Source organism: Malaclemys terrapin, chromosome 3 (assembly GCF_027887155.1).
Source record: "Malaclemys terrapin pileata isolate rMalTer1 chromosome 3, rMalTer1.hap1, whole genome shotgun sequence".
NCBI classification, from domain to species: domain Eukaryota; kingdom Metazoa; phylum Chordata; order Testudines; family Emydidae; genus Malaclemys; species Malaclemys terrapin.
Genome location: NC_071507.1, coordinates 40,995,042 through 41,283,399, shown reverse-complemented (window position 1 = coordinate 41,283,399; position 288,358 = coordinate 40,995,042). Strand labels below are relative to the sequence as shown.

The window sequence follows — 288,358 nt, the reverse complement described above, 5'->3', positions numbered from 1 at the left end:
TCTACGGTGGGGGCTGCTGTGATGCAAGTAGCCAAAGCAATCACTCAGGTGCTGCTACGAAAGTTAGTGACTCTGGGAAATGTGCAGGCTATAGTGGATGGTTTTGCTGCAATGGGATTCCCTAACTGTGGTGGGGCAATAGACGGAACCCATATCCCTATCTTGGCACCGGAGCACCAAGCCACCGAGTACATAAACCGCAAGGGGTACTTTTCAATGGTGCTGCAAGCACTTGTGGATCACAAGGGACGTTTCACCAACATCAACGCGGGCTGGGCGGGAAGGGTTCATGACGCTCGCGTCTTCAGGAACACTACTCTGTTTAAAGGGCTGCAGCAAGGGACTTACTTTCCGGACCAGAAAATAACCGTTGGGGATGTTGAAATGCCCATAGTTATTCTTGGGGACCCAGCCTACCCCTTAATGCCATGGCTTATGAAGCCATACACAGGCAACCTGGACAGGAGTCAGGAGCTGTTTAACTACAGGCTAAGCAAGTGCAGAATGGTGGTAGAATGTGCATTTGGCCGTTTAAAAGGTCGCTGGCGTTCATTATTGACTCGCTCTGACCTCAGCCAAAGAAATCTCCCCATTGTTATTTCTGCTTGCTGTGTGCTCCACAATCTCTGTGAAAGTAAGGGGGAGACCTTTATGGCGGGGTGGGAGGCTGAGGCAAATCGCCTGGCTGCTGATTACGCGCAGCCAGACACCAGGGCGATTAGAAGATCACACCATGAAGCGCTGTGCATCAGAGAAGCTTTGAAAACCAGTTTCATGGCTGGCCAGGCTACCGTGTGAAATATCTGTTTGTTTCTCCTTCATGAAAACCCTCCCCCTTTACTGACTGATTTTCTGTAAGGAACCCACCCTGCCCCTTCCCCCAGCTTTCTTTCAAACCAAATAAAGTCACTATCATTTAAAAATCATTTATTCTTTATTAATAGATTAGAAAAAGAGGGAGGGAACCCGGGTGGTATTTGGGAGGAGGATTGCTGGGAAGGAAAAAGCCACAAAGAAAAGGTTAAAAAAATGACAGCCTTTTGCTTGGGCTGTCTACTGGGGTGGAATGGGAAGGTGTACGGAGCCTCCCCCCCCCGCGTTCTTACACGTCTGGGTGAGGAGGATACGGAACATGGGGAGGGGGGAGGGTGGAACAGGGGCTGAAGCGGCAGTCTGTTTTCCAGCAGCCGTTCCTGAACCTCCACCAGACGCCGGAGCAGCCCCAGCGTTGCATCCTTCATCCTCTGGTCTTCCTGCCGCCATCTCTCATCTCGATCGTCTCTCCTCTCCTCACGTTGGTCCCTCCTCTCCTCACGTTGGTCCCTCCTCTCCTCACGTTCACTGACTTCTTTCCTATACTTTGAAACTGTTTCCTTCCACTCATTCAGATGAGCTCTGTCACTCCTGCTGGATTGCATAATTTCAGAAAACATGTCCTCCCGCGTCTTCTTCTTACGACGCCTTATCTGTGATAACCTTCGGGATGGAGGAGGGAGGCTTGAGGAATTTGCAGCTGCTGTAGGGAGGGGAAAAAAGAGAGAATTGTTTTAAAAGCTACATTTTGCAGAACAATGCTTATACTCTTTCACGGTGACCAACACTGTTCACATTACATAGCACATGTGATTTCTGTGCAAGGTCGCATTTTGCCTCTTAATGCTGAGTGCTTGTGGCTTTGCTGCTAGAGATCACAGGTCTGGGCAACAGAATTCGGCTTGCATGCGGCCATGGTAAGCCATTGTTTTACAGCTTCTGCACCCTCCTTTCCCACATACCAAGCATAGCCTGTAGAGTGCTGCAGAAGCCTGGCCAATCTCAGCCAGTTGGGGGGGGGGCAGTGGGGGGGGGCTTGTCTGGGCCCCTTCAGGCAAGTAGAGTGCTGCGGTTTTTCTGTTAACATTCAGCAGCACCAGAAAACAAACTAACCCCCCCCCCCCGCCATGAATTCTCTGGGATGATCACGGTACCCCTCCCCCCACCGCATGGCTGGTATCAGGGAAGATCCCTGCAGGCACCAAACTACCCCCCCCCCCGCCGCCGACCCCCCCCCCTCGCCATGAATTCTCTGGGATGATCACGGTACCCCTCCCCCCACCGCATGGCTGGTATCAGGGAAGATCCCTGCAGGCACCAAACTACCCCCCCCGCCGCCGACCCCCCCCCTCGCCATGAATTCTCTGGGATGATCACGGTACCCTCCCCCCACCGCGTGGCTGGTAACAGGGAAGATCCCTGCTAGCCAAACGCGGAAAACTTCAGGGCCAATTTCCCATCTGCGCTTGGCTAACTGCAGGGAAGGATTTATTTTCCGCCACAGGCAAACAGCCCAGTAGGAACGGCCACCTCTGTCCCCTTAATTAAGTTCCCGTATTTCAACCAGGTTACCAGGAGTGATATCACTCTCCTGAGGATTACACAACAAGATAAAGAACGGATGTTGCTTGAATGCCAGCAAACACCGGGACCATACGCTGCCAGGCTTTGTCAGGCAATGATACCAGATTACTTGCTGCAAGCATGGCGTGGTCAAGTGTCCTACCATGGAGGAGGGAATAAGGATGCACTGCCCAGAAACCTTCTGGCAAGGCTTTCGGAGTACCTCCAGGAGAGCTTCATGGAGATGTCCCTGGAGGATTTCCGCTCCATCCCCAGACACGTTAACAGACTTTTCCAGTAGCTACAGACTTTTCCAGTAGCTGAACTGACCGCGAATGCAAAGTCAGGCAAAGTAATCATTAAAAACCGTTTGCTTTTAAAACAAGTTTTATATTTTAAAAGGTAAACTCACCTGAGGTCCCTTCCATGGGGTCAGAGTCTTGGGTACTGGCTTGGGAGGCTTGGGAGGGTACTTCAGTCAGGGTGATAAAAAGATCCTGGCTGTTGGGGAGAATGGAGTGCTGTGTGCTCTCTGCAAGCTCATCCTCCTCCTCCTCCTCCTCTACCCCATCGGCAGAATCCTCAGGCGTCGAGACTATCCCCGACCCAGAATCCACGAACAAAGGTGGGGTAGTGGTGGCAGCCCCCCCTAGAATTGCATGCAGCTCGGCGTAGTAGCGGCATGTCCGCGGCTCTGACCCGGAGCGACCGTTTGCCTCCTTTGTTTTTTGATAGGCTTGTCTGAGCTCCTTGACCTTCACGGGGCACTGCTCAGAGTCCCTATTGTGGCCTCTCTCCATCATGCCCTTGGAAATTTTTTCAAAAGTTTTTGCATTTCGTCTTTTAGAACGAAGTTCTGCAAGCACTGAATCCTCTCCCCATACAGCGATCAGATCCAGTACCTCCCTCACGGTCCATGCTGGTGCTCTTTTTCGATTATCAGCCTGCATGGTTACCTGTGCTGATGAGGTATCTGTGGTCACCTGTGCTCTCCACGCTGGGCAAACAGGAAATGAAGTTCAAATGTTCGCGGGGCTTTTCCTGTCTACCTGGCCAGTGCATCCGAGTTCGGATTGCTGTCCAGAGCGGTCACAATGATGCACTGTGGGATAGCTCCCGGAGGCCAATACCATCGAATTGCGGCCACACTAACCCTAATTCGAATTGCTAAAATCGATTTTGGCGCTACTCCGCTCGTTGGGGTGGAGTACAGAAATCGATTTAAAGGGCCCTTTACATCGAATTAAATGGCGTCGTTGTGTGGACGGTTACAGGGTTAATTCGAATTAAAGCTGATAAATCCGAATTAAAGTCGTAGTGTAGACCAGGCCTGTGACAGTGCATTTGAACCAGCCCTCTGAACACAGTGGGCAATTAAAGAAAGAAAGAAAGACATAAATGAACGGAAAGGCTAGTCTACATATCAATGTGCACTATGAATTAACATCAGTTCAGTTATTTTGGTGCAGGTGTGGGAGGACACTTATTTCAGAATACATGTGGCTACAATCAATCAATTTAGCTAAGGTCAGTAACAAAACTGAATTAAGCTAATTTGATTTTAGCTACTTTTATTCTGAAATTAAGGTGTCCACACAGCCTGGCTCTGAAATAAATTTGTTTTGGTTCACAGCTTTTGATATTTTGTGCAAGTCTGTGTACAGATCAGTTCTAAACAAGAATGTAAACTACTGAAAGATAAGACGTTATCAACTGTGGCTATACTATAACTATGATGTGCAGTATAATGTCGGTCTATGGGATGCTCAGTGAGGCACGAGCCACTGCTTTAGGCAAACTGCAGTCTAGATAGACTGATGATTGGATCCAGTGAGGCAACTGCTATGTTTTAAATGTATGAAGTACTGAATTACCAAATGCACCAGATGGACAAATACAGCAGAATATGATAAGCAGATGAAGTGAGAATTTCAAAACAGTTACTTCACAGACTTAAATCAGCACTAAGAAACCAAAATGAATAAATAACAATAAGTGAATAGGTATAAATACTATGCATGCCATTAGAAACATCAGCAGTAGTGATAGAAAAAGTATATTTAAGTGCATTTTGAAAACAAACTTTGGAATAACATGATTGACCAGGCTGGTCTTTGATTGCAACCTGTATTCCAACAACAGAGATTAGATTTTGGGCACCCCAAAAAAAAATAAAAAGTGTGTGTTGTGTGACTCATCTGATTGTCCTGTGCTTTTATACATGTTGGAGGGGGTTCTTTACATGCTAGTGAATATGTATTCCTATTTATATAAAAATATAAATGTGGCAGGGGTTACCTTGAGGAGGGAATCCCCTGGACTCAGGCAAACTCACTTTCAGTTATTGTGGAACCCTTTTTAGGATCACTGCAAGAACCGACTAGACATTAAAATCAACCTAATAAACATGCACATTTGCCTCACTTCAGCAATCTATACCTCCTCTTGGTGTATAGATCCCAATATACTACATTGATATATACTCTGTACAGTTGTTGCATAATTTCCATGAGGGCAGGGGACTGGACTCGATGACCTCTCAAGGTCCTTTCCAGCCCTAGAATCTATATATCTGTGTAATTTGTATGTGTAGCTTACTAACCCCACACATATTCTTAAAACAGTGAAAGGTGTACTAAGTGAATACTCCCAGGGGCTGATAAAAGTTGGTCTTCTTGACTCTCACACAAATGGGCAGGTAGTAGTTTTGGAAACAAAGGAAAAGGAGGCTGTGGAGGAAAAACTGTAGCTCCTAACCTGAAAGTCTGCAGACACTCTCCGCTTTCCTGATTAACGTGTCCCTCAGAGACATTTTAAGAATCCATGGGAGGTCATTTTCTTTGGAACGGGAAATAACAGCTGAATCTGCCATAGGGGATATGGTGATTTGTCAGAAAGATCCATGGGGAGCCTTATAGTTTCTGAGCAGATTTAGAAAAAAAATTGATTTGAATCTGGGGAACTACATGTTAACTCCATGATGTCAAAAATAGAAGGACTGATAGGAAGGGATCTCTTGCTTTTTCCACCCAAGAATTAGCAGGAGACCTTCAGAAATCATGCTTTATTGTAGGCTCTTCAACTGCATTACAAAGAAAACCTTCATGAGTAAGAAAGTTAAATTCTCCAAAACACCTTCCTGGCTAGACGGGGCATTGAATCACAGGTTTAGACTCAGAAGAGTCTCACCAGTTCCCTCTTTTCAGAGGAAGAAAGATAAGACAGAGGAGGGTGGAGCCGGAACCTTGGCTGCTGATTTGTAGGGAAGTCTGGTTTAGGAGAAGTAGTGAACAAATTCCTTCAGCCTGTATAATCAGTGCAAGAGGAAATACTTAGGATTCGTTGAATAGGGTTTTTTTAAGTCTTCTTTTTTGGATAACAGACTCTTGCCTGGATTGGAATGGCAAAAATGATTGATTTAGCCAGGCAAGATCTGCAAGGGATAGTTCAGGGAGTTGGAAACCCCTGAATTTAACTTCACCGGAAGTTGACCTTCCATAGCTTTGTCGCCCATAGAATCCATAGTTTCAGGAGAGTTCTCTGCTGTTATTGGTGAGCTTCCTGTTCTTCTCAGGCTGGAAGAGTGCTCTGCAGAAGGACCACCGACTCCACCTCAGAGGAAGTTGAGGGCCAGGGTTGGGAGTGTTGATTGCTTTCCACATTCTGCCACCCTTACTCAACGGGACTACTCAAGTCTTAAATTCTCAGAGACTATTTTCTGGAGCCCTCCCCCTCCCCTACCTCCACCCATTCAGGGCTCCAGGATTCAGCTGTGGGGTGGGAGATCTGGGGGTTTAGCCCCATGGGGCAGGGGAGAGCAAATGTTACCTGTGGCAGCTATAACTACAGAACTCCACCAGGACAAACATTTCTTTCTATATTTATTCTTAATTTTAGCCTTTTCTGCTGACTTAGAAGATTTCACAAGGAGCTGGCAAGCCAAGATTGTGTCACCAAGCAAGCACCAGGTTTTGTCTCCCTGGTTCGCTAGTGAGGCAGAATTCAACTGAGAAGCTGAGGAAGTGCTATCAGGGGTTGAGGGAAAATACAGAATTGCTTCAGTTTGACGGATTAGTTCCTATCCTGCCTGTTGCAGCTTGTTACTTCAACTTCTTTTGTCAAGTATCTTATGACCCTTCCATGGATTGGTGGTAGGGTGGGACAGGAGGGTTAACTTTTTAAAAACAAATAGCATCAAGACAGAGAAGTCACAGACCATGATTTGAGTAAACACAGTTTGGTGTTAGAGCAAAGTAATAGGACAGCAAATGTGGCAGAAGCAAGAGAATTCTCATCCAAAGTAAACAGATATTATAATACAATAAAATATTTATATTCATCAGATCCCCTGGTTGTTTTTGTAAGTGTCATTTTGTTCATAAACTCAGGATTGCAGCCAACACATAAAAAATGGCTCATCTCTGTTTTCTCATCTCTAGTTTGTCCATAATTAATATGTCCCACATCCTTTGAAACCAAGCAATACCATCTGGGAGAGCTTTCCTTTCCCAATATTCAGCAAGTGAGTAGCTAGCGGAGACCAAAATATACTCTGTACTGTTTAACCAACAGATAACCTTATGGGGAATTTTAATGATACCATACTGAGACTGTGGCACACTGGGCCAAATTCATCCCTGTCACTTTATAGAAGTCAGTGGAATGACACCAGGAATGAATTTGGCCTAGTGTGGTTTTGCTCTGGTAGGTGGATCTGTCAATGTTTTCATTACAAGTTCTTTTAGTGGAATGTAGGATGTTGCTCTGAGATCGCTAGTTATGCTACCAGCTGGTAATGCCTGTGAATACAAGTGCTGTGTTTCATTTCCATGTTTGTATGTGTGAGTGCGACCTTTGTTTTCACAGCTGTTAGCCCATTTTGGAAAGGTTCTGTTCCTTTACAGTTAGGGATTTGCTGCCATATATTAACAAGGGCTCCTTTGCAAGCTTCAAGGGAAGCAAGTACAGCTCTTCCATATCCCAGATGGTAGGAGGAAGGGTCAGTGATGGTGCTTGCAGAGAGCACTGGGCCTGGACCGGAATATCTATTAATGTATTGCCCATTTAGCAAAAAATAAATTAAAAAATGCTTTTCACAAGGAAGAAGACATATAGCAAAGAAACTAACAGGAACTGCACTTTTTTGGAAAGGTTTACACTTTCCCTGAAAAACGGAGTGAGCTTCCTGGTCGTATAGCGCAGCGTTGACAGAAAATGCATTCTTGAATGTGAAAGGCAGCAGGTAGGGTGGACACTTTGCTGGGGAGCTTAGGTATGTCCTTCCCACTCGCTTTTATAATGCCTGCCATCTGGCTTAGTCCAAATCAAAAAGTTAGCTCTTCACAAGCATTTTTACAAACCACAGGGATAAGTCATTTCTGGTAGGGATGGGTTAGCAGAATCCGGAGAGGAAGTGAACACTAGCACAGGAATGAATTAACAATCTGTCTTTGCTTTAGCCTTCCCTCAGCAACTTCAAACTAAATTCTTGGCAAACATCCTGTAGAAGGGTGGACTCACTGCTAGAGCACCTCTTCATAGCTATGCATGGTGGCCTTCTCCTGTCTAGCACCCTCTCCAGACAGTCACTCCACTCCTGCAGCGTCCACCTCTTTTTGTGACTCAGCCCCCTACCTGGGTCTTGTTCTAGTCCCCACCTCTAATAGAAGGTCCAGCAAAAACGAATGTCCAATATATCTATCCCTCTGGCCTCAGTTCCGGGCCCAGTGGTTCATACACCCTTCTCCGCAGGCTCTCAGTCATCCTTAGCCCCTTCTCAGGGGCTTCATGGGACTAGTAGGGGAACCCAGGCTCACCATCTACACATCCAGAGATCCTAGGACAGGCATTCAAGATTCACTCTGCCAGACTCTTCGCTGCCACCTCCCTGGACTCTTTCCTACTAAGCTGGTCAGCAGGCCCTTCCCACCACCTTTCCAAGTTCACCCTTTTCTCAGGGCCAGGACTCACAGGGCTCTCCTCTGGAATCCTCTAACAAAAGCTCAAATGTGCTTCTGCCCTCCTCCAGTTTGACCTTTCATCCCTCTCTGTTCTCAGGTGAATGCCTCCCAGAGATCTCTCCCTGGAAGTCCAGATCCAGCCCTATTATTAGGGATCACCACTGGAGCTTGCTCCACCCCAGTGACTGCTCTGTGTGCCTCTTGTCCTCTTGCCAGATTTAGCTACTCAGAAGAGGACTGCAGGGTCTACTTTCCCCGAGGCTTACTCCTTGATCCTTCCAGCCTCTCCACTCTAGTCCCAGAGAGTGACTGCAAATTTCTTCCTGCAACCCCTGCTGCTCCAGACTTCCTGCCTTTATAGTTACCATCAAGCTCCTCTCCCAGCTGGGACTGATCTTTAATGGGGCTTGGCCACATGTCAGGTGTAGCAAGGGTGTTAACTGGCACCTGAGGCCCACATTAACCTTTTTAAAGACAGGATGGGATATATACCCCACCACACATGCTTGGGATAGAATTAAAAAAAAAAAAAAAAAAAAAAAAGAGTGAAACAAATCCCTTTTAGTTCCTTGTAAGTGATGCCACACTGAGTGCCATACAAAGGACCAGACAGATTAGATTCCTGCCTCCTATTGGGGTTAGTGGTGGCATTTTAAAAGGCTCACAGCCAGTACATTTTTTTTTTATTCAAAATTTGGAAACCTAACTGTGGAGGGGTCACTCGCCAGCCAGTGTACCCCCTTATGGCCTGGAATGGTACAGTAGCCTCTGAGGCTCCAGCACCCCTCCCCCGTCAACTGCCCCACCAAAATTGTGGTGATTTGCCTCTTCTCATGGCTCAGCCCTTTGGCCAGGTTGCTTATAGCAGTGGTTCTCAACTCAGACAGTGACTTATTTATACTATTCTATATACTATATCAGCAGTCCTTAAACTGTGGGGGAGTTCATTTTAATGGGGTCTCCAGGACCAGTGCTAGACTCGCTGGGGCCCAGGGCAGAAAGCCAAAACCTGAGCTCTGCCGTGCAGGGCTGAAGACGAAGCCCGAGTTTAAGTGAGGTTAAACTTGGGGTACACAAGACAAATCAGACTCCTTAAAGGGGTACAGTAGTCTGGAAAGGTTGAGAACCACTGACGTAGAACAATCTTTAGTTGTATATCAACACCCCCTACTGGTATGTTTTTTCTGGAGCTTTAACTACCCATGATATTTTTTGTATAGAACTATGAACAGTTTTTACTAAAAACAAAACTTAAGCTGTATTGTCTTAAAAAACATAGTAGCGGGAGCCATTTCACATAGTTTTTCTGGCAAGCTGAGGTGACAAATGTAATCAAAACATACAGACTAAAACAAAACTGGTGCTTCTCAGCTGAATAAACACTGACACCTGTTCATATCAAACTACTTTTTCTAACATCCTCCGTTAAATCGCTCAAGCCTGATTCTCCTCTCATTTACACTTGTGTAATTCTGGAGTAACTCCATTCAAATCAATAGTTAACAGAGGTGTCAAACTGGTGTGAGAGGAATATCAGGCTCAAACTTGTCATGTTAATAAGGCAACACTGACCAATCAGCTAAATTACTTTGCCAGATTAATTTATTTCAATGTAATGTTAATTATATTGTCCCTATTTCAGGAGCTTATAAATAGAACTTCTGTTTTTTTATTTTATTTTTAACCGATAAACACAGATTAAAACAAACCAATACCAAAAATAAAATGAAATTGGCATTTATCCAACAAACATTGGAAATGGTTACTTGTGTCTAAGGGCTTCCTTGCACAGAACAGCAATGCAGACTACTGGGGTGTGATTTCTAAAGCGCCCTAATGTGTTGGCATTAAGTAGTCCGTGTAGACCCTGCTGGTGCACACTAAAGGTTCTCTAGTGTGCTTTAAGCTAGTACTTTTCAAACAGCACTAGGTTAAAGCACACTAGGGGACATTAGAAAGAGATTATTCATGACCGCATATATTACTGTTGTCAAGCCTGATTCCACACTCTGGCACTTTGAGTGCAGAAGGTGGGAGCCCGCAAGAATTCTAAAAACTAATACTGGTCACTCCAGGCTTGTATTAAACTTCCAAGGTTACAGCTTTTTTCTGACCTTGGATGGTAGATGCTGCCACCTCCCAAGTGCAAAACCCCCTTTGAGAACCCAGGAAGGCGCCCTTGGGAATTCCTTCCTGTGGGGTACCCTCAAGTCCTTTCACCCCCCCCCCATCCTGGGAAGAGCTGAGAAAGAAAACAAAGGAAATTGGCTGTTGCCATCAGCTAAACAAACCAACATGTGCACAAACCTTTTAGGACACAAAATCCAATTCTGTTTTTTAATAAAATTTACCTTTTTTAAAACAAAGAAAGAAAATACATTTGAAAACTCAGGCTATTGCTAGATTTTTAAAAAAAACATTTACAAGAATTAAGCATCAAGAATAACCTTTTTGAGGTCCAGCTTAAAGGTTACAAGCAAAACAAAAGCATTTGGGGTTAGCACAGAGGAGTCAACAAGCCATAAAGAAGTAAAAAGAAATAAACCTAATCATGTCTTCCTAGACATTTCCTGATCTACTTACATATCTGGGGGTTTTAAGTGAGTAGTTTCTAGGTATGAGTCAGATGATTTTTCATACCTGGCCCCAAGCTTCTTACAGCATAGTTCCAGCCCTGTCTTTTGTCTGTCTGTTGTTGGTCTCAGAGAGAAGCAAAGGGGAGTCTTGTTTCAATTTTATAAAGTTCTAATCTTCCATTGGCTTTTTTGGCCAGGTGCCCATTCACTTCCTTTTATTTTGAAACCTTTACAGGTAAAGCAAGTAGAGAACAGCTATTAAGAGGGATTTTATAGCTAACTGGCTGGCACCATAAAAGGGAGCTCTCCTCCCCCTTCATTTATCACAACTGTAATGAGTAAAGTATATAATATAGATTAGTCATTACAGTTTATACAGAGAGCCCTGAAAACCCTGATTTTTTAAACTTTATAAAAAACTCAAATTGGTAAAAAAAAATCCTGAAAAATGGAATTAATAAACCTTAATAAACAGAAGCCCAGTTTATACAGCAGATTTGGTACATGAAAATACATTTCATTTTTATATAAGTCATTATGGATAGACTGTTCAAGGGCACAGCCAGTTTGTATTATATACCTCTATTTTAGCTCCCCTATAACTTTGAATTTTAAAATCATCCCATTTACTCTGAAGGCAAAGGAAACCTGTTTTGTAAAGTTTGAAGAAAACTCATAAAATAGTTCTAGCTAAAACTCATTAAAATATTACTCTGATTTGAAATTTTGACTTGTCTAATGTTTTCTTGCCCTGTCTAGTTCAAAAATGGCTTGCTATTGACCCTTCAGACTTACAGTTCAGTTTCCTCATACAGTGGTTCTACCTAAAGAAAATAGGTAATGATCAAGCAAATAATTACATTTGATGGAGAGATTTTTTTGTGATTAGTTTTGGGCCCAACCCTGCTCCTTTTGATGGAAAGCAATTAAAGGTTTTTGCCATTGACTTCAGTGGGAGCAGAAGCAGGCACTGTTCATGCAGGAGTATGTTGTTGCAACAGACCAGACATTCTGGGAATTGTAATTCAATAGGGGATCATGTGACCACAGGCTGTAAGCATGGCCTGTTGGGGCCAAAGGCCAGGGCCCAGGACTATGTAAGAGGCACCTAGCTTTTTACTACGCGAGACCAGGGATGAGGCAGGTCTTTGTAAGGGGCTTGAATGCTGTGAAGGAAGAGCTCAGTAGCGATCCAGAGTTTGAACTGAGATTGGCAACGGGTGCCTGTTGAGATGGAGCCTGGAATGGAGTCTGGAAGAGGTTACTTGATGCATCCTATAAACATAATACCCATCACTTCCTGGGCAGAGAAGTGGCCAATAAATTGTCAGGACAGTTTGGCAACTGGCCATAGCTAGAGCAGGAACAGGCTCAGAACACTGAGACTCAAAGAATGGCTCATCACATAAACAAGGAGTCCAATGACCCTATACTAGGTCTTCAGTCCAACACTAGTCTTGGGAATCCTTGACTCTCACATCAGGATAGCTTTTACATCCCTTTTAGAGAGAAGACATGGGAGAACCAAGATCTTATCTCTGTTCTGGGATCTAGCGCAGGAGCCCTGTATTAAGCAACCAAAGTCTGCTTCCTCAGATTCATTAATGTTTCTCCAGGCCACTTCCTACCTTCTTCTGCCTCCAGGTCTCATTCACAGAACTCCTCCTTCCACTGCTTTGTATTACTTCCTGCCAATTTGTAGCTGATGCAAAGCCCCCTTGAAAGCCTCCTTTCTGCCTGATATGTAGACTCTTAACCCAGCTGTTGATGGTCCATCAATTAGCTGCAGTTGTGGTGGTATGTACTCAGTCTCTCAACCTGGAGGCAGCTGTGGCAGGATGGGGTTTACACGTCACACTACTCCTAGTGGGCCAAAATGAAGTGTGAAAATCAAATAGCTCCAGGTGTAAAAACAAACAATAAGAGATTCTTTAAGTATCTCAGAAGCAGGAAGCCTGAAAAAGAATCAATGGGTCTGATGGGTCACCATGGGCTAAAGGGAGAAATTAAGAAGATAAGAATGTTGCTGAGAAGCTAAATAATTTCTTTGCATCTGTTTTCACTACTGAGGATGTTGAGGAGATTCCTACCCTAGACCTGACCTTTCCTGGTAATAAAAATGAGGAATTCTTACAGATTGAGGTAGCAGAGGAAGATGGGCTGGGAAAATAATTATTTAAAATACAATAATTCACCAGAGTATACATCCAAGAATTCTGAAGGAGTTGAAGTATGAAGTAGATGAGCTGCTAACAAAAAATTTTAATTGCTAATTAAAAATATATACTGTTCCAGAGGATTGGGAGATTGGAAATGTTGTACACATGATTTTAAAAGCTCTTAGTGGTGATCCAGGGAATTATAAATCCATGAGCCTTATATCTGTATCCAGCCAATTGGTTGACTCTAAAAGTATAATAGAATAACAAAGCACCTGGAAGATCGTGATCTTATAGGATCTAACCAGCATGGATTCCAAAGGAATCACATCTCACTAATCTCTTTGAAGTCTTTGAACATGTCAGTAGAGTGGATGAAGGAGACCTCTGTAATTTGAAGGACCTATTACAGGAGTGGGTTTGTGAGGCTCTATGGAATGTGAGGTGCTGGAGGTCAGATTAGATGATTGCAATGGTCCCTTCTGGTCTTAAAATCTATTAGTCTATGAGTCTAACTGGTTGACATACACCATTTATTTATCAGGGGGTAGCCGTGTTAGTCTGTATCTACAAAAACAACATGGAGTCTGGTGGCACCTTAAAGACTAACAGATTTATTTGGGCATAAGCTTTCAGATCCAGATTGAAAGCTTATGCCCAAATAAATCTGTTAGTCTTTAAGGTGCCACCAGACTCCTTACCATTTATTTAGACATCCAAAGGTGTCCAACAAAGTCCCATACTTGAAGTTACTAAAGAAGCTAAGTAGTCAGAGTATTGTTGTGGATCAAAAACTAGCTAGGAAACAGAGAGCAAAGAGTATGAATAAATGGTAGACTTTCATCACAACAAAAGGTCAGCAGCAGGGTGCCTTAAGGTTCAGAACTATGCCCAGTGTTTGTTAATATATTTATTTATGATCTGGAAAGGGAAGGGGGTGAATAGTGAGGTAGAAAAATTTACAGATGACAAAGTTATTTAGAGAGACAAGATGGGGGAGGTGATATCTTTTATTGGACTAACTTCTGTTGGGGAAAGAGACAGGCTTTTGAGTTTTCAGGTGACCAAAAGAAGAGCTCTGTGTAAGCTCGAAAGCTTGTCCCTGTCACCAATACAAGTTGGTCCAATAAAAGATATGACCTCACCCACCTTATCCTGAGAACAAGATGTTTACAACAACACTGTAAACAACAAAATCAGGACCAGAGAAGACTGTGAGGAACTTCAGTGTGACCTAATCAAGAAAGGTGAATGGGCATCACAATGGCAAATGAAATACAATGTTCATAAATGAGAGGTCCTGCACATTGGAGCAGAAAGTTTAAACTACTCATACACTTCATGGGGTTCTATTTTAATTATATCAACCCAAGAAAGGGACCTGGACATCGCTGCAGATGTCTCAATAAGCAGCTGTGGTCAAAAAAGGCTAACAGGGTGCTAAGCTGGATGAGAAATACTGTGTGTAGTACTGATCATCCCATCTCAAAAAGGAGATTGCAGAACTGGAGGGGGCTCAGAGAAGAGCAATGAGAATGATCAAAGGCCTGGAAAAACTCCCATATGAAGAGAGAAGGAAAAGATTGGGAATGTATACTTTAGAAAAGAAACGAATAAGAGGGGACATGATAAATGTATATAAAATAATGAAAGGTCTAAAAAAAGTGGATCAGGAATTTCTGTCCTCCCTCTCTCATAACATGAGAGCAAAGAGACATTCATTGAAATTAAAAGGTGGGAAATTCAAAACTGATAAAAGGAAATAATTTTTCATACATGTATTTAGACAGTGGAACTCATGGCTACAGGATACTACAGCCAAAAATATAGCAGAATTAAAGAGAGACTGGACATTTATATGGATATCAAGAATATTCAGAGTTATCATAATTAGAGCTGGCTGGGAATTCTCCATTTGAATTTGTTTCCTAAGGAAAATTCACTTTCCACAAAATCAAAATTTTCCAAAGGAAATTTTCAATTTTGCTGGAAAATTTTGATTTTATGTTGTAAAATCATTCCCGGCTCTGGGACTCCCTTGGTCCTTTGTCACCCACCAGATTGACTGCCAGGAAGCTCAGGCTTCCAGGTTCCTTGGCAGACCACCAAGTGCTTACAGGACTTCCAGGATCTTGGCTTCTTGGTAATCCAGCAGTCTTGGCTTCCAAGCTCCAAGGCTCCCTGAGCTGCCCAGCTCCCCACTTGGTGGGCTGCTGGTGCTCTGGGAAATTCAGGGATCATCAGAAACATTTTGAAAAGGTAAAAACAAAATGTCTTTTTTGCTTTTTTAAACAAAACTTCAGAATTCCTGTTCTGTGTGAAACTTTGATTTTTTGTTCCACTTCAGAACAAACATTTTGTTGAAAGTTCAGTATTTCTCATGGATTGGGAAGTCCAGTTTCTGGTCAGCTGTAATCATAATTTATGACAATAATTTTTTTGGAAGTGATTAAATCTTATACTGCGGGATATAAACCAATCTCTAACTATTAGAGACCAGAATGACACCTCTGAGGGGGAGGGGCAAGAGAGGGGAACAATTGTCCCATATCTGCCAACAGCATGGGTCTTATACTTCTGAAACATCTGATACTGGCCACTTTTAAAGACAGGATACTGAACTAGACAGACCTCCAGTCTGATCCAATATGGCAATTCCTAAGTTCATGTTCAATGTGATTTCTTCATACCATAGTACATTTGATTGGTAGCACTTCATCCGACATCGATGCTATTGGAAAGGATCTCACCATTTCTGCCAACTGCCAGTGTTGGAAAGTAAGGATTGCTAATACAGTTGTGGTGCTAGCTGCACCTCTGACCCCTCTCTCTGAGTGCAAACCCTCAGGCCTCGTTCCTTAGTCTCCCCTTGGGTGGAATCATGCAAACCTCCCACTCGTAGACTGAGCCCTGGGCTACCATACCCTGTGGATCAGCTATGCCTATCCCATCAGTCTGACTGTGATCAGCAGCTGCCGATCTTCCCTTTGGCAGGCTGTGACCAATGGATTACAATGACCCAGAACAGCCTTCTTAAAACGAAAGTGTTGTTTATTTAGCCATAGGAACAAAACATTCCAGAGAAAAGGATCTTAAACCAACCAAAGATCTACACACACATCTATCTTTCCTAGAGTCTAACCATTCTGCTGGTGGGGACCTGGTAGATCTAACTTCCACCAGATTTCCACACAGAAGGCTTTGGGTTCTCAGTCTCAAAAACCTGTCTCTCCTTGAGAGAGTGTATGTCTCTTTAAACCTCCCTTGCCTTTTGATTCCTCCTTCACTGGGACTGATTCATCCCTGGGGAAACTTGTCTGGCAAGCCCAGATAGGGGTAGTCCCAGAGCAAATAGCTCTTACGTTGTCCCTCAAATGTTTGCTGCGAAGTGTATATCTGGATCCATCTCCCCCTCCCTGGGTGCATTTCCTGATAGTCCTGCTATTGAATTAACTCAATAGGTGCATACAGTAAACATCACAGGTCAACACAAAACATTCATAAATTATTACAGGCAACTCTAAATCCATCACAATTGCTTTGACAATTAGCAACTCCTATGATATCATGCTTCAAGATTGAGTCAATATCTGCCATAAGATTGGGGGCAGGACAGGGAAAGCACAGTCCTTCCATATCTGGAGCTACTGAGCATTTCTGAATTGGGCATGGACATCTCTAACCACCAATATAAAGGGAGACTATGTCTTGAGTGTGTCAGTTCAAGACAGAAGTTCACAGAGATGGATGGGACAATGGAAAGCCAAAGGTTGGATAAAGTGGATCTGACCCTGGAAGGTGTTGAATGCCTCCAACTCCCACTGATGTCACTCATGAGGCAAGTAGGAGGTTAAAGGTGCTCAGCACATTGCAAGTTCAGCCTCAGTATGGAGTAGCAATCTTAGCCTCAATTTCACTTCTCCTCAGTCACTGCCAGAGGGCAGAAATCTTTGGCCCAGGCTCTGAGCCAGAGGTGAGCACGGAAAAGAGTATGTTCTAAAGATTAGAGGAGAAAGGGGCAAAGAGCCATTCCTGAACTTTCCTTAGTGCCAATGCGCCGTTTCTTTCCCAGAGAAAGCTAACTGCTGCTCTTGACATGTTTGATGTCAGCTGGAGGAACAGATGGCTCAATGGTTCATTTCAAATTGTTCACTCAGCCAAACAGCACAGCACAAATTGCATTAATTGCCTCACAGTATGAACAAAGAACTAAGCCCTCCACATGTCCACAGCTGTGAATCACTGAGATGTCTTATCATTATTCTAACTTGACAGATCAGTTAGGAACTCATCCATATTGGGGGGGGAGTGGACACAGAGTAAAGCACATAGCAGGAAAGATGATGTTTGTGATGGGTACTCTGCAGGTGACAAGAGATTCTGTAGAGACAATTCCTTCTTCAACACTTAGTTGAGCCTTAAAGTGGTTTTATCAGCAAAATTCCACTTTGTGAACTAGTTTGTCTAATAACGTAAAAATCATGCAATAATACACTTACTGAAATATTGAGGTGGGGGGAGGGACAAGAAGGAAGCATTACCCATCTAACCTAAAACCAAATTGAGACCTGTGACTTCCTAAATATCTTGTATATACTCTGATCAGATTTCCATAGTCCATGTCTTCCACCCACCCCGCCTTACCCAGGAATGTTCTGCTCTCTCTTGATTGTCCAATTCATTACTTAGAATGAAATCCTGATACTCTCAATATACTCCAATGGGGCTATTTGTGGAATAAATTACTATTCAACAAGAATAGAGGTATCAGAATCTGACCCTTAACGTGTAAGTTTAGCCAAATATTGGAACACCTCACATCTTTGTGGCCACTATATAAAATATTTAAGTAAAATCTTTAATCAAATAGAAAATTGGGGCCAGGGTGGGAAGATGGCAGCAGTACAATTGAGTTTTATACCATAATGCCTAGTTTTTTATTTAATGTGTGTGGTGCTGAGCGTAGCAAATTTCTGTTCGTGGGCTTGTAGGTTATAGCGGGTATTTTTATGCCAGGTCAGTCTGAGAGATTCTTTGGGTTCAAGCACTAAAGAAATAAAAATGTATTATTGCTAAATTCAGCAATTCCACAAGGCACAAAAGTTACACAGAAATTTATTATTTTTTTAAATACAGCATTTATTTTAATTTCATCAGTGGGCTCCTAAAAAATGGATTAAGGACAAATCAGCCAGGCCAATGGGGCAGTCTCTTATGTGTGAGGAATAATTTATTTGGGAATATAGACACAAGTGGGTTTCATTTTGATAGGCTTTCAAGTAACATTCCTCTGTCAAAATAAAGATTCCAAGATAAGCTGTTTGACTTATAGCCCCATTCAAAAATAGAAATATTATTGTAATTGCCTCATTTTCACAAGAAACAACTGGAGGTAATTTATTGAACATAAGTTTGAACTTATTTTTAATTTTGCTGATGGATCAATGTTGAGTGACTGGATGTTGCCTTTTACCAATCAGCCATTTTTACACTGAACTTTCAGAAACTGGTGACACAAGACTTTTTTCAGCTGGATAAAACCATGCCAGCTTCCTCAAAAGTGATTTCATGCACCCAGATATTTGATCTTTTGGGGCAGGGAGAGTCACAGACTTGCAGACTGTGGTATTTAAAACACCAATATTTTTTTAATTGCTGATTTAAGCAGGACTTTTCCAAGTTGATGATCACTAAAAGATAACCTAACTGGAGCTTGATTGGACCAAGTTACATGGCTTCAAGATAGGCCTCACACCCGAGGTGTCCAAAAACCTTGGAGGGAGGCACTGCAAGGTGGAGTATGGGAAGTACAAAAACTGTAGGAATCAAGTCTCACCTTTTAGGTCAACAAGCCACTGAGAAAGGATTGACATTCCAGAATCTCCCAGACTGGTTACTTTAGGGAGAGGAAGTCACAACGTCAACAAACAGACTAGGCCAGCCTTTGACCAGACTCCCTGTACCCAAAAGAGGGTCTCCTAATAAAAAGGGCTATGCCAGTAGAACATCACCATCTGGCTCGTTAACTGCAGTTCCAGCGCCTGCAATACGTGAGTCCATGAGACTGCTAGAGCTGAAGAGTATGCAACTCCGCTGTTGTCTTAACTGTCTTATTTTTCCTCTCTCTCTTGGGGCGGCACATCACCATCTGGCTCGTTAACTGCAGTTCCAGCGCCTGCAATACGTGAGTCCATGAGACTGCTAGAGCTGAAGAGTATGCAACTCCGCTGTTGTCTTAACTGTCTTATTTTTCCTCTCTCGCTTGGGGCGGCACAATTCCAGGGGCGGCAGTTGCGCTCTCGGAGGTGTTTTTTTTTTTTTTTTGCTTGGGGCAGCAAAAAACCTAGAGCTGGCCCTCGGGAGCGGGGGGGGGGGGGGGGGCACATGAGGGAGAGAAGAATAGCCTAGCATGGAGTCCATATCCAGCAGGCAAAAAATGCATTGTCTGGGCTTACTTTTCAAAGAATACATTTCAAAGGTTTACTGGACTATAAAAAGAAAGGGGAGAAAAACCCATAGGTATCCTTTATTGGGCAGATACAAGAGGCCAGGGATCTTGTACATCTGAGAAAAGTGGCTCATTCAACAAAGGGAGTTGTAGCCAATGATTTTAGTTTATTCTTTATTTATTGTGTGATGTTATAATTAACTAACATGTCATGTCATATATCATCACTGTATGCTAAATAGAGTTAAATTGTAGGATTATAGAAGTATAAGATTGATCAGTATGTAGTGGGAATAATCATGTATTAGTTATCTAAATAAGTAGAGTTGAAATGCAAGACCTACAGGCTGAGGCCTGTAAGATTTTAGCTTAGCCATACTCGGCCTTGGAGATAAGGAATGCTGACATAAGTAAGTGACCAAAGAATAACCGTATGCCCTAAGATTATGGGAAAAGAGGTACCAAGTAGTAATATTGTGAAAAATTAGCCAGAAGATTAATTTTAAATCATAAAAATGCTGTAAAGTCACATCTGTTTCCAACATGTGTCTTAACCACAGGATACAGGTTGTGCGTCAATGCTTATGAGAATAAAGAGAACTTACACAACCTATAGAAATCAGGGTCCCTTAAGTTTCTAGGGGACATCAGACCAATAAGGAAAAAGATGGTTGACACTTTTATGGACATGCACAGAATGTAGGTATAGACAGAATCACAATATAAAATGAAAGTGCCCAGAGTGGGAAAATTGCAGAAACTCTGCAGGAACCTCTGCTGTTGATCAATCCACGAGAGATGCATCAGACCCTAATGCTATTGTTAAGGATGTGAATATAACTATATTTGTAACTTATACATAGGTCTGTTTAAAATTTCTATATGCTTGGGTAATCATAACATTAATTGTAACTTTAATAAAACTTGTAAAATAGACTTGACCTTCTACTTGTTAAGATATGTGTGGTCACTATCCTTGGTCTTTGTGTTCTTAGAGACTCTAAATCTGAAGCAAGTAGCAGAGGTAACTTTCACTCTGTTAGGCTTGAAACTGTAGCCACCAGAGCTGAACCCACAATGGTGTAATACCACATTACAAAATTCTCTTTAAATAAAATAAAACAGAGTTGAAGGCTCTAGGAACTGAAAATAAGTGAGAAACCTGCTTCAGCGATAATTATAACTTGCCAAAGTTCAGTTTTAGTCTTAGAAGCGTATTTTTACTTTTGTTTGTTCGTACCCATTTCTATCTTTCAGCCTTGTACTTGGTATCACTTAAACCTATGACTTTATGTTTAATAAACTTGTTTTCCTATAAACTCATTCAGTACTGTGATTGAAATAAGAGTATGTCAAACACCTGTTAATGAGCTGCAGCGTATGGACTCTTTAAAGGAGCAACACACTTAATGATGTCCGAGAGTGTTCCAGGAGAGGACACTACAGGGGGAGACAGTTTGGGGAAAATTTGGGTGTTGGGGGTCACGCTGCAAAAAGTAACTGGGTGGTGGAAGCCAGGGTTGATCTGCATGCAGATTGTTGGCGTCAGGCCTGCGAGCCACAGCAGCATAGTATTGAAGGCAACGAGAGTTACCGGACAGGCGATGACACGACCCTTTACTGGTCTGGGCTGAATCCCAGTGTTCCACCAGCCTTTTTGTATTTTTGTAATGTTAGGGTGTGGAAGTGTGGTTATGTGCATGTATGTATGAGCACCCATATAGTCCACATGTGGAAGGCACCACAAAGAATATAAACAGGCATAAAGAGGTATATCCCCAGATATAAACAGCCCTAAATATTGCCTCACTGAATTATTCATTAGACAAAGTTCTGTGTTCTGTTAAAGTCCTGAGAGAACTGAAATGGTCAGTTGTAATTTCTGGTAAATAAGAGTTGTCAAACTTTTGCTTATCAAGAGTGTTTTGTTAAAGTTTGTATTATAATATCTCTGTTGTGGGGGAGGGAGGAAAGGGATAACCCCACAAAAGAACAGAATTCTAAGAAGGAGGCTTTATAATTGGCCGAGGTGTGGTTTTAACATTATAATTGGCCGAGGTGTGAGCCATGTAGGGACTTAGATGTTGCAATGTTAAGCATCATGCGCCTGATTTTCAGATGCCTAGAAAATCACAAGAACAACATTGCAATTCCCAAAGCCTGATCTAGGTGCCTGGGCTCCCTATATAACAAATGGGGAGAGGCAGGAGCCTTAGAATGCGATCCACAAAACCTAGAATGCTAGGTGGGGAGCCACGCAAGCTAGCAAATGGAAGATGCTGACCGGAGGGGTGTGTGCTATGCCTTGCCCCTCTGACAGAGATAGGCACCTAAGTCCAGGCTACAGGGAGGCATCTCACTCTGCTGACTGATCCACAAATAGCCAGGTGACTTAGGCACCTAAGGCATTTCTTGTGGGAATAAGTTAGTCACCTGCCTCACGCCACACAAAACAGTTGGCAGAGGAGGAAGTGGTGGTGGTAGTTGTGATGCCCACCTTATAATGTTTAGCCTAGTGCAGTGTTTCCCAAATTGGGGTTCATGAACCCCTGGGGGTTCACAAAATGTTACGGGGGGTTCTTGGGGAAAAATTCCATAATGGCAGACAGAGCTGTCCCTAGGGACCTCGGACAGCATGGGGGAGAGACACTGAGGAGACTTAACCTTCAAGACTCCTTGTAAGAAATGGAAAGGGAGGTGGATATTTTTTGCTGTTTTTAAAATTAAATAGGCAGCTAGTATTGTTTTTAAAATTATTATGAAGAACAAGTTTAAGCTTTGTTGTAACATGCGTTGTTTGCCTGGACTGCTCAAGACCTGAATGCTTGTGTAGGAGGAACTCTTTGAGTTGGCTTCTTAAATACCTTCATGCTGTTTCACATCTGATACTCCTTGATGAAACATAGGAGCCTAGTCTTATAACAGGCTTATTCAAAGTGATACAAGCTACAAAAGTGAGATCTTAGAAGAATGTTGCCATTTTCATAATGCAATAAAAATACTGTAATGATAAATAATAATTAATAATACATAGTGTGTAATAAACATGTCACAAAACAAATTTTATATTTCCAAGATCACTGCTTTTATAATTTATACTCAGGGTAAAGGAGAAAATCCCTGGAAATATTCATTTTTAAGAGGGGGTTCACGAGACTTGACATTTTAGTGAAAGGGGTTCACAGGTTGTTAAAGTTTGGGAACCACTGGCCTAGTGATTAGTGCACTCACTTTCATTTAGACACAGAAATGTTTATTTTTAAGAATTTTTTTCAATTTAAATTTTCACAGCTGCACAAAATTATGGATTTCAAAACTTTTTTTTCTATTTTGGTATATTTAAATTTTCACAGTTGTGGAAAATTATAGCAGGGTGCCAGACAGGAGGATCAGAAAATAATTATTCAATAACAGCAGATAGTGAGATTCGAAAGCTAAAGATTTATAACTGTTCAAATCCAAACTGTCAATATCACATGCCAAAATGTACCAAGTAAATGTCCTTAAAACAAACTCTAAGGTCTCAAGCAGCATTTTTCTTACTTTGCCTATCTGTAAATTTCTATTCTCATCAGTGGAAATACTTTTTCATCTGTCTGTGTCTATGGTGAAATCGACATTTACTGATAAAAATCTAATCTTTCCAAGCCTATATTTACTTGATGTTGACATATAACAAAAGGCATCTTCTTGTGTCTTTCTGGAACACATAATTATGTTTTCTGTATAGTTATCAGTTTGAAATCCATATGGAATATGATAGAAGCATGGAGCAGAACGTTGAGATAACCATACAAATCACAATAGTGCAATAATTGCTGTTTAGGAGGTTTTCACTCAAGCATTGCAATTGCACAGTCAACCGCACCATATGCAATACTCTCCGAACCAGAACAAGCTAAACATAGCTAAACCCAATGGTTTAAAAGCCCTCTAAATCATCTGTAGCATATTTTCTAAATGACCACTGGACATGGCTCATGATTTCTGAAGAGCCATATTTTCTATGCCATTCCCAAAGGGGAAAAAAAAGAAGACAGAAGAATTTCTAAATTCTAGCTGCCAATTAAAGGGAGAGAGTAGGAGAGAAAGGAATGTTAGAATTACTGCAGTAACAGCCACATATGTTAAACTTTCCACTGCATCCTTCATTTCCACAGATGACAACTACAAATCTGTTGAGCTTTATTATGGTAAAATTACCATCAGCTAATCCTGTGTTTAATTTGAGCATTCTGGGCATTTGAATGGTTGGATTTGACGTATACCGGACTGTAAAGAGTTGGAAATCCTAATGTACATCAGTTGTGGTTGTCTGTGCATAAATGTCGTTGACTTCAGTGAGACCAAGATCTCGCCACGTGTGACTAAACTGATGGTAAGTAGCCACAGTTTGAAAGCTTGGACTCAAAATTATAGCAGATGATATTAACATGCTGGTAATCGGATTAAACGTCATTGACAAATGCCTTAGCCACTTAAAAAGTAAAAACAAAAACATCCAACTGGTGTCTGGGGCGGGAGCTAATGGGAAATTGTATTGATTAATCCAAATTCTTATTTAGACTATTATGGATTATAGAGCCAGTAAATCAACAGTTGCACTAATATTATGGGTGCACCCAGAATATTTTTGACAGGATGGACTGGTATTAGCTTTCGAAGGAAAGCAATCCCAAACTTTTCAATCTCTTTTCATATGTTTTTTTCCAGGGCTTTGCTCATTCTCTTCACTCTTCTCTGAACACATTCTTTTTGAACTGTGATGATCAGAACTGCACCCAATGTTTTACATGAAGCCCTACCAATAACTTATATAAAGGCATTATAATATTTTCCATACTGTTCTGTATCCTGTTCCTTGTGCATTCTAACACATTTGCTTTTTTGACCACAGCTACAAATTAAGAGCAGGTCTTCACTGAGCTATCCACAGTGACACCCAAGTCTCTTTCCTGAGCTGTCAGAGTTAATTCAGAATGCGGTAAGGTGTAGGAGTAGTTTAAATTTTCCCCTCCAATGTGCATTGCTTTGCATTTGTAGAACATTCAGTTTAATTTGCTGTCATACTACCTATGCACGTAGCTTATTTAGATTCCTCTGAAATTCCTCACCATCCTTTCTGGACTAAACAGCTTTGCCATCTGCAAATTTTGCTACCTCATTGCTACTCCCTCCCCTTTCCAGATCATTAATAAATATATTAAACATGAGATCTGCACTGAAATTTGAGGCATCGCAGTTAGCCTTGCTATCAGGGCCGGCTCTAACTTTTTTGCTGCCCCAAGCAGCAAAAAAAGCGCCGCCCCGCCGAGCCCCCCCCCCCCCCCCTCCGCTGAGCGCCGTGCCGCTGGAACCCCCCCGAGCGTCACGCCGCGCCGCCAGAGCCCCCCCCGCCAAGCGCCGCGCCCCCAGAACCCCTCCCAGAGCGCCGCGCCCCGCACCACCCCCCCGCTGAGCACCGCACGCCACGCCGCCGGAACGCTCCCTTCCAAGCGCCGCGCCGCCGGACCGCACCCCCCGCTGAATGCCGCGCCGTGCTGCCCCCCGCCACTCCCAGATTGGCCGCCCCTTACCAGGTGCCGCCCCAAGCCTGTGCTTGGTTGCCTAGTGCCTGGAGCCGGCCCTGCTTGTTATTACGAAAACTTACCATTTATTCCTAACTTTGGTTCCTCTCTCTTAGCCAATTTTCAGTGTATCACACTACTTTGCATCTCATCCTATGACAGCAGAGTTTCTTTAGTAACCTCTTGTGAGTGATCTTTTCAAAGGCCTTTTGAAAGTCTAAATAAATTATACAGACAAGGTGGGTGAGGCAGTATCATGTATTGGACCAACTTCACCTATAGAAGAGCTCTGTGTAGGTCGAAAACTTGTCTCTTGGTCCAATAAAAGATATCACCTCACCCACCTTGTCTCTCTAATATCCTGGGACCCACAGGGCTAAAACAACACTAAATAAACTATGTCAACCAGTTCTCATTTATCCACTGCTTTACGGTATGTTCAACATGATTTACTACATCTGGCTGACATAATTAATAGCTATAGTAGCTATTTAAAACTGTGACTTAGTTCCTTTCTTGATTAAAAATATCTTTCGTCCGTTCAGCTAAAGTCAAATGTTCTTGGTTTCTTTGCTAACCTATTAATTAAATGAAGATAATGTCTTTCTATATCCGACACCTAGTACAAGTAAATAACATGGAGAGAACTGCCTAGTACGTTGTAATATTATGGTACAGCAACAGGCTTTCAATTTTAGCCCATGGGTCTGGTGTCATGTGGATGTAAATGTAGAGTAACTACTGAAGTTACAGAATTCTGACAGGTTTCAGAGTAGCAGCCGTACTAGTCTGTATCCACAAAAAGAACAGGAGTACTTGTGGCACCTTAGAGACTAACAAATTTATTCAAGCATAAGCTTCCGTGGGCTACAATATTCAGTTTTAACAGACAATGGAGTTATTCCATATTTATACCAGTGTAACTGACAATAATTTGGCCCAAAGCTTAGTATCCATGTACAGTAGACAAGACTTGGGTGTGTTTTTACATCTAAAAGACTAGGGGCCAACCTTTACTCTCTGTTACAGTGTCCTGGTTATGCCTTCAATTGTTCCCAGATTAATGTCCTGTTTCTGTCCCATGTGTTCTGTCCCGCTCTTTAGCTCATTCCCTCACACTTGCTCTACTGAAGATTCCTGGATCCCTTTTACGTGAATCAAATCTTCACTATTTTCCCGTGTCTCTCTCAGAGCTATAACCACATTAATGTTTCCACTCTAGCTTTCTGGTTCAAATTCAGCAGTAATCAAATCCATCAGTTGTTAACCACTTCTATAAAAGGAGTTGGTGGTCTCAGTCCAATTCCTGGACAGCTGTCCACATCATAGATACCTAACTCAGTTGAAACTAATGGGCCATTTCTATATAGGCTTTAAAACACCCATCACTGTAGTAATTGTCTTTTTCTTTCTGGCTCAACACAGTGGACAAAAGATTTAAAGGGCAAGGGGACTGAAGTATGCTCTCACCAAACTTATGGCTGAGGCATATTAGTGACACAGGGTGAGAATCACACTATGGTAATATAAATAATAAATTCTCTGGTGCACCAGTATTTATTATAGATCTAAGGGTATGTCTACACTGCAATGTAAGCCTGGACTCAGACGTGGATCCTAAACCAGCTTTTGTCTACAGATCTCTAGGACTCAGGCTCAGACCTAGGGTTCTAGATCCCCAAAGGGGTGGAGAGTCCAAACCCATGTCCAGCTGAGATCCAGCGTTCAAACCCTATCGTTCTGCTGCGTAGATGCAGCCACACCAGAGACAGGGCCTGGGAGTCTGCTAATGCTCTCCAACAAAACCATGGGCCGGTATCTCTACCCCACAAGTCGCCAATCTACTCCCAGGGAATGGAGGCAACCCCCTTTATTAAAGTGCAGCTCAGCGTTTAACCCTTCTATTTTATCCTGACCGCTGAGCGGCAAACGCAGTGACCCTTCTCTTGCATTGGCAATGGTCACCAACCAGAAAAAGTCCTTTGCCAAGAGTGCTGCTTCCTTGTTGCAGGAGCACAGCCAGATTTTGGTGACTCTATGGCGTGAGGCGAGCAAAACATTCCACTTTAGTAAGCGTGCTATGGATGACAACGCCCAACAGCAAATAGCGAAGAAGCTGGCAGCGTTGGAAATTTACCGGACCGGTGACCAGCGCAGGGAGCAGATTAAGCAGCTCAAGATTTTGTACCACAAAGCCAGGGGCCAGAACAGCACCTCTGCAAACTTGCCATCATCCTTCCTGTTTTATGATGACTTTGACCGGGGGCTGGATATTGTGCCTACCATGGAGCAAACAGTGTGCACAATGACCTGGTCAGGTGGGATAGTGCCCTGCTGTCCCCAGAATCTAGCATGGGAATGGATGGGAGCCAGCAGCAGGGGCCCAATGTGGCCACCGAAATGACTCTGGTGATGAAACCAGTTCCCTAGGAGACTTTGTTGCAAGTGTAGCTGCAGCATATCTTTGAGTTGTTCTATGGGGAGCTTTTCGATGCCCCCAGCCCCCAGAGAAGCGGCCCACCGTGGAACTGGCAGCAGGAACAGAAGAGGCAGAAATCACTCCAGAACCAGTAAGTTTCTGGCTCCATTTCTGTGTTTATTAATATACTATGGAAGGATTTCCAGTTTATGAACCAATGCAAAGGTTATTATTGGCCTCGGATAGCAGTGTGTATCCGTGAATGGCAGATTGCATGCCAGCACCTTGGTATCTCCCCAACCACGTGGAATTTAAAATGGAGATGGGGAATCACAAGCAGTGAAACAAGCCTCTACAGAAAAGCACAAATTTTTGCTAGGATAGGTCAGTTTGTTAGAAATAAGAACCCTATATTGCCTTCCCTGTTAGGGTGACCAGACAGCAAGTATGAAAAATCGGGACAGGGGGTGGGGGGGTAATAGGAGCCTATATAAGAAAAAGATCCAAAAATTAGGACAGTCCCTATAAAATTGGGACATCTGGTTACCCTATTCCCTGTAAGCACACTGTTCTGTACCAATCCAATGGTGTAACAAACCCTGTGCAAACAATAAACTGTAGCAGGGGGAGGCTGATGTGTAGTCCTTTTACAGCTGTAGACTATTTCAGTTAAATGTAGTCCACGTGGTCCACGGGGGATGAAATCATGTGTCTGAAATACATCTGGGAGTTTGAATGAAGTCCAGAAACTGGTGGTGTGGGGCAGGTAAGGGAGATGCCAGTGGAGATTAGTGCTTGCAGGCAGTCATAACAGGCGGATCAGAAGCAGTGGGGAGGCACCAACCCATGCAGATGCTAACACAGCATCCTGTTGATTCCATCATGAAGTTTGACCCAATCTCGGGTGCTGATAGCTGCAAACTTTTCCTGTAGCCGAAACTCCAGATACGGGGGCACATTTTGGGGAAGGGCATATTTGTCAGGGCCACCTCACTAGCTGACCTGCCCACTCCACTCACAGATGTGCTGTTCACTCACCATAGGCTTGAATACTTCTGTGCCATACATGGCTGGCTTCCCAACAGCAGCTTGGAATAAAACCTTTCTTTGCCACTCGGGAACCACAAGAACTGTTATGCCCTCCAAAATGTGGAATGCCTGCAATGATAGAGGCATATGCAGAACACCATCGCAACCACCCTCCCCCAAAGCCCAAATTGGTCTGCGTTTTTTAGAAAAAAGCAGTTGCGATTTGTAACTTACCATTCTGTGTGCATGTCGCTCACTGCAATTAACCCAGCTGTGTCCAGGGAGCTTCTGTGATCCGAAGCTTCCCTTTAACAATCTACTGAAATACTGTTGTACAAAGTAACAACTTATGTCCTTGAAATTCCAAAAGGGGTTCTTCAGTGCTCATGCACTGAGACAAACAACCTTCTGCGTGTTGTCCTCTTCCAAGCCCACTGACCTCTACAGACCACAGTACCGCGACTGATAACTGACACTGCAGTAGAAGCCTGGGTCACCGTACTATCATGGACCAGTCCAAATGGAAGCGTTTCCATGACGAATTTATGGTTGACATTCTGGACAGGGCCAACAAGCCGGTCCAATACCAAAGAGAGGGGCAATTACAGCAAATGGAAAGGCTCAGGCTGGTTGCACAGCTTGAGGACCTGGTAGCCAAGCATGTCTGAGGGAACGCTTTAATTTGCAGCAGGGTTATTCAGAAAGCTTGAGGACAGGATTTCAGTGCAGAAGCAGACGCATAGCAGTTCCCGGAAGAGGAATGGCCATTAAGGGAGGTAAACAGAACTGTCTGAACAGCTGCTTTTGTATCCAAACACCACTTGTCAATACAGAATCTAAATCCAGTTCTCCCCATCCTGGCCTATGTCATAAGTGGTCATGTCACCCATAAGTACAATGCATGGCAATCCAACCCCCGCCTCCCAACCGAATGTACTGTAAGCATTGCATAAGCACATTCATAAAAGGTACTAGTCTCCCTCTTTCATGTAAATCCATGATGTAGGAGCACCCTAATTTCTGTTGCCTGGGTGCATCCAGCTGCAGCTGCGATAGGTTCACTTTCTGGCTGAGAGTACTGGTTCAGCAATCCATTACTGTCATGGGTCCACTGAGTGGGGGAAATGGCTCACCTTTGGCTTCACAAAGATTGTGAACAGCACAGCAAGCCACAGCACTGATAACACTGTAATCCAAATGGGTCTATAGACAACACCAGTGGATTTCAAGCTGCCAAACGCACTTCAACCACCATTCTACACCCTCTGAGAATGTAATTAAACCTTCCTTTGCCAGGTCCTCTGACATCAGGGCATGGTTTTATAATCCCAGGCAAAAGGGGGTAAAGCTGGGCCCCCCAAAATAACAGTCAGGACAGTAACTCCATTTATGACATTGTTATTTGGTGGGAATAGTGCCCCAATTGGCAGAAAACCCTGGCAGCATGAAACTTTCCAGTGCAGCCCCCCTGGACATTCATAAATCAGCCTCCGTGGCCCACAAGGGCCTGCATAACAATGGAGCAGTACCCTTTGTGGTTTATGTACTCATGCTCTTTGAGGAGGAAATAACTATGGGTGCATGAGCTCCATCAATGGCCCCCACACAGTTTGGAAACCCCATTCTCTCAGAGCCAGCAATTCCTTCAGGAGTATTTTTTATACCCCACACCTGGGATAAACCACACGCCTGATTGCCTCAGTAACCTCAACCACCACTTTACCCACAGTCAACTTTTCAGTGCCAAACTGGTTGGCAACAAACCCATAGAAGTATGGCACAGCCAGCTTCCAAACAGCTATAGCAACCCACTTCTGGACCAGCATGGCCACCCTCATGTGTGTATCTCTACACTGGAGGGTTGGGGCAAGCTGCTCACCAAGCTTCAGAAATGTAGCTTTCCTCCTGTGAAAGTTCTGGACCCACTACTGGTCCTCTCAGGTCTGCAGGAGGATGTGGTTGCACCAGCCTGTGCCTATGGCCCTGCTCCGGAAGCATCAGTCTACGCATGGGGCATCAGCATCTATATCAAGTGTCATGAGCAGCATCAAGTCTGCCCTGTCTGTGTCCTCCTCGTCCTCCGTCATTAGCTCTCTCAGGTGTCTTTGGTGAGTCAGAAACCACTGACAGACCGCGGACACTCGGCCCATTTCTTGAAACAGGATTGAAAGCACAACCAAGAGAAGTTCTTCAAAAGGCAGCTGCTCCATGTTGTTGTCTCTGGTTGCTGGGAACATGCAGAACAAAATGACAGCTTGGAGGCATGCTTTAATGGGCTGATCAAACTTGCCAGGATGTGTGTGTGGGGTGGGGAGACGGAGAGTCAAGTTTTCTCACACTACACAAATAAAGGGCTAGAGCAGCCCCATTTTGGGAGGGTGCTAGCAAGTATGGGGATACAGTTGGTTGTTCTGAAACCTGTGTAGAGCAGTGTGGCTGCTGAAGCCCAGGTTCAAAAATCCTCATCCTAGGGTTAGCAAACAGTGCAGATGCTCAAGCCCTGGGTTCTCAAACCCAAGGTTTGCTAACTAAAGTTCCACTAACTCTGGACTTACATGACAGTGTACACATACCCTAAAAGGCTTGGGCTGGTTTTAAGCCACGCTTGTGCCCTCTCAGTCCTGGGCTGTTCCAGGGACTAACTAGGGGCTGAAGAAACTCTGCAGACAGTCCTGGGAGCCTGCCTGAGTTACAGTAGCCGCTTTGGCCTCCCCATAGATCACAGTGCTGCCTGGAATCTCCACAGTGCTGTAACCTGAGACCCCAACCCAACACACCCTTCCATTGCAACCCACTACTCCCACTCCACCATGGCCTATGAGTAGGTTCTCTAAACAAAGCCCTATGGCTGTCTCCACAATACCTGTGCTGGAGGAAGTCTTGTCTAGACAGATATGAAGCTTAGTGTCCCTTTACACCACTCCAGTCCTTTAACCCCACATAAAGGCGGCTGGAGTGGAGGTGAGGATCACACCCATAGTGGGGGGAAGCTTTCACTGCGGCAGACTGCACTGTACGCTCTGTCTCTAAGGTTGGCTTGCAAATGTTTATGCACCTTTTTAATTGTCTCAGCCCTCATCCTTTCACTTTAAGAGATGCTTTTCAAAATGGAGGCATTGAAGCTTTCTGAATAACCCTGCTGCAAATTAAAGCATTCCATCAGACATGCTTGGCTACCAGGTCCAAACAAAACAACCCTAGGTTTGAGACAACAACAGCATAACAAATGTAAGGCTTAGAAATCCTGACAATGCATTTCACTAAGTGTAAAATAATTGTTACTTGCACTGTTATTAACAAGGAGGCTTTAGTTTTATCTCACACAGATTGCTCTAAATCTCCTAATCAGCATTACAAAATTTTAGTAGTCTGTCCTCAGGAGTCCGTTTCCCCATCTCTGTGCAAGGGCCGTGCCTATATCAGCCCCCACATCTATTCAGTCTCCATCATAAGCCCGGCCTCTTGTCCTACACAAAACTTCTTCACAAACAAATGCATTGTTGTTGTTTTTTTGTTTGTCCTTAACAGGAGCAACAGTAAAGCATAATGAACCTATTGTCCTGATTAAGTTTTACTAGTGAAATAGGATCTATGACTATACTGCTCATTGATTGGAGGAACAATATTCCTATATAAAGAAAGATATATTTAAACATAATTTCTCCTAGTTATCACAATTTTTAGGACTTACGGGGTGACAGGAGACCCTGAAAAGGAATGAATAGTTAACATCTTATCAGTGTTTATTTCTACCCTTGAGTTAGAATTCCCCAAAGCTAGCCACTAATGCAAACCATCAGCACTACTGCCTTAACAGCTGGCGTCAGGAAATCCCAATGCCTGGTGCCAGACAATTAACTCTCTCATGGTGTGTCAGGATTCTTTTTCATTAAGAATAAAAAAAAACCCTGCAGAATTCATTTTCACTACTCAGAGCAGCTCCTGGAGCCAAGAGGATTTTCAAAAACAGTACCAAAGCCATGGATCTGAGTGACTGTGTCTCTGGAACCAATGAACACAGATCTTTGTCTCCTCAAGACAAGAGAGGTCAAAACAGCTGTGTGTTTGTCAGACGGCTTGACTGGAGAATGCTTTTCCATGCTAAGATGATGTGTAATCAAATCTTTAAATCATTCTGAAAACTAAAATATCACACTCAGTGGCATACATTCGTATTCTATATGATGTCAGCACTCTAATGTATTTCAATTAATTTACTAATGTGTATATACAAGACAGAAAATCTAGATGTGCACATATAGCCAGATTCTGAACTGAGTCATAGCAGAGTTACAGTAAGTAGCTGAGATCAGAAATTGGACCATGGATTCCTATTTACTTTGGGTTTCAGAAGTCGCCTCTCCCTGACTTGTGTAGCAGGTTGCATGACATTATAGATGTTTAAATTGCTTATTGTAGTCTGAACAATTCCCATATTGAATGTTGGCATTAATGTACGTGCAACCACGTTGGGCCAAATTCTCTCCTCACTTCACTCATACAACAGTAACTCACTGTATTTGGGGCTACTACTGAACACTCACGTATCTGTAAACCGATTAAAAAATCGCTGACATCTCCATTCACAAGCCACCAATGTGACATTGAAAATCAATGGGATTGCACAGGAGTAGCTGAGTGCAGAATGTGCCCCTCGATTCAAGCACATACATTGGTACTGAAACAATGCTCAGGAACAGACATGATGCAGATTGCACTGGGTGGAGTGCCATCCATTCTAGCTGATGTAAGCCTTTATGTACCAATGCTGCTCTATTCTGCATTAGGTCTAGACTAAGGGCATGTCTACACCACAAAATTAGGTTGATTTTGTAGAAGTCGATCTTTAGTAAGTGATTTTATACAGTCGATTGTGCATGTTCTCACTAAGCGAATTAAGTCGGCGGAGTGCGTCCTCAATACTGTGGCTAGCATCAACTCACAGAGTGGTGCACTATGGGTAGCTATCCCACAATCCTCGCTGCCCATTGGAATTCTGGGTTAAGCTTCCAATGCCTGATGGGGCAAAAACATTGTACCCAAAACCACCTGCGACATGTCGTCAGTCTCCCCTCCCTTCTTCTGTCCCTCCTTGAAAGCAACGGCAAACAATCATTTTGCGCCTTTTTTCCTGGGTTATCCATGCAGATGCCATAGCACGGCAAGCATGAAGCCCGCTCAGCTGCACACTGCTTTTGTGAGCATTGTAAACACCTCGCGCGTTATCCTGTAGTATGTGCATACCCTAGCTAGGAGCCACCAGCAGGAGGACAGGGACACAGATGTTCCTGAAAGCACGGGATGTGGCAATTGGGACAATGGGGCAGGTTGATACAGCGGAACGCCAATTCTGGGCCCGGCAAACAAGCACAGACTGGTGGGAATGCATAGTGTTGTAGGTATGGGATGATTCCCAGTGGCTGTGAAACTTTCGCATGCGTAAGGCCACTTTCATGGAACTTTGTGAGTTGCTTTCCCCCACCCTGAAGCACAGGAATACCAAGATGAGACCTGCCCTGACAGTTGAGAAGCAAGTGGCAATAGCCCTGTGGGAGCTTGCAACGCCTGACTGCTACTGGTCAGTTGGGAATCAATTCGGAGTGGGCAAATCTACCATGGGGGCTGCTGTGATCCAAACAGCCAGGGCAATTAATACCCTTGTGCTAAGAAGGGTAGTGATTCTGGGAAATGTGCAGGTCATAGTAGATGGCTTTGCTGCAATGGGATTCCCTAACTGTGGTGGGGCGATAGACAGAACACATATCCCTATCTTGGCACCGGACCACCTTGCCAAAGAGTACATAAATCACAAGGTGTAGTTCTCAATGGTGTTGCAAGCACTGGTGAATCACAAGGGCCATTTCACCAACACCAACGTGGGATGGTCGGGAAAGGTGCGTGACGCTCACATCTTTCGGAACTGAGGGCTGTTCGAAAAGCTGCAAGAAGGGACTTTCTTCCCAAACCAGAAATGTTGAAATGCCAATAGTTATCCTTGGGGACCCAGCCTACCCCTTGTTCCTATGGCTCATGAAGCCCTACACAGGCAGCCTCAACTATAGGCTGAGCAAGTGCAGAATGGCGGTAGAATGTGCCTTTGGATGTTTAAAAGGACGCTGGCGCAGTTTGCTGAGTAGGTTAGACCTCAGCGAAAGCAATATTCCCGTTGTTATTGCTGCTTGCTGTGTACTCCATAATATCTATGCGAGTAAGGGGGAAACGTTTATGGCGGGGTGGGAGGTTGAGGCTGATCGCCTGGCGGCCAATTTTGAACAGCCCAACACCAGGGCAGTTAGAAGAGCACACCAAGGCGTGCTCATGGAAAACAGTTTCATGACTGACCAGGCTACAGTGTGACAGTTGTGTGTGTTTGTCCTTGATGCAAATCTGCCCCCTTTGGTGAATGTACTTCCCTGTAAGCCAATCCCCCACCCCACCCCCCTTGACCACAGCTGGCACAGGAAATAAAGTCCCTATTGTTCTGAATCCATTCATTCTTTATTTATTTAATAAAAAAAAACCTTGAGATCACTGACAACACTGACTAGTAAAAGGTAGCCCAGGTGTAGAAAGGTTTTGATAACAGGGTGGGGTGAGGGAGGAGGGAAGAACAAGGCCACATTGCTTATTGTAGCCACACTACAACTCAAAGCTGTTTGAATGACAGCCTTCTGTTGCTTCGTCCATCCCCTGGAGTTGAGTGGCAGGGTGCCTGAAGCCTCCCCCCATGTGCTCTTAGCCATCTGGGTGAGGAGGATATGGAACTTGGCGAGGAGGGCAGGCAGTTACACAATGGATGCAGCGGAGGTCTGTACTCTAGTTGCCTTTCCTGCAGCTCCACCAGATGCCTCATCATGTCCGTTTGCTCCCCCATTAGCCTCAGCATCCCCTCCTGCGGGTTCCGATCAAGTTCGCTGTATGCTTTCCTGGTCTCTGCCACTGAATGCCTCCAGGCATTCAGCTGTGCCCTATCAGTGCGGGAAGATGGCATGAGCTCTGAAAACATGTCATCGCGAGTGTGGGTTTTTTTGCCTTCCAATCTGTGATAACCTCAGGGATGGAGTTGATGCGGGGAGCATAGAAGCATTTGCAGCTGCAGGGGGGAAAAAAATGGAGAGTAGACTTTTAAGAAGATACATTTGTGAGAACCAAAGGGAGACTCTTTCACAGTGAATCAAGTAATTCACAGCAGACAGCACACGTGTTTTAGGCACAAGGTCGCATTTTACCTTTTATATTGAGCGCCTGCCAGTATGGTGACATCACACACGTCTGGGCAACAGAATTCAGTTTCCAGGCAGCCATGGTAAGCCAAAGGGTACGTGAGGTTGGCTTCTTCCACATTCATAACATGTGGGAATGGTTTCAAACTGCAGTGCCCTCCTTTCCCATAGCAACCAATGCTGGTTGGGTTTGCCGTTTAAAAGAAGGGGTTGCGGTTTTAGGGTGGATGTGCAACACACCCCTCCCCCCCGCGTGGCTATTCTCCAGGATGATCCCTTTTAGCCAAGCGCAAACAGCCCAGCATGCCCAAGGTCACCTAATGTGTCAGGGATCACCAAACAGACGGGATTACTGTTCCCTTACAAAACTTCCCCTATTTCAACCAGGTGACCATGAATGATATCACTCTCCTGAGGCTGACACAGAAAGATAAAGACCAAATGTTGCATGAATGTGACCAAAACCCAGGACCTTTCGCTGCCATGCTTTGTGCTGCAATGATTCCAGACCACTTGCTACTGGCTTGGCGTGGTAAAGTGTCCTAACTTGGAGGACGAAATAAGGCAGCCCTCCCCAGAAACCTTCTGCAAAGGCTTTCAGAGTATCTCCAGGAGAGCTTCATGGAGATGTCCCTGGTGGATTACCGCTCCATCCCCAGACACATTAACAGACTTTTCCAGTAGCTGTACTGGCCACGAATGCATCCCAATTGTTCAGGGCAAATCAAACATAAAACACAATTGCTTTTAACCCCTGTAGTGTCGTTACAAATGTGCACTCACCAGAGGTGCCTTCTCCACCTTCAGGGTCTGGGAACAATAGGCCCTGGGAGGGTATTTACTCCAGGGTGAGGAAAAAGTCCTGGCTGCCAGGAAGACCGAATTCTCCACTTGCCTGCTGCGCATTCTCCTCCTCCTCATCCACAAAATCCTCATCTGTGTTGTGTGAGGCTGCCACCTTGCAGGTGTCCACGAACAGTGGTGGAGTACTGGTAGGGTCCCCCCCTAGAATGGCATGCAGCTGATCATAGAAGTGGCATGTCTAGGGCTCTGACCCGGAGCGACTTCTTTGCCTCCTTTGTCTTTTGGTAGGCTTGCCTGAGCTGCTTAATTGTCACATGGCCCTGCTGTGTGTCCCTGGTGTAGCCTCTGTCCACCACGCCCAGTGCGATTTTGGCATACGTATTAGCATTTCTTCTGCTGGATCCGAGTTCTGCCTGCACAGAGTCTTCTCCCCATACTGCAATCAGATCCAGTGTCTCCCATTCACTCCATGCTGGAGCTTGTTTGCGATTCTGGGACTGCATGGTCACCTGTGCTGCTGAGCTCGCCACGCTGACCAAACAGGAAATGAAATTCAAAAGTTCCCGGTGCTTTTCCTGTGTACCTGGCTAGTGCATCGGAGTTTAAAGTGCTGTCCAGAGCAGTCACACTGGAGGACTCTGGGATAGCTCCTGGAGGCCAATACCATCGAATTGCACAGCGCTGCGTTTACAATACCCCAAATTTGACCCACAAAGGTCAATTTTAGCACTACTCCCCGACGAGTACAGCAGTCGATTTTAAGAGCCCTTTACATCGGTGGAACGGGATTGGTTGTGTAGATGCATTCATTATAAAATCGACCTAATTCGACCTACCCTCGTAGTGTAGACCAGGCCTAAGGGTGGAATTTACAGATGTGCTCACTAGCATTGGGTTATTTCTGCTCCCACTGAAGTTAATAGAAGTTTTACTATCAACTTCAGAGGGAGCAGTTAGGTCAATGCTGAATGCTTTAGAAAAATCCCACCCATGTGCTTTGCAAGGCTAGTCCCAAATCAAGCTTTTAACAGCTGTCGGGTGTGAGTCAGCCTGTTTATCAATTACATTTTAAAAAATAAGAATAGATTAGAAGTTATAGTCAGCAAAACTCTCTCAGAAGATGCAGCATTTGTGTTCTTATTTGCAACAATTGGCAGACCTGAGTAGCCTTTCCAAAGAGTGTTTGCCTTTGAATAAAAAAAAAAAAAAAAAAGACTTCTGGATAAACAAAAATTAGGGCCTGACTCTGCTCCTACTGAGGTCAATAGGACCTTTGCCATTGACTTTAATGGGAGTAAGAGCAGGCCCTTTCGTAGTTAAGATTCTAGCAAAATAACCGTTGTGTCCTTTAAATTGCAGTTAGCAGAGGAGCTGTACTGTATCACTTTTTCTCCCTAAGTAGTTATCCTACTTTAGCTTCCTCAGAGGTCGGCTACTCTCTGTGATAAGTATATCCAGTGGAGAGGAAAAGCACTTAATCCTCATTTATCTGTCTGCTTTTATGACCCGACCAGGATACCAGAGCCGGCTCCAGGCACCAGCAAACCAAGCAGGTGCTTGGGGCAGCACATTTTCAGGGGCGGCATTCCGGCCACCCTTTTTTTTTTTTATTGCGCTTGGGGCGGCAAAAGCCTAGAGCTGGCCCAGGCAACAGCAGCGGGTCCTGCATGGGGGGCGCCCTGGGCTGCTGTGGTTTGCGTCGGGGAGCAGCGCCTGCACCTTATGGCCGGACGGGCTCCAAGCACAGGACACTTGGGCTGGGGGCTGCCCCGTGGGGCGCACAGAGCTGCTTGCAGGTGCCGCAGGGCAGCTGCCCCCCAGTGCCGCAGCTGGGGCTGGGCGAAGCAGCCCGAGCCACCCAGGGACTGCAGCAGGGCGGCCAGGAGCAGCAGCAGCGGGGCCATAGAGGGCAGGGCGCTGCCATGTGGGGCCCACGTCCAGCTTACGTGGTGCACTGCCTTTGCATATCACAATCTAAGGCACCTATCTCTTCCCTTCAGTGTAAATGGAGCCTAGGCACCCAGCTCAGGCTTTGTAGATTGCAGCATTATTCCTGTCATTTTCTAGGTGCCTAAAAGTCAGACTCCACAGTGCTCAGCATTGCAACTGGGCCTTAGTGCCTAACTAAAATAGAAAGCAAGCAGCTGTATAGACGTATGTTTCTACAGGGCTAAACTGACATCTCAAGCATACTTACAATAGTAACAGATGATAACCTCAGATATACATCTGACAATATTGTAATAATGATTATGATATGGGAACAGGTTGAAATTAGGCCGTGTTACCACAATATGTACTTGTTTACAGGAGTTAAATTTTGCCTGTTTATATACACTGACCACTATTTCGAGAGACGATAACAAAAAGGTGGGGGAGGGATAGCTCAGTGGTTTGAGCATTGGCCTGCTAAACCCAGAGTTGTGAGCTCAATTCTTGAGGGGGTCATTTAGGGATCTGGGTCAAAAATCTGTCTGGGGATGGGTCCTGCTTTGAGCAGGGGGTTGGACTAGATGACCTCCTGAGGTCCCTCCCAACCCTGATATTCTATGAAAACATTATATATTAGCCTGTAGCAACTCTGTTTAATTAAGGATCAGGGAAAGGAGAGGAATTCCTTAAACTTTATTACAGCATGGACCACACCTTAGATGGCTTGAGGGCATTTCCCTTCCCACTTTGGATCTCACAAACCACCAGCCCTTCCATCCACAATCAGATAATATCCCTCTGGCAACTACAATTGCTTATATGGAAAAGTAACATTAGGAAAGTATTTGATATATTTTTGGCTTCTTTTAATGACAATTCCTGGAAACAAGGAGGAGAGGCTGCACTGTATGACTCCTTAGCTCTCCATAGACAATGAGGGCTTTGGAGTAAGATCACTGACTTTAAGGTATTCAGAAACTCATAAAGGACATGTCTACACAGCAACGAAAAACCCGTAGCTGGTCCATGCCAGCTTTCTCTGGCTCATGGTCTTGGGCTGCAGGGCTGTTTCATTGCTGGGGAGACTTCCAGGCTCAGGCTGGAAGCCCAAGACCGAAGTCCACCCAGCAATGCAACAGTCCCGCAGCCTGAGTCAGCTGACATGGGCCAGCTGCAGGTATTTCTCTGCAGTGTAGACATACCCAAGTAATTTTGCAAACTGTCTATGAAGACTTTGGATTAGTTTTCAGCAGTCTGTGCCTCTCCTTTGTTGATCTTGTAACTAGGTGTGCACACGGGGGAGCTGCACACATAAGGTAAGTGTGCAGAAAAGCACAACGGTGTGCATTTAGCTTTGAAAGTATAGCTCTAATAAAACTTAAACAAGCATTAGGACTGAAATTAGCATTGTAAGGATGGAATGTGGTGAACTTTGGGCCATTTAATCAGTCTGAGTGCAGATCCATTAACTCCTACCCCAAATTGTTCTCAAAAGGCCAAGTCATGGTGTTTTCAGCTACTCACTCAATGACATGCTGGAGTTACACAGGCCCCCCTGTTTAATGGCTCTGCCTATGCCCTCCCCTCAACTGAGGGGCAACGAGGGTATAAGTAGTGCAGAATGTCTTGCATGAACACACTCTCAACATCTGGAAGAATTTCCCCCTGAATGAGTCAGCAGAAAGTTGTATTTGATGAAGGAACATAGGGAGCTTCTGATGACAGAACAGGGGAATGGGAGTGCCATCGTCTAATGACAAGGCATTTTTCACCCCATAATTATTTTCCAGGATGCAGATAGCATATGGGGGGGTAAGTTAGCCAGGAAAGTCTAATTTTTTTTTTTTTAAAGCTTGTTCACTTACACAAAAGAAGCAGCACATGTGCTTTGCTTAAATGGCACCTTTTACTTCCCTCATTGGCTTAAGTGGGAGTATTTAAATATACAAATTAACCCTGTAAAACAAATTCCAACAAAATATTTTTGATACATCTTCTCCTCCCCCAAACACTTTTTAAAAAACAGCATCAAAGTGCATGTTAGACAAAAAGATCCAAGTCCATACAATAAGAGTCTCGGTCCATGACTTTGTTCATTCATTTTCTCCAGTAACAAAAAGGTGCACGTTTTTCTTAGACTGCAGCATTTGAGCAGCACGATCTACACCGACCACAGCAGCCAACTTCTGAGCATCATACTTTGAATAGAGAACAGTACAAGTCCAAGTAGCTTCCTCTCCACTGGCTGTGGCCGTCAGCATATTACAAACCTCGCTGTAGAAATGGGGATAGGTCGGTAACTCATAGAAAATGAGGTTTCTGATGCCCCTTATTAGGTATCTGAATGAGAGAAAAATACCATGGTCACAATCTGGTATTCTGCAATCTTACTGCAGAAACGCTCCATTTACACTGTCCACTTATGAAAGTTACATAGTAAATTAAGGACTCAATCCTTTGAGGCTCTGAGCTCTCCCAATTCCCTGACTTCAGTTGGAGTTAAGTGCACTCAGGCTCTTCCATGATCGAGCTCTGTAAGTCCAATGCTACATCCACTGATGTCTGGGTGTCTTGCCATTGACTTAAACAGAAGCAGAATGAAGAGCTTGATCCTGCTAGGTATTGGGCACCTCCTGAAAAGTGCTGAGCGCCATCAACTCCCACTGAACTCAAACTCTTTGGATTTAACCCTAATACAGTAACGTGGGCAGTGTGCCCCAGTGGTGTCCAAATTAAACCAGTGCAATTCAATTCAATGGGGTTGTACAAATCCACTCATATAGCTCCCTTTTCTGGCTACGGGCTTACATTTAGATAATAGGGTTTTTTTGGCTCTGTCTCCCCTCACATACACACACACGCATCACTGAAATAAAATCCAAATCCCGCTTTGCAATACATTAGGAATTACCAGAGGAGTTTCATGTCGACTAGTTTAAGTGTCTGATCGCTTAAAATGCTTTTACTACGTCCAAGGATGTAACAACATCCAAAGACTGTTGGAGTCTTGGAAGAATCTTATGTATGTGCTAGTCAGAACAAAAACTGGTTAAGAACTGGGATTTCTGTTCCACAGAAAATCCCAACATTTCAAAAAAAGATTTGTTCTGAATTAGAACGAATAACCGAAATGTCATGCAAAAAGAAAATTAAAACTGATTCAGAATCATCAAAATGTTTTATTTTGACCAATATTATGCAGTTATGTATGTAATAAAAAATATATAATAATAAATGTATTATATATTTCAATACAATGAAAGTTAAATGAAATTAATGGAAAACATTTTTACTTTTTTCCATTGAAAATTTCATCAAAATTGATATCAAATGTTGCACAGGAAGGTTTAGATTAAGTAGCATTTTTCAACAGAAAACTATTCCATCAAAAAAAAAAAAAATCAGCTGTAGTCAGGAGAAAGCACGTTTTCTGAATGGCCTTGGATTTCTCACTTACACATCTGGACTTTTTTTTCCCCCTTCTTTAAAATACAGCTTTAACTTAGTTTTAATGCTTTTTTCCTAGACTACTGTAAAGAGGAAGGGAGAAGAAACCAACTGAAATATCCAAATGTATATATTAAAACCCAAAAAGAGTCACTTTGGGAAGCTGTCACACTGCCAGCCTAAGCACTCTACATGCTGTAAGAATCACAATATGGTTTATTGCACCCAACAGAGGACTTGAGAACCGGAAACTCCAGAGTTCTAAACCTGGCTCTGCTAGAATTTCCTTCAGGGGGCCTTGGGCAAGTCCTTTAACCTCCCTGCCTCAGTTTCTCACATGTGCAAAATATAAATATTAATCACTATCTCTCTGCCACACAGGGAACTTACAGAGAATGAGTGAATAGTTGTAAAGCACTTTAAAGATGGAGGGTCAAATTCTGACCTTGATGTAAGTCAACGCCACCTCTGTTCAATTTGGCCCCTAAAATGCCAAGTATCACCATTTCAAGAGCGTTACTTGGGGCTGGTCTACACTAGGGGGTGGATCGATCTAAGATATGCAACTTCAGCTATGTGAATAGCGTAGTTGAAGTATCTTGGATCGATTTACCTTGGGTCCTCACGGCGCGGGATTGATGGCCCCGGCTCCCCCGTTGACTCCGCTACTGCCGCTCGCTCCGGTGGAGTTCCGGAGTCGACGGGGAGCGCATTCGGGGATCGATATATCACGTCTTAACGAGACATAATATATCGATCCACGATAAAGCGATCGCTACCCGCCGATATGGCAGGTAGTCTGGACGTACCCTTAGAATATGGGTTTAACCAGAAAAGCTATATTCTAAAGGGGCAAGAAAGCTAGAGTTGGTGGGAGGAGAGAGAGGGAGAATGCTCAGACCAACAACAAAAAACCCAATACAGTCTGCTGGATGATCTGTATTACTCAAAATAGCAAGACCCTTATACTCAGATGATGGATGCCAAAGAGATGGCTCTGCAATACTGTAAAATTAAAAGTTTACGGGATGTGAGCGTTTCAGGTCAATTTATGGGCATAAACCTTAGGTTTTCACAGCCTTTTTATAAGATGAGATTTTCAAGCTAGTCTACATCCTGCTGTACAGAGACTGGAGATTCATGTGGGGACATTCTTCCTGAGGCAATGCTGGAGAGCACTGAGCAGCTGTAGGTGCTCTTCTGAATGTAATTTAGCAGAGATCCTGACCCTGACGTGCTCAATAAGGATCCTATAACTTTTACGCAAGGTCAGTTTCATCAGCCTCTGGGCTTCTAGCAGAATCCCGCTTTTGTAATTTCAGGTTGCCTAATTAAATTTCACAAACAGTTTCAAGTAGAAAACTTATTATGGCCCCCTAAAAACTCTCTTAGTAGTGCTGCTGTCATGGAACAAATTCCATCTTCCTTTCCAGAGGTGAAAGGAATTATCCCAACACAGATGCAGACTGTGATGAAAGGTACTATTAGGCCAATTCTGGATGGTGTTGCGTTCCTGCAGATGTCAGTGGGAGTTGGGTGCATTTACCAACTCCCAGCATTGAGCCCTATACATTATTTAATGTATTATTAAATATTTAGGGGGATACTTGCAATTTTTGTCTGTGTTAATCTTTCATGAGGCTCCTACTTCAATCTTAGAAGGATTCCCCAAACAGGTTACATTGGTTCATGAACCAGACCACCACCACTCATCCGTTGCTAGCCTCAAACTAGCATGTTCCCACAGGGCCAGACTTTGCTTTCAGATTTCCATATGTGCATCTCAAAGCAGAATCTGGCCCATGGCTTACCTTTTGTAAAAGTGGAAGCGTTCAGTGAAAATTAAGAACTGCTTCTCTCCTTTGAGGAAGAATTGTCTTGCTCTGGAGATACCGGATTTTTTGGTGTATTCACAGATGTGTGTAAAATTCAGCTCTTCCTTCTTGAAGTAATTTCGAAGACGCACATAGTCGAAATACGAAGGAATGTAAACAAGTGTATGTGACATGATTGCATCACGATACTCAGGCAAAACTTTGTCAATGAAGAACTGAAACCTGGGTTAAGAAAATGCACATCAATATTATCCTGAGTCAATATTCATCTTTCCAACATGTAAATGAGCCTTCTTAAGAATGGTGGTTGGGTGGGGGGAGGAACCCTTACAAAACAAACAAAAAAGAACCACACCAACACCTCCTCCCCAATAAACCCCACATAACCTCCAAACATTATTATTCTGTGTCACAGTCAAGAAAATCTTTACACTGACCAAGGTTTCCAGACTTGAGAAGGGCTAAACACAAAGGTACATCAGTGCAAGGGTTCTATGATGTTGATTGTAATCTTTAAAAGAAAAATGGGAAGGGGGAGAGAGGACTAGGGGAGAGGAAAGTACCAGTTCATTTATTTGACTGTGCTGTGTCTAACCCACATCTGATGAGCAGTAAGAGCACATATTACTATCTCATTTTTTTTAGGCACACCAGCCCTGTGGGGCATAGAGTGCATTATATTGGACTAAGCACATTTGAAGCTGCAGACACTGGGGCTTAGCAGAATGGTTTGGGTGACAGATTACCTTGCATCCATTACAGAAATAGAACTTTCAGCTTCCAGCCTTCGGAAGACATGAGGAAGCTGTACCACAACACGGCTAATGGAGCCAATCGAGGGTACGTTCCTTACAGCTACCTGCAGGAGGTAAGTCAAACAGTTAGAGAAGCAGTGAAACATGAACGGCATTTAAAAAGCCTTCACATTCTAATCAGTTTTCAGCTAATGACATACTCCTTCAGGCAACAAACGAGGCTGTTTTGAACAAGTCAATAGAGAACTACTGCCAGCACTACTTCCACACAGTATCTGAGTAACTATACATGACATGCTTCTAGGAGGATACGGGAGTGGGAACTAACACACTGCTTTCTGTATGCCTTTTGCTCATCTTGGACAATCATCTGGTCATTTTCAGTTTTGGGTTCTCATGGATTAGTACAATGCTGCAGTGTCTGGCTTGCAAGCAAGTTAGAGGGAATGTAACTTGTAAACAAAAATTCCATTGAAACACCCCTCACCCTCCAAAACCAATCAACACCCTCTATTAATAGCAAGGTTTATAAGATTCAATACAAAACCAAACGCTAAAATTTGACCTGAAACTTTGTCACCTCAGGAATCTCCATAACAACTCTGTTTGCACAATGCCTAGCACAATGGGGTCCCTTCTTGGCTGGCGCTTAGGCACTGCCATAATAAACATATTACATTAAAAAAAAAAATCTAATAGATCAAATAAAATTACAATGGAATCTCTGGGGATAAGAATGGTCGCTTAAGGCAACAGTTTGTAGATTAAAAACTGATGTGCGTTATATGAACTATTGGCACATGCACAAACAATAAGAATTTCTATTGCTGTTTCTTCATGTTGAAGATTAACATGGCATCTTGTCAGAGGGTGGCTGGCCCTTCTAAAGGGAGATTGCCATCACAGTGGACTGTGACCTGATTATTGGCCTCCACAATGAAGAAACTGAACTGTCACCTGACTGACAGCCAAGTGACTAAATCAGGCCTGGCCTCTGAGGAGGCCAGAAAAACAGAGGCCCATGGATAGCCGAAGGGGCTCAGGGGATGATCTGCAGAGGGAAGCTGCAGGATGAGAGAGTCTCCTGCAGTGGTCCATAAGGAAGGGAGTTGTGGTTGAGCAGAAACTCCCAGCTGTAGGTTTAGTTTTCCTTTTGGAGAGAAGACAAAGAAGGCAGGATCAACCTTGTGTCTTCTCCAAAGGCTCAGAGAACCATCAGAGGCAATACCTCAGGGATGCGGGGCTGGGCCCAGCTTAAGATGGGGTAGAAGAACTTGTGTTTATTTTGAACTTTATGTTAATAAAACCAAACCCAAAGAAGGGCTGCCACCAGACTCATTAAAGATGCTTGGGGGCAGAGGGGAGGGGAAGGTAGGGGGAAGGAGAGTGGAGGGGAGTTAGAGTTATTGAGGAATCAAGAGGGGAAACTGAGGTAGGGTGTAGCAAAGCCACCCTGGCCACAAGAGGACACGTAGGAAGCAGCTGATCCTGTTACCCCGTTACCTACAAAATCTAAGATAGTTATCGGCCTGTCCGTGAACTCACCTGGCCTCTGTAATTGAAGCAGTTCTTATTGAAGATAGAGTTAATCTGGGGATCTTGAAGAGCACTAAACAGTAGCGTTTGACGATAATACTTTGACCAGTTATTCAGATTCAGCATGCGCACTCGTGAAAAATCTACACCATGGGACTCCAAAGGAAGGAGGTTGAGGTGGTTCATCAGGTGCTTTAAACAGAGAGAAACAGATGTATGTAACCTTAGACTACGAATGCACACTTGGCAAGTAAGTTAACTGCACTGTGAAAGCGAGTGGAAATGAACAAGTCAGCTGACAGACTAGCAGGCTCCCAAAACACAGCTTTCTGGATCCTGCTCACTCATCAGATGAACAGTAATTTACTAGATTTCTTTCTACAGGACCTAATTAAAAGTCATTAGCTCCTCAGACTTTAGAAGCTTAAAGTGAGATTAATTTCAGTCTTGGTATGGTCCCAGCTCCTGATTTCTTCCCCATGTGGGGCCAGTTCCAGAAAGTCTAGACCTAATCAATAAAACCAAAGTGGAACCCGCATAGCACTCAGTGACAGCTATGAACACAGATGGTGAATTCATCCCTGGGCAGAGGAGACAGCACCAGGCTTATGTGCCACATCAGTGAATTTCACTCAGAGAAACTTCCGGATTGGTATCAATGAATGCATTTCTGTTAATATTCAGTTTTATGCTTTTTTTCCCCTGGGACATGTTACTTAAAAAAAGACACTCTCCAAGCTCGCTTCTGAAAGCACCGCGTTAACAGTGCTTCTTAAATCTCAGGAATTTATACCTGGGCACCTTATTAGGGTGTTTCAATCCAGCAGTCTCATGGAAATCTGCTTTGTTTTAATACAGTGAACAACGTATTTTTTTTCCTGAAAGATACAGAGCTAACATTTTAAGTAGTAATTCAAGGAGTGTTTATAAATTACCTAAATTCGGCAACTGTCGGGATGCTAACCCATCTAAGCCAAATTCCACGGCAGGCAGAAAGCAACTTCCTTCCCAAGTTCTACACATAGTTACAATCAGATACTGTATTCTACTTTATTTTCTGACCTGAAATGTTGTATAATGTTATTGTAAGCTGTCATACAGCTGCTATGTTCCCTCCCAGAACTGGGTGAAGCAATCCCTGTTATCTTCCTCATAGGGTTGTTCCAAGATTTAATCAACAGTTGTGAACGTCTTCACAGAACTTTAGATAAAATGTGCTACAGATATGCCAAATACTGAGACCTACAGAGTAAAAGTATTTTACCTACAGAGTAAAAGCTGAGTATTACTGAAATCCAAGGAGTGTCATAGACCTAGCAGACTTCAGCATGCATCTGTCATTCCAGGACAAGATTACTTTTATAATGGGAAAATGTTAGTGAGATGAAACATTATTAAGTGGAAGGCACAGAGAGAGAGAATGAAAATTTGACAGAGTTTATTGCTAGGGATGAATTATATCACTAGTTAGACATAGTATAGCATGTCAAACAAATAAAGTAATATGGGGTGAAAAAAACCTACCAGAATATGCTCCCAATTCTGCATTAGGTAAACATCTGCTTGATCAATTATAAGAATTTCTATCGATGAGAGGAAATCAAAATCTCTCTTCTTCTCCCCCTCTGCCCCAATTATGGTCCTCAAGCCAAGGGGAGAGGCAATGATGATATCAGAAGAGTAAAATGGTGCATATAATCGCATACTCTTTTGAAGAATAGCAACCCCTGTCCAATAAAAAACAAACAGCAGTATTTTCTTGGTATGTTTGACTTTTTGATCACTGTATTTCCTTTTTCCCCACCCCAAAGGGTCATGCAATGAAAAAACCCACAATTCCCTCTCCCCCACCCTTACAGTTTATATTCTTCTCCTTTAAATCTTGTTGTAATCATTATCTTACTCTGTCCAAGGAGGATTGCAAGGAGCACCTTTAAAAAATATATCAATACCATTCACAGATCCATAGGTTATTAAAAACGCAACACTCCCCTCCTTCATAAAGGCAGGATGACCCATTCTGCTCTCAATTCCATCAATGCCAGTTTGGAGTAACTTTATGGACACTGGTTCTACACTAACATGATATATCAGGCATGCTGGGCTGACCTAGGTAATGTTTCTTGTGTACAAAAATAAAGTGATGAGTTAGTTATCCAGGTCATGACTACATCATTGATGGTATTTGGGCCCACAGCTTTCTGTGCCCAAGTTAGACACTTTGGGTAGAATTCCTGATTTAATGGCAAAACTCCCACTGACTTCAACAGGGCCAGGGTTTCATCTTTTGTATGTTTTGGTTAAATAAAAATAATTTTAAAAACTCCTAACTGGAAATCAAGCCAATGAAATAAGCTACCAGAGGGCATAAACACATAGGACAGAGTTACAATTTAATGTAACACAAACATTGACAAATATTTTTTTTAAATATTAAAAATAATAATGAACTAGTAGAGTTTAAAATGCATTCCCTAATCCATACTAAAAAGGATTTTAGTGCCTCGAAAACATGGTGATGGCTGCCATCATAATGCTGCTGCAAGATGACAGATGACTATTTCCTCTCTATTCAGATGTGCATTTCTTCACAGTAGTAGGTGAATCAGACAGGTTTTTGCATGGGGATGGGATGTTGAAGAGAGTGATTTCGCTGCAGAAAGCAGTGTAACTCTCAGTAAATCACAGCTATTCAGTGGTGAAGAGGGGCAAATGCTTACATTTCCCACAACATTATCAAATATCTTTGAAGGCCAATTTATCTTTCAAGAGACAATAATTTTAAGAGCCTCTTCTTCTCTGTCTAGATAAGTTTGAACAGCCACTTACGACTCGTGGCATCAAGCCACAAGCTAATTCTCTGCATACCAAGCTACCAAGCCAGCATGAAATTTCAATTTATTAAACAGTCTTGCCATTTTCTGCTCAACTAGTATTCATACTCACTGCCCATCCTTTGCATGCATGAAAACTCTGCTGGAAAACAAATGCAATATAGTAGAAAATTGCTTTGCTCATTACAGAATTTCTAATTTTCCTCAGGCCATTACTGATTAATAACTTCAGTGCAAACAAACTGCTTTAAAAACAATCAGGAGAAACTATAGTCATTAGAAGCGGAAGAGGTCCATTATACCAAGTCCATCCTTTCTCAATTGCAATGTGGATTCCCCCCAGCTCCAATAAAAGATACATTGGGTTTCAAAAATTATATTAAACTTGATCTTAACCAAGAAGCAGAAAAAGATTTCATAATGTTACTTTACCAAAAAAGAATCTTGACCTGGGATGAAATTTTCAAGAATACCTAAACTGCATTTTCAAGAGTGATTTAGGCACTTAGGAGCCTAAGTTTCATTGGAAGTCAACAGAAATTAGGCTCCTAAGTCATTTAGGAAAACTGTATCCCTGCTCTTTAATTTTTAGAACTAAAATATTGATAAAATATTGATTTTATTACCTATCCTGAAATGGTCATCAATGTTGCCTGCAAACACAGCTTCATAATCTTCAGGTCTTTTCAGGTTGGGAGGTTTCTCATCTGGATCAGAACCAAACTCCCCTTTGAAGCGCCTTTTGTTACTTACATCTATTTGTTTTTTACTTCCTGACTCAAGGAGGCTGATGAAAATCTGCACCACCCGTAAGGCAGATTCACGGAAGGGCACTACTATCAGCACCTGTATGGACCAACACAATTACAAAAGGATAACTTCCCTCGGTAACAATGTCTTCTCTAGAGAAGAAGGGAATTAACATCACCCCATGAAGCACAAAAAATACAAAGAGGCCTGAATTTTATTTATTATTACGCATAGTACCCATTACTATGCCATCTGGATTAAAGGAAATATAGGTCCCTTGCAAACAAATTCCAAGCTAGAGGTTTGTGCCTGAGTAATGAAAGCCTGACTGAACAGATATGATTGGGTCCTGAAGCTGGCTCAGTGAAGTGCTTCAAAATGCACTTCCACTAAAATAGGCCTTAGCTGCCGGCTTCCAAACACCTTATTGCAAGTCAGCTATAAGTGACTCAGCTGGAACTAGAAATGCAATGAGTAAATGTAGCCCCCTTTTCTGTGGGCAAAGAGGAACCGTTGGAAGTGGAACCTGTGAAGTTCTGCTGTACAATGGATGGGGCTGGATGCCCGGGGGCTTACCCCCAACCGTGGCCTGGAGCTCAGCTCTGCAAAGGGAACTCTGGTCATTAGCATGCAGGGCATGGACAAGACACGGGCCACTGGCACCAGAGGATTTGCCACTCTGAAGATCCTTCTATTCTCCCCACACAAGCTAGCAAAGCCCCGCACACAAATGGCTGGAGTAGCCTCTACACAGCTGCTTGGACTTGGTGCTGTATTTGGATCTAAGTTTGGTTCTAGTAAAAAAAAACCCTCAAAATACCTAAATATTAATATCTAATTAACGGATAGAAGAAAAAAACCCAAACCAGATGTTTTTAAAAGGTGATCAGTCCACAATGTACCATGACCATCCAACACTGGAACTTTTAAACCAGGCCACTTACACTTCTAGTGACAAATCAGTGCAAACTGCATCCAGCTGTCCATCAATCAGTTCATGGTGGCTTAGTGACATGTTCCCTATCAAGAACATAATTTGATTGCAGGACAGCTCTAATCTGGGCCTCATCACCAATGAAAGGGAAAAGTGGCCTGATTAGAATCTAATGGGACTGGATCCCCTAGAGCCAATACAGATAGATCCCTGCTGATTTTTAGTAGACATAGCAACAGAGTTATGTAATAACAGCAGAGGAATTTTGGTCCCAAGTTATGCTGCACCAGATACAAAGAAGTCTGAAGCAAAGCGTGACCCACAATGACAGTAGCCCTTGAGAAACAGGGGGAAGGGAGTGGGAACTCATAAGGCTTTGGCTGAAGAGTAGTGACTACACTGAACCATCTCCACTGATCCTAAGGGCAGCAAGTGATTTTCTGGGGCAGTCTGTATAGATGTTGACCTCCAACTGCAGCAACAGTGTAAGTTTTAAAGGGAGATATGGAGGCTCTTTATTTGCTAGTGTAGCAGGAATGGAATAAGAACAAGGAAGGAGACACACATCAATCTGTTACGGCACTAGAAAAACTCTTCCAACAGAGCAGGTGTCCTGGAATTAGTCTGTCTGCAAAATGTGCAAACTGAAGTTAGCCCTTCTCCCAGACTATTTGCCGTTGCTGCTTACAGACAGCTTCAAGACAACATGATCAGCCAGTGTGAAAAGACAAAAATTGGGAACATGTCACAAGATATAAAGAGCTAGTGAATGATGCCAGGATAAACTATTATGACAATTGCATGGCAGGGTCAATTACCCAACAAAAGATGATGCTAATGGAGTCCTCCCACCTTAGGTCTAGTGAGTCCTTGGTCCCTGAAATCATCATTATCAACTGCTGGCTTCTGATCTCTTCGTTTGGCATTATTGCTGAGAACCTGGGCATTTGCCTTCAGGACGTGATTCACTGCATGCAGACAGTAAGCATGACGCACTTCTTCCCCATTCCCTAAAGCAGTTCTTTCTGGGTAGAACAAGTCCTTGTACCGATTCATAATACAAAAGAGTTCCTTTTGTAACAGGGTAAACGGGTGTTTGTTCTGTTTAGTCAGCGTGGATAAGAACTGGCTGTTCACTTTTGGCCAGGTGGATTCTAAAGTCTTGTGAAGATGAAGCCGTTTCAAATCAGCTTCTTTATCTGGCTTAAAAGTTCTCGGCTGCTGTAACGAAGAAGAAAAAACTAACTGGCCCAACGTTGGCCACTGGAAAAAAAGAAAGAAAAAGAAAATCAAACATGATATTACTTAGCACCATACAGCTAAAAATATACATTGATATAGCAGTTATTTTAATAACATAGATGAAACACTAGCCTCTCAAAAATGATACAAATTAAAAACCATTCTTCCTTCAAACACACACAATCGCTCAGGCTTAGTTTACATTGAAAGGTTTTATTAGCAAAGCTACTTCGGTCGGGGGTGAAAAAAAAACACACCTCTGACCAATGTAGCTATGCCAACAAAATCCTCTGTGTAGATGTAGCTTATGATGATGGAAGTGGATTTCCATCAACATAGCTAACTTTGCTTGGGGAGGTGGTGTTCCTATATTTGCAAGAAAACTCCTTCTGTCAGTGTAGTCTGCATGTACTATGGGGCTATGCCAACATAGCAATGCTGATATAGTCTCCATGGTGTAAACATACCATTTACTTTCTTTACCATATGAAACATAAGATAATTCATGTAAGCACTTTTTTAAGATCAAGGACCAAATTCAGAGGTGATGTAAATTACATGTTAGTTGCTGTGTCTTAGAGAGTTTAACCAGGAAGCATAAGCTAGTGTGATTTACATTCTGAAAGGCCAGAAGTGATGAATGCAACGAAGGAAACAATTAGCAGGGGCAAGTTAAATAAGGCTCTAGCTTTTTCTAGCCTCTCACCACGTAAGTTACACCCTTCTTTGTTCTCACTTGCACCCAATTTACCAATGTACATCATGCATCAGTTTACGTATCGCCTCTGTATTTGTTCCATGTCTTTACCTATGGCCACTCTTCAACAAATAAAATCATGGCCTGCTGTAAGATTCCCATTAAACATCAGACTCCAGCCTAAATGAGGGTAAGCCAATGTATCAGGTGGATAAAAATACATGATTTAAAAGAAACAAAGAAGGAAATTGCATTTTTAATGCAAATTAAGTAATTTTTCTGTATAAGAAACCTATTTGAAATTATGACAATTTATGTTACAACCTAAATTTACTATAATCTATTAAAATAATTTAAATTAAAGAAAAAATAATATTCAAGCAGTACATTTTTGTTGCCAAAGTTTAAAAGACATTGATCTGGTGATCCTGTCCAAGCACCTGAACGACAGTTTGACAAAATGTTCAGTCCAATTTTTGACTGCAGTAGCCTCTTCTGCAAGTGCAGAGAGAATATTTTCTTTATTTCAGTTTATTAAACTAGAAAAAGCAGAATATGAATAAAAAAATAAGGTGTGAGTGGCGATCTATTAATTCTAAAGTTGTGAAGGATATGGTGACCAGAAATAGTCAGTTCAATTCATTAACTACAGATATACTTCTTTTCTTTACTAAATCGGGTAGTGTAAAATGCAAAACATGTTTTGATAAACTTCGTTTTTTTAATTTATGCATCCAGAACTTTTAAGGTAGTTTTAATTACTTAACTAATAAAAAACAATTTTAAAATACTGTTTTGTAGATTTTTAAACTAAATTCCAATTTCCATTCAAATGCAGCTTGACACAAATCATGAATAAAAAAATTAATCTACTGAATAAGAAATTGATCATTCACCACTTTCTAACATAATAAAAATGTAAAAATTAAGCATCTATTCAGATCTGTTAAGCTATGTAATTGCTTAAATAAATGTGTATAGATAGAGTATATTCTTTTACTACCAAAAAAAAGGTATCAAATTATACCAATTCATGAGAATCAATGCAAAACAAGATTAAAATTGATTATTCAAACCAAGATTTCTTGCTTGTTGATTAAAATCAGTGATTTAAAAATCAATCTACCTCATGTTGAATAACTGTGTGCTCTCTCTCTCTCTCTCTCTGTGTGTGTATATTACATTACATCACCATGAAAACAGGGTTTGTTTTTTTTAATATATATATTAAAAAAACAACTGTTTTCATGGTGATGTAATCTACATGCCACTAGAAGCAGCATGTCACGGAAATGAGTAATAGGCTACAGTAGTCCTATGACATGAATATCAAGATGTATCTCATGTGGTTCATTTTAGGACTAGTAGTTAGTCACTACTAGGAGTACAAAACTAATGTAAATTGTTGAGCAAGATGACAAATGAGACGGACCATCAATTTAAAATCTAAAATAGATTGCATACCCTTCTAGGCAAGGACGGTATCGATGTTTGGAAAGTATCTAGCAGATTTTGAACGCTATGGCAATCCAAGTAATAAAAAATGATATTCATTTCCTAAAAGTATTTTTCAACTATCCAGCTTTGATTCCTATTCATTACCAGGTTTTCTAAAACTACGGGGAGGACAGAGTTGACAGCTGCAGGTTACCTCTTGGATAATTTATCCAAGATGTTACATGTGCTGGGCATCTTTAACTCTCCCCCTGCCCGCCCCACCCCCACCCCGAGAACAGAACCCTTAGTGACAAATGACTGTATTTGAACAAGTAGATCGAAGAGCAGATCTATTAAGTGTGGCTCGTTGGTGTAGGGTAGGAGTCTTGCTTTAGATACAAGAGATCCTAGATTCAAATCCTGAACAAGTCCAAGTTTTCAGGAGGTTAGACTAGATGGTGCCTTCTGGTCTTAAATCTATAAAGTAACATCAAGGTGTCTGACTGGATGAATGATCCCTGTGGTAACAACAAGTGTTCAGGTGCCCAGCATATCACAGGAGGTGCTTGCCTCCTCTCAGAATCAGGCCTTGTGGGACTAATCCTACCAAAAGTCAACAACAAACTTGTCTACTAATTTCAATAGTGCAGATTAGACCATAAGGGCCAGATCCTCAGTGGCTCCCATTTACTCCAGTTGAAGGTCTAAGCTTAAATTTTGACTCCAGCTTTGAACTAGGCAAAAAGAAAAATCTAAACAACAATGCAGTCTGACTGAATGTTGACAAGAGTTCCAACAGCAATAAGTATTCAGAATCTATTTCAGTGCAGATACTGGAATTTTGGAATAGTAAAGCATACAAAAGGACTAATGTAAGCTAAACATCAATTTCATTTAATGCAGGCACTTTTATAAGCTCATGATAGGGAAACAAACACATCATTACCTTCAGCTGAATTGTATTTTTAGAACTTGCTGAAATGTTTCCTATTTCTTTTTCTTCCAGTTCTTTGTTCATATGTTGCTTAAATGGATCTATTTAAAAAACAAAAGCTATTCTTATTAAAACTGGAATCAAATTTCTAAACTGATTTGCAAGTTGAGTCATACATGATATTTGAACCAGGTAACTCAGTTGCTAGCAAATGATATTACAGCACTTGGAGGGATGAGACATTTCACTTCTACAGAATGTCAAATACTCTGTATATAAACAAAACATTAAAAAAATAGCACCACGCTGGAAACCGTGGAGCTTCAACTGCAAGACACGTGTGAAGGGGAGAATACTGTTGCACATCACTTTGTATCTCACATCTTGCAAGAAAAATAATGAGCCCATTTTCTTTTTCATAGAAAGCTCTGCCTGGGATAGGGTGCTTTCGATCAAGTATGTCAATACCGTTCTATTATGGGAGAAAAACTTTCTGAAATAGAATTTTTGTATTTGCTTAATTTCCCTAAAAGGTGGTGAAGATTGATTAGTCTAATCTCTCCCACACTCCCAAACTGCTTCTGAAATCTTTAAAGGCCTGATTTTCAATTAATTTAGGCAAGTAATTGCAAAAGCAGATCAGGTAGCTGTCCATACACTACAGCATGTACAATCATAGGCATAGCTTTTTGAAAAATCAGGCCCTGATAATAATTGCATCACATAGGACTGCTCATTTCATAAGGAAAAATGCCTACTAGAGAGAATCCTAGTGCCAATGTCTTGAGGTTATCCAGCGCTCAAAACTCATGGGGTTTTCTAAATTGTGGCAGTGCTGTGCATATCTTCCCAGCAATGAAACTGAAGAGGATATTACTTTAAAGTAAGACAGCCTCTCTGATTTGTTACTGTTTATACTGGTTCCAGCATTGGTTGGCCCAGGGAAAGTGAATGATTACCACCATTTTCAGGAAGTCACTGCTGGATAAGGACAGAAATTTGCTCCCTGACTAATGCACCCATATCTGTTGTTCTAGAGGACCCAGTTTCGCCTCTTTTACCATAGGCTGAAAAGCAGCTTCCAGTCCACAATGTCACAAAGAAAAGAAACATTGTTTATAGGCTGAACAATACCACTGTGCCAAGTATGAATTTGAAAAGCTGGTAGTTCCTATTAAAATGCAACGCCCACAACATAAGCAATATTCCCCAGGGTAACAAGAATGAACAGTTTTTCCCATCGCGTGGCCCTTTGATGAGTCCACCCTAATGTAGCAATAACCAAATTGCATCCCAGATTTAATATCTGCTGCTGTTGTAAGCTGACAAGCCAGTGTCACCAGGGATGCTGCAAATATAATTTCTCTCTTTTAAATTATGCCATCTAATATCAAAACCACATAGCATGAAACGTGAACAGAAATTCTGCAAATGCCAATGTGCGGTATGTTACTTTATCACGGAAAGGCGATACACATCACTGCACACTGTTATTTGTATTTCGCACGGCAGTGTGATTCAAACACTGGAGTTTGGGTGGCACATCCCAGTTTGATTTAATGTTTAGGGAGAGATTCTCAGCTGTATCACGAACAAGCACAGCACAGAACTCACAGATGTGAAGGCTTTGGTGTCTTTGTGCATTACCGTTCCTGGGCTGCAGAGCCCCTGTCATAACTTAGCCAGTACAAACAGCACATCTAAGTTACAGCAGCCTCCCAGGGTTCGCCTATGGGCTGCAGCACTGCCCAGAATCTCCAGAGTACACTCCTGGCACGTCTGTTACCCCAGAGCTTGTGAGCGGTTGCTCAGAAGTCAGCCTTATGGCTGTCTTCTGACGTGCTTGTGCCAAGTGAATCCTCCTCCAGCTAGATACAGGGCTTTTAGGACACTTTACAGCACTCTGGCCCTTTTTCTTGGTGTAGAGGGGCCACAGCGGGAGTAAGAATCTCAGCCTCTGTTTCTTGAAATTTAGAAGTTGAGTACAGACAGCGTCTATGTTCTTAAACTTCAGTCTAGTTTTGTTTTGGTTAGCTTGGGAGATGGGCTTTTCATTCATAGTATGTGTGTGGGTAAATTCAAGACTCTGTTCTCTCCTACCAGGAGTCACAATCACATCATTGTTAATAAATAGATTCCCGAATCTGAAGACAATTTGTCTATCCACATTACCAGGTGAGCTTACATAGACACAACTGGCTTACAAGTCCTCATAACAGGAACGTAACATAAGAATTCAAAGGCTAGACAGCATGCCTTTAGGAATTTGCAGTCTTGCCGCGTGTGGCTATTGTAAACAAGTGTAAACTGTCAAACTATAGGAGCCGGACTAGAGAGAGCTCACTACGCAAATAGTGTATTTTACCTTCTGAAACCATGACAGAAGAGCTACTCTCCCTCTCATCTGCATTGTAATCACCACTCTCCTCGTCCATGAAATTGGTTTCCAGGCTAAATTCAGATTCATGTTTCACATCGGTGAACTCTTCACTTGCTCCATGTTTTGGGTCACTAGAGGTATCTGCTCCATCGGCTTGCTCCTGGCCAAGCATCTGCTTTCCTGTGTCTTTAGCTGTGAATTATTGAAGAGAGAAATGGATTATGTTCTCTGAAAAGAGTCAGTCTACAGGGATACCTGACTCTTGCTGGTTAGCTTCCAGGTATTATTTTAGCTACTGGTTATTTTTCCCAATATTCTATCCAAACACAGAACCAGTTTGTGTTTTACAGTAACAAAGGCTCCTACGCCAAATGCTGCATAATGGTCACTGATGCCCAAGGGATTATTTTAAACAATATCTTTGCAGATGGGTGTTTTAGCTGCCAAACAACAATGCTGTTTTAAATAGCTACAATTTTGTAAAGCTGCCACCTCTTTACTAGAACTCTTCACTAACCAACCTTGCAAATGAGGCTCTCTCCTTGTAAAGAAGGTTTCCTTCCATTTCAAAAATTTTCTCCTCTAGAGGCAAATCCTGCCCTCTCTTCTGTGGCAGAAGCAGAACTAGGTGCTGAGGAGGGGAATGGCCTGCTGTGCAGGTGAGGAACATCCTCTGTGTGTCTTGGCAGAGTCCTGCTCTGTGAGGGTTCCAAGGGCTGATGTATCTACTGCTACATAGATCCATTAGCCATTACCCCTTCAGCGTAGAGTTGCAGGAGCCATGGAAGCTACTACTGCCTCAGGGCCAGAGCAGCAAAAAACAAAAACAGCCCTGCCCCCTCGCCCCCCCCAACAGAAACCCAGCGCGCAGTGCAGCCACTCTTGGATACAGAGGCTTTAATGAATGTCGTGGTTTGTTTATACCTGCCAATTCAGCCATTGTTACCCATACATTAGACAAACAAAAACTACCTTCTTCCTGGTCCTGCACATCATTCTCATCTTCTTCACCAGCTGTATGATCTCCATCTTCACCCTCCTGAGACTCTTCACTGCCTGTTTCGTCCTCATCACTTTCATCACCTTCTTCAGACTCATTTTCGTCATCTTCTTCATTGTTGGCATCTGGAATAGTCTTGAATGTGGCCAGTAGCTTGTGATACACGGAGACCTGCTCTGGTTCACTCTCTCCATCACTTTCTGCACTTGAGTGCTCGGAATTCTCAGACTGAATGTGAAAATAGTGTTCCAGAACATACATATTATTCCTTCAGCATGTTAATTAGCATGCATCCTAACAGCATAGCAATTATTAGTGTGTATACATACACAAAGCAGCAGTATTTTCATTTAATGCTTGTGGCCAGCCCAAAGTCTCCCATTTTAAGTTTTGCATTCCATGATTCTACTCTTCAACAGACCTATATACACCTCTACCTCGATATAACGCTGTCCTTGGGAGCCAAAAAATCTTACCGCGTTATAGGTGAAACCGTGTTATATCGAACTTGCTTTGATCCACCAGAGTGCCCAGCCCCACCCCCCCGGAGCACTGCTTTACTGCGTCATATCCGAATTCGTGTTATATCGGGTCACGTTATATTGAGGTAGAGGTGTAGTTTCATTGCATCTCCTTAAGGCCTGCAATTAAATTAGGCCTCCCAGTTGAGATTCTGAAAGCGGATTTAATCACATAACTCCCCTTAATTTCAATAGAAGTTGTGTGGCTAAGTCTGCTGGGTAGTTTTGAAAATCTTCATCTCCAAGAATAGCTTCTTGTGATCAGTTGGGGTTGAAAGAACTTCAAAGTGAAGTTAAAAGTTTTGGCATCAGAAACTTCAAGACAAAAATTGCTATGAGTAAGAGACATCTACAACATAGCTTATGAGTCCAATATTGTTTTCAGCTTTATAGGGATCGGCTTCATATTAATGAAACTTTGTTAGGAAATATGTTTATAAATAGTAACGCACTGAGCATCTCTATAAGGAAAGTCTGTTTACACAGTACAAGATAACAGTTCTGACCACGTCAGAGCACTAAGCTTCTTTGGGAACAGATGAGTCTGGCCACTTGGACACAGAACTTTGACCTCTGGACTTTTAAATATGAAATCTAGTTCATCTAATTCTGTACTGATTTAACTCAATGGGCTTGTCCAGAGTATACAGTAACACAGATTTTGGCCCTGTCAGTCTAAGCCATGGTCAGAGGGAGGTCAAAATGTTTGTAGTCTCCACAAGCAATGAGTTCCATTAAACTGGTGCAGGACACTCAAAAGAGCAACCCATATAGGAAGAGATTTAGTGGAGATCTGCATCAGTTTAGCTCGCTTGGTAATCAGTAAAAAGTCACTGCTCAGATCCTTCGCCCGTTGAAGAAACATCGACTTTCAACGAGGCAAACTTAGTCTCCAAAAAATTAAGTCAGCAAAAAGTCCCTTATAATGAGTACAGAACCCGGTGGATAGGCCAACCCTGAATCTCTAAGCAACAGTCAGAATCCTAGCTGCTGTCTGCTCTACCAGCCCAGCATGATCCTGCGTAACAATGTTTAGCTATAACTGCATGTAAATTTCACACTGCAGCCAGTGCTACGAACACAACATTACTATGCAGGAACACTGGCAAGCTTCGTGCTGAGAGTAAATTTTCCTTTTCAGCTCCTGGCACCTTGAAGTGAGAGGCAGCAGAGATACTGCAAACAACAATATGAACCATCCCTGAAGAAACAAACAACTAGCAAAAGAAGCCAATCTCCACCCTAAAGTTTTGAAGCCTCCTCATACATCTGAAAGGGAATGATGGAGGGGATATCCTTTTCCAGACCAAAACAAAATTAAAGCACAACAGATCTGGAGAAGTGGAACAAGCTTTAATGAAATTCCTTCGCTCAGTGAAAAGATACCGTTTAACTGGAGAATGAAAATCAAATTGCCTACCCCATAATGGGCATTAATAAGATAAAGAGTTACAAGGGACACTCTCAGATTTAATATTATACTTATTATTAACACTCCATTTTAAAAGTTTAATTTACTTTTCACCATTATTGCTAGGTGAAATGCAAAAATTCTACACTTAGCTTGGATGACAAAAAGAGACTCATCAGTTTCTATTCAATTTCACTTCCTGGCTCTCCTTTCAGAGAAATGTGTAAAACCAAACAAAACTATTTTCAATGGATTTTTTTTAACTTCATTGAAAGTATTCTGTAAGCAGGTTTTTACTTAAATTAAAATCTAGATTTGGCATCTAAATTAGCTCTATACCGTTTAATGCTTCATATGAGTTTCATGACTATCCATAGCAATACAAAGAGGGCTATAAAAATAGTAATAATGTATTACCAGCTCACAAATTTCAGTTGTTTCTTCTCTTCCAGAAACCCTGAAAAGACATTGTTGACATTTATTTTTCTTAATTATCTGACAGTTTCTCCACATAAACATAACAAAATGGTAGGGTGGGGGAAAGGAAACGATAAATATGAACCAAAAATAAGTCCTAATGTAATTAAAAGCCAACTTAAAGGAAAAGCTAAATGTTACAGCATGGGCTGGGCCTTTAAGGGGAGCTGAGCTCAGCCTCACCTGTGCCTAGTACTCCATCTCCCAGGTGATGAGTCAGGTGCCAAACATCACATAATGGTAACCAGGGCTTCGGAGCTGTACTCCGGCTCCACTCCAAAGCCCTGATGGTAACCCCTAGGGTAGGGCTTCCTAGAAGAGTGAGCCTGCTGCCCTCAGAAGGAGGGCAACTAAGAGCTAGGGAAGACCTAAGAGTAGTCCTGAGTGAGTGTCTCAAAGCTCTGGGGAGCTGAGGATTGGTGCCCTGATACAAGGGTAAAAGAGAGAAAGACATACATTTATGCTTTAAGGGAGCAGAAAAGCTCCTACAGGGTACACTGCTTTCCATACCAGCCAGACAGAAAGATCTGGCTAGAGCTATCTACAAGGGGGAGAAGTAAAATCTTTGAGGGAGTTAAGAGCCCAAGAGGGCTGAAGTGGACTGCTGAGCCTTGAAAATGCATGTGGGTGATTTTGGCTTTTAGTTAAACTATTATTTGATGTTTATGAATCAGACCCCAGAAGGGGAAAGTAATTCAAAGCACATGTTTGTGATGGTGTGACTGGGGAAGGAGAGGAACTGAGGCAGTTGCAGAGTCAGACAGTGGATGAGTTAAGACCCTGTTATATTAAGTCTCTCATAAAAGCCATAATAACCAAGCATTCTGCTCTGTTGCTTCTGACAGGCAGATTCCCTAACAAACATTAACAATATGCCACCAAAAAGAACAGGAGTACTTGTGGCACCTTAGAGACTAACAAATTTATCTGAGCATATGCATATGCCACCAATTTACTACAAGATTCTTCAGCTAACAAATTTATACAACAAAGTTAACTGGGGAAAACTAGCATTTACAGTACTAAGATAGGAGCAATGAAGTAGTAGGGAACCACTTTTACTCTAGAAAAAACTAATGTACAGCACAAAGCCAAATGTTGTATAACATACTGGCTACCAATTCAATTCCATACCAGTGAAGGATATCTTTATATTTAATCATGAAATGAATCAGTTGGGTTACCTGAGAGTAACTCCTTGCTACAGTAACTCTTTGCTTAACAATGTAATTATGTTCCTGAAAAATGCTACTTTAAGTGAAACGATGTTAAGTGAATCCAATTTCCCCATAAGAATTAATGTAAATGGGGGGGCTAGGTTCCAGAGAAATTTTTTTCGCCAGACAAAAGACTATATTATATATACACACATATACACAGTATAAGTTTTAAACAAACAATTTAATACTGTACACAGCAATGATGATTATGAAGCTTGGTTGAGGTGGTGAAGTCAGAGGGTGGGATATTTCCCAGAGAACATCTTGCTGATAAATGAGCACTCGGCTGAGCCCTCAAGGGTTAACACGTTGTTAATGTAGCCTCACACTCTACAAGGCAGCAAGAATGGAGGGAGGGGAGACAGCATGGCAGAGAGAGAGAGAGAGTGTGTGTGTGTGTGAGAGAGAGAGAGAGAGATGTACATTGCCCCTTTAAGTACACTGCCTTTTTAAGTAGATCAGCAAGTTGAGACAGCAGCTGTTGCCAGCAAGCTCCATCTGTCCGGAGCCCTGTTGTTATATCCCCTGCTCTGTGGAGAGAGGGTATAGGAGCGGGCGGCAGGAGTAGGAGGGAGAGGGACACCCTGACATTAGCACCCCTCTTCTCCCCCTTTGCACAGAAAGCAGGAGGCTCCTGGGAGCAGTTCCAAGGCAGAGGGCAGGAGCAGCACAGGGCAGTGGGGGGAGGGACAGCTGAACTGCCTGGCAATTGATAGCCTGGTGGGCTACTGCCACACTGGGAACTTAGGGGAGCTGCCGGTCCACCCTGGTTCCAAGCCCCCACCAGCTAGCTCCAACGGCTGCTCTTCCTGCAAGCAGTGGACAAAGTGGGCAGCAGTCAAACAACGTTATAAGAGAGCATTGCACAACTTTAAACGAGCATGTTCCCTAATTGATCAGCGACGTAAAAACGTTAACCGGGACGACGTTAAGTAAGGAGTTACTGTATATAAACTGGACTAAACATTCAAACTATACCTGTCCCTATATGTAGAGAGTCATAGGAACATATCTATTATGGACTCCCAGTCAGACCTGCATGGTTGCACACATTTGAAGGGACAGTCTCAAACTTGAATAAGGGTGGTTCTAGGGGGACAACAGTCCTCAGTACATCCCCCAGGTGCATAGCTGGCCACACAACCTGCTGTCCCCACAAGTTTCTAAGACCCCTGATCTCCATGTGACACTTCATAATATTCACACTGAGCAGCTAAGTCCCACTTTGAATTTTCCACATGTTATGATGATGTGGCAGATGGTGGAAGCAAGATGCTGCCAGGGTGAATGGGGTCCCCCCACCAGGAGAAAATTAAATTAAACCCACCAAGCCTCTTACTGTGCAAAGGACACTCAAAAATTAGGTTTAGTACTACCTGGGGCAGAGGGGTAGCTTTAATAATACTGCATCTAGATAGATAGGCAGTTGTCAGGTGAAGATCTAAACCAGGGGTTCTCAACCTTTTTTCTTTGTGAGCCCCCCTTCTCCCCCACGTGCTATAACAATTCCAGACTCAGCTGTGCCACAACAACAGTTTCTCTGCATATAAAAGCCAGGGCCCGTGTTAGGGGGTAGCAAGGAGGGAAATTTTCCGGGATCCCTCACACCATAGGGGGCACTGTGAAGCTAAGTCGCTCAAGCCCTGGATGGTGGGGCTCAGGGCTGCAGTCCTCTGTGGTGGGACTTCGGCTTTCCTGGCCCCTTGCAAGTCTAAGGCCAGCCACGCTTGGCGGACCCCTGAAACCTGCTCACAGCCCCCCGGGGGGCCCAGTTGAGAACCACTGATCTAAACTAGGGTTACCATTCGTCCGGATTTACCCGGACATGTCCTCCTTTTGTGTGCTAAAAATAGCGTCTGGGGGGAATTTGTAAAGCACTCACAATGTCCGGGATTTCCCCCTCCCCCGGCAGAGCGAGCGGCTGGGAGGGCTGCAGGAAAGTCCCGGGCTGGACTCCGGAGCAGCTTCCTCCTCCCACCCCCCCCTCCCTGCATTCTGAGCCGGCCGGCAGCTCCTCCTCCTGCAGCCCGCTCCGGCAACCCTGTGCAGGGCCAGGGACCGGGTTTTGTGTTGTGCAGGGGAGCTCAGCCATGTGTCCGGCTGGCACAGAGCCCAACACCCTGTTCTGAGCAGCAGGGTAAGGGGGGGCAGGAGAAGGGACAGGGAGGTTCTGGAGGGGGCAGTCAAGAAACGGGGGGGGGCTTTTGGAGGGGAGTGGAGAAAGTTTTGGGCAGTCAGGGTACAGGTAGGGGGTAGGGTCCTGGGGGGCAGTTGGGGGAGGGTCTTAGGAGGGGGCAATTAGGGGACAAGGAACAGGGAGTCTTAGGTAGGGGGTGGGGTTCTGGAGGGCAGTTAGGAGCAGGGGTCCCAGGAGGGGGCAGTCAGGGGACAAGGAGCGGGGGGTAGGGGGCTGGGAGTTCTGGGGGGGAGCTGTCAGGGGGCAGGAGTGGGGAGAGGGATCGGAGCAGTCAGGGGACAGGGAGCAGAGGGGTTTAGATGGGTTGGGAGTTCTGGGGGGGCTGTCAGGGGGCAGGAGTGTGGAGAGGGATCGGAGCAGTCAGGGGACGGGGAGCAGAGGGGTTTAGATGGGTTGGGAGTTCTGGGGGGGGCTGTCAGGGGGTGGGGAGTGGTTGGATGGGGCGTGGGAGTCCCAGGGGTCTGTCTGGGGGTGGGGGTGTGGATAAGGGTTGGGGCAGTCAGGGGACAAGAGGCAAGGAGGCTTAGATAGGGAGTGGAGTCCCGGAGGGCAGTTAGGGGCAGGGGTCCCAGGAGGGGGCAGTCAGGGGACAAGGAACGGGGGGGAGGGTTGGCGGTTCTGGGGGGGCGGGAAGTGGGAGGGGCAGGGGCGGGGCTAGGGCGGGGCTCCTCCTGTCCTCTTTTTTGCTTGTTGAAATATGGTAACCCTATCTAAACCCACTTAGGAAAGGTGGGCGAGCAATGGGGAAGCTGAGGTTCAGGCCAATTAAGTGTCTTGTCCAAAGTCACACAGAGCCGGGAACACAACAGGAGACTCCCAACTCCTAGACATCCGCTTTCTCCAATCGCCCCCGCCGCCTTCCTAAGGCGAGGTCGGACTCGCTCCCCGGCTAGAGAGTTTCGCTGCGTCTTTTTCAGAGAGAGATTCACGATCTTTTTAAGCCGGCCCCGTTCAGCCCCAGCATCGCCCCGTCCAACCCCACCACCCTCGACAACGTGCCGACCGGCAGCCTCCGGCACCGCCGTGTACCCGGGGAGCCCAGGGCCCGGCTGCCAACTCTCCGCCCGGCTCCCGCCCTCCCGGGGGCAGGCGGTGCAGTGTGAGCTCGGGGCGATCGCTGCTGCTGACACCTTGTTACTTCCCGCTTCGCAACGCCCCTGCCCGACCCATCTCGGCGGAGGGATCCGCTCGCCTCCTCCAGCCTCCGCCCATTCCTGCCTCGGCTCTTTCCGGGCTAATCATATGTTGACAGCGACGGGCTGCCCCAGCGCCGGGGCCGGGGGGAGAATCAAGCCAAAGGTCCCTGGGGCTCTTCCCAGAGCGGGTGCAAAGCCGACGGGAGAAGGGGCCGTTTCCCAGCTGCACGGGCGGCGGTGGGGAGTCCCACGGCCAGGAGCCCAGCGCAGGCCGGGCTGCCAAGGGGCAGCGGGGACACGAGATCACATCCCCCCCGCGCCCGCTCACTTGTCGTAGAACGGGTGCTCCTCCCCAAACTCCTTCAGATGCTTTTTCTGCTTCTTGCTCAAGCTGCCGACCAGCGGGTGCCTGGGGGGTTTCCTTTTCCCCATGGCGATGTTGTTCTTCTCGCACCCACGTGGGTCCCTGGCGCTTTACGGTCAGCCGTAAACCCTCACTGTCTCGCAAATCGCTCCCCTCTGCAGTACCAAAGTGGGTGGGGATTGATTGACTCAAGGCCTCCTGCAAGGTTCGGCTGTTAGTCTGCTACTACAGCACGTGGAAAACTAGAGGGCAGCAGTTCCCTCTCCCTTTCTATGATTGTGTACCTGTCTGTCTATGGTATTTACATCCTGGCCCCATTGCCATGGTATCTAAGTATAAGCCAGGGGTAGGCAACCTATGTAGGGTTACCATATCAAATAAATAAAAAAAAGAGGACCCTCCACGGGCCCTGGTCCCGCCCATTTCCCCAGCCCCACCCCAACTCCGCCCCTTCCCCGCCCTAACTCCGCCCCCTCCTCCCTCCCACTCCCAGCCACGCGGAAAGGGATGCCCGAGCGCTATCAGCTTCACAGTTTGCCGGGCAGCCCCCAGACCCTGCGCCCCTGGCCAGCGCTTCCCCAGCGCAGCTGGAGCCCGGGAGGGGAAGCGCCCAGCCGGGGGCGCAGGGTCTGGAGGCTGCCCGGCAAACCGTGAAGCCGGTAGCGCTTGGGCTTCGGGCAGCCCCCTTGCCTCCGGACCCTGCGCCCCCAGCCGGGCACTTCCCCTCCCGGGCTCCGGCGGCGCAGGGTCCGGAGGCATGGGGGCTGCCCGAAGCCGGTAGCGCTCGGGCAGCCCAGCTCTTAAACAGAGCCGAAGAGTCAGGGGAGGAGCAGAGCCGCCATTTTCCCGGACATGTTCGGCTTTTTGGCAATTCCCCCCGGACGGGGGTTTGAGTGCCGAAAAGCCGGACATGTCCGGGAAAAAGAGGACGTATGGTAACCCTATGAGGGTGGTTTAAAAACTGTACTGCACGGCAGTGAAGATCACTGATAGCAAGTACATTCCAGAAGATTAGCAAGTTCTGGCAAATTGTAGGGTGGTGTTTTACACCCAAGCAAAAAAACAAAAACTACTGGCAATGTTAACTTTTTATGGAGATGGCTTTTGAGCTGCTGCAGAAGTAATCCATGTTTTGTCAATATAGTGCCAGCCCAAGAAACCCTGGAAACAGAAAATCTGTTGAACTTTAAAACTATTAGTGGCTGGTGCAGGATCAAGTGCATGTTGAAAGGTAGAGAATTGTTACATTTTAGTGGATTTATAGTTTTACATCTAGTTGACTAAGGAATTATTTATGTGCGAGAATTCCTCATTAGTATCTTCATACGGTAGCTAAAAGAGGTGACTCATTGGTTGGTTGAGCCCTAGCTTGGTAGCTTGGCCATCTATAGCAGGAGTGGCCAATCTGAGCCTGAGAAGGAGCCAGAATTTACCAATGTACATTGCCAAAGAGCCACAGTAATACATCAGCAGCTCCCCATCAGCTCCCCTGCCACACCCGCTCCCAGCGCCTCCCACCCACCTGCAGCCCCGCTGATCAGCGCCTCCCCCACCTCCCGATCAGCTGTTTTGTGGCATGCAGGAGACTCTGGGGGGGACAGGGAAGGAGCGAGGGCATGGCAGACTCAGGGGAGGAGTGGGGGCAGGGCCCATGGCAGAGCCAAGGGTTGAGCAGTGAGCACCGTCTGGCATATTGGAAAGTTGACGACTGTAGCTCCAACCCCAGAGTTGATGCCTATACAAGGAGCCGCATATTAACTTCTGAAGAGCTGCATGTGGCTTCGGAGCCACAGGTTGGCCACCCCAGGTCTATAGACCCAGATTCAAGGTGAAAATTTGTGAGAACAATATTGTATAGTGAGTTTCATGAGGACACACGTTTGAAAATTTTGGACATTATCCCTCTGTCTGTATCCATGTCTGTGATATTTCAATGCCAATACCTGAACATGAGGACAATAGTCAAGAAGAAGATGTGCAGTAGAACAGTAACAGTAACAGATGCAGTAGAAGATCCTGTGTACAATCAAGAAACACAATCCTGTGTACAATCAAGCAACAGGAAGATCATGATGTAGAGCTTATGCAGCACAAGCAATTCATGAGTACTACAGGTTTGACTGTGACTGACATTTGAATTATTGACAAGAGCAATGTTGCCCAAATGCAATCTTTTCTTCAAATTAGTTGTTTTTTAGAAATTCCAAGTAACATTGCAGCCCCCATTGGCCTGGAGCGGTGAACCGCGGCCAATGGGAGCCGCAATCGGCTGAACCTGTGGACGCGGCAGGTAAACAAACTGGCCCAGCCTGCTAGGGACTTTCCCTGAACAAGTGGCAGCCCTAGTTTGAGAACCACTGCTCTACAGAAACTAATAACTGGAAAAAACTTGAATGCATCCTGAATGTCATCCTTTTTCTTTCTGAGCGGGGATTGGCTTTCTGTGGTTCCAGTCAATATATTGGTGATCGTGCAAATGGAAACTTTCTAGGCATAGTTGAGCTCCTCAGCAAATATGACACATTTTTATCAGAGCATATTAAATGTGTTCGAGAATAGCAAGAGAGTCGAAAGCACATGCAAGTCCATTATCTCTCCACACGCATACAAAACACAGTGTTAACGCCCATGAGTAGTTATAGTGGGTGAAATCCTGGTCCCAGTGAAATCAATGAGAGTCTTGCCTTTGACTTCAATGGAGTCAGGATTTCACCCAGTGACTTTAAGGGGAATACTCAGCATACCAAGTACTCTGTTCACTAGTGCTGAACACAGTTTGTCACCATGTTCAGCACCAGTTTATCCTCACTCATTACTGACACCCACTGCCACAACAGCAAACTCTCATTCATTTGTGAAAGGAGACTCATTTTAGGATAAGCTTAAGGCAGTTTTTAAAGTATCGGCATTTCATGGATTTTGCTCTTTGTTTCATTGAGATTTTAAAATCTTACTAAAAACAATCCACCATCTCCTTCATTTAAATTGTTACAGCTTGAGACAGTTGCCCTGCCAAACAAACATGACGGGACTCGTAACATTTGTTGTCAAATTAATCCAACAAATAGAAAAAAATAGTTCACAACACCAAAAAATTCTCAAAGGACCGGTGACCATAATCCTAGTGATGTGAAAATAGTTCTTAGAGTAGCTGTTCTCTCTGTGGCAATCACGCTACTTCCCAAATATGGAGTAAGTGTTGGCAAAGCTGCCCAGTACCCACACCATATACTGCTAGCAGGGAGGGAAAATCAGCATCTTTTCCACTTGAGTTGGAAACCTCTACTCCGATGCAATCAGCATTGTACTGTGTCACTTTTTATGTGAAAATTATTCATTTGTTTGCTACGTGACCATTTTGCAAAAAACGAAAATTAACGTTCTGAGAATGTGCATTCTCCGCATTAAGTGATGAAACTGGGGTGATGGAATTAAGGATTATTGCTGCTGTATGGTGTGTTGTTGCAATGCAGGATGTGCTCACTCTTGTTAGGATAGTATTCCTCAGATTATTTTTTCATGTTTGAACAAATTACCAAAAAATGAAGCAATAAATAACAATGCAGAATTTATTGTTGATGGCTTCACATTTTTCAGCTTCACTGGAAAACCATGCTGAATTTTAAACTGCTGAAAGGATCAGTATGAACCAACAGCATCCAGCATTTTAGGTGCAGATTTGTGCCAACATAACCCATTCTTACAAATAATAAACCAGATATCCCCAGTCCTTCAGTTCCTTTGCTAGGCTCCATAGGAGTTCCACATACAATTTATTTTCCTGCACTTTCTATTAGTCTTTCATTAGCCTAAATGGCACACACAAAAACAGTGGTTTTAGTTACTCAGTCTCTGTGGGTGTGTATATACAGTACAGAATCTATGTAATCAGGGCAGGAAAAGGGGCCTCTGACAGCCTGCTGCCTTGCTCTCTGCACTGGCACTTTGCACATGTAAAATGTCAACGATAATATTGTATTAGCATAACTTTTCTCCACATGTACGTTCAGAATTCAGACTGAACAAGCACACCGCAGCATGTGGGCAAGCCATGGGGTTCTAGCTTATTCTCTGGAAACCTTCATTTAAAAACCCCACAAAGAGTATCTAGATCAGTGGTTCTCAAACTGTGAACCGGGACCCCAAAGTGGGTCACAACCCTGTTTTAATGGGGTCGCCAGGGCTGTCATTAAACTTGCTGGGGCCCGGGGGTGAAGCCAAAGTCCAAGCCCCCCCGCCAGGGCTGAAGCCCTCAAGCTTCAGCCCCACCTACCATCCCTAGGGCACAGGGGGCTCAGGCTTTGGTCCCCCATCCTGGTGTCTAGTGGTAATTCCTGTTGTCAGAAGGAGGTCATGGTGCAATGAAGTTTGAGAAACCCTGATCTAGATCATGTAGTTGCATACAAAACCTTCATAATGTGAACTGTATGTAAACCAAGGGCAGTGATGTCTGCCTGAGTGTTCAGTCAGCAGAAAACAATAGCTGTATAAGATGTGAAGAATCCCTATGTGACGGGTTGGATCACAGAACCCGCCCTGGGAGCTGCCACCTGATGTTGCCCAGACTTCTACCCCTGCTTTCCTTGCCAGCTCAGGACTCCAGCACCTTGTCTTGCTGAGCCAGACACTCCCATCTGCTCCAACAAAGACCCAGGGTCTGAATTACTTGCCCCAAAGCTGCAGGTTTACCTGAAAGCAGCTAACAGATGTGTTCCTGTCTTTAACACTCAGATGCCCAACTCCCAGTGGGGTCTAAACCCAAATAAATCTGTTTTACCCTGTATAAAGCTTATGCAGGGTAAACTCATAAATTGTTCGCCCTCTATAACACTGATAGAGAGAGATGCACAGTTGTTTGCTCCCCCAGGTATTAATATATACTCTGAGTTAATTAATAAGTAAAACGTGATTTTATTAAATACAGAAAGTAGGATTTAAGTGGTTCCAAGTAGTAACAGACAGAACAAAGTAAGTCACCAAGTAAAGTAAAATAAAAGGCGCAAATCTATGTCTAATCAAATTGAATACAGATAATCTCACCCTCAGAGATGCTTCAGTAAGTTTTTTCCTCAGACTGGACACCTTCCAGACCTGGGCACAATTCTTTCCCCGGTACAGCTTTTGTTCCAGCTCAGGTGGTAGCTAGGGGATTCTTCATGATGGCTCCTCCCATCCCTTTGTTCTGTTCCACCCCTTTATATATCTTTTGCATAAGACGGGAATCCTTTGTCCCTCTCTGGATTCCCACCCCCTCCTTCTCAATGGAAAGACGCCAGATTAAAGATGGATTCCAGTTCAAGTGACATGATCACATGTCACTGCAAGACTTCATTGCCCACTTGCCAACACACAAATATAACAGGAAGACTTACAGGTAAAACACAGCCATCTGCAGACAATGGTCTTGGTTAATGGGAGTCATCAAGATTCCAATCCACCATTAATGGCCCACACTTTGCATAATTACAAAAGGCCCTCAGAGCTATATTTCATATTTCTAGTTTCAGATACAAGAGTGGTACATTTATACAAATAGGATGATCACACTCAGTAGATAATAAGCTTTGTAATGATACCTTACAAGAGACCTTTGGAATGAAGCATACTCCAGTTACATTATATTCACTCATTAGCATATTGTTATAAAACCATATAGACTGCAACATCACACCCTTTTTAGCTCAGTGGATGTTAACTCTGAAACCTAATGTTAACTATCTAAATATCAACATATTATTTCACTGCTGACCAAAGCATGCAAGCAAGAAGAGGTCAATTATATTACAAAGATCTGTGCAGTATGTGCGGCAGCCAGTATTGGGATTTTTATGCTGTTATGAATGGAGCTTGGGATAGTATCACCTCCCACCTCATATATTACAATATAAAACTTCTAATTTGTACCATTTGACACAGCTGATGAGAACACTGGAATCTGAGTTACTATCATTGCTTTATAAATAAGTACTTATAGTACCATAAAAGCAGAGTACTTCCATTTCTATTAATTACAGACGTCGTCAATGTGATACTGCAGATATTTCTCAAACAAGTAGTCCTTACTCATGTAAGTCATCCCATTAAGCTAAATGGATGTTTCGCACAAGCGAGGACTACATGTGTGAGCAAGGGTTTCAAGACTGGGCCCCTTATTTTCAATTCATTCAGGTAAGAACTTGTCAGCTTTACCTGACAGTCCTATATCCAAATCAGAACTCTGCCTGCAATACTTTACATAATATATACAATAATAACATTGTAAATAGTGTATAAGACCCAAAGAGACTGACACAGCAGACTCTGTCCCCAAATCACCTATTAAGATGAGAGATGAATCTGAACCAAAATCCCAGAATTGAACGTTCCTGGCTTTGGATCCAGATCCAAACATTCCAGATTGGATTCATGAGTAATTTAAACTCTGACGATTTTAAAATGGCTAAAAGGATTTTCTTTCAATTGTTTTTTTTTTTAATTGCTTTGAAGCTGAGACTTTTTCTCCCAATTTGGTCATAACTTATTTTTTAAAAGATGAATGATAAGAACTCTGAAAATAATGGGTTGTAATGGATACACTTACAGAACCTCAGTTCTAATGGGCCTGCTCAAACATCACACAATAAGGGCTGATCCTGTTCTCACTGAAGAAAATTGTAAAACTGTCTTTGACAGGAGGAGGCCCTTACTAGGGGTTTTCCTGGTCCTATGTGAAAAATGCCAAGGCAATCTGGAACTGTGGTATCCTTTGAGGTTAATACAGTGTTAATTCTGATCCTCATTTAGATCTAAAAGAAGAAATAATCTAAACCTACTCTAAAGTAAGCTGACTAAAACCTAATCCTCCAAACACTCATGTAAGCACTGCAAGTGGACTGCTGACATAAGGGCTTCTCATGTAAAGACTTGTCAGGTTAGAGGCTTGCAGGATTGGGCCCTAGATTTCCAGTCTTTTGTGCTGAAGGCTACATATGTCATGGGAAAATCCATATACTAAAGAAGATGGGGTGCAGCGGGGGGACAAAGGAGAATCCTCTGCACAGAAGTTCAGATCACCTTAAATCAAAAAACAACACCAAAACAAGATCCTGTTTGAATCATATTAAATACATTACCTCCTTCAGCATTTCACTGCTGGAACCCAGATAGGGTGACCAGATGTCCCGATTTTATAGGGACAGTCCCGATTTTTGGGTCTTTTTCTTATATAGGCTCCTATTATCCCCTACCCCCTGTCCTGATTTCTCACACTTGCTGTCTGGTCACCCTAAACCCAGATAGTAATTACAAGTTGAGTTCACAAGTTTATGCTAAAAATTACAATAGCTCCCAAGTGGTGCAGTAATTGGGTTACAATGGACCATGGAAGATGGAAACCCAATTCCTTTCTTCTAAAGGCCCTTGCATTTAATGCACTCTGAAAATTCCTATTTCCTTCAATGGGATGTGGGGTCAAGACCTAACCAAAACTACTTTTACTTTTAGTACCACATAGTTATAAAATTGTAACTAATTATCCTGTGATCCGTTGATATCTTTCCCTCCTGTGGAAAGTTTGCCAGCAGACCTACCTTCTAGCCACTGCAAAGAGAAGAAATTATCAATTGACTGTAGGAAGGTTAACCTCAATTTACTCCCTCTCGCTACTGAAAGTAAAAGTAGCCTTATTTAAGATTAAAGGATTGAGTCAGAACCTATCACCTCTCAGTCACTGGTTCCTGTTCATTTCAAGACTATAAAGGCCAAAAGTCATTACTGTCTGATGTCTGTTAGGCCATATATGGACAGGGTATGGTCTCAATACTCATCTATGTGCATTCAGCCCAGTGCCTGGTGAATAAGTATTAATATCTCAAAGTTGTTTTAGGATAATGTACTTTATTAATATCTGCAGTATAAAAACAGAATATAGAAAAAACAACCTCACTACTGCTATTTGAAAGTTTAATCCTTGTCTTTAATGGCATTCTCAGCAAAGGTATCAAGCAGTTCACTAGAGGTGGTCCAAACAGGATGGAGGCACATCAGTGATTAGTGTGGCAAAACATGTATTATGTCGGGGGGATATTGGTAATTGCCAGCAAACTTCTCTTGATTTATGGGCAATCATTGAACCTGATGGACATGCTAGCCATCCCTTCATTCTAGTTAAATGGAAGAAGCAATTAAGCTTCTTTATGGAGTAAAATAGCTGAAACAATAGAAACCATCCCTGAAAGCACTGGCCAACTACAAGCCCTGGGTAAGGGCTGAGCCATGCAGGCTAATGGGCATCCTTGGGGACTGATTGCAAATGCCAAGACTGGGTCATTCATCAGTTGGAGTTGTGTGTGTCTGTTTTTCAGAAGCAGAAAACAGCGAGAAAAGCCAGGAGAAAACTAGAGAAGCACCGATAGCATGGTGTGACCCATGAACCCCTCGATGCCAAATGGCAAGGGGGTCACAAGAATATCCTGATTCTGATATGTACATTCTGGTTCATCAAAAAACGTCGTGATGTTTTGAATAAAAGCCAGGGTCACACACTGTTAAATGTCTGTACCGATACTATGTAAAGAGTTATGCATGAATACTGAAAATATGTTCTTAGATTCTATATCACAGCAGAGGTGGAGATCAGGTATCCTGTTAGACGAAAGATGGTCTCTCTGTCAGATGTAAATTAAGCATTGTAAGTGAATACAATGGATGCCACTTTGCATACAAAATTATTGAAGGGATGTGAATGTCCACAGGGAGAAGCATACAGGAAAACCAACCATGAGAGGTTTATACAGTCTCTGAATATAGACAATGAACTTTGGGGATATAAGTAGAAGACACTACAGGGGAATGTTTCAAAGAGTCTCAGGAAATGGGGTACACCTATTGTTAACCTGCAAGACAAAGTAAGGGCTGGCAGAGCTAAGAGGTGGGCGGGGGTCAGGCCAGTGGCTCGGGGCAGCTCGGGCTGGCCCAAGGTGGCTTGGGCTGGCCGGTGGCCCAGTGCTCAGGCCTGCTGGTGGCACGGGTGTTAGGCCATCGGCTCAGGGTGGCTCAGGCCTGCTGGTGGCACAGGGGTCAGGCTGGTGCGGCTGGGACAGGACAGCCGGGGCTCCGCCGGCTGCAGAAGGGGAGGGGCTCGGGGCTCCAGGGAGGGGCTCAGGGCTTGGGGCTCCGGCAGGCGGGGTCTCGGGCAGAGGGGTGGGGCCTGGGGCTAGCCTCCTTGAAGCAGGGGGTTCACCAGTCACCCATGATGCAGCCCTCAGCAAAACAGCCATGAAGGTAGAGTTGGCCAGAATGGAGGTGATGAAGGCAGAAAAGGAATGGGAATTCCAGACATGGGCAGCCAATGAGAAATGGGCAGTGCAAGAAGAAGCCAACCAGAGAGGCAGAAAAGCAAAAGCGGGAGGCAGAGAAACAATGTGCCAAAAAGTCCTAGAAGCTGAGAAGCAGAAAGAGGCAGCAGAAATATCTGTCCATCAGTGAACTATGGAGCTAGAGGAGCGGAAGCCTGAGAGAGAGAGCACGAATGCAGGATGCTGGAGGCACAGATACAAAACTCAAGCAGCAAGCAATCCTCTCCAGAGATCACACAGCTGGGACAAATTGTGCCCTCATTACTAGGAAACTGATTGCACTGAGGAATATTTGACCACCTTTGAAATGATTTGTAGGGTACAGAACATCCTAGGGGGCCAGAAAATGACATTTCTGTTCTCTAAGCTGACAGGGAAAGCACTGCAGATGTTTAATGATACAGAGGCAAGTAAAGTGATGAATTATGAGATTTTTAAATGATCCCCATTAAAAAAGTTTCAAATAACACCAGAAACTTAGAGCCTCAGATTCAGGAATCTTAACATAGACCCCGTGCAAAATGTTAGCCATCACACATAATTCCCCTTTTTAAGTTTCAAATAGGAGAAAGGAACAAGAGTACTATTTAGCCTGTTCCCTAAATCTCCAGAAAAAATTAAACTCCTCATTGCATCTTGCAATCTCCTTTTACAGTTCCTTATATGAACAAAAGTGTTTTGCAATTCTTATCAGCTCTTATTTCAGATGTTGTTAGTCCCATATGCAACACTTGAAAGGCATATCTCTTACTCTAGAAAGATGTCATGTAATTAATATCTGTTCAGTATCTGATACATCCTCTGTTTAATGTCTACCTGTTGCCATTGTGGGGAAATGAACCAAAATGACCTATATAGGTTTTCCCTTTGGTAATATGATTCAAGATTAGTACAATTTTTTTAAGTCAATCTTAACCAATTAAACTCTTAACTTACTCAGATGTATATACTCTTAAGCAGTAGTTCTCAAACTTTTGTACTGGTGACCCCTTTCACATAGCAAACCTCTGAGTGTGACCCCCCTTATAAATTAAAAACACTTTTTATATATTTAACACCATTATAAATGCTGGATGCAAAGCGGGGCTTGGAGTGGAGGCTGACAGCTCATGACCCCCCATGTAATAACCTCGTGACCCCCTGAGGGGTCCCAACCTCGTTTGAGAACCCCTGCTCTAAAGCTAAGTGTAATATTAAGGATTGAATTCTGAATTGGAGGGGATGAGGGAAAACCAGAAAACAAATTTTGTTTTTCCATCAGTTTGCAGTTCACTCTATGGAAAATTAAATGTAGATTTAGCATCTTGAATGAAACTGAGTCTTAAATTTCCAGTTATTTCAAATCATCTAGAAGTACTAGTGTACTGTTCCATTTTGTCTCCAACCAAGTCACCCCCCTGTAGTGAACTATGACAGTCCCAGGCTTGAGTATAGAAACAATAACATCTTTTATTTTATAAGACACTCACTGAATACTTTATTTTGTTTTTTCCACCTGGACTAGCTTATTTTAAGGGATTTTTGGTGAGGTTTTTTCATCTTACAGCAATCACAAGATATTTCCTTGTTAAGCATGTCAAATTTACTGATAATGGGCATAACCACACATGTATAAAAAGACTGGCAGATGTCTTTATAAAAAAATTAGCAGACAGTTGAAGAGTAATGCCATGACAAATTGGAAAGATACCAAAATGATCACCTACTAAGGGATTTAATAATATTATAATTATATAAGAGTATGAAAAAATAGAAGCAGAAAAAATATAGACATATAATCCCTTTTACTCAAACCTGGAAACCTCTATTAGACTTTGTAGACCTATTCAAAGAAGTATTATACATTTTATTATTTTCCTCCTATGTTGTTTATCCTTATCAATGATGGCTCCTTCCCATCATATGCCTTCTATTATGTGTCTTGTAAAGTATTTTTATTTTATTGTAATTAAGAAAAATAAAATTATGACAAAAAGAAAAAATGATTTAGCAATTCTATTGGGTTCATTGAAGTCATTTCAATATGTTAAATACTGACTTGTATCCTTGTGAAAGAATTCTTTATTCAATGGAACCTAAAGTATATTGCAACAACTTTAGTCACCAACTCAGATTTATCAAATTCAGTAGTTAGTTCCATATGAGAGAATCTAAAGTCTGAGTTCACTGATAAGTCAAATATTAAAAACAAGTTGATACACAAACAAATATATAAGAACCCAGTTCTACGAAGGGAGTCAGAATTTCACCCATGGCATCTACATAAAGCTAACAATAGTAGATGCTCGACATGCCACCAGCCATCAGCTAAATAAGCCCCACATTTTCCCTTACCACAAGTTACATAAACACTGGAGCAACATTTGCAAAGACCTTTCCACAGTGGATACAAAGATCTGCCCCATCCAAAAACCTACATACTGAAACTAGTACATGAATTAAATTTCCATTGAACAAGAATGTATATTGAGTTGCATATTCGTAGCATAATATGTAATACTCAGAAATGGAAATCTAATAGAGCTCCAGTGTAATCAAGATGGTTGAAAGAACCATCAATTACATCTCTGATGCTAAAAATAATTATCAGTGACAAAATGGGTGAAAATATACAAAATGTGGTGTCACGTTTGCATTAATGCATTTGTGATATAAACATGGCTCATACATTATATTATTACCAAAAACAAGTTTACCTTTCTAAATAAAAGATATAGATCTTATGGTCAGGAATTGAGCCATTTTTTTTGTCAAAATTAAAAAAAGAAACAAAAAAAGATGCTAAAAGCATGAAGGAATAAATGTAATTGAACCTAGATCTATATATAGTAAAGAGCTGGGTTTAAGTCTACAAGAGGAATGGAAGATTTCCCCACCCCCCCAACCAAGTACAATCAGTCCATTTGTTTGTAACACATTGTCAAGAATCTTTTGACAGAGTTGGCTGTCTCTTCAAAATTGCTCATACCAAGTCCCAGATGGCTCCAAGCTTTTATACCTTTCAAAGGAATAAATATAAACAAAATTTGCACATTACTATTTGATGGTAAATACATGCATCTTTCTCTCAAAATTAGAACACCAGATCCATGCTACGCTCCCTGGGAAAAACTGCTTATGCGTCTCAAGGTAAAGAAAAGGATTTAGACCTCATATGGGGATCCTTTCTTCACATTTGTTTAGGTCTATACATAGCTTTTGCCTCAGTGGGTCAAATACTACCTTGACTTACATTTGTGCAATTCCTTTGACGTCAACTGGGGTTGTGTGGGGTGTGACTTACAGAATTTGGTCTTGTATTTCTAACTTGAAAGTGGATATCACAATTAAAACAAAATAAAATGACAAAACTCAATCTTGATTGTTTACAAATTTATTTAATTTCCTGTGCAGTACTTCATGCATATTCAACATGTGGATGGCCCTAATGCATAAGCAGTGACACATCACAATATGAAATTACTACATATTAAGTTAAATGCATGTAATTCACTCTCTTAATGTAGTCCCTCTGCTTTATTATCCACCACTAATCTGAATTTATTTTGAGAAAATAAAAATCTTTTGAAAAAAAAAAAAAGAATCTATTGTTACCTTAAAGTTAGCACAGTACTATACAAAGCAGTTTTCAGACTATAGATTGTAATCATGAGGGATTTTCAGTGTGCTATGTCTGGTGAACCTATTATCTAGGATACCCAAGTCTAAAATTACCTATCACACTGCTTTTAATGCAGACATCTGCAATATAAAAAAAACAAATGACATTTTGGTAGTAGGTTAAGCCTGGAATATTAATAAAGGAATAACATAGGCTAGACTGAAGTCTAAACAAATAGGGAGTAGGAAATAACTTACATAAAAAACAGTAATTTTTCACTAGAATGGGACCCAGGTCGAGTGTTTAGAACAGGGGATGGGAAGTCCAGATTTCTGCAGTTTCCAGTTCCACCACTGAGATCTCATCTGACATTCCTTAAATTACTTAATTTCTCTGTGTCTCACCTGAGGTGGACTTAATCTGTCAGTAACAGTGATACCTACTGCATACTAATGTTGTGATTATGATAATTAATGTTTGCAAATTACTTTGGATCCTTGGACCAGAAGTGGCAGTGTGTGTGTGAAGTGCAGGGTCTCAGTATCCTTGTGCTATATGCATGCTTATCTTCCAGCTATGTTACAGAGGAGTCAAGGCACAGCCAGCTATGCCATATATACCAACAACTAGCAAGTCTGTTGTCCCGGCAGCTTGCAGGAGATGCAGAATTGGCCTGAGACGTGCCTAAATAACGCTCTTGGATTCTCACTTGTCATCCAGAGTGAAGGAGCTAGAAGTGGCCTTTTAACAGGCAAGGATAAGAAAGGCGGGACCCCCCTAGAGATAAGGGGCATGGGATTCTCACGGGGACGACGCAGTTGGATCCTGGTAGGAAACGGAGAGAGAGGGAGTGAAAAAAACCCTGGTGCGCGCCCAGATGGTTCTCACATTTCCTGCAGCAACAGGACAGGAGCAGAGGGTACCATGACGACCTCTCCTGGCAGCCCTGCCATTTACCACGCTAGGGCTGGCCCTGCAGCCTCTAGTCCAGTCCCCAGGACAGGAGTGTCGCGAGAGGGGCACTGACACCTGGGGGCCAAGCCGGGCGCAGGCGGCTCTGGGGTCCCCACTCAGCGGCTCCCACCCTTCACGGAGGAAGCTCGGCGGCCGTGGGGACAGGGGCGGGCGGCTCCTCGCAGTCAGACCTCACGGGCACTAGTTAGCGCCACCTCCGGGAGAGCAGCCACATCGGCTCCCTCCCTCCCTCCCTATGAGCGGGGCGCTCCCGGCCCGCTCGGCAGTGCTAGGCGATACCCCGCCGCTGCCTGGGCCCGCAGGCGTTAATAGGCGGTGTGGGGGAGGGTGTGACGTTCCCCCGCCGCGGGCCGGGCCGGGAGAAGCTCCGCCGCTTACTCTCAGGAGAAACCAACCCGGCTGTCCTATGGCTGGTGTAAAACCCACTGGCTTCTCTAAATGGGAGCCCCAGATTGTATAGGATGCCGCCTCTTCTGTCCCGTCCCCCCACCTATTTACACGGAGCGGTCGCTGGGCGAGGTGTGATGTGATGTTTGTTGGCGGGGGAGGGAGCGGATGTTTAAATAGTAACCTGTTTTCCTGGCTTTTACTCTCTGCCCCGCGGCCCTCGGAGCACAAAGCGCGCCGGTGGATATGCCCCTGTCGCTTGTTCCCTGTATTAGCGCTGCTTTTTTAGTGAACTAGATGATTTATTAGAAAATGGTACAAAGATGCTTACTGTTCTTCTGCGTCTGCGGAGTGGATTACTATGCTATCAACGCACTGCTCCTAGTTTGGTTTATTCGTATTATTAGCCCTACACTGATGATGCCTTATGTACAGCTGCTAGACTGCATTCATTCCCTCCTTTCTCCTGGTTCGTTTCTCCTGAGAAGCATCACATCTGTTCTGCTCTTTCCTCAAGATGCTTGGTCAGAAATGTGAGAGGAGTTGAATGAACTGATGTGACCCCATTCATTCTGTACTGTTCCAGCTGAGAAGTGTTGTGTAGTAGAGCAGCATAGACACTTGGCTTGCCTCCAATGGTACACTCAAGAAAATTAAGGTGAATCAACTAAAGGTGTGAAGTGAATGCGTATACATTAAAATGCTTTCACTCAGGAGCAAAGTGTTGGCAGTATGTTAATTTGAGGAGGATTAAGTTACAATGAACATATGCTGCCAGCTGGATATGCCTGGCTCTGCTAATCAAATGCATGGCACTTGAATCTCTCCTGGGCGGCCGCCCAAACACACAGTTTACAGGGAACACAAGGTAGCACCTAGACTTGCAACAGAGATCAAGGTGCTGTTGTGCTAGGCGCTGTATAGATACATAGTAAGAGAGAGTCCCTGCCCTGAAGAGCTCACAGTCAAAAATACACTAGACAGAAGAAGGATGGGGGAAAAAAGTATTAACCTCTTTTTACAAATGGGGAGCTGAAGCATAGAAAGAAAAAATGATTTGCCCAAGGTCACACATGAAGTCTCTGGCAGAGCTGAGTTGAATCCAGGTCTCTTGAATCTTTTCCCATAGCCTTATCCACAAGCTATCCTTTGTCTATTTCTCAGTTGTATATTATTTGTATTTATTCCACTGCAATTCAATAAATATATTTTAGACTCACTAACCAAAGTGAATTTATATTGCATTTACAATCTTAAATTGTAATTTTAAAATGTATTTTGAGTATAGTCTAAATTGGCACTCTTTAGGGGCCTAACTATACCTCAGTAAAATGGTACATTAGTTATTCTTGTTGCCATTTTGGGATGACTCCAGTTTCTATTCCTTTACATTTGATGCTTTAGTCATTTTCTGGTGTATACTGTTGCCTACGTATGTATTTTATAGTGGTCTTTGATTCAGTAAAAAGAAAGGAGTACTTGTGGCACCTTAGAGACTAACAAATTTATTTGGGCATAAGCTTTTGTGGGCTAAAACCCACTTCATCAGATGCATGCAGTGGAAAATACAGTAGGAAGATGTGTATATATACAGAGAACATGAAAAAATGGGGGTTGCCATACCAACTCTAACAAGACTGATCAGTTAAGGTGTGCTATTATCAGCAGGAGAAAAAAAATGTTTGTAGTGATAATCAGGATGGCCCATTTCCAACAGTTGACAAGAAGGTGTGAGTAACAGTAGGGGAAAAATTAGCAAGGGGAGCAAGCATCTGAAGAAGTGAGGTTCTTACCCACGAAAGCTTATGCTCCCAATACTTCTGTTAGTCTCAAAGGTGCCACAAGACCCTCTGTTGCTTTTTACAGATTCAGACTAACACGGCTACCCCTCTGATACAAGAGGAAATAGTTTTTAGTTTGTGTAATGACCCATCCACTCCCAATCTTTATTCAAGCCTAATTAAATGGTGTCCAGTTTGCAAATTAATTCCAGTTCTGCAGTTTCTCATTGGAGTCTGTTTTTGAAGGTTTTTTGTTGAAGAATTGTGACTTTTAGGTCTGTAATTGAGTGTCCAGGGAGGTTGAAGTGTTAAATTTGTTAGTCTCTAAAGTGCCACAAGTACTCCTCATTCTTTTTGCTGATACAGACTAACACAGCTACCACTCTGAAACCTTTGATTCAGTAGAATGTATTGATGTGTCTGAGCCTGAATGTCAATTTCAGGACAGAAAATCTAGAAAAGGATTTGAAATTTTAAAAAATCTTCTCTGCTAACCTGGTTACGTGCCCAACTGTAAGCAGCCATGTGACTAAGTTCATTCGGCAACAGCAGTCTGCTATCATTGTCTGCACAGTTTCCCTAATGTCCCACTAGCTGTGGGACATCTTCCAGAGACATACTACAGACACCCCCCGGGTTATGCAAACCCGACTTACGCAAATCCGTACGGAAAAAGTCCCGCAAGCTAGAAACAGGAGGGTTTATTTTTGTGTAATTGTCGGGTATACGTTGCTGACTTATGCAAAATTCGAGTTACGCAAGGCGTTCCAGAACGGACCGCTTGCGTAAGTCGGGGAGCGTCTGTATAAAGACATGAAGCAGTGTGTATTAAATAAAACTCCACTGACTTAAACGTTGTCAGTTCCTTCTTGCTGTCTATTTTGTCTTTCCTCTCCTGTTTTTTTTCTTCTTCCCCACTTCATTTTACAAGCCAATGTAGCATCCACTTGGGTGTTCTCTCCTCCTTTTTCCTGGTTCTCGCCTATGCCCTCAGCCTTTCTGCTTCATCTGAATGCAGACTTTTCGTATCTGGGGGAAAATGTTATTTCTTTCCAAATAGGTGTGCCACTAGACAGCTACGCTTTATTTATTTTTTTAAAATCTTCCATAAGGCAGCCAGCAAGCCATTTGAAAGTTTGAACTTTCCACTGTCTTGTAACTTCTTCAAATTAAATACCTTTAGGTGTACTTTGTGTACAATAAAGGAGGGATGCTACACAATTAGATTCCTGTCCAAAGCAGCTGAAAGTCTTTTTATTTTGTAGCACACGTTTTACATGTTAGTAGGGCCTCATGGACCACCTTCTCTCTCACTTCCCCTCCCATTAGCAAATGCATAACATTCCTGTGACAAATTGCTTATAAGGAATAGTAATTTTAGGAAATCATTTATGTATCTTTAGTTGTCTTCTACGAGAGGTCTTTTCCCTTTGGAAAAAAGTTAATCATACTCTTGCATTTTGTTCTTCATTTATTCTCCCTCAGCCATCTGTTCTATTCCTTTTCTTCCCCCTTGCTCATGTTTGCCTGCTCTACAGCATATACTGCTTGTCTATCTTGTTCCCCTCTCCCTTGGTCATTCCTTTTCTACTGATGGCTGGAAATTTCATTTCCACAGGTAGCTCTGTATTGTGAGGGCTTCCATTTCCCTTTATGCAGAAGTGGTCCCTAACAGAGGCAGCTAGGGTGGTACCTTGTTACTTCCATTTGGTTCTTTGTAATGAGGAAGGAAGAGCCTAGACCAGTGGTTCTCAAACTTTTGTAGTGGTGACCCCTTTGAAACAGCAAGCCTCTGAGTGCGGCCCCACCTTATAAATTAAAAACATAAATTAAATATTTAACACTATTATAAATGCTGGAGGCAAAGTGGGGTTTGAGGGTGGAGGTGAAAGCTTGCGACCCCCCCCCCCATGTAATAACCTTGCGACTCCCTGAGGGGTCATGACCTCCAGTTTGAGAACCTGGCCTAGACAACTGCAAAAGCACTTGGAAACCAGGAAGAGGAGCCAGGACAACATAAACTGTCTGCTGGCTGTGCATCACCAGTGGTCAACAGAATACAATTGGAAATTACTGGTTTAAAGGCACAGTGATTGCAGAATAGTAAGGCTGTCAAGCTATTAAAAAAAATAATCGTGATTAATCGTGCAATTAATCGCACTGTTAAATAAATGGTATTCTATTATTGTTTAAATATTTTTGGATGTTTTCTACATATTGATTTCAATTGCACACAGAATACAAAGCGTACAGTGCTCACTTTATATTTTTGATTACAAGTATTTGCACTGTAAAAAAAAACAAAAGAAATACTATTTTTCAATTCACTTAACACAAGTACTGCAATCTCATTATCATGAAAGTTGAACTTACAAATGTAGAATTATGTACACAAAAAGGCATTGAAACATAAAACAATGGAAAATTTTAGAGCCTCCAAGTCCACTCAGTCCTACTTCTTGTTCAGCCAATCGCTCAGACAGACAAGTTTGTTTATATTTGCAGGAGATAATACTGCCAGCTTCTTGTTTACAGTGTCACCTAAAAGTGAGAACAGGTGTTCTCATGGCAGTGTTGTAGCTGGTGTCACAAGATAGTTACGTGCCAGATGCGCTAAAGTATCATATGTCCCTTCATGCTTCAACCACCATTCCAGGGGACATGCATCCATGCTGATGATGGGTTCTGCTCGATAATAATCCAAAGCAAAGCAGACCGACGCATGTTCGTTTTCATTATCTGAATCAGATACCACCAGCAGAAGGTTGATTTTCTTTTTTGGTTGTTCGGGTTCTGTAGTTTCCGCATCAGCGTGTTGCTCTTTTAAGACTTCTGAAAGCATGCTCCACACCTCGTCCCTCTCAGATTTTTGGAAGGCACTTCAGATTCTTAAAACTTGGGTCCAGTGCTGTAGCTATCTTTAGAAATCTCACATTGGTACCTTCTTTGCGTTTTGTCAAATCTGCAGTGAAAGTGTTCTTAAAACGAACAACATGTGCTGGGTCATCAGCTGAGAGTACTATAACATGAAATATATGGCAGAATGTGGGTAAAACAGAACAGGGGACGTACAGTTCTCCCCCAAGGAGTTCAATCACAAATTTAATTAAGGCATTATTTTTTTAACGAGCGTCATTAGTATGGAAGCATGTCCTCTGGAATGGTGGTCGAAGCATAAAGGGGCATATGAATGTTTAGCATATCTGGCATGTAAATACCTTGCAATGCCAGCTACAAAAGTGCCATGCAAATGCCTGTTCTCACTTTCTAGTGACATTGTAAATAAGAAGAGGGCAACATTATCTCCTGTAAATGCATACACATTTGTTTGTCTTAGTGATTGGCTAAACAAGAAGTAGGACTGAGTGGACTTGTAGACTCTGAAGTTTTACATTGTTTTGTTTTTGAATGCAGTAACAGATTTTATGTAATGGGGGAAAAAATATGTACATTTGTAAGTTGCACTTTCATGACAAAGAGATTGCACTACAGTACTTGTATGTGGTGAATTGAAAAATACTATTTCTTTTGTTTATAATTTCTACAGTGCAAATATTTGTAATAAAAATAATATACACTTTGATTTCAATTACAACACAGAATACAATATATATGAAAATGTAGAAAAAACATCCAAAACATTTAATAAATTTCAATTGGTATTCTATTGTTTAACTGTGATTAAAACTGTGATTAATCACGATTAATTTTCTTTTTGAGTTAATTGCATAAGTTAACTGCGATTAATCGACAGCCCTACAGAATAGGACAATACAATGTGGAAAACCAGAATTGGGAGCAATCATTGTTGCCAGACCAATATATAGAATTAGAAATTTCCTGAAGGGGAGTAATCCATCGCTAACTATGCAAATTGCCTTTTCAGCATGTTTTGCTAGGCTGAGGCTTTTTGAAATACCACCCACTTTATTAATGGGACCTCCAGGATGATGAATGCCTTTTTTATTTTTAAGATGGAGGGGGATACAGAGATGCCAATGGATCAGACTGACTGTCCTATTGAAAGTGGTGATATGACAGAAACCAAAAGCAAGTGAGTGTCTACAATTAAAATAATAATTTAAAGTAACTAAAGAAATGCACCTTTTCCAGTAATAGTTCTTCTCTTTGGGGGGCCCTCTGTGTGTGAAATATCACCTTTTACAGGCATGATGGGTTGATTTCCATATTAAGCTTGCTTTTTAAATTCATCTAATAAAGTAACTAGCACAGGCATTAGTTTCTTTATAAGGGTTTGCATATAAGTCTAAAAGAGCCATGTGTATGGTTTGCTGAGATGTATACTGCTGTATTTTCACTTTAACTAGATTGACAATTTACTAAGAAACCAATCAGGATGCATATTCTGTTTCAAATAAAATGAAAACACCAAAAATTCAAAGTGTAATTCTTCTGTAGACTAGACTACTTTTTTAGAATAGTTTGAGAAACCATTTTTATCTAAAAGTACTTGGTTTAGTGAATTTATATTAATCTAAGATTCTTATATTAAAAAAACCTTGTCAGATACTTACATTAAGAACTTCTGTGTACCATATAACACTAGCTGCTTGCTTTACTCTTTGCTTTCCTGTGCTATTGTGAAAGTTACTAGTGACCCGCCCCAACAGCTAGCAGCTGTTATGTCAGGCAGCGGCCATTAGGGGGAAGCAGACACCTCGAGTATACACAAAAAGAAGAACAGGAGTACTTGTGGCACCTTAGAGACTAACAAGTATACAGTAGCCTGAACTTTTCAACTGTCTTCCCTTTCAAGGCCTTAAGGTAGTTGGAGCTGGTCCCAAGCCGGTTTTCACTGACCAGATAGCAAAAGCATGGGTCTGACAACCACCAATCAAGTGTTAACACGGCAAGGGCCTTTGTCTGAACGCGTATAGAGGATCTGTAAAATGTGTGTAAGACAGAGTTTCTGTACCAAGGTGCAAAGCTCTCCTTTCTTCTGCAGAATAAAGCAACTCTTCATTATCCCTGTCTGGCTGTTATTGGCTCTCAGCTAGGTGGACCCAATATTTCAGTGACACTATGTTTGAATATGCCATACGTTTTCAAATTCTATCTTATTTTCCATGTCCGTTTTCAACTGTGGCTGCATTCCTGGTGGTTGCCCACTTCCAATTTGGCCCTAAAATTTCTTTCTGCTGTCTTGAAAGTTACATTAACTTCTGGTAAACTCTGAATTAGTCCATTTGATGTTCTCCATTTTTTCCTAAATTTGAGAACTAGTACATGGAGTAGAAAATGCTGGTATCCTTTTTCTTGCGTTATGACGTTTATTCAGAAATGATGTTTTGGCAGTCCCTTAAATGTGTTTGCAACTCCCTGATTTTTGTAGCATATTGCTAATATTTATTCTCATGATTGTTATATATAAAGTGGTGGTGTCTCAACTACAAAACTGAAAAAGGTCATGGTAATGTATAAACATGAAGCAAAATTTGCCCCAGAGCAGAGCTTTATGTGACCCCTCTACTAAAGTGAATTTCACTGACAGAAAATGAACATTTCTGTCTGTAGGTAACTCATGTTCCCCAGAATATTCATGTGCAGTAGCTCTCATCATGACTGTTCTAATTTGTGGCAAATGTAGAAGTGTAAAATGCTGTTCAACATATACTCAATTAGGGCCTAATCCAAAGCCCACTGAAGTCATTGGGTGTTTTTTCCATTGACATTAGTCAGCTTTGGATCATGCCCAGCAACAGGATTACAATCAGAGAAGAATGCATGGTTTAAAAAAAGTAGAATGTAAGTTAAAAAATGTAAACTAATAAGCATTGTGCAGTGTGTCAGCGGGCAGTTTATATGGAACAGTTCGTTAATGGAGATGTAGTAATTTAGTTATCAGAGCAAAAGTAATTGCCTTCATTTGTTTCCTGCCTTTACATTCAGGGGACCAAGAGGTTGGGGCAGAGGAAGAGGTGGCAGAGATTTTGGAAACAAGGGACAGCTTTCATATGTCAGAGGGAAAATGCGAGGCAAAACAATTAATGGCATTGGGCCCATGAGGTAATACTTGGCAAACTAATAATTTTTTATTGCATTGTTGACTTTCTCAAGAAGGGGCGTTTTATATGTTACAGATTGGTCCACCTAAGGTAAACATTGAATTTTACAAATAAAATGGAATGCTTTCAAAGACAGTGATGAATGGTTGGGATAGTCTTGAAATCTATTGTTGAAGTTAAGGGTGACTTCATCCAAGTTAATCTATATTTTCATAAATGAAGCTTTCAGTTGTGAACTTCTCAAAGACATATTTACTTTTGAAATTAATGTCTTTTTGATCTTGTGTGACAGATAACATATTCATAACAGTACAACACTTAAATACTTGTGGCACTTTGAATGTGGATGTATTTACAGATGTGTTAACAATTATACCAGGATAGTAGCACAAGGTGTGTATATAGGTCATATATACTTACTTAATCTAGTAATGAAATAGGCATGTTTAGAGATACAAATTTAATTAAAGGACATGGAAACTGCTTATTCTTTCTCTTTCATTGCAGTCCCACAGCTTGAAAAGTAAAATAGTCCAATTGGCCCTCTTACGTCTGTAGCCTATAGGACTAACCTGCTTGCTTGCAAGAGAGATTTTATATATCTTTTCTTATAGTTTAAGTATTTGGTTTATTGTAGTAGGTTTATAGATTTATATTAAAGTAGTTTGGCTGTAATGCAAGAGACCTACAGGCCATATCCTGTATGTTAAGCTAAAGCAAACTTAGCATATCTATATTAAGACCTTCTACTCAGAAAGCAAAGTTGACCTATATCTTGTTACCTAAATAGATGAGTACCCACGCCTATGTCCATGACCTTTCATTTAAACCAATAGACAATGGAGAATGGCATGGGGGGGTTTCAATGTTGTACCCACAGACTTAACAAGTACACCACAAGAGACTGATGTGCGTACATACCTGTCATCAATACGCACATGCATACTAGCCTATGGGGTAAGTGTACCCTAACACTTCTGTGGGTGAGAAATGAAATTTGGGCATAAGAGGAAGGATTTCCGGCATTTTCCCTATAAAAGAGGTGATCCACCTCAATAGAGTATCTCCAGTTCTCACTTTACTCCATCTCTATTCTCACTTACTTCCTCCACTCTATCTATTCTATCTATCTACGATGACTGCTACTATTAGTAGGCTATACTTGTTCTTCTTAAACTTTAAGTTTCAAAGGAACTAGGCTAAGCTTGGTTTCCCTAAGTTTTATTCTTAGTTTGTTTATTAGGTTTTGATTTAAGTTTGCTAGTCAAGTAAACCCTAGTCAGCTTTGATAGCTCTTAGCATTTTCTAAGCACTGCATCCCTCACTCAAGAATTGAGAAACCTGAACCACAAGGCTGTTCCTGTGTCTCTTACCACCAGGTTATTAAGGAAGGGTGTGAGTATGTTAACCAAAGCTTTATTGCATATAATACTACATTATCATATGTATCTTTTGAATAGCAGTAATGCAATTGTAACTTTGTAACTGTAAAAAGCAACAGAGTCCTGTGGCACCTTTAAGACTAACAGATGTATTGAGCATAAGCTTTCGTGGGTGAATACCCACTTCGTCAGACGCAGACCCCTCTGATAGTTGTAACTCTGGGTATTTTACCATTTACTTACTATTATTAATTTTAATAAAAAGTCTTTAAGGCTATATCTGTCTCAGTGTGAGCTTCCTGTCATATCCCCGAGGGTCCTTTATAAATTCTGTGGAGCCTGATTCAGGACAAGAACATTTATCTTCTGATCAAACAGATTGGCGAGCCTAAACCCATACTAGTTAATATGGATGACGATAATTATTAATATTATTATTAAGATAAAATTAAATTAAATTAATAAATTCCCATGTTATCCAAATTAATATTATCAGTACACCCTAAATCAGGCTACAATGTCTCCACGGGCAAATTTACTAAAAGCAATTCTTCATTAAGGAGACTTAAACTGTGTAAACTTCTGTGTGTGGTAGAAGGAGAAAATAAAAGCACAAATGCAACTTTCTCTGATGTGGGAGTGAGTCGGTAGCGGGGACTTGCTGATCTCTCGGTGGGGAGATTGTTGTAAAAGACACTATTCTCGCTGGAGGAATTTCCCCTATAGACAGTTTTGCAGAATAGTGGCTCACAAAACCAAAACCATGGGGTCTTGCAGCTAGACAGATAAGGGCACCTGCTCTCGCTCTCACAAAAAAAAAAAAAAAAAAAAAAAGACAGTATTATTGTCAAAATATTATTACATTCATTTCCCAGATTTGAAAATTCAGGCACAGGTTGAGTGACTTGCCCAAAGGCACAGAGGTGATCTGTTGAAGAAGAGTTGAGATTAAAACTCAAGGATCTTTTCTCCCAGCCCTCTTGCACTAACCACTCCCTACAACATACTTCTTCCAAGCATCACCTGTGAAGTGGGGATACCAGGAAGATGCAAGGAAGAGCACCCTCAATTGCCAGTGGTGAAGGTGAGAGGGAAGGAAAAAGGAGAATATCCCTAACATCTACAAAAGGAAAAACTCACCCAAGCATAAAGCCATTGTAGTTTTGGAAATAAAACCAGAGCCAAGAGTCTTACCATAAAGAGGGATTGCAGAGCAACAATAGCATCTTGCTGTAGTGTTTTGCAGTGGAGGGCAGAGCAGGAAGGGGTCATCTTTTTCTCTTCATGACTCTCTTGTTAACTGTTCAGTGCCCCAGCAGCCAACCCCGGAGTCTGTTGCAGGGACAATGGTTACCCAATCAAAGCCCTCTTTCAGGAACTGTCCCTTTGGTTGAGTGATGCAACAAGGCAGCACAGCAGGTGGGATCTGCCCATCAGGTCTCACTCCACAATCTCACCCGAACTGGGAAGGCCAGCATGCCTTACAGAATATGGAGGCTCCTTATTTTTTGTCTTCCCTTGTGACCCTACTGTGACGGATTCCCCTCCCGGGGTGCCACCTGGAACTGTTGCATACTGACTCACCAGCCTGGGCTCCCTTTACACTGTACTGCTGTGACAGGCCCTCAAGCCCCCTCCAGCACACATACAGGTAGGGACACACCCAGCTGCAGCTCACACAGATGCTGAGATCAGCTCTGCATGGGAAGGCCCAGGTAAGGCACTTCCCAGTTCCTAAGGCACACACCCCTTCTGGAGTGTAAACCCAAAATTATACTGTCTTGGGCTGCACAGGGAACTGTACAGCGTAAGCTCATGAAATTTGCCCCCTTTCAATGTGGAGGAAGATATGCAACAGCTTTCTGTCCCCCTGTTATGATTTCCACATACTGGTTTTAGACAAAACAAAAACAAGTTTATTAACTACAAAAGATAGATTTTAAGTGATTATAAGGGATAGCAAACAGATCAAAGCAGATTACCTAGCAACTAAACAAAATGCAATCTAAGCTTAATATACTAAAGAGATTGGACATGACTAGCAAATTATCACCCTAATTGTTGTTTTAGGGAGTTTGCAGAGATTATTGAGAGCAAGCTGCACTTGCTTGCAGCTTAAAACTCCAGGTATTCCTTATATAACCCTTCTGCCCATCTAAGTTGGCAGCAACAAGGGCCGGGTTCTGTATCTAGGGGTTCCGTTTCAATAACGCAATGCAAAACCGGATCGAGCCCCCACCCAGTGACCTGGGACAACTACATACCACCCCCTGGGCGCCTCTAGGAGGCAATACTTCCCCTCTCGCAAGCACGGAGTCTGAGTGTAACAGAAAATGTTTAATAACATGAGGTAAACGACATCAGCATTAAATTGGAAAAACACCACAAACAGGCTTCATGAACAAAAAACCCACCCCAGCAAATTGGGCTGTGTCCTTTCTCTTTGGTTCTTGAAACCAGCAACCCAAGAATCACCAAAGTCCCAAAAGTCCAACAACCCCCCAAAGTCTCTGTCCCTGGTCAGTGCAGCCCCAGAGTTCAAGCGGGGGGGAGGGGGAGGCGGGGAGGCACGCAGGGTGTTAAGGGGCACCTTACGTGATCTGAGGCCGACTGGCTGCCTCTCCGTGGGGTTCCGCCGCAGCCTTCACCATGAACCGCTCCACTCCACTCCACCAGCTGTCCCGCGAGCCGCTCCCGCCGTCCACGAACTGCTCTGGCAGCTGCTCCGCTCTGCTCACCGACCTGTGAGCCGCTCAGCTCTGCTCCACTTCAGCTGTTCCTTGGGCCGCTCCCACAAGGCTCCGCTCTGCTCGCTGCTTCTCCAGCCACTCTGCCCTGCTCACCGACCTGTGAGTCGCTCAGCTCCGCTCCAACCGTCCCCGTGAGGCTCCACTCGGCTAGCTGCTCAGTCAGCCGCTTAGCAATATAGCTTCAGGCTCCCCCACTAGTTAACACAGTCTCAGTGATCTCAGCTCTTAATAACTTTAGCTCTTTTGTGATTTCAGCTCTTAGCAATTTCAGCTCATAGGGGAGCCCCAGTGCTAATGCACCATTGGCCCAAAGTGAATTCAGCTCAGCAGCCTGTAACTAGACTCCTAATGGAATCAAAGTTAGCTCTGACATTCAACAGTGGAGAGAGGAGATAGTGCAATTGGTGTTTCAAACCCTCAAAGGGTACCCATACCATCAGATATAAATACCTGTCCCCCTCCTCTCTCAATTCACTGGGTTTTGTAACCCATGCCCCTTGTCAAGCAAGTGCTACTTAGGTAATGGTGAAGGACTCACTCAGTCCTTCTGTCATACAACAGTTCCACTGGCCTTGATTCACAGAATCAGGGTAACAAAACTTTATTCTTCCTGCCCCAATAATAGAGAAACTGGGGATCCCACACCAGCCAAAGTAACCACTTTGAGTTGCTGTTGTTTCATGCCAGGCGAGTGGGTGTGCCTATGCAAACCAGATCAGCCCCTGGAGTTCTTTTCCACACTTGCCATAATTCACCACCAGATGTCAGGGTAGAGCTCATCCTGACTCTGCTTACACTTACACAGGCTAGAAATCTCTCTAGCCTGGGTTCAGCCCTTCTCCCCTAGTCCAGTCTTTGTTTCTCAGGTGTTTCCAGCAATCTTCTTGGGCAGGAAGTCAGTGAAGAACCATGATGATGTCACTCCCCTGCCTTAAATAGCTTTTGCATATGGCGGGAATCCTTTTTCTCCCCTCTTCGTCTCCACGCCCGGTCAGTGGAAAAACACTGGTATTCCAAGATGGAGTCCAGTACCAGGTGACTTGGTCACATGCACCTGTAGGAACACAGCAGCCATGACTCAGAGGCTGTTTGTAGCGTCCTCAGGAAGGCTCCCCAGTGGGAGATTAGCATCTTCTAAGACCTATTGTTTTCCCTAATGGCCATTTTCAACCAGCCATCTAGACTGGTTGCATTCTGTCTAGTGGGAGTTCCCCAGATGTAAACACATTTGCAATAAATGCATAGACAATATTCCTAATTTCAGATACCAAAATGATACATGTATACAAATAGGATAATCATATTCAGTGAATCATAACGTTTTCAATGATACCTTACATGACCTATCGCATAAAATACATAATAGTTATGCCATAATCATATCGTAATATCACTATGAAGAATATGAAGCATAGGCCATTGCTTCTCATTTACTTCCATAGACAAATTTACTCTAAACAATTCTTCTTTATGGAACCAAGCTATGTAAATTTCTCTACATGGTTGTAAAGTTATGCTTAACACAAAATCTTTTGGAAGTAGGAAAGGGGAGCTATAATGAATTGATCTTACAGTTGTCTATAGCATATAGTATGTAAGCACTAGTGAACTAGACTTGCATGAAAAAAGAACACTTATAATTGCTGGCCACTATAACCTATAGAAACATGAAGCAAAAAGGGTTAGTAAATGTCACCCCAAAATGAGAAGCAGAAATTGGAACCAGTAACCTATTCAACCATATGTTGCTTTAACAAAAGAAAAAAACAAATTTAAAAAGCTACAAACACTTAACTTCAGTAGCCCAATAAAGAATCACTCCATAGAAAACAGGTAACATTACATGTAACTTTCCTTGAACAAGATGGTAAGAAGCTGGTGAGAGACTCCTTGCAAATAGCTGATTGATTAAAGATAAAACCTCTTTATTTTCATTATATTCATTTGGCATTCCATCCATCTCTAATTTTAGTAAACGTTGTATAGTATTAGTAAGTAGTCATGTTTTTTCTTGCAGCTTGGCAGTAGACATACATCTTTTGAATAATGTTAGACAATTTATTCATCCCTTCTTAATAGTTCCAGGAGCAGTCCCTACTATGGGTTTTTACAGTCTTCACTTTATATTATTGCATCATTATAACTGTACAATGAAATAAATACAACTTAACTTTCAGATCTGTATTGAAAACAAGTGTCTTTCCAGACGTGAGATAGGAAGAATGCATCCATATCCTGACCCCCGAGGCCGAAGAGGAGGCAGAGGGGGGCCACCTCTTTTATCACTCCCACCCATGAGAGGAATGATGAGAGATCCTTTCTCACTTCCACCACCAAGGTTAGTTTTGATAACATTGATAGAAAGGTGTTTGTTTAAAAACGATGGATGTGTAGTGCTGTAGTCCTGTTTCTCTAAGTGAGAAATCGATTTACATAGGAAGAAACCCAGAGTGTGGTGGGTTTTTTTTTTTGTTTGTTTAAGGCAATATGAGATTGTTTGATTGGACTTGTCTGTGCAGACATGGACTTCCTCCACCACCACCAGGACCAATGGGCTTCAGAGGCAGGCCACCCCACCCCAGAGCCAGAGGGATGCTGCAGATGCCAAGAGGTTGATTCCCTCCACCAAGAAGGTAAGAATGTTTCTTTGTTTTGTCTTTTTAAAATTAATTTTATTTGAAACCTAAAATTGCAGTAATTTTAAAGCTGTCTCTTGCAAGTATTAAAATCAAGAGCCATATGCTATGTAAACATTTCAGATTCCATTGTTGTAGTAATTTTAACTGCTGTGGAAGACTTTTAAGTATGCATGAGATTGCTAAGAACAAAATAAGTTTAAATCCAAATTGTAATGTAGTGTTGTAACTCTTTTGTTATTTTAAAGCAGTTATCTTGAGGGGAAAAAACAATTATGATTTTATCCTTTTACACAGCTTTCCCAATGGACCCGATGTACCATCCCCTCCGCCACCTGGACGGGGCCAGAGATGGCCTGGACCACCAGGTGGCAGACACTATTAAAGAGGCTTATTCTTTAAATTGTATAGCAGGGCGCTTTCTTGTTATCTTAAAACCATTTGAAATGGCTGGACTAAGAACTGCCTATAAAACGTTAAAGATGGTAAAGAATATTAATTGAACTTAGACAACTAATATTTTCCAGCAGCCCTCATACGCCAGTTGGCAAAAGCCATATATTAAAAAAAAAAAAAAAAATCTGTGACTCCTTGGACTTTTTTCCAAGCATATCCTTTTTAAGCCTAGGCTTTATGGACACGGACTCCTGCACACTATACGTAAAAGGAAAAACACATCTGTTACAATAGGTCAAGCCTTCATTTAATATACAGAACTCTGATTGCTTTTGACAGTTGTGTGCAGCTTTTTTTAGTGTAGAACGTGAATTTGTTTTAAGGCTATGACTTTGTGTGTATAAACATGAACTCTTTTTAAGGGTTTGAAATCACTTACAAATTTTATAACAGTAAATGCAGCCAACTGCTTAATATTTGGGAAGAGTATACTGTACTACATTTTGAAGCGTTACCTGTAGAGCCCTGCACATCCGCGGGAATCTGCTTTCTATCCACGGATAGCCACAGACCATTTTTGCTGCTCGCAGCTCAGATGCGGATACAAATTTTGTATCCCCACAGGGGTCTGCAGCACGCACTCACCGGAATGGAGAGGCTGTCCCCCAGCCTGCAGGCTCCACCTCCGCGCTCTAAATCACGCAGCAGCGGGCTGAGCATTCTGGGAGTTGTAGTTTACCTCCTTCCCTCCAAGCAAGCTGGGCACTACGACTCCCAGAAGGGAGTAAGCCAAGCGCCATTTTGAAGGTGTGTTTGTTCTTTAAATGAGCAGGCGGTAACAGCTGTGTGCATTAGAGCCTCCGCAACTGCATAGGGGCGTCCGTGCCCCCCACGCGAAGGGCGGTGCTGCATAGAAGGGCCCAGAATTGTAGCCTCCCTGCCAGGAGCGGGGAAGGAGCTACGGCAAGGGCGGAGCAGGGGACAGGGCAGGAGGTCTCTGGGGAGAAATCAGGGAGCGGTTGAGGGTTGGGGCTTGACACAGCCCTGTATCCCTGCTGTGCAGTGACCTGTGGATCTGTTTAGAGCCCTGCAAATCCACGGATATCCACAGACCATTTTTGCGGATTGGAGGCGGATACACCTTTTGTATCCACGCAGGGCTCTAGTTACCTTAAACACTAAATGTAATGGTTAAACAGAAATTTGTGAATGTTAATTTCGAAAGGTGTCAGTAGTTCATGAATGAACTTAAAAAACAGCTGTGGACTGTTTTTAATGTTATGATCATTGTTCTTTATACACTGCTTGACCTCATTGTTTAAATGTCCAGTTGTGTAAGTAACTGCACTTTCTAAACAAAGTGTGTAACTGAACACTTGACCAATTGTATAGTACAACTGGTGTATGCATTTGCATCCCCCACAGCATAAAATCAAATTAAAATGTCAGTTACTTCAAACTATGCTAACACACAGTATTGTTAAAAATCATAATTGTTCATGCTGTTAAACGTATGGATCGCTGTATAATCACCCTAACAGTTAATTTAACTTTGTTAATGTGGAAAAAAAAATAGATTTCAAAATAGTGAAACCTGTAATTTTGTGTTGCTTGTTGCTGTTGAAATTATAGATGTAATTGTAATATTTTGAAACAGTGCTGTTTAACTTCAAGGATGATCAGTCTGTAAATTATTTTAATCCTTAAAACGTGCTGTGTTCTTTTGTGCTGAGGGTTAAATTAAATATTTTTTAGCAGTTTGGTGCAGGTGGGGCTTTTTAACTTAAGCAATCCCTTCACTGGGTCCAAAGCCTGCAAGCAAAATGTAATATATGAAGAAAGCAATAAATTGAGGTATGAGAGTGTAAAAATAGGTGGGTATTTCCCACTTTACACCTGGCTTCCAGTAAATCATTATCAAAATTCTTGAAGTACAATATTTTTATTAGTAAATTTATAGCTGGTTCATAGCAATTCTGATTCTCAATGTACTTAACTTTTCCTGAAAGCTAATATTTACCTTTCACATTTTATTCTTGAGAAATCAGAATATTTATACAATATTTAATATTCAGTGTTGCATATTGGGGCATGGGTTTATTAAACATTAGTCATTTTGGCCATGATCTTTACTATACTGTTAAGTAAAGCTTTTCGTGCATGTTTTGGTTTATTTTCTTTTATATACATATTTTATAAAACATAGTGTTAACCTCTACCTTACTCTGCTAAGGGACTTGATGGGTTTTAAATCTAATTCTGTTTGTAGTATGGTGAAAAAAATATGCTATTATTATCTTCTAAAGGGTAACATAGTCACCCTTTGAGGCCAATTGGAGATGGTATGCAGACCTTTTGGAGAGCGTACAACAAGACTTATCTGAGGTGAGAACATTTTAAAAACGTTATCATCCATAATTTCTCTGTCCTTTACAGTCTAAAAAATTATTTAGGCAAATTTTTCTGACAAATGTACATGTGTTTAGTAACTAGTTTAGCCAAGAGAAAATGTGGTGAGAAATTTAATACTAAAGCTTCTGTTCTTTATCTTGTGTTGCAGCATATGCCAAACAATAGTTCTGGAGTCAGTTACTATAATGTCCTTCGTTTGTTCTAGTAGTAGTTTCTAAATTTAGAAACTATTTCACTTGTTTTCACTATTGAGATCTCTATTTTGAACTCTTGGAATTTTTGCTATGGGGAAACTATGAATGGCAGAGCTGAAATTCAAGCTGGAAGTTCTGTTGAGTTCAAGGAGCAAAAGTTTGGTATGTTCATTATGACTCTTAATTTCTTATACTTTAATTACTGTAATGTACAGTTAGTATAAGAATATTGTAGAAGCACTTAAGTTCTGCAAAGTATTACCAAACTTTTTAGGAAAAGTATGAATACTGTACATTAGAATACAGAATAGAATGCCAGTGATGACTTATAGTTCTAAGTATGTGTATAAATAGGTAGTGTCTCTTATTTTAAAACTGATATTCAGTGGGAAAGTTTTCCTGTCATCTACATTTTTTTGTTTAAAAAAATTAATTAAATTTTAAAACATTTTGTTATCCAAAATACAGCATTTGCACAGGCTGTCTGAGATATACTGTTCTGAAGTAGTAGTTATTAATACCAAATTTATATAAAAATAAACAGTACAGTATGCATACTAAAACAATCAGCTTAATTGATGACTTACAGAACTGTACATTCTTGCTATCAGTGTCCTGTTTCTAGTGCACCAACTGGGAAAAAACAAAATAAAAAACAAAACCCAAGGGGTCTCTTCCGATATAGTTTCAGTATAACAGTAAAATTTATTTTCTCTAAATTGAGAGAAGGGATTTTTCCCCCAAAAAAATATTGTAAAGGGGTTTTCAAGCAGCAAGGAGGATTAGGCCTATTGTATGTCCGTTTTCTTCTTTTAAAGTGTTTTGGTGTGGACTTCTGAGGTTAACTTTTCAAGCCCAGATATATTGCATGACTATTAGGATGTGATACATTAACAGAAAATATCAGACAAACCAAATTGGTTATACAGATTTGAATGAGAAGCAAGTGAAAAGACAATTGTTTATAAAAGCCACTATGTACATTCATACACTCTGTTTAGTGTACTAGGATTACCATAATCTTCTGAGATTTGTGCACTGACTACTTTGGCAGAAGATAGGTAAAAAGGTAACATTTATCTTTTATTTCCTCTCTTCTTCTTCCCCCTTTTTATTTTGTAGAACTCAGTTTTCTTTGAAAAGTTTATGGCAGTTTTTTTGGCAGCAAAACTAATCTTTCTGCTTCTTATCTCTAATTTCTCACCAGATGGACCATCACTGTTTGAAGGAGCATCTAGTCAAAATTATAAGTATCCTAAAGAACTCTCTCCACTAGTTTTGATAAACTCATTCAGTAATGATGTAACTCTTTTGTAGTGCAGGGATTAACAACTTCCTCTATACAGAAAGGTGAGATGCTAGTTTTTATTTTCCTGTAGCAATTTGGGGGGGGGGAAACCTTATTTTTAATAGCACTTATTAAAATGCTGTTCACAGTTTTCATTATTTACAATTAGCAAGAGCTTGCTTTTCTAATATCTAAGAGTTGGAGAGTAATTCGTATGTAATTTAAAAAAAAGTTTCAAAGAAGAAACGAACACAAAATCTGATGTGATAGGTGTCCCTATCACAAGGATATGAAATGTTGATTATATAGTGTCAAGTAATATTATGATATTCGTTGGATAGATTCTTTATTCTTATTTTTAGAAGTTGCATTTTTTATTCTTCAATTTATTATTCTATCAAATAATATTACTTTGAAATACACCTAGCAAGTTGAGCACGGAGCATTGAGTCAGTAAGTGTAAAAAGTAAGTGTGGTTTTCTTTTGTTTGTTTTTTTTTTTTTTTTTTTTTAAGGAAGCAAAAATAAAATTCTCTTAATGCTGCCTTGTCTTTTTTTCCCTCCCTTTGCTGTATAGAAATATTGTACTCTGAAAAACAGTGTAAGTGGGGAAAATTTGCATTTGGGAATCTGCTTTCAACCCTTTATGACTGAATGGTTTTTTTAACTTGATTTAATAAACTAAGTTATTTATAAGAACCAGAATTCTTGTATGATGATCCCTGAGGCTTTTACTGTGCATGTGATATCTGTAGTGTAGTCTTTCTTAGTTTTGGAGAAAGCAGATCAGCATTAGTGGAAAGAGCATATAATGGGTTTGTTTACATGCCTATTTGTCCTCTGTTGCTTTCAGGTATGGCTTCAGGAGTATAGAGGATTTGTAATCTATACTAATACACCTCTACCTCAATATAATGCTGTCCGCGGGAGCCAAAAAATCTTACCGCATTATAGGTGAAACCGTGTTGTATCGAATTTGCTTTGATCCATCGGAGTGTGCAGCCCCTCTCCCCCCCACCCCCTCCCCCCACCCCGAAGCACTGCTTTACCGTGTTATAACATGAATTTGGACACATCGGGTCGCATTATATCGGGGTAGAGGTGTATATCAAGGCTGATATATGCCTGGATGTTCAACAGAAAGGTGAACGATCAGCCACCTCATAATGTATCTTACAAATGGAACTAGGCAGAACATACTGGTTTGGGAAGGAGGGGGTAAAAGTACATGCAGTTCTTACTTACTTAATCACTTAATACTCTGATACACTAGTATTAATGATTTTCATTTAACTGCTAATCAGCTGGACCAACAGTCAAATAGATATAATTTCTAAAAGCCATTTTATGTGAATCGATGTTACGGGGTAGCCTGCTACTGACAGCCCTTTATTAGGTTTGGTGAAGATAATGGAATTGAGCTGCATGAAGATGATTAAAATTTCAATAAGTTATGAAATAATGGTGACTCACTGGTTCAGATATTTAAAAATCTGGTCCTCTGAGTCCTGTCTCCTATTGGTGCATTAGAAACAGCAAAGTGTTTAAAACAAAATTAGCCTTTTGCTGTGTCTCTCCAAAAGTTGATATGACTTTATTTGCTACTTCCAAATTAGATTGGTGAAATCTGAGTTTTAAGTCTCCAGACACAGTTCTCATTTTTTAAACACTTGCATTGTTGGGGATTTTAGATCAGTTGCTTGCTTAAGAACTGCTCTCCTCGCCACCCTCCAACAAACAACTTAAGCCTGTTTGTCATGGTGGGGGTACATTCTTTAGGAGGGAGGGAAACATCTGTTCCCTGACCCGTACTTATTTGGTCTATCTCCTGACACTGGTAGCCTGAGCTCCTTGAGCTTGTAGAATTCAGGGAGAGACTCCGAGGGGTAGGTGGTCAGTGTCAGCTGCTCTGCACAAATAGAGATTCTTTAGTTCCCTGGCAGAGCAGCTGGGAAACGAGATCTTTGAGGATCCTACAGGGTATCTAGAGGGGACTAAAGAAGTCCTCCATAGCAGCCAGAGGAAAAAGCCTGGCTGGAGCTACCTGCAGCAGAGGCAGGTGAGGGCTGAGATACAGGTACACTGGTGATGAAGTATAGGATTTTTTTCTTTTAACTGACCATACTGTTGATAGAGAACTGCAGGCACCAGAGCTGTCAAGTCTGTGGCTTTCATTAGTATTCATTGATCCTCACATCTGTTTGTGAAATTCTGGCTCTATAGTCAGTAGTATTTCTTCCATTGATTTCCATGGGGCCAGGATTTCAACCTTGGTATCTATGAAACAGGTGACTATAACATTGACTCTCACATTACAAAATAATGTATAGGTATTAGACTTTGTAATGTCTGGAAACCTTGCAATAACAATCCTTATTGAAAATGCATATGGAGAAACTAGTAGCTATTTTTTGCTTAATGTATTATGTTCATGTTGCATAATATTCTGCTAAATTATGCTCTCAGCTATGGCTTATGGCTGTGGAACTCCATGACAGTCAGAGGAATTTCATAGGTGTAACAGAGCTGAATTTGGCCTCAAATATCTGTGTATTGTAGAATAACGTGGGTGCTCTTTTGTCATGCTATTTGTGATGGAAGGACTGATGTAAATGATAGAAAATATCCGAAGAAGTGGGCTGTAGTCCACGAAAGCTTATGCTCTAATAAATTTGTTAGTCTCTAAGGTGCCACAAGTACTCCTGTTCTTCTTTTTGCGGATACAGACTAACACGGCTGTTACTCTGAAACCTGATAGAAAATATGTATTTTTTCCTTCAAAACTGCCGTTACCAACACTTGGGTACTATAGTTTACAGTGTGATTTGAAGACTTTCCATCAGTCCAAAAGATGTTCAGAAATGCTGGTACAAATATTTGCCAAGTTACCATTGTCACATTGTAAGGCATCTGTGTGGGAGATAAATAGCAAAATCTAATCTGAGTTTTGGCATGTTTTATATTAGGGAATAGAGTAGTAAGCATTTCTGGGGGGAAACAGCTGACTGAAATGCACACTCTTTTCCCTAATCGTTCCATCTGCCGCATATGGTATTTCTTACATAAATACCAAATTTGGGTGTTTTTCCAATTCATAGGCAACTTTTCATCAAATTGGGAATAAGGATCATCCAATTTCCTACTACCGTAATAAGTTTACTTTCATAAATGAGATGACTGAAACAGCTGTTAGGTTTTACTTTTTTTGTTAACTTTAGTCCCATTTCCTGTCTTAAGATTGCTAAAAATCATGAAAAGGATGTTTAGTTTTAAAATTTAATGGATTAGTGATAATAATATTAATATTTAGGTTGTAATGTCATTAATGAGGTGCTCCAGGACCCAGCAGGCTCTTTAGCAAATACCCGCTACTGTTCCACCAATTTGAAAATGGATAGATAGGAAATATTGTCTCCCCCACCCGCCCTCTCCAGGACTATGAGGATCAAGGAAGCAGTGTCCCGACAAGCCTGAAGGAGAACTTTGTGTATGAGAGGGAAGGGTGCGAATGCGTACAGCAGGTGACTTGTCCGTGAAAGGTGTTTGCAATGGAGCCTGGGCTGTGGTTCAGAAAGGAGCAGAACTGCTGGCACTTCCTGTTGCTCCGTGTCGTGAACAGGTCTATGTGGGGAAAGTCCCACCTTTGGAAAATCAAGGGCGCGATGTCCGCTCTGAGGAACCATTCTTGACCACGAAACAAGCGGCTGAGGCGATTGGTTAGTTCGTTTTGCACTCCCAGAAAGTACGACGCCGCTAGGTGTATCGAATGGGCGATGCAGAAGTCCCCAAGGGCTTCCTGGCAGAGGGCAGAGGAGCAAGCACCACCCTGTTCGTTTATATAGAACGTTGCTGTGGTGGTGTTCGTCAGCACCAACACATGTGCGCCCTGAAGATAGGCCTGGAACGGCTTGGCATGCCAGACGAACCGCCTTCAGCTCCCTTACATTGATATGCAGCGATAGTTTTGCATGGGACTATAGGCCTTGGGTTTTGATATTGCCCAGATGCGCTCCCCAACTGAGCGCCGAGGTGTCCGTGACCAGCGATAGTGTAGGTTGGGGTTTGGCAAAGGGTATTCCCACATAGACCACTGTGGCCGCAGCCATCAGCAGAGAGACTCAAGAATGTAAGGAGGGAGGGTAACTAATCTGTCCAGGGGGTCCCTGCTGAGCCTGTGCACTTGCGCCAACCATGCCTGGAGAGGCCGAAGGCGCAATCCGGCATACTGGACCATGTATGTGCAAGCCGCCATATGCCCCAGCAGTTTCATGCATTTTCTGGTCGTCGTCATGGGGAATGGGCGAAGGTTCTCGATGTCCCTGAGTGCTTGGAAGCACGGCTCAGGCAGGAACGCCCTGGCTTGTGTCAGTCCTATGAATTCTATTCTGTGTTGGGGCTAGTGTGGATTTGGGCAAGTTCAATATTAGGCCCAGCCGGAGGAAGGTGGCCCGAGCCACAGAGACACATACACTTCATGAATACCCAGGGGGCTGCCGAGAGCCCAAACGGGAGCATCCTGAACTGGTAGTGCTGGCCGCCGACTGCAAAGTCAAGAAATTGTGGGCCGGGATAAGGGAGATATGAAAGTACACATTTTTCAAGTCGAGGGTGGCGTGCCAATCCCCCGGATCCAGGAAAGGAATGAGGGAGGCCAGGGAGAACATGCAAAACTTCACTTTCTTTATGAATGTGTTGAGGTCTCGCAGATCCAGGATAGGCCGGAGCCCACTCTTGGCCTTGGGGATGAGGAAATAGCAGGAGTAGAACCCCTTGCCCCTGAACTCCTGAGGAACCTCCTCTATTGCCCCTAGAGCAAGGAGTGATTGTACCTCCTGCAGAAGTTGTTCGTGAGAAGGGTCCCTGAAGCGGTACAGGGAAGGGGGGTGGGAGGGAACAGAATTTAATAGAATATCCCATGTCCACTGTGCTCAGATCCCAGTAATCTGATGTGATCTGGGACCAAGCACGGTAGAAGTGGGCAGTCAATTCACAAAGAGGGGATAAGGATCTGAGCTCAGTACTGGTGCTCCATCAGGCGCATCTTCAAAAGTTTGGCTTCAGGCCAGGGGGCAGTTTCGAAGCACCCTGGCCTCGGCCTGAGGAGGACTGGCGGGCACCTCCTATTATTCCTGCCCGTCTTCTGGACGAGTCTCGCCTTGGGGGCCTGGAACAGAAGCGGGATGGGGGCTGAGGCTTAAATTGCTTTGGGGTTCAGGGGTGTGGATTCCCAAAGACTTGAGTCACCCGTGAGTCCGTAAGTCTGTGCAAGCGATTAGTCCATATTTTGGGCAAACAAGCCCACACAGTCAAAAGGCAAGTCCTGGATAGTGTTCTGGACCTCTGGTGGTATACCCAATGCCTGCAGCCATGCGCTGTGTCTCATTGTAATGGCGGTGGCCATAGTCCGAGCCACCGAGTCTGCTGCATGTAACGCAGCCTGGAGGGAGGTTCTTGAGACCACCCTGCCCTCCTCTAGAAGTGCATTAAACTCCTTGCGTGAGTCAGCCGGGAGCAATTCCTGAAACTTTGCTAATGCACTCCAGGAATTGAAAGCATAGCGGCTGAGTACTGCTTGCTGGTTGGCCACTCAAAGCAGGAGTCCACTGGTCGAGTTAACCTTTCGGCCGAAAAGGTCCAGCTTCTTAGCGTCCTGTGATTTTTGGAGCAGGACCTGGCTGGCCCTGTCACATCTTGTGATTTGCTGCATCGACCACTAGAGTCCCGGGTGGGGTGTGTGAAAAGGGGTTCATAGCCTTTCTGTGGCACAAAATAACATCTCTTCACCCCTTTAGCAGTGGGTGGTATCGAGGCCAGGGTCTGCCAGAGCACCCTAGTAGTGTTCTGGATCATTCTTATCGGAGCAAGGCCACCTTAGATGGACCCTTCGGGGCAAGGATGTCCACCATCGGGTCCGACTCCTCTGTGACCTCCACCTGGAGGTTTAGGTTTAGGGCCACCCTCCTGAGAAGGTCTTGGTGTCCATCGCCGGTAGACGTCTTGTCTGGCAAGGAGGAAGCCTGTGGAACTGGGTCTTCCTGACATTCTGGCTCCCTAGAGGCTGGGTCGGGTGCATAGGTCCCTCCCGTGACTGGAGGTGGCTCCAGTACAACTGGGCGGTGCTGAAGGCCCAGAATCCTTGTCCCGTACAGGGTCCTCTGGAGTCCTAGGGGTGTGGCATGCCACCGACATTGCTGAGGTGGGAGCACATGGTGTGGATGCCACTGATGCAGCCCTGGAGCCCTGACCCTGAGTCTGACGATAGACCCAAGGAGTTCAAAAGGGCCATTGTACTGGGCCGTGCGACTGGGGTGGCCAGGATACCACCGGTGCTAATGAGTCCACGACTCTGCGGTGCTGGGACTGCAAGCGGTACTGGCTGTGTCGGGAGACCGAAGACTCAGCCTCTGACTCAGAAGAGTACTCTGAGCCCAACTATGGGGGGGGGTGGTGGTGGAGCCTGACAGTGCTGGGGAGCAGTACTGTGGTGATGGGGAGCGGCGCTGTTACATTGTGGGCTTGCCCCAATGATGAACAGGCGGTGGTGCCGTGAAGGGTGCCGGAGGTGGTGCCACATGCGGCACCGTTATTGATGCCGCTGATGGTGCCTGAACTTGGGCCGACATCTGGAGTGGTGCTGGAGCTTGCATCTGCTGGGCTGGGGACTGTGCCGTCATGGCAATAAGGTCCTGTGCTGCCTCGTAGGTATCCATCATGGAGGGAAGGTCGAGCTCTTCCTCCAAATCCTCCCGAGTCAGGGAGTCCACCGGCACCGGATTCGACAGACCTCTGGTTGGGGCCGGAGTCAATGGTGCCAGGTCTTGAGGGCCAGGCCATGGGTGTCCCGCTGCGGGACGCACCCCGGTGGAATCCCCTCACGGCTTCTTAACAGGGGAACGATCCGTGTATGCCTTGTTTTTCTTATGCAGCACTGGGGACTGTGAGCGGTGCCACCTACTAGAGTTGGCCATACGAGCCGGGGAGTGGTGCTGATGCTCCTTGGAGGAGTCCTTCCTCGGTGTCGGGGCATCCTGCACCGATGATGCTAGTGCCGTTTCCAATACCGGCTGAGGGCTGACTCCATCAGGAGGAGCTTTAAACGATAGTCCTGCTCTCTTTTAGTCCTGGGTCTAAAGCGCGTGCAAATTGGGCACTTGTCTGATGATTTCCTCCTAGGCACTTAAGACAAGCAGCGTGCGGATCGCCTCTGGGCATAGGTTTCGCATACCTCTCACACGCCTTAAACGCCTGTGACCAAGGCATGCCCCGGTGCCTGGGGAAAACTGGGGGGGGGGAGCCCCGCAAAGTAAGCTTAACTAACTATAAACTACTATACAACTGCTGTGACTACAACTCAATTAAACTATTTATAAATAAGAAAAGGAAACCACTAGGTAGCCACTTGTGAATGCAAGAGACTGAGCTGCTCCAATGACTGTCACTGGTGGTAAGAAGGAACTGAGCAGGCGGTGGGTCGGCAGGAACCTATATACACCGCCATGAAGGCGCCACTCCAGGGGTCTCCACAGCTGACCCGACGATCATGCACGCGGTGCACACACACCCCTATTGGAATGGACATGAGCAACACAATTCGAAGAACAAGTTACGAGAAGTAGGTAACTATTTTTTACTAGGATCTGTCTGTTTTTCCCCTAACCTTGACCCATTCTGTACCTCCAACCTGTTTATCCTAGCCCCATTCTCCACTCCTCAAGCTTTTAATCTCAGTCTGTCTCCTTGCCCAGATGTTCTTAGTCTTACACTCTGGCCTCTCTCTCCTGCTTGCTCCCAGTCTTGGTTCCCCACCCTCCCAAATGGCTTCTCCTCTAATCTAGCTCTCCCTTCTTCAGTTGGAACTGAAAACAAGGTCTTATAATGGAAAGTGTCTGGCTACCTTAACTGTAGGCTACCAGTTTTGCCTATAGCACATTCATTCACCGTATTGAAAAGACTATATATTCTATTATAAAGCAACAGAGGGTCCTGTGGCACCTTTAAGACTACCAGAAGTATTGGAGCATAAGCTTTCGTGGGTAAGAACCTCACTTCTTCAGATGCAAGTAGCTAGCAAAATCAAGGCCATTCAGTAAATGAAGCTTTGTGGCTGGCATAGTGTGCTTTATTGACACACTAATTTAATTGTTTGATTTCCCTCCATCTTAGCTCTTTTTCTACTAAGAGCGCTACAGCAGAACTTCCCCCAAACTATCTCCCCACAGCGCCTGTTGCCTGTGTTTAGCAGAGTAGTAGGGGTTGGAATCTGTGTTGTTTCCCATCAGTCAGCTAGGAATGGAAGGAACATAGAATGTACTTGAGGGCTAAAGTTATTGGGCTCTTCCTGACAGCTTTTTTTTAAGAGGTCACAGAGAGAGAAAAAAGACTGTGCCCTAAAAGTTACATTACTTTCCTCCCCCTGAAAATGGCCCATGAGATCAGAGCCCTCCCCACCATACAATTGAGTAAGGTTCTCCTTTTTCCCAACACACAGTGGGTTGTGGCAGAAAAGGAGTCTGCTCATAGAGAAAGGAGTGTGTTTGTATACTACACTCTAGTAACTGTAGGGGTCCAAAAGTCCTTCTTCCTTCCACTTCTGTTTTTAAAGCACAGCCCCTCAGTTGAATCTCTTGCTAGGTGTTACAATAAAGGCTGTGTGATTTTAAATAACTTGAGGTTGGTGAGATGAATAGTTGCAAGAGTCACATGGTGTGCAGAGCTCCTCGTGCTTTTTACATCTACTCTGCTGAAGCAGATTGACCTTTCCCTGGCAGGGGACTGGGTTTGTCCGCTAGTAGCTCTCTAGTGCTTCTAGAACCCTCATGATCTATTAATACACTTTCTTCTGACTGACAGGTACCTCACTATTCTAATCTTGGGCCCAAGTAGAATGCTAAATTTCATGGTGGGCCTGTGGGCAAAAAGATGAGGCCAGCCAACTATTGTTTAGGTGTGATGTAAACAATCATTTGCTGCTAGAAGAAGCTAGCTCATTATCCCACTGGGCCACTAAGGCCTCAAGAATTTACTTCCTACTATAACGTATTTGAGCTCCATAAAACATTTTGTTGCCTTAAATGTTCCCTGCCAGCTTGTAAGTAGAAACAAAATATAGGTAACTGTTTTTGAACTGATAACAAGAGCAGGCTTATCCTGGACACAGTATCAAAAGCTTGCTAATCTCCCTCTTCTTAGAGTCTTCTTTCAATTCACTGCAGCCCCCACCATTCCATCTCCTCCAAACCACAAAAACCACCTTCTATTCTAAAGGACCATTATTATGGCTAGAACTGCTGGGTAATAGCAGTTTCACTCAGCAGCTGTTGATCCCAGGGAGCAAATTGTTTAAAAAAACACTTATGGGGTATTTATGGTTTCAAGAAATTTCAATATTGGGTTTCATTCCAAATTAGAACAAAAAGATTAAAAATGCCAATTTCTCAAACTGGAAAGCCTCAGTTTTGGCCAGCTCTGCTAGTAATCACTCCCCACAGCAGTTCTTGTGGCTCCTTCATACCCTTCCTTCTGTTGCTGCACCCCAACAGTCCAGGTCCCAGCTCCACTCCTGTAGGCCTGCTGAAGTGTAGAGTAAGTTATTTACCAGCTCTCTCTGGCTGTAGAAGAGAAGGGAATCCAACTAAGTCTGCATTGTAGGCTAATGTGCTAATCATTCACCCACTTCTTCAGGAAGCCCTCTAAAGCTCCACGGAAGAAAAGGGGGGGAAAGGATGAGCTTCCACATAGAACTGACTGTAGGTTGTAGTGTAAGAGCCCCATTTTCAGGGCCCCCATGGAAAAAAGCCTTTTACAGCTGCAATTAATACACTTGTGTTGAGACCAAGTTAATACCATTATAACACATCATCAGATGATGCTGTTAAAGATAATTTTACAAATGCTCTTTCTTAGGCTTGGTCTACACTACAGACTTATGTCAGTATAACTGTGGTGTTCTGCGCAATGCAGTTTACTAATCGAACTCCTGCTGTAGACAGCACTATGTTAACGGGTCTCCCATCAACATAGCTACCACCTCAGACGGAGTACATACAGTGACTGGAGAAGCTCATCACCAAGGGCAATGTCTTCCCTAAGCACTGCTGCAGTGCTGTATGTGTAGACAAGCCCTTACTATACAAGCAGTGTAGTCATGGGAGAAATGCTGTATTCAGTTTGTGATGCAGATATTTTGGGGGAACTGGCAAGTAGCTAGAGAGGTTGCTCTTTGCCATTGTATCAAGAAAGGATCCTAGGGAGACTCAGTTGCTGCTTGATAATAGTGTTTGTCTGATCTGAGATTTCCTGGGTGGTATTTGACAACATAGTTCAAAGTGTATACAACAAAAAAGTTTTAAAAAATACCCAGTCTTACTGATTTTGCTTCCCAGCAGAAACTGACCTGACCTGTAAGTGCCCCACCTGCTCAGCTGAGTGATGAATACTAAAACAAGTCCTGAAAGTTCTCTTCAATGTGCTTTTACTGTCATCTTGCCAAGTATAACAAGAGAAGATAAATGTAATCTTTTTCAGGAGACTATCCCAGCAATAAATATTTTAAATAAAATTTAATGGGTCATATAAGAACTCTGAGATATGTGCTTCAAATATCAGCCTCAGTGACAGTAAATTCACAAATAAACCATTACCGTACATCATGACCTGTTCATGTACATTTACCAAGTTCTGGCCACATAAGACTTAGAAAAAAGAAAAACAGACAAAACATTTTCACAGTCCAGTCTTTCTGCTAATGGCCTGGAGCTGGGATCCTACCTAACTCACTGATAATTAGGGTAGCAAATGACCTGTCTCATCATAATTTTTAAGTATTGTTTGTAAAATTAGGACAGGGTTTGAGGTTGGATAGAGGGTAACGCCTGTGAGAAGATGCTGTGTTTAAAATGTTAACAGGCACAGGTTGAGCTTCCGTTGCTAACATGTGAAAAAGCTTTAGTAGATGAAGAGCTCATGACGTGCTTGTAGTTTCTTCTACTGAAGGTAGCTTGTCCCAAATTGGCTTCTGAATATGTTCAGGTAGTTTCTCTAATTTGGTCTAAAAACAAAACAAACAATTATACCTACCAATCTGCACCTTAAATGTGACAATTCCCTCATTCAGAATAAATTATTTTGCTGTATTCATATTTACCTAAATCAAATTACAAATACTTATTCAGGTACATGAAAGGCCACCAAGTGGCAGAAGCCATTTTAAGAATAGCACAGCTTCCATCCCCTCTTCATCTTGTGCTTTCCACTGTTTGGATCCCTTGCTCTCCAGCCCTGAATCTCTGCATGTTCTCCTCTCTCCCCCTCCCGCTGCACATTCCAGAAATTACACTTGCTATTAGTCCCAGCAGATATCAACAGCTACCATTTGTCATCTGATTCATCTTAAAACTTGACTCATCCCACAGCTCTTATTAGAAATTCAAGAAAGCAATTCAATTATACCTTTTTTATTTCCATGGCAACCCCTTCAGGTAAATTTCTTTGGATGTATTCCAAATAGACATCAGCTGTACTGCCAGTTAAATGTTTTAACTAGAACAACACAGAAAATGTTTTAAAAATAAAAGTAGCCATATTTTCTGCTATTAACATATCACTGTATAATGATATAGGCATACACTGATAGGAAAACTTCCTCAGAGTTAGAAAACCTAGAGCACTCAGGGTCAACTTTCCCTTCACCACAGGCAAAAGATTAGCATCATCTTTGCACTCATGCACAGTTAGTAGGAGAAGGTACTCCCAGACTAGGGGTTTGCTTAACACCCGTATTCTGCGACTGTAGAAACATACACACCTTTGTTTACCTACAGATCCTTCTGCAATTAACTTGTAGTTTGATTAGTGCAGCCTATATTTAGAAAGGCTGCCTCTGGGTATTATATAACATCCTAGCATCCTAAACTAGGTCAGGGCCCTACTATGCTAAGCACACTACAAACGTACATTAATTGACAATCTCTTCCCCTCAACAGACATGGGTGGTGGCCAGGGTTTTTTTGGTTTTTAAGAGGAAGGTAGTTATTTTTAAAGGCAATTGTGGGATGGTTTATCTGCCATTTTGTTCTAATTTTTTAATTAATATAAAAGATACGATGTGGAAAATGGTGTGCTCAGAACCATACTTTTCAGTAGTATTATTTTAATATAAGGTGCATGAAATATAACAAGTATTCTCTTTAGTATCTACTGAGACAGGATTAGGAAGTTCTGCACGCTGGGGTTAAATGTAAAATCAGTACACACATTTCAGGAATTTTAGTGAGTGTCAAACATTAAATACTTGACAAAACTGCATTTTCTATATGTGAAGTTCTATTTGAGCTCTCTCCTTCCCCCAAATACACTCACTCACCTCCAAGCATCTATAATGTGTCCTCATTTCATACTGAACTCTGTGCTTCTTGAAAATGTGTATTGACTTCAGAAGGGTGAATCGTTCTGTCTTCTTGGGAGGTTCATGTCTAACATGCACAATCATTTAAACACATTATTTCATATTTTAAATCACATTCATACCCCTTTTAGATCAAACCACTGTTTTCAGTATCTACATAACCCACCAGGACTTAATGCCAGGATCCCTGCTTTAGTTGACATTTGCACAAGTGAATGAGGCAGTGTGAAAAGTACCAGTGTATTTTGGTATCACAGCTATATTTTGGCTTAATAATTATTAAAAGACCCGGGGGGAAAAACAGGCCCACTAAATTCAGCAAGGTGATAATGATACCTAGGGGGCTGCTTGCACAGTCAGTGATGCTGTCCTTACAGCAAGTTTGAAATGGTACTTTAAAAAAAACACACACAACCCTGGGCATGATTCCCTTTTCTATAAATGTTTTGCTGTTTAACATAGTGCTGTGTGTGTAACAGCTGTGGCTTTTGGCTGTATGGTCCTTGAACTATTATTGTATCCTACTGCTGTGTGAAAGGCACTGTGTAAAACCAACTTTAAAAAAAAAACAACTCGTGTAGGATTTTATAACAAGGAAAATAATTAAAACAACTTGTCAGGAAAATATCCCAATGGCTTCAAATTAGTTAAAAAATACCATCAGTGTACATCTTTCACTTCTGAAACACTTAGCGAAAGTAAATTCCATACCTCAAAAATCTATAACTAGGGATGCCATACGGGGTGGTGGTTTACAAGTAGCAGCTGAGACCAGGTCACCTAGACTTACACTTTTTCAATGGAGATGCCAAGTTCTTTAGCAGCAAGCACTGCAAAATATTCATAACTGTCCAACACAGCTTTATCATGGCCTTTAACTAAAACTGATAATTTCCTGTATAATGTGTCCGGTTCATCTGAAATGGATACCTACATTTTGTAAGAAAAAGACAAGTTAGGTGATAACTCTATACTACCCTTAATTAATTAATTCAATACACATTTATCTTGTACACCCTACTATCCTATATGGGGGAAAATACTATAGGCAGCTCAACCTAATTGTACTTTTTAGTTTTGTCAACCTGTGGCTAATTGGCCACTATTACCAATTCTGTCAAGGATGGCAGAGCTGTGCACTCCAGCTAAGCCCATTGGCCTAGATTCTCTTGTAGATATAGATAATCCACCTCACCAAGAGGCAGTATTTAGGTCTATGGAAGAACAATGGAAGCTGTCTACACTAGGGGTTAGGTTGGCTTAATTAGGCTGAGCATACTTACACTCCTGAGTGACATACTTAAACCAACTTAATTTTCTAGCATAGACCAGGCCTCTAAATTTTGAGCATTCAGAAGCTACTATGGTAAAAGTTCTTGATCAGGAGGGTGAGGGCTCTTCAAGATGACTCAGGGAAAAAAATGTAGTAAGGCTTGCAATAGTTGAAGTTAAGAGTAGAACTCAGCAACTTCTGAAGAGCTGCAGATTCTTCCCTAAAACCAGTCTACTATTACTTTTTTTGGCACTGGAGAAGAGTCACCTTCTCAGGCCCTGCACTGTTGGCAATTCTCTCTGTAGCAGAAGAGAAATACACAGGACTCCCTCCATCAGGATAAGATGAAACATAAATAAAATGGGAATTAAAATTTCTTCTTTTAAAATATGTACCATACGTATTTTAAAATGAAAGGGCTTTCCACAAGAATACTACATTTCTATTCTACATGCAGACTGTAACCCTAGGACCTCATTGAAAATGAGACCTCAATGAGTAATAATTCAACTCATACTATAAATATTCTTTTCTTAATGGGATTTTGCATAATTAAAAAAATACTCACCTATGCTAAAATAAGTCTGAGTTTGTGTATTTGCTTTGTTACTGAGAATGTATATAATAAGTACAGGGTCTATTTAGTCACATACCAAAGAATTGTCCTTATGATGGTGTAAATCAGTGTGGAATCCTGAGAACTGAACCCACAACAAGTCCTTGTTTCTAGATGGGAGGAGGGAGAAAAGACCACATTTAACATAATTATAAATTAAGAGCTCAGGGTTTTTCAGACTTCATTGTTAAATGTTATACTTACAGAAGAAAACGATATTGCTTTGGCGTATCTCTGCTTGAGTAATTTACAGGAAAAGTCCCTATTCTCTGTGAAAATAAGTTAAATCATCAGCTGGCGTCTTTCAAATTAAAAGTTATCGGCTTAATGTAGATTTGTTAAAAGCTAGTTATTGTTTTCTAGACTAAAATATATAAATATAAGTCTGGAGGTACCACAAAGAACTTAGCATATGAAAGATTAAATGCATAGTGTGTGCATAGTGTTGGTGCAGAGCAATGAGACACAGACTGGTTAGAGGAGTTTCGTTCTTGCTCCAAAGATGATGGCACTGAAGGGAACGTAGACCGAGTAGTTTGGATGGCTGCATGATGGGTATAAAAAGGCAGCAGCTGCTGTTCCAGTGCACAGGCCTGAATAAACGTCACTGATTCCTAAACAAAGTCCATTTACACCTAGGGTTCATAGTGAATGTTGCCCTCAGCTGAACACATCATAAAATGACTAGTTTAATTAATTTGTATGGTATCTGTCTAGAAGGATTCAGAACTAAAGTAATATGGAAATTACCTTTAATCTGTGCAGAAATTCCCCATTAAAGTTTGTGTGTTGGAAATGCAAATCTGACTAGCTCACACACAAAAATGTTTTGGGTTAACAGTTACTTTACTTGTCAATACATTACCATTACATGCATACAAAAAATATATGAACTCATTTCCTACTATATATGCCTACCTACATAATCACCGGCAAATAAGAGGACTGAGGAAGAAACTAATTGATTACCAACGATACAAAGGCATAATTATAAGAATACCTCTGAGTTAGAACTCAATACAAAAATTGAAGATTACTGATTTTATTAGCACAATAATGGACTCGAGCATGTGATGTCATTCCATTTCTGAATGCAGGAATATAGCAATACATACAGTATTTCACAGTACAATTACAGACTTTGGCTTTGACTTGCTAACTGTGCCCCTGTGACAATTCACCAAATTTGGCCAAGTTACTTGTCTCTGAAAAATCAGAGTTTGCAAAGGCTCAGTAGCGACGTGTTAGAATTTAGCAGGTAAATTATCAGGTAAGATTCTATCTCTAGTGAGCACTCTCCACCCCATATAGCTCCGATGGGCCAACCAGACTGAGCAGGCAACATCCCCAGAGTGACTGGGCCTGTTCAGTCCAGGGCTCCAGGGGCTAAGCAGGACTCGTCCAACCATTGTTGCTCTCAGTACCCACATGCTGGGGCAGTGGAACTCAGAGCAAGGAGACTGTCTCACCTATACTCTCAATGGTCCCCCTGCTAGCACCCACGAGGAAAAGGATGATGCCTCACTGGAACTTAGGGGGAAAAGGGGAGTCACAGAGATAGGCTTCACAGGGGCAGAATAGGACAGGCAGGGAAAGAAGAGTCTGTTACAGCAAAAGCACACTCACTTCCCGAATCTGGAACAGAATCTAGGATTCCTGAGCCCAAATTCTCCTCTGCTGCCTAGCAAACAGCTGTGAAACCCACTGGCAAGTATCATCTCCCTCTAGTGGATGGTCCACACAAGAGGAGAAAAACCTGGTAGAGACCTGTGCTATGTATCTAAACATTCCAAGCCTGCTATTGATCCAAGCTAGGTCAATATGGTTCTGTTTTTTCAGTTTTGTTTTGTTTTTAAATAGGAAATTACATGCAAAAATATATTTTAAAAGAAAGTTAATATTCCAAAGTCAGGCACTTAAAAGGGAGGATAGACATGCTAGAGTTAAGGTTTTCCATGCAACTGTAATGTGTCCCCTTGTGTATCTAGTCTTTAATTACATGATCACATGCTATTTTTTCCCACAAGACCCCTGGCTCATTCACTCCACACTATAAATTGTGTTCAGGGAATGAATCGGGCTTGTGTCGTGAATGAAGCTGTTGTCTGCAGCACCTCTCATTTGCTACAGACGTTAGGAGGTGTGTAGTGAATGAGGAAAGACTGTAAGGAAAAGAAAGGAGGGTTTTTCAGTTTAAGCGGTTGAATATCACCTTGGAGAACTGAATAGTATTTCAGCCTCTTCCATGGAGTTCTTACATAATGCTGACAAGTCACTTCAACCAAAACATTCACAGGTGGCTACAAATTGTGTTCCTTATTTCAAAGTACCCAACTTGAGACACCTGGAGTCAGATTTGCAGAAGAGCTGAGCACTCACAACTGCAGCTAAAGTCAATTAGAGCTGTGCATTGAACATATGAAATGCTATAAAAATGCTAACTACTTTGAGAAATCAAGTCTCCTGATTGTAGTGAATACCTGACAGTTTTGGCTGTAAATTCTCTATGTCTTAGTTCATCACCTGTCTTACAATAGGGATAATGCCACCTCCCTAGCTTACAATGGTTTTGTGAAGATAAGTTCATTAACATTTGTGATAAGTACCACAAAAAAGCGCATGAATGGCATGCAGAAATATTGAATGGGACTGCACACTGAATGAGTATAAAAGATATACTGAATAGCCACCCATACAGTTAGCACCGTCTAACCTGGGCACTGAATGAGGCAGGGGTCCTGCAGAAAAAATGGTGATAATGTAAGTAAAGACTATTATAACGCATATACACAAGGGGGCCAAATTAAGATTGTACAGGCAACCTTAATTCCAACGTTTTCTAACTTCTGACTCTGCAATCTTAATATAGTTGTTTGTATGTAAATATATATACACGTTATATTCACCATGTGCTACTGTAAGCCTTATACTGACTTTCATAACTACAGAATATTACAGAGTAGCAGAATATGTTGAAATTAATGAGAAAGTTAATTGTCTATATAAAATGAATGAGAAGAGAAGATGTTTGATAATTAATGTCCTTCCTCTCCTCAAAACAAGAGTGGGCATCTCAAGTTCACAATAGGTATTACGTTTACACCTTGGTGCATTGTTTATCCCTTTTAATCGACTGAATGGCAGATTTATATTCTTCCACACATTCCATTTTTTGCAATTTATGTTTTTAAAACTTCATTCTAGACACAAACATTTGTAGTCGATTCAGTGTTTAAAGTGATCTACTGTTTCATCAAGCTTTGTTTTTAAATCTTCAGCCTGGGGAGTTGTGTTCCTTCGTGGTACCAAACGTTATAGCCTTTTTAACATTATTTAAATGTGTAAAGCATTATTCCTGCACACTTTTTCCTTTCTTGCATTGTGCTAATAATGTGTACAGAGACAGTACATAGTCATGTGCTTCTGCTATATAAAACTGACGGTAATCTGAAAATGTGTTAAAAGTTGGACTGTAAGGTAAATTGGTGAATACATATAGTGGGAGGGACATTCAGCACATATTAAAATATAAGTTTTGTAATAGTTCCATTTATTCTACAATTTAAGTCAAATATTTTTTAATTTATTTCAAAAGCTGGTCATCCCACAAGGCTACAGACACTCTAACAAACTGCAGTACAAATTCAAATTCCATATATAGGCTGAACCTCCTGGCTAAAACAAAATTGGTCCTCTCCTAACAACAGTCATCCAAAAGAGCCTCAACTTTGTCCTCCCCCCATACGCACCGCAGGAAAAAAGCAAACCTTGGAGCTTGGAATGTTAACAAGTCCAGACTCTGGCTGACTCAGGAAGAAAGCAAATTCCAAAGTAGAGGAACTTAATGGGGAACCCCAACTGGTAATTTACTCTCAAACTTGAGAGAACTCAAGCACCTCCTCTGACCTCAATTGTTGCAGAAATTACATAGGTAAAACAGCAGTCTCTCAAGTAGCCTAGTCCCAAATCTTTCTCTCTCACTTCCACAGCATAAATTTCAAAATTCATTTTCTCAGTTAGATACTTCCCACATGCTAGTCATCTCTTTGCTTCACCCACCAAGTAATCTGTAAGCCACAGTAACCATGCCAGGGCACGACTGGGAGATGGCTTTTGGGGGCCACTATATCAGTGCCATGAACAATAGATTGCAAAATCCAACCAATTCATAGCTCAAGTTGTCTTTTAGAAAGAGTACACTTCCAGAAAGCAATCTGTGATGGACCCTGATAGATACTCTACAAGGCTGGACCACTGAAACAGGTCTTTTGCTCAACCTGGATAGATACAGCCCTAAATCAATAGTCTTGGATAAAGGGTATATCTATCCTACCCCTCCTCCAAAGGGTGTTCTTAACTTGGATTAAAATAGCATAGAAGACACAGCAACTCTGCTTTCAACTCATTTGTAGTTTAGGTTAAAGCCTATAGGAGAGCCTGGAGTTGAACCTAAACTACTAATCCAAGTTAAGAACACCCTTTTTATACCCAAAGCTATAACCCCCAACTCCAGCCCAGATGTGGCCAATGACATGAGTAGAGCAGACATTCCCATGATAGTCATGTTAGCTACAAATTCCTGAGTCAATCCACAGGAGTCATCTGCATTGACACGGAAGTCAAACACTATTAGCCAAAGCGAAGAACCTGAGAAATTCAAGCAGGGCTTCCGCAGCACAGCCGGCTACTCAGTATTAACTGAACATGGTCCAGGTCTTGGACTTTAACTTAGAATGAAACAAACATAAAACTTAGAAACAGGGGTAAAGACTGTCAACTCTTGGAGTGGGGCTGCCTATTTGCTCTGTCTTTGTACAGCCCTGGCAGGCTGGGCTCCTGGGTGCTACCCAACCCCTCAAGGTGATGGTCTCTGTGCAGCTCTCTGGGCCAGATGCCATGAGCAAGTGTAGTGTGAAAAACTGCTAACTGATGTAATTTGCTACTAGTAGCAGTTGCTATCTGACCTAATCTGCTACTGGACCGGGGTAGCAAATTGTAATCAGTAGCAGTTACTGATACGTACGGTTGTTCTTATTTGGTGACGTGTCCTAATTTGCTAAAACTTGACTGTTGTTGGATGGAAACATGAAGTCTTCAGCTTCCAAACAACCCTGCCTGGTGTACATAAGCATCAATTACCTCTTAATAGAGTGAAGTCATTTAAACATCATTTATTTTGCAGCTTCATTTACTATGCTAACAAAACATAGCAAGTGCAATACTAGAAAGACAGATGTCATTGCTAAAACTACTAGCAAGTACTTACTTATATTTTAATAACAAATATTCATTGAAAATATGTATAAATTAAATAGCACAATAACAAAGGTAAATGATGAAGTGCTAAGAGTAATTTAGAGAATCCCAGCAGCAAATAAGACAAATTTATGAACTGCTATGAGACTTTATGCAGTCATATAAACTGATAACGGATTCTTTGTTTTTCAGGGCTATATGTAAAATATTTCACCAAATCAAGTCTCCCTAAGCACCTCAGCAGGTTACATCAGACTGAGAGGAGCTGCGGTGACTATGCCTTGGGATGCCTGTGCCTTTAAGAACCCAGCCTTGGGAAGTCCATTCTGAGAGGCGCTGTCCTGTGGGAGGGGATATGAAAAAGTCCCTGTGCTCCTTCTCCCTACTTTTGAAAACACTGATGTCTCGGTCCACCGGGGTAACGGTCACCTATTCTGCCCCAGTTTTGCCCTCTGACAGTGCCTCACCCCTGGGCTTAACCCCAGTGCCTATGCCCCTAACTGATTTTGCCTTTCAGCCCCTATCCTAAGCCTACCTCCAACTGCTTGAACCCCCTGACCAGTCAATTCCCCCCCCCCGCTCAGACTCAGGCCATCCCCTGCCGATCTGCCCCCTTTTAACCAGGGCCGGCTCTAGGCACCAGCCGACCAAGCATGTGCTTGGGGTGGCACCTTATAAGAGGTGGCCAATGTTGGGGTGGTGGGGGGTGCTTGCAGTGTTTTTGTTTAGCGGGGCAGCGCGCTGGGGGTTTGGGCAGCCTGGCCCGGCACTTGGGGGGCGGGGGTTTGGCCAGCCCAGCGAGGCGCTCGGGGGGGGGTTGGGCGACCCGGTGCTTGGGGCGGGGGTTTGATTGGCCCGGCACTAGGGGTGGGAGGGTGTTACGGGGGGTGGCGCTCTTCTTTTTTGCCTGGGGCAGCAAAAAAGTTAGAACCGGCCCTGCTTTTAATCCCTGTACAAAGCAGTCCGAGGAACCTGTTGCCAAGTAAGGGCAGAATGAAGGGCAATGGCTTCAGCAGAAGATACTGAGCATGCTCACTACACCCTAAGTGGCAAAGGAAGATCCAAAGCAGCTTTTCGCACTACCCCGGCGGTGGCCGCTCAGTTCTTGGCCCAGCTGGCGCGGCACCCAGGGCGCCAGCCGAGAAGCCCGAGCCCCGCTGCGGGTACGTGTAGCAGAGCCGGGAGCCCCCAGGGCTGCAGCCCCGACACCTCTGCTCGGGCTGCAGACACCCGGGCGGGGGCAGGGGCAGGGCCCTAGCTCGCGTCCGGCAGCGCGCGAAGGGCGGCGGCTGCTCCAGCCCGGGACCCGGCGGGGGCTGAGGCGCAGCCGAGGGCTCGGGTCAGGAGAGCGCTGAGCACTGGGGCGGCTGGACGCGGAGCGGGGAAGGCCCTGAGGTGCGCGCGCCCTGTCGCTGCTGCCCGTCCCGCGCCCCCGGTACCTGGCAGCCCCGCCGCCACAAGCGGCTCACGCCTCCCCACGCCGCCATCTTGCCCACAGCCCCGCCTACCCCGGCAACTTCCGGTGGCCAGCGCGCCGTAGAGCTGCCCCCGGAAGGATAGAGCGGCTCCACCCGCAACCTGCTACCATAGAGTTCGCCCTCCCGCCTGTTACTCGGCAGCAGCTCGCGTTCGAGTAGCAGGAGCCAGGCCCCGCCCACGTGACACAGAACAGGCCCCGCCCCGAAGCCTGCGGCGGCACCGCCAGCGCCCCCCCGCCTGAGCAGAGCGTCGGCCTCAGGCCCCCCAGCCGTGGCGGAGCCCGCGGGGAAGGCGCAGCAGCGACAGGCTGCCAAAGGCTGAGAGGCCCCTGGGCGGCTGCCCCGCCTTGCACCCCATCGTCAGCCGCGAGCCAGGGACTCCTGCCGCCCAGGCTGGGCCAATACGCGCCTGCGCACTGTGTGCCGTGCTTGCCCCCGCTAGAGGCGCCCGTCCCCGAGCGGCGCTGCCTGTGAGGCTCCCACGCAGGAGCGGGCTGGGGCGGGGGCCGGGGGCTGCTGCTCGGCCGGCTGATCCCGAGGGGTCCTTGAGCTGCGTGTTAAGGCCGCTAAACAATCGGTTCCACCTCGTCTCGAGCCGGGACACGCGGAGTGCGGCTCAAAAGCGTCTCCGCGCCACCGGGATCCCACAAACCTATTTTCTCTCTCCCGTAGCCTCTCCGTTAGGTTGCGCTTTGCCCAGCAGCGCGGGCTGGTCACCTGCTCTTTCAGCGCTTCGATTACAATCGCTTTAGGCCAGCGCTGGTCTCCTTGTGTTTAGAATGGGCCTTGCACAACAGCGCTGGAGGCCATCGGCACTACTGCAACGTAGGAACAATGACAGACTTTGCAACAGGCAGCAGTGCACAGGGACCTTATCTGTACGTACCCAAGCTCCGGCATGCGATTAACTACAAACTTAAGACAATACAATCAAAAGTAAAAGCAGCTACATTTACCTAAATGATTTATAGCTGTATTAGAACTCTGTGAAGAGCTTTTGAAACTGACACAACTAATTCTCATACTTCACTAGACTGAAATAAGACAAACCGCACTGTTTGCTCAAAGTGCTTTACACAAATAGTGATTAAATATATAGGTGCACACACATTTCTCCCTTTATAGAGCCCCTGAGCATGTGCAAATTTCTTAACCCAATAAACTCTGTACTCAGCCAAACATGATTACAATTGAACTTTCACACCTTGCTCTGGGCTGTTTTCATGCCACCACATCATGGAATGACCTCCCTATTCTTTGACAGGTTACTAGATGCTCCTTAACCACATCCCTCCTAAAAAAATCATTTTTTCCATCATTTCCAGAAACAAATATAGTAATATATTAACAAGCACTACATACTAGTAATATAATTCGGCTTCTGTATTTTTTGTGCACCCAAAACTTACACTGGAGTCAATGGGAGTTTCAGATATACAAGGAATGCAGTTTTAGGGCCTTTGATATGAAATTTTCAAGGGAGTGAGAAAGAAGTAAAGGGAAGCTCTTTCTGGATTTGGATTCTAGTTGTAGAACATTCCAAAATATCCAAGTAAGCACATGTCAGCAGCAGAAATGTTTAGACAAGACTATACCAGATGTAAGATAGGACAGAGATCTTTAGTTATTTATTTGACAGATTTGTTTCCAAAACAAGATTAAATACACTATTGTTTGTTTTAGGGCTATGGCACCTCAGAATTTTAAAGTATTAGAAATAGAAGTATTAGAGAGAGAAGACTTACTGTGACTAACTATACCAAAAAATGTTAACACTAATATGGGGAGGAGGCAGGGGAGACAAAACACTTTTTACTGGAATGATTTAGGAATCCTAGTTACCAGATATAGAATCAGAGAATCTTAGAAATGTAGATCTGGAAGGGACCATCAAGTCCAGCTATCTACACTGTGGAAGGACAGAGTAAACCTAGACCATCCCAGACAGGTGCTTACCAACATGTTTTAAAAAACTTCCCATGGGGATTCCACAGTTCCAGAGCTTAACTACCCTTGTAGTTAGAAAGTTTTCCCTAATATCTAACCTAACTCTCCTTTGCTGCAGAACTTTGTCCTACCTTCAGTAGACATGGAGAACAATTGATCACAGTCCTCTTTATAACAGTCCTTAATATTTTTAAAGATGTATCCGGTCACCCTCCTTCCCATAGTCTTCTTTTCTTAAGACTAAACATGCCCAGTTTTTGTAATCTTTCATCATAGGTCAGGTTTTCTAAACCTTTTACCATATTTTTTGTTACTCTCCTCTGGACTCCCTCCCATTTGTTCACATCTTTCCTAAAGGTTGGGACCCAGAAATGGACACAGTACTCCAGCTGCGGCCTTACCAGTGCCATATAGCAGAATTAAGGAATGCTCTTTTAAAAAGCATCTATAAAGTAAACTATGTGTATATTATTACATATATATAACTTTGTTGTCAACCCCCCAATTTTTTAACAGATTAATTTATTTAAAAGAAATTTTCATCACGGTAGCAAAACCCAACAAACTACATTTTATCAAAAGTATAAAATTCACTAGAAAATACTGTCCTCTTTTTGGCAAACTGTTACATAAAACCCTTTGATTTACAAATACAACAATTATTTGTTACAAAAGAAATAGTACTGAATATTCTATACATAGTGCTTTTTGATATGTACCAAGTATATGGAATCCAAACAAAAACCATCAAAAAAACCAAAACAAATATTAAGTTGTGAAATTAAGCCATCCTAGTGCAAATCTGAATAAGTTACATCCTGAAGTTAAATTGCATGCAAGTCAGATGCTAATAATATGAAGCTATATCTGGAAGAGATCACAAACTACATTAAATATGTAGTTTTTATTTCCATTGCTTTCCCACCCAAAAGTATATATATATTTTTACACTAGAGCTCCTAAAATATTTACAACCTTCTAATAAAATATATCAGTTAAATATATTTGAAAATAAGATGATTTTTTTCATAAAATATATTGATTTTCTATGTACAGACTTTACCAAAGGACTAAATCCAATAGTGAAACCATCCCATAATACATAGTTTTGCATCAGCAACTATTAGCAAGAAAACAACTTTTCTGAAATAAAACAAAACCACATTTAGATATATCTAGGCAGAACAGCATCTGTAGAACATCAGACTGTGCAACATTTTAAGAATATGGAGTCAGTGTTTGAGGCCTAACTTATTTAATACTATTTCAGGAATCTGCATTCTTTATAGGCAATTTCTTTGGTTATTTTCAACTAATTTTTATCATGGGTGTAAAATTAAAGTATGCCTGTTTCATCTTGGAGATCTAGGGGATAGTTATGTGGATTTAACACAGACATCTGGCAAATCTTTAGTTAGAAGGAACCCAGATGGTTTTTTTTTTTTTGTTTTTTTTTTAAATTACTTCTGTGGGGGTCAAATCCAAAAATTTCTACAATATTTGTACTCAATTCTTCTTCCGGCAAAACTCCCATTGACGGCAATGAAAGTTTTGCCTGAGTTCGGCAGGATTGTCCCTTCAAGACTCTCTATATACAGACTCCTTCCTACCAACATATGAGGAGTGCCACTTCCACATTCTCTCCAACTCTACTGAAGAAGTCCCTTCACAGAGGAGCCCTTAGGGTTCAAAGTTCCATAAGTTTGGAGGGGAGGAGAGAGGATGGGCTCTAGTCAAGTCTTTCCACTTTAAGCCCACAGACTCCAATGCAAGTTACTGCATACACAGGCCCTGATCCTGCAAATACTTAAATGTCTGTAGACTCCACTCACAAGAGTCTAAACTTCTGTGGACTGCCCGGAGTCCAGAATGCTCCAGGACATGGCAGAGTCAATTGGAAGTGCAGGGACATAAGGCCTTCTGTCAGATATCCTGAGATTCACAGACATAGTGGGTGAAACCATCTGTTGTTTCACAGAAAGGGGGGTGGGAGGGGAGGAAACTCCACCCACCAACAAAAGAATTCACAGGAAACTTGCAACTTTAAAATGATGAGTGGTTTCAACTTACCTACAAGGGTCATTCTTGATTAGCAGGGCATTTGACTCTGAGTCAGAACTTGAGGATTTGGCTTTGTATGTTTGGCTTTAACACAAAAATGGTCTCTTTACTCAAGTAATAATCCTGTGTAGACACCGGTCCTGATTCTCACAGCCTTTGCACCTTGCATGGTCATTTACACCTGTCTATGGTGAGTGAAGAAACACTATTATTTGATAGTATTCTACCCCCATTTTGTATTCATTTTGTACAGGTGTAAGTATACAAGGGAACGACTGTGGAGAACCAGGCCCAACATCTTGCTTGCTCTGATTAAGACTACATTTTATGACGCCACAAATTGTCAGATATTGTGGCAAATGAATGAAATATTCTTATTGTAAAAAAATGGAAGGAATGGGGAAGATCTGAAATGATTTACATACAAACGTGTTATAAAATTTGCAGTACTGTTCTCCTATGCAGGATTCACGAGAGCATCAGTGTTATCAGTGAAGCCTCCCAAACATTTATAGCATTTTATATCAAGAAGAGCTCAAAAACTGCCCCTTAGTAATGAAAGGTCGTGCACCCAAGCACTGTCTAATCCTGCATGTGGTTTAGGTGCAACTTTATGAATCCAGTACTGTGTATGTATCTGTGGAGAATGTGCCAAACCAAGGTCAATACAGATAAGGTTAGAGAGATCTTGTGTGCAGATCTTGGCCAAAGGAAAAAAAAAATGGGGGAGAGGGGCAGTTAAAATTTCCAGAAGTGTTCTTTTGAAAGAGTAGATATATCAACAACATCCCTCCCCGCTTCGGTCTGTGGGGAAAGAATGTCTCTTGATATTTACTGTCTTCTGGAACATGCTCCTGCACTGCTCGACTGTACAAAACCTCTAAAACCTCTGGGATAGCTATTGAACAGCGTGATTTATTGTCACAATAGACGGTATCTCCAGTTCTGCCCAATTACAAAGGCAGGGCTCCTATTCCAGTGTTCCAATTAGAGGATGTGAGTTTTTGCCACACTTTTAACTGAAGTGAACCGCTATAGAATCATCTTCAATTCTCAGACTAGGTCATTCAGAAACCAGTGGATCTCTCTCTTTTGAATCCTATTAAAATGGAAGCTCTAAAATGTACAGAATAAACAATATATTTTGCAAGCAGACTAACAGGTACAGGTTGAGCAGTGTTCTGCTGAATGGATGATAGTCACTCTTGTAATTATTTCATATTTAGTCAGATTTCTTTTTGTTACAGATACAACAAGAATGCAAAACAGAAGAACACATCAAGTCAGCATCTCCAACAAATATGGAGTACTATCAGAAAAACACTGCAAGATCCATTGTAGGCAATTAATCCAGTCAGAAGTGCACAACAATAGCTCCTTCCTGGTAAATAGGACCAAAATGAGACATGTAAAATGAAACAGTCCAGGTTATACTGAACTGAGAATAAGAAATTTCTGAAGAGTTAAAGATTAAAGTTCCTCCCATAAAAAGGCTGGAAAGAAATGGAAATAGAAACATGAATTTCTCTGTTATATTTGTGGTTTTGAATAATCTCAGTGAAGCAGAACCCAGATAAAACACCTTATAAGAATATTTGTGCCAATTATTTATTTTTCCCCCAACAAACAAACTGATTAAAAAATGGGTGGGAAGCATATCTTTTCCCTAGACCTGGATAAAAGAATTACCATTTTTAAACAGGTAGTTTAAAATCAATGGGAAATAAACAGTTTGTCCAGGTTTCCTGACTGATACATTCAGGATGTTTTCAGTAGCTGTCTGCATGTGACAACTCTACATTTACAACTCAGCATCATCCTGAAGTAAATCTGCATCTTCATCATCCAACAAGAGGTCAGCATTCATGACTTCAGTCTCTTCCATGACATCTCCTAACTCCGGAACAACATCATCTTCAAGGTCATCTACATGCTCAACGTGTTTAATCAAACTCAAGTGATCCAGAGGGATCACATCATGTCCAACTGGCCCAGTAGTTCTTGCAATAGTGGCTGCCATTTCTGCTGCAACAGCAGCTTTCTGAGCCTTCTGCCTTTGCTGTTCTTCCTGTTGTCTGTGGGTCTTCATATGAGCATTGCGACTTTTGATTTTGAAAAACACCCTAAAATTTCAAGAGAAGAAAGAACATTTCAGATGACATCCTATTGCCTCTATTCAAAAACACACTGATGTGCTTTGCTTCCTTGTCTTGAAAGAGATGATGGTGAAGAGAAATCTATGTACAACTTGGACGATTTCAGGGAGCGATCATCAGTTTTCTGCAATCTAATAATAATACAGACAATTGTATGCTCTCTTCATTTAAACATTTATATGAACCCAATTGCTGCTGTATCTGAGTGCCTCACAATTGTCAATACATTTATCCTCCAAACACCCCTATCAGGTAAGGGTGCGCTAATATCCCCATTTTACAGATGTGAAAACTGAGGCAGAAAGAGACTAAGGGTGGGATTCATAAAGTATTTAGGCACCTATATACCTTTGTGAATCCCACCCTACCTGATTTGCTCACAGTCACACAGGAAGTCAGTGGTGGAATAGGAAACTGAATCCAAGTTTTGGGAGTCCCCGGCTAGTGCCCTAACTGCTGGAGCATCCCCTTCCTTCCTCTTTTGGAAGGGTTAATTTATGCTTTTTAGCTACCCCCTCCTAGGATATCACATCAATCTACTGCAGCACTGCCAACTCCAAACACAACAATCATCAGTCAGGCTTCCCAAAATCATGGTTGACTTTTGCTGAAGTGAAGAGTTCTGTGAAGACTGCCCACGGAATACAGAATTGAAATCCTAACGTTTCAAAACCCAGCTACTTAGAGTAGAGACCTTGACACTATTAAACTGCTCAGCTGGTTTATCCTGGAATAGTATCAGACTTTGCAATTTTGAAAACTTTTCAAGATTTGATTAGTATCTGCACCCAAAATGTCTGCTTTATGTGACACTTTCATGAAAGTGGCTTTTAAGACTTCAACCTTTGTGGGCAGGTACAGACGTAGCCAAGTCACTTGATGTGGCTGTATTGATTTTATGTATTATATTTCCAACACTTCAGATGTCCAGAACACCACATCAGCTGAACAGAAACTATATCAGTTGAGCCAACTGAGTGTTTTACGCCTCCTGGAAAAGAACCCGAATGAGGAGACTTTGATATCAACAAAAATGCTAGGGTTATCTGCCTCCCTCTGCTGGAACCAGGAAGCATAACTCTTGCATAGGGACTACCAGGAAATTGAAAGACTGAATGCAGTAGGCAAACTGTCCAAAGCTCTCAAATGATATCCAAAGCAGTTTCTCAAAACAGATTAGGGTAGGTGGCTTGTGGGCGCATTCCAATGGCTGTTTTTTGTTGGGTTTTTTTGGTGGATGGGGAAAGGAAAATGTCACAATATGTCAAAGGAAACTAATACTCCTTTGAAGCAACCATGGGAAAATAAATAATTACTAGAAACTTGTTGAAGTTCTATTTCTTTGGAACATGAGCAGACAAACTTTCTGTACTATTATAGACAGATATATTCTCTTACTTGCCACACTCTTTACAAGGAAAAATTGTTGTTGGGTCTGTCTCGCCACTTGTTGTGCTGTGGGCAGGGGAACTCTTGACTGAGCAGTATCCACTCTGCGTGCCAGACTTTTGCTTTGTACCTGGACCAGTGCATCGTGGTTTTGTCACCTGGTTTGTACCACCATGAATGCGAGCGTGGCCATTTAGTGCTTGTCTGGAGCTGAACACCTAAGGAAAAAACCAAACTCCATTAGACCAGCAGCTCAGAAAGAGAAATACATTATATATCAATATAATGTAAATTAAAACAACTGCACTGGTTAATGATACAAACAACACATTTAGCCAATTCTGTTCTCAATTATACCTAGTTGAAGTTAAAGATTTACTCATTATAGAAACAGAAATGTACCATAATGAGTTGCATTCCCAGTTACTTTATTATATTATCCTTCTAATATGCAAAAATACCTAGATCTTATATGGAGCTTTTAATCCATACATCTCAAAGTACTTTAAAAGGGACTAAGTATTTTATCCCTCTTTTATAGATGGGAAATCTAAGACACAGAGAGGTGAAATGACTTGCCCAGCAGACCAGTGGCAAGGCCAAAAGCAGAACCTTAGTCTCTTGAGTCCATCACAATACTGCCCCCCATATGCTTTAAAGATATCAAATACACTTACAGCACCACAGTTTGGCATTTCACAGATAAAAGAGGCTGCAGAAAACGTAAGACTCTGAAGGGGTGGCAGGTCTACAGGTGCACCAAGACCTATAGGTGGTGGTTCAGGAGATTTCTGCATTTCACTTTCTTCTTCCTTTACAGATTTTCTTTCTTCTTCCATCTCCTCCTCATCCTCTAAATCTTCCTCTTCCCCACTTGTCTGAAATTAAAATTAAATTTAAGGAAGACTAAAAATTTCTTACAAGAATAAAGGAAAGGCATAAAACTAGTGACAGTTCTGAAACACAGCATCAGTCTCTTCCTTCAGGGTTCTTGCTGTAACATTTTTATTTGTCCCACAATGGAGGACTTTCCATGTCTTATTCATAACAAAATGATCATCTATCCATAGCTGCATGGAGTTCTACAATACGACACAAAACTTCCCTCTTCTTTATTATAAAGCTGTTGTGTCTAAATATCCCAGCATGCAATGCTTCATATTGATCTGGGTGGCAATATATAACATGCACACACACACTCTAGCAAAATTACCTGCTAAAAGAAGTGTCTACTTAAGAATGCTCAAACAACAGTGGCACTGAACTCACATGCAAAATAAGACTTTCTTGCCAGTGTAGGTAAATTACCTCTCCAAAGACACAAGCCAATAGTCTATAGGAGTAACTATCCAACTTTTCATACACTGAAAATTACAGTAGCAATTCTATACATATCCACATACACATATGCATGCCTCTAGGAAAGTGTGCACATATTTTTCTGTTACAGTGCTACCAGCAGCAAAAGCATACATAGGACATGCATGTTTCTAGACCAGAATTTGATATACAGTGGTAGAAGTGCTTGTATCATGAATACATTTCAGTTTCCACCATTAGAAAGATGAATGAAACTGCATTACATGCCCTGCCCTCTTCCACACATGCACACACAATTTTTTTTTTTTTTTTTTTTTTTTTTTTTTTTTTTACAGGTGTTACAGTTTTATGTTTATTTTTTAAGGCTCACCAGGCATTCATCTCTTATTTCTGCTAGACGTGTTCTGTGTTTCCGTCCCAGACGCATGATTTTCTTCCAAGTATAGTAGTATTCCACACACTGTGCAACTGTCTTAGACTTAACCTATAGTGTCAAGCAATAATACAAATATTCCAATAACAAAATGTTAAAACGACTATTTTGTTTTTACCTGTCTATGAAAAACAAAAATAATAAAAACAACAGACAACAATTTCTGACAGCCCAGTCTTTTTTCATTTCTGCAGTCCAAGATAAACTACAAATCTGAGTTTTAATGTGGTTGCTTTGTGAACACTCCTATAAGATACTCTCAGACAAAAACTCCACTACGGTGTTTAGAGCCCTGCAAATCCGTGGGTATCCGCTTTATATCAGTGGACCATTTTTGCGGATAGCAGCTCGGATGCGGATACAAATTTTGTATCTGCACAGGGTTGTGGAGCTGTAGCACAGACTCACCAGAGCAGGTGGAGGGACCTAGGCTCACAGCTGCCTGCATGGCTCTCCCTGACCTGGCTCCAGCCGCAGTAGACCCTCCACTTGCCCTGGACAGGGAGCCTGAGCAGCCCCCCGGCCCATGGCCCTGCCCCCGAGGCTCCCCACCCAGGGTGGGTGGAGGGTCCGCACCATGGTTGCTCACAGCTGCCTGCCCAGCTCTTACTGTGGCTGGGCTGAGGCTCCAGGGCACATGAACCCACCCCCACCGGAGCTGGGTTGGAGCCTGGGGGGTGGGGACACGACTGGGGGCTGCTCTCAGCCCGCCCCCTGTGGGCAGGTGGAAGGTCTGCAGTGGCTCCCTAGGGCCACCCAGCTGGGCTCTATGCTGGCCTGGCCTGGCCGGGGGGACGGGTCTGTGGAAGAAAAGGGGGAGGGGGTAGACAAGTTTTGGGGACTGGATGTGGATACACATTTTTCTATCCGGGCGGGGCTCTATCAGTGTTGACTGATGGTACACAGCAGTAACTGACGGGTAAAAATTCTCAGAAGAATATTGTGGTGGTGTAACACCCCACTCCCTCTAAGCAAAACAACCATTAGAAACCACGAAACTTAGAATTAAAGTTTAACTTACACAAACCCAAACATTTTGAGCATGGATAATGACAATTGAGATACCTCAGCTCTGCCCCCAGAGAGATGTCAGCTTCCCATCTTTCCTTCTTTGGGGGTAGAATACCAAAAACATGCCCCAGAACATACCGCCTTTATTATCTCTTGGATACTAAGTGTGGTGTTTCATCACCACAGTGACCTGGTGCCATAATTTCATGATCTGATCCTAAAAAGCTACTATACTGAGAGACACTAACTCAGTGTTACATGAAACTTGGATAATCGGCTGACACAGAAGCACAGGTCCAATCTAAGGTGCCAAGAGCTCTCAACACCTTGAAGTATCAGCCCCCTCAGACCCAGTCTAGGCCCCAATGGACTAAAATTTGACTAGGCTGGAAAGGTATTTTTTGGTGGCCCAATGAAAATCCTTTTAGTTATGCCTGAGTTTTCTTTCTTTCTCCTCCCACACTCTCAGGTGCACAGGGTGTCAACCAGTTTCCGCCATTTATTTTTGTCTTGTGCTGTTCTGTTCAGGCTTCTGAGAGTCATGTTGACAGATTTGGGTTTTAAAAACAGACTGAGCATGAACACTAGAGTTTATTGTTACTTGAAAATGTAACTAAATTTCTAATGTCCTATTGGTGCATGTGCGCACACACACACACAGAGAGCTGAATTCTTCATTCATCGTGCAATCTCTAACTTCCATTGGTTCTGTGATTGCAATGAGTCAGTCCATCACTAAGGGGTGAAGACCAGGAGGTCAGATTCAAACTGAATGTGGCAAATAAAGAGCAAAAGATTATAAATGGCAAACACCAAAAGAGAAGCCTCCTTACCATTTTCTGTACAAAAATAAAATCTTTGTTGTAAGTGGATAATGCTTTGTTAAACAGCCTTCTTTCTAGAGGTGTCCACATGTCAGATCCTAAAACAAATGAAATAATTATAAACAACTTGTCCTCTAATTGCCAGCCTCCATCTTTGTTCGTATGATAGTCAGTCTGTTAGGGCAGGGGACTGGGAGTCGGGACTGCTTGCTTGTAATCCCTGCCATGAAACATTCATTTAGAGATCCTGGACAAATGGTTTCTGTGATTCAGTCCCTTCCATCTCCAAAATGGGGATGGTACTTAACTACTTCATAGGAGTGTGGCAGAAATGGCAACGTGCTTTGAGATGCTGGGATGGAAGGCACCAAGTATTATTATTATGTATTTACTTTGCTAGATTGACTGCCGAGGAAAAAATAAATGTTCATCTCTGAATATCAGTGCTGAAATCTAGTATGGACCACTTAAGGCGAGTTGGTGCTCTCGCTGAAATCCTTAGTGGGTATTAGTCAAAAAGGAGGAACACAGAAGCTGCTCTCCTGGATCAGACCAGTATTCTCTCTGCAAGCGGACAGCACTAAATGTTTCAGAGGAAGGTGCAAGAAATCTTATAGTGGACAGTTGTAGGATAATCTGCCCATGTCCGATGTTGCTTCCTAACTCTGTTAGTAGTTGGTTTATGTTCCAAAACTTCAGGGTTTTTAGCACTTTTAAAAATCCTGTGTAATACAACTGTGGATGTTCTCATTATATATCACCCTTTTCTGAGTTCTACTAAGTTCTTTCTGCCATCCTGTGGCACTGCGCTCCATGGACTAATTATGCCTTGTATAAAAATGTATATCCTTTTATCAACTTTCAGTTTTTATTGCTTTTCAGTTTCATCCTATACTTATCAATTTGCTCCTGGCACCTCTCTTTTGACATTCTTAATCGAAGAAACAGTGCCTCAATTTTATTAACTGAAAAGAGTAGGCCTAGAACACCTATCTTCCCAATATCTTCAGTTGTGACAACTGAGACAGCATTTCGCGTCTCTTCAGTGATATTTATCCTTTTGTTCTCTGAAGGAATTTCTCGTATCAGGGAGAAAGCAATATTAGCAATTTCTATATACGTTTATATGAAATCTTTTTGTATGGCCCTTGTACAATGGGACTGACCTCACAGGATGAGTTTCATTCATTGTTCGGTTATCCCCTCAGGATTATCTTCTGACTCATTGCTTTGTATGCAGCCATTTCTCCAATTCTGGATCTCTACTACTTAGTATTTTCCCCTATTTGCATAACCTTCATATACGCCTAATTCTCCCCTTGAGCAGCTCATCACTCTAGTCTCTCTGCTTGTTTACCTGACATGGTCTTGTGCAAATTTACTACTCCACCCTTCTGTGCCTAACTTTATTAATCTGTTAAAATGGGAACAATACTTATCTCAGTGGAATGTAGTGAAGTTTAGTTATTTTTTATTGCTCTTTTGAGATCTTGGTATGAAAACTGCTGTGAGTTATTACTTAAACATCTTTAATGCTTTTTTAAAAAGATGCTGAAGCATGAGCTTCAGCAAACTCCTTCATTTGTCTCTTCTTTTCTTATGAATTATTACAATGAACTAAAGGTAATTTACTGTACACCTAGGGGGATTCAGGCTTTGTATTGTTTCCTGGAAGTTGTGGTGTTATCAGCAGGGGCCCTAATATGAATATTAGGATTAATTAAAGCAGCCTAATTAACTAGGATAAAACCTCTGGAGGAAAAGTAACAGGAGAAAAGCTGTTTTTAACTCTGGTTGCTGGGAAACTGACTTTGTACTTGCTGGCTGTGGGAAACAGAGTGCGTATAGAGGATCTGCAATGCAGTAAGATAGAACTGAGACCTTGGAATACAGATCAGTTTTTAAAGCAGGTCTTTATATTTCAGCAATTCATCCTATATTCCATTGTATTTGCCATACGGAGATGGTTACTGCACTGACTGACTGACAGTAAAGCTCTTCTGCAAAATGGGGGGAAGGGGGAGGGAGAAGGAAGCACTGGTTCTGAATCAATCATTTCAGTGGGCCAGTTCAGGCCCATTATATGTATAGCATGAGGAACACAACATGGTATATGGCCTACATACAAAAAGTGCCCTATGTATTAGATGTCTACAGACTCTGATAGGAGCACATTGCTGTTTAATGTGGTCTGTCTCTCTTATGTATTCCTAAAGTGAGAGCACTGCAGAGTTGAGAAGTTCCAATGTCCAAACAAACAAAATCCTGGTGTAGCTCAAAGGACTATAACAGAGCTTTTGTTTTGGATCTGGACTATTTTAGAGACCACCTCTTTCTGAATGTCACAATTGTCTCTAAAATAAACAAACTGGAGTGTTATGGCTAATAGTCCTCAGTTTAGAATGTCCACCATTCTTGGTGGATGGGTGAGGAGCCCTAAAATTTCATATTTCCTTCAACAATTTCCACCCCACCATCAACCTCAGCCTGGACCAGACCACACAAGAGATCCACTACCTGGACACTACAGTGCGAATAAGTGATGGTCGCATAAACACCACCCTATACCAGAAACCTACTGACCGCTATACTTACCTACATGCCTCCAGCTTCCATCCAAGACACATCACACGATCCATTGTCTACAGCCAAGCCCTAAGATAGAACCGAATTTGCTCCAACCCCTCAGACAGAGACAAACACCTACAAGATCTTTATCAAGCATTCGTAAAACTACAATACCCACCTGGGGAAGTAAGGAAACAGATTGACAGAGCAAGACAGGTACCCAGAAATCACCTACTACAGGACAGGCCCAACAAGTACAATAACAGAACACCACTGGCCATCACATACAGCCCCCAGCTAAAACCTCTCCAGCGCATTATCCACGATCTACAACCTATCCTGGAAAATGATCCCTCACTCTCACAGACCTTGGGAAGCAGGCCAGTCCTCGCTTACAGACAACCCCCCAACCTGAAGCAAATACTCACCAGCAACCACACACCACACCACAGAAACACCAACCCAGGAACCAATCCCTGTAGCAAACCTCATTGCCTACTATGTCCCCATATCTACTCTGGCGACACCGTCAGAGGACCCAACCACATCAGCCATACCATCAAGGGCTCATTCACCTGCACATCCACTAATGTTATATATGACATCATGTGCCAGCAATGCTCCTCTGCCATGTACGTTGGCCAAACCGTATAGTCCCTCCGCAAAAGAATAAATGGACACAAATCGGACATCAGGATGGTAACATACATAAGCCAGTAAGTGAACACTTCAATCTCCCTGGTCATTCTATTACAGATTTAAAAGTCACTATCATTGAACAAAAAAACTTCAGAAACAGACTTCAAAGAAAAACAGCAGAACTAAAATTCATTTGCAAATTTAACACCATTAATCTGGTCTTGAATAGAGACTGGGAGTGGCTGGCTCATTACAGAAGCAGCTTTTCCTCTCCTGGAATTGACACCTCCTCATCTATTATTGGGAGTGGACTACATCCACCTGATTGAATTGGCCCTGTCAACACTGGTTCTCCACTTGCGAAGTAACTCCCTGCTCTCCATGTGTCAGTATATAATGCCTGCATCTGTAACTTTCACTCTATGCATCTGAAGAAGTGACGTTTTTACCCACAAAAGCTTATGCCCAAATAAATCCGTTAGTCTTTAAGGTGCTACCAGACTCCTTGTTGTTTTTGTAAATACAGACTAACACGGCTACCCCCTGATATTTCCTTCCCTTATTAGCCTGACGACGTCTGACTTTCGAAGTACAGTTCAAAGCCCACTTACTCACTCATTCTTTTGCCTGAAATGTATTTTAAGGGGGATTATGAATCTTTCATATTTGGGGAATTGTTTGCATTTTCATGAGTCAGAATTGTGTTCTGTTTTGATCTAGCTCTGCTTTAATGTATACATATGCACCAAGGAGCTGTGATAAATCAAATTTATATGGGGGGGGGGGGGGGGAGGAGAACACGGACCAAAACATACAAATTATTAATCCAAATGCCACTAAACATATAAAGTTTGAATTCAACTAATTTTTGCAGTTAGATTATTTTCCTGCAATAACAAATCCCATATGCCTAGAGCAGCTGACTGACCAATAATCACCAAATAAACTACCATTTAAACCCTGTAAATAGCCAGAAAGGGATTGTCAATATGAGATACAACTGAATAGTGCATTGAAGAACTTCAGAGAGCAGTTTTGTACTTTGGCTTTTTGTATTTTAATGGGGTTTAAACGTGGATTGGAGAGATTATAATTCATCATGTAGTGTACTGACTCTAATGTTCAGGTTTCTTTGTCTGCTTGAGAAATTCTGGTCCCTTCACTCCACCTGGCAAACAACAGAGTACTCTGATGCCCACAGCTGTACTACTAGTTGGCAGTTATTAGCATTTAACTGGAATTCTATCTTGTGCGGAATGTGAAGAAAACAAGAGCCTCCTCTTGTGTTGCCTTTGTCATTGCGAACCGCTTGCATAAAATGGTAGACATTTGTTTGAACGAAGATGAATTCTTAAAATCTAGCATTTCCCAGCCTTTAACCACTTGCCAAAATCTCTCTTCAAGATTCTGATCTTTATTTCACTCTTATCGGCTAATTACAGATCCAAACAATATTAGGTGACTAGAGACCAGGGCTGCAGACATCACTGACAGTAACCAAGTAACAGAGTAGGGACTTTTCTTGCAATAGAAGTATCTCTTCTGCAAGAAAAAAATAATTGACAATTTTCTCTCTTCAGTCTTCTGTGGGAATGACAATTGGTTTTCTCTTGGTGGGAAAGAGAATCTTCCACTCAAAGGAACTGCTCAGGAAAAGCACCTGCCACCCCCCTTCCATCCAAACAGCACCCACATAAAGGCACAGTGTCTTTTTAGTTCCTAATCTTGTTAAGACTGGACACATATTTTCATAATGAATTTCAAGCTGTTAATTTATCCTTAAAAGGAGAGAAACTGTGGACCAGACTTCCCCCTGCATCTAAGCTCCATTTGGCCAAGAGCAGAGGCATGGCAATCATGGAGCTGCCTGATAAACTGGGACAGTATGAGTCTTTCCTGGTGTTTTAGAGCAACCTAGGGATTGCTCCAAGTAACACCAGTGGAGGATCACCATAATACAGTGCAACTCTTCATGCCCCTATTTTGGGATGGCAGCTGGCATATGTGCCAGGCTGAAAACATTATACCAGTGGAGAGCTCTACCCTGGGTTGCCACAGACAAAATTGAGCTCATCTGCACTACCTAGGTAGCACAATGGGCTCTGACCCGAAGCCAGAATTTGGCCTCGTACATTTTGATTATCCAAGCATCAGGAGATTCCTGGATTGTTTCCTTTTGAGTGCAAGCTGGAGACAATGGCTAGGCTCAGACAAGAAATCTTACTATAGAACCTGGGTTGGCTTAGACACAGGATATGAGGTTGTGGGGTGAGAAGGGACCTGCCCTCACCTATCGTTTTTATCGTGTAATCTTTAGTAACAGCACATACATCTAAATAGCTGGCCAGGGTATATGTATCACAAAGTATTTTCAAACTATGAACAAGAGGAGACTCCCATTATGATTGTTAAGTAGAAGAGCTAAATCTGTTTGTTTTAGGCTAGATCTATGCAAACAATGAATCTGCATTCAGTAACTGTGAAAACTCTTGCAAGTGTTATACTCCAAGCTGAACTTTGCACTTTTCATGAAATGACCATAAATGTCCTTACAAATATTTAAGCATCACAACCTCCATATGAGGAAGGTAAGATTGTACAACAATAACACTTTGGTATAAAGAGGCTAAGGGACCAGCCCCAAGTTACACAGCAAGCTAGATCTTTAACAAGAACGCCAAGAATTTCAATCAGTTTTGGATCTTAATTAATGGCAGAAATTAGCCTAAATTGTTACAAATATCTATTAAGAACAATGATGTACCAAAAACCCGCAAAAAACAAGGAAGAGTATTCTTGCAATCTAAAGATTCATCTCTCCATTATTAAGAATTTTCCCTTTTAGTTATAGGAGATGATAATTCGAGGTGCTACCAGATGTTTTTTGTAACATCAACTCTTTATTTAGAATCTTTATTTTATACACCAGCATAGTTTACAGATTAATATACCAAATTAATATAGTTTATTTCACCATCTTTTTTTCCTTGACATGAAACCAACCAAAGTAGTATTAATGTAGCCAAGTACTGTCTGGTTACAAAAACCTGACCAGAAATTATGCCAAAGAGAGGAAAAACCTCCATTACTCTAAACAAAGAGAAAGAATAAAAGAATCAGGTGGCCTGTAGCTTTAATTTTACTCAAAATTATGTGTGCTTGCCCTGTGCTTTTTTATAAATGTAAATACATACATACAGATTGTTAAGAAACACCTACCAGCATAATGGTAATTTGCCAAAGGATGACACTTCAATCTTACTGGCTTCCTCAACAGCAGCATTTCCAGGGCAACCTACAAAACAAACACAGAAGAACAGAATTAAAAAAAAAAAAACCCTCAGTTATTTACTTTGTATAAATGTGCACAGAACAAGCTTAACAAGTATTATAGTATGGGACAGGATTCAGAATCAACTGGGTTTATTTTTTACTTCCTTATACTAAAAATCATCATCAAATTACTCTCCAAGACCTACTTATGCTTCCTCCCCTACAAGAAATCAGCCCCAACTAATCAACTAAAGATGGCCAGGCTGATGTGCGGCCAGTGTTAAGAGGATATTATTTATTTTTTATAGAAACAAAAATAAATATCCTTTACTCAGAACAACTCAGTTGTGCACACAACTAACCTATGTAACCAAGTGATTCTTCTACAATTCCCCTCATCTTCCCTTCCCTATTTCCTCCTCCTGGTTGTTACCTTCACTGGTTGCATCTTGCCTTAAATTAGATGGTAAGTTATTTGGAGAGGGACTTTATTTTTCTATTTGTCTGTACAGCCCTTTGGATGCTACTATAACACCATCATCCTCCAAATGTTCAACTCTAAGTGAATTATCCACACGAGAACAGCAAGCAATAACACACTACAATTCTGGACAATTAAACAAAGATTTGACAAGGTTTCACAGGAGATGGAAGAAGACTGAGTCCTGTGGGTCTTTCCATTGAAATGAAGAGAAACCTTGGGTAATGTCAGCACAGGAGAATGCCTACACAAAGCCAAGGACTAAGTGCTATTAGTCACCCAAGCAGTACAATAAACTTCTAGAAAGGCTCGGCCTTGAGATTTAATTTATTAACAATGAAAGGAAGTGGTCAGCCCCCAGCATGATTACAAGGCAGGTTCATGGCATCACTGCCAATCTATCAGAAAAGTTCTTTTGTGTGGCGAAATCTAAAGCCATTTAATAAAAAAACCTGGTTACCTACCTTTCGTAACTGTTGTACTTCGAGATGTGCTGCTCATGTCGATTCCATTCTAGGTGTGCGCGCGCCCATGTGTGCGGCCATCAGAGATTTTTGCCTTAGTGGTACCCTTAGGGCTGGCTGTAGCACCCTCTGGCGTGCCGCGCCCATTACGGTATATTAGGCGCTGCCAGCTCACGCCCTCTCAGTTCCTTCTTGCCAACAACTCCGACAGAGGAGCAGGAGGGCGGGTAATGGAATGGACATGAGCAACACATCTCAAAGAACAAGTTACGAAAGGCAGGTTTTTTCTTCTTCGAGTGCTTGCTCATTTTGATTCCATTCTAGGTGACTCACAAGCAGTATCAATGGAGGTGGGCTCGGAGTTCACCGTCGTGCAGCTTGTACTACAGCTCTGCCAAAGCCGACATCATCTCACGCCTGCTGAGTCAGCACATAGTGCAACGCGAACATATGGACAGACGACCAAGTGGCAGCCCGACAGAACCCTTGAATCAGCACCTGTGCCAGAAAGGCTGCCAAAGACGCCTGCGCTCTAGTGCAATGAGCTGTCACAATCACTGGCGGGGCCACTTTTGCCAGCTCGTAGCATTGGCGGATGCACGCCATGATCCAAGACGAAATTCTCTGGGCTGACACCGGGCAGCCCTTCATCCTGTCCGTGACAGCAACAAACAACTGTGTTGACTTACGGAATGGCCGCGTTGTATCAATGTACGAACAGTGCCGAGAGGAGCTGGGCGCCAGTGGCGCACTGCGCATGGAGGCCAAAGTACTTGGTGTGGCCTGCGCAGAGGGCTCGGAAGCCGGGCGGAGAGTGGACTCCATCAGAAGGGCTCTGAGGCGAATGTCCCTCTCTTTCTGGGTACCATAAAAGTTCTTACAGTTCCAGCAACGTTCCTTAATGTGTAATTCCCCCGAGCACTTACGGCAGCTGTCGTGGGGGACACTCACAGGCATAGGCCTGCCGCAGACAGAGCAGGGCTTAAACCTGGGAGCTTGGGGCATGCCCTGCCTGGAGCAGGGTCTCAGCAGGGACCTTAGCTAACAGCTAACTACACTACTTAACACTAACTACAATTAACAAAGGACCAAAGTCCGATGGAAGAAAACCCCTTGCTCTTGACAAGCAAGAAAGGCGCTCTGAAGAACGAGCTGAGAGGGCGAGGGCCAGCAGTGCCTAACATACCACGGCATGGGCGCTACAGCCGGCCCTACGGGTACCACTAAAGCAAAAACCTCCGACGGCTGCACACATGGGCGCGCACACACCTAGAATGGAATCGACATGAGCAAGCACTCGAAGAACAACTTGTTATTCTGCTTCGACTGGCTCTGCACATGCCCGCTTATGGGTTTTGCACTGCCCAGTGCAGCCTAATGGTAGAACCTTCTCCAAGCACTGGCTGCTATAGCTTGTGGCGCCCCTTCTTGCGGCTTCCTATAGCATCTCCAAACGTTCCGATAGTGAGCTTACACAAGGCGGCGCTGCGGCCTCTACTGTCTCAGTACCTTCCAGCCACTGTGCCAGATGGAAGTGTCTATCGGATTCGGGGTTCTCTCCTATTCAGTACCTTTGGATAGTTTGCAATAGTTGTTTGTTTTAGTGTTAAGTGTAGTTTAAGGCAGCTACAGTGTAGTTAGCTAGCAGAGTTTGTAGGGTCGGTTCTTTGTAACGGTGGAACTGAAGAAACAGCAGCAGCCAGGTTTTAAGAGTGGTGCTTCATGCCCAGATGTCTTCCCAGTGCCAGACAATCATGTTAGGTGCCTTAAGTGCCTTGGAGAAGGCCCCGGTCCTTCTATTTCCCAGACCTTTACAGGAGACACAAAACAGACTGCTAGCGCTCCTGCTTAAAGAAGCTCTTGCTGCTGACTGTTGGGTTCTGGGAGATCACCAGAGCTGAAGACTAAGAGGCCTGTTTCAGCTCCAGTTGCTTTGACTAGCAAGAATAAAATGCCTAAATGATCCCAGGGATTAGGGTTTTTGTCAGTTCTGGCTCCTATTCCTGTTTTGTTGGATCCTCCTGTTAAACCCGTCAAGATGTCGAAGGCATCGTCTGTCCAGCTGACTGCTCTCCAATCCAGACTTAAGGTCTGAGCTTTGACCTGAGGATTAGGAGTTGTGGAGCAATTGGCAAGGATGCCTCCCTTCCTTTGTATGGAGACAAGCTAGCCCATTTCACTGACATTTGGAGGTCTATTACCTTGGAAAAGAGGGTCCTAGTAATTATAGAAAAGGACTATACAATACAATTTTAAAAGTTACCTATTCTCCCCTAATCCTTCACTTTTCAGGACACCTTCTCTCATGATTATTCTTCTGTCAGAAGTTTAAAAAATGATCCTGTCAGGTGCAGTCAAAGAAGTATCTACATATCTATAGGTCAAGGGTTTATTTAAAATACTTCTTGGTACGGGGGAGGGGGGGGGGGATGGAGATTCCCCAATTTTAGATTTAAGAAAATTGAACAGGTCCACTTGGAAGTTCCAGTTTTGAGTGCTAACCCAGGCCTCCACAATTCCCTTCCTTTCAATTATGGATTGGTTCGCAACTCTTGATTTAAAGGATGCATATTTCTCTGGACAAATCATCCTTTCCATCTTCATTTTGTAGTGACACAAAGACATTTTCAGTACAAGTTTCTTCCATTTAGCCTTTTCCCAATGCCAGGAGTCTTCAAAGTACCTTTTTGTAGTAGCGATCCACCTCTGAAAACTATGCATCTTTGTTAACTCATATTTGGACAATTGGTTGCTAAAGTGACAGGGCAAGGACCAATATGTGTGTGCAATACAATTTAAAGGCTTATGAAGGAGTTATCTAATATATATACCCTTTTGAGGGAACCAGTTCCACAATGGGATTTTAATTTGGTTCTATCTATGCTCGTGAAGCTGCCTTTTAAACCTTTGGCAGAGTATTTTTTATTTTACTTATCTATTAAAACTGTGTTTATTATTGGTATAGCATCAGCCAGAGGGTTGAGCAAATTTTATCCTTTATGGCTGATCTGCCATTTACTATTTTTTATAAGAACAAAGTGGTTCTTAGACCTGATCTCAGGTTTCCACTAAAAACTGTATCTGAGTTTCATATCTGTATTCATTTACCAGAATTTTTCTCAAAGTCACATGCTAATAAAAGGGAATCTGTGTTATATACTTTAGATGCTAGAAGGGATTTTAGCATATGATTTAAACAGAACTAAGTTTTAGCAAGTCATCTAGGTTATTTGTTTCTTATACTAAAACCCATATGGCTCAGAGTATCTCCTAAAACTATTTCCAGAGGGGTTAAACAACGTATCATTAAATGTTACAAGTTAGCAGCAGTCCCTGTGCCTACTGTTGAAGATCTCATTCTACTAGGGATAGGGCAGCATCTTTTGCTTGCCTTAAACATGTTCCTATTGGAGAAATCTGTATGGCTACTACTTGGAAGTGAATCCATACTTTCATAGGTGCCGACTCTGTGGGTGCTCTAGGGTTGGAGCAGGGGGAAAATGGTGGGTTCTGAGCACCCACTGGCAGCCCCCCACCCCCCCCCCATCAGCTCCCATCCTCCCCCCCACTGTTTGCCACCCGCCGGCAGGCCCCACTGATCAGTGCCTCCCTCGCCCTCCCCGTGCCTCCTGCGATCAGCTGTTTCGCAGCGTGCAGGAGGCTTTGGGAGAGGGGGGAGGAGTGAGGGTGTGGCGCACTGGGGGGAGGGAGTGAAACAGGGATGGGAAGAGGCAGGGCAGGAATGGAGCAAGGGTGGGAAAAGGTGGGGTGGGGCCCTGGAGGAAGGGGTAGAGTAGGGACGGGGCCTGGGATAGAGCTGGGGGTTGACCACCCCCCAGCACATTAGAAAGTCTGCACCCATGCATACCTTTACTAAACATTATGCTTTGGATTTTGCTTCAAGTGTGGATGCTAAATTTGGTACATCAGCACTTCAGTCCTTTAATTAGGACTCTGTTTCACTCCTCCTGAGTTTTCAGCACTGCTTACAGAACTTACCCACAAACAGGGATATGCAAAGCCACTCGCAGAAGAAAGGAAGGTTACGCTTAACCAGAATTCTTCAAGACTATTCTGCATATTCACATTTCCCCCCCTCCCCCTTCCCCTCTTTCTCAAAGTCCTACAGCGGTTTCTCTGGGTTGGCAGTGGCAGGAACTGAGGCAGTAGAGGGTGCAGTGCTCCCTTATATAGCTCAACCTCATAATGTTCAGAGACACTGAGGGAGGAGAGGGGGCACATGCGAGCTCTAACAGATACTGCTTGGATAAGGTTCTACCTTTAAGGTGCACCAGGCAGTGCAAAATCTATAAGTGGCAATATGCAGAGTAAATACAAGTAAATAACCTTCATTTTCCCATGCTGCCAAGGTAAAGGAGAAGTGAACCTTTCTCTTCAGCTTCTTGTCTTACCATAATATCCCCTTTGGACTCAAAGAGGGAGTGCAATGCATATTCTGAGTTAGTTCCTCCACCAGGTAACACGCTTGAACAGCACATATTTAAAAGGTCTTCCACTGTCAGAAACAAAAGGGATCCTGTTAAATATTGCAACATGTCAGCCAAATCCCTAAAACCAAGGATTCTACAAAGCCAACTCAAACACAATAGAGTGTAAAGTTTTCATTCTGAAATGCGCACACAGTTCTTGATGTTTGCATTGCACTTTTCTGTAACAATTCTCAAATGCATCAAATTAAAAGTGTTCAGATATTGCAACATCTGTATAACCTTTTCAAAGTAAAAAAAAAGTATGAGAGTGAGAAATAAGTGGAGATTTCTATACTGAATATAGTGTTTTCAGTAAACAATTCAAATGGCAAAATACAGTACCTCTTCGTTGGAAGACTCTGTTTTCCAGTTCTGGACATGGTTTCCAAACCAAAGTTGCCTTGTGCATATCTCTCCCCATTGATGATCGGTCTTGAAGTTCAGGAATATCAGCCTGGAATCTTGATCCAATATTGATCTGTCTATAAAGAAATAAAGACAGATCTCAGCTGTAAGATTTACAGAGAAAAGAGTAATATTACCTTTTATTTAATGCCAAACAAAAAATAATTACACAGTTTAGACGCTCCCCAGGAATACCCAGGATTGTGAGGCACCTTTAGCATGAGTGAGCCTTGTCTGTACCTGCCAGGAGTCAGCTCCCTGACAACCCAGGCCACAAACAGAACAAGTACTCCCCGATGGGCTCCACTCTCCTCTGCAGGCAAGCAATAGGTACACACCAACCTCCAAGCATCCCTCTGGAGTGCCCAGCCCTTGTTCCACTGAACACTCACAAAATTCACAAATTCACTACTCCTAAAGGAATAGTACACAAAAATTACTAGTTATAACTCAAGATAGCCATCCACTTAACACACAGCACTTAGATATATTTATAGTGAAAACAAGAATATGTTTATTACCAAAGAACAGAGATTCAAATGATACTAAGAAAGAATATCAGAAACAAATGGTTACATATAAAACAAACTTATAACATGCTTGCTAGAGCCTAAACTTAACTCACAAAATATTCCCGTCTCCTACAGTATAGCTCATCCCAAGTCCTTTCCCCAGTGTTTTAAACCAGGATGTCTGAGACCGTCCTTTCATTAGATCAAACCCACTGGCAGTTTGTCTTCACAGCCTGAAGGATCCCAGGTGCACCTCCATACCCGTTACACTCCCAAAAATTCATTGTCTTGTAAACAGGATAATCCCTGCTGTTTTTGTTTTTTCCTGCAGCACTCACAATCTATTCATTAGCACTTGATTCAATATGCAAGTAGATTTCCAGTGCAAGATAATACAATGGTCAGCCAGGGAGATAAGTGTCTCCCACTTGGAGAAGTCTGTCTCAATGCATGCTACCTCTGAGTGACCAGCCTTTAACGCCAAGGCCTTAAAGACATAATTTTCAGCATGCATATATAACTCCTTACACATTATCTGCACATACATTTTGCAATGATTATGACCACCAGCATGACACATGATCCATTTTGGTAAAGCCAGGGGATCCCTGTAAACCTGTGAAAGCCCTGTGCCCTCTGCACGTGGGCATCAAGAGGTCCTCGCGTCACATGTCACAATGGTCTGACGTGAAATGGTGTCAGACTGTCTTACAACATAATATTCAGTAAACTCTGCTCTCACTGAGGCAAATAGCGTATTATAAAGACCTAGTGTTCAAAAAGCTGTGGACAATTCCAACACAGTTTAATTGGACTGGGAAGCAGGTTTTAAGTCCCAGAAGAGAGAGAGATTATGGATATCATTACAGTATCGTGAACAGGCCAGATGCAGTCAGTTATACCTCCCTGCCCCATAGGGGATGACACACCTCAGTAGAGGGCTGGCGGTGATAACACTGTCTCTGTCCTCTCTTGGTATCTTACAAGGGAGGGAAGTTTAACATCTCCCAGAACTCCATAGGAGGGCTGCCAGGGCAAGTACTGAATCAACACGCTGCCCGAATGCAGTGGTCACACTTTTCAAGCCAGCACCAGCTAGTTTTGTGACTTCACTGGCTCTTTATAGCTCTCCCCTGAAGCCATGGCTGGTTTGCAAGGCCACAATCTCATCTCTGGCAGACTTTCTGCTGTCAGTGACCCAGCCAATGTTTACACTGGTATAGCCTTGAGTGCCTCCAGCCAAGAAGTATGATATTACCTGCCTTGTTCAAAATATACAAGACCACATTCTCTAGATGAGAGAGGGTGAGCTGGCTGAAGTAGGCTGTAAAGTGATACACATTGATAAATGTTTCTTACGGTTCTATATCAACAGTCTGTTCTCCAGGCCCTGGAGTCACTGGAATGCTGCTTCCATCAATACTATCTGAAACAGAAACAGGGATTTGATTTTCTGTTTAGAAAGCTATTTTCTTAACTAGGACATCATGTTGGGTCCTCCACTGCCCCCCGTTGTGTTGCTATCCTTCTATTAAATGTTCCATAGAAATCAATGAAACATCAGGCTATAGTTGGTGCATTGGCCTGAATGTACCAGGGGGCTTAAGAAACTAGGTACAGTGCAGCTGGGCACAGCTGCAATTTTCAATAGCACCAATTTCCACACTGATGGTCATGCTGAATGATTTTCTTTATAATCTACACACTTGGTTGTACATGTTAGCTTTGTACCTCCTATCATGCTGCCACCCATGCCTAGTATGGTCTCCCGTTACCATATGCTAAGTGCACACACTCCTCCTCCTCCTCCAAATACCTCTTTAAAATTAATTCTTCCATAAATCTCTCCTACTTCCTTTTCTCATCAATAACCCCCACAGACTCCCTTAACTGATCTATTGTCCTGTGACTTGTTTAAATTGTAAAATATGGGTCAGGAAACATGTACTAACATTCTGTTAGTAAAGCATTGAGAATGTATTTATGGCACTGTATAGGTGATTTTGCAAATCAGTGAAATACAACACAGTTACAAAAACAAAACAAACAAAAGGAAAAAAAGAAAAAGAAAAAAAAGAAAAAACACCACAGCCAAACCCCCAAAATCCAGATCAGCTGTCACCTTGTTACTGTATTTCTGAAGAAACCAAGGACCAGAGATTAAGGGGGGTACAATGGTGACAGAAGGTTCAGCTGGCCCTGGACTACTTCCTAGAATTAGGAGAAGGCCAAAACCAAGTTCTGATCATCTTCTAGAAAGAGCAGGAAGGAAGAGGAGACGTTGCAGGATAGAGGACTAGGACTGCCAATAATACAGTTTTATAAATTGGAATTCAGTGCCTACTAGAGAACATATCAAAGAGGCAACTTGATTTATCCATTTTGCTAACTTGAGAAAGCTAGCAGTCAATTTTTTTAATCTATTAAGGGGACTGATCGCAGAAGATGGGAATATAGAAGGGGAAGCAAGGAGAGGGGATAGAATAGAACAGCAACATGTCAGGATAACTGAGGACTACTGATGAACTATGAAGGGTGCATCATCTAGTGTTTTTTGACCAGAAGGCTGGTGGCTGGGAAGAAAATGTGGATGTAAAATTGTAAAACATGGGTGATCTTCAAGGATCCAAGACAGAAGATAATTTAAATACACCTATTTTTCTTTTGGGTTACAGGATAAATTTAATGATCCAGTAAGTAAAATCTTAATTCATCACCTGAACCATGCTGCTAAATACCTAGTTTATAGGTTTTGCAACACTACACAAACAGAAATGTGTGTCTGGCAATTTTGAGGAATTGCTTTGCTTGCACAGTTAATTTATAATAGAAAGTAAATTAAGTTCTCTAACATACTGGGGACCATTTCTAAGTTACTTAATCACACTTTAAGATGTTATTTCTACCTTGGACAGACTCTTCCAGTATAGCTAATATAGATTATCCCCCATACACACCTTAAAGATCTTTTCTATGCTTATGCTATAATAAAAAATTTCTTCTCCTGAACTGAATAAATGCTTAAAACCAAACTGTCAAATCCCAAAACAGGTGTGTCCCACTTGGCCCATTTGAGCAGGCTCCACTTTAGTTATAAACACTGTGTCCTTTGAAATAAATATGTTCTGATCTTTCCATTTGAAATTAACCTGTCCATTTCCTAGTTTAAACCCAACACTATAATATCTAGAAGAGATGTACGCATCTGGAAAAACAGACTTTGTTGAACAGGAAAAGTAACAGTAGTTTGTGTATATGTCTTGTCCTTCTCCGAAGATGATTATTTCAAAACAGAAAGCACACAGGGAATACAACATAACATAACAGTGTTTTATGTAAGATGTGGATTTGGGCTCAGAGAAAGTGTTACATTAAATAAAATCCTTACTAGATCGACATAGGAGCACCCGTGGAGTGGGTGTCAAAGGAGTAAGCGGCAGCTGGGCGTGAGATGCATTATGAGATGTGATAACGCTGCTGAAGAGCCCAGATCCTTGGCGTACTGGGCTAAGCATAGGTGGTGGGGTATAGGGAGGAAACGCATGTGTCCTGTCCAGGAGATGGTCTCCTAGAATGCGGGGAGAGCGAAGTTGGCTTTGATACAGAGTAGCTCCTGAGTAGGATGCACTGAAGTTGAAGGAAGGAGGAGGTATGAAGAGTGGTTCAGGTCTATGTCGATATTTTTTCTTGTCCTGCAGGGATTTGAAGTCTTCTTCCAATTTTGTAGCACTTTGATGCTGTTTTCTGCCAAGTTCCTAAATAAAAATTTATAACATTCAAATATACAGCTATGATTAGTTTGGGTTACATTACCTATAATTTCCCACAGCCAATGGTGACCAGAAAGCTGTTATCAACTGATGGCTGTTCAGGGCCCTACATGGAATAAGTCTGACAGTTTCAGTCCAGGTTTTTTTTTTTTTTTTAAGCCAACAGGTGCCTGTGTGACAAAATACCAACACTACAACTGGTACTAGTTGGTAATCTTAAGACAGAAAGAATTCATTACCTTTCCAGCTTCAGAAATCATCACTCCAGGTCAGAGAAGGACTGTAAAAAAGCTGGCTAGGCCAGTAAAAGAGTGGCCTTTGCCACTGCCAGTGTTTAGTGGCTAAAGAGAGGACCTGGCTCCAAAATGTCAATGCAGCATTTTTTACCAGCACCCCACACATTCACACTTATTTCCAACTACACAGAATTTATATTGGTCATCTGGGAGTTGCTCCATCTACCTCCCAATGTCTGAGTTTATTAGAAAGTTAAATGTTTTCCAATACATCTACTTGGCTTTAGTAGGATGGACACATTTGAGCTCAATGGAATAAATGCAGCATTGTCACTGGCAGGAGAGGGGAAAAAAAATGTAATAAAGTCAGTTTCTTTGTCTCTTATCACTACATTTCCATTTGCTGGGTGGAATCCAGCTGCAAGGAATCTTGTATTAATTTTCTCCTTTCTTGGCAGGGAAAATGGTAGCAGATGAGAACTGGGGACATAACAGCATTATACATTCCAATAATTTGGAGATTAAAGACATTTAACACTGTACCACCCTGGACTATAAAACGTGACAGCAATTGGGGTTATGCAAGTCTGAAATCTGATTTTCAGGGCAAATGGTTAGGTTGCTTTTTAAGAACGCACACAATGATGGTACACATTCTTAGTTTTAAAAATACTACTTTCAGGTGCTTAGGTTTTAAGATCTCATTTATGATAAACATGGGGGGGAAGGGAGAGAATTTCTTGGCTAGATAAAGATATACGAAAATTTCTATATCATCTGGTTAATATTACTACTATATAAAAATAAATTATTACTCAACATGTTTAGATAATATAACTAAACACCATGGGTGGTTCTTGACAAGCATACTCACCCAATAAAAAGTATGTTAAAAGAAGATTAACACTGTCACCTTTTATTCCTGCTGTTAACACATTCCAGCTTGTGGAAATGTTCTCTATTGCAGAGGTCCTGCCCTCTCTGTTAGATCATGGCTATATCCCTTCCAACATCTGGTGATTTTTCCTCCCCAAAAATTTAAGTTCTGAACATATTTTTCTTTTGCAGGAAAATGTATCTTTAAGGAGGACTGTGTAAAAACATTGAAAGCAATGAAAAATCACAAGGGAGTATGAAACATAGCCATGTACTACAGAGTCAGTCATGATGGTGAACATCCAGTGGTCAAAAAGGAGAAAGAAAAGATGGGGCGGGGGGAAATCAAGAAATATAGCAGAAGTCTGATCAGAACCTCAAATTAAGTGTTTGCTCCTTCCTTTTTGCAAAGAGGCAGTGTGGTACAAAAGCTAGGGCACTGGCTGGGACCCTGGAATGTGGGAGCTATTCCCAACTCAGCCACTGACCTAGAGTGAGACAGTTTACCTCTAGGAGCCTCTGTCCTCCCTCCCATCTTGTGTGTGTTTATTCAGACCTTAAGCTCTTTGGGGCAGAGATTCTCTGTCTCACTATGTTTTGTACAATGCCGCCTCAATTTCCATTGGGGACTTTAGACACTACTGTAATACAAATGCTAACTATAGTTTCTTAAACTTTCCATTTTATGCTTTGCATAATTTTTTTTAAAACTCTGTTTACCAGTTTTAAATAAAAAAACTGAAACAGTATGGATGATGGAATTCAAAAATATAGAGGGTACAAATCAGTTGCTGTGTTTTATTTGTAACAGCTTCCATGTGAGTAGTATTGGAACCTGGTCTTGCAAAAAAACTTATGCACACGAGTAACTTATTCACATGAATAGTCCCCATGAAGTCAAAATGGAACTTTTCTCGCTGTTTTTTTCCTTCATCTGACAAATGTTTTATTTTGCTAGTGACTTTCTCTGTGTAGTAACAGTAGAAACATTTCTGCCTTTTCCCTCCTATAACTACTTTTCTCATACACTGAAGTCATTGGAATGCCTCATGTGAGCAAAAGTTACATGTCCAGGTATTTGTGGTATTGTACCCAGAATGAGAAAACAGAACTTTTGAGCCTCCTTTGATCACCTCTTCATTATAACAGTCAGTCTTCAATTTGGGGGTGGGAGAAGGACCCTCAGTTTTACTATTTGCTCCATATCTACCTCTTTGACTAGAAACCTTGGTAAGTTAAGCCAAAAAAAGTAGAGAGCAGATTATTTATATCTTTTTTGTTTAAGGGGTAGTATTTTTTTTATTATTTTTAATTCAGAATACCTGGTACTCAGCTCCTGCTGGAGTGAAATAAGGCACTAAGACTAAATTCCCATGAGCCATTGCTCTCTATGCCACTACATCAAATGGTTAAGGGCACTCTCAGTATAGGAAATGCAATATGGCATTTTTGAAAAATCTTCACACTGAATATTAAATAAGTCCCCGATGTTCTTGGCCTCACAGCTCAGAATTAGCTCTCTAATTCCCTGAAGTTCCAGACACTGTTGCTTAGATCCAGCACCGGATGCATTCTCTAGTACTCTATAAAAACCTAAATGTTTAACACTGGGACACAATGGAATGCCCATTTACTATTTGATTCACTTCACTGTGCACTGCTGTTGCAGGGTATTTAGTTTCCTTTTGCTTTCATTAAAGAGGCATTCACTAAAAAAAACTGACTTTACAAATCAATCCTTGGGACCCCTTCATTGTAAGGCTTGAGACACAATGTGATTGAAGCAAAACAGTTACTGTTCCTTAGATCAACAGAAATCTGCTCACCCTATCTCTAAGGGAATGCAGCTCCTTCACTACTCCAATACATTTCCACTGCTAGTATAAAAAAAAAAATAAACGGGGTCCAGAGTTCAGAACTGTGTGTTCATAATTTGCACATGTAATAAACAGGATGGCATGCATAATCCTGGGTGGCGGAGTGCACAAGTGGCCAATCAGATGCCTAACCGGCCAATGCAGACTCAGTCACTGCAACTGCATACACAATTGTGGTAAATGTGCATGCACAACGCTAAACATCTGGCCCAGAACCTCCAGAGGAAATCTGCACACAGCACATAGTGGAGCTCAAGGCTTCAGCCATCCCTCTCAGGAGATTAGAAATAGAAAGGAGAAACTACACTGCTGAGCTATCAGCAAATGCAGAGATGCTGACTTCAGTGTTACTACAGAAGGTGGAAGTGTGCACTAGCTAAAAGAAAAAGGAGGGAAATTCATTTAAAAAAAAAAAAAGTGTGTGTGTGGGGGGGAATAAATCCACAAATATTTTTTAGAGATCACTGACAAGTGTTCATGTTATCCCCAATAGGCCACTCAACGAGAGAGAGAGAGAGAGAGAGAGAGAGAGAGACACGTTCTACTTTTCACTGTATGGGCAGTAGTCACACCTCGTGTGGCAGATTTCTAATGTTGTTGCACTAGAAAGTGTAGTAAATTAAACTGTTTGCTAAGCCCTCATTCAGCAAAAAGCTTTAGTGCATGCTTCACTGAAGTCCTACAGTCTCTGTCTTATTCATGTCTAATGCGCTTTTCACCTAGTGTCTGGTGATATCAGATTTGTGAGTTAAATGAAAGTCAGAAAATACTAATCATCATTACTTTTCCTTTTGGGTTTATGAAGTCCCAATGTTTTAACACATAGTTAAGATACATGCTAAAGGGGGGAAAAGAAAAAAAAGATGATCCCATTGTACGTGCCTGTGGCCAGGCAACACCGCGCAGCTTCTTATTAGAACGTACCGCTTCAGTAAGTACCATACAGTGCTATTTAATCTACCGCAAAAAAGATACACAAATATATTTTACTTCAGAACAGGAAGAAAGTAGCTGCTGCATTTAAGCAACAAAACAAACACAAAGAAGCACAAATAGTAAAAAAACGGAAGGTAATAAATCCCTTTGTTTTAGTGGGATGGAAAATCCCTGCACTAATGTTTCAAATGGTTTGTTTTATTTCTGAGTATTGATCTTCCACGAAGGATGAAATTAATATTCCTGGATGACAGAAGAGGAATTACTGACAAGATACTACAGGCCTTCACCTTTCGCTGCTAGGTGTGAGCCACGCTGATTTATTAAACTATCCCAGAGTATGTGTGTATGTATACATCTTAAAAATGTAATTGCACTAAAACCAAAGGGATTTAAAAAGCATCACAGCACAGTTAGTAGCAAGAAGGGCAGCACTCACAGAAGATGAGCAGGGGGTGGCCACTTTTGGACTGCACGGTGGAGAGTAAGTCATCCTCATGAGAACTGGCATCTCGTCATCTGACACAGAATTGGCAGGCTTGTCTTTAACTGTGGTACTGTTGGTAGCGGGCTGCGCACTGGGCTCAGGCGACAGAAGCTTTACAGGGACAGAAACGGGCATGACGATAGGTGCGAGGCTATCCACCTCTTTAGGCGGCTGCTGTTGTGGTGGTTTCTCTCCTTCATCCTGTACAGACAATTACAGGCTTTCAGCCTCAGTTAGAGGGTTCCTATTGGATTTACAGACTATAAAAATAGTATGAAAATGTATTCATCGTGATCTGGAAAGGAATGGCTCTGGTGTGAAACAAACAGTTGCGCCCCTTCTCAGATTGCATATTTGGCCTGAATAAAATTGGCCAAATAATTATGACTTATACATAGGATTCAGCTTCAGTGATAAAGAACCATACAACATTTCTTTTAAAGATGACCTGCAAAGAGGAAAAATAGGTTTGTGCTTTTTATTGCTTCTTTATGCTGAAAGTAGAAGGTAAAAACATCTCTTTTCAAAAATATTTGTTTTTTGCATTAGAAATTCAGATCTTGTCTAACACAGAAGACAATAGACAACAGAAGAACTAGTTTGATTATGCCATCAGAGATACCAAGGCAGAAAAACCTGATTGAGAGGATAAGTTATTTTTAGTCAGGACAATTAAACTCATTTTGTGTTTGTTTTTTGTTAACATCTGTTTAACTCAACATTTGAGAGAAAAGCTCTCTGTTAAAAAGATTCAACACTCCTGATCCTTTAATTAAGACTTGAAAGCATTTCCAACATTTGTCAGTCACCCAAGGAGTCCAGCTAAAAATAAGGGAGACAAGACTTGTCATTCCTGAAATTTCTAATGTATGAAACAAATAGAAAAATAAAATTTAGTTTTGCAGGGCTTCTTTATTCATTACAAAAACACAGGCACAAAACATTTTTTTCTCCCCTTTGACAGTCACCTTTAAGAAAGGCTCTTGGCCTATGTATAGGCACAACTATACATATTTCCACTAATGTAGAGGGTAGCATAACTGAAACAAAATTGGGGAAAAAAATGTTGACAGAAAAGCAAAGCAAGCAGCAAACATTAACATGAAAAGAAGAGAGCCTAATAAAGTAAAATGAACGGCTACCTGTTTAAAATTAGGAGATGCTCTTACTCCTCCATGTGATCTCATGTGACCATTTAGTGCTGGTAAACTCTTAAATTCCTTCAAGCATATTGAACATGTTAGCTTGCTCTTTATATGGGATCTCTCAGGAAACGTTGCTTTGTTTGGGCCACTGTTTTTACAGGGAGATAAAGGAAAAATCAGTTTGCCAGATGCCAGATGTTCCCTTTCACTAAGAGCCTTTTATCTGAGGATTTCAAAAGCAATTTGTAATTAAATTGTAATTAAGCCATAAAGCACTTCTTTCAGGTAGGTAAGCAAAGAAACCAGGATATAGACTTAAAGAGATATGTGCTATAGCCTAGCTCATTGATTCCCAAACTGGAGGGGAAAGGAAGTGGTAAACAGGACACTCTCTCTCAAGTAGAGTTGCCAACTTTCTCATTGCACAAAACCAAACACCTAGCCCTGCCCCTTCCCTGAGGCCCCGCCCCCCTTCCCTGAAGTCCTGCCCCGCACTCACTACATTCCCTCTCCCTCAGTGGCTTGCTCTCCCCTACCCTCACTCACTTTCACTGGGCTGAGGCATGGGATTGGGGTGAGCGCTGTAACTGGTAGTGTGGGCTCCAGGGTGGGGCCAGAAATGAGGGGTTCAGGATGTGGGAGGGGGCTCCGGGCTGGGGTGTGGGGGCTCCAGCTTGGGGGGGGGGGGCGGGCTCTAGGATTGGACCAGGGATGAGGGGTTTGGGATGCAGGAGGGGGCTGCAGGCTGGGGAGTGGGACAGAGGGATTCAGGGTGTGGGAGGGGGCTCTGGGCTGGGGCAGGGGTGCAGGAGGAAGTGAGGGCTGTCTGGGGGTGCGGGCTCTGGGGTGGGGCTGGGGGGCTCAATGTGTGGGAGGAGACTGCAGGTTGAGGCAGGTGGGCTCTAGGGTAGGGCCAGAAATGAGGGGTTTGGGGTGCAGGAGGGGGCTCCAGGTATGGGGAGGGCTCAGGCCTGGGCAGGGGCACAGGCTTACCTCTGGCAGCTCCCAGTCGCGGCGCAGCAGGGGGGCTACGGCAGGCTCCCTGCCTGTCCTGACTCCGTGCTGTGCCCTGGAAGTGGCCAGCGGGACCAGCTCCTAGGCGGAGGCGCGGCAGGTGTCTCTGCACACTGCTCTTGCCCACAGGAACGCCCCCACGGCTCCCACTGGCGGAGGTTCCTGGCCAATGGGAATGCGGAGCTCGGGGCCGGGGCAGCAGGCGGAGCCCCATGGCCCCCCCACCTAGGAGCCGGACCTGCTAGCTGCTTCCGGGGCGCAGCGCAGAGCCAAGACAGGTAGGGACTAGCCTGCCTTAGCACCACAGCACCACCAACTTGACTTTTAACGGCCCGGTCAGTGGTGCTGACCAGAGCCGCCAGGGTCCCTTTTCGACCAGGTGTCACCTGGACACCTGGTCACCCGACATCTTGAGAGTCTCAAGATGTGGTCCACAATATAGACCATTACGGCCTAGAACCAGAACTGTATTTTAGTGACTCATGTTTCCCTACCCATCTAGCAATAACAAAAAAAGAGTGCCAGAACATGAGAGCCACTAACTGGCAGAGAATTGTGCTAGCATGTGATTCTCCTCATAGTACTGATGGGCCTTTAGAAAAACGAATCGATTCCTTGGTGACATTTGCTGCCAAAGATGGAAGTCTAAACAATATAGCATTGATCCACTGCGTAAATCTGAGCAGCATTAAAAGCATGCTGTCCCCCTGCCTTCACTCATTTTAAAGAAAAAGAACACTCCAAAGTAATTTAAATGTATTGCTGCAGAGATCGCACAATTTTACATCTAGTGTATACATCCTTAACCATGGCTTCACATAATAGTTTCCAAAACCAGCTGAGAACACCTCTATTCAATTGCAGAGCTCATTCATATTTAACCATAAAATAATTTCACTAAGAAATCTATGCCAAACTCATAATACCTTGGTTCAGGGGTCAGTGGCTGCTGCAGTCTGCCATCAGACAGTTGAATCTGCTATCAGAGGGGGGAAAAGAAAAGGTATTTTTCAAGCAATAGCAACATAAAGAGTCTTCACAGCTTTATTATTATTTATTTAATTATTTTTACTTTTTTTATGTCAATGAAGTGATGGTAAAAGGCTCTGAGACAGCCTTGGAGAATGCCATCCTACATTTATCCACAAAATGGGTATGCCTCTGAGCAATGTCAGTACAAGTTGCCCTACACTTACCTACTAACATGCTCCTCAGCCCTGATTACGTGATAGCATAATGGAGGGTCTGTGTCCTTGCTATTTCTGAGGAGCTACCAGGAAAGCTGCAAACTATTGACAAATCTGGTAGCATTTTTTGAGTTTGGGATATCTGTCCATCAGGAACTGGACTGACACTGCCAAACTCATTTTACACTGGCCAATGAATAGCCACCTGCTGGTAATAACTCAGCCTAGAGCAGTGGTTCTCACACTTTTGTACTGGTGACCCCTTTCACATAGCAAGTCTCTGAGCATGACCCCTCTTATAAATTAAAAACACTTTTTTATAAATTTAACACCATTATAAATGCTGGAGGCAAAGTAGGGGTTGGAGTGGAGGCTGACAGCTCGGGACCCCCCCATGTAAATCAGTGACCTAGAGGTGAAAGACCCATTTCCAGTCCCTTGAAACATCTCAGCTCTGCCCATGCCCTGATCCATTGAATCCCCTGCAGTTATTTCATTTGTGCGCAGTACAGTCATTATTCAAAACAAGCCTGCGTGAATGGAAATCTAAATCATTACATACCTGAGGCCAAATGGCACTAGGAGACTCTTGCTGGGACCCTTTGTTATTTAGATGGATACCCGAGGGTGCTAAAAGAGTCCGATGAGAGCCAGCGTTACCTACAGAATTAATTTCCTGCCGTGTAGTATCCTCTAGTGCCTCTGCCACACTCAGGCCAACGTGGGAGTTCATCAGAACTTGAGATCTATTGTCATTCTGGTATTGCTTTTGCGCATCGGTGTCTTCTTGTTGCTGCTGTTGTTGCAATACACTTTGTGGATACAAATGCCTATACTGCTGCTGTGGATCCTGGTAGAAATACTGAGGCATTGTTCCCAACTGTATAAGCTGTACAGGATGAGCTTGATCCTGGGAGTACTGGTGTGTTTCATGCACGGTTTTTGGGTCAGAATCCCTATGATAGGCAGGAAGATGCAGTTGCATCTGTTGTTGTTGTTGTTGCTGCTGCTGCTGCTGCAACTGTAACTGCTGCATAACTGGTTGTGTTTGATAATACTGAGCTATTTGCATTGGACACTGCCTCTGCTGTTGCTGCCGACTTTGTTGCTGTTGCTGCTGGATCTCTTGTATTGAGAGCCGCTGCTGTCCCTGCTGTGGCTGTTGCTGCATATAATATTGAGTCTGCTGCAACTGTTGTATCTGTTGCGGTAACAGCTGCGGAGACTGCATTTGTTGCACATGTGGTTGTCCTTGTTGCATTGCAGAATGCATTTGTAGCTGAGATAAGTGTTGCTGGTAATCATAATACAACTGTTGTTGGTGCTGCATGACTTGCATTTGCTGCTTTTGCTGAGTGCTTGCAAAATTCTGGTGTACTTGCTGTGGCCCTTGCTGATATCTTTGCACAGTGGAAGTTACAGATTGTTGCTCAACAGCAGGCTTCTGAGACAGCAGCTGTCTAAGTGCACTGTCACTGGCATTATCCATCACTGAAGACTGAGCATGCAAGACCTGAGCCATATTGTTGACTTGAATTCTTAAATTTTGGTTAGCGAATACTTGTGTAAAGGAGTCCAATTTATGTAAAACTCCACTAGTAAGTTTTTGTGACCGAAGTTCATTGGCTTGAGAATAGGAATATTGGTATCCATCAGCAGATTCACTCTGCCCTAACGGGCTCCACATGGCATTCTGATTGTTCCTTACCGGAACGTGGTTTCCTGAGCCAGTATGTGTCCAACTTGTTTGTCTAGAGGAGTCCACTGACCCAATGTTTTTTGAACCTACATTCAAAGCTATGCTGTCTCTTGAATCCTGGGGGAATTGGGGAGAGAGGGGAGAAGCCTGAGAAGCATCCATGCCTGATGTTCCATAGCTGTGATTTAAAGGGGGGAGAGAGTTCATTTGGTGTGGTTGGTAATACAAATTCTCATTGCTGTTGGCAGTGTGGTTAGGTTTGTACAACTGCTGGTCCCCCATTTTTGGTCACCTTTATCCTGATCTTACAGGCACAAAAACCATAAACTTGTAGACCCTGAGATATTCCAAGTACGGGGAAAAAATTGCTAGAATTTGTTATTATTCAGCTTGTCCATTTACATTACAAGGACTAATTCCTTCTGGTCTGTTTGCAATTCCAATTTCAGATTAATGCTGCTTCACATCTTTGAAAAAGTCCAAAACACAAATCTTAAATGAAAACAATAGATTCACTATGCCAGGTACCTGTGAAGTGAGAGAGAAATAGTTTAAGTGCATTCTACACAACTTTTGCTGTTTCCTTTGATGTAACAACAACCTAATGGGGAAAAAAGATATAATCTTATGAACAGCTGTAGCAGTTGGGCTATTCCATAGCAATTGGATTCCTTCATCTCATCCCTCTATTCCTTTATTTCATCCCATTATAGTGTTTCTACAGTTCTCTTGTAAAATCACTTTGCTTCATCAATGAAGGTGTGCTTCCAAAACCTCTCCTTTACACACACACTTTTACTTAGCTGGCCATATATAGCGCTCAGGTGCAGTTTTTAACCAGAGACTAAACCAGGGGTAGGCAACCTCTGGCACGCGTGCCGAAGGTGGCACGTGAGCTGATTTTCAGTGGCACTCTCAGTGCCCGGGTCCTGGCCACCGGTCCAGAGGGCTCTGCATTTTAATTTAATTTTAAATTAAACTTCTTAAACATTTTAAACACCTTATTTACTTTACCTACAACAATAGTTTAGTTATATATTATAGACTTATAGAAAGACCTTCTAAAAATGTTAACATGTATTACTGGCACATGAAACCTTAAATTAAGAGTGAATAAAGGAAGACTCGACACACCACTTCTGAAAGGTTGCAACCCCTGGACTAAACTATGAGAAAGAGACTCATTTCTAGTGTTCCCAGTCTGCTAGTCAGAGACAACAGACACGTGTATAGTAAACTCTAATTCACAAACTCCTGAAGATATCACAGATGGCTCTACTATGTCTGATAACACAACTGAAAGGAAGTGGTGGCTTGGAATCCAAGTGCCAGCACTGAGTTGTAGTAAGGATGGGGGAAGATGGGGGACAGTATGATTTAATTCTGATTCAGAATTAACATAGTGGCTCCAACGCCGCCACACAACATCAGGGCTTGTTTTATTCCATATTATCTTTACAGTGGTGTGGAATGAAGAACAAGAAGTCTGCTATTGGGTTGAAGATACAGCATTGTGTACATCTCTGAGGAGTAATATGCAAGGCTAGTGTGCTTGTTAAAGTGACAATAAAATCAGAAGAGCGGTTACACCAATCACCTCTGTACACACAGAGTCATTTACTCATCTTTGATATGGACTTTTAGTAATTGCTAAGACAAATCAAGCTGTCCAAATTGTCAAGTGGTAACAGCACGTATTTGTCACAAGCAACCTCTTGATGTATCTAGTAGGTACCAAGTTTAACTTCCATTCTGCCCTCTCCCTTTCCCCCCCGCCCCCAGGTTGTCCATCAGTCCCTTAATATTTTAGCAGACTGGTTTATCCTGAATGCTTACAAGATAAGGATGACAAATGAGAACTGTAATTCAGTGGGAATTAATTGATTTAAAAATGTCTACTGTTTTGGACGCAATTAAAAAAAGAAAATACATTTGTGTGTTCTTGGGATGTCTATCATTTTGTGGACGGGAATGATCACACACTCTCTCTCTCTCTCCACACACACACACACACAAACTTGTTGCGAAGCAGTTAGAGTTACTACTACACACAGGCATCTACATGCAGCATAAGGATAATGTAAGTTTATCTCTGCCCTCTCAACCCATCCTTCTCCCAAACCTAACTGCTCCCCATCAAAGATTGTGTCTTAAGATTTAATTCTCGGGGGGGGGGGGGGGGGGGGGAGGCTGACATGCAGGGGCAGAAGTGCAGGTGCTGATGAGGAACATTTTAACCATCACCAGTTGCACATAAACAACACATGTTTATACAATGCTGCACAAACTCTTATGCCAGGTGCAGTCCATAGAACCTTCTCCATAGTAGGATAACAGTATTACCTCCAAAAAACCTGATCCATTGGACCAGATAACCTCAGAATACACCTCCCTACCAAATTTTTGTAGATGGACTTTTCTGGGGGGGGGGATGGGGGGGGGGGGATACCAGTCAACCACAAAAGGTCAGCCAGCCCAGGAGAGATTTCAGCCACAGCAAAGCTTCAAAGACTTCCTATTAAAAATTATGAAGAGAAACAAAACCTACACAGAATATTCAAAGGGCATAAACATGGTGTATTCTTCACACCGATAAGCCACCTACTGTTAGAGAAAAACAGGAATGTATATCTAACACCTAACTATGGAACAGTGAGCAGGTGCTTCCATAACATACAGAGAGTACAAGAGAATACATGGTATTTTTGCTGTGTATAAAGCATAAAAATGGGTTAGGCAGCTCTCTCTGTTTATTAATAGCGCTGGTTTGTGTTGCATTCTGTAAGAATTCTCATGCCTGTTAATTTTTTTGAGGTGACAAATATTCTTTTTTAGTCACTGGTTATGAGTCATATTACTGACACAACTAATGAGTGTAGCCCAAGTGTCCTCCACAGATAATTAAGTACTAACAGACTATTACAATTTCAAAAATACGAGAGAGTATTAAAGTATGTATAATTCTTCTCAAGGCGGCAGAGAAAATCAACATAATTTATTTACAAAAATGAATTTACTGGCCAAAACCCACATTTGAGAGGGGAGTGCCAGGGCAGCAGACATTACTATCTACTGCAGCATCACTGCAACTAGCATTATGGTCAAGAGGGAATTCCATCTCCCTGGAACATCCATCAGACCCCATTTATTATGGCTGTAAGCAGGAAGTGAGGAGTTGGCCCATAACGTGCAAGGGTATCAGAAAACATTGTCAAAAACATAAAAAGGTTTGTATTTAAGAAGTAAGCCTGAATGTCTCATATATGTTCGCAGACACTCTCTCTCTGCAGCAGACCTTACAACTTACCTCCAGCTTGGGAGGTGGGGCATGTGGTCCTCTTGTGTATAGTCTACAATGTCGCCATCACTGTCACGCAGATACTGATTACTTGTGTACCAACCTGAAAAAGTTATTATGAAATATTATATTATTATGCCAACTACTGAGTCACAGAGCGAGTAGAGAATTCAGTAACTATAGAAATAAATTGTAAAATGAGCTCTCATTTGCTTAAGAAGCTAAACTATTCCTTCACATCTATATTAATATCAACACACGTCCCTGCAAGAGCAGTATTTCTGAAAATATCTTGAGGCTTCTAGAACTAATGACTTACGGGCTTGATCCTGCATGGTGTGAGCACCCTCACCTTACACTGGCTTCAACAGGAGGGGAAAGTATGCAGCACTTCACAGGACTGAGCACTAAATAGAGAGCAGCGTTTTTCCCTATTACAAGCCATTAATTAGACTCTAGAAGCACTGAGGAACCTGATCTCTGATAAATTAACTGAGAAACTTTTGAAAGTGTAATAACAGAGTTTACTTCCCCACCTATGAAAGAAATAAAAATAATATAACTACTTTTTATTTAAGAGCTCATGCCTGAAAGCCCTGGCGTGTCTTAACAATAGGACAACAATCAATAGCTACCAAAATGGCAAAAAATGAGCCAATGCTCAAAGAAATCCTAGAATCACTGTATGCTACAACTTCAGCTTCTACATTCTGCAAAATACATTTCTACAGTCACCTATCAGACATTTTGGTACTACAGAGATAGCCTAACGATGAGAGCATTAAATATACAGAGATAAATAATTAAAAAGAGTAACACTGCCATCACCACTATTTCTGCAAGTTACTTGGCAAGAGAAATATCCTCTTAAAGACTGTGGGTGAAATCTTGGCCCCTTTGGATGGGAATTCAATAGATTTAAATGGGGACAGGTTTTCACCTCAACTCTCTTCCCAACCTACTAGTCCCCGTACTGCTTGATTGTATAAATATTCCATTCTGAAGACCACAGGAGAAGTTCCATATAACAGTGGTAGTCCACAGACCATAGTTTGAGAACCACTGTTATAAAACACATACAGTTCTATCCCAAGCACACCAAAATAACCATCATATATTCCAACTCCCTTCCCCCCATTCACACAAATTAAAAAGAAAATAAATCTTCAGTCTTCCCGGGAAGGATGCCACAAATTAATTCTGGCGTACATTAAATGGGAGAATATTTCAAAATTGTGGGCTCTCAAAAAAAGGAGACCTTGCTTTTCTATCCTCTCTAAATTAGATTATCAGACAATCATTGGATCCAAATGTTTTAATCACAATGTGGGAAGTGGGGCAGTTGGCAGTTCTTTAGGGAGATGGTCCTGTATCCTTCCCAGCTTTATGTACAAAAAACAGGCTCTTAAAAACACACTTGCTGAATTATTCTAGATGTATAAATAATAGATGGGTCACATTTATAGACCTATACAGCTGCCTGTTTGGTTCCCATTTAAATTCCAGAGCAAAATATTAATTCAAAAATAATTCAGTGTTAAAAACTGAGTGGGGAGGCTGGGGAACAGTACTGTATGCCAGTCGGGTTTCGATTTCTACAAAGCTAATGGAGAATTAACATAAGATTGCAGGACAGAGAAAGCTGAGGCAAGCAGACCCATTAAGCCACAGAGCTACTAAAGTAAAGTAAGGACCTAAACTGCCCAATGCTCTTCATGGCTATGAATCAAAATGTAATCAGATCATATGTATTATCCATTGTATATCAGGTTTTTCAGCAGTCATATTAATCAAATGTCTACACACTTTTATAGGTGCGATTTCTCATAATTAAGAGTTAGCATGAAAGAGAGGACTGAAACAATATATATTTCCATACTTTGGAAGACAGGTGCAAAAAGGCCTCCATGCTGGACAGGATCTGTAGGATTCATCTGGCATTTTTAATTAATTTCACTGACAAGCAATAGAGTTTTAAAGATTGTAAATTCCTTGGCAGCAGAACCTTCTGTATTTTGTCTTGTACAGCAATAAACATGCGGTCATACTTTAACAAAGAATAAATAAATAAATAATGTAAGACTTCTCTCAGCAATCCAAACAATATTTTTATAGAACTTAAATCAAGAAGTTTGTGTGTATATAGGTGCTTCCTTGCTCCTCCCCTAAACTGGAAACAGCTCGTTAATGTGTCTTGATCATGCTTCACTACCCTTCAATCTGACAGAAGGGGACATAGCGTATTTGTTTCTGATATTAGAATATGAAGTTTCGTGCCTATATAATAAGATTCCAGAATTGTCACTCTACTCTGAAGCCCAGAATGCCTGGAGTCAATGTGAAGTGATGGAAACAGCTACAAGCTAGGTTGGAAGCTTTTTGTTAAAATATCACCAGGCTGAATTATCACTGGGTTCACAATCTTACTATCCAGTTTGTTCTCAGTTATTTTGACTTTACAATTACACCCGTTCAGAGTACAGCTGTAGTATAGCATATATTTATTCCATGCCAAGAGTCCTAAACCATTGTGATAGCAGAGGTAACTCAACCAATCACCACCTTTATTCTACAAGTAATTTGCATGCAACAAGTTTCATGGGTTGTATGAGAGAGACTACACAGATGGTGGATTACGTGGCCCAATTGCCACATCTGTGCAACAGCATGGGCTTTCAGCTACTAGTATTCAATAATGGTTAAACTGAAACTCATGGGATACTGATCTTCTGATGCTCTCCCTCATTCTTTTCCATATATACTAAAGGCATTTTGAATTTGCTTCATACTTTGCATCAGTGGAAGAGTAATAGGATTTCCTTATTCAAGGCTATATTACATTTCTCTATGCTACTCTGACACCGGGTTCACTCCCACAATGCTTCTTGTAGCTAGTTCTCCACTCCCAGCTTCTTTTTTGCATATACAATAAACATATCAGAAGTAAATGTAGTGCATAAACAGAATGGAGATCATGTAACACCATGAAAAGATGCTATCTGGGTCAGCCGTGAGACAGGTGTGAGGAAGGGAGCCAAAGACGTTTTATTTTTCCTAAATAGAAATTCATTTGTCAACCTTGAGGACATGTAGGAACACGGTAATGCAACTGGAAGATTTGCTGTCAGGAACAGGTAGTGAAAATTTGGTCCGAGGTCTGGGAGTTGCTCTTTTAAGTCTTGGACGGTGCCAAAATACCTCTATTGGTCCAAGGGAACAGTGACCATTTCAATACCGTATATCTCACGACCATTAAGATTGGAAACATATTTTTTTCTGTTCTTGATAGTTCAGGATGGCTGTTAGAACCAGGCCCAGTGCTGCACACCATCTCAAAGGTTCGTAACTCAACATAAAAAACGATATAGAGCATTAAGCCCTAATTCTGGAGGATCATGGGAACATTGGCAGCTATAATAATTCCAGAGTTGAAGAGAGGCTGGAGGGGAAGCAAAATGCTAAGTGGGATAATCCGATTTTCAAGTCTGGATATCATGAAATCTACTCATTTTTTAAAATACGTTTTTAAAAATTAATGATGCAAGTGTTCAGTAGTTTCACACACCCTGAAAAAATAGTGTATCTTCTTTTACAGCAAAGCTCCTTGTTCCAGTGAAGTATGAAAGGTTGTTGTAGTCTCATGTGGCTGCTGACATCATAAGCAGTTCCTGTTTTTATTCTTTAAGAGGAACTAGAACATCCTAACTAAGTTTAGAAATTATTGGATTGGGTGGGGGAAAAGAATCTAACATTTTCTCCATTTAAATCTATTTTTGAAAAATAACCGATCATCTCCTCTGGAAAGCTGCTAAAAAAGAGAAAATATATATGGGGAGAATTTCCTCTTCTTTTGATAGATAATAAACAAAATGTTCTCAAACTGGCCAGTTAATTTAAGCTTTTCATAGAATTACCAATGTTCTTGTAATCCAAATGGAAGAGGTTAATTTCTAGTCAAGATTATTAACTCAATTTAGTGAAAAAAGAGATAGTTTCTTCATTCCAAAAGAAATTGGGGGCATTTCTGTGACTCTCTCATTTGTCATCTTTGTTGTTAAATTGCTTCTTTACTTTCAGATGAATCAAATAATTCTAAGCACTGCAAGTGAAATCTTTATTGTATTACTCATATACAAGGTTAAGATAAAATTACAGGATTGCTTCAAAATGTGGATGCAAAAGATCGTTACTACAGCCATAGAGAAGGGGCTTGAGTGGCACGTTTCCCAACTGTTGAAGAACCAGATAGGATTTAATAAAAGATTGGTTCACCGTTGATCCAAACAAGATGGTTTTTAAATATTCTCCATTATGCTGCTGCCCATCTGATCAATGGAAGAAGTAGTATTTGAACTCTTTTTTGGGGGGGGGGGGGGGGGGGAATGGCGAATGACCTCTAGTGATCTGGGTGTAGAGAATGTTTACGTAAACAGTTTTGTAGCCCTCTCTACTGAGATTTATGCCAGGGATTGTGCCGTAAATTTGCCTCCTGTAAGATATGTACATTGTAGGGGAATTCATCAGGTTTTCCCTAAGGCTTATCTTTTATTTATTCCTATTCTTGAAATCCTAATTTTTAGAAGAGACGATTTGCCAAACTAGATCAAGCCACTGCAGTGGAGACTCCTCCGGGAAGGCAAGCTAGACTTTGCCTATCCTTTTTGTCAGGCATAGTATGAGCTCTATTCACTGCTGCTAACTGGGGCTGGGCACAGTTTTGAATGTCTTCTCCCTTTCAGATGCCACCAGTTAGTATCCTGCCTCTAGCAGTGACCAACACTTGTTTTAGTGCCAGGCAAATATCTCTAATGCACTTAGCCAACTGGGCAATGTTCATGTTCCTTCTTGACCCCTGCAGGTGATCTGATTATGCCTGAAGCTTGAGTATGGATTGTCTTTTTCTTAGCTTCCACAAGTACATATGCTGTTAAAGAGTCATATTACATTATAATTTTAAAATTAATCATTTTCTATACTTCTGTATTGCTTATGATTGTACTTGCAAAATGCTAGGATTTTTCAAGACAAACAAGAACAAAAGGTTCCTATCCTGAGGAACTCACATTATAGGGACAGACAGGTGAAATACAGAAGAGGTTAGGAGGAAATGGGAAACAGCATATACAATTATGTTTTCAAAAGTGACAAGTCATTCTGGATGATTCACCTGAAACCACTTTAAAGTGACTGATTTTCAGAGGATACTTACTCAGAACTTTCTGAAAATTGGGTACCCAAAAATTGAGGTACACAAAGATCACTAACACTTTTGAAGATTTGGACCATAACTCCCACCCCAACCCCCCCTTTTTTAATTTTTAGTGAGTGTACATGTCATCTTGGTTTGCAGTGGGCAGTGCAGTAGATAGATGTTGGTCTTCAAAAAGAATTAGATGTAGTAAGGATGGGGGCCTTGTATATTGTACTTATATTACTGGGATACATAAAAAGCTTTTAGATGCAGCTGACATGAATATAAATGTAAAAGAAACAAGTCAAATTTTCCAAAATAAAGCCCTTCATTAAGGATGCAAAGAGCGAGACGCCTAGCCATTCATAGAAAGCCAAAATGAATTAGCATCATTAGAGAGTTTATAAATCGCTGTGACCCAAAGACCTCTTGATGCCAACTGGCAGAGGGCACAGGGTAAGGGTTACAGGGATCCCCTGGATCTGGTATTTACATTTTAGTTTACCAAAGAGCGTTATGTAAGTGTTCTACTGAAACCTGTCTCACAGTGGTCGTCATCATCTTTGCAAAATGCATGTGCGGATAATATGTAAGGAGATAAGTATGTAGATTGGAAATTATGTTCTTAAAACCTTGAAGTTAAGGACAGATCACCCAGAGGCAAAATGCTTTAAGACACGTTCCACCAGAGAAGAGGTGGGAGACATTTCAACTTCCTCGTTGACCATCATGAATTGTGTGCTATTTAACACCCGTGAAAGACTCATGACTTTGGGAAAAAACTTAATTTTTCATTTACTATTTCATTTTTCCGAGTACGACAGTGCTCCAGCTTCCTCAATCATAAATCCACTTCTGCAGTTATGTAACATAAAATTTTATGCCAAAGCAACAGTAGTCTGCAGAACTCTAAGGATCAGCAAAGAATAAGAAAATGTTGGTACAAATTTTCTCTGCTCGTGTGGAATAAATCTACACAGGCTTCCATTAAAAACTGGACATCTACCATCTGCACGCAGCATCTAAGTTTAATACAATATTTCCAATTCTATGTATATAGAGAATATCACAAATGCCAATGGCAAACGATAAAAGGTAAATACTGAAGTGCAATGTCCTTTTTTAAAATGGCATCTAATGACCAGGAATGCATACAAATACATTTGGCAGTCTTCCCACAATTCTGATCAACTTCACTGATGGCAGGTTTGACTCATTGAGATTTGGAGGTTTTTTGCTGGTATTTTTGCCATTATTTCTATTACAATAAAAGGCTACATAGAGCATCTGATTATCTAAATTGCTGGGTCATGATTAAAGAACATTTGACTGAAAGAGTAGAACTAAACATCCTTATAAATGAGAGGAAAAAGAAGAGAGCAATATATATATGTATATTACACACAATGATAAAATATTAAGGTTTCAAAGTCAAGTACTCAAAAGTTAGAAAATGCCACAATTAAGGTTGCCATTGAGATTATGTGACAAGATAAAGGTGATGCAGTCTGTAGAAGGTTAACAAGTCCCTGCCTGTCATGTGACAGCTGAGGGTGGAGTATAAAAGGAAGAAAAGCTGGATCGAAGAGTTTCCTCTCTTCTTTTAGACCCTTAATGTTGGTAAAGCTTAGAGACATTTTTGCTGTGTTTTAAATTGCTTTTTTTTTTTGTGCAACTGATTTGCGGACAATAAAACAAGCCATCAAGAAAGAGCCTTGAAAAGACTAATTGCTTGGAACTTTACTCCCTTTCCCCAACTGTAAACTGGTGGGAAGTTTTATCTGATATCCTGGGAGGATTTAATGAATGGCAGAATGGAAAAGCAGGGAGATAGAGACAAGCAGTCCAACACAGGATGAAATTTGTTGGTAATTAAATTAATTCAGAAACAAGGTCCTGCGTATACACACATTCACAAGAGAAGTAGGGGATATTGATCTAGTATCTAAAATATTTTCTCAGCATTTTCACATTGCTGGGTTATCTGGCTCTTCTGGCACAATACTTTGCATGAAAGTAAGAAACTGGTTCATCTAAAATGCAGAATGTAAATATATTCTCTGTAATTTTGAGTGTCCACTTGTCTGAGGTCACAGAGACACTGTTGTAAAAGAAATGTATAATCGTCCTACAATCAAATGGATCTGAGCCAACTGGACCTCAAAGTTTTGGTTGCAGAGCTGTGGCAATAGACATTCTAAAGTCTGGTTTGCCTGAGCTGTTTGGCTGGTTGCAGTAATATCTTCTATATTCCATTTATCTTTTTCTCTCTCTTCTCGAGGCATTAGAATTTTGTTAAAATCTGCCTACTCCCACGTCTGCATCTAAACAGGCGTCTAAAAATTGTTGCTTTAAACAGTTCCTGTAGGTCTTTTGCAAACATTAAAAGAGAAGCTCTCACCTCTTCCACAAGAATCAGACAACATACCTCATTTAAGCACTGTCTTAGTTGAGGTGATCCCCAGTCAGTGTTCTCGGGTGCTTAGAACTGGGCCAGATTTCACAATCTATGAAAGGTTCTGATCTCGTGCTTTGGAAGCAATCATATTGCAAGTACCAACAATTTCCTTCATCTCATTTTTCCTAACTCTTTCTTTTCTACTATATCTCTAGAGAATAGAATAGGCTATTTTTATAAGAACATTTTTCTGGACTTGTTTTAGTTGGCTATTGTAAAGTTTCAGAGTGAGCCTATTAAGAGAGCTATACTTCTCAGGACTACACTTCCCCATAATCAAAGTGTTGCAGAAGTTCTGGTGTAAGAAAAGCATTTTTATCCTGTCTTAGAAATTTTTTAAAAGGAACCCCAGAGGTCATCTTAACTTGCTCAGGACCTTACAATAATAAATGCATTGCTATGTATCAATCATATAACTAATCTCATCCCTGTAAACTGTCTTCCAAATCAAATTCAGACTGCGTTTGATGAGGACATGAAAGCAATCTGACCTCTCTCTTCAGAATATGTTGTCTTCTGAGATTAAGTACTTAGATTTGTTTGCTTTTTATGAGGTGGGGAAGAGTGAGCAGATGGACACTTAGCATCCCCTGAATCCATGGAACCCAAATCCATACCCCCTAAAACAGTGGCTCTCAAACCTTTGTACTGGTGACCCCTTTCACATAGCAAGCCTCTGAGTACGACCCCCCCCCTTATAAATTAAAAACAACTTTTTATATATTTAACACCATTATAAGTGCTGGATGTAAAGCAGGGTGTGGGGTGGAGGCTGACAGCTTGCGACCCCCCCATGTAATAACTCTGCGACCCCCTGAGGGGTCCCGACCCCCAGTTTGAGAACCCCTGCCCTACAACATCAATTCCCACATCAGATTTGTGCTCCAGCTGATGAGATGCACAGAAAAGAGAATGCTATTTAAATAATCAACGAGAGCCCAGTTCTCAGACCTGATGTCTAATTTATTACGTGCTCCTTGAAAGAAAAGAAACATTGTGGCTTTGCTCCTTATATTCTTCATTCACGCTTGGTCTGTGGTGTTTTGAAGCATACTTCTAAGATGCCTGGCTGGAAATAGGGGAGAATGAATAGCCATCACCCACACTTTTTCTTAATTAGTTCCGCCACGTTTTATGTACACAGCAAACGGTGCCATTTCTAAGAAGCCCTTTCCTTCGCAGAGGCAACATGGGGAGTGCAGTTGCTCTGAGTAAGACTAACAAAACTAAACAGTAAATAAAAACAGCTGCAACCGAGATGAGAGGGCAGGCAGTGCTACGCTTTCTGCTGCAGAAGCTGAGCAATTGCAGATTTCCCTGGAACACCAACATGGTGTAGTCACACTGGAACCTCTACAGTTCCTTATGTCCCTGGAAGGGGGGTAAAGGGGGGGGGGGGGGAATATTACATGCCAACCTTCAGGACAGCAGCAATACAAATCTATGAAAACTACTCTTCAGCCTTTACTATAAAATCAGAGCCATGCAAAAGCAATGGCAGCCGATATCCCAATAAATGCTGGTATTGCCTCTGAATGGATACAATTTAACGGTAAAGGTTACAGAGATGGATAAGTACGTCATTTCTTTTCTACTGTCCAACCGCTATACATTAGTACCACTTCTAAGAACCTCCATTGTTCTCCCAAGACCAAATCCTGTATTCCTTACAAGTTCCAGGATTTGCTCTCTGCAGAGTGCTTTAGAGTGGATATAAGCAGCAGGGACTCAGATAATGCATTTTTTGAAAATCCATGCAAATTATTAATTGAATATTTGCATGAAAAAAATCAACACAACGCTCTTGAATAAAAAATTACAGCGAAAAACAAGCTCTTTAAAACAAATACAGATTATATGCATCTTGAAATTCCAGTAAGCACCAAGCATACTAAGATATTTTAAAAATGAACTAATACTTATTTTTAAACAAGAACAATAGAAAAATACAGCCTTAATATAAGTTTCTTCAGGCACTGAATATTTTTATTGTCCCGGTCTTAAGAATTACAACTAAAAAAATCCCAAAAGGAAAATTTCCTTCTCACCTGTGAATTTTCCTTCTAACACTCTAAATGTTAGACAATCTGTACACTACAGGGCATGCCCCCGCTCCAAGGTGGTTAGAGGCAGAGCAAAGATTGACAGAGAGCCTGCAGCCAAGACTGTCCCCTCAGTGGAGAACCCCAGAACATAAAACTCAATATATACACATTTCATTTTCAAAAGGGTTTGACACACTAAGAGCCTAAATCCCACTGTCATTGGGATTTAGACTCCTAAGTGCCTAAATCCCTTATGAAAATGAGGGCAGTAATGCCTAAATACCTTTTAAAAATGTGGGCCTTTGTCATAATAGAAAATACACAGATGAGTCTGTATAGACAATGGTCCAAGTTCCAATACATTCCTAGCTACAAAGAAAGCCACATCGAGAGACAGAGCGTGCGCACGCGAGAGAGAAGGTTGAAACAGTGTAGTGGCTCAAACAGTTATCTGGTTAAGGCATCTAGCACCAAATTCGTGCTCCAAAAACCTGTGTGTCAAGTGTTGCTAAGGAATCTTTTGATGGGGTCTTCAATTGTAATGAACCAAAGCAGATTTTTGATCACGACTCTCACAACATGTCTCCCTAATGTGTTGGGTTTGAAGCTGTTTGGTAGCCCATCCTGTAGAAACTCTTAAGACATCCTTTACAGTGGCTGTCTTGTTATTAATCCACTTTTTGTAGCACCGGTATCAGAATTTAGTCCGACTGATCCAATATATCTCGTCGGTAGATGCTTTTCAGGATACCAAATGTGTATCAAGAATTCTCTCCAAGTATCCCAGATACCTCAGTTCTCCCCTTTCAGCTTTCACAATTCTAATTTTAGCAAATGCAGATTTTGGCAGTGGATCAGTTCTTGGGTTGGAATTCTTTCTGAGGCTGTCGTTTCAGAGAGGGTTCCAGCTGTAACCTCACTAAGTCCAAGAACCATGGTCTCTGAGACCAGCCTGAGGCAATCAGGATGACTGGCCTATTCCTTTAGATTCTGTTTACTGCCCTTTCCAGAAGAGGAAAGGCATAAAGTAGGTCCTGTGGTCACCTCTGAGATAGAGCATCGACTGCTTCTGCTTCAGGCTCTCATCTCCTTGTGAAGAACCTCATGGTCTTTCTATATTCCCGAAGGCAAAGAAATCCCTGGCCACTCCAACACTTGCTCTGGAGAGCTCCATTTCTTTTTCTCTCTCTGAACGGAAGTACAACCCTCCATCTCCCCATTTTGGGGGGAAGTCTGCAATGAGGTCTGAGAACATTTCATCCCGAGTTTTTCATTTCTTCTGCCTCAAGTTAGCCAGCCACTCAGCTGTTGATAAAAGCCCTGTCTTTTAGGGTCTGGCCACTGCAGGCACCATGGTTGGAGCAAGAAAAAACAAAAACAAATCCCACCACACGTATTATTGCTCATATTCTGGAGAGGCTACAGTAGCATTTTATATGCATTTCTGACCTTCCCCCCCTGAGATTCTTGCCAGTCTTGGAGGAACCTCAGTAATGGTAAATAGTGTGTGCATGGTGGAGGAGGGCTAGATTGGGATTTTTGACTGCAGTATATGATGTTTGGGTTTGCTGTTGGGCCTTGGGGCTGGGATGGGAATTATGTTCTCAGTTTTGCTAGGCCTTTGAGGCACTTATAGTGTTGGAGAGGACAGCAGGGGACATCTGAGGGCGAGCTGGATAGTAATCCCCTCTACATCCTCTTTAGGTTGTCCTGACTCTCAATGACATTATGCTGAGACAGGTGACTAGTAGGAGACAGGGAATAGCCTTATTCAAAAAGACAAAGGGCAGACCAGCAAGATACGCTGTGATGTTATTCACCAAGATGGTTCCCCCAGAAACACTACAGTGAAAGGGAATTGCAAAACTATACCTGGGGGATTTACCATGCAGCTATCCCACATAATATCCAGACCAAAACGGAGCAATTTTTCAGTCTTAGATTCTGCTTCATTTCCCCTGCACTCCTGGTGAAAGTGCAGAGAAAAATATATAGGGGTCTGCTCAGATTGTCTAAAATATTCACTATTCCCAGGTTTTTTTTCTATGTAAGACTATTTAAAGCCATTAAAAGCTTTGCTAACCCTAAGATAAAGCTCTTTTCCTGTAAGAATGAATGTTATATATAGTGGGGAGCTACAGCCTTTTTTTTTTTTTTTTTATGGTCATGCAATGCTAATGTCTACCTCATGTTAATTGAGAACAGAGTCCTGAGTCCCAAAGAGATCCTGCCTTTCCAGGGACAGCTCTTCACTGGCCTCCTCATTGTCTACCTCCAACGACTCTTCCAGTTCGTCCTTGGTGGTGGTAAGAATAGGGGAGCAGAGACCATAACCTTTTTGGGTTCAGTAGTCGTGTAACTGATCAAAATCCTGTGCAGCTCCTTAAATAATAGGAAGGTTACATTTCCACTGTCAGACCTTTTCCTGGTATCCTTGGTTCTAAAGCAAGTCCTCCTGAGCGGTTTGCTTTCCTGAGCCAATTGCTATCCTGCATTGGTTGGTGTCTGCAGGGTCAGAACCAGGACATCTGCTTAGCAATGTGCACAAAAATATCTTTATTCCAGTGGCTGGCCACAAGAGCGTGCTGCACCAATGCTTCTCTCTAGAAGGCAATGAGATCGGCGGTCTCAGCACAACTCCAAGCAGCTGCTTGAGGTACGTTGTAAGGACTCTGGAGTAATGTCTCAGCAATGCTGAGATACTCAAATCTAGGCGCAAATGGGCAAATTCTGGCCCTGTGCCAGTTTTTAAATGGGAAACAGCACAGAGGTAAATAGGTCAGAAACAGTGGTCTGCAAAGTGGTGTGGGATAGCAGTTGGAGGACTGACAAAGTAGCAGGCAGCAGCATTGGGTGAACACGAACAGAAAAAAATTAACTCAATTTACACTGAACTTAGAGCACACTGAAATACTCAGAGCTCACAAAAAAATGCGGAGACAGTGCTCTACAGCGAACTACGTTGTGCGAATGCAAGCATTTACAAACTGGATTAACTCTACTTAATCTGGTTTAAAGCTCTCTGTGTAGACAAGGCCTAGGACTGGACCCTTGAACTTTTTTTTTGACACCTCCTGAAATACTGAAGGATTCTGACTCCACTTCTTCATGTCCAGGTCTCCCTCCTGCTGAGCCACTCCACCGCTATGTTCTCCCTCTCCTGTATGTGGATAGCTTTCAGAAAGAGCGAGAGAGAAGGTGATGTTTTGAGCAAGTCAGTATTCATGCACACAGACACCACCACTGCAGTGGCATACGTCAACTAACAAGGGAGAACAAAATCTGCCTTCTTCATTTCCCCTTATTGGTTGACCTATGCCATTGTAGTAGCAGTGTATGTGTGGATGATTACATAACGTTGATCAACTCTCAGTTGAAAATGGAGACGTCCTAATGCAATGGCCCTGAGGTCTAGCATCTTATACTCTTCCTTTTCTCCAATTTGGACCACACCCGCTGGCATAGGTGACACTGTGAACTTGTCTTTGGGGGGGGGGGGGAGGGTTGGTCAATTTGAACTGACTCTAGTACCCACTTGTCCAAGATAGAAGTTGCTCACACATGGCAAATTTCTGAAGTCTCCACCCATCAGTGGACTCCTGATGGTCAAAATGACAGACTGGACTTCTACATAGAGTGCTTCCACAGACGTGCACCGGCTGAAATTGTGAACAAACAGCATCACTTGCCCCATAACTTCAGCCGTACAGTACGCAACGCCATCCACAGCCTCAGAAACAACTCTGACATTATAATCAGAAGGGCTGACAAAGGCGGTGCTGTAGTCATAATGAACAGGTCGGATTACGAACAGGAGGCTGCCAGGCAACTCTCCAACACTACATTCTACAGGCTACTATCCTCCAATCTCACTGAGGAGTACCAAAAGAAACTACACCATCTGCTCAAGAAACTCCCTGCTACAGCACAGGAACAAATCTACACAGACACACCCCTAGAGCCCCAACCAGGGGTATACTATCTGCTACCCAAAATCCATAAACCTGGAAACCCTGGATGCCCCATCATCTCAGGCATTGGCACTCTTACAGCAGGATTATCTGGCTATTTGGACTCTCTCCTCAGACCCTAAGCTACCAGCACTCCCAGCTATCTTCGAGACACCACTGACTTCCTGAGGAAACTACAATGCATTGGTGTTCTTCCTGAAAACACCATCCTGGCCACCATGGATGTAGAAGCTCTTTACACCAATATTCCACATGAGGATGGACTACAAGCTGTCAGGAACAGTATCCCTGATTGAGGCCACGGCAAGCCTGGTAGCTGAGCTTTGACACTTTGTCCTCACCCGTAACCATTTCAGATTTGAGGACAACTTATACCTTCAAGTCAGCGGCACTGCTATGGGTACCCGCATGGCCCCAGTATGCCAACATTTTTATGGCTGACTTAGAACAACACTTCCTCAGCTCTCGTCCCCTAGCACCCCTCCTCTACATGTGCTACATTGATGACATCTTCATCATATGGACCCATGGGAAGGAGGCTCTTGAATAATTCCACCTGGATTTCAACAATTTCCTCCCCACCATCAACCTCAGCCTGGACCAGTCCACACAAGAGATCCACTTCCTGGACACTACAGTGCAAATAAGTGATGGTCACAAACACCACCCTACACCGGAAACCTACTGACCGCTATATTTACTTACCTGCCTCCAGCTTCCATCCAGGACACGTCACACGATCCATTGTCTACAGCCAAGCCCTAAGATACAACCAAATTTGCTTCAATTCCTCAGAGACAAACACCTACAAGATCTTTATCAAGCATTCGTAAAACTACAATACCCACCTGGAGAAGTGAGGAAACAGACTGACAGAGCGAGACGGGTACCCAGAAGTCACCTACTACAGGACAGGCCCAACAAGGAAAACAACAGAACACAACTGGCCATCATGTACAGCCCCCAGCTAAAATCTCTCCAGCACATCATCAACGATCTACAACCTATCCTGGAAAACAATCCCTCACTCTCACAGACCTTGGGAGGCAGGCCAGTCCTCGCTTACAGACAACCCCCCACCCTGAAGCAAATACTCACCAGCAACTACACACCACACCACAGAAACACTAAGCCAGGAACCAATCCCTGTAACAAACCTCGTTGCCTACTCTGCCCCATATCTACTCTAGCGACACTATCAGAAGACCCAACCACATCAACAGGGACTCATTCACCTGCACATCTGCCAATGTGATATATGCCATCATGTGCCAGCAATGCCCCTCTGCCATATACATTGGCCAAACCGGACAGTCTCTACGTAAAAGAATAAATGGACACAAATCTGACATCAGGAATGGTAACATACAAAAGCCAGTGGGAGAACACATCAATCTCCCTGGATATTCTAGAACAGATTTAGAAGTAGCCATACTTGAGGGAAAAAAAGCCCAAAAACAGACTTCAAAGAGAAACTGCAGAACTGAAATTCATTTGCAAATTTAACACCATTAATTTGGGCTTGAATAGGGACCGGGAATGGCTTGCTCACTATAAAAGCAACTTTCCCTCTCCTGGTGTTGACACCTCCTCATCAATTATTGGGAGTGGACTACATCCACCCTGATTGAATTGGCCCTGTCAACACTGGTTCTCCACTTGTAAGGTAACTCCCTTCTCTTCATGTGTAAGTATAATAATGCCTGCATCTGTAATTTTCACTCCAGGTATCTAAAGAAGTGGGTTTTTACCCATGAAAGCTTATGCCCAAATAAATCTGTTAGTCTTTAAAGTGCCACCGGACTCCTTGTTGTTTTTGTGGATACAGACCAATATGGTTACCCCCTGATACTTGACACCCTTAGATAAGAGATCTTGTTGGACATGGGCCATTATAATTTAGGTAGAGGGAGGAACTTCCACAAGTGTTCCACTGAATGTCCCCACAGAGGGGAAGGAGCTTTGAGAAGCATTTTTTTCCATTTCCTTTGTCGGTAAAGGCTCCACCGGCATGTAGCCAGCCTGTCTGCCCACACTAGAAGTAGAGCCACTTCCTTACTTTACCACTGAGGTTAAGGAGGGTGATGGTCCCTGTATGAGCTACTACTGCTCCATGGCTAAAGGGACCAACTGAGATTAACAGTTCATCCCATGAGGCTGAAAGGTTCCAGACCTATTATGGGATCTGTTTGCACTACCTCTTGGAATGGGCTGGAAGATGAGGTGTAGGATGGTCCTCCGTGGCCTAATTCCCTAGTTCAGCAAGGACCTGGTCCTCACACTGGCTGAGAAGGTTAGGTCCTATGTTTGAAAGGTGACAGGGGACCTGGCCTGCCCCCATGTTGCCTTTTGGTGTGGTTGCAGGTTCCTCTGGGACAGACCAGTCCTAGTGTCCTTGGTCAGGAAAGGGTAAAACTTGAGGAGCATTTGCAGCTATTTTTCCCTCTCCTTATCTGCAATGGGCCAATAGAGAAGTGGAAAACAAGGATATTCCAGCAGTAATCTAACACCTAGGACAGGGTCCAAGGCAAACCTGACTCAAACCCCCAGACAAAAGACAGACCTGCTTTTTCTTATCTTTTTGGTAGTGCTATCTTGAAAGGTTCTGCAAGAGGAGACTCCTGGTCTGCTATCTGCTCAAGAGTGGAGGCAGAGAAGTCTGGGGTTCTCCAGAGGGGGTGGCTCTGACCTCAGGCTGTCTGTCAATCTTTGCTCTGCCTCCAATCTGTGAGGGGGGAGAGGTTTGCCCCTCAGTACAGAACGTTGGGAATGGAGGAGAGGTGAGAAAACCCTCTGTCATCCCACAAACTGAATACTTAAAAGGATGTAGATTCAAGTCAAACCAACAGTAATCCTCAATGATTACTACACCATCTGAACAAAAACGCTCATGTCAATAAACAAATCTGAAAATGGGATTATTGGACTTGATTAAATCAGTGCATGCATATTATGCATTCTGAGGTTTACCACTTTGCCAAAGATATCTTCAGAAAATGCAGTGGATTAATTGTTCTGAAAATGCAAAATGTTATGACATCTCACTATCTTGTGCAGAAATTATAAAAATAACTGATTCATTCATCACAGGAGACAGGAACTGAACACACATTCAGCTCTTTGCAGAGTATTTAATATGAACAAAGCAGATGTCAAAAATTAGAAAACCAGACCAAAGTGTTCCAACAAAACTGCTTTTTGTGACTAAATGTACACAGCATTTGGCCAATCTGCTCCCAAAACGAACAAAAGCACTAAGGTCCTGATCCTGTAAAGTGCAACCAGAGAAGTCAGTGAGAACCGAGGGTGCTCAGCAGACACTGCAAGTAACAGTACAGTGACAAATGTAATCAACTCAATTCACTGAGCAGTCCTAAATTGCTATTTGTTTAGGAGACATCCCTGAAGCAATGGTGCTGACACAATTTGTGTAATGGGGGTGCTGAGAGCCATTGAACCAAAACTGTAAACCCTATATATGATGGAAACCACTTCAAGCCAGGGAGTGCAGCAGCACCCCCAGGACCCCTAGTTCCAGCACCTATGACTGAAACCCAATACAGCACAGCACACCATCATTCTGAGCACCTCCTTCTTCCTAAAGGGATGTTGTTACCTTGGGCTGTACAGTAACTCCTCACTTAAAGTCATCCTGGTTAACGTTGTTTCGTTGTTACACTGCTGATCAATTAGGGAACATGCTCGTTTAAAGTTGTGCAATGCTCCCTTCTAATGTCATTTAGCAGCCGCCTGCTTTGTCCACTGCTTGCAGGAAGAGCAGCCCGTTGCGGCTAGCTGGTGGGGGCTTGTAACCAGGGTGGACCAGCAGCCCCCCTATCAGCTCCCCGCTCCCCTAAGTTCCCTGTTCTGCAGCCGCCCAGCAGGCTATCAATTGCCCTGAGCTATCAATTGCCGGCAGTTCAGCTGTCCCTCCCCCCACTGCCATGTGCTGCTCCTGTCCTCTGCCTTGGAGCTGCTCCCAGAGACTCCTGCTTGCTGTGGGGGGGGGAGGTGGGGGAGGGGAAAACACTAATGTCAGGGTGTTCCCCTCCCCCCTGCTCCTGCACCCCACTTACCCGTTCTCCATATAGAGCAGGGAGGGGACTTGGATGGAGGAAGAGAGACACAGAGAGCCTGGGGCAGCAGGCTGATCCACTTAAAAAGACAATGCATTTAAGAGCGGGTCAGCTTACTTAAAGAGGCAGTGTGCATCTCTCTCTCTCCCCCACACACAAACTGTGTGTCTGTCTCTGTCTGCTATGCTGTCTCCCCTCCCTCCTGTTCGTGCTGCCTTGATGAGAGTCTATATTAACAACATGTTAACCCTTGAAGGCTCAGCCAAGTGCTAGTTCATCATTTAGCAGCAAGGCATTCCCTGGGAAATATCCCACCCTCTTCCACCCTCTGACTTCTCCACCTCAACCAAGCTTCACAATCATCATAGCTGTGAACAGTATTAAATTGTTTGTTTAAAACGTATACTATGTGTATATCTAAAATATATAGTTTTTTGTCTGGTGAAAAAAATTTCCCTGGAACCTAACCCCCCCCCCCTCCCCCATTTACATTAATTCTTATGGGGAAACTAAATTCACTTAACATCGTTTCGCTTAAAGTCGCATTTTTCAGGAACATAACTATAATTTAAGCGAGGAGTTACTGTAGAATCTTCATCTTCAAAAGAGACACATGCTTGCACTGCAGATAGGACATTCCATTACAGCATAAAACCACAAGGGGCACTGGGGGTAGGGTTGTAGTTTTTTCCTTGCCTGGTCAAAAAAATAATCTATTCTAAATAATATCTGCTTGCCTGCATTTCAACATTTTATCATATAATTGCTAGGGTTCCCCCGATTATGTTTTTACTCCTATTTTTAGATGGATCTTGCTCTCGTTTACGGTTTGCATAGTTCTAAAAACTGCTCATATGTGGTTCATGGCACTTTTTATAGCGAAAGCAACGCAAAGGAGCACTTGATAATATCAGCAACAGACAGAACTGGGAGCCCTAATGAACATGAAAGAGGTCTGGAGCACTGCACAGTCACTTGTGAGTAGCTATGGACTATTCCAAGGTAAATGTAGTTGGGAGGAAAAGGAATATTCCCTGCTTTAAAAAAAAATATATATGTTAAGTTATTTATTAAAAAATAAGCAGTGTTTTAGTTATAGTAAAGAAATAAAACTGTTCTGTGGTTCACCTGTATTTGAATTAGAAACCACTTTATTTACAGCTCTCACATCACAGTTCTGCAGATGTGTACATTGCTCTTGATGCAATTCCCAACTCAAATAAACAAAAGGTAATCCTCGAACGATTTATGACATTCCATAATCAGACAGGAAACAAGACATCTGTATTGTTTATTTCTGAATGTATTTAATGTTACACTTGTGTGCCTCAGTAACTTAGAAAATGATGGCCCCATCACAAGTATTTCCTTTGCACTAAATGTATCTGAAATGGCTCATTTATAAATACAAAAATGCTTATCTCATGATCTAGACACGTACATAAATTAAAAATACAATCATACAAAAGATAAAGCCAGCAGCTTTTCCACACCCTCAAAACCAGAAAATGACTAATCAGAGAGTGAAAAACAAACAAAACTCAGATACCCCACCTTTTCCACAAGTGCTAAGTTGACATCAGAGTGAAAAACAGTTCCCAAAATGAGGGCCTCCCAAAGAAAATCGTCAGTTGGCAACTTTTAAAATGAAGGGACCCCAGGTTGAGCACCTCCACTGACTGCAGCTGCAACAGCATAAGGAGGGAATCACTCAAGCAGGCAGGTCCCAGGCAGCTACATCTTTTATCAATCAAAACTAACATCCTAAAATCCACTCTGAAACCAACATGACGTCAGTGTAGGTCATGGAGCACTGGTGTTACATCTCCTGAGACAGGCCTCTTAACAAGAGCATAACATTCGCCATCAACTTTAATTTTGGGGTTGATTTAAGTTGTAGCCTTACATATCGCGCATTGCAGCTGTCCAGTCCTAAGGTAACATCGGCATGGATTACAGTAGCAAGGTCTGCGTAAGGAAATAAAATTAAAAATCTGACAATTTCCTCACAAGACCATCATGAAACAATAACATTCCTCACTCACTGCTGCTACATGATCGCTTAATAGCAGTTGGGGATGCAAAGACACCCACAAACTATGTATGCAGGTAGCAAATGGTAGATACATATTTTCAATAAAAGGGCCCAAGTACAATCCTTGCCATGTCTTCTAATTGCTCCCCCCCAACCTACCTACATCACCCTGGCCTTATCCAGATTGTAGTTCAGCTAGCTGCCTCTCATCCATGTCCAAATTGGTAAGGCACTACTCACAATTAAATATTTTTGAGAAACACTGAAAGACAATTTTTCATTCATTCTCTTAAAAAAAAAAAAAAAAAACTAATTGTATGCGTCTACTTTTTAAGCAGCTTGGTTTTTTAGATGCTTCTGAGATAAAACTGTGTCACAAGAGCTTCCTTCTTTGCAAATTCACGCAGTTGTGTCAAACACACACACCACACCATACCCCCAATAATCTGCAACTTTACAGTTTGTTGCTCAAGGAATGTTTGAGATAAGAACATCATAAATGTTCCTATAGCAACAGAATGTTATGAAGCAGTATTTGTAAAAAGCCACAGAGAATGCGTATCTTTACCACTAAATGCTGGAGAAGAGAGGGTCATGGAGAACATTTCTGTTTATACGCAACTATATCATACATTAGCTAGCACCTAGCTGAAAAGTGTAATCGGGATTTATGTTACTTTCTAGAACTCATTTAACAATGAATACTTGTGCCTTTATATTGCACCTTACACATTCATTATGCTTAGAAGTTGATCTTGTATTTCTGTGAAAAATCCATACTCCTGAGAGCTGTAGCAATACTGATCTAACATCCAGTGCAGATGCAGCTAGGTCAACCAACAGAAGAATTGCTTCTGTCAACCAAGCTACCATCACTTGCGGAGGTAGAGTTCCTACAGTGATGAGAAAAACCCCTTCTGACACGGAGTCTGTGTCTACACTATGCCGTTATGGCAGCACAGCTACAGCTCTGTATCTATGCCACTAGAGTCCCTGTAGTGTAGACATGGCCTAACCTCTATCAGGAGGTTTTCACGCTACCATCCTCAGTGGGCCTGTATGGGAACCCAGGCCCTCCCTCAATTCTGGGTTCCAGCCCAGGGACCCTGTAATCAAGTAGCTACTGTCCGTTTCCTCTGACCCCTAGCTTCGTACCTGAAATGCTTCTTACCTTGGCCTCTCTCTAGGCCTTCTTCACAGCTCCTACCTCAGCTCACTCCTATGCAGACTCTTTACCCCGCCCTGGGCTCTGCAGAGTTCTTTGCTGCTCTTGTACAGAATGATGCCTCTCCCAGAGCTTTCATCCTAGAGACCTGGCTCCTGTTTGCCTCTTCCCAGGTGGTGCGTGTGTCAGTGTCTCTCTCTATGCCTTTCCCCCACCTTCCCTTTCTTCCAGTGCCTTGGGCCTTCTTACCTTAAATAAATCAACCAGTGCATCCACCGGGTCAGATAACAGAACTACCTGACATCCCCCCACATACAATCAGGTGGGCTAACAGCTTCCAGTCTCCCACTAACCCTTCTCTGTGAGGTATGCACACCGTGGATTAAGCTAATTAAGACATGGATTAAGATAATTTGGAACAAGGCACTTTTATTCTGCAATAAACATGTCTACGCTGGGAGTTAATTAGGAATAGCTATTCCACTTTAAATTCAAACCCTATTTTAATTTAAAATAACTTTCTTGTGTGGACAAATCCATAGAAGTAAGAACTGCATGGCTGTACATTTGCTGTAAAAAGCAAGAGTTCCTTCTACAATACAAAAAACAGTTTATACCAAAGAAAAAAAATTAATATACTTTCCCCCCCGCCCCTCAGAGTAAGCTATTTTTTAACCAGGGCATCACATTGAACCACTCTTCCTCTTTGAGAATGTCTCAGACAATAGTAAGGACCATTTGTCTTTCCCTACAACATTTCTGTACCTACAAGTCCCTGACGTCCACAGAACTGTTTCTTGTTGCAGTCTGAGAAAATCACCCACCACGTGGGTAACCACCGCGCAACCTTCAAGGGACAGTGGTGGTAAATTCAATTAAACTTTCCTGATGCCCACTCTGATAAAAACTGGTTTTGGACTAGATAATCTGTTAGGCTTTATGGTTACATTAAACTAAAATAAAGTGTTGTCAGTGGAAAAGTGTGGTAAATTTGTGCAAGTTACAGGAAAGCCAGCTCCAATGAAGCACATGTAATTTTACAGATCTCTCTCAAGACCATGCAAAAGCCACCAAATTCTACAAAGGAAAACTCAGGGACCCAACATCTTCTCACACCAATTTTCTTCTTTTGTTTGGTTTTCACTAGGGAAGGGTCTGAGCTAATTCCCCAGGATCTTTGAGATATTCTGAGGCTCTTTTCTAATGCATATTTGAAAAATAAAAATAAAAATTGGCAATGACTGAAGCCACAACAAAATGCTGAATGTATTAGAGATAATATCATGAGCTAAAATTGTGTAGCAAGTGTCCATAGTAACCCTATAACATACTGCACAATGTACCAGGTGCTTGACATTTTTCACCAGAGCTACGAGATAAATAATTTTTGTAAGCATTTCAGCAATCCCCAAAACTTTTGTATTATCTCTGAATTATCAAATATAGTACCCCACTTCTGCAGAGAGACGGTATATGTATATACACATTCTTACACACACACACACACACACGGATGTGACTGGAGCCTGATTTTAAAAAATGTATGTTGTGATAAATGAAAGAGGGTCGGGGAAGCTCCCTTTTATGAACATCCAGCCAGCCAGCAGCTATAAAATCCCTCTTAATAGCTGTTCTCTAATTGCTCTACCTGTAAAGGGTTAAAAAGTCTCCCTGCTATCCATAGGTAAAAGCAAGTGAGTAGGCACCTGGCTGAAAGAGCCAATGGGAAGTCTAAAACTTTAAAATTGAGAAAAAACCTCCCCTTTTGTCTGTCTGTCTGTCTGTTCTCTAGGGAGAGGCGGACAGGGCAGAGCTATGCTCTAAGAAGCTTGGGCCAGGTCTGAAAAAAATCATCAGTATCATACCTAGAACTACTCATTTAAAACCCCAGATATGTAAGTAGATCAGGAAATGTCTAGGAAAACACAATTAGGTTATTTTTTATTTCTTTATGGCTTGTGGATTCCTCTGTGCTAACCCCAGATGCTTTTGTTTTGCTTGTAACCTTTAAGCTGGACCTTAAGAAAGCTATTCTTGGTTCTTAATCCTTGTTGTTTTTTTAAATCTGGCAATAGCCTGAGTTCCCAGATGTATTTTCTTTCTCTTTTTTTTTTTTAAATTAATAATAAAATTTATCTTTTTTAAGAACAGAATTGGATTTTTGTGTCCTACAAGGTTTGTGCATGTTGTTTAATTAGCTGGTGGCAACAGCTGATTTCCTTTGTTTTTATTTCTCAGCTCTTCCCCGGAGGGGAGGGGGGTGAAAGAGCTTGAGAGTACCCCATAGGAGGGAATTCCCAAGTACGCCTTCCTGGGCTCTCAAAGGGGTTCTGCACTTGGGTGGTGGTGGCAGCATCTACCAATCCAAGATCAGAAAAAAGCTGTAACCTTGGGAATTTAATACAATCCTGGAGTGGCCGGTATTAATTTTTACAATCCTTCTGGGCCCCCACCTTCTGCACTTGGAGTGCCAGAGTGGGGAATTAGCTTTGACATTTCTAACACGTAAAAAGCAGGCTCCATCCACATCTACGCAAATCTTACCCCATCATCTTTGACCACTCCCCACCTCCACAATGGTGGTGGGGACTCAAGGGAAGAAGCAAGAGAGAATGAACTCCTACTCTATCCCATCTACTTACTCAAGTCAAAGACACTCAGCATTGTAGGATCAGACCCAAAATTCCTTAATTATATTGCATGTACAGGGTGACTGGTATTAATACAGTTTCCGCATATATTACTAGCAAGTATCTAATGACTTTATGTATTTAAAAAATGTTTACAGCACACTAAGAAAAATAAGTGAAAAGTATATTTAAAATCAAATGCAAAGTACTCCCTTTCCTAGCCAACTATTGTTCTTCCTTTTGCAGCCATTTGATTATGAGACTTTATTCAGTTTGCTCAAAGTCAGATGAAAAAACATTACTGAAATGAGTGCATTGTCTCTGAGTCAGATGTGAAGGAAAAGGTCTGGCTGACAAAAATAACTTTTAAATAAGGTGTTAGTGAATTCATATTGCAAAGAACATAAAAGGCGGCAGGAAGCAGGGGAGGGAAGCATCTCTCTCATATTGTATTTAAATGACAAGTAAAAGTAACTCTTGGTGTTCTTTCAGCATCTCATTGATGGGGCCCATTGCATAATCTTGCATTATTGTATGTAGATTAAAAATCTATTTAATATTTTTTTCTGAATTCACAAGATTCAAATTAATAGAAATTAATGTAAATTGTGCCCATTAAATCAAAAGTGGCAGATACAAAATATAGTAAGTATTCCTCTAAGCATGTTTGCTTGATCTGCTCTGTGAATTGGACATACCTAACTTTAACAACTTTCTCTAGCACTACAAACTGTGTAAACTCAGTGAAGAGAAACTCTTCAGATCTCTGCATATCAAGTGTGACAAGCAAATTTATCACAAATACAAATCCCCCCCCCCCCCCCCCCCACACACACACACCCCCCACACACACAGAGCAAAGTAGCAGGAACACAATGCAGGCAAATATGCCTGTCTATCCAAAGTCCAAGGTCATTTTAACAGGTGTCATAGCTAGGAGTTGAAAGAAAACACAATGAAAGGAGCAGAGAGGCACAAGTGGGGATGGAAATGAGAGGGAGGAAAAAGGCAGCAGTACAGGTTTCTAAGACAGCCAACGATTTAAAAAAATAGAGAAAGGAATTTATATTTTATATAAGGGAGAGGAGAAACAAACCCTCTGCCATTTCTGGAGATTCCCAGCAATTCAGTGAGAATTTTTTTATTTCAAACAAGTACAACCCTACACATACATCTTTCAGGCAATCTGTTTTGTGCAGTTTTATGAGTGTAACAGGAAAACTGCTTTAAATATTCATACAGTAAAAGGAAAAACAAATCTTGTCTGTTACAGGTGAAATGGTTTTTTAGGACCAGAGGGAAGATATTCCCTATGGACAACATCCAGTAAACATTGGCACCTTCCTGATTAATTTGCATGTGCAGTTTGCAAAATGGTTTGTATCAAATGAGTATATAGAGAAGAATGGCCACACTGGGTCAGACCAATGGGTTATCTATCCCAGCTGCCAATACCAGGTGCTTCAGAGGGAATGAACAAAACAGGCAATCATCGAGTGATCCATCCTGTTGTCCACTCCGAGCTTCTGGCAATCAGAGGCTAGAGACACCCAGAGCATGGGGTTGCATCCCTTGGCCCATTCTGGTTAATTGCCATTGATGGACCTATCCTCCATGAACTTATCTAATTCTTTTTTTAACCCTGTTATATTTTTGGCCTTCACAACATCCCCTGGCAAAGGTTCCACAGGTTGATGCGCATTGTGTGAAGAAATACTTCCTTATATTTGTTTTATATGGCAATATTAAGAAATAAAAGATAAAAAGATTATAAAGGTAAATTGTATTTGGATCTATAGTCAAGTCATTATTTTTTAGGTGGACAGATGAAAGCCACTCCCCTGACATAAAAATGGGATAACACTCACTTAACCTTTTCAAGGCTAAAGTGTAGCGCTGTAATACAAATAATAAATAAATAAATAAATAAAACTCACTCCAGGTTCCTCAAATATTGTAAAATAAATGGCAAAGAGGTAGGAGAATTTCTCTGCTGAGAGCACTTGAATGTCTTGAAAAACAATTAAAATGGTGTCCAGTTTTTCTGGGGATAGAGACAGAGGCCATTATTATTCATGGTAAGAGAGAGGCATATGTCTAGAAATTATATACCCCTGGAATGCTATGAAAACAGAACAGTTGCTGCTCTAGAAATGGGACTGGTCTGCCCACTATCTCCAGAGTTCCCTGGCATAAAACAAACATACTTACCAGTTCTGAAAATCTGTTTAGCATTCTCTTTTCCAACTCTTCCCAGTTATCTTGGCAGGTCCCCTGAGAATACCCCCTACTTGGACTATAACGGGGGGAGAAATAATGAAATGTTGCTTCTGATATTATAGGGATATGATTTCAAGCCAGCCGGTCTTCAAAATCTTAACTTACCAGTTACCTGAACAGGGGATCCCTTTGCTGCCTGTCCTACATGGAAGGGCCACATATTCTGCTCACTGCCATTAGGGCAGTCGTATATGGATCAAGATACCAAGTCTTGGTCCATGTCATAGAGATTGAAGGTGCTTATATCAGTTTAGCTTATTATAGGAATAAGCGATACCAGCATAAGAACTTATACACCAATATAACTGGATCCATATTAGGGGGTTGTACTACTTTAAGTATATAGGTTTCTAGACAGATAAAATTTTAACAGTACAAAAAAACCTGTGTGGGTCAGGCCTAAGAGGAGTTGAGATGTTCTTTCGAGTTAGCCACAATGTTTGGTATATTAGCAAGCTTGACCGCCGGTTCCAGAGGTTGAGAGAAGAATATTTTTGACTTTCTCCACAAGTTTCTCCAAAGAGAATGAGTGTGACGTTCTAATAAGATGCTGTAGTGGGGCAGCTGCCCCACTCCTGGAGAACAGGTGTGAAAAGCAGCCCAGCTAGGTTGATTGGGGAAGCAGCGACAGGTGTGGCCAGCTCAATCAGGGTCCAGTGGCCCTTATAAGAGGGCTGGGGGCCAGGAGCAGGAGAAGTCTCACTCTAGCCCTGGAGTGGGAGGGCTAGCTGCCTGGGAGCAGGGTACCTGAAGTAGAGCAGTGCTGGGGAAGGGCAAGAGGAGCTGGGGAGCTCCAGCCTGGTAAACCCCCACGCGGCAGGCCTTGGTGAAGGCCTACAAAGGTACTGCGGCAACAAAGGTGTAGCCTGGGAATAGGCAGAGGCAGCTGGTCCTAACCTCTTGTCAATGATGAGTTGCCCCAGTGAGCGGGGGCTAGGTGATGACTGGCAATAGCCACTGAGGCAAGCTGGGTGTAGAGGGATGGGGATTCCCCTGGGAGGGGAGACCCAGTGTGTGTGGGTACTGCTGGAGCAGAACCCTGAGGTAAAGGGCACCGAGGTTCAGGAGGGACTTGGGGCCAACGGCAGGCGAGACACTGGCCTTCAGAGGGCACTCCATACGCTGGAAAAGAGCTAATTCCCAGAAGACGAGCAGGAGGCGCCACGCCGGTGAGTTTCGACTTCGCTACAGATGTCTAAGCATAGACAGATGGCCTAGCCCTGGGTGAAGAAAAAACAATGGGAGTCATTTTAGCCAAAGCAGGTGGTTTGCTTATCTAATGTGAGGAGCGAAAAGGTGAAGGACCTGCTTGTATTCTATGAAAGCCATGACTATTCTTCAGGCAGGCCAGCTATAAAGGAAGGAGAATTACTTTTGAAAAGAATACTTTGAAAGATGGAAGCAAGATCCTCAAGGACTTCTGTGCATCCAAAGCAAATTCAGAACTATGGGAGGTGGAAGGGCTAGTGTATAAGGTGCCTACAATTGAAAAGTCAAGCAAGGGTATCTTGAAAGCAGGAGAGAAATGAAGACTCAAAGGACATGGTTTAAATGGTTCTCAAGTGGATAAACATTTCCTGCCTGTCTTCCTGGGCTTCTCAACCTTCTGAATCCATACTACAGTAATTTTTTCTTTTCTCTCTTTCATATTTGTTTAGGCTCGTAAACAAAAGAATGGATGAAGGAAAAACAATGGATCCGACTTTCAAAAATCATTTGACAAAATCCCCTAAAAAGTCTATTAAGGAAACCAAGTTGCCTTGAGGCAAGAGGTAAAATATTGACATGGATTAGAAACTGTCTAAGATACAGAACATAGAGTAAGAACAAATCATCAGTCTTCAACATGCAAAGGTTAAGAGTGTGAATATAAAAGGGAAAAACAGTGAGGTGGCTGAATTTGCAGATTATACACAATTATTTAAAGTTAGTCAAAATTAGAGGAAAGTGGGAGGAATTTCTAGGACCTCTCATAAAGTTAAGCCAATCAGCAGCATAATGGCAGATGAAATTAAACAAGTTACAAGTAATACATATTGAAACTGAAAGGAATAATCTGAACTACTCCTATGTATTGCTGAGTTCTAAACTCAATGTAACAACTCAGTAAGAAGGCCTGGGCATCAGTGTAAACTACTAAATGAAAACTGCTGTTAAAAGTGCAGTGGTATTGCTTAAGGAGGAAAAAATAGTGCATAAAATGTTAGGCTGTATGAGGAAAGAGATTAAAAATAATACTGAAAATATTATAATAGAATTACATAAAATTATTGGTATGCCCTCAATTTGAATATTGTGTTCAGTTCTGGTCACTATCTCAAAAGGAATACAGCAGAAGTAGAAGAGGGTTCAAAGTGTTGTTGCAGCTGTGTTGGTCCCATAATATGACAGAGACAAGGTAGGTGAGGTAATATCTTTTATAGGACCAACTTCTGCTGGTGGAAGGTACAAGCTTTCAAGCTACACAGAACAATTCTTCATGTCAGAAGGCATTCAGAGGCAGATAGTTATTAGAGACATGAAATGAATTTCATACGGAGAGAGACTGAAAAGTTTGGGATTGTTAGTTTATAGACACAACACAAGGCACAGTAGAGGTATTTAAAATAAAGAATGGTTTAGACAATCAGGTGCTCCTATTTATCCACTTCCCTGATCAAAAACAAGGGAATATTCAATTACGTTGAATGGTAAAAAAAAAAAAAATTTTTATCAGTTTAAAAAGTATTTCCTATTAACTCAATAGTACTGCCTGCCACAAGCTATCACTGAGCTTAGTAAGATACAGAAAAGGATTAGTCATATATGTAGCTAATGAAAATATCCACAGTTTCATTAGACAGGTGTGGGTACACACACATTTTTTATATTATATATAAACCTCATACGTAGCAGGTCATAAGGCAAACATTAACTGACTAGGTTTGGAACTTCCCCTCTGGGCAACTTCACTCCATAACTGCCCACCATAAGGTTAATTGCACTTTAAAGCCTCTGTTACAACAAACTACCACCGACAGGATACTCGTGCTTTGCTGGTCTGTTTTGGTATGACAATTCCCATGTTCCTACATCAGAAAACTGCAGAACCGTGCTTCTACAGCTTGCTCCATAGCAATGCAGCAAAAACCTGGGATGGTATAATCCCCTTTATTTGTGGGGCTTAGCCCTATGGATCCTAGTAGCAGCAGTGGTGGATATACTCTGCCTTGCCCCAGCCACACCTAACTCCAGGGGTGTCATTTCAGAAAAATTCAGGGGGCAGCGGGGGGGGGGGAAATAGAGGACAATGGTGCATATAGACCTATGAAAAGTCAGGAGTGGGAGGCAAACCAAGGTCAGGGGGCAGGGTCAACCCACAGCAAATGATGCCCCTTCTTAACTCCTCCATCCAAAGTCTTCCCATACAAGGAACCAGAGAGATTCCACTGTTGCTAGCTAACAAGAGTTATCATTTGCCCCTGAAAGTTATTTCATTCTGTCTGCAGACTTGGCACTTACACTGGATCCTCTTCAGCGGAGATATTTGCAATGTTTAGGGTTAGTAACATTTACTTTTCAATGGAAACTTAAATTCTGTTGACACTGATGGGCCATGAGGGAAACACCAGTGTAGTGCACTGTCACGAACTGGCTCAATGACACTGGTTATAGCGGTGTTGTGTAACTAACATTTTCACCCTCAGACGAAAGGGGCTTTACAAGAGCTAAGTATTAATAATTATTATTATTATTATTACAGGGTATCCTCTACAAACTTATTCCTCAGGATAGGAACTGTGTACTAAAGCAGAGCAAGAGAGATTCACAACTAGAAACTAACTTGCACTTATGCCAGAACTAGGGTAAAATGGCAGCCCTGCAGCTCTTGATTTACATGAGTCAACTCTCCTGCAATACAAACACTACCGATGCAGTCCCCATTGTTTTCCTATTTATACGGACTATTTAATCTGCAGATAGCCCAAGTTAATAAAAAAAAAAAATGGTTACTCACCTTTTGTAATTGTTGTACTTCGAGATGTGTTGCTCACAACCATTCCATTCTAGGTGTGTGCGTGCCCACGTGCACAGTCGGAGACTTTTGCCTTAGCAGTATCCGTAGGGTGGGCTACAGCGCCCCCTTGAGTGCTGCGCTCATACATCAGTATATTAGGCGTCACAAACCCTATGCCCTCTCAGTTCCTTCTTGCCAGTAACTCCGACAGAGGGGCAGGAGGGTGGGTAATGGAATGGACATGAACACCACATCTCAAAGAGCAACAGTTACAAAAGGTGTAACTGTTTTTTTCTTCTTAGAGTGCTTGCTCATATCAATTTCATTCTAGGTGACTCAAAAGCAGTATCCTTGGAGGCGGGCTTGGAGTTCAGTCTGGCGGCTTGTAGTACTGCCCTACCAAAGCCAGCATCGTCCCGGGCCTGCTAGGTCAGCATGTAGCGGGACGTGAACGTATGGACAGATGACCAGATGACCGCCCTGCAGATGTCATAAATAGGCTCTTGGGCGAGAAAGGCTGCCGAAGAGGCCTGCGCCCTGGTCGAGTGGTCGGTCACAATCGTCGGGGTGGCACCTTCACTTGGTCGTAGTGGCAATGAATGCAGGCAGTGATCCACAAAGAAATTCTTTGCACAGACACTCACCGGCCTTTCGTCCTGTTGGCCACTGCAACGAACAATTGCATCAACTTATGAAATGGCTTGGTCCTCACAAGTAGAAAGCTAATGCCCGCCTGACATCTAGGGAATGTAGCCTATGCTCCTCCTCTGACTTATGTGGCTCTGGGAAAAAGATAAGAAAGTTTAGTATGAGCCAGACACTGGGAGACCACCTTGGGCAGGAAAGCCAGGTGTGGTCTGAGCTGGACCTCGTCCTTGTAGAAGACTGAATAGAGCAGTTCTGGGGTGAGCACTCTAATCTCCGAGACCTGGCAGGCAGAGGTCACTGCAACGAGGAATGCCACCTTCCAGGACAGAAGGAGAGAGCAGGAAGCCAAAAGCTTGACGGAGGGACCCATGAGCTGTGACAGCACAAGCTTCAGGTCCCACAGGGGGACGGGGTCCCTGACATGCAGGTAGAGGCTCTTGAGGCCCTTGAGAGACCAGGCCATCATGTCCTGGGCAAAAGCCGACCTACCCAAGAGCAGCAGATGGAAGGCTAAGATGTGTGAAAGGGACAGGCCTTGGAGTTTGAGATGCAGAAAGTAGTCCAGGATCAATTACATCGAGGCTCGCTCAGGCCAAATGCCCCTATCTGAGGTCCAGCAAGTGAACCTTTTCCATTTGGCCTGGTAGGTTGCTCTGGTGGAGGGTTTCCTACTGCTCAACGGGACCTGTTGGACATCAGCTGAGCACTGCTGCTCCTGCTCATTTAACCATGTAGCAGCCAAGCTGTCAGGTACAGTGCCTGCAGGTTTGGATGGAGAAGACTGCCATAGCTCTGGGCTAGCAGGTCCAGCCAGAGCAGTAGCTGTAACGGAGCGGCCACTGAGAGGTCCAGCAATGTTCTGAACCAATGCTGGCACAGCCAAGCCAATGCTATGAGGATCACCCCACCCTGTCCCTCTTGATATTCGAGAGGACCCTGAAGAGTAACAGCACCAGAGGGAAGGCATACATCAGAGCCCCTGACCACGGGAGAAGAAAGACATCCAATAGGAATCCTCTGTCCATACCCTGCATTGTACAGAAAACATGGCATTTCCTGTTCTGCCTGGACACAAACAGGTCCACCCAGGGAGTCCCCCACCTCTGGAAGATGAAGCTGACCATGTCCGGATAGAGGGACCACTTGTGGCGAGACAAGAAGGTCCTGCTGAAGTGATCTGCCCAGGCCTTCTTGGCCCCAGGGAGGTGAGCGGCTACGAGATGGATATTGTGCTGCAGATAGAAGTCCCAGAGCCGGAGGTCTTCCTGGCAGAGGACAGACGACCTGGCTCTGCCCTGCCTGTTGATATAGAAGACGGTCGCCATATTGTCAGTCAGGACTGGCACCACCATGCCCTGCAATTGAGGCAGAAAAGCTTGGCAGGCCAGGCGAACTGCCCTGAGCTCCCTGACGTTGATATGCATCTGGACCAACGACCTTGCGTGCTGAGAGTGCCCAGATAGATGCCTCGGACCAGGGATGGGGAGCCTGAGATGATTGTCGATGATGGGCATGGAGCTGCGAAGGGGACCCCTTTTCAGCTCCGATGTGGGATCCTACCACCACGTGAGCGATAACAACACACTGTCCGGAATCCTGACCACCCGGTCCATGCTGTGCTGGTTGGAAGCCCGCCAGCCACACCTGCAGGGGCCTGAGGTGGAGCCGTGCGTGCCTGACCACATAAGTGCATACCGCCACGCGACCCACCAATCTCAGGCACGTGTGAGCAGTGGCGAGTGGGTGGGCTCTCACAGACGAGAGGAGGTCTACCATGGCCTGTAACCGGGTCTTGGGGAGGAAGGCCCTGGCCCGAGTTGAGTCGAGGACTGCCCTGATAAATTCTATGCGTTGCACTAGGGTTACGGTTGACTTTTTCCTCATTTATTACCAACCCTAGGTCACGACAGGTGGAACAAACCAGATCGAGATGCCTTTGCCCCTGATCTCGGGACCAGACCTTTATCAACCAGTCGTCGAGGTATGGACAAATTCTGACTCCTCAATGTCTCAGGTAAGCAGCCACTGGCGCTGTACACTTGTGAACACTCTCTGGGCCAATGAGAAACTATAGGGCATCGCCGTAAACTGGAAATGGCGATGGCCCAACATGAAACGGAGGGAACGCCGGTGCCCCAGGAATATAGAAGTATGCATCCTTTACATCGAGGGAAGCATACCAGTCTCCTGGATCCAAGGAGTGGATGATGGAGGCCAGGAAGACCATGCCTAATTTCAACTCCTTGAGAGACTTGTTGAGATAACGCTGGTCCAGGATGGGTCTAAGCCCTCCTTTTGCTTTCAGGATTAGGAAATAACGGTAGTAGACTCTCTTCCCCTGACCTGTCCTGAAGGACTTCCTCCACTGTCCCCAGGTACAGGTGGTTTTCAACCTCTTGGACCAGCAATTGCTCATGAGAAGGATCCCCGGAAGAGGGACAGGGAAAGGAGGTGGGAAGGAGGGCTGGCTACAAACTGCAGAGTATAGCCCGACAAATTCATGTCGAGCACCCAATGGTCCAAGGTGATATGGGACCAGGCCAATCAGAAAGGGTGGAGGCGGTTGAGGAAAAAGAGGGATGGATCCAGCAGACTGACTGGGACATTGTCCTCGGGTGCACCCTCAAAACAACTGCTTCTGGCCTCCCTGGTTTCTGGGAAGGTCAGGTTGGGCAGCCAAGCAGGAAGATGAAGTATACTTCTGTTTAGGCCCCTTGTCCTTCCTCCTGTAGGAACACTATCTAGGAGCTCCCCAGGACCTACAGTGCAGAGAAGAGAGTGGTGGAGGGTGGAACAGCTTCCTGGCCTACTGAGGGGTGTGAAGGCCTGAGGAGCAGAGGGTGGCACGCAAGTCTTTAAGGCCGTGCAGCCTCGCGTCTGTGAGCTCAGAGAAGAGCTCCATTCCCTCAAGCGGGAGGACCTGGATAGTGGCCTGCATCTCTTGGGACAACCCAGAAGACTGCAACCAGGAGCTGCATCTCATGGCCACCACAGATGAGACCACCCTGGCCACCAAGTCAGTAGCATCCCAGGCCATTTACAGGACTCCCCTGGCCACTGCCATGCCATCATCCACCAGCACAGGGAACTCCTGGGCATAATCCTGCAGGAGCACCTCCTTTAATTTATTCAGCGAGTCTCACAGGTTGAAATTATACCTGACCAACAGGGCCTGGTAGTTCGACACCCTACATTGAAGACTGGCCATCATATTTATTTGGCAGAAAGGTTTATAAGTCCCTTATTTTTGGGGGGGGGACACTAACATGGCACTGTGTCCCCCTTTTGTTCACCGCGGACACAACCAGGTATGCCGCTGGGAGGAGCGTGTACAGATATTCAAAACCTTTCATAGGGACATAGTATTTCTTTTCTGCTTTCTTGGAAGTCAGTGGAATAGACAAGGGGTTTTGCTACAGTGACTTGGCAATGCTGAGGACCTCCGGGTGAACGAGCAATGCGACCTGGACAGGGGTGGTAGCTGAAGTAATGTTGAAGAGGTCGGCAGCATCCTCCATGACCTCTTCTATTGGTAAGTTCAGGTTCTCAGCCACCCTTTTAAAGAGGCGTTGGTGCTCCTTAATGTTGTCCAGGGGACTGCTTGCATGTGACGGCCCGGTCACCTCCTCATCCGGGGATGACGACGATGACTGCGCTGCCTGTAGAAGAGTTTGTTCCCATTCCTTGTGCGGGGAGGGGCTCCTAGGCACCGGGGACCCTTGCTCTGCCCCCGCAGTGGATTTGGCACCATGCTCTGACTGCGGTGCCAAGGCCAGTTTATCCCAGGCTGCCAGGGAGGGCTGGTGGAAGTACGGGACCGGCACCCCAGGTACACCCCACGGATTCCAGTACGGCCACTGGGAGGGCCACTGCCCTTGTTGCGAAGTAACAGTGGCAGGTGCCGCACCAGTCTCCTGTGTTGGTGGTGAATCCCCGCTTTGAGGTGAAGGGCTGAACTCTCAGTCTGACTCAGACCACTGTTCTTCCAGCGACCACAGTGGAGCTGTCAAGGCCTGAGTCTGTGTGCTGACTCTGGTCAGCAACCGGCGAGGCGAGGGTGAGTAATGACGACTGCTGGAGGAATGGTACCAGGGGGACCGGTGCCGTGACGGTGAACGGCCCCTCCTGGGCAAGGACTGATGTCTAGGAGACCACCAGAGGGAGGGCAACCGAGGCCTAGGGGACCTGTGGCTAGAAGCTCGCCCATGACAGCAATACAGAGACTGATGCCTCAACTCCGGAGTCCCATGCCTAATAGGTGGAGAGCGTGTCAAGGACCTGGGTCTTCTAGCTAGAGAGCCAGGATACGGTGCCGGGGTCAGAGGTTGAGCATCGGCCTGCTAAACCCAGGGTTGTGAGTGCAATCCTTGAGGGGGCCATTTAGGGATCTAGGGCAAAATCGGTACTTGGTCCTGCTAGTGAAGGCAGGGGACTGGACTCAATGACCTTTCAAGGTCCCTTCCAGTTCTATGAGATAGGTATATCTCCATATATTATATAGGAAATGCTACTTAGAGCAGCATCTAAAGAATGGTATTATAACAGGGTGACAGGACTCTTTCATTGATCCAGGCGTTAGAACCCTACACAGAGCAGCTGGAGTTCTGTTAACTCGTTGTGGCACTTGTTAATGCCACCTGGGCTAAAAGGGAGATAGAAGTAGAATAGCGGTGACCCTGAAGAGAAACTCATAACAGCTAACCTCACTGAGGAATCTTAGGCTAAGTTTTACCAACAAAAACTCCAAAAAGGGTGTGAGTTTGAACACTAACTCAGGGGTCTCTGTGCTCTGCTGAGGATGGGGTAGGCATTCAGTCCTTTCACAGGCATCTAAGAGAATGCCAGTAAGTATTAAACATCCTACATCTAAAAAAATGTGGTTTTTTTTTTTTTTATTTAAACAAAGACCAAATGAAGGGCAAAAACCACAAATCTATCAAATAAAGTGAACAAACCAACTCTGCTCTTTTCAAGCTACATTAAAAAAATTAGCACATTCGTGACAGCATGGTAGAAACCTCATCATTGCCAGCTAAAATTAGAATTTTCTTTTCTCTGCAACAACCTACCATCAACTGTAGAAGCTGTTGTGGTTTGGACTTCAAATGAGCCATAAGTTTCAAACTGGGGTCTCTTTTAAGAAAGAAAATGACAGCGTTAGGTAAGTGGGGAAAAAAGTGACAAAGAGATGTTACAAAATCTAAGGCCTGGTCTACATTACACAGTTAGGTCGACGCAAGGCAGTTTATGTTGAACTAGCTATGGATGCGTCTTCATTTAAATTTGCATCCCACTGTCTTAACACTACCTCCAAGAGCAGCACTATGTCACAGTCGATGTAGTTAGGTTCGGGGCAGTGTAGACGCTGCATTAATTACGTCAACTGTTACTGGCCTCTATGAGCTGTCCCACACTGATCTCTCTGGTCACCATTGTGAACTCCGCTGCCCAGGGGTCAGGTAGACAGGAAGCCACTTCTCCCCTTTAAAGCCCGGCAAATTTTTGAATTTCCTTTTGCCCAGCTTGGCAAGCACACATAGCAGCTCTCCAGTGTTGCGTGTAACCGCCCAGTTGACCATGTCAGCTACATGCTGCAGACCTGCTCCTCCCTGGAGTACACAGGAGGAATTGCATCTCTTGGGCCTGTGGGGAGAAGGGCTGTGGAGGCACAGCTCTGGTCCAGACGAAGAAGCACGGACATCTACAAGCAATTATTCAGGGGATACAGAAGAAGGGTTACAACAGGGGACAGCAGCAGCGCCACATGAAAGCCAAGGAGCTGCGGCAGGCATACCAGAAGGTAAGGGAGGCCAACAATCAATCTGGTAGAGAGCCACAGACCTGTCACTTTTACAAAGAGCTGCAAGCCATCCTCACCAGAGATCCCAAACCCGACCCCACCCCCAAGAGCACTCTGGATACTTCTAAGGAGCCCAAGTCACAGGCCCCTGCCATGAACAGCGAGGAGGAGGAGGACAAGGAAGAGGAAGCGTAGGGGGATAGGCAACCAGGAGATCCAGTGCCACAACGTGCCAGGACACATTTTTGACTCCACCGCAGTCCAGCCAGTCCCGATAATCGAGCACAAGCAAGCCCGATGCAGGGGAAGGAACCTCTGGTAAGTATGCAGTTTGCTTTGAAATTACAGGGATGGCACCCCTGAAGTAGCAGGACACATCTGTTGATTTACTTTTTTCTTTTACTTGTGCTGGAAGTAGTAGTGGAACAACCACAAGAGGTAGAGTTGCTATCTGTTTTTCATTCTCCTGTAGAGCTAGGCATAGGGGCCACGTGGAGCAGTTTGTTTATGTGCACTGGGATGTCCTATGAAGCCTCCATAGAGATCTCTATGAAACTTTCATGGATGTAGTCTGCAATCCTCTGCCGAAGGTTTCTGGGGAGGGCTTTCTTTCACTGTGGTAGAACTTTCCCACGCCACTCAGCAATTACTTCGGCAGGCACCATTGCAGTACACAGGCTAGCAGCATATTGGCCCGGGTGGCATCGAGATACCAGCAGCAGTTGTGGTCTCTCTGCCTGTTTCCCTCAGGACCGAGATACCAGCTGAAATCACCAGCGCCTGTGGAAAACAGTGCCAGTCTTCAGTTCCACTGCCCTACACAACTATAATTATGCCAGCAAGCTATTCCCCCCTCATTTTCCCAAGCTTCCCGAGGGCCATACTCACCATGGCTGGTGCTGTGACTGGCACTGTGCTCTATCAATCCCAAAGAGAAGTGAGATGGTAGTGCTTACAACTTCTGGGGAGCAAGGGGAGTGAGCTCGGTATCTTACGTTTCTATTTCCATTGTGAATACACTGATAATGGGTACCTCTATTGTATCTGCAATTGCTGCCATTGTGGCCTTCAGGCTCTCCCTCTCCACACCTGCTGAATGCCTGAGCCAGATAAGGAGGAGAAAGAAGAGGACTCGGGATGATGTGCTCCAGGAGATCCTGCAAGCCATTGCTGTATGAGAGAATGAGACCAGGGCCTGGAGTATCACCATTGCAGACAGCATGGAGAAAGAGAGTGGAGGGAGAAAGGTGCAGGAAAAGGAGAGGGATACACAGCAGGAGATGTTTGTGCTTCTCAGACAGCAAAGAGATGCTGCAGACTCTGGTAGACCTGCAGGTTCAACAATCCCGTGCTCACCTCCCTCTGCAGCCCATAAAGAACTCAATATCCCAATACCCCCCTTCAACATTCCACGTGGTATCAGGGGTCGATGCACTAGCCTTACCACTCCATCTGGGGCAGTGGGACAGTACAGACAATCACAGCTTCACATACACTGACCCATGAAAGCCACGGTCAGTGTACATGTACCTGAAATGGAAATGACTGTTCTTTCCCCTTCATAAGGTCTGTTCCCTTAATTTATGAAGTTTTAAATGTTTTTTTTTTAAATTGCCTGGTTCATGTTACAGAATACTTTTGGGGGGGGGGGGTACAAACTTCATCTTTATTAGTTCACAACATATGCTGTCTGGTGCTAAGCAGGTCTGACACTCACCGATTTCCTGTTACTTCACTTTGTCACTGAACCCGTAACATCCTACACAGACAATATAGGAGTACGGACAACGTTATATTCCTACATACAGAGCAATCACAACAAGATTTATACCGAGCTGCAAAAAGCAAGGGCATGTAGAGCACACTACAGCAATACCCATACTCTGGTTCGCTATTAAAATGTTCTTTCAAAGTCTCTCTGAGCCACATAACTCTTCTAAAAGCCCTTGTATCTGTTGTCTGTTCCAATTCAGCAGACAGCCGCTCCACCTCTGCCCCCCACCCCTGTGGAAACTTCCCCCCTTTGCTTGACAGATATTATGCAGGACACAGCAGACAGCTATGACCATTGGGCTATTTTTCTCACTGAAGTCCAATCTTGTACGTAAACCACACGTGATCCTTCAAATGACCAAAGGCACATTCAACTGTCATTCTGCACCTGCTGAGCCTGCAGTTGAAGCGCTCCTTGGTGCTGTCAAGGTGGCCAACACACAGCTTTAGGAGCCACGGGAACAAGGGATAGGCTGGGTCTCCCAGGATCATTATTGGAGTTTCAACATTCTCAAAGTAATCTACCAGTCAGGAAAGAAAGTCCCTGCTTGCAGCTTTCTGAACAGTCATGTGTTCTTAAAGGTGCATGTGTCATGCAGATTCCCTGACTGCCCACATTAATGTCAGTAAAGTATCCCCAGTGATCCATCAGTGCTTGCATTACCATAGAAAAGTACTGCTGATGTACCCTGTGGCAATGTGGTCTGCTGCTAAAATAGGGATATGCATGCCATCTACCGCCCCACTGCAATTTGGGAAGCCTATTGCTGCAAAACCATCCACTATGTCCTAAACATTGCCCAGAGTCACAGTCCTTCCTAGCAGGAGATGATTAATGGCCCTGCGGTGGATTTCCCGACTCTCAGGTAGTAATCTGGTATTGCAAGTTTCCACAGTGCAATCACTTGCTTTTCAGCTGTCAGTGAGGTTTTCATTTTGGTGTCCCTGTGCTGGAGGGCGAGGGAGAGTTCAGCACACAGATCTAGAAATGTGGCCTTGTGTATCTGAGAGTTCTGCTACCACTGCTTGTTCTGCTAACCTGCATCGCAATGCAATCCCATCAGTAGGTAGGTGCCTGATTCTCAGGCCCCGAATCCATGTTCCATCATCTCCAGTTGCTCCGTAAACGTCACCAACAACCTTGAATTATTTCCATCTCCCACAACAATCTAGCCTCCAAGGAACTGTCATGTTCCCAGCGGCTCCGCAAATACTACAGGATCCTGTGTCCTGTGCTTGAAACGCTCATGAAAATAGTGCAGACCTGTGCAGGCTCCACGCTTCTGTCAGAGATGGTGGACATGCAGGTTTGTGGGAGTTTTGAAAAGACGGTGCAAAATATTATGGCATGCAAATGAAATTATGGCATGGAGAATGCTGTATTATAGGAAGTTGACCCCTTGCTCCCAGTCACCCGTGTGTGACTTGTATCGGCTCTGTCCGGCATTGCAAAGGCTTCCCAAAACACCCTGTGCTGCACAGTGGCAAGCTGCACAGTGGGATACTTACCCATCATGCACTGCACAGATACAAGCACCTCTGGTGAGGGCATGCACTGCTAACACAAGGAGCCAAGTGTGCACATGCACAAACGATGTAACAACTGCGGCAGATGTATGCCAACATAACTTAGCTCGACATAATTTTGTAGTGTATTCCTGGCCTTCTAGTAATGAAATCCTTTTAATTTCTCTTATACAGATGCTTATTCAATTAAGGGTGTATTCACTCTCTTATATGGCTCCCTTTGGCTACTAGGCAACTATAACAGTGTAATGGCAAGGTGGGTGAGCTAATAACTTTTACTGGACCAACTTCTGTTGGTGGGAGAGACGAGCTTTTGAGCTTACACCGAACTCTTCTTCAATGTAAGCTTGAAAGCTTCCCTCCCACTAACAGAAGTGGGTCCAATAAAAGATATTACCTTACCCATCTTGTCTATCTAATATCCTAGGACTGACAATGCTACAACACTGCATAGTGTAATGGCAGAAGGCATCAACCATTAACTTGTTTCTCTTCTGAAGGAATTCAAAGACTGAACACCATCATTCCTGCAAAAAAATAGAAACGGACTACTGATAACTGGGATCAAATTCCTGCGAGTAATTATGGAAAAGGGAAAAAAAGTTAGGAACAACATAGAATTGGGGAAACACCAGGGCATCAGATCCTCATTCTCTATTCCATAGATGCTGCGCCTCGAAGATGGGGGAATTTAAAGAATGTCACTTAATGGAAACTTTTTTCCCCTCCCCTTCAACTAAGACTGTGTGGTCCTTTGCCTTTCTTGGTATGTCAGAGCAAGAGAATTCCATTTTCTGTCACTGTACAGTCGCCACCAATGCAGTATCACAGCACAGCTACCATCTTTCTAGCTCAGTGACTCTGAGTAGGCCTCTGAATTCCCTATTTTGGAACAGCTTTCTGGGTCTCCACAGTACTTCCAGGCCAGACCAAAAACAAAATCCAGATCTCCTACATGACCATTCAATTCATTAGCACTGCAGAAATGTGCCAAAGTACCTGAGGCAAAGACTACAAACAATTAGCAACTGACTGGAAGGCAAGGTACAGCTATTAACAGAATATTCAATGAAGCACCATTGGGATCTGGTGAAGAGGTTGGAGCAACGGCCAACAAAGGATAGACTCCTTTACCAACTGTGGTCCAGATAAAAGTGACTGCAGTGCTCTGCAGGCAGCTTTAATACCATGCAGAGGGTGGCACACATGCTACTACTGTTGCCCTCAAAGGTCAAAAATCATGACAAGCTATAGGAGTTACACCAGTCTCCTGGTAAGAAGAACCTCTACACATGAGAACCCTACACAGATGGAATCTTTAGAGAAGGGCTGTGAATTTTACAGATAAACAGACTGAGGAGGTTATGTCCCACAAGTTCACACAGCCAGCCAAACTAGGCACTGATTACACAGGCACGTAACCCATCTGAGTTCCATGAGGTGTAATTTGGAACTCTAACTGTTCCAGCGAGTCAGTGGCAGAGTGTAAATAGGGGACATTCACCTCTTAAGCACCTCCCTCCTGCTGCTGCATGCCCCCTGAAGATTATCAGCCTCACTTGGCAAATCTTCAGTGGCTCAACCCTCTTGCTGGGTCACACAATCCAAATGAACACCTTCTGGGTTAACAAAAATCTAACAAAGCTGTATCTGCCCTTACCAGTCTTCAGCCCCAGCTCTGGGCCCTTTAAATTCAGCCCTTTGCTCGAGCTTCCAAACAAACCTTGTCTCCTTCTTGGGATTTACACCATTTCACCAGTGGTTAGTGGGGGAACCTGGGCCTGCCCACTTCTCCAGGTTCCAATCCAGGGACCCTATCGCTCACATCAATTAATTGCTGCTACTTCCACGGGCCTCTTCCCACCTGACCCCTTTTCTTAGGGTTAAAGTTTTCAAGTCCTCTCTCACGCAGCTTAAGCAAATGCAACCGAAACAAACTGGTTCTCTCTCAAGCGCCTTTGGCCAGAGGGGAATACCTGCCTTGTCCCTCTGGTCCCAGCCAAGAACTGCCCTGCTAAGGCCTTTTTATCAGAGCCTGCTGGGCTCTGATTGGTTGTTTACATGAGGCCTGTTTAGGCAGGCCCAGAGAACCCACCTCCTTTCCCGGGTCACAGTGTAGTAGGATTGTGGGGCTTCTATCAGGGGACCGTGAAGGGCCTGGTATGCTCACCACACAGAGCCAGTATTAAGTTCTTAGTTAGAATGAACATACTGTATCTTCCTAACTCATACTAACTTTTTTCTAACACTGCATGTTTTCATATAACTAAAAAAAATTTATTTCTACTTATTTGGTATGAAAATGTAAACACTGGCATTAATAACAGAGTTAAGCATCGTCTGTTAGCTTGATTCCACATAGCCCCAAATCAGTGAGAATGCACATAGCATGTGTGCTATCTGCGTCTTCTCATCATAAAAGGAACTTAACTCCCTCCACCCACCCAGAGAACATTTTCTTACTGAAATGTGCTCATAAAAAAACAAAATTGAAAGGGATACTGAAAAGCAAGATTATATCAGGGTGTGGGTTGGGAAGAGAACAACAACTATCTTCAGACTTTGTCCTCACCCACAAGTATTTCACATTTGGGGACAAAATATACCTTCAAGTCAGCGGCACTGCTATATAGGTACCCGCATGGCCCCACAATATGCCAACATTTTTATGGCTAACTTAGAACAACACTTCCTTAGCTCTTGTCCCCTAACGCCCCTACTCTACTTGCGCTACATTGATGACATCATCATCATCTGGACCCATGAAAAAGAAGCTCTTGGGGAATTCCACCATTTCAATAATTTCCATCCCATCATCAACCTCAGCCTAGATCAATCCACACAAGCAGTTCATTTCCTGGACACTACTGTGCTAATAAGCGATGGTCACATAAATATCACCCTATACCGGAAACCTACTGACTGCTATACTTACCTGCATGCCTCCAGCTTCCATCCAGGACACACCACATGATCCATTGTCTACAGCCAAGCTTTAAGATACAACCACATTTGCTCCAATCCCTCAGACAGAGACAAGAACCTACAAGATCTCTATCAAGCATTCTTAAAATTACAATACCCATCTGCTGAAGTGAAAAAATACATTGACAGAGCCAGACGAGTACCCAGAAGTCACCTCCTACAAGACAGGCCCAACAAAGAAAATAACAGACCACCACTAGCGGTCACCTTCAGCCCCCAACTAAAACCTCTCCAGCGCATCATCAAAGATCTACAACTTATCCCGAAAGATGATCCCTCACTCTCACAGATCTTGGGAGACAGACCTGTCCTCGCTTACAGACAACCCCCCAACCTGAAGCAAATACTCACCAGCAACCACACATCACTGAACAAAAACACTGACCCAGGAACCTATCCTTGTAACAAACCCCGATGCCAACTCTGTCCACATATCTATTCAAGTGACATCATCATAGGGCCTAATCACATCAGCCATAGCATCAGGGGCTCATTCACCTGCACGTCTACCAATGTGATATATGCCATCATGTGCCAGCAATGCCCCTCTGCCATGTACATTTGCATAGATACTGTCCGGTTTGGCCAAAGAATTAATGGACACAAATCTGACATCAGGAATCATAATACTCAAAAACCAGTGGGAGAACACTTTAACCTGTCTGGTCATTCAATGACAGACCTGCGGATGGCAATTTTGCAACAGAAAAGCTTCAAAAACAGACTCCAATGAGAAACTGCTGAGCTGGAATTGATATGCAAACTAGATACAATCAACTTAGGCCTGAACAGAGACTGAGAATGCCTGAGTCATTACAAACATTGAATCCATCTCCCCATGTAAGTATTCTAACACTTCTTATCAGTACTGGGCTATCTTGATTATCACTTCAGAAGTTTTTTTTCCTCTTACTTAATTGGCCTCTCAGAGTTGGTAAGACAACTTCCACCTTTTCATGCTCTCTGTATGTGTATATATATCTCCTCAATATATGTTCCATTCTATGCATCCGAAGAAGTGAACTGTAGCCCACGAAAGCTTATGCTCAAATAAATTTGTTAGTCTCTAAGGTGCCACAAGTACTCCTGTTCTTTTTGCTGATACAGACTAACATGGCTGTTACTCTGAAACTTATCTTCACACAATTGCCCATCAATTTTTCTTTCAGCCAGAATGCACAGACTCAGTCCTATTTAAGATAAACTTCTAAATCAAAAGTACTGTAAACAAAATTATAACTTTTTCACGCTTTTCTAGCCTGGTGCCATTCATTCCCCATTTCTCCATCTTGAAATCATGGCCTGTTCAAATATATGCAGTTCACAAAACAGCAGGCAAGAAGTGGTTATAGCAATCATTTATTACAATCAGCTTAGAAGCCTAATTTCAAAACAGGTGAATATTCATAAGATGGCATATTGCTCTTAATTTTACACTTATCAAATTGTATTTACTTCACACGCAGACACCTCTCTCGATCATCAATTTTTCATTGAGTGCTCAACACTTCATTTTCCTTTTAAGATACCTCTTATATTTGAACATGCCTTTTACAGAAAGACACTTGGATTGATGCAAGATTCACCTCATTCCTTTTAACACACTGAAAAACAATATGTCTGCTCTTTGTGCAGATGCCCTTTTCCATGTGGGTGTGTGGACAAGATTTAAAGAAGAAAAGAATTATTTAAGTCATGTACTAAAAACAGGAAGATTCAGCAAAGAAAAAAAAAATCACTAGCTTCTCCCAATTTTATAGCCAGCACTATCAAGACAGGAGGGGTTCCCCTAGGAGTGTGGAATTCTTCCATCAACCTAGCACTGTCTACACCAGGGGTTAGGTCAGCATAGCTTCATCTCTCAGGGGTATAGATTTTCACACGCCTGAGAGATGCAACTATGTCAGTGTAAGTTCCCAGTACAGACCAACACAGAGCACTGGTTCTCAACCTTTTTTCATTTGCGGACCCCTACACATTTTCAAAGGGAGGTGCGGACCCCTTTGGAAATCTATTGTCTATATATAGTTAAATTCTGTTCAGTCAGTGTCTTTCATAGACCCATTAGATATAGTCTACAGACCCCCAGGGTCCACAGACCACAGGTAGAGAACTACTGCCATAAAGTATGTCTACACTACAAATGCCAAGCCAACCCCCAGTATAGACAGTGCTAGGTCACCAGAAAAATTCTTCCGAAGAATTCTGCACTGCTGTAGCATTTTAACTGTAGATAAGCCCTTATTGTTGAAAACCTTAAGTGTACCCTGAATTTTTTGCTATCAGAGTCACCAGCCATAAAATCCTTTCTGGGATTTTTAATGTATTTAAGTCAGCTATGGCAAGCCTAGGTAGCAGTACTTTGGGTGGCTTTTACTAGTTAACACAGATAACAGGTCAAAAGAGCAACCATTTGCCAATCAGGAACACCTCTGGATCATTAGAGGGGGAGCAGGTGATTGTTCCTATATCCAAAAAGAGTGCTTACTTGTTCTAATAAGATTCCTGGACTATCAAAGTTACTGAGCATCCAATCAATTCATGTTCTTATTCAGACCAATGTTTCAATCTCACGGGGTTCAGATCCGGGCAGCAAGTTTAACAGACAGTCAATCCACAATGTGGCAACCAGATCATTATTATATTACATAGCATCCTTTTTAACTCATGTCGCTGTCCCTTTTAATGATGAATTTGTTTTTGGGTTCCAGCCAGGCACTTAGCATTGCTCTGACACTGCGTCTTGTGGTTTCATGTATTTCCTATTTATGAAAAAGGACCTACAGTATAGCAGTTCCTGGTTTGTTACATTTTCTTCAAACAAAAAGTGTGAGCAGCAGCTTCCTCTATGATGTATTCTTCTATATTGGTGAACATTCTGTTCCCTTTTACCACACTCAGAAAAGCTACAAGATGGACTTTAAAAAAAGGAGGCAATAAGATAAGTTGTTCTGAAACAATTCACTCATCTCTAACAAAAACTGACAATTTCTTCCTCACCCTTATTAGGTGCCCAGTGTTCAATCAGAAAATATTTCTAATTTCATCCTCTTTTCACACTGCCCTCTGCCTCCAATTTTCTAACCAATCCTTTAAATAATGTGTCATGGTTTTCCAAACTCCACAAATCTCATACATTCCAGTATTGTTTTCATTTAAAAAAAATAAATACATTTAGTATTTATAGTAATACTCTTTGTACATGTAAGACATCTTTCAACAGAAGACCACAAAATGGCTTGTAAACATTAACCTAGCTTCACCATGTCCTTCTGAGGTAAGTATTACATTTATTTTACAGAGGTGGAAAATAAGACAGAGACAAGTTAAGTGACTTGCCCAGCGTCATTAGCCTACCTGGGAAGAGGATCCATATGCCCTGACTCCCAGAATTCCTGCTCTAAGAATTACACTACAAATGAAAGGTTCCTCTACCTTCATCCTGAGCAAAAGCAGACTTTCCCCTCATTCATGTTTCACCATATTACCTTATCATTCAAAAGATTATATAATCTGGCAGAACTCACCAGTCACATTAACAGCCTTGTTGGCTTTTTTATTACCAGATACCCAGCCATGGCTACATTAGCTAAACCCATAAAAAAAGCAAACATTAATCACTTTCATTTGGAAGCAATACTCTCAGGGACTGGCCTTTTTTTTTTTTTTTTTTTTTTTTAAAATACTGTTTCCCTCCCTTGTTTCTCTGGGCAAAGCAGCGGGTTCCCTGATTCCTTTATGCTGTAACAGTGACATGTTTCAAAGGACACAGGAGAAAGTTTCTCTCCTACCTTAAACAGCTATTCCTTCAGGTTGCTCTTTATGAAAAATAATATTATTTTAATTCAACAGAAGAGATACAATATAAGCAAGTACAAGAGAAGAGGGAACTACAAACAAGGAGGGGAACACATTATACCACAAGGAAACACACTGAATATACAAACAAAATCCTTAAAATATAACTTCTTCACCAAAAACAAATCACTTGCTCTAATGTAATGCTCAGACTTAGTGAGTGTGATCATGTTTTACTCTAGTAATTGTACCAGCAAATACAACAGCCTGTTACTTACTCACAACTGAAAGAATGTATCTATCTAGGTTCTCATACCAGCACTAACACTGCAATATCTGAGTGTCTTAACATTCTCCTCCATTCATAAATGATCTGGACAAAGGGTTAACAGTGAGGTGGCAACATTTGCAGATGATACAAAACTACTCAAGATAATTAAGTCCAAAGCAAACTGTGAAAAGTTACAAAGGGATCTCACAAAACCGGGTGACTGGGCAACAAAATGGCAGATGAAATTCAATGTTCGTAAATGCAAAATCATACACATTAGAAAACATAATCCCAACTATACATATACAAATATGGGGTCTAAATTAGCTTTTACCACTCAAGAAAGATCTCGGAGTCATTGTGAATAGTTCTCTGAAAACATCCAATAAAATGTGCAGCGGCAGTCAAAAAAGCTAACAGAAGGTTGGGAATCATTAGGAAAGGGATAGATAATAAGACAGAAAATATCATATTGCCTCTATATAAATCCATGGTACTCCCACATCATGAATACTGCATGCAGATGTGGTCACCCGATCTCAAAAAAGATATATTAGAATTGGAAAAGGTTCAGAAAAGGGCAACAAAAATGATTGGGGGTATGGAACAGCTTCATTATGAGGAGAGACTAGTAAACCTGGGACGTTTCAGCTTGGAAAAGAGACGACTAAGGGGTGGACTGTGATAGAAGTCTATAAAATTATGACTGGTGTGGACAAAGTAAATAAGGAAGTGTTATTTACTCCTTCTCATAACACAAGAACCGGGGTCATCAAATGAAATTAATAGGCAACAGTTTTAAAACAAACAAAAAGGAAGTATTTCTTCACACAATACACAGTCAACCTGTGAAACTCTTTGCCTGGGGATGTTGTGAAGGCCAGGACTATATAACAGGGTTCAAAAAATTCATGGAGGATAGGTCCATCAATGGCTATTAGCCAGAATGAGCAGGGATGATGTCCCTAGTTTCTCTTTGCCAGAAGCTGGGAATGGGTGACAGGGAATGGATCACTTGACGATTACCTGTTCATTCCTTCTGAAGCACCTGGCATTGGCCACTGTCAGAAGACAGGCTATTGGGCTAGATGGACCTTTGGTCTGACCCAGTATGGCTGTTCTTATATTCTTATGTCTTTTAGTTCAAGTAATCAGAGCTTGCAATTCTTGTGCCAAGGCCTGAAATCACTCCCCACTGTCAACTAAGACATCTCTTATCTAAACCTATTTCCATAATAGGTCTTACCAAAGCCTCTTGCTGAAACTCAGACGACTCTATAGATGACCCCTTGGAGCCAGTTCAGTCTGGAGAAAGTACAAATGTTTGCCAGCTTTAGTCTTTCAAGTAGTCTTAGAATAGCGAGGTGTAGTTCAAAACTCCAACCTTTATTAGGGTATTCAGAATATCCCATCTTATCCCTAATACCATGCCAGGAAGTCACAGAAATAAATACTGTCTCAGTCTGGTTCCCACCCTCAGACCAAAACTCAAAACCAGTTAGTCCCTCTGACCTCAAAACCAGTTAGTCCCTCTGACTAACTGATACACGGAATGTGCATTTGTGAATTACCATGGAGATAAAGCAGACAACACTTAAGGTTCTGCAGCACCTTCTGTATTATAACTTAGTGTAACAGTAAGTTTTCTAGGTGACATGGTCCATCCAAGGGACGACACATGAACGAGTTACATATCACATGACACAGACAAATTCCAAGCACCTTTTAGATGTTTTAAAACTGATGGCTACAGGACATCACTGAGACAAGATGTGCTTCTTAAACTCAGCTCGTTTGTGGGATTGACTGTGAAGTTCATTGGACTTCAAAGAAAGCTTCCAGTGAAGGGAGATGGAGTCACTGGCTTCATCAGTCCTTCCAAAAAACTACAGAAAGGGTGATAACTCAAGTTGGAAGCCAGCAGAAAAAGCAGGGAGAGAAAGGAAATTGGGTCACAGGGTATTTTTTCCCAAAGCTATTAGACAAATTTGAAGGATGTTTAAGAGTGACATGATGGATACTAACAAGTTGACATTCTTCTCTTTATACAGCTTCAGATAAGGACCAATGAACATTTGTTTCTACTTCTACAGGAAAATATGCAACTTGTTGCTATTATAATTAGACTCAAATTTTCAAAAAAGGAGAGAGAGGGTCAAAGTAAAATATCAGCATTCAATAATGGAGTAAAAAGTTAATTTGAGGTACGAACCTGCAAGATGTCTGTAAAAGCACAGAATACCCACTGAAAGATTACTTTGGGGTTAAGATTCAGCTATTAGCAGCTGTGCACAAACTTCCAGGGTTGCTCTAAGCAAGTCAGTCAACCTCTATGTGCCTCAGTTTGCCCATCTTTATATTGAGGATAACACCTCCCTACATCACAGATATTGTGAGCTTTAACTTTCTAATATTTACAAAGCATTCAAATAATACTATGGTGATGAGCACCGGTAAATTAATAATAATAGGAACACCACATTGTAGAATTCAGCACTCTATTTGAAATCAAGCAGCAAAGAGAGCACTAATATAAGCAATTATGTTACAGTTAACCTGTTGGGGAGAAAACCCTGTCTGCACACCTTATAGCAGCAGAACAAGTTTGAACGGCTTAAGTAATAAGAGAGTTTTGTGCTACCTAAAAAAACAGACCTGAAGTGAAAAGTTTCCATATTCCTCATTGTTAAAGAGCAAAAATGTGGTATATGTTAAAATATATTATTTGGTTTTAGAAAATCTGCAAGCTAAGTAACCATTTGATCCACAATAGACTGTCTGAAGTAGGAATTTATTATTTAAACTTTAATTACTATATTTTACTAAACAAATTTTTTTTGTAAAGGTGAAGTTAAGGTTGATAGCACACATGAGTAATATGAATAAAATTCCTTAGAAGAATGCTGTAGTTAGCAAAAGGAAAAAAACAAACTACTGTATTAAAAAGACAAAGCCAGAAGATTCAGAAAAAAGAACAGGAGTACTTGTGGCACCTTAGAGACTAACAAATTTATTAGAGCATAAGCTTTCATGGACTACAGCCAATAGCATTCTATATGCATCCGAAGAAGTGGGCTGTAGTCCACGAAAGCTTATGCTCTAATAAATTTGTTAGTCTCTAAGGTGCCACAAGTACTCCTGTTCTTTTTGCGGATACAGACTAACACGGCTGCTACTCTGAAACCTGTCAGAAGATTCAGAGTTATGGTTAAATTTACAAGAAATCCAAATATCTGAAGATATGGAAATTCAACCAAGATACCCAAACTATCTTAACTATGCCCTTTAGCAATCCCAACTCCCCATTTCCCCTCTTTTGTTTCTTTTATTGTTAATTGTGGGAACTTGCCGGGATATATTCTTGACCAAATGCTATTTAATATCTTTATCAATGACCTAGAAGAAAATATAAAATCAATAGTCGTAAAACTCGCAGATGATGCACAAATTGCTGGTTCAGTAAATAATGATAGGGACAGGTCATTTATACAGATCAATCTAGATCTCTTGTTCAGTGGGCTTATTTGAACGTAGGTTTTAATACAGCCAAATGCAAGGTCATATCTCTAGGAATAAAAAGCATAGGTCACACTTACAAGACGGGGGACTGTATTGTGGAATGAAGCGTGACACTGAAAAGGACTTAGGGTATCTCACCACAGAAGTTGGGATGGTGCTTCCCAGTATGGGCAGGCAGTTGCGCTAGCTCTGCTTGAGCTAGCACACTAAAAATAGCGCGGCAGCCGCAGCAACTCAGGCTACTCCCAACTACAAACCTGCCTGACCCCCCGCCATCCATGCCACTACAGCCACACTGCTATTTTTAGTACGCTAGCTCTGCTCGAGCTAGCACATCTGTCTACCCATGCTGGGAAGCAGCCTCCCGGCTGCTGTGGTGACATACTTTAGTGGCAATGGTAAATAATCAGGTGAACATGAGTTCCCAGTGCAAAGTGGTTGCTAAGACGATGAACATGAACCTTGGATGCATAAGCAAGAGAAGTAGGGAGGTGGTATTACCTCTGTATATGGCATTAGTGAAAACATTAATGGAAAACTGTGTCCAGTTCTGGTGTTTTTACTTCAAAAACTATATTTAAAAAACTAGAAAGCATCAAAAGTATAAGAAGAATGATTTGAAGTCTCAATAGGCCTTCTAGTGTGAGACTTAAGAAACTCAATCTATTTACTTTACTGAGGGAAAGGTTAGGTGGTGACTTACCACCAAGACGGCTCAGTGCTTCAATAAGATCAGCTCATTAATGAAAACAGTTGGCTGAAGCTGAACCTGAGCAAAACTGAGCTGATACTGCTGGGCAGAGGAAAACATTTTGAAGAGTTAGCTGCCGCAGTGCAATCTCCTTTGATTAAAGGTACAGATCCACAATTGGTCAAATCAGTCCATAATTTAGAAGTACTCTTGGATTCCTCACTGACACTAAGTTCTCTCATAGCAGCATCCACGGGTAACACTTTCTGTCATCTCCAATTGGTTTGTTTTCTCCACAGTTAGGTTCAACTTTCTTGTAAGGATTTTTATCATTAATTACTTATACGTTCTATCAACCTTAATTTCACCTCAGCAAAGTTATTGTCTCTGATATTACTTATTCTTTAAAGACAGCCTGAACGTGGATTGGGGGTAAAGCCTGGGGTAGAGGCACTCACTCCTACCTTCCCATACTAGGGGTGAAATCTTCACCAACTAAATTTTATCTCTTTCTGCATTTTCCTGACTTTTGTGTTTTTGGAGGGGTTTTGGCTGCAAGTGACAAAAAAAAGATTTTTTGGAAACTGGTGAACATGTTTGTTACTTTGGCGTTGTAAGTAAATAATCCTTGTTCTGACTTACTTTGAAATCCATGGGGGGGGGGGGGGGGGGGGGAAATCAGCCAAAGACCTCACTCACCTACCAGTTCAAAGGAAGATATTTCTTTTTTTGTGGTATTTAGGAGCAGGGGTTTTTAATGAAAATGAACATGCAGGCTTAATTATGAAGAGATTGCTCCCTCTCCATAGTAATGGTAATGACAGCTGCCTCTTATATAACAGCATCATTCATGTGCACAGCATTTTGCAAATAATTAAACTAATTATTGCAACACCCTGAGAAAAAAAGAAATAGGATTACTACCATTTCACTGATGGACAAACTGACTCAAAGAACTAAAGTGTGTTACCGAAGGCCACAGGGACAGTCATTGGTGGAGCCACAGTTAAAACTCAGAAGTTCCTACCTTCCAGATCCATTTTGAATCCCTTATAGCTATACCACACCACCTCCCTATATTACATGTGCATTACAAACACAGGGGGAAAACTGCCTATCAGTGTGCTTTGCAGACAAAAACTGAAAATGGCTCTGTTTAATTCACACATCTTTATCAACATTTTATAAGAAACTGAAGTCAGTGTCAACTATTCAGTGACTAGAGCAAATAAGGTTACAGAAATTTTAGATACCTAAACAGTTTACAGTATAGTTGGGCCCGATAATCCATAATAAAACCGTCCATTTGGGTAAAAAAGTCAAGATAAGAATCTTAAACAGGGTCCTAATTCCCCCACCCAATATTTCATAACAGAATACTCATGACATTTAAACTTGGGAAAGCTAGTGAGACAAAGATGGGAAGGGGGAAGTGGATATTCCATTTCTACATTAAAAGCAGAACCGCATAAACTGTTCTTTCATAACCTGGTACTTATTTAAATATACCAAAGATATACTAAATTTGTGGAGAAACGTCATGTCTAGTCCTCTCAGCCACTGATGTTAAACACGTTCCCTTGTAGTTTTCCTATAATTTGCTCAACAGGAAAGCTATTAACCTATTCACATTTCTTAGGATATTACTTGTAATTATATAGGGCATATTTTCCAACTTGACTGCCTGAAGTTAGACATCTAACTCCACATTTAGGCACTTAAGTGGTTTGTTTCTCCAAAAGACTTGAGCATCCACATTTCCATTGTTGTCAATGGGAACTGCAAGTGCTCAGCATCTATGGGTGAAGGGCAGTGGGGAGAAATCAAGCAACTTTTACTTAGCTCTCTAAATTCACGTTGGAGGCAGCTATCTTCATGTATTCAAGTTAGAAAATTTAGAAAACAATGGATCTGTGAGTTTTCCCAAGTGCAGAAGAAAGGATTTTTTTTTCAATACTTGCCACAGATTCTCCATAATTTGTAGCAAAGAAAATAAAACTATAACTTAAGTTACCTGTTGTTGTATTATTGAGATCAACTTTCTAATGTCTTCCTGAGCTGGCTTCTGTGGGGACAAAAACATATCATATGTTTAGGGGAATTATTCAAAACAGCGTAGTAAAAGATTTTTGTGTTCCTTTGAATTAACCAACAAACAAAATAAAACAAGCTACAGTATATCCATTTAGTCAGAAAACACTTGCTTAGTTAGGCCCCAATCCTGCTCCCAAGAATGTCTAGTTAAATTCCTAATAACTTTCATCATGCAGTAACAGGCCATTACTACTCTATTTACTTACTACACTGTAGGTTTACTAAATCAGAGTTTTTCATTGCCAGGACCCATTAAAAAAAAAAAAAAAGTTTGCAAAACAGTGTTACTGCAAAATGCATTAACACAGTACCTCCCAGCCATTAATGGCTTTTAAAAATAATCTGAATATACATAAATGTAACACTTTTCAGATGATCAGTATTAATCAGTAATCTAATTCTGACATGTTAAGACAAGTAACCTTGGCGCTGCAACTCATCAAGCCCAAATTAGTGGGGACAGGAAGTCCCGGTCACTGTTGTTTCCTTGCCAGTTCCTTCCAAAATCCCACAGTGCAATTTCAATGAACAAAGTGATTTCATCTCACAGTGTTTCTTATAATGCTTTCATACTTCTGACCAACTTGTCAGCGAGGCCCCCAAGTGGAACTTGCACAACCAGAATTAAGATTTACAAGGGCCCCAGGCTCTGGAAAGAGACAAGAATAAAAGACCACTGGTGAGAGGAAGGAAAAGTGCTCTGGTGGCAAGTCTGGCACCCACCAACACAATGCAGCATTATCCACACTCACAGTTTTATTGTAAATCTCAATTTCTGTTTTGTTTTGTTTTTTAAAAGGGTTCTCATGAATTTCTGACTGCTGGCTTCAACCCTATGAAAATGCCCTTATCCAAAGGGGACAGCATCTCTCATTACTGTCAACAGGACCAAAGCTATAGGCTGCCCTTAGCTATCTAGCTACCATGTCTCTGACCTTTCTAGAGGAAAGTGAAGCTGCTCCCAGCAAAGATGGATGCCATCTTCCATTGGCTGAAATGGGGCTAACAGAGGGAAGATGGTGGCTCCTCGGTCTCCGTACAAACGCCAGGCAGAGGACAGGAGAATGCGGAGTTTCAGGAATGAGACCATGGGGGCAGCAACAAGGGAAAATGTGCTAAGAAAGAGGATGTGCAGGGATGATCAGGGAAATGACCCGGGGAGGGGGGGCAAGTAGGGGAGGAAATAGGAGGCAGACTAGGAGGATGCAGGGAAATATGGTGCAGCAGAGAGAGAACCTGTGGTAGGAGACAGAAGGTTAAGAGAGGGAAAGATAAGAGGGCAAGTTAATGAGGTAGATGGGGGACTGGCTATTATAGGGGATCACGAAGGGAGAATATGAGTGAGATAGCTGTCTTGTTAGGGATGGGGGAGGGGGAATTATGAGTCACTGAGTGCCACCTCCTCTTACATACGATAGGAGAGAGTAAGTGCAGCCCCTTCCAAGCAGTGAACAGGGAAGCCATATTTTGTGTATATTTAAGGTTATTTTTGATCCTGAAATTATCTCTCACAAGTTAGGGGTGGAGAGCTTCCCCATACAAGGTGAGAAATATCCAAAAGCAGGCAAAAATGTGATTTATTTACTGTTTTAATCTGATTTTTAATCATGATATTTTGGGCTGTAACTCAGAGCAACAAACAAACCCCTTGTAACTGAATCAGCTGGAACAACCCAGTTTGAATACAAACCTTTTATTTTGTCCATATCAGCCATGATGTTTCAATTTAAGAACACCAGTTGCACATCAGCTCTGCTGTTTTAAACCATGTCAACTGCAATGCCCCCTTGGAACCTTCCAGAGGTAGTGAATAATGGAAGATTAAAAAGGTCACCTATGCACTGTGGGACAGTAGCAGGAGGACTAGCTGAACCATTTTAGCTATTTTGTGCACACATTAGCACTAAACCAGTTCAGTAGACCTTCTGAAAGCAAGCTTAATCTACACGGTTCTACGAACACACAGATGTACATGTGACATGATTTACAAGCATTTTAGGTCACCATATCTCAAATGCGGCCACCGTGGCCGCATGCAGCCACCAGAGGGTTTCCTTGCGGCCACGGCAGTTTCCTGGGTGGGGGAAGCATCCGCCCCCCCTTAGTTCCCTGTAAGCTGCGCAGCAGCCTCTTCAGCACCGCGCGAGTGCTCAAGGAACATGCCCCTCCCCCAATCTGCTGCGGCCAGGGCGCCCCTCCACCAGCCCAAACTCTACTGCAGCCTGGTCCTGCTGGAGCTGGGGCGTCATGGCCCCAGACTCGGCCAGAGTCGCCCAGCCCAGGCGCCCCTCCCCAAGACCAAACCCAGCGCTGGCACCGGTATCCCTCCTCTGGCCCGAACCCAGCCCCAGCCTGGCCGTCCCTCCCTCAGCCCAAACCCAGCCCAGGCACCCCTCCCCCAGCCCGGCCCTGCTGGAGCAAAGGGGCGCCTATCCTGCAGCCCCAGCCCCGGAGCTGCTGTGGGGGAGAGAGGTGCCTCTCCCCCCACAGCCCAAGTGCTGCTGCTGCTGCGGGGAGAGAGAGCTGCGGGGAGTCTTCTCTCCCTGCCGTAGACCCGGAGTACCCTCCTGCACCCCTCATCCCCGGCTCCACCCCAGAGCCCGCAAACCACTGTACCACAACCCTCTGCCACAGCCCTGAGCCCCCTCCCACACTCCGAACCACTCGGCCCCACCCCCCATCAACTGAATTTTGTTATGTGCACCAATATGAAGGTGATGTATGACATCACCTCCATGTTGGTGCACATAAAATTCATTTCACACATGAATAGGAAAAATTAGAGGGAATACGGCTTCCCTTTCCTCCCTGCGCCACCTCTCTCGAGACACAGGTGGGACACACAACACTTAAGGAGCAAGGTGAGGGGGTGAGGAGGCAAGCAAGCAAGGAGGTGAGTGGCGAGGGAGAAAGGAGGCAAGCGGCGAGCCAGCAGCAGGATGAGGCGGGTAGGAGAGAGGGGGTCTGGCTGCAAGCGTGGGAGTGAGGAGGTGAGCAATGAGCCACCAGCGAGCAGGGGTTCTCGCAGTGGACAGGGGTGAGAGGAGGCAAGCGGCGGTTTGGGGGGTGAAGAGGGACACAGGAGGCAAGCGGCAGGCAAGAGGAGGCAGGAGGCAAGTGGCGGACGCACGGGCAGAGGGTGGAGCCCCCCTTTGGGAAGGCTAGCCCCCAACTCCACCCCTTCCGCCCACCCTACCCATGGCAGCTGGACCCCCGGAACCCCCTGCCCTCCTTCTCCCCCTCTCCCCAACGGCTGGAACCACAAGCCCACCACCCAAAGAAGTCCCGCACTCTCCCGCTCAGCTGGAGGACCCCCAGGATGGCTGAAGCCCTGAGTGTCCCCATCCCACCGCCTAACCCCACCACTGCCCGGAGGAGCCCCGGACTGGCTGAAGCCTGGAGCAGAGGACCTCAGGGCCGGCCAAAGTTCCAAGCCCCGCCACCTGCTCAGAGGACCCCCAGGCCAGCTGCAGCCACAGCTGTGCCTACCCTCCTCTCCCCTCCCCAGACCCAAGCCGCCCAGATATGTTTTTCATTATTATCTGGACTTCTTCTATGATGTCAAAGCATTTTTAAATTTACTTCAGAATAGTTGTACTACCACTTTTACCAAAAAAAGCAAAAGAAACAATAAAAAAAAAATACAAAAACATGCAAAGCACCTTATTTGTGTTTTTATTCTGCTAGGTCCAGTAAGAATAGAGATAACTGTACATTATTTTTATTATTGAGTCTGGAAGAAAAAAAACCACTTGCATAAATAAATTACAATGATTTGGATGTACATGTGTGCATATCACTTTATTAATATAAGAAAAACAAATAATTTTAGGGAAAGTGTCAGTGCGGCCACCAGCAAGAGTTGGTGGCCGCATTCTGAGGCTATCATTTGTTGCGATGACCCCTGTAAATCTAGGTGGTCAGTATGGCTCTCAGAATGGTAAAATTCTCTAAAGTTAACAAGGCCAGAGAGGAAATCATATTAAAAACAGAGGGCAGGGGAGTTAGAAGGGCTGAATAAAGAGGTGATAGAATACAAGGAAAACCTTTCTGACATGGAATGACAGAACAATTAGCAAAGAAAAGACCATCCTACCAAAAAAAAAAAAAAAAAAAAAAAAAGTGTAAAATACTACTATTTATATATTTACATGATACCTTTTACCTGAAGGCCCACTACATCACTCCACTAACTATATACATATATCACTATTGGAATGCAGCCACTGCTGGGGCTGAGGGTGGAACCTAAAAAGCATATACTAAACTGCCCAAAAGTGGATGCAAAGGGGGAAATTTGACTGGACAGCAGGGCAAACTCCCACAACTTTCAACAAGTATGTTTGGCTCTTTCATGCCCATACAGCTCTGACATGCATTTAATTTTTTGGCTCTTTTATGGACATTCACACATATACATAGGTAACCACACAGAAAAAAAAAAAAAAAAAAAAAAACTTTCATATCTGTTGTACTTCGAGATATGTTGCTCATGTCCATTCCATTCTAGGGGTGCGCTCGCCCATGTTCCCAGCTGTCAGAGACTTTTGCCTTAGCGGTATCCGTAGGGCCGACTGTGGCACCCTCTGGAGTGCCGCGCTCATGCCACGGCATATCAGGCACCGCCGGCTCTACACCTTCTCAGTTCCTTCTTGTCGACAACGCCAACAGAGGGGCAGGAGGGCGGTAATGGAATGGACATGAGGAACACATCTCAAAGAGCAACAGTTACGAAAAGCAGGTAAATGTTTTTTCTTCAAGTGTTTGTTGATTCCATCCTAGGTGACTCACAAGCAGTATCTATGGAGGCGGACTCGGAGTTCACTGCTTGGCGGCTTGCAGTACTGCTCTACCGAAGCCAGCATCGTCCAGGGCCTGCTGGGTAAGCTCCTAGTGGGATGTGAAGGTATGGACCGACAACCAGGTGGCCGCCCTTCAGCGCCAAAAAGACTGCCAAAGAGACTTGCCCCCTGGTAGAGTGGGCCTTGACTTTCTCCGGGAGCGACACCTTTGCTAGATCATGGCAAAAGCGAATGCAGGCAGAGATCCAGGAGGAAATTCTCTGAGCGGAAACAGGTTGACCTTTCATCCTGTTGGCCACAGCGACGAATAATTGCATTGACTTGCGGAATGGCTTGGTCCTTTCAATGTAAAAGGCCAAAGCCCTCCTGACGTCCAGGGCATGTAGCCCGCGCTCCTCTTCCGACTTATGTGGCTTTGGACAGAAGACCGGTAATTTCCTGGCTCAAATAAAACTGAGACCCCACCTTAGGAAGGAAGGCTGGGTGCGGTCTTAGGTGGATATTGTCCTTGTAGAAGGCCGTGTAAGGCGGCTCTGAGGTGAGCGCCCGAATCTCGGATACCCAGCAGGCCGACATGACCGCGGCCTTCCAGGAGAGGAGGAGAGAGCAGGAAGCCAAAGGTTCCAATGGTGGGGGGACCCATGAGCCGTGACAGCACCAGACCAAAGTCCCACAGAGGAACAGGATCCCTGACGTGTGGGTAGAGGCACTCCAGGCCCTCGAGAAATCTGGCTGTGATATCCTGAGAGAAAACCAACCTGCCTTCAAGCAGTGGGTGGAAGGCCGAGATGATCGCTAGATGGACCTTGAGGGATGAGAGGACCCTGGACAGCAATTGCACCAGAGGGAAGGTGTACATTAGACTCCCTTCAGCATCGACGCAGGATCTTGCCACCAGGTAAGAGACAACAGTACACTGTCCGGAATCCTTATCACCCGGTCCACACTGTGCCAGTTGGGGGCATAGACTGACACCAGCCACGCCTGTAGGGACCTGAGGAGTCACGCGTGCCGGACCATGTAAATGCTTGCTGCTATGTACCTGAGACCGTTGGGTCACATGTGGGCGGTGGTGAGTTATTGGGCACACAGAGATGAGATGAGGTCCACCCTGGCTTGGAACCGAGTCCTGAGGAGGAAGGCTCCGGCTTGAGTGGAGTCAAGTACAGCCCCAATGAATTCTATACATTGCACTCGGATGAGGGTCGACTTTTTGTCATTTATTATTAGGCCCAGGTTGCAGCAGGTGGAACAGACCAGATCGAGATGCCTCTGCACCTGATCTGAGGACTGGCCAGTTATCAACCAGTCAGCAAGGTATGGGTAAATTTGGACTACCCGACACCACAGGTAAGTGGCCACTGGCATTATACACTTTGTGAACACTCTTGGGGCCGACGAGAGACCAAAGGGCATCGCTGTGAACTGGAAATGGTGCTGGCCCAACGTGAAACAGTGGAAACGCCAGTGCTCCAGGAATATAGCAGGGCCGGCTCCAGGCACCAGCTTGGCAAGCTGGTGTTTGGGGTGGCCACTCTGGACAGGGGCGGCAGGTCCAGCTAATTGGCGGCAATTCAGCGGACGGTCCCTCACTCCTGCTAGGAGCGAAGGACCTTCCGCTGAATTGCCGCCGCAGATAGCGGCTTTTTTTTTTTTTTTTTTTTTTTGTGGCTGCTTGGGGCAGCCAAAACCCTGGAGCCAGCCCTGAATATAGAAGTACGCGTCCTTTAAAATCAAGGAGGGCGTATCAGTCTCCCAGATCCAGGGACGGGATGATGGAGGTCAGGGAGACCATACGAAACTTCATTTTTTGAGAGACTCATTGAGGCAGCGCAGGTCTATAACAGGTCTGAGGCCCCCTTTCGCCTTCAGAATGAGGAAGTAACGGCAGTAGTGTAGCTGGGGGGGAGCAAGGGGAGCGTCCGCTCCCCCACTGAGCACATGGAGCCTTAGTAGAAAAGGTCTGGGATTTTCCCTCTCCCCTTTCCCCCCCCATGCAGAGTGCGGCACTGCTGATTGGCCGCCTGGGCCGAGTTGAGCCGCTCCCATTGGGCCTCCAGCAGCCAGACTCCCTCCTCCCTCGCTCCCCCATCTCAGCAAGCCGCAGGGGAGGGGCTGTGTGCTGGCAGCATGTTTAACACTGGTTCCAGGGGCAGCCTGCGGCTGGAGCTGCATGGTGGTAAGGGGAGTCCCGGGGGGCAGTCAGGGAGCAGGGAGAGGGTTGGATGGTGGGGGGGGGGGGGGACGGGACTTTCTGAGGATGGGGGTGTGGAGAGCGGCTGGAAGATGCATCCCGAGTGATTCGAAGGCCCCAAACATTGCTGAAAGAGCTGGGAAAGTTGCAAGCTTTCTCTGCTGGGCTTTTCATCTGGGTAATACAATGCAAACCTGCTTGAGGCACCGCACAAGAGATATTTATTGAGGAAGTTCATGCATCTTACAGCTTAAGCTCTTCTAAATTTGCAGCCATGACAAAAAAGGATTTGGGAGCAGTTAACAATTCTGTGTGGTTAAGAGATTTTCATTTCCTGGGCCCTGCTATCCAGTCCCACAGGGGAGACTGAGTGAGTAGCCCCACTCATGTCCTCTGCCCAGACACAATCCCTTCCCCGCTTCTTTCCCTTGTGTTTGCAAGGGTCTCATTAACATGCTGCAGCCAAATGCCCCTCCACCAGGCCTTCCCTCCAGAGACACAGCCTCCTGGCTTCTCCTTCTTCCTCACTTTCTCCTTCTCTCGGTCTCTGTGGTTTTTCTCCATCCCCCGTCCCTTTGTCTGTACTCCTCCCTCCCCACCCCATGCACTGTATTAAGCACGGCTCCGCCTCTCTTGTTGATGGGCTCGGTGCTGGGATGGCAGAGGCAGTGCTATTGTTGTGTTTTCTGCTAGGTCTGTTTGTACCAGACTCTAGCAGTATCCCTCTGCCTGCTCGCAAAGGCTTCTGGCTAAACACTAAAGTAGGGTTACCATATTTCAGCAAGAAAAAAAGAGGACGGGAGGAGCCCCGCCCTAGCCCCGCCCCTGCCCCTCCCACTTCCCGCCCCCCCAGAACCCCCAACCCTCCCCCCGTTCCTTGTCCCCTGACTGCCCCCTCCTGGGACCCCTGCCCCTAACTGCCCCCCAGGACTCCACTCCCTATCTAAGCCTCCCTGCCTCTTGTCCCCTGACTGCCCCAACCCTTATCCACACCCCCACCCCCAGACAGACCCCTGGGACTCCCACGCCCCATCCAACCACTCCCCACTCCCTCCCCAGAACTCCCAACCCATCTAAACCCCTCTGCTCCCTGTCCCCTGACTGCTCCGATCCATCTCCCCACCCCTGCCACCTGACAGGCCCCCCCAGAACTCCCAAACACTCCCCCCCTGCTCCTTGTCCCCTGACTGCCCCCTCCTGGGACCCCTGCCCCTAACTGCCCCCCAGGACTCCACTCCCTATCTAAGCCTCCCTGCCTCTTGTCCCCTGACTGCCCCAACCCTTATCCACACCCCCACCCCCAGACAGACCCCTGGGACTCCCACGCCCCATCCAACCACTCCCCACCCCCTCCCCAGAACTCCCAACCCATCTAAACCCCTCTGCTCCCTGTCCCCTGACTGCTCCGATCCCTCTCCCCACCCCTGCCACCTGACAGCCCCCCCCAGAACTCCCAAACACCCCCCCCTGCTCCTTGTCCCCTGACTGCCCCCTCCTGGGACCCCTGCTCCTAACTGCCCTCCAGAACCCCACCCCCTACCTAAGACTCCCTGTTCCTTGTCCCCTAACTGCCCCCTCCTAAGACCCCCCCCCAACTGCCCCCCAGGACCCTACCCCCTACCTGTACCCTGACTGCCCAAAACTTTCTCCACTCCCCCCAAAAAGCCCCCCCCGTTTCTTGACTGCCACCTCCAGAACCTTCCTGCCCCCGGTCCCCCTTACCCTGCTGCTCAGAACAGGGTGTTGGGCTCTGTGCAGCCGAGCCGGACACGTGGCTGAGCTCCCCAGCACAACAAAACCCGGTCTGGCCCTGCACAACAAAACCCGGTCTGGCCCTGCACAGTGCTGCTGGACTGGGCTGCAAGGGAGCTGCCGGCTCAGAATGCAGGGCGGATCCGGCTCCTCTACAGCTGCTCCTGAGTCCAGCCCGGGACTTCCCTGCAGCCCTCCCAGCCGCTCGCTCTGCTAATCCCGGACATTGTGAGTGCTTTACAAATTCCCCCCGGACGCTATTTTTAGCACACAAAAGGAGGACATGTCCGGGTAAATCCGGACGAATGGTAACCCTAACTAAAGCCAGGTGCTAGGGCAGAAGCAGCTGCCCATGTACCCTCAATGGCAGGAGCGGTGTGTGGTCCCTCGCCCCCCCCCCCTTTGGATTACGGGGTGTGTCTCGGTGTATATTGGGGTTCCTGTCGGGGGCAGGGAGCGGTTGGATAGGTATGGGAGTCCTGGGGGTCTGTCTGGGGGCAGGGGTGTGGATAAGGGTCGGGGCAGTCAGGGGACAGGTAGAGTTCTAGGGGGGCAGTTAGGGAGTGGGGTTCTGGAGGCAGTCAGGGGACAATGAGCGGGGGGTGTTGGGGCTTTGAGGGGGGCAGGAAGTGGGAGGGAGTGGATGTAATTAGTAATTTGATATGTCGGGTGGTGCCTTTTTTTATGTGTTCGCTCCCCCTGATGTTAGAACCTGGCTATGCCCCTGAGTAGCGGGAGTAAAATCCTCTTCCTTCCATGTCTTGGGGAACCTCTTCCACTGCCCCTAGGCGCAGGAGGTTTTTGACCTCCTGAACGAAGAGTTGCTCGTGAGAAGGGTCCCTGAAGAGGGACAGGGAAAGGGGGTGGAAGGGTTGGTCGGCTATAAACTGCAGGGTATAGCCAGACGAGACGATGACGAACACTCAGCGGTTCGAGGTGATATGGGACCAGGCCGACTGGAAAGGGCGGAGGCAGTTGAGGAAGACGGGGAATGGATCCAGTGCAGTGACTGGGGCGTCGTCTTCGGGTGCACTCTCAAAATAACTGCTTCTCGCTGCCTTCATCCCTGGAAGGATCAGGCTGGGCAGGTGGATGAGAGGATGACCGGTAGCATCGCTTAAAACCCCTGTCTTGGTCCTCCTTTTTGTAGGAGCCGGTACGAGGCATACCCCAAGACCTCGACGACAGCAGAGGCGGCGGGGGGCAGAACAGTTTTCTGGCATGCTGAGGAGTATGTAGGCCTAAGGAGCAGAGGGTGGCCTGGGACTCTAGCATCAGTCAGCTCCAAGAAGAGCCCTGTTCCCTCGAACAGGAGATCCTGGAGGATGGATTGCATTGCCTGGGACAGCCCCTAGGTCTGTAACCAGGAGCTACGCCTCATGGCTATTGCAAAGGCGACCACCCTGGACACCGAGTCCATGGTGTCCCAGGCCATCTGGAGGACACTCCTGCCTACTGGACACTCTCCTCTATGAGAGCGGCGATCTCCTGCGCCTGATCCTCTGGGAGGCTTGCTTTGTACTTTCCGACAGAGTCCCACAGGTTGAAATTGTATCTGCCAAGTAGGGCCTGATGGTTAGAGACCCTAAATTGGAGGCTTGCTGTGGAATAAATTTTTCTGACACACAAGTCCAGCCTCTTGGCATCTTTATTTTTGGGGGTGCCACTCGCCTGGCCCTTTCATTGACGGCAGACACGACCAGGGACCCCACAGGAGGGTGCGTGTATAGGTATTCAAACCCCTTTGTGGAGACACAGTACTTCTTTTCCGCCTTCTTGGATGTGGGCAGAATGGAAGCTTGTCAGCCACACCAACTTGGGAATCTTTAGGACCCCTGGGTTAACGGGCAATGCGACCTGGGCTGGGCAGACAGAATGACATTGAAGAGGTCATTGGGCTCCTCAGCTAGCTCCTCAACCTCCAAGTTCAGGTTGGCTGCCACCCTTTTAAGTAGGGCTTGGTGCTCCCTGAAGTCACCGGGGGCGGGGGCTATCAGTTTGCGAGCGCCCCACCACCTCCTCATACAGGGATGAGGAGGATGACTGCACCGCCGGAAAGGCATCCCCTTGCTGCAACGGGGACTGCTCCATGGTCGCCGGGGCCTCCCTTGAGATCACCACTTAAGACTGGGCCCTCTGCTCCAAAGCCGGTGCCAGCTGTGCTGGGGGTGGCTTGTCACCGGCGTGGTCGTCTGAGCTGGTGTCTTGGCGGGATCCGCCACGCAACGAGGTGTCTGTGGTGCCGGTCAGCCTAACTGTTCTTTGGCTGCCGGGCCCACCCCAGGCGCAGATGGCTCTGCGATGGGCCGGGACCCCCTACTGCTCCCCAGAGTCAGAGATGGGTCCTTGGCTCGGCTAGGGGGTCCGACCACAGCAGTGCCCCCGAGAGCCTCCATGGCAGACACAAAGCCTAGCTCAGGTACTTTGCCCGAAGTTCCCTTGTGTGGTGCCTGCGGACCACACGACAGACTGCTTCTTTGGTACTGGCGAGGGGGAACGGTGCTGGGCGGATCCCGGTGCCAGCAGTGCACTGAGGGCTGATGCTGAAATACCAGGCGTGGAGTCAGAGTGCAAGGGCTCCGATGCCAGGCGCAGAGCAGCCTTCATGAGGAGGGCCCTTAACCGAACGTCTCGCTCTTTTTGAGTTCAGGGATGAAAATCTCTGCAGATCCGGCACTTGTCTTTTCAATGGGACTCCCCCAGGCACTTCAGACAACTCTCATGAGGGTCACTGATGGGCATCGGCCAGCTGCACTCAGAACATGGCTTAAAGCCTGGGGAGTGGGGCATGTCCCGCTCCAGGACAAAGTTCCAGTCAGGACTCTAACTACTAACCTACTACTAAAACACTTAACTAACTAATCACAGACTAAACAACAAAAGGAGAACGATCTGAACAGTGAAGAACCGCTAATGCTCTTGCTAAGCAAGACCAGGCATTCCAACCAATCATCATGGGCAGTAAGAAGGAACTGAGAAGGCATCAGGCCAGTGGCGCCTGATATACTGAGGCATGAGCGCCACAGCTGGCCCTACGGATACTGCTAAGGCTAAAGTCTCCGACAACTGTGCACATGCACACCTAGAATGGAATTGACATGGGCAAGCACTCGAAGAAGAACTCAATCTAATTTGGAAGGATAAAGGGCTGAGTTTATTATACAGGGATTTGAACCTGTGGTACTGAGGAGTTTAGGCGATTAGCTGGATCTGAGCATCAGGGCTATTCACTTCACACAATGCACTCCAACAGCCAAAAGACAAACAGGAAGTCATGAGTGGCATATAAACTATATAGATTTGAGGGAATCAGAAAAGATAACATTAGGTACAGAACTGACAGCACTGGGTGATGGCGGATTATCAAATCAATGATCAAATTAATAAACAATTCTTCTGCATCAGTTCCTATCCAAAACAATTCTAACTGTTCATTGTTCTGACTTTAGGATTCCAGTACTTAAAGTCAGTATACAGCAAATATAACTTGAAATAAGAATGTAAGCCCAATTCTAGGATTTTTGACATTCACTTGCACACCTCCCACGTCATTCCTCACCATGAAACTGCTGAATTTCTGGGTTAGATACTGAAAGTGGACTGAAGGTTACCTTTTATTTCCAAGTATTAACACTATTAGTCAGCAAACTTTACCTCTCCCCAGCACTCCGGTAACAGAAAAGGCAGGTTTCAGCTTAGAACTGCAAGTCCTATGCCTACTACTACTCAGCCTCTCTTGCAATATTTCAAATCTGAAGTGATTATTTAACAGGGGAACAAAAACAAAAATGTTGAGAGTTAACATAGCTTAACTATTTTTTTGTTTTGTTTTTGTAAATACTTCAAAAATACATTAACCTTATTTGTTACTTTATCAAGGACTTAAGTTCCAAGATATTCACCAGGATTAACTGAAATATTTTATAGTTTTAGTATTCATTTTCCCCCTGCATCAGAAGAGTATAGTTATCTTAGTCTTCTTAAACCTAAATACTGGCCTCCATTATTCTAGGAATTAAAGATCTCATGTACATGAGAAGATCCTTGTGCCTGCAAGCAGATCCATTTACTTCTCCTGGGTTTCGTGTAACAGTCTACCAGCACAAGTTAGCTCACAGGATCAAAGCCTACATTTTGTATACTTATTAATAACAACAAATTACATTACTGTAGTTACCAAAGGATTATGATGGACACTGTACAAACACAGGGTATGTCTACAATGCAAATTAAGGTGTAATTGTAGCATGGGCTGACATACCTGCACTAGTTTTAATCTAGCAAGCATGGATAACAAAAGCAGTAAAAATGAAAAGCACAATGAAAGTGACGACATGGACCCCAGTGTAGGCCAGCAACCCAAGTACATATCCAGAATCGCCTGCAGGCTTGTACTGGGGTGGCTGTCCCATACTGCCACATCTTCACTACCATTGTTATTTCTGCCAGCTAGATTAAAGCCAACATGGGTATGCTGCAATCAGACTTTCACTTGCAGTGTAGGAATACCCAGAGATAGAGACAGCCACTGCCCAAGAACAGACAAAGGATTGGAGACAGAGATACAATATACAAGTAAATGAATATCATTATTTTTGGCACAGTGTAGTTTACAGGGGGAGGAGAGAAACTGGGAACAGAGGCAGGGTGAACAATTTGCACTAGCAGTGTGTGGGTTTTTATGGACAAATATTTTACATACCATGCGCATCTTCTCACCCTATTCAGAATACAGTAAGTCAAAACATCCTGATTCCATTTGCAATAAAGAAAATCTTTTACCACCATCTGAAAGCAAATCAGCAGCAGCATACAAGCCTTGCAATTCAGATATAAAATATTATTAGATTTTTTATATAAGTTAGGAAAAGGGCGATTTCTACCCTCAAATTAATTAGATAGCGTTAGGGAATCGAATCCCCTGCAATGGTCTTGCAATCCTGGATATAAAAGTAATAAGAATTTTTGTTACAACATGCTCTGTAAGAAATACGAGAAGAGATTCCCCCCCCAGAAAGGGGTTGGAAGGTCAAATGGTGCAATTTAATGACTAGATATGTCAATCTAATAAAACACACAACCATCACATGAAATATACGTAGCTAAATTATGTAATTATGAAGATGAGGGACTAACAGAATTGGCCAGAGGTACTCGTGTCATATATTGTAGATGTTTCTACAAATCCCCGTCAATGCATCTAAATCCTGATATGCAACACTCCAACTACAGCCTAAGGCACAGTCCATGTATAAGCAACCAGTTATTAAACATGGTAATTTTTTAAATAAACTAACATACCATGTACTGAGAAAACAAAATCCTCAAAATTAAAAGAAGTCATGAGACTGGCCCCAAAATCATGAGGGTTTTTGTTTTTTAAATAAAGAGACTATATCAAGTTTTTTAGTCTGTCTTAATTTGTAACTCCCCATTTCATGTGTGTGACAATTAGTGTTCCCCATTCTGAGCACCAGACTATGAGCTAAGAAATGCTGAGGTGTACTCCCAGCTCTGACAACTATGACTTCAGACAAGTAGCTAGGGCTTCACACTCTAAGATGCCAACCATCCACAATTCCAACTGAAGTCAATGGGAGCTGCAGGTGCTAAGAACCTCTGAAAAGGCAGATCCCTTAACCATTCTGTCCCTCAAATTTCCCATCTGTAAAATGGAAACAGTACCAGTTTCCTATCTAGCAGGGGTGCTGTGACGATTCATTTTTGTAAAGCACCGTGAAGATGAAAAAATGTACACTAACACTAAGTATTAAAAATGCTTCATATTATGAATGCTGTTTCCTCATCCTTCATAGACTAAATTCATTGTCACTATTTCCTCTTTTTAGTTTTCACTTGCACTACTCACCCATTTTTGTTGTTAGGAACCGATCATTTGTTTTTGCTGTTACCAGACAAGAGTAAATAAGTGGCCTTCACTATAATTTTATTTTCTCTAAATGAGGATCAGCTGTTCTGTCCATGTAAGAGCAAGATTTAAACACACACACACACACACGCGAAGATTGGCAGCCATGATTGAGATCTGATGCAAGTGATATAGGGGAATGAATGCATACTCATGGAGACAACCTTCAATAGCCACTGATACTCACACATCTGATACTCCTTGATGAAACATAGGAGCCTTGTCTTATAACAGACTTATTCAAAGTGATACAAGCTACGAAAGTGAGATCTTGGAAGATTGTTGCTGTTTTCATAATGTAATAAAAATACTGTAATGATAAATAATAATAACAGTGTGTAATAAGCATGTCATAAAAACAAATTTTATATTTCCAAGATCACTGCTTTTATAATTTATACTCAGGTAAAAGGAGAAAATCCCTGGAAATGTTCATTTTTAGGAAAGGGTCCATGAGACTTGATATTTTAGTGAAAGGGGTTCACAGGTTGTTAAAGTTTGGGAACCACTGCCGTATTGTCTCAGTGATCAATCTTCTTCTACTAATAAGCAAAAGCCATGTGTCCATGCTGTCTTCCAGGTCTGTCCAAAGCCTTTGATACAGCAAAATGTTGTTGACTGACAGAAGTGGATGGAATTAATTATGAGTAGCTCTGGGAAGTTGCTCTTCTACCCTGAAGGCGGTCTCTTTCAGAGCACCACATGTCTCTATTCCACCAATTCTCATGTATAAGAGGCATGTACAGACGGACCTGAGGTTAAGAGGCTGCTTGACTTGCAATGCCACATCATGTGGCAGCCAAGGTGTACCTTTGTTAGTAGGACAGAGGTGTCCTTGTTTTCCCAAAACCAGACTGAAATGTGAGCTTGGATGAGACTGAGCTGGGGAGCTCAACCTATACAAGATGTAGGAGTTTCTGATGCGTCAGGGACACTTGTTCTGACACTTTTAGGGATGTTTATGAAAAGAAAAATTAGGGAGAAATTAGGAAGGTTGCTTAGACCTCTCTCTCCTGCTTCTCTCCTCTCCTCCTCCAGAGAAATTGAGACCTCTCTCTCCCATGCTCCCCTCTCCCCAGAGAAACCAGGACCTCTCCTCACCCTGTCTACGGCCAAGGGAGGGGGCCCAGACTCCATCCCCGTTGTGTCCCTGACCCCCACCCCAAAGAAGGAGGAACAGCCCTAGGAAAGCTGTCCTCCTATGCTGCCAAGGGCCCTTAATTACTTTGGCCAGTCCCAGGCCTGGGCCTCCTTCCTGGGATGATTCTTCTCCTCTTATCCCTCCTTTGTCACATCCCCCTCTCCTCCTCTGCTGCCTCTTCCTGCCCCCTCTGGATTCTCCTCCCCCATAGACTGTATAGTGCAGGTCTGAGAGGAGGCAAGACACAGGGACTGTCAGTGGAGTTTGGGGTACTGCTAGATTCACCATCCAGGCCACAGGTTGTGTGCAGAACTAACTGCCCATGTGTACCCTGCTGGTGTGCTCTAGGTACCAAGAGTGCATTAACATAGTCCAGCAGAGCCCACACAGAACAGCTAGCGTGCAGCACACAGCCTTTCACTTGGGTGGTGAATCCAGCAGTGCCCCAACCCATTCAAAATCACTGCAACTTGCCTCCGATCAGGCCTTCACCACTTCATCAAGTCTGTGCATGTGCTCCAGGTTGATGGAGAAGAATGCTCCCCCCGCCCCCGCACTGTCATGGCGTTATCTGCTGTTTTTGTCACGAGTGGTGAGGAGTAACACACGTGTGTGCATGTTTGCAAAATTAGTAGATTTATGCTGAATTAGTAACTTTGTAATTACATGTAAAAAGTGGGAGGATTATGGAAAATCAGTGAGGGCTGGCATCTCTGCAGAGGAAACATATGGTCTATCTACTCTTAATCCAGTATGCAATATGGACTATTTGAACCTCACCTGCTCCTCAGAGAGCAGAAGAAATCCTTTCCCCTCCCCACAATTTATACCTAGTTAGGAGATTTTGACCTCTACTCTCAGATTTTGTCCTTATCACACTTTGCCTTGGTCAGTGACGTGCTGCCAAAATACCAACAAGGAGTTCCATAAGATTCATATCTCATTCAGTGATACATGTGATATTCCCTGGATAAAACAGCCCCATCCTCCCTCGCTCTCAAAAAACCCCCAATCTATTAATTGCACTCTTTTGCCATAAAAAAAAAAAAAAAAAAAAACAACCACACACATTATTTACATACTCATCCAACCCTCAAATCCAACAATCCTTTTACGCCCACCCCATCCAAATGCAACAACCCTTCCACCTCTAAGCCATCATACTTCCCACTCCCCAAAGCCTTAGATCCTCCAGGTGGCTCCTGTATAGCAGTGGTTCTCAACCAGGGTCCAGGGTACCCTGGGGGGCCGTGAAAAAGTTTCAGGGGGTCTGCCAAGCAGGGCCAGCATTAGATTTGCTGAAGCCCCACTGCATGGACCTGAAGCCCAAGGCCTTCAGACCCACCACTGGGGGTTGAAGCCAAAGCCTGAGCAGGTTAGCTTCACAGGTGCCCCTGTGGCATGGGGCCCCAAGCAAATGCCCCGCTTGCTAACCCCTAATGCCGGCCCTGGCTTTTATATGCAGAAAGCCAGATGTTGTGCCACAGGTGGGCCATGGAGTTTTTATAGCATGGGGGGGGGGAGGGGGAGAGAGACTCAAAGAAAAAAGTTGAGAACCCCTGCCATATAGGGCAGCTACCACTGAAACCAACAGCCATAATGGCAGGCGGGTTATCCTGTGACCTCTGGCTGTGGGGGCTATTGGTTAGATGGGGAGTGGGGTCTCCTGGCGGTGGTCCATTGGGAGAACGCACCCCCTCCCTCTGGTTCCTAAATAGGGACTATCTACCCTGACTGCTGGCTATCTACCATAGCTGGTGTGTGTGTGGCCGGGGGAAATGCTTGGATCAGTTGCAAAACATGTAGTTTTCCCTGCTGTAGTAATGGAGATATCCTCTGCGGGTAATGGGGCTTCAGGCTCCCTCCCAGTACAGACTCTGATCTCAGTGCTGGGCAGGGAGGTACTGCTGGGGGCTGTTGTAGCTGTGGCACCCTGACATGGTACAGCAACATCTTGGCCTTGCCTCTTCTTTAAAAAATAAAAAAATATATATGGAGATATACCTATCTCATAGAACGTGAAGGGACCCTGAAAGGTCATCGAGTCCAGCCCCTGCCTTCACTAGCAGGACCAAGTACTGATTTTGCCCCACATCCCTAAGTGGCCCCCTCAAGGATTGAACTCACAACCCTGGGTTTAGCAGGCCAATACTCAAACCACTGAGCTATCTCTCCATGTCCTATTGAGGGGCAACATATCCTATCTCTAAAGGTGCATGGGAAAATGCTGGTGGAAGACAGAGAAGGGGAGTTCCACCTATAGCAACTACTACAGTGGCAGCACCAGTTTACAACCATGTGTTTGAAAGATCTCCCTCCCTCCCTGCCAACCTCACAAAATGAAACCAAGAACTCCTGACCTTATAATGGGGAGTGATATCAATCATTATCACGGTACATGCATTTATGATCTAAGCTTCACCTTCAATGCCAGTAAGGGCTTTTTTAACAACTCTGCTTAACACAGAACTCCCCAGCCCACAAAAGAAATTTACACCACTACTCAGGAAAGGCCTGAATTAAGAGATAGTCCTTGCATCATACTCTGAAAGAAAGTAAACCCAAGCCCCTGGAATGGAAGAAATCACATTCTAGAGGCAAGAGCCTCTGCACTTAGAACACCCTACTAAAAATCCCTTTTCTGCTCCTGGTTTCACTGCACAACCTTCCTTCAGGAGTCTAAGGTGAAGGGAGGTTACCTTGTGATGAGAGGTATGTTATTCCCCTAGAGTCTGAGTGCACTCCCAGCCCTGCTAGCACCATAAGCACAAAACCAAAGTTGGCCCAAAAAATCAAAGTGCTGTTCCTAGACTGCAGGGATATACCCTCAATACAACCCAGTTTGCATCTGTCCTTCCATGTTTCCCTCTGACCTTGCAGCACCTTGGCACGCTCCTGTTCTGGAGTTCTGTGCTCCCAATTCTTCTGTGTCTCTGTGTAATCAGTAATGTGAAACTGATATTATCTTGTCAGTTCTCTGTGGTCTTCTTGTCTAGCCAGGAGAAGTGCTCCTTGCAGCACATTCATAGTTCTCCATTGCCCACGGGATGGAAAAAGAGAGTGAGAAAAGAAGAGAGGAATGTTAATCTCTCCTCCTTCCCCTCCAGCAGAAGTCTGTGCTTCTACCACAGAGAGGCTTCCCAAGGAATGGAAGGCCATAAAATCTGCAGAGCCCAAAGATGCTGAAGGAAAATGACTGAAAAATGGCTGCAGCCTGTTGTCTCTTCAGTTCTGCTGCCGCAAGGAAGGCTAAAGCCAGTCAATGAGTTGCTGACGGAAGATCAGTCTATGGAGTCTTCAAAAAAAATGCAAGGCCCTTAATCCAAACCTGTCCCATAGCCTGGCAGGAACATCAGAGTTGGACTGACCCAAGATTGGATCAGTTTCACTCTGTAGTTCCTGCAGATGCTGCTATGTAAGTATCTTGTGAAGGACAGGCAGCATAGGTGGTACCCCAGCTGTGAGACTCTCCCTATGAGAAATTTTTAAATGAAGTGACAGAGGAAGGCACATAGGAAGCTATATGAAAACCTGCGATCATGCAAATTTAAATGGATAGAATCTTACCATACTCCTGATGTCAACCCCAGAGCTTAGGAATCACCCTCTGTAAACAAGCCCATCTCTTCACGACAAGCTTATAAAAAGGAGTATGCAGTAAAATATCAATGGATGAAATATTAAACTTTGAGCAGTGGCTACTACACATTGCTATATTTAGTTTCCAAATGGAGTCTGACTATGCACAGTACTGTATATGCGCCATATACAAGGATGGGGAAGAAGCCCTAAGCAGGAAACAGTAGCTAGCATTAGATTAGCACAGCTCACCCAAATGTAATGGTATGTTCACATCTGTTTTTGATTTGCAAACCCTACTGACATGAGGTAAGAGGTTATTTGGAATTAAAAATAAAATAATCAAACTACAGGAATCAAATTTTCCTCAGCAACAGATGGGTAAAACTTTTAAAAGGTATCCAATTGTGAGCTTCCAAACATGACAATGTTACTTTCCTCGCCACCCAACCCCCATTTTGACAGAATTTAGCCATCAAGAAAGGTACCAGGCTGACTGTGCTGGAGTTTCCTGTCCAGAATAGATGCAGCAAGAATGTTTCACTTGCACAGCACCCCTCCAGGGCAATACGAACAACCCTCACTTAGAGGGACTCCCTCTATCGGTGAGAGGACAGGTTAGTCTCAGTGGCCTGGAGAGATTTCCCCAAGTATCAGTGCCAGGGCAATAGTGGGCTTGAGGATGTGAACACCTAGCTGCCAGGAAATGGATTGAGACTATTCACGTCTTTAACATATCACCAAGAATTCTCTGGATGGTAACAACTTGTGGTTACTAAAGACTAAGGGCTTGATTGTGCTCATACAATTTTCCCTGAACAATGTCCAGAACGATGTGCAGCACTCTAGGAGCAATGCAGGGAAGAAACTAGGCCTCAGAGAGATAGGATTCCTTACCATTAGCAGATTACTATCCCCTGCACCAGGCTGGAGTGAGGAGCCAAGCTTCTGCCCATTCACTTCGGAAGGGAAGAGACTGGGCATAGCATCCACTTACTCCTACAGCATCAGACCCAGGTTCAGAGAGCCTATATATGAGTTAGGGTTGCCAGCTTTCTACTGGCACAAAACCAAACACCCTTGCCCCGCCCCCTATTCACTCCATTCTCCCTCCCTCTGTCGCTCACTCTCCCCACCCTCACTCGCTCATTTTCACTGGGCTGGCTTAGAAGGTTGCGGTGCGGGAGGGGATGAGGGCTCTGGGGTGGAGCCAGAAATGAAGAGTTCAGGGTGTGGGAGAGGGCTCCAGGCTGAGGCAGTGGGTTGGGATGCGAGGGTGGTGGGGGGGGAAGGGGGAGGGCTCCGGCTGGGGATGCAGGCTCTAACGTGGGGCTGCGGATAAGGGGTTTGGGGTGCAGGAGGGTGCTCCAGGCTGGGATCGAGGGGTTCCGAGGGCGGGAGGGGGATCAAGGCTGGGACATGGGGTTGGGGTGCAGGTTCTGAGCGGCGTTTACCTCAAGTACCTCCCAGAAGCAGTGGCATGTCCCTCTCCGGCTCCTATGTGGAGGTGCAGCCACACGGCTCTGCGCATTGCCCGGTCTGCAGGCCCCCGCAGCTCCTATTGGCTGCAGTTCCCGACCAATGGGAGCTGTGGAGCCAGCACTTGGGGCACGGGCAGCGTGCAGAGTCCCCTGGCTGCCTCTACGTGTAGGAGCTGGAGAGGGGACATGCCACTGCTTCCAGGAGCCGCGCGGAGCCAAGGCAGGCAGGGAACCTGCCTTAGCCCCACTGCACCACCGACCGGACTTTTAATAGCCCGGTTGGCAGGGCTGACTGGAGCCGCCAGGGTCCCTTTTCGACCAGGCGTTCCAATCGAAAACCGGACACTTGGCAACCCTAGTACTATGAGTGCATCCCTCCTATGACTGTATCCCCACAAATGACCAGGTAGGTCAGATCATGATCCGGCCCTTAAATTGGAAATAAGCCAGTGATCAAGAAGAAAAACGTTTAGTAGTCTTATCAACAATCCCCTTCCATTCCTTGGTCTGAAACTCTTCTAGTCCACTGACATGGTGAGTCCCCATCCCAGGCACCAACCTTCTCTCAAGACTCATATTCCATCCTGAAATTATGTTTGTGTCAAAAAGGCTGATACTACAATTCATTCCTTAACAGTGAAATTTCTTGCTATTAAGTTATGCCATTATTCTAACTTTATTTAAACACAGCTTTATGTATTTTGCCTATCTTGTTATCATTAAATAAAATTTGCGAAAACCTCTCTTCCACACACACACACACACACACACACGCATACTTTAGTGTTTACACATTCAGTCCAAGAGGATGTCCTCATTTTGTAAACAATCTGACTAGTGACTACATTATTAGCAGGGAAAAAAATGACTTGAGGATAAAAATGTAGGCAAAATACTGTCTGCTAAAGCCCAAAAGTGGAACAAAGACTAAACACCGGAGTTAAAAAAAAAAGGGGGGGGGTGGGGGGTCATAATTAAAGCTGAGGAAATAAATAATAGCATAAGATATGCTCAACTAGTTTTGCCCTTTCCCTATTTACAGAATATTCTTGAATGTATTCATATTTGACAGTTTAAGATTAAAAAAAAAAAACTGATTGTGAGCAGGTCACAGACTATCTGATACAACATTCTAAACCTGACTTGTGTTGGTTAGTTATAACTGGTCACGCAAGTCATGTGGCATTGTTTCTGTTATCTGATAGGATGAGCACAATACTTATCAGGAAAAGTGCTTGAAGAGTCATGATGTGAGTAGCAGATAAACAGGACCAGGAAAGTATATACTGTAACACTTTAAACCTTTTCCTTTCTGGGCTATACAGGCCTTGCCTTGATTTCTTCTTACCTTATTATTCCGGGGGGGGCGGGGGGGGAGAGAAATACTCCACTACAAGATTTATTGACTAGGTTCATCATTTAAATTTAGTTTTCTTTTGGCTCACACTTATTTACATGTGTATATATAGTCCTAGTTGCAGAGAGTATGGTCTGAACGCTGTGTAGCTTGCTTAATTTACTGCCTCAAGGCTATGGGAGGGATGATGGGAAACCCATCACTCCAAATGAAATATATTATTTCCAGTGTGAATATTTGCACAAGATTAACATTTGCTATTCACAAGTACTTGAATGTCTGAGCATAAAGCTAGCTTTTTGCAAGTATTCATATCAATAAAACTAAATTGCCTGAATATCTGTGAAGAGCAAATACAAGAATGTGTCAGTGTAGCCTAAATGAATTAGATTTTGATCAATCTCAGACTTTTTTTGGTGGTATTTGCCTAGCTCTATTCAAAATGATGCATCACAGATTTGGCAAGTAACTTTTTCTTACCAGTCAAGCACTCTGACGTAAATAATAACAAAGTGAGATCACACTAGGGTTTGTGCAGGACAAAAGTAAATTTGAGTCTTAAAAAAAGACATTGAGGGTCTATATGTAGGCCAAAGGAATATTTAATTTTATCTAGTTGACATGTTACTTCTAAGGCAAAAAAGGTTTGTTTTACAACCAAGTGTATGAGCTAATTCTGGGGAGTTGAGAGCGTTCAACTGAAGTCAGTGGAAATACTCTTGGCAGTAAGTGTTTGCCATAATGAACCCTTGACTATGGAGTCATTCTTTAATGTGCCTCACAAATAGAATCTACAGAAGATTAAGGGTTGCTTTCAGCAAAACTTAAACATCCCAACTCAAGGAGAGGGGGAAAAAAAGCAAAGAATATCACTAAAAATGTTCCTCTTAAATAATAAAGTATCCCTTATATTTTAGCCTTATAAACCTGGATTTGACAAGTTCTGAATTGGGTTACAGCAATATTTATTCATCACAACATAAATCTTCCTTACATAGTAGTAAAACTGCCTAATAATTTAATAGTCTATAATTTTTTAATTTTTACTTGTCAAGAATTGCCTGAAATAGGAATTTGTTTTATAGTCTGTTTTCATATGTCTGTAGTTTTAAAAATGTGACTGTTTCAAACTCTTTGCATGGAGAAAGTTTGTAGACTGCATTTAAATGCAAAGATAGACAAAGTATAATTAACTACTCTTTTGGTTCTGCAGGGTGGTCAGTGTGCATTCTATATAGGCACCTGCATCATCCTACATGCATTCACAGGGTATGGCTTTCGAGTAAAAGCAAAAGTAGCAGCCTGAAAAGGTACGGCCATGGGAAACACATAACCAGAGGACAGAAATGGGTTAAACCATTATTTTCCCGCCAAAGATGTCATCAAGTTACCTACTACTTCTGGAATGTGAATTTTAAATGATATTGTATTACTGCACTTTAACACGTACACATTTCATTACAATGTTATACCAAAACAGGATTACCACATGTAAAGAATCTGATTACACTTGTCTTGGGTACAAAAGTTTTCATCTGGCAACACACATGGGCTTTAAACTTCAAACACCTGAAAGAATCTGCTTTAGGTGGGAGGGGAGAAAATAAACTATCCTTCAGAAAAGGAAAATGCTGCTAAACAAAGCTATAGCTCTCATTTCTTCCCACCAAATCAAGTCATTGATAAAACAGAAACCATTTTAGACCATTTACTGTAATCAGTCTGGGTAAAAATTTAACCAAAGCATCACTGTAAAAGCTAGTAATGTAGTGACACTCATTACAGCACACACATTTTTTATAAAGACTTTAAAAGACTAATATAATAAATTCAAGATAGCGTCATCATTTGCAAAATAACTGGCATTTTTCTAAAAGCTTTTGAGAAGCATGCTCAGTTTACATCTCCATTTCCTGTTACTATCTCTCCTCTTTGCTTTTCATTCTTTCAAACAAAAATTACATTACTGATTCTACAGCATTTCGGTATCAGGATAAGGATTCAGGACAAGATTTTTGAACGACTGGTCAGTGGGCATGGTGCCACAACTTTACTGTGAACAATCAAATAAAGTAAGAAGTGTATTAAAGACTTATTTACTATACTTCTAGTATTCATGTACACTATAATACTTTAACAGGTTTCAGAGTAGCAGCCGTATTAGTCTGTATCCGCAAAAAGAACAGGAATACTTGTGGCACCTTAGAGACTAACAAATTTATTTGAGCATAAGCTTTTGTGGGCTAAAACCCACTTCATTGGATGCATGCAGTGGAAAATACAGTAGGAAGGTGTGTGTGTGTGTACACACACACACACAATGAAACAATGGGTGTTACCTGTGTATGGTAACACCCATTGTTTCATGGGTGGATGGGTGTCTTCCTACTGTATTTTCCACTGCATGCATCCAATGAAGTGGGTTTTAGCCCACGAAAGCTTATGCTCACATAAATTTGTTAGTCTCTAAGGTGCCACAAGTACTCCTGTTCTTTTTATAATACTTTGGTATGTGCATTTTATAATTTTTTTCCATCAGAAAAAGGCTGCTGACAGGGTAAAAACTGGGGCCCAATCCCACGGAATTGCCATTAACAGTGTCCCTAGAGGTTTTCTAAAAACAAAGATGTTGCAATTAAAAAAAGAAAGACGCAGCAGCGAGCAACAGGCCAGCTTATCTCATGACTGCACTCTTTGGTGTGAAATCTTGACGCAGGCTTAAGACAAGATAGTGAGTGTCACAACGACTTCAAAGTTTGCATTCATATATTTTCAGTGCAATTTTAAAACTAATAAAGTCTCTATATAGCCAAGCTTGTTGCTTTGTTCCAAAGTTGATGTCTCAAAATAAACTCTATCATAATGCAAAAAAAAAAGACAAAAAACAGTTTACAATTGGCCAAAGCATAAGAATGTTGTTCAATTTTATCGATTATTTTTCTTCAAATTAATTAAAATTAATCAAATCCTAAATTTCTTACCTATTAAAATCCCTCACTGACTACAAGAATGATACTGAAAAACACTTCTGTAATTTATATCTTTTCCTTTACAAGATGTTCTTGTGCCAACAATGCTGAATCGTCATTACTAACTCAGTTTTCACAGTAACTGACAACAACCTCTTTGCTGCTTTTGTAGTTCACGTTATGAAACAGCAGCCTCCCACTTATTTCAGTTCCCAAATTATTTAAGTGTCTTTTCTCCACTAGTCCTAAAAATATGAATCCGACTCCTTGTTTATGTTACGGTGGATGCGGTGTAGCAGAGGATATCTGGAGGATTTGGTCAGACTGCCGAGAGGTTAGGGTTTTTTTTGACTAATGTTATGTCTAATACTATGCTAATAAGGTTGGTAATAGGAGACATTTTACCAATAGAGGGGCATTTTCGCCCTAGCACTCCCCAGGCACTGATCTGTTGGAACCGCAGATTTTCTACGTGAACCCACTTTATCTAGGGTTAATGCCAGCCAGTTTCCCACTGTTTTTGAGAAACTATTTGGCTTCTCCAGTCAATGAGAAAATGGGGCTAAGTTCTGATCTTAGTTACATTGATGTAAATATAGAGTAACTCCACCAATTTCAGTAGAATTACTCTGTATTTACTCCATGATGAGATCAGAATCTGCTCAGAGGTTGTAAAAACGTGAGACTTTAGTGATGAAAAACATTCAAGCCCGAGAAAGGATACTTTTAATAAATAGATTAATTCTGCTCTCTTTTCCTACAATAAACAGAATTGCTCAGCTCAGAACCATCTTTGTTCCAGTCTTCTAAAGTCTAACCCTGTTTAGATTTTTCACGGACTTCCACACATGTAGTACAATCAGAGTTTGGTACTGTGATTCTGCTCAGTATTTTACACTTTACTCATACTGTACTCCACATGAGCGATTTAGAGATTCACCTTAATGTTGAAAATGTCTTCTCTGCTGTACGAATGGTTGTTATGTGCATTCTATTTTTATTTACAGCAGGCAAACAGACATCATTGTACATTTTTAAAGGTATTTATGGAAGTTAAATGCCTAAATACGTTTAAACGTCTGGCCCAAGTAAAAACAGTTTAAAAAGTACATACAAAAGTTTACTAAAGATGACTACTCCACTAAAAATATTTCAGACTAAGACTTTGATTTAATTAATATTTTTTTAAAAGGCAAAACCCTCCCCACTATAGTGGTATTTATTCTTATGCTATATTGAACATTAAGTTTTGCCTCTTTTGAGCTCAGGGAACCAGCATGAAAACTGTAATAAAAAATTAAGATTAACTACTAGCCAAATTCATAAAACATTATATATTTTCAGAAGTAAAAGTATTATGAGGAAATGTTCTCCAGTATTGCCCTTTATGAGTTTTTACAAGTCATACTTTCAGTATTTTCTCTACTTTCTAAATGCTAAAACACATTTACACAAAAGGTATTGTGCTTATGATATTACAAGATACAAGTATTTGTATAAATAGCAGAGAAAAAAGAAAGGATCGCTAATATTTGTTATTCATGTAGGATCTGTCAAAAATAACTTTTACAGGATTGTTACACATAATTGCATAATGGACACTAAAAATATTTTAAGAGAATAAGGGCATCATGGCTGGCTAACCCAGTTTTGTGCCAACCACTATTCACAACAAGTAGCTTTCATTACAATTTTGAAATCAGGGAGACACGACGGACACTGAGTATTCCCTCACTATTTTTCCCAAACTGAATGCAGTTAATATTTGTATTTTATTTATGCTATGCCCAAAGCTCTCTGGATAGCGAACAAAAATATAACTTGAAGGCAACTTTACTCAATAAAACCCCAAACTAAGCTGCAGAACATTTCACTAACCTGCCTTCCAACATTCAACAAATAGAGATGTGAGGAAGGATGGATGATGCTTTGATTAAAGCACTGGACAGAAATGCAGGACTGAAACTAAATTCAACTCCAGGCTCTGCCAGTCTTCCTGCATGACCTCTGGCAAGTCACTTTGTACCCAGTCTGTAAACTTGGACAACAATACTTTCTTTCTCTTCTTGTCTACTTAAATTGTGAGCTCTTCAGGGCAGGGATACTCTTGCTAAGCAAAGTGTTTGTCCAGAGCATGGCATAAAGAAGCCCCAATCTCAGTTGGGAGCCTCTAGATGCTATCACAAAAAAACAAAACAAAACAAAAAACCTACCACCATCTATACCAACAGAACGTTGAAAAAAGTCTGGGCCAATTACTGAAGAAAAATCTAGACCATCTACTGGGCCAATTTACATTGATGAACAAGTAGGCTTAGAGCAGTGTTTCCCAAACTTGGGACGTCGCTTGTGGAGAGAAAGCCCCTGGCAGGCCGGGCCTGTTTGTTTACCTGCCCAGTCCACAGGTTCAGCTGATCGCTGCTCCCACTGGCCACGGTTCTCTGCTCCAGGCCAATGGGGGCTGCGGGAAGAGGTGCGGGCCGAAGGATATGCTAGCCGCCGCTTCCAGTAGCTCCCATTGGCCTGGAGCAGCGAACCACGGCCAGTGGGACCCGCGATCGGCCGAACCTGCGGACGGGGCAGGTAAACAAACCGGCCCGGCCCTCCAGGGGCTTTCCCTCCACAAGCGGCGTTCCAAGTTTGGGAAACGCTGGCTTAGAGTATTTCAGACTCACAGGATCTCAGTGGAGAAGCCCTGCCTCCTAACCTCTGAAGATTATGGTGTAGGATAGTCAGCAAACCCAAACCTGTTGATTCCAGCTGCTATAGCAGCACACAAGGTAAAATAATAATATGTTGCACATACATAGGAGCATCATTCATCAGAAGATCTCAAAGTGCTTTACAAACATTTAAAGATCAAGTTCTCCCCTGCAGAGGTGAACTCAAACTACTCAGGTCAGGAGACACAGAAGGGGGAAATGTCAGTTCCAAGGCATGCTCCCCAATTCCCTGGGATCCCACGGAAACTCTTCCACCACCTCTCCCCACAGCTATTTTTTCTAGGTTTTGGGGTGCATGAGAGAACAGAGTCAAGTAAAGCTGTACTGCACTACATGCCTGGGGTGACCAGATTTTCAAAATAAAAAACAAGAAATTAGTCATCGGTGGGAGTATTTAGGGGGCAGTTTTAGTGGCCATTAGCAAGATGTGCATGAAGGGAGGCGGGGAGGGAGAGAGATCTACCAGCCAAGCAATGCCCACTGACGCCCCACTCCTTTCCCGATATTCTGTGGATTTAACTCCAGATGCAGGAGGGGACTGGTTCAAGGACTCACACAAAGAAGGTCTGGGATGGTACAGGACAGGGTGTCAATATAGGACAGACCTGCTGGGGGTAAGTTTTTGAGGTGCATGTGCGCTCACACAGCAGTCAATTTCACCAGCTCAGTGGGTGGGGGTTTCCTCCGGTGTCAAGTTGGCATGAGACACACAAAAATATAGTATTGGTTACTAGGAATGACCACCACAGACATCCTCCCCTCCAGGCACCACATATTTGTCATCTGCTTGAAGTAGTATTGACTCACCTGGTTCCACATCTGCTACTACATCACCTCAAGGGCTGCCAGCATTGCTCCTGAAGGAATTTTAGAAGCTAATAGAATTATTATCCACGTATCAGGCAAACCTGAAGGACTCAGCCTGTGACCAGGCTACAATTTTGGGCCCAACTCAAGTAGTTTGATTCAGCAGAGTTCATCGCTCACAAAGTACTTCAGGACCATGACATCCATTTCTAAACTGTAAGCTCCTCAGGACAACACTCACCACTGTCATTATTCAACAAATAAATAATGTCGTCGTCGTCCCGTCCCCCCAAAAAAAAAAAAAAAAAAAGACACACCGCCCTTCTCAAGAGGAGAAAAACAGCACAAATGTTCAGGTTATTCAACAAACACACCTTCCATACTTTCCACAGCTCTCAGCTAAACCCACCTAAACCTCCAGCTTTCCAGACCAGCCTCTGGCTTCCAGCCACCCCCCTGAGACTGGCTTTTTCAGTCCATGACCAGTGAAGCCAGTTGCCAAGACACTCTCTAATCAGCACTCTCCCTACCCTCAGCTGCTCTCTGGTTCAGACTTTGTAAAGGAGGAAGGAGCTGAGGGAGCACAGCTGGTAGGAGGAAAGAGGTGTCACATAGCAGCAGAGTAGTCCAAAAGGAGGGGACCTAAGCATAAGAACAATCTCTGAAATACAGGTGGAATATTTGTACTCTGTGTGGGGACAGGAAAGGGATGTGGATGCACTGGTGGAAGGGAAGATTGTGGACGGTGAGGGAGAGACCAGGTGGTGAATTGGCATAAGAGAATGTAAAAAATATAGATTAATGAACTTGAGTGTGTGAGAGGATAACTGACCAGGAAACATGATTGTGTGGCAGGGGCAGATATTTTATACTGTATGCAAATGTCATCTAAGTTTGAATTTCTCTCCTGCTTTCTGTCAAGTCTATGTAGGCAGGTCTGCTCCCACTGCTTCTACAAGCATTTGTCCCACTGCTCTCTCCCACAGCCTATCTCGTAAAGTCCTCTACAGCCTGAGAAGTCTGCTTTTTATGAAGCAGGGATAGTGGCACCTGATTCCCTAATCCTTAAAGGTCTATACACTTCCTTTTTAAAGAATGCAGACCCTTTTCCACCCACATCGGAACTCACCATTTCTTTTTCTATTCCTTTGGAACTGAATAAGGGGTATCTTTCTACTACAAAACATTTCACTCTACTATAAACACATCTTGCTCCACGAGCCCTTCAGCTTCATTTCGGCATTTATGAGCACAAGGACACATTTATCTGCAATGTAACATTACTGCTGCATGCTTCTGAATACATCAACCGTGTAAAAACACTGTAGAACTGAACAATACATTCTACAGTTATTTGCATGTCTATGTACAAGTTCCTCTTAATAACGTAATGTGTGCTAAGCAGAGCAGCTAGCTACGATGAAGTACAATAGAAGCTTATGAACATGTGTGTATGTATGTTTATTCACGTGTGCTTATACACCTACAAATACGCTCACTCTGTGGGAGTCAAAACTCTGCCTTTCGATACTCTCATGCAATTCCACAAGACTCAAATTTGTAACTTTTCAATGGCAATAAGCAGCTCTAAAATGGGCTAATTTAGTTTAATATTTGAGGCAAACAATGGGGATTCTGAACAAGCATTAGCTGAATTCTGGTGTATTCTAACAACCCAAGTTCTAATTTTATGGATTTATTGTGATATTTTAGCAACATTCTCATAATTTTTAAAAGGCTGAGTTTAAAATATATTGAGCCTAGTTCTAAGAGAATACAGTAGGTGCAGAACTGCCATTTTTAATAGGATTTTTGCACCTCCTCTCCATGCACTGTTTTATAAATCAAACTCTTTTTTTTTTTTTTTTTTTTTAATATAAGAGACTCAATCTAGCAGAAAGGGCCAAACTGCAATACACACAAAAATTAGAGGTTCATAATTTTTAAAAAGGAACAAAAAAAAAGAAGGAAAAGAAAAACTTCTACTATACAAAAATATTGACACATTTACAGAAATCCATTGGCTTCCAAGTCTACCCAAATTTTCTTTTTCTATAACAGTTTTCTGAGTTTATTTTGTTTACAACTGTATATTTAGCAGAAATATAAACATATAAAACAAAATCACACACTATACATGTTTTTCAATTACAAAATCAGATACGACTAATATCTGTGAGTTGGATAAAGCATGCTTTGAACTGGTACAGTATCTGCCTCAAAATTAATACAAAAAGAAAGGGGAAAGGATTAGTACCAGTTTAATATCCATGCTTGTGGTATTAAAAGGGAGGTCAAGTCGTTTTTACAATAGATATTTAAGGCCAGTCTATACTACAGAATTTAATATGTCAATAAATTACATATTACTGTACCTTAAGACAGAAGATTTGCTTGTCAAATAGGACAAACCATGGCCCCAATTGGCTGTGCCCAGATGCACCACTGCACCAATGCTGAATGCCACTGGCTCCATGCACAGACAAATTGCAAGATAAAGCCTATGTCATCATAACCATGGTCTGGAACCATATTTCAGCCTCAGAGTCAAATTCACCACTGGCATAAGTAGATGCAACTCTAGTGAATTCATATTCTGTCTACATAGCTAAGACCAAATAATGTTACCACACAGTGTCCTGATATGGCAAATTTTGTAATATAGACAGGGAATACTGTGGTCGTGTAACCTAATTTTCAGTTACCAACATTTTATCAAAATAAAAATAAACAGAAATGACCACAATACAAATTATTTTCTTACATAAAGAACAAGGTGAGAAATATAAAAAATAGTAGCACTCAGTAGCAAAGTAGAGTTACAGTTTATATTATATATAAAGTTATAACAACGATTTTTTTCTTTATCGGTTTATCCCATTTGGTTCATCTTTCCCTTCTGCAACCCAATTTTCTGTTGGGATTCAGGTTATTAGATATGTGCCTAGATTAAAATGACTGGTTGAGCACATGACTGTACAATAACTTGTATCACCTGAGTTCTGTGCAGGATCTTCCAACCTCCTTTCTGCTTAATTTCAGAAATCAGAGAAATGAGTAAAAAACCCAGCATCTGCCATTTCCATATGTGCTCCATGTTGTATTAATTTTCAGCCAAAACTGCAAAAAAGTAGTTTCAGGGAAATTAAGTCCCCACTGGCCCTTAAATTTTAGATCTCTACCTCCAAATCACTGGTCCAAATCCAATCCAGGGCAGTAATGACTCAAAGTTTTTACCAATTGAGGACCACTTAGTGGTCTATTGCACTTCACTAAAAGTCCACAACAGATTTGCAGAAGGAATGGCAACTATTCAGCTGCACCATTACAATTGAGACAAGGAGGGACTACAGGACAGAATGCATCGGTGAGACTTGCAATGGTGTAGGGTTGCTGGGGTCCCACCCCCCGGCCAGTTGGTGAGAACCAAAAGTTGCAACTGGTGGTACCAGATATTTCTTAGATGGCCTACGTAAAATGATTTTAAGTAGTTTCAATACAGTTTCCTGTGAAGTAGTGCGCACATCACAAACCACCACCACGTTTTCAGAGGATTTAAATGGACACAAACTGAGTTATTGACTCTCACCCCCGGAAGTCACGCCTCCAAGTCAGGATTGAGCAGCTGTGTGAGCTGGCACTGCTGCACCTGTTCCAAGGAGAAACAGGACTTCGGCTTCCAGAACTGTCAATCTGGCACCTTTTACTAACACTAAATTCACAACAAATATATTTTCATACTTAAAACTGTCTGATTTTTACCCATGGCAGTCTGTCAACATAATAAACTCCTGTGATGGACATAACGATGGGATATCATCTGGGAATATTTTTAATCCCTGTTCAAATAATTTATTCTTGCAGAGGACAAAATTAAACATTACGCCTTTAAACTCTAGCGGAGCAAAATTATTATTTGTCTACATTTTTATATTGTGCCTGTTCCAAGAGCATCCAAGCACTTTACAGTTTAAACAAACAAACATGAAGGATAAATCTAACATTCAGCCTAGATAGCTTCCTCCTACACAACGATATTCAGAGACTACCCAGGGATATGCGTCTGCACACTCGTGCTCTCTCTTATGTGAATATATCTAAATTTCCTCCTACCTTATTTTTCCCATATGGTTGCTGCTGAAAGAAAGCTAGGCTAAGGGAGTGATCTAAAATTAGAAACTATGCAAGAATGAAAATCCTGGATTTTTATGCACTGAGGGCCTGATCTAAAACCAACTTAAATCTATTGATGACAATGGGTTTTAGATTAAGCTTTGTTTTCCAATGTGCCGTTATCGTACGAGATTCAAATGAGCCCACAAGTGTGTGTTTAAGTTGCAGTTAGCAATTTAAGTGTACTTCATCAGATATTTTGATTGTCTCAGGGAAATAAATGCACTTGCTTTTATTTCAATGTGTAGAAGTGAATATACAATATAGCACTAGCACCGTGTTAATAATACGGCAAGTAGATCTGCACAGGGACTGAGATAAAATGTCATCTGATTTCTGTACAAAATCCTTAGGGGGAAAAGAGGAGAGATGGGAAGGATGGAACTCTGTTTCTAGTTCCAGGATCTCACGCAGATATGTAGACTGGTGTCAAAGTTCAATGAGATTGTGCAAGATAAACCAAAACATTAAAATGAACTTCACCACTTGTTTCAACCTCACATTCCTGATCTTCAGAGAACTTTATCATTGCCGTACAACCAGATCAGATTGAGAACTGCGCCAAACCTCTAGTGTAGGCAGGTGTAACTTCAACAGAATTACACCCAATTATGCCAACAATGATCTTGGCCCTCGGGCTTCAAAGGGATGTTTGAATAACTTCCTCCCCAAAGTAATTTGTCATAGTCCACTCTAATCTCAGTCGAAGAGATTTTGTAACAAATATAGCTGAAGTTAACAACTGAGTAAGGACAACTTGAGGCAACTGATCAAAATAATGACAGAAATTATGAAGACTGGAAGAGATGTGAGGATCCATGGGTGATTAAACTGTCTAACTAAAAATTTAAACAAAACTTAGAACTGATCTAAACTAAGTCTAGATGAATTCAAAATATACCACTGAAAATTTTTGGAAGCGTGAAAGTTACTTTTATCACGCTCCAATAACTCAAAAGCAGCCACGCAATTTGACCAAAAACTTTCCACTGCATAAAAAGTATTTTTTCAAATGTAAATTCCTCCAAGCAGGGACTTTGCTTTAAGTATTTGTAAACTGCCATGTACACCTGTTGTGCACTAAAGAGTAGTTTTCCTAAAGTTTCAACTTGGCAAATGAAAACAGGAGTTTATAATAGAAACAAACAGAGCTCCTCTATAACTGCAGCACTGCTACCATGACATCAGAATTTGGTGTTTTACACTAAAGCAGATGGAAGACTTCCCAATAAATAAGCCTACCTACACAGGACAGGCAGAACAATGTTCAGTACTAATAACATGTAAGCACAAGTTTCTAAAAACTTTGTTGCATAATTTATTAACTTTCATACCACAGTTTCACAGGTTAAGACAGAAAGCAACACTGAGATAGCTGAAAGACTTCTTTCTGCCATTAGCTCAGTAAATTACATGTCTCAGAGTATTTTTAACTTGAATATACAGTGGAAATAATATTTACTTAAGTTCCCCAATCTACAAAGTCATCTAACTGTAGTTTAGTACAGATATACATCTGCCAAGCATCATAAAGATTTACAGTAAGCAGTGACTTACCAGTACTTCACACATAGTATGTGTGTCACTGACTCAATCTGAAAGTTTGTTTCATTCACATGAAAATTGAGGCTCTTTCTTATTTTTTTAATCTGATCCAGAAGGCCAAATCCTCCTCTTTCTAAAAATCAACAACAAAACTCCCACCAACTTCAACAGAGCAGATTCAAGAGCTTAATACCGTACAGGGCTGGCCTAAAGTTTATTAGATTCCCTACAAAAAGCAGAACAGGTGCCATCGTGCCCACCACTAGACTGTGAAAAAATATTTTTGTCCTGCTTCCTTTGAAGGGCTGCTGTATAATAGGGGGATCCCAGCAGAGATAGTATCTGCTGTTGCTTACAGCTGGCCCTGCTATTGAATGTTGACAATCAGTACAATTCATTCAGCTAGAAGTTTCAAGAGCTAAACTGCACAATACATATGTGAAGTACGTACATCTCTAAAAAATATGAACTTGGTTTACTGCGAACAGAAATAATACTAGCAGCTGGTACATACAGCTTTACATTTGATGGAACTTAGAATAAGTTGCGTTGTTCTTTTGTTCTCTTATTTCTTATGCCTTAAAAGGATTAGTTTTAAAGATTCCCTGGAAGAATCTAGAAGTTAAGTGCTACACGTGAAAACAACATTTATGGTAAGCACAGTGTGGGGTTTAAACTTGACAGTTTATCTTTAGATAAATTATAGAATATAATTACAAAGTAGGCAGTAACACTGCTGCAGCTGAAAGAAACAGCTATAATTACGCATGTAACAGAAGCACTAACCTATGGACCCGATGCTGTAAATCCTTACTCATGTGAAGTCCACGTAACTATTCATATGAGGAAAGACTACTTCAGATAAGTAAAGATTACAAAATTGGGCCCTGTGGGCCCAATCCAAAACACACTGAAGTCAGAGTGTTGGATAAGGCTCTACATGCACACTTCTACCAAGTCTGGATTACCACTTCCCTAGTTTTGGGCCATCACTTAAAGGGTTATTTGGATTTTCTTCTTTTAAATCAACTCAATAAATTGGATCCAAATTATTCTGAGAAAGTCCCCATAACATCTCAACATAAACATCAGAACATAGCTCTGTTAGTACAGAATTCACCCAGTCTGAGAGACTGCAATGCCTTTTTTCAAGCCATTATGATTAGTGGAATCAATGTGTGTATGATTCACTCATATATATTAAATATTCATATTAAAAAATCTTATTAAAACCTGGATTACAAAAAATGCATATTAAAAATAAATAGTTTAGGACCAGATTCTTTCATCCTTGCTCGTGTTTTGTAGTACTTTACTTTGCAAGTAGCCAGACTATGTCTGTGGGACTATTTGAGAAGTAAGGTACTATTCACCAACAGTCAGGGCAGCAATTCAACTCTATGTCATTTTACAATTTTTCTATGGAATTTTCTATTTAGGTGCATTATTTCTTAAATCAATGTTTGCTTTTAAAACATAGCTCTAAAACCTCTTGTTTCTACCATAAGCAAGATCAAGTATAAAATTCATCCTCTGTAATGCATCTGTGATTTTCAAACATCTGAACAAAGAAATCATCCTTTCATTTTCCCCAATAGGCATATTCCCATAGTCCTTCCTTTCTATTATTATAACAACACCTTTAGGAATGTTTCAGTTAAAGTTCACTATAATCTGGTTTTTCAAGAGCTCATAATTTCAAAAAAGGTTCTTCTCCTCCCCTCCTAATGTACTTCGCTTCCCTTTCTCTATTTTTTACTGTACTAAAAAAGGCAACGTTATTATTTTATAGAGATCCATGGCTGATCAGGTTATTGCCCATTAGACGTGGAGTGCCACCCGCTGTGTTACTACATTGGGAATTCCTGCCTTGTAATAGTACAAAGTGGGTTTAGATCTTCTGATGAAAAGGTACAAAGACTCAGCACTATTACTGTTCACGCAGTGGGATGGGGAGGGGGGAAGTGAAAGGGGGAAGAGCTTTACTACAGTTTTCACAAATTTTCCAGCTCTAATTACCAGTACACCCTTGAAACCAAAGATTGACATATAGCCAGATCCAAATCATACTTATAAACATGGTGTAATATAATGCCAGCAACTCCTATTCACAACAACTTTATATTTGAAAAAGTTGTCTGCTGATTTAGAACCAGACCTCCCAGATGTTGTTGGACATGCATGGCTCCCATGGTATGTTATAGTCATCAAATCTGAGTGTCACCCCACGCACTGCGAGTTCATATCCAACCCAAGAAATCTGAAATAAAAAAGGGGGCAGGTTGTGCCAATCTACTGCTGTCAAAGGGGGTTGTGGAACCCATCTAACTGGAGGTTTATAAGAACAGGTTGGACGAACACCTAGCAGGGATGAGCTACACATACTTGGTCCTGCTTCAGTGCAGAGTGATGGACTAACTGTTCTCACAAGATCCCTTCCAGCCCTACATTTCTATGTTCAGCCACAGAAGTTTATCAAGCTTTCATGTTCTGGCAAATGCAGTGCCTACTGTCATTGCATCGAGTTTGGGAGGTGTATATAAATCCCTCTCATTCCTGCTGATGCACTGCTTTTATTACAGACTCATCATTGCTCATGTTCAAAGACATCCAACAGTATTGATTGCCATGTTCCTACAAGCTGCCCTACCTTGAAGCAATGGAATGGCAGGTGGTATTCCTTTGGAGAGGAGGCAAAAATGCCAGTATAGGCACCCGAATTCATGTACAAATTAGCGCTCCCTGCCCTACTGTGATCTGGGTGTTGATGATCACATCAACTATGTTGCAGAAGCAATTTAGAAGCATCAAACTTGGACCTCAGATATGTTCTATGAAGCACCTTGGTTCATGTTTTTACCAGGTCTACAAGACATATGTCAATCTCAAAGGTGTTTTTCTGACCTATTTTTTCCAGGACTTGTTTGTTGGCTCAATCTATATATTGAGCAATATAAAATTTACAAATAAAAAACCCCACACATCCCACAATATAGACCATGTCTGTAGAAAAACCATTTAAGAAAAACAAACAGATTATAGACACTTTTGAACGATTACTGGGAAATCACAATTAGTGTATTTCCATCAGTTATCTTTAATCTCTGATTGGAAATGAGCAACAACAAAAAAAGTAATAATTCTGGAAGTATATACTGAAATTGCAGCTACTAAAACAGAGAAGAACACACACACAGGCAGCTACCTACGTGGGAGACATTTAGTTGAGTTTGTACAGTACTGGATGCTGAATAGACAACTAAAATTTCAGCCCTTGTTGAGACCTGCACTATACAATGTGTGTTAACACTTACTGCTGCTTTTTGTGGTGGTATATTGAAGTACACCGGTGTTCCTTTGAAACATGGAGTATCTATACTTCAAAGGTGAAAACACACACAAATATAGCACATGGGTCAGGAATGAAACTATTTTGCACCTCACACACCAAGCGTGTGAAGCAACAACAAAACTGCTGATGCCGTTTTAAACGCAATGAAAAATGGCTATTAGATGACCAAGAGGACAGCCCTTCGTACAGGCAAGAGATTTAAGGATCTCATAATACAGCCAAAGTAATGGCCTTGTGGACATGAGGGCTCCATCAGCCTACCTGGGAGGTAAAGAAAAATCCGTATTTGGCTGGCTGGGACCTTCTTAGTTTTATAGTTTGGGGGCAGAAGTAAAACTATTACTTCATATAAAAAATAAGTCAGGTTTAATTTCTTATTCAATAAATAGATATCATTACTAAAAAGAGACAAATTAATCTTCGTCTGAAAGAATGAATAACTATGCAGGTTTAATCTATTAAAGATTGTGTCTACACTAGAAAAACCAAGAATTGTAATTTTCCACCAGTGGAGACCCACTGATGGTACAAATGGGCGGGACATGATGGCAGTAAAAAATATCCTACTGCTGTCCTCACTACATTTTGCACCATTGCTACCACTGGTGATGCTGCAACCCTTCTGAGTTATGGGTCCCAGATTTGCCAATGAATATGCAGGGTCATTTACAATGTATGTAGTCTTTCTTCATATACTGCTAACTAGTCTGAGGACAGTGAATAATCTGTGACCAAACTGAATATTAATTGATTGTAACTTTTATGCCTTAAAACAGTTGTCTTCACTTCTACATTTTCAGAAATGAATACAGTATCTCCCAATTTGGGTTTTTTATTTTTCACATACAATACAATAACCAAGCATTTGAAGTCACTTAAACGGGATATATGACGACATTGAATACTACACATTGTCTCATATGCAAACTGATGACCATTTTAATTCTGTATGAATAGCAGAAGGTTACTCAACTTCAAGTGAAGCTTTTCAAATAAATATATTTATTTCACAATTTCTATGGATACAGTACATAGTTGAAGACATGACCCTGCAAAAAAGTAAGCATGGACTTAATTATACACACATGAATATTCCCACTGCAGAATCACTGTGTTAGATGTTTACCTTATTCACCTATCCAACATTACACATCTGGGGAGACAGCCATTACTCTGTTCAGACAGAAGAGAACTTCTGCTTAAGCCTAGTCTACGCTTAAAAGTTTCTGTACTGGCAGATCTTTACCTGCAAAAGCTTCCTAGTGTACATGCAGCTTATACTAGCAAGAAAGTCCTTTTTGCCAGTTCAGCTTATCCCAGTTTGGTGAGTGAAATAAACCATACATGCAAAGGCACTTTTATGCTGGTATAACTGCTTCTACAGTAGGGCTTTTGCTGGTACAGAAACGACACCCAAAAAACAAAAAGAAAAAACATTTCCCTAACTGACACTGCTATACCAGCAAAAGTTTCTATTGTACCTTTGGACTTAGATAGATTTCCGCATCCACATTTTACCACATCAACCCCGAGACTGTTTATATAAAAAGAGAATGCTAACATTTCCACACACACACAGGGGGAGAGTGGGGAAAAAGCAAACTCCCCACATCAATTAGAAGAAGGGGGGAAATGAAGGGATGCAGCACGTTTTCTTTTTTTGGTCAGAAAAGTGTTATGCAACTTTTTTTTCTGTAGATATAAAATTTAAGAAGAAAATCCTGGATGTGTTTAAACATAACAAAAATTTAAAGTATCTCTATAGTTATCTCATTGCTTTAGAGGGCAGGAAAGCAAGGTCATTTTCACATGACTATCATGGAAACCTCTACAGTATTCTTTTGATTTACAGAGAAATTAATATGGTGTAAGCTCTGTAACCCCAAACATACACACGACCTTAAAAAGTGGGATGTCTAATCAGGAGCAATGTAAATACAGAATCCCTAAGGATATTCTATTATTCTTTCTACACTTAGTCACTACCACTCTCAAAGACCCAGTTGTCAATATGACCATCCCTCACTGCTTAGGGTAAGCTGCTGCTAGACTTGTACTTGCCTACCAAATTAATATATTCCCAACACTATATTTCAACAGTTTTATCATAGGGCCCAAAAAAATATCCTGCTATCAGCCACAACTTTCCCTCCACCCATTAGCATGCATAAGGTATCTTAAAAAAAAAAAAAAAAAAAAAAAATCCAGATATCACAAAACAGCAATGCTGTTTCAGTATAGAGACAATGGAGTCAAAGTATTGCAATTTTTTTCCATGCAGCATTTCAAGGACACATCACAACTCAGCCTCTTTCAGAAATCTTAGAATGAGCAGCTGACAAGGGGGGAAAAGATTGACTGTTTTCTATTTAGTCTAAAATGTTAAACACTAGAAAATGTGAGATATTAACAAATGTCTCTTATTTTCGGGAAGGGAAAATTTAATATTTGTTTGTGCCCATATGGCTGAGAAAATGACCTACCCACAGGCAGGCTATGCCAGTGAAGAGTACTGAAGAACCCAGTGCTCCAGATAAAAATTTGACAAATTTTCCAACCGTGATGTGGGAAAAAAAAATACCTTTTCATACAAGTCTACATAATAGCAGTATCTTGGGTCTTTCTGTAACACAGAACTAGACAACTATGCAAACTTAGGTGGGCTGTTTGCGTGATCTGTATCACACTTCATTACAAAGTAAGCTAAAACCACAAAACTAATTTCACTTTGAACCTCAAAATGCACTTATAAAAATACTACAGAAATCATCCAGAATGCTGCAGTATCTCTATTGTAAGATGGAGTGTTTTGGACTACTGTTGTAGAATACTGCAGGATACAGTACTGACAACCCCATGCATTCAAAAATCATGGGCCAGGCCCCCAAAAAACATGAGACTGGCTTAAAAAAAAAAAAAAAAAAAAATCACAAGATTTAAAAAAAAAAAATAATTGTGAACTCTCTTCATTTGCCTTCTTCGTTTTGAGCCTTTAGGACAGTCTCAGGTCACATTTTTCAGCTTGTCTCTGCAACCATGAGGTCTACAATATTTTTTTTCTTTTTAAATAATGAAAGCCGAGATCATATATTCACAGCACTGCAGGAGCTCGGACTTTAACAGATTCACAAAATATCATGAGACTCACAACAAACTCATGAGAGTTGGCAAAACTAAGTATACATATTTGGGCTTGGAAATATTAGATTTTTTTAATTGAAGAATGTAGATAAATACTGATTTCACCATACAAACACAGACTGAGGAAAAATATTTCCATTGATAATAATCAAAATTTACAGATATGCAAAGTAAGAAAAATGGTGCTTGAGAATTTATTGCACTTGATTTAAGATGATTTACTATGTATATTTTGACATGATGTTGCCAATTCGTGTTTTAATAGTTATAAAGCTTTAGCTTTTTTAATCTCAACATTGAATGTCATTAAATAATTATTCTCTGATGTCCCCATTGTCTGAACCCCCCCATAATTTCCCACAACTGTGAAAATTTAAATACATAATAGAAAAAAGTGCTTAAAAATAAACCTTTTTTATATAATTTTGGTGGATAATATTAATAATTCTACCAAGCCTATTTTAAGGGCAGAATATAATACAGTACTTTTGGGGGACAAATTCTGCCCTGGCCTGGAGGGTCACTGGAGTTCCTGGACACAGCTAATCGGGGCAGTGTAAATAAAGAGTACTGCACTGGAAATAGAGTCCACTATTATTCTTTCTATACTACCTACTACCACTTTCAATGACCCAGTGTCAATATGACCATTACTCACTCCTTCAGAGCAAGTTGCTGGACATGAATATTAAACTTGTACTTGCCTTAGTAGAGTTTAGGGATCCAGACCTATGCAGATTCATTGACCAATTGGATCCCCCATTCCATTCTCTTGCCAGGGCCAGACTCAACTGCCTAGATCTATACATTCTATGAATGGGCAAGCTGTTCCCCTCACCTGCCTAAGAGCTAGGGGCAAACATGCTCCCAACAACGTAGAATGGGACTGTACAATATTGTACATAAGTGCTACACACTCCTATGTGCCACTGAAGAGCAACCACATTGGATCTCTTCAGTTATTTTCTCCCAGAAAAAGGTTAAGGAAAAGTAAGTTTTTTTTTTTTTTTTTTTAAACTATCCTATTCAGCCATACCCTCTAAAGGAAGAGCAGCCCTTCTTAAAATATATTTGAATGTGCTATGTTCTGTTTCTCTTAGAAGGCAGAATTTCCCCCATTACCCTGAAATTGATTAAAAGAATATTAATACATTTCTCAAGGCTAAACATGATTTACGAACAAGTTTTATAGCACTGTATGTGGCTAAATACCTGCAATTTGCTTCCTTGGATATTTAGTTTAAACTGAAGACCCCCATCTGGCAAACACTCCAGCATCTGTGCAACTTTAGTGGGACTATTCATTTAATTAAAGTCAACGGTACTACTCACATGAATAAAGTTATTCAAGTGGTTAAACATTTGTAGGATGGAAGTCACAAAGAGAGAATTAGTACATGTGCAAAGATTGTATTTCTAACTGTATCTAACAGACAGTGTCAAACAATATTTTAGAGTTTTAAACATGAAATTTTGATTAAGCTTTGTCATTGGTGCCAATACTGTCCCAGGAGGTTTTTTGGGGGGGGGAGAGGGGGAGGAGGAGGGGAGGCAGAAATGAAAACTACTCTTTCATAACTATCACACCTTCATTTTTTTAAATTCATGTTTTCAATGGAGCTAATAACACATCTTTTATACAGTAAGGCAGTGTCTTTTAAATGGCATTGCCATGTCACACAGACATCTTCACATACCAGTGCCAGTACAGACCTGAGAACAGTGTTTTGCTTCGCTACTGTACTGCTGAACTATCAAAAGAGAGCACAAATATTCTTCTCAAATGTTTTGCCAAAATAACTAAGTTTTTAAATTTTTCATTCCCTGGCAGATTTAAAACCAAATTTTAAACTATTCACAACTTATACTGCGCTATTACGATAGTTTTAAAATAAGGTATTTTGGGTTTAAACTCAGAACTAAATCATTCCATCAAAATACAAGCAGAAAGTGGGAGAAAACTGACTGGATATTGACAAAACCAAGCCAGTACATAAGGAAGGGCCGAGAACATGAGCTCAAGGATCTGACAAGGGACCTCCATGAAAACTGTGCGGGTTCAAAGCTCCCAACCTTTAAGGAGCATGGGTAGGTGGAAAAAAAAAAAGGGTGGAGCTTATATTGAACGGCTGTCCCTAGCCTAAATGAAGCTAGTCAAACAGCAAAATATGTTGCAAAAATAGGGAGTTTATCATCAAGTTTTAGAAAAATGTTGATGTTCTCTCATTAATAAAAATGTCTCAATACTGCATTACTCCATGAAGTACACAGGACATATAAGAGTACCATCCTTACATTTTTCTCCTATTCTCCACCTGTTATGGAGGGAATTACATTAAACAATCTAACAATCTAATAATGATAGTTACTTTCTTGGATTCCTGAAAAGACTAAACTAGCCAGAAAAATTAAACTGATGGAATTTAAGTTAAAAACCTAGGAACTACCTTCCTAGTTAAATGGATGTGCCTTCCACAAAAATAAGCCTAAACTGAAACATGTACACATTTTATGTTATTGAACACTGTAATGCACTTGGAGGCATGTGACCAAGAGCAATATACAGACCTAAAACAATAAATGAATAGGAAATAAAGCCTGAGTCCATCCCAATGCAAAATGAATCACTTAACATCAGACAAAGAATTTAGTCATGCTCTGGTTTATTTACTTGAATACCACATCATTTTCAAACGGGTCAAACAGCAGGGCAGGACATCTAGTGAACTATTCAACAGCCTGCTCCTGCACTGAAGTCAATGGCAGAATACACATTACAACAATGTGATCAAGATTGGCCCTATCATTTCACTTAAGGCCTGATTCTGCACTGCATACTCATGTAAAAATTCCCACTGCACAGCTCATTTTTAAAAAAACACTTTTGTCCTTAAAGCTACATTATTCGCATCTTTTCTTTTATATACAGTCTGTCACTCGTCAGTTTGACTAGGTAGTCAGATGTCTGAACACTGCTCAGTTTCTTGCTGAAGTTCTCTGGCTTCATTTTGTTACATAAACATACACTGTTATTCAAGCATAGCAGAAAGGATAAAAAAAGATATTAGTTAATTACATAACTTGTGTGCATGTCTTATGTATTGACTTTTAATTCTCTCAAAATACACATACATAAAAATTATGGCAACAGTGTTAATTGGTAATTCACAAATGTTACCCTAAGGAAAGTTTATAATGCAACTTTTTCATGTGATAGAGGAAATCATTTAACTAAATAAAAACAAGCCTATTTGTTAAGCTGTATACTCCCTTTATTTATAACAAAGCCTTTTAAATTCACATCTTCAAAGTCCCATAACGTATATAGAGTGTTTGAACCAAGTAGTACATTTGATGTTAAATGTATGCCTTAACAAACCTTATACAAAAGTGAACATACCTCAAAAGGAGTGGCCCATAGTAGCATGGCAGTCAAGGCCTTGAAATGTAATAAATGCCTGAACTTTCTTTCATCTATCTAAAATACCCATAAGATTGTAATACCTAGGACGTCAGAGAAACAGCTCTGCTCCAGGCCAATTAATGTCCAGTCAAGACCACAAATTAAATAAATGATACAAAAAATGTTCTGTGCATGAAAACTATGCATACAAATAGTTCATCCGTACACTGATACCATAAAGATAGGTTATTTAATTAAAGCACAAAACATATTTACAGGTTTTGAAAAAAAAGGAAAATATTTAGGCTCTGACCCCGCAAAGTTCTCCACATGAGTGGACCCCTGTGCAGGGCTCATTCCATATTCATGTCTTAAAGTAATATTTTAGTTGCCAGAGACCTACAAGTTTAACCAGTTAATCACTGGTTAAACTTGTAGGTCTCTGGCAACTAAAATAATCACAACATTTTCTCACAAATAGTTTCATTATTATTCACATTTTCTAATGCTCTGTTATTTCAGTCTGTAAGGATCTGCACCTATCTTAAGCAATTTGTTGGCACAGCAAAGGTGTATTAATTTATTAGACCTAAAATACAAAATTTGCAAAGTTTACATGTGAAGAGTCAAGTGTAGGTAACTGACTGACAGACAGACATGAAAAACTAATGTATAAAGCAAGCAAAGGAGGAAGAAAGCATTATCAATTTATTAACTGGTTAACTGATTATTAATTTTACTTGTAAAACATCTGTCTCGTATTTAGACATCTGGTGTACAGTTCTGCTCCTTACTCCACACATTTCAAGAGACCACAAAATTAAGTAGTTATGTGCTTAAACTCAGAGACAGTGACCAGTCTACTGTGCATTCCTTATCTGAGGAAAGCAATAATATATTTGTCAAAGAAGAAAAATATCAAAAAATAAATTCTTCTGCAACCATGTGATTCAGCTGCAACAGCCCGTTTAGACAATAATCTCAGATAGAAAACTTAAATGTGATCTTGTTAGAAACAGATTCACATACATTGAAGTAAGTTAGCAAATTAATATTTCAAGTATGCGACACACAGATCACTTGAATGTTGTCAGCCACCCTGTACAGCTAATTCAAAGTACCATTTCTTCTCCAGTATTTTCAAGCTATTTACTGGCCATTAAGTAGGAACCAAGCCATTATATTGTGATCTCATAGGGCAAGATAAAGTACAATTACAGCAAAATGTTTCAGAACCTGAATCCACATCCCTTTCCAACTTCCCCAAGAAGCAACCACCACCAGCCCTCATTACTTTAAATCCTAAAAACCCTTTTCAGGGGTGCACATCAAGCCCAAACCCCTTTTAAATGCAAAGCCCTCAGCATACACCCCTACTTAATGTCAAGCATTTGGCCTGAGAAGTAGGGATTTTTCAAACTCTGGGGCCTGCCTCCAGAGTCTCTGGACTTTCAGTATTGCAGCTCTGAATGTGACACTGAATAGAATATGGGAGGAACCTCTACAGGCAGGCTGCAAAAAGGGAATTCTAAGAGCCACGTTTTTCGGAATCACAAAGTACTGGAACATATTATTTTCCTGATTTTAAAAGCACACTTTTATCTTAGGCAATATTTTTTGTCACTTGCCAAGGAGAAATCGTAGGGCAGAGATTTAGGGAGTGGCCAAGATGAAAATCTCAGGTTTTTCTATTTTCCACTGTAGGCAGGTATGGCAGCATATTATCAAGTGCCAAATCCACGCATACAGTAACTTGCCACAGCACAGCATTGACACAAATGCACCCTGTGAAAAGATTCATCCCTAAGGAGTCCTGCGGTTTCTCGGTTGCAGATTAAGAACTTTATCACATACATTCCTTTAATTACATTCCCTAAGGCCTGCACATACGCGCACACCCCACCCCCACCCCAAAAAAAGGCGCAAGCACAGGACACTGTAATAAACTGCCAGCCCGGCTGTCCTCTTCTCCCTGCTGGGATGTCTTACAACAGAGGGAAGAGGCTGCAGGGAGGGCCTCGCCTACTCAGCACTACAGAGCGAGAGTGAGCTGCAAACTTTTTCTTTATTTAGGGGTGCCCCAGCTAATGCAAAATGAAACTTGTTAAGCATTTGCCTACCTGGTGTAAATCTGCAACAAGTGCATGCAGGATCCGGGAGCACAGACCTGGCCGGACTGGGCACAATTTTTCCCTTTTTGGGGGGCGTTGATGGTGCAATTTAAATACTAATTTATTACAGAACTGCCTTTGCTCGGTCCTACTTTACTTACAGTACACATCTCATCCTGTAAACAAATATCGCTCCGCCAGGAAACATACTCCTCCCTCCCCTTCCCCCATGCAATACACCCTCCCCTAAGCAATTGCACTGGGAGCGAAGAAGGAGTGGTAGAAATATCCACCCACCTCCCCACACACTTTGCAAACCCCACGCTAGGAAAGGCTCCAAGAACCTGGACTTACCTTTTGCATGATCCCCCTTTGCGCGCCCCGTCTAGTGATCGGGGGAGAGGTTGTTGGGGGGTTTCTTTCTTGTAATCGCTGATGCAAAATCCCAGTGTCAGCAAATCGCTGTCAAATTATTTTCTTGCAAAAGAAAAAAAAAAAAAGCAGAAGCAGAAATGGGCGGAGGCTCGAGGAGGCGAGCGGATCCCTCCGCCGAGATGGGTCGGGCCCTGGGGTTGCGAAGCAGGAAGTAACAAGGTGTCAGCAGCAGCGATCGCCCTGAACCCCCCTCCCAGGCTGCCGCGCAACCCCCCGCCCGCAGCCGCCCCGGGGCTTTCGGTGCAGGGACGGGCCAGGCCACGTGCCCGGGCTGGTCCCTTCCCGGGGAGCCGGGCTGGGCTCTGCCCAGCTACCCCCTCAGGGCTGCAAACTCAACGCAGGTGCGGGAGCCTCCGGCCAGCGGCGCCTAGGGCGCCCCCCCGGGAGGGTGGGAGGCGAGTTGGCAGCTGGGCCCTGGGCTCCCCGGGGACACGGCGGTGCCGGAGGCTGCCAGGCGTGTTGCCTTTCGGGGGGCTGGACGGGGCGATGCTGGGGCTGCAACTTGCCACGCTGCTCCCGGGCTGAACGTGAGGCGGCTCCATTGAACCAGGCGCAGCGACGCGCTCCGGGGGCGAGGGGAGGCACTGCCTTAGACCAGAGCCCTGGGGAGGGGGCGCCCGCCCCCGCGAGCCGGGGCAGGTCCGGCTTGGGTGTGGGCGCGCTCACCCTCTCCTGGGCATGGGAGGTGACGAGGCTGGGGGCTGCTAGGGCGCCCTGTGAGCTCTTGGAAGAGTTTCTCCTTCCTCACACGCCATGGCTGCACAGCGTGGGGGAGGGTCACACACAGGGAGGGAGCCGCTCTCCTGGGCTGGCTTGTATTGGTGCAGCGCTCCCCAGACCTGAGCCTCTCTCTGCCTCGTGGCTCCGCCCCCCGGCTCGGGGAGAGTTGGCTGCTGGCTGCGGGAGGGAACTTCGCTCGCTGCTGCCTGGCTCGGCCGCCGCCGCCGCCGCCGCCGCTCCATTTTGGTGAGCGCGCCCCGCGCACAGGTGGAGGCGTCGTGCCCTCAGCAGGGGCTGCCACGCGCCGGCTTCGTCCTCGGCCCCGGGGCGGCGCCTGCATTTCGGGCTCATTGTTAAGGCTTTTTTTCAAATCTAGTGGCAGCTGCACCAAATCGCTCAGCCGGCCAGCCCTCGTCTGAATCACGCCTGCAAATAGCCACCACACCTTTTCCCGGGAAGCATTAAGTCCTGCTCCGCACGCACCGCATTCTCTTGGTGGGGGGAGGGGGTTGGTCACTGGGCACAGGTTTCACACTGCACTGTTATGAAGGATTTTGCAGTGTGTCGGTAGATTTAAAGCTGCCAGAGCCCCTGTGAACTCTCTCTCTCTAGGCTCTTGAGAGATGGCAGGTGAGTTGCTGTAGGAAAACATCTGAAAAGGGAAGAAACTGCTGATTCTGATGGTTCTAGGTCCTGCTTCCAGTGAAAAGAGTGACAGTGACAAAACTACTCCCATTGATTCGGATTGGAACAGAATCAGGTCCCCAGCGTCGGCATTTATGATTTCTGTGTTAGAAGGGTTACTTCTTATCCTCACCTCACACCATTATATAGATTCTCTGGTTGCATATACAAGAGCAATACAGGCCAAATGCCCACTTTTGCAACAACAACAACAAAAGTGGGGCATACACCCCTTCTGGAGTGCAGAGGAATGTGCAGGGGGGCCAGCGGTGATGCCAGCCCTGGGGGGGTGGGGGGTGGAGGCATGGTTCAGCTGAGCAGCTACGACTGTGCAAGGGGTGGGCTGAAGTGTAGACTTCAATCTTTCTGCCTACATGCAGTTAACCAACGTTCAAAACTCTTAAGGTCAGAAGGGCCATTAGATCATCTAGTCTGACCTTCTGTATAACACGGGCCATAGACTTCAATCCAGTATTGAGCCTAATAACTTGTTTGACAAAAGCATATCTTCCAGAAAGGCATCCAGACTTTAAGGAATGGAGAATCCACCACATCCCTTAGAAATTTGTTGTTCCAATGGTTAATCACCCTTACTTTTAAAAATTAATGCCTTATTTCTAATTTTAATTTGTCTGGCTTTAACTTCCAGCCATTGGTTCTTGTTATGTCTTTCTCCAGTGGTGGATTTAGAGTTAGTGGGGCCCTGTCCGCAGCTTCATTTTGGGGGGGGCCCCCCTTGGCACCCAGCCAAGAAGATTTCTTCCATCAATCTAGCATGGCCTACACAGGGACTTAGGTCAGCATAACAATGCAACTCAAGTGTGTGGACTTTTTACACCCCCCGAGTGACATAGTTAAACTGACCTAATTTTCTGTATAAACCCTGCAGCGGCACAGCTGCATTGCTGCAACTGCGCCACTGTAACTCTATAGCGTAGACACTTACTACAGCGATGGGGTTCTTCCATCATGGTAGTAAATCCATCTTTCCAAGAGCCAGTAGCTAGGTCGACAGAATTCTTCTATTAACCTACCAGTGTCTACACAGGGCATGACATTTTTCACAGTCCTGACCAATGTAGTTAAGCAGACCTAACTTTCTAGCACACAGCAGCCCCTAGGTTAAAGAGCCCATTTGCACCTGATATTTTCTCCCCATTAAGGTTCTCATACTCTAATCAAATCACCCCATAATCTTCTTTTTGATAATATAAACAGAAAAATAATTGCGAAGTAATTCAGGGCCTATGGCCTGTTTGTTTCTATTGGGATGAGAAATCAGTAATATTAGGAATATTTTTAACAAAGTCCAGTTTCCCGGAACACAGTAAAAATAAACAACAGCAAGCAGTTTCCTTACTCATAAATCCCCAGATGTGTCACTCAAGTGAGCTCTGTGTCAAAGAACTCCATTTGTTTCCTCTCAAGGGCCATGTCTACACTACAAAATTATGTCAACCTAACTTATGTTATTAAATTGCTTGTGTGTGTGCATACTTAGCTACTTGTGTCAGTGGTGTGCATCTTCACCGGGAGTATTTGTATTGATTGTATTGTGGGACAGCTCCTGAAAGCCAGTAAAAGTCAATGTAAGCATGACTCTACTCTGCTCGGAGAGGTGGTGTTACTAAGGGCATGGCTACAATGGAAATTTCAAAGCACTTGCAGCAGCGCTTTGAAGTGCGAGTGTGGTCGCGTTTGAGCACTGGGAGAAAGCTCGCTCAGCACTCCTGGTAATCCACCTCCACGAGGGGATTAGCTCCAAGCACTGGGAGCACAGCTCCCAGCGCTCGGAGTTTGTCTACACTAGCGCTTTAAAGCGCTCAGACTTGCTGCACTCAGGGTTTTCACACCCCTGAGCCAGCAAGTTAGAGCGCTATAAAATGTAAGTGTAGACAAGCCCTAAATCAGCATAGAGAGGCACTTATGTCTGCGGGAGTCAAATTTAAGTGAAGACACTTGCACAGCTAGGTTGACACAAGTCAGTTTACATCAACCTAACCATGTAGTGTAGAAATGTCTACACTACGAAATTAGGTCGAATTTATAGAAGCCGGTTTTATAGAAATCGGTTGTATACAGCCGATTGTGTATGTCCACACATAAAATGCTCTAAGTGCATTAAGTCGGCGGACCGCGTCCACAGTACCGAGGCTAGCGTCGACTTCCGGAGCATTGCACTGTGGGTAGCTATCTGTAAACGTCCGGTGCGGGGGTCGGGCCCTCTCAGGGGCCGTCGGGGGCCAGGCCGCCTCACTACACGGCCTGGATCGGTCTCAGGGTTCCGCCCCTCTGGCAGGGACTAGGCCAAAGGTACACGGCCTCTGCAATGAGCTCCTGCTCTCCGTCAGGGTCCGGCAGTAACTCAGGCCCGGGCTCCGGTCCTCACTGCCGGAGCTGGGGATTACAAAGTCAGTCAAGCCCCCGCGCTAGCTCAGGGCGGGGCAATAAACAATAGTTCGGGCGCTCAGCTCCGTGGATCCGGAGCTGAGCCCTGACAAACTCAGGACGTCCCAGGCCCTTATTCAGGGCGGGGCAGCACACAATAGTCCAGGGGGCTCAGAACCTTCCTTCAGGCTGAGCAGTAAAGTCAGGGGTTCAGGCCCGGCCCTCAATCAGGGCGGGGCAGCACACAATAGTCCAGGGGGCTCAGAACCTTCCTTCAGGCTGAGCAGTAAAGTCAGGGGTTCAGGCCCGGTCCTCAGTCAGGGCGGGGCAGCACACAATAGTCCAGGGGCTCAGGACCTTCCTTCAGGCTGAGCCCAGACAAAGTTAGTAGGCCCAGGCCCTCAGTCAGGGCGGGGCAACAAACAATAGTTCAGGGGTTCGGGTTCAGGTCTGGGTATCAGGAGCTGAGCATGGACAAACTCGGGACGCCCCAGACCCTCAGTCAGGGTGGGGCAACAAGCACTCGTTCAGGGCAGCAAGCAATAGCTCAGTGGCGGTGCCAGAGCGCTGGCTGGAGGGGGAGACTGCCACCCGTTAAGTGGGGTGGCAGGGGGGACACAGGCCCACCCACTCCACTGTGTCCCAGCCCGGGGCCCTAAGAGCGGCAGTCAGTCTGCCGCTGTGTTGGTGGGGTCCTGACCGCAACACACCAACATGGGTTCGCTCTCTGTTGTAGCTAGACTGGGGTCAGCTACCCCCGGGCTGATTTCCATTTCCTCCTCCATTTGTACCTGCTCCCCGCTGGGCTCGGCAACGGGGTCCCACACCATGGGTTCCTCACTTCGCAGAGGGTCGTCCGGGTCGGGTTGCTCCTCCGGTCAGGGGGGCGCTCGGGCCCCTCCTCGGGGTACCGTGCTCGGGGCAAGGGTGGCCAGTCTACCTCGGGGTACCTTGCTTGGGGAAGGCTTGGCCAATCCGCGTCGGGGTACCTGGCTCTGGGGAGGTCCGGTCGGTCGGTGTCCGGGTATCTGGCTCTGGGGCAGCTCGGTCCGTCCGTGTCCGGGTACCTGGCTCTGGGAAGCCTTGGTCTCGCCGGAGCTCGCACCGGCACGTCTGGCCTCTCCAGCTGCTGGGCTCTAACTGAGGGCTGGGGCCTGGCTCTTATACTTCCTGTCCCGCCCCTTGACTTCCGGGGGGCGGGAACAGGTGGCGGTGGCTCCGCCCACTTGGGTGCCAATTCAGGCTCCTCTCCCTCAGGGGCCGTCGGGAGCCGGCTGGAGTTTTCTGTGCTCCCTTCTCCCTCCGTCCTCCCTGGCCCCTTTCTGCTGCTGCTGTTGCTGCTTTTGCTGCCGCTGCTGCTGCTGCGTGCGTGAGTGAGGAGTGCGGAGGGGGGGGCCTTGCCGGCCTGCCCCCCCCCTCGCCCTCGCCTCCGGAGGGAGAAGCATCGGCCCCCCAACGCCAACACCGATACCATCTGGGGGCCCACCCGCCTGCTTGCTTGCCTGCCTGGCCGGTTGCCCGGCCGGCTGACTGCCGCTCGCTGCTGCTGCTGTTCCTGTGTGGGAGCCGCTGCCTCCGTCGCGGAGTGCGAAGAGACTGCGTCCCTGGTTCGGGAGATTGTGGAGGGGGTTGTTTGAGGACTGTGTTTTGAGTGACTTTGCCATCTTTGCTCCTGGGGTGGTGGTGCCCCCAGTCGCGTTAGGAGTGTGGACGGTACTGAGCCTCTCGTTTGTAATTCCTCGGACTGGAAGCCGTCGCTTGCCAGGAAGCTCCGAGGTCGACTTGGGATCCTGCTGTCCCGTCCCCCGTAGCGGACTGTTGAAGGGGGTGCGGGGGGGGTGCGGTGCCCCCCCCCTTCGTTCATCTACTCCCCCTCTACCACCACCCCCACCGCCGACAGCTGCCGACAACCCCTCCACCGCCCCGCGTGCCACCTGGACCTGCTTTTCGCCCCTCGGCAGGGCTGTTTGCTCCCCCCGCCATTTCCATCGTCCGGGACTGTTTACTTGCAGCAGTGAACGGCGGAGCCTGCGCTTCGCGAACGCTGTGGGTGCACCTTTTCCTTCGCCCTGGACTTCTCCTGCCCCCCAACTACGTTTCGCTGGTGGGGTCCCCTCCCTGTAGCCCCCTTTGTATTAGTTGGCCCTACCCTACCCCCCTCCTTTTGAGCCCCTTCGGTTTATTTTGTTTGGTGCCCATTCCCCCCCCCCTCGGTTCCTAGCCTGCTGGCTGTGTTCCCGGCCCTGTCCTTGGGCTGCGGCTGGCTGGAGTTTTTCCTCCTACCCCTCCTTGTCCTTGGGCTGCAGCTGGCTGGACATTCCATTCTGTTTCTGAGCCGCTGCTCCGGTGCACCCCCCCCTTCGCCCCCCCCGCGCGCGCTTGTGCCCCCGTTTTGTTGCCCCCTCCCCTTTTGCACTGTTCACCCCCCCCCTTTGTGTTGTCTTTTGCCTAGAGGGGAGGAGCGGCTGCAGGTTGTGATGGCGGGGGACTCTGCCCCTGCCCCTGCCCCTGCCCCTGCCCCTGCCCCGTCGTCCCCGCCCACCCCAGTGGCCGGCCCCTCGGCTGGCCCTGTCCCGGATACCGCCGCTGCCACGGCTGCCCCCTCCACCGGCAGGAAGGGCCAAGGGAGGAAGAAGGGCAAGGGCCCCGCCCGTGGAGCCAGACCTCCTGCGGGCAGGGCTACGGTCCCCGCTGCGGCCCCAACACCGGCCGCGGCCCCTCCCTCTCCTGCCGTCCCTTCCACCAGCTCTGGTGGCGCTCCACCTCCGGCCCCCAGAGCATACGCCCAGGTGGCCGCCGCCTCTTTGCGTGCCGCCCCGTCGTCCACCCCGACCGCCGCCTTTGGGCCTGTCCCTGGTGACCACGGCCCCTTCCCCTCGCTGACTAGGAGGCATGGCGTCCGTTGCCATTTGGTGCCTGCCTCGCCCCACATTGAGACCTATGTGCGGGCCTTGGCGAGGGTGGTGGGGCCTACGGCCATCGTGGCGGCCTCCAAGATGTACGGGAAGGCCGTGTTCTTCCTGGCGTCGGTGGCCGCTGCGCAGGAGGCGGTGGAACGAGGCCTGGCGGTGGGAGGCGTGTTTGTGCCCTTGGAACCCCTGGAGGACCTGGGCGTACGGGTGCTCTTGACCTCCGTCCCGCCCTACCTCCCCAACGCCGCCCTGTTGCCGGCCCTCTCCACCCTGGGGAAGCCCATTTCCATTCTGAGCTCTCTCTCATTGGGCTGTAAGGACCCTGCCCTCCGGCACATCCTGTCTTTCCGCCGGCAGGTCCAGCTTCAGCTGCCACCGGCGGCGGGTGCCGGAGTGGCGCTCGAGGGGTCCTTCCTGGTGCCCTATCGGGGGGTCCATTATCGGGTCCACTATTCGACGGGGGAGGCCCGGTGCTTCCTCTGCCGGGCGCCGGGGCATGTCCGGAGGGACTGTCCCCTGGCCCGGCCTGGAGGGGCGTCCGAGACCCCCGGGGCCCGGGAGGGTGCCGGCCCTGTCATCGCCGGCAACCCTGGCGGTTCGGACACTGCTGCTGCCGCCGCCCCTCCTCCTTCTGCCGCGGTTCCCGCTCTGGCCGCGGAGACGGCCGGGCGGGCGGGCCTTGCCGTCGCCGACCCTGGATCGGCGGGGCATGTGGAGGAGAGGGCGGGGCGGCTTCCGCCGGCCACGGGGAAGGGCCCGCCCCAGGGGGAGGTTTCCCTCGCCCCTGCTGTCCCTCCGACCCTGCCGCCCCGAGCCCCGGAGCCATCGCCCTTGCCCTCTGGCCCTGCCCCTGCTGACCGGCCCTCCACCTCCTCTTCCACCTCGGGGGGCTGGGTGACCGTCCGGGGGAAGCGCGGTGCCCGCAGGTCGCGGGCTCTCTCCCTCCCCTCTGATGAGGAGGGAGAGCAGGCCCCCCGAAAGATGCCGCGGGGGGCCGACGTTGTTAGTTCTGTTTCCGCGCCCCCGGACGGTGCCCAGCAGGAGGTGCCGGCCATGGAGACCGTGGATGCCGTGGCAGTGGCTGGGGAAACTTCTGTCCCCTTTGTTGAGCCCACACCTGAGGAGGCTTCCGTAGCGGTTCTCCCGGCCCTTGCTCCATCCGTGCCCCCCGCCGCCGCCGCCGATGCCGGGGCGGCCTTTGTCTCCGTGACTGGCGGGGAGGTCGCCGGGGCCGAGGGGACCGCTTTCGCCTCCATTTTCGATGAGATCGAGGCCCTGGGTCTGACCCCGGTTACCCAAGGGGAGGACGACCCTCTGCCAGCGGGCCCCGATCCGGGTGCTGGCTTAGTCCCGCCCCCTTCTCCTGCTCCCGGTTCCTCGCCCCACTCTGCCGCTCCCGACTTAGTCCTGGGAGAACCCTTAGCCCTACCCGCCAGCCCAGCCGCGACTACCATCTCGTGCACGGCCGCCGAGCCCCTCGGGGCGACGGCCGTTGCTGAGCGGCCGGTTCCTATCCCCGATCCTGCCCCTTCCATCGTTCCTGCCCCTGAGGCTTCCCCTGCCCCTGCTGCCTCCGTCCCCTCGGATGCTGACCTTGGCCGAGGGGAGCCGCAGTCTAGCGGCTTGGCAGCGGGAGATGGGGAGCCCGTTCCCGTTCCCGTCCCTGATCCTGTCCCCTCTCCTGCCCAAGTCCCTGTTCCCGTCTCGAGCCCCGCCCCTACTCCCGCCCTTGCCCCAGATCCTGTCCCCGAGGTGTCTCCTTTTGCCACCTCTGGTGTTACTGCCGCCCCCGGGGTTGTCGCATCTCCGTTGCCTGCAGACAACCCTCAGGGGGCGGTTTTCGTGTCTCCCCTTCCTGCCATTGTTGGGGCTGCGTTGTTCCCTCAGCCGCTCTCTCCTTTGCCGGGGATGGGGACGGGCTGCCCAGCGCAGCAGCGCCGGAGCTCGGCCCCTTGTTTGTCCGTCACCGTGGGCCGCGAGGACCCTTCAGGGGCCCCGCCGGAGGATGGCGGCGGCTTGGCCGCTGCCTCCCCCTCCGCGCTGCGGGATGAGCTGAGCCTCTTTCTATCGGATTCCCGTGGTTCCCAGGGTAAGGTGCAGCTCGCCCTTCAGCGCTGGGGGGACTTCCATCTCGTCCTCCGGGCCGTGAAGGCGCTTTTGGGGGAGGGGCGGGGGTCCGGTCGGCGGGACATCGCGGCCTATCGGCGGGCCCGCAGATTCCGCGACTCCCTTTTGACCTTCGGAGTCGAAACCGGGATCTTGCGGGGCCCGCTGGGGGCCGATGATCCCTCCGCCCGTGAGGATCTGCCCCAGCCCTCCGTATGACAGCTACCACCTTTGCGTCGTTGAACACCAGGGGCTGTAGGGTGGGTTTCCGCAGGAGCCAGGTGCTCTCCTTCCTTCGGGAGGGGGGGTACTCTGTGATTTTCCTGCAGGAGACCCACACGGCTCCGGCCGTCGAGGCTAGCTGGCGGCTGGAGTGGGGAGACGGGGTTTATTTTAGCCACCTCAGCGCCCATTCGGCTGGAGTGGCCACCCTGTTCTCCCCGGGGCTGCGGCCTGAGGTGCTGGGGGTCGCCGAGGTCGTGCCAGGCCGCCTGCTGCACGTCCGGGCCCGTGTGGAGGGGCTGGTTCTGAACTTGGTCAACGTCTATGCCCCGACCACGGGCTCGGAACGCGTGCCTTTCTATCAGCGGGCGGCGGCCTTCCTCGGCACTCTGGATTCTCGCGAGTGCCTGGTCCTGGGCGGGGACTTTAACACCACCCTCGAGGACCGGGACCGCTCCGGGCCTGAGTCTTCCCAGGCAGCCGCGGGCGTCCTCAGGGAGATCGTAGACCATCACTCCCTGGTGGACGTCTGGCGCGACCACCACCCGGACGACGACACCACCTTCACCTATGTCCGGGTGGAGGACGACCGGTCGCGCCACTCCCGGTTGGACCGCATTTATTTGTCCCGTTTTCATCTGGCGCGGGCCCATGCCTCCAGCGTCCGGCCGGCCCCGTTCTCAGATCACCACCTGGTGACCGTGACGGCCTCTCTCAGTTCCGAGCGGCCGGGGCCGGCCTATTGGCATTTTAATAATAGTTTGCTGGAGGACGTGGGCTTCGTGGCATCCTTCCGGGAGTTCTGGCTGGCCTGGCGGGGGCAGCGACGCGCCTTTCCCTCGGCGCGGCGGTGGTGGGATGTGGGGAAGGTCCGCGCGCGGCTCTTCTGCCGGAACTACACCCGGGGCGCCAGCCGGCGGCGGGATGCGTTGTTAGGGCAGTTGGAGCGGGAGGTTTTGGAGCTGGAGAGGCGTCTGGCCTCCGGCCCCGAGGATCCACCCCTCCGCGCGGCGTACCGGGAGAAGCGGGAGGAGCTCCGGGCCCTGGAAGACCACCGGGCCCGGGGCGCGTTTGTTCGATCCCGCATCCGTCTCCTTCGGGAGATGGATCGCGGCTCCCGCTTCTTCTACGCTCTGGAGAAACGGAGGGGGGCCAAACAGCATGTCACCTGCCTCCTGGCGGAGGACGGCGCCCCCCTCACGGATCCGGAGGAGATGCGTGGCAGGGCCAGGGCCTTCTACGCCGCTCTTTTCTCCCCAGATCCGACCGACGCTGAGGCCTGCAGGGTGCTCTGGACCGAGCTCCCGACGGTCAGCGCGGGCGGCCGAGACCGGCTGGAGCTGCCTCTTTCTCTGGCTGAGTTCTCGGCGGCCCTCCGGCTCATGCCCACTAACAAATCTCCAGGCATGGACGGGCTGACCGTGGAGTTTTACCGCGTGTTCTGGGACGTCCTCGGCCCAGACCTCGTCACCGTCTGGGCCGAGTCCTTGCAGAGCGGGGTCCTCCCTCTCTCGTGCAGGCGAGCAGTGCTCGCCCTGTTGCCGAAGAAGGGGGACCTCCGCGATTTACGAAACTGGCGTCCCATCTCGCTCCTCAGCACGGACTATAAGGTCGTAGCGAAGGCCATCTCGCTGCGGCTGGGGTTCGTGCTGGCGGATGTGGTCCACCCCGACCAGACCTGCGCCGTCCCGGGCCGGAGCATCTTTAACAACCTGTACTTGGTCCGGGACCTATTAGAGCTGGGGCGTAGGGATGGTCTGTCGTTCGCCCTCCTGTCTCTGGACCAGGAGAAGGCGTTCGACAGGATGGACCACGGGTACCTCCTGGGCACTCTGCGGGCATTCGGCTTCGGGCCCCAGTTTGTGGGCTTTCTCCAGGTGCTGTACGCTGAGGCGGAGTGTCTGGTCAGGCTCAACTGGACCCTGACCGAGCCGGTCAGCTTTGGGCGGGGAGTACGGCAGGGGTGCCCCCTCTCGGGCCAGCTGTACGCTCTGGCGATCGAGCCCTTCCTCTGCCTCCTCCGCCGGAGGTTAGCAGGGTTGGTGCTCCGGGAGCCGGAGCTGCGGCTGGTCCTGTCGGCGTACGCCGACGACGTGCTCCTCGTGGTCCAGGACCCTGAGGATCTGGTGCGGGTGGAGGCCTGCCAGGCCGTTTATTCGACCGCCTCCTCCGCCCGGGTCAACTGGGCCAAGAGCTCTGGCCTGGTGGTCGGGGACGGTTGGCAGGCGGGCTCCCTCCCACCCGCGCTTCAAGCCATTCGGTGGAGCGCGGGCCCGCTGCTCTATCTGGGCGTTTATCTTTCCGCCACGCATCCCTCTCCGCCGGAGAACTGGCTAGATTTGGAGGCCAGGGTGCGTGAGCGGTTGCGGAGATGGACGGGACTGCTCCGGTGTCTCTCCCTGCGGGGGAGGGCGCTGGTGCTGAACCAGCTTGTCCTGTCCATGCTCTGGCACCGGCTCAACACCCTGAGCCCGACCCCGGGACTCCTGGCCAGGCTCCAGAGGATAGCCCTGGAGTTCTTCTGGCCTGGACTGCACTGGGTCTCTGCGGGGGTTCTGAGTCTTCCCCTGGAGGAGGGGGGACAGGGCCTGGTCTGCCTTCGTAGCAAGGTCCATGTCTTCCGCCTCCAGGCCCTGCAGAGGCTCCTTTATGGTGAAGGTAGTCCGGCATGGAGCACGTTAGCGCACGCCTTCCTCCGCCGCCTCCGAGGGCTCCGATACGACCGGCAGCTCCTTTTTCTTCATCCGAGAGGTCTTCCGCGAGACCTCTCGGAGCTGCCGGTCTTCTACCAGGACCTTCTCCGGACCTGGAAGCTTTTCTCGGCGACCAGGTCCATTGTGGCCACCGAGGGCGCGGATCTCCTCGCGGAGCCCCTGCTGCACAATCCCGATCTTCGTGTGCAGGTGGCGGAGTCGCCCTCGGTGAGCCGGAGATTGGTCCTGGCGGAAACCACCAGGGTCGGAGACCTCCTGGACTACACCAGAGGGGACTGGGTGGATCCCCGCGCGCTTGGTCGGCGCATGGGGCTCTCCACCCTCGTGACCCCTCTGCGTGTACTCCAGGAGGTGGGCGCTGCATTGTCACCTCCTGCTCTCAGCTTCCTGTGGCGGGCCCTGCGGGAGGGTGTTCCCCGCCCACCCCTCACCCCGGGCCCTCCGGACCTTTTTCTCGGGCCCCTGTTCCATGAGCCCCCCCGGCTCTCCCGCTCCCATAACCCGAGCCGGCTGCGCGCTTTGCAGCCGGTCCAGTTTCGAACCGCGCCTAGGGACTATCTGTACGCGCTCGTGCTTCACACGTTGCATCACCTCACCCTCGTGTTCCGCCCCGACACCAAGTGGAGGGACTATCTGTTACCTGTGGAGGGTGAGGAGCCCCGGTGGGCCAGCCTTTATTCCACCTTAGTTCCAAGGCCCGCCGGGGACATTGGTTGGCGGCTCCTTCATGGGGCCGTGAGCACGGGCGTGTACTTGGCGCGGTTCACCCCTATTCCTGAGGCCTGCCCATTTTGTGGCATTAGGGAGACCCTGGCGCACGTTTACCTTGAGTGCGCCAGGCTGCAGCCCCTTTTCCGGCTTCTCCAGAACCTCTTGTTGAGATTCTGGCTACATTTTTCCCCGCACTTGTTTATTTATGCACACCCTGTCCGTGGCCCCACTAAGTCGCGAGACCTCCTCGTCAACCTCTTCCTGGCCCTGGCCAAACTTACCATCTATAATACCAGGGAGAAGATGTTGGACGAGGGGGTGCTTTGCGACTGTGGGGCCTACTTTCACACCTCTTTGGTTTCACGTCTCCGTGCGGAGTTTCACTGGGCAGCGTCCGCTGGCTCCCTTGCCACCTTCGAGGAGCAGTGGGCGCTGTCCGGGGTTCTCTGCTCGGTGTCCCCATTTGGTTCCCTGATTTTGAACCTTTGACCGTCACCTTGCTCCCTGTTTTTTTATTGGTTGTCCCACGTAATCATTTGGTACTGGGTTCAGTGGTCCCTCCCGCTAGGCTGGGGGAGGGGCTTTTAGTAGTGGGCGGCTAAGCCCGCCCACTTCCCGGTTTGCCAATACGGCCTCACTACACTATCCCACAGTTCCCGCAGTCTCCGCCACCCATTGGAATTCTGGGTTGAGATCCCAATGCCTGAATGATGCAAAACAGTGTCGCGGGGGGTTCTGGGTACATGTCGTCAGGCACCTCCCCCTCTGTCAGAGCAACGGCAGACAATCGATTGGCGCCTTTTTACCTGGGTTACCTGTACAGACAATATACCACGCCACGCATGGAGCCTGCTCAGTTCAGGTCAGCTCACCGTCACCATATGTCCTCTGGGTGCCGGCAGACGTGGTACTGCATTGCTACACAGCAGCAGCTAATTGCCTTTTGGCAGTAGAAGGTGCAGTATGACTGGTAGCCTTCATCGGCGATCTGGTTGCTGGCAGACGGGCTGGCAGACGTGGGGCTGCATTGCACACAACAGCAGCCCCTTGCCTTTTGGTAGAAGATGGTATATTACGACTGGTATCCATTGTCATCGTACTGCAGTGGCTGTCAATCATGGGCACCTGGGCAGACATGCTCAGTCCTATCGAACTGTCTTGACGATGATGGCTATCAGTCGTAATATGCTATTTTCTGCCAAGCGCCCAGAATTTTCTGCCAAGCACCCAGAAGATGCCGAGGGCTATCAGTCATGCTGCACCGTCGTCTGCCAGCTTACGATGTAAAAAATAGATTTGTTTTGTATTCATTTGCTTCCACCTCCCTCCGTGAAATGAACGGCCTGCTAAACCCAGGGTTTTGAGTTCAATCTTTGGGGGGGGGACATTCTGTGTGACAGTTGTTTGTGTTTCTCCCTGATGCACAGCCACCTTTGTTGATTTTAATTCCCTGTACCTGTACGCCATGTCGTCACTCGCCCCTCCCTCCCTCCTTCCCTCCCTCCGTCAGATACTAGTTTCTCGCCTTTTTTCAGACCAGACGCCATAGCACTGGGATCCTGGAGCCCGCTCAGATCACCGCGGCAATTATGAGCACTATGAACACCACGCGCATTGTCCTGGAGTATATGCAGAACCAGGACATGCCAAAGCAAAACCCGGACCAGCCGAGGAGGCGATTGCAGCGCGGCGACGAGAGTGATGAGGAAATTGACATGGACATAGACCTCTCACAAGGCACAGGCCCCAGCAATGTGCAAATCATGGTGTTACTGGGGCAGGTTCATGCCGTGGAATGCCAATTCTGGGCCCGGGAAACAAGCACAGACTGGTGGGACCGCATCGTGCTGCAGGTGTGGAACGATTCCCAGTGGCTGCGAAACTTTCGCATGCGTAAGGGCACTTTCATGGAACTTTGTGACTTGCTTTCCCCTGCCCTGAAGCGCCAGAATACCAGGATGAGAGCAGCCCTCACAGTTGAGAAGCGAGTGGCGATAGCCCTGTGGAAGCTTGCAACTCCAGACAGCTACCAGTCAGTCGGGAATCAATTTGGAGTGGGCAAATCTACTGTGGGGGCTGCTGTGATCCAAGTTGCCAGGGCAATGAAAGACCTGGTGATATCAAGGGTAGTGACTCTGGGAAACGTGCAGGCCATAGTGGATGGCTTTGCTGCAATGGGATTCCCAAACTGTGGTGGGGCGATAGACGGAACCCATATCCCTATCTTGGCACCGGAGCATCAAGCCACCGAGTACATAAACCACAAGGGGTACTTTTCAATGCTGCTGCAAGCCCTGGTGGATCACAAGGGACGTTTCACCAACATCAATGGGATGGCCGGGAAAGGTACATGATGCTCACATCTTCAGGCACTCTGGTCTGTTTCGAAAGCTGGAGGAAGGGACTTCCTTCCCGGACCAGAAAATAACCATTGGGGATGTTGAAATGCCTATCGTTATCCTGGGGGACCCAGCCTACCCCTTAATGCCATGGCTCATGAAGCGTACACAGGCAGCCTGGACAGGAGTCAGGACCTGTTCAATTACAGGCTAAGCAAGTGCCGAATGGTGGTGGAATGTGCATTTGGACGTTTAAAAGCGCGCTGGCGCAGCTTACTGACTCGCTCAGACCTCAGCTAAAAGAATATCCCCATTGTTATTGCTGCTTGCTGTGCGCTCCACAATATCTGTGAGAGTAAGGGGGAGACATTTATGGCGGGGTGGGAGGTTGAGGCACATCGCCTGGCCGCTGATTACGCGCAGCCAGACACCAGGGCGGTTAGAAGAGCACAGCAGGGCGCGGTGCGCATCAGAGAAGCTTTGAAAACGAGTTTTGTGACTGGCCAGGCTACAGTGTGAAAATTCTGTTTGTTTCTCCTTGATGAATCCTCCGCCCCACCCCCCACCCGGTTCACTCTACTTCCCTGTAAACCAACCATCCCACCCTCCCCTCCCCCTTCGAGCACCGCTTGCAGAGGCAATAAAGTCATTGTTACTTGACATTCATGCATTCTTTATTAATTCATCACACAACTAGGGGGATAATTGCCAAGGAATCGCAGGATGGGTAGGGGAGGAGGGAAGGAAAAGGACACACTGCAGTTTAAAACTTTAACTCTTATTGAAGGCCAGCCTTCTGATGCTCGGGCAATCATCTGGGGTGGAGTGACTGGGTGGCTGGAGGCCCCCCCGCCGTGTTCTTGGGCGTCTGGGTGAGGAGGCTATGGAACTTGGGGAGGAGGGCTGTTGGTTACACAGGGGCTGTAGCGGCGGTCTCTGCTCCTGCTGCCTCTCCTGCAGCTCAACCATACGTTGGAGCATATCAGTTTGATGCTCTAGCAGCCGGAGCATCGACTCTTGCCTTCTGTCTGCAAGCTGACGCCACCTATCATCTTCAGCCCGCCACTTGCTCTGTTCATCCCGCGATTCAGCCCGCCACCTCTCCTCTCGTTCATACTGTGCTTTTCTGTAGTCTGACATTGACTGCCTCCACGCATTCTGCTGTGCTCTTTCAGCGTGGGAGGACATCTGGAGCTCCGTGAACATGTCATCCCGAGTCCGCCGTTTTCTCCTTCTAATCTTCACTAGCCTCTGTGAAGGAGAAACATTTGCAGCTGGTGGAGGAGAAGGGAGAGGTGGTTAAAAAAGACACGTTTTAGAGAACAATGGGTACACTCTTTCACGTTAAATTTTGCTGTTCACATTACACAGCACATGTGCTTTTGTTACAAGGTTGCATTTTTCCTCTTATATTGAGGGCCTGCTGGTTTGGTGTAAGAGATCACTCACGCAGTGCCAGGCAACAGATTTCGGCTTGCAGGCAGCCATGGTAAGCCACAGTCTTTTGGCTTTTTTAACCTTCTTAACATGTGGGAATGGTTTCAAACAGTAGCACCCTCATTTCCCATACCAAGCACCCATTGGGTTGGCCATTTAAAATGGGTTTGCAATGTAAAAGGGAGGGGCTGCGGTTCCCTGGTTAACATGCAGCACAAACCCAACTAACCCCCAGCCCCCCCACCTAATTCTCTGGGATGATCACTTCACCCCTCCCCCCCACCGCGTGGCTAACAGCGGGGAACATTTCTGTTCAGCTGAGCAGGAACGGGCACCTCTGAATGTCCCCTTAATAAAATCGCCCCATTTCAACCAGGTGACCGTGAATGATATCACTCTCCTGAGGATAACAAAGAGAGATAAGGAATGGATGTTGTCTGCATACGCTGCCATGCGCTGCCATGTTTTGTTATGCAATGATTCCAGACTACGTGCTACTGGCCTGGCGTGGTAAAGTGTCCTACCATGGCGGACGGGATAAGGCAGCCCTCCCCAGAAACCTTTTGCAAAGGCTTTGGGAGTACATGAAGGAGAGCTTTCTGGAGATGTCCCTGGAGGATTTCCGCTCCATCCCCATACACGTTAACAGACTTTTCCAGTAGCTGTACTGGCCGCAATTGCCAGGGCAAATTAATCATTAATCATTAAACACGCTTGCTTTTAAACCATGTGTAATATTTACAAAGGTACACTCACCAGAGGTCCCTTGTGTGCTCTCAGGGTCTGGGAGCACGCCTTGGGTGAGTTCGGGGGTTACTGGTTCCAGGTCCAGGGTGAAAAACATATCCTGGCTGTTGGGGAAACCGGTTTCTCCGCTTCCTTGCTGCTGTGAGCTATTTTTATCCTCCTCTTCCTCGAACCCTGAACCCTCTTCCCTGTGTGTTTCTCCAGTGACGGAGTCATAGCACACGGTTGGGGTAGTGGTGGCTGCACCCCCTAGCATGGCATGCAGCTCCGCGTAGAAGCGGCATGTTTGCGGCTCTGCCCTGGACCTTCCGTTTGCCTCTCTGGCTTTGTGGTAGGCTTGCCGTAGCTCCTTAATTTTCACGCGGCACTGCTGTGCGTCCCTGTTATGGCCTCTGTCCTTCATGGCCTTGGAGACCTTTTCTAATATTTTGCCATTTCATTTACTGCTACGGAGTTCAGCTAGCACTGATTCATCTCCCCATATGGCGAGTAGATCCCGTACCTCCCGTTCGGTCCATGCTGGAGCTCTTTTGCGATCCTGGGACTCCATCACGGTTACCTGTGCTGATGAGCTCTGCGTGGTCACCTGTGCTCTCCACACTGGGCAAACAGGAAATGAAATTCAAAAGTTCACGGGGCTTTTCCTGTCTACCTGGTCAGTGCATCTGAGTTGAGAGTGCTGTCCAGAGCGGTCACAATGAAGCACTGTGGGATAGCTCCCGGAGGCCAATAATGTCGAATTCCGTCCACACTACCCCAATTCTGACCCGCTAAGGCCGATTTTATCGCTAATCCCCTCATCGGAGGTGGAGTAAAGAAACCGGTTTAAAGGGCCCCTTAAGTCGAAAGAAAGGGCTTCGTCATGTGAACGTGTCCAGGCTTAATTCGATTTAATGCTGCTAAAGTCGACCTAAACTCGTAGTGTATACCAGGCCTCAGAACTTGTCTTCTGGCTTTGTTGCTCCAGCATGCAGGTTCAAATCCAATATCCTAGCCCCTGCCTTTGCAATCAGGGAAACGCTCTCAGTCCATAGGGCTTGGGTCTGACTTGTCACCTGCCTTGGGTGGTTCCTCCAGTTTTTGTAGCTGTCTCTACTACATAAAGGAGATTAATTGCTCATTTCAGTTAGTATTCTCACCACCACTTGGGTCTACGACTGTCTTTGAATCAAAGACTCTCTTGATGGCAGCCATTAACACCTTTTTGGCATAGCCTGACCTTACACTTTTTTATGTCTCAAGTCACTAAACTATAACATGGGTACAATAATACTTAACAAGGATGTAAAACTACTTAAAGTTTGTAAAGTACTTTAACATTTTCTGGTGAATGATGCTAGGCATATGCAAATTAGTAGTACTAACGTGTCCGATAATCCAGATCATTATTTCTTACCCTACTTTATTAATGTTTGTAAATCTCTTTGAGATTCTTGGATTATTATGCACTCTAGTTCAAATTGTTCAAGGTACGTTGTCTTAATCACTCTTATGCCTCATTTTTTCTACAGTTACAAGAAGCAATACCTAAGATTACTGAAACTGAAAGATTAGAAGAATTTTTTTCCATCTTGTTTCCTTTGTGCATCTGACAGCACTTGCAGTATAGTCAGGTTCCTTTTCCCCTGCAACCTCACATGTGTCCTGATCCTGTCAAGAACTCTGGGTGGTGTGGGCAGACCCAGGCATAATGGGGCAGTCAGTGCAAAGGGCCTATTGACATGGAACTCCTTGCAGTATTAGCTGTCTGTTTCCTCTTTGTGGGGGCCTTTCACACACACTAGAGGAAAGGAAACTTTTTTTTTTTTAAAGTGGAATGTTTAGTTGTAAAATCATAAACTTCCTAAGGTGGAGTGCAGGACCAGGACACTTGAAACTATTTAAGTCTTTTTTCCCCCAATGACTGTATATCAAATTAGACGCAATGGCTGAGATATTATCTTTTGTTGGTGAGAGAGACAGAGCTTTTGAGCTTAGACATTGCTTTTCACAGACCTGAAGAAGAGTTCTGTGTAAGCTTGAAAGCTTATCTCTCTGACCAACACCTTGGCCTTGGCTACACTCGCGAGTGTAGTCGCGCCACCAGCGCTGCGAGAGCTCTCTCGCAGTGCTGCAAGTACTCTACTTCTCTGAGGGGAATAGCTTGCAGCACTGCGAGTGAGCGTGCAGCGCTGCAGGCGCTGATTACACTGGTGCTTTACAGCGCTGAACTCGCTGCACTCGGGGTTGTTTTTTCACACCCCTGAGCGCAGCAAGTGCAGCGCTGTGAATTGCCAGTGTAGCCAAGGCCCTTGTCTCTCTAATATTTTGGGACAGACACAACTACAACAACACTGTCTACAAGAATAAATTTCAAATTGAAAATTAATAAATAATACCTATCTCTTACATAGTACTCGCTTCTCAGCTCTCTGTGAGCTGAGGGGTGAAAACATTATCTACTATCTGTTCTTATCAGTTTAATATTTGATATGTCCTTAATTTGAGGACTGTATATTAAATTGATTTTTGAAACGGGGATGGAATAGGAGCTTGCTCTGTCCACCCTATGTATTGACCTGGCATCCGACGAAGTGGGTATTCACCCACGAAAGCTCATGCTCCAATACGTCTGTTAGTCTATAAGATGCCACAGGACTCTTTGTTGCTTTTACAGATCCAGACTAACACGGCTACCCCTCTGATACATAGTACTTTTTATCAGTAGATCTCAAAGTGCTTTACAAAGGACATCAGTATCATTATCTCCAAGTTACAGATAGGGAAACTGAGTAACAAATAACTAAGATATTTAGGGACCTAATTCTAAATGTCTAAATGAGGATCTGAGCCTTTGCCTCTTTGTCACTCAATTTTCCTATCTGTAAAATGGGGATAATGATACTTGGAGAACCTGGCCAAAATGACTTGTCCAACATCTCAAAACCACCCAGTCTTTAAAGGTAAGCCCAAAAGTCACTTACCTTTAAGCCACTTGGAAACCTGAAGTCCCTCCACCCACCTGGTGCTAGTTTCTGGGAAGACTCTGGACTTTGTTTTAGGAGTTGCCCCTTAAGTGTTTCTTACAACTATCTTGAGAGAAGGGTGTGTTCACACATCAGTCTGAATGAGATTTTAACTCAACCCATAGGAAGGTTTCACCCAGGTCATAACAATTATAGGGAAAAGGAGAAGCACCATTTAAATGGTTTTCATCTCTCTCTCTCTCTCTCACCCAAATGGCACAATAATTTGTTGGATAATAGAGTTTGAGTACAAGACCCGATGTCAGGAATGATGTCTAGAACTACTTTATTTACTATATATACACATTACCAATTCATATTTTACAGGAAAAGATCACCACAAAGTATCGTGGTGACATCCACGATCAGGCTACTGGCACTAATTAGACCTTATTATCATCAGGAGGTAAGACCTACCCTTAGTGCAGAACACTTGCACATTCCACAGTACTGATTGTGACACTGACCACTCCTTGACTATTAGCAAAGTGAAAATATATTCTACTATGAACTTGCTTATTATTGGATGCCCCTCCTGGATGGAAAGATTTGGGTCGTCTAGCTGGTAGAGGGCACATCCATCCAAAGGACACTAGGGATTAGGAACAGGAAGTGAGACAAAGGATTAGTGTGCATGTTTGTGTGCATGCATGCAAGCAAGCAGCTGCCTGGGAAATAGCCTTGTGATAGGGGAGACTAAGTAGCAGAGTCTAATAGGCAGCAGTTGTAGGTATAGCCAGATAAGCATGACCAGGATGATTGGCCTTGGAGTTCCCAGGGAAGGGATTGAGAGCTGAGTTGGAGTAGGGCTGAAAAGGAGAAAGCAGAATGATAGAAGCAGTTCTGTGGTTTCCAAGGGACCGTATAATATGCCGAATACCAGGTTTATAATGGCGCCAGTAGTGGCATGGCACCGGGCCCAAGCTCTGAAGGGGCCCTGGCCCGGCCCTGCCTGCTCCACTTGGGCTGCACATCAAGGCCCTGCCAGCTCTTCTCCACCCCAGCCCCTGCCCACCACTTGCTCCTGTTGGGTCACAGGCCGGCCGAGGGCTCCTCTCTGCCCCCTGGCCCTGCTCACTGGCTCCTCTCCGCCTCCTGACCACAGCTGGGGCTGAGAGATCTGGAACCTGGTGCCGCCTGCCTGGGGCTGCTGACCTCCCCCCACAGCCCCATGCCACTGGGGACTGACCCCTTCTCCCCTTCCTGAGCTCTGCATGCCATGGCCAGGATCTGGAGTTGACCCCTCCTACCCTCCCCAGCTCCACATGCCATGGCCAAGGCTGACCCCACCCCCGAGCTCTGCACACCACTGCCAGGACTGGGGCTGACCCCTCCCCCACTCCAGCTCCCCAAGCCATTGCCAGGAGCTGGGGCTGACGTCCCCCCCCCCACACCTCCGAGCTCCCCACACCAGTGCCAGGGGCTGATGCCCCCCCCCCCCCTAGCTCCCTGTACCATTGCCAGGGGCTAGCCCCCAAACCCGCCAGCTTCATGCAACCCGAGGCTGGGCCTGACCCCCCCCCAAGCCCCACTACCTGACACCTTGCATCGCCAACCCCCCACACACGTTCCTCCACGCCCTGCTAGGGGGGAACACCTGACATTTTTGGTAAACTGGGCATTTGTTCATTTGCTCTTGCCAACTGATTACTTGGCAAGAGCAAACAGGACAAATGCCTGTTTTTGTCAAAAGAAAGTTAGGATGGCCAGGACAGAGCTTAAAAAGGGGATGTTTGGTCACCCCACTTCCAGGCAAGTGAGTCCTGAGGGAGTCCAGCTGGAGCGAGGGCAGACCCTGGCCTGCCTGATTGTGCCACTCCTGAGAGGCCAGAGCGATTCCCTGCCCTGGCACTGGACCGGCCTTGGCCACGCTGCCAGCGCAGCCTGGCAGACGCAGTCACCTCCCAGCAGGGCTGGTGAGTGTGGCCGGGGCGCATGGTGTCAGGGAGTGGGTCTCTGTGTGAGGCGGTGTGGCTGCTGGGCAGTGGGGGAGGTTTGTGTGTTTTGGGTGCTAGGCAGTGGGAGGTCTGAGTGGAGTGCTGTGTAGTTGTGGTGGTGGAGCTGTGGGGAAGTGCATTGGGCACTAGTGGTGAGGCTATGGGGGGGATGCTGGATGGGGCAGTGGTGTGCAGGGCGCTGTGCATTTCTGGTGGAGGGGCTGTGGGGGGGGCTGCAGGGCATAGCAGTTCTGGGGGATGCTGGGCATAGGGAATTGGAGGCTGTGTGGCACGGCATGGGCCCAACCCCGAGGGGAAGGGGCACGCTGGCAGCACAGGGCTGGGTGGGCCAGTGTGTGTCTGGTAACTGCCAGTTTATATGTAGTGCCCTTGCACTGGGCTGCGCGGGGCCACTCAAGACATGCCATGCCCAATTGCCCCTGGCCAGCCCCTCACTCCAGGGACCAACCTCCCCAGGCCGTGCTCCATTGACCCCGTGGGGGCCCACTAATATGTTTGGTGCCAGACCCACAAAAGGTTAATCCAGCCCTGCATATGCCATCTTGGGAATAGGAGCATAATGCACATCACCCCATATGCCAGAAGCTGTGGGGAGGGAGGTGTAGAAGCTAGTTGGCTCTATATAGCTGGGGAAATCCCCAGCATGGAGATTGTGGGTTGTTTTCACTTCCTTAACCCCTAAGTATTAATTGTGGCCTTTTTTTTTCACCTTTGTGAAATATGCTCAGCCCTAAGACTGAACACGACAGGTCTGTAGGTTTGTTCCATTATATATCCTATCTCTGCTGTTGAAATATTGCATTGTTAGAGGCCATTTCCATTGAAATATTTGCCAAAACTCCCCTTAAGTACAGTGGTTCTGTTCAGAATCACCATCTACACAGAGGTATATTTCAGTGATGATCCCACGTTTTCCCTTTCTTCACTGCTAGGCAATCCAAAGACATTGGACTGTTCCACACTTGAAAATACAAGTGTCTTTACTTTACTCTCTCTGACCTTGCTACTTGGTAGGTTGGAAACTTTTTCTGTTTGGTTTTTTGTAAGACTGTTTCACAGTCTGAGTAATGTGGGTCACTAGGCTTCCCGTTCCCACTTCAGTAATGTTTATTGTATTCAAATGTATGTGTGTCTAGTTCGGTGTTCACATTTGCAGCTCCTGCATGCATTCTATCCGCTTCTTCACTGCATTTGCGAGTGCTGTCTGCTCTCTCTTCTCAGCTCACCTCCTTTTACCAATGGTACGTCCACTCTGCTCAAGTGCTCTTACTGAAGCACTACAAGATGGCATCTTTCACTTGTCAGGAAACAGGATATTTAGGGTCAAATGAATAATCTTGACATTTGTTTCCCTTTTGCCTTAGATATTTTACAATAGTTTTATGAATCTCAGATATTATACATTTATTGGACTTTGTGAATGTCTTAAATATTCTTTACCTGCTATGTGTAATGGCCCCCAAAGAGGTGTCTGGCCATTAGAGATCCTGACACCCTCACACCCCCCCCCCCCCCGGGTCTAGTTCTAATGATCCAAACAATGAGGTTCCACCATTTCCCTTGGTAGACTTTTGCACGGTGCATGGCAATAGACCCCCTCCATGTTAGGGATGTTTTTACTAATATGCATCCTACATTTCCTTTGCTTCATTTCTTCCCATTCTAATTATATTCTCTTGGACCACCTTAAAACTTCTATTCTGTCTCTAGGTAAGAATATGCAGTACCATAGCACACATCTTTGTCAAGCTGATCATAAATATCCTGATTTTGTAAAAACAAACAAACACATGAATCAGAATCTCAGAGTTTGAACCCAGCTCTGGAGGCTACAGAATGCTCCAGTCACCTCTTAACCTGACTACTGCAACATCCTCCTTTCTAGTTTCCCCTCTCTATTCCCATCCAAGCGCTGCCACTAGAACAATTGTATTTTTTCACCATTTCAGACATGTCTCCTTCATTCTTGAATCTGTACATCTGCTTCAGTTCATTTTCCTCATTTAGTCTCTCTCTTTACCTGTAAGGTCCTCTGGCTGCATCTATACTCATAAACCATTTCCTGCATTACACCCAAGCCTCACAGTTAGCCCCTGTGTCTCCTTCTACTGCCTCAGACCTATTCAGTAAAAACAGGTCAGGCTGCCTAAAAGTAGGTCTATGCTGTGTTTCTAACCATTTTTTAAATAAGCTTAGCTGAAAACCAGTTAGCCAATTTTCCCAATGTAGATAGGCCCGTAGAATGAAATATCTAGGCACAACAAGGTCCATTAAGTAGCCCAGAGCTGTGTTATCAGGAGAGAGGGAGGGGGGATGACTTTTGTGGGTTTGTCAAACCTTTATTTGTTCATGTTTGTTTTGTATTTAATAGGCTTACATCTGTGTCTTTGCTCTTTAGAGCACTGTATTATACACTGAAATGGATGGTTCATTTCAGCAATTAAACAAAGCCAATAACCTGAAAGGAACCATAGCTCAAAAGCACAATCTTGACCTCTGATTGACCTTGATATTTACAAGGAAAAAGAACTTTTCTTTTAACAGACAAAACAAGTCAGTGAGCCAGGAAGAACTAGAAGAAAATGGTTGTGTTGCTTTTTAATTACTTTGTTTAAACCAACATAGTACATGGTTTACAATACTTCATTTCAATGTATTAGCGCTTGGAGGTGATTTAATGCCTGTTTATAATTCAGACAATTCTTGAAATAAACAAGTGAATGCTTGGAAAATGGATGAAGCTGGTCTGCTGGAGACATCATTAAACACATCTCTGAAAAGCAAAACATGGGCATACTATACTTAAATGCTTTTTCCTCCTACCTTTGGCTGTATTTCAAGAATTTTACCTAATGATGTATATTCAAAAGTAATGTTGCATTATAAAATTGCCTGAATGTTTAAAATTGTCTAATACTTATAACACGTAGGATATTGCTTTGGACATAGAAAGGTCAGTTCTTCAGGGTTTTTCCCTCCCACTTTTAAAAACTGTTTAGCCTTTAAAAACAAGGAGTGAAAGAGAAAGGAGAAAAGGCAAAAGAGAGGAGGTGGTACCATTACACTAGACTCCCTAACTGGAATCTAATTTAAACCTGCTACAGGCAGCTTTAATTTATGCTGACTTTTTTGTGATGATGGAGGGGAGAATTGTTTAAAATGAGGAACTTTTACACTTGTCCAAAATGTTCCTATAGTTCCAGGTAACTTATTCACTCCTCCCCGCACCTTTGGTGAGGGGGGGGGTGAGAGGATTCACACTTTGCCTTATGTAGCACCCACAGATCTGGATTTAAGCATGATTTCCATTCCCTTGTGAAAAAATTTGGAGGCTGTGTTAGTAGGTAGAGATACCTTAAGTGGGTGCTACTCAGTGCAGACATTGCCCACCTTGTTTTCCACCCCTCTGTTCCCCCCGCTGCTTTTCATTGCCCCATGTGTCATCTTCCCTTCTTCAATCTCTCTACTTTCCGCTGAAGACTCTTACCCCAAATGTACTGTGTAGCACTTTCACATTTGCAGATTTCCCTCTCCCTTTCCTCCCTGGTAACCACCTCCTTCCCTTGCAGATGCTTTCCCTTTTACCCTACCTCTTCCCTCATGCTTCATCTTCCCCAAGGGTCTTTCACTCCCTCAGCCCTACCTCCCATCTGTCTGTCTATCTAAGAATTTTATACTGCCCCCGCTCCCATCACTGTAGTACCTGAGAACCTTCCATTTAAAATCAGTAGCAATAGTGAAGTCCTTAGTGGACTTCACCGAGTCTTTGGCACTTCTCTCTCTCTCTCTCTCTCTCTTTTTATTTGGTTGGGTGGGAGGAGTTGTTTTTTTTGTTTTTTTTCCGGGAGTCAGTAGGATTTGGGGAATAGAAGTGGAGTTTGTATTGTTGGCATCATTTGCGGTGGAAAAGCATCCTCGAAGACCAAGTTTTTTGCAATGTTTCCTAAAGATGGATAGACAGTGAGTTCATCTGATCTCTGCTGGAAGATTGTTCTGTAGCCAGAGACCCTTGACTGAGGATGCTTTGTCCCCAGCTCTCATATCCTTAATTTTGGGCTTTGTTACCAGCATTGCCCCCAGAGGAATGCAGCTGTCACAGTGATTAATAGGTCAAACTTGAGTCTGATGTAGCTGGGGCTTGATCTATTAATTGCTTTGAAAATTAGGACCAAGGCCTTAAAATGGCATTAGAAGCTGTCTTGGAGCCAGTAGAGGGACTTGAACACAGGTCTCATGTGCTCATGGTGACCCGAGCCACTGTAAAGGTGGGCAACCATATTCTGTACCAGATGGACCCTGTGTATAGTCTTGACATTCAGCTGCAGATTTACAGTAATCCAGTCTGCAGCTGACAAATGCATGGATTACTGTGGCCAGGTCACTTTTGAGAGGAAAGGACAAAGCTTCCTAGCAAACTGGAGGCGAAAGAAGGCATTTTTGGAAACTGATACTACCTAGTCATCCAACCTTAGTGATGAGTCAGACATGAGTGCAAGGAACTAGACTAGATGACCTCTCAAGGTCCTTCCAGTCCTAGGATTCTATGAATCTGAGGCTTTGGACCACTCTGAGAAATGGAGACTGTATAATTTTGATGAGATGTGGATACAACATCTTGGCCAGCTCTTGGAAGTGCTTCCCCTTTCCAACCAGCATCACTTCAGTCTTGCCTTGGTTCAGCTTGAGCCAGCTGTTCTACAACCAAGAGCTAATTTCCTGTAGGCATTCTAACATTTTAGTAGTGGTGATGGTTGCATCAGTTAAAAATTAGATATATAGTTGAGTGTCATCAGCATACCATTGGCAACTAACCCCATTGCATTTCACAGTCTCTCCCAGAGGTCTCAATAAATATTGAAGAGAAGCAGGTAAAGGCAATGTGTAGGGGGGATATGGGGGGGGTCAAGTGCCCCCCAGAAGGGTTCTGTCCTTGCAAAGTCAGTGTGAAACAGGACTGTCTCCTGGCTTAGCCATTCCTTCAGGGTCTGGAAGGCCCTCTTGCAGTTCTCGGACCACTCGTGGCCGAGAGTTCTTCATGAGGTCCGAAAGGGGGACAGCTAGGATGGTGAAATCTGGTACAAAGCATCAATAGTACCCTAGTAGCCTGAGGAAACTGCCTTACCTGCTTCTTGGTCATATGGATGGGGCAGTCTCTCAGGGCTTGTACCTTGTCCATCAAGGGGCACGCCTGACCCTTTCCCACCATATACCCCAGGTATGTCTCTTCTTCCTCCCAGGATCCACCCTCCCACTCTTTCGTCGACCACCTCCGCTCCTTCCAATCAGCCTAGTCTTGGCTGACCTCAGACCGTTGGGTGCTCGAAGTAATATCCTCAGGTTACACCCTGCAGTTCGTGGCCAACCCTCCCTCCCCGTCCCACTTCAAGGACCCTTCTCACGAGCAACTCCTCGTCCAAGAGGCTGAGAACCTCCTGAGCCTGGGAGCGGTGGAGGAGGTCCCTTGAGACATGTACTCCTGCTACTTCCTGATCCCAAAAGTGAAAGGGGGCCTCAGACTCATCTTGGGCCTGCGTCATCTCAACAAGTCTCTCAAGAAGATGAAGTTTCGCATGGTCTCCCTGGCCTCCATCATCCCCTCCCTGGGTCCAGAAGGGTGGTATGCCCCCTCGACTTGAAGGATGCTTATTTCCACATTTCCATTTTCCTGGGGCACAGGCACTTCCTTCATTTTACGCTGGGCCAGCGCCATTTCCAATTCACAGTATTGCCATTCAGTCTCTTGTCAGCCCCGAGAGTGTTCACGAAGTGCATAGCACCAGTGGCTGCTTACCTGAGGCACTGGGTGTTCAAATTTACTCCTACCTCGACAACTGGCTAATAAAGGGTTGGTTCTGGGATCAGGTGCGGCAGCATCTCAATCTGGTTTGTTCCACCTGTCACAACCTGGGGCTGTTAATAAATGAGAAAAAGTTGACCTTAAGTCCAGTGCAACACATAGAGTTCATTGGAGCAGTCCTCAACTGTACTCAGGCCAGAGCCTTCCTCCCTGAGGCTCAGTTCCAAGCCATCGTGGACCTCATCTTATGCATGCAAGCCCATCCTCTCACATGCCTGCGATTGTTGTGCCACATGGCAGCCTGCACTTACGTGGTCCAACACGTGTGGCTCCGTCTCAGGTCCCTGCAGGTATGCCTGGCTTTGGTCTATGTACCCAACAGACAGAGCATGGACCGCGTGGTCAGAGTCCCTGACCACGTACTGTCATCACTCATCTGGTGGCAGAATCCTGCATTGGTGTTGGGGGAGGAGGGTGGGAGTTC

At 44.0% G+C, this 288,358-nt stretch overlaps 4 protein-coding genes, 2 long non-coding RNA genes and 1 other non-coding gene across 13 annotated transcripts; 3 read left to right on the top strand and 4 right to left on the bottom strand.

The window, feature by feature from the left end:
* Window positions 1-40,385: 40,385 nt before the first annotated feature.
* Window positions 40,386-65,699, bottom strand: UTP25 (UTP25 small subunit processome component). Its single transcript, XM_054023945.1, has 12 exons — window positions 65,565-65,699; window positions 60,624-60,663; window positions 58,247-58,502; window positions 57,260-57,466; window positions 54,907-54,995; window positions 51,437-51,847; window positions 49,527-49,746; window positions 47,591-47,793; window positions 46,076-46,258; window positions 44,522-44,634; window positions 43,752-43,997; window positions 40,386-40,833 (listed from the first exon to the last, which is right to left on the bottom strand). Exons 1-12 carry the CDS (start codon window positions 65,666-65,668, stop codon window positions 40,587-40,589), a joined length of 2,319 nt encoding a protein of 772 aa, XP_053879920.1. The 5' UTR covers window positions 65,669-65,699; the 3' UTR covers window positions 40,386-40,586.
* A 25,710-nt stretch (window positions 65,700-91,409) lies between these two features.
* Window positions 91,410-95,523, bottom strand: LOC128833584 (uncharacterized). Its single transcript, XR_008444284.1, has 2 exons — window positions 95,385-95,523; window positions 91,410-92,891 (listed from the first exon to the last, which is right to left on the bottom strand). It is a non-coding gene; the product is annotated as an uncharacterized LOC128833584 (long non-coding RNA).
* A 2,615-nt stretch (window positions 95,524-98,138) lies between these two features.
* On the top strand, window positions 98,139-98,866 carry LOC128833583 (uncharacterized). The gene is made up of 2 exons (XR_008444283.1): window positions 98,139-98,544; window positions 98,683-98,866. It is a non-coding gene; the product is annotated as an uncharacterized LOC128833583 (long non-coding RNA).
* Window positions 98,867-109,302: 10,436 nt separating this feature from the next.
* On the bottom strand, window positions 109,303-119,827 carry MRPS10 (mitochondrial ribosomal protein S10). The gene is made up of 7 exons (XM_054021837.1): window positions 119,750-119,827; window positions 113,259-113,323; window positions 113,092-113,164; window positions 111,956-112,095; window positions 111,124-111,232; window positions 110,211-110,300; window positions 109,303-109,809 (listed from the first exon to the last, which is right to left on the bottom strand). The coding sequence occupies exons 1-7, from the start codon at window positions 119,795-119,797 to the stop codon at window positions 109,723-109,725; spliced, it is 612 nt and encodes a 203-aa protein (XP_053877812.1). The 5' UTR covers window positions 119,798-119,827; the 3' UTR covers window positions 109,303-109,722.
* Window positions 119,828-121,356: 1,529 nt separating this feature from the next.
* Window positions 121,357-260,910, bottom strand: TRERF1 (transcriptional regulating factor 1). Of its 5 annotated transcripts, none has more exons than XM_054021834.1 (18): window positions 260,801-260,910; window positions 260,054-260,265; window positions 213,161-213,211; window positions 160,296-160,389; window positions 155,852-157,516; window positions 155,029-155,078; window positions 153,086-153,236; window positions 151,896-152,144; window positions 147,150-147,516; window positions 145,121-145,187; window positions 143,187-143,326; window positions 142,767-142,870; window positions 137,356-137,431; window positions 130,939-131,027; window positions 129,032-129,145; window positions 128,019-128,219; window positions 127,351-127,559; window positions 121,357-125,919 (listed from the first exon to the last, which is right to left on the bottom strand). In XM_054021834.1, the coding sequence occupies exons 5-18, from the start codon at window positions 157,268-157,270 to the stop codon at window positions 125,598-125,600; spliced, it is 3,558 nt and encodes a 1,185-aa protein (XP_053877809.1). In that variant the 5' UTR covers window positions 157,271-157,516; window positions 160,296-160,389; window positions 213,161-213,211; window positions 260,054-260,265; window positions 260,801-260,910; the 3' UTR covers window positions 121,357-125,597. The 5 variants fall into 5 exon arrangements, with proteins under 5 accessions (XP_053877809.1, XP_053877807.1, XP_053877811.1 ...); XM_054021832.1 differs by having other exon boundaries at window positions 155,029-155,081; window positions 260,801-260,909; XM_054021836.1 differs by lacking the exon at window positions 151,896-152,144.
* Window positions 260,911-261,395: 485 nt separating this feature from the next.
* LOC128833525 (uncharacterized) lies at window positions 261,396-275,558 on the top strand. Of its 3 annotated transcripts, none has more exons than XM_054021475.1 (2): window positions 261,396-261,484; window positions 274,127-275,558. In XM_054021475.1, the coding sequence occupies exon 2, from the start codon at window positions 274,181-274,183 to the stop codon at window positions 274,943-274,945; it is 765 nt and encodes a 254-aa protein (XP_053877450.1). In that variant the 5' UTR covers window positions 261,396-261,484; window positions 274,127-274,180; the 3' UTR covers window positions 274,946-275,558. The 3 variants fall into 3 exon arrangements, with proteins under 3 accessions (XP_053877450.1, XP_053877448.1, XP_053877449.1); XM_054021473.1 differs by lacking the exon at window positions 261,396-261,484 and adding an exon at window positions 265,093-265,972; XM_054021474.1 differs by lacking the exon at window positions 261,396-261,484 and adding an exon at window positions 265,093-266,030.
* A 3,951-nt stretch (window positions 275,559-279,509) lies between these two features.
* LOC128835169 (U2 spliceosomal RNA) lies at window positions 279,510-279,702 on the top strand. Its single transcript, XR_008444597.1, has one exon. It is a non-coding gene; the product is annotated as a U2 spliceosomal RNA (small nuclear RNA).
* Window positions 279,703-288,358: the final 8,656 nt, after the last annotated feature.

Coding starts and splice junctions, on each gene's coding strand:
- UTP25 (XM_054023945.1), bottom strand. CDS start 65,668: ATGGGGAAAAGGAAACCCCCCAGGCACCCGCTGGTCGGCAGCTTGAGC. Junction 57,467..58,246: donor TGTGCAGGACCAGGAAGAAG/GTAGTTTTTGTT, acceptor AATAATTCACAG/CTAAAGACACAGGAAAGCAG. Junction 46,259..47,590: donor AGAATTGGGAGCATATTCTG/GTAGGTTTTTTT, acceptor CTCTGTTTAAAG/CACCTGATGAACCACCTCAA.
- TRERF1 (XM_054021832.1), bottom strand. CDS start 157,270: ATGGGGGACCAGCAGTTGTACAAACCTAACCACACTGCCAACAGCAAT. Junction 142,871..143,186: donor CAGAGTCTTCCAACGAAGAG/GTACTGTATTTT, acceptor TGTTTCTGACAG/TGGAAGACCTTTTAAATATG. Junction 127,560..128,018: donor AAATGCCAAACTGTGGTGCT/GTAAGTGTATTT, acceptor TTTTTTCCTTAG/GTGTTCAGCTCCAGACAAGC.
- LOC128833525 (XM_054021475.1), top strand. CDS start 274,181: ATGAGCACTATGAACACCACGCGCATTGTCCTGGAGTATATGCAGAAC.
- MRPS10 (XM_054021837.1), bottom strand. CDS start 119,797: ATGGCGGCGTGGGGAGGCGTGAGCCGCTTGTGGCGGCGGGGCTGCCAG. Junction 113,324..119,749: donor TGTGGCGGCGGGGCTGCCAG/GTACCGGGGGCG, acceptor TTATTTTCACAG/AGAATAGGGACTTTTCCTGT. Junction 109,810..110,210: donor TTGCCATGGAAATAAAAAAG/GTATAATTGAAT, acceptor TTTTGTTTTTAG/ACCAAATTAGAGAAACTACC.